The following is a 262,221-nucleotide window of genomic DNA, read 5'->3' as shown; positions in this document are numbered from 1 at the left end:
CAAGAACTGGTTGCTGAATGGAGATAAAATGATATGCATGATACCCTTTCAGTAACAGTATTGCAAGCCATAGTGCCTAAAAGGAAAATAAGAGAGAGAAGAAGAATATCTGCCACAGAGACAGGCTGTGGAAGGGAAGAGGGGCGGGAGGGAAACTGGGGACATTGGTGGTGGGAAATGTGCATTGGTGAAGGGACAGATGTTGGAACATTACATGACTGAAACTCAATCATGGACAACTTTGTAGCTCCATATCTCATAGTGATTAAACAAAAATGGTATTTTTTAAAGAAATATATGTGATAAACTCATTATGGCAATTTAATTTTCCCCTATTGTGTAAAGGTATATTTCTGTTTCAGTTTCACTAAATGTGAAAACAAAACTAGTATATGAAACTTCCTTTATATTATTGGTATTTTAAAAGTCTTTTTTATATATTTGTCATTACTTTCACTTCATATTTATTGGGGGGGTATGCTCAAGACTTAGTTCTGGCTCTGTTCTCAGGGATCACTCCTGGTGAGCTCAGGGGACCATTTAGGGTACTGGGTTAGCTGTGTGCAAAGTATATGCCCTACCCTCTGTATATTTTGCTCTGGCCCCATTTTCACTTCATCTTTAAAAGACTATGTTTTTCTGAACAAAAACAATAGTAAAGGAGGTTTCATTTAGTTTTATCTAATTTTTATTTTAGTTTTCTAGCAGATAATTTGAAGTTTAATTCTTTGTTTTTGTTTTTGTTTTTTTGCTTTTTGGGTCACACCCAGAGATGCTCAGGGGTTACTCCTGGCTTTGCACTCAGTAATTACTCCTGGCAGTGCTTGGGGGACCATATGGGATGCTGAGGATTGAACCCGGGTCGGCCTCATGCAAGGCAAACGCCCTACCAGCTGTGCTATCACTTCGGCCCTTGAAGTTTAATTTTTAAAAATTAAGCAATTATATGAATGAAGAACTACAGTCACATTACCTTAGCTTCTTCCAAATAGACTGATACTGATGTATGTGCTTTTCAGAATTACAGTACCTAAGAGTTCTACAGAAAGAAGAGATAGTGGTGCCGAAGTGATAGCACAGCAGATAGGGTGCTTGCCTTGCACACAGCCAACCCAGGTTCTATCCCCATATCTGGCATCTCATATGATCCCCTCCAAGCACCACCAAGACTAATTCTCCTACCACCAAGAGGTAGGAGAACCCTCTGAGCATTGCTGGTTGTGCTACCTCCCCCACCTCCAATCCCCCCCCCAAAAACAAAAACAAAACAAAAAAAAAAACAAGAAGCAGAAAAAATGAGGAAGAAATAAAAAAGATACTGTACAGTACAGGGGTCTATACTATTGTATAGTACAGGGGTAAAGGCACTTGCTGGCATATAACTGACCTAGATTTAATCCACAGCACCACAAATGGGTCCTTTGAGCACCATTAGGAGTGATCCCTGAGCACAGAACAAGGAGTAAGCCCTGGGCACTGCTGGGTGTGGACCACAAGTGAAGGAGAAGAAGAAAGTAGAATCCTTTTCTCCTTTGTACTCATAAAAGTCTAACTCTCTTTTCTCTCTTCATTTTTTGGTTGTTTTGGGGGACCACATTTGACTGTCCTCGGGGATTACTCCAGTCTTGGTGCTGAGGGGTTACTTGTTGGTGTCAGGCGGATCATGCAGTGCTGGGGAACAAACCTCGTTCTCCCAATTGCAAAGCAGGCCCCAACCTATTGGAACTTCTCTCCTGTCTCATATCTTTTCCTACTCATGCACCTTGCTGACCTACATAAAAGTTAGTTGTCACTCATTAAAATTCAGGTCTCCAGTATGAAGGAGCACGTTGCTTAACCCGAAGGGCTGTGACCCCCTTCTGTGTGAGCAGGGGAGTGTCAGTATTTCCCAGCTGCAGTGTCTTTAGCAATTAAGGTGTGTCATCCCCTGTGCTAAAAGGAACCCCATTCCAGTCAAACATGTTTGTGTCCTGCATCTTCCATTGTGCTGTAAATGCTCTAATAGATATGTCCTAATCCTTAAATGAGGGGGAAAAGGCTAGAAAGAAAAACAAAACCACCATTCACGTCATCAACAGTCTGAAAATTCTTGAACCCAATGCATCAGTCACTGGACTTGCCTTGACCTGGGCCACATTTAACAGCCTGAGAGCAGGTTTCCCAGAAGGAGGTGACAGGGTGGCAGGGAGCTGGTGCTAAATGAAACAAGGTACAGCCATCGTAGGCCTAGTAGGCGGCATAACCCTGTGTGTGTTCAAACCATTCCATACTAGAATACTAGCTACACTCTTATGTCAATACAGGCAATAAAGAATTCCTGACGTCAATAGTTAGTTCCAAAGGTCACGTACTTTAAGGAGAACACCTCAGTTTTCTATACCTAGGATTTTTTTGTTGTTGTTGGTTTTATATTTTTCCCTAGAACATTCAGGTTTAAGTACTATCTTTCGTTATTCCTAAATTAAGTAATCATGTTATTCTTTCAACATGTTGAGTACCAACATATGCATTGTTTTTAGGGTAGGTTTTAAATATTAAAACTGGGGTTGGCACCATTGTGCAGTGGGTTGGGCATTTGCCTTGCACGAAGTTGACCTGGGTTCAGTCCCTGGCATCCCACTTGGTCCACCGAGCACTGCGGGAGTAATTCCTGAATGCAGAGCCAGGAGTAACCCTTGGGCATCGCTGGGTGTGACCCCCAAAAAGCCGATAAATAAATAACAAAATAAAATAAATAAATAATCACTTGTATCACTTGTCGTCCCATTGCTCATTGATTTACTCGAGCAGGAGCCAGTAACGTCTCCATTTGTCCCTGTCGTGTGCCAGTGTAGCCCAGTGGCGTCTGCTCGCTCCAGGAGCATGAAGAGCATCACAGCCTCTCCTCACTCGTTCTTCCCAATGTTTCCATATGGGGGCTCTTTCAGGGTCTGAGGCCCATAATAGTTACTGGGTTTTTTTTGGGTTTTTTTTTTTGGTCACACCCAGCGATGCACAGGGGTTACTCCTGGCTCTGCACTCAGGAGTCACCCCTGGCGGTGGTCAGGGGACCATATGGGATACTGGGAATTGAACCCGGGTCGGCTGCGTGGAAGGCAAATGCCCTACCCGCTGTGCTATTGCTCCGGCCCCAATACTTACTGTTTTTGACATATCGAATACTTCAAGGGTAGCTTGACAGGCTCTGCCGTGTGGGCAGGATACCCTTGAGAGCTTGCTGGGCTCTCTGAGAGGGACGGAGGCTTTTACAGGGGCCTCTAATTCTCCTTACAGGTGCTCCCAGTCTACCAAATGCAAGAAAATTAATTTTGCCCCTCTTTGAGGGGGCCCAGTGAAGACAGCCTGGTGCGGGGGTAGGAGGTTCTGCGTCGCTCTCTTCTGGGAGCTTTGTTTTATAGATAAATGTTAAAATTGGCTTTGGTGGTGGGTGGGAGAGAGGAAGGGTTTGACCCCTACATGGCAGTGCTCAAGGGCTACTTTTTGTGTGGTGCTGGAGATGGAACCCAGGTTTTAAAGCAAGAGAATTGGTAGGAAGCAAACCACTGGGGAGGGGTGGGGGATGGGGCTGGGGACTTAAGTTAGTGAAGGAAACACTAGGACAACAGGGGATGAAACAAGTGCCTGTCTAAATCCTCTGCCCAAAAGTAGAGAGCACAAAACAAACAATTTCTTGAATTAGCAATTATTGTTAGTTTTTTTTTTTACATTTGCAATAGTTTTGTTATGTGAAACTATAGACTCACATTGTTAACCTTAATTTATGTTTAGGAGATAGTCTGCAAGATGTTACTATACTTTAATTTATTGATTTGATTATTTGGTTATGCCAGATAATGCTTCAGGCTTACTACTTTGTTTTGTCTGTTCATCAACATTTTTGTTTTTGTTGGGAGGCTGGTGAAGTTCTTCCCTGAGGATGACAGGTTTATATTCTGTGGTTGTCAGGAAGTCAGGTGGTGCCAAGGATTGAACCCAGGACATTATGAATGCTAGGCACGAGCTTCAGCTAACTCTCCAGCCCTGTCATTGATTTTTACTATATATTTTTAGATCTTCCAAGTCCTGCTCAGGATGCCTGGGGGCCCCTACCTTCATTCTTGGCCTACTGGTGGCTCAATATAAGGGTCTGAGAATATCAATAATATAACATAGGGGCTGGAGCAATAGCACAGCGGGTAGGGCGTTTGCCTTGTATGCAGCCAACCCGGGTTTGATTCCCAACATCCCATATGGTACCCTGAGTACTGCCAGCAGTAATTCCTGAGTGCAGAGCCAGAAGTAACCCTTGTGCATTGCCAGGGGTTTTATATATATATATATATATATATATATATATATATATATATATATATAACACATAGGTTAAATAATCCAACACTTTCCTTTTTTTATTTCTGATTTTTCTCTCTGCAGTGGAGGTGTTTGGGCCACACCTGTCTTTGTTCAAAGTTTTCTCCAGGCTCTGTGCTCAGTGGGTGACTCCTGGCTGAACACTGGGGGATCATTTGTGGTGCTAGATATATGAACCAGGGTTGATCATGTTCAAGGAAAGTATATTAACACCTATGCTATCTCTCCAGCCATACTTTTAATTTTTTTTTGTCTCACCTGGTGACCTTAAGGGACTATATCTGACTGTGCTTAGGAGTGATCCCTGACAGTGCTCAGGAACCATTTATGGTTTTCGGATCTCAAACCAGGATAGCAGGCATGCAGGGCAAAGTGTCCTTCTAACTTATTTTGCTTTACATAATTTCCTTGACACCTTCTATTTTGTTGTGAGTGGTAAGATTTCATTTTTCTTTATAGCTGAATAGTATTCTGTTGTCAAAATACAATACATCTTTATCCAGCCATCTATTGATGGGAACTTTGGTGGGTACTTGTGGCATTTTAACGTTTTTATTTTAAAAATTGGAGAGGGGGTGGAGAGATTGTACAGTGGGTAGGGCACTTGTCTTCACCTGGTCGACCTGGGTTTGATCCCTGGCATCCCATATTGTTCCCCAAATACCACCAGGATTAATTCGTGACTGCAGTGCCAGGAATAACCCTTGAACATTGCTAAGTGTAACCCAAAAAGCCAAAAAAAAATTGGAGCGAGTTGAGGCCACATACAACTGTCATCAGGGTTTACACCTGGTTCTTCACTCAGAGATCACTCCTGGTGCACTCAGGGATCCACATGTGGTGCTGCGGATCATACCTGGATCAGTTATGTGCAAGGCAAAGGCACTGTCAGCTGTACTATTGCTCTGGCCCTGATTCTATTTTTTAAATCTTATATTACAATAATGAGGATCAAACCCAGAGTCTCACACATAAAGACAAAAGTGCTCTGACCCAGAAACCCTATTAAATGAGCCTGTGGAGGTGGGAATGAATCAGAGATCACTCAAAGGACTGAGTGCAAGTTTTGCATGCAGGAGGTTCAGGCTTGGGTCAAACTAGGTTGGCTACATACAAAACAAGTGCATTAACCTTGGTATTAATTCTACATATAAGTATTATTTTATCTGCTCCTTCCAATAACTCTATGTGGTAGTTGTTATAAACCCTTTTTTATTTTTTAATTAAGGAGAAAATGCAGATTTAGATTAAAAAATATTACTACTTCACAACTTGTTCATTGAGCTCTAGTCAAAAGACTGAAGTTGCAGGACTTTGTCAGGCGCAGTTGTTTGTTTTGTCATACTAGGCCTGGGCACAGCAAATGCTTCATGAACCATCTGCTGGATATAATTTATATATTTCTTCAGATCCTTGATTGTTCAAATGACCTAAAAAAATCAAGTACAAAGTCCTTTGAGCTTGTCATTTCATTGCTTTGCCATATTTCACTTCATCTCATTCATCTGATACAACCTCAAACACTCCCTCTGCCAGACAAGTATGTTTCTTGTTTCTGGAACCTTTTTATGACAAACATATCCTTCACATCTGCTCCTGGGCCATATGCATTTGATCGACAGTCCAAAATAAGCAGAACAGCGAAGTCAGACTCATCCCAGAAAACTTAGGACATACGCATACTTTCTGGAAGGAGGACCATTCTTTCTCTCTCAAATGACATATTTGTCTTAGAAATGTGCTCAGGATGAAGAGATAGCCCAAGTGACAAAGGAGGGAGGCCCAGGTTTGAATTCTGACACCACTTGATCTCCTGAGCACAACCAAGTATAGAACTTGGAGTAGCCTCCAGCAGTGCTCGATGTGGCCTCCAAAATAAAACACAATGCTAAAATAGTGTGTATTTACATTTACATATATCTTAAAAATTTGATTTGGAAGATGCATGGCAAATGGCTAATAGTGGCTCTTTAAAGAGAATGAGTATGGAAGTATCAATCTGATTTAAAATTTTATATTATATACCTTTTTAATTAAGTGGTTTTACAGTGCTGGAGAAATGTACATGGGTTAAGGCTCTTGCTTTGCATTCACCAACCCCAGTTTGATTCCTGGCACCACTTCTGTGCCCCCAAGTACTGCCAGAAATGATCCCTCAGCACAGAGTCAGGAGTTAGCCTTGAGCACTGCTGGATATGGACAAAAAAAAAAAAAACAGGCTGTACAATAATTATGTGCTATGTCCTTATTTAAAAAAAACACTTCTGAATATTAAAAGGTGAATCCCACATGGAATTAAACTCAGAAGTCTTCTTTTCAAGCAATGACCATTGCTCAGTGTAGCTCTCGGCTCATTAGCGAAAAGCTAGAGTCATCCAGGAGCTACAATTTGAACATTAGATTCAGAACCTCAAGCCAGAGCCTTTATGCTGACAAATTTAAATGGTGTGCCCAATTTAAATGGTGTTACAGGATTGGAGCAATAGTGTAGTGGGTAGGGTATTTGGATTGCATGTAACTGACCTGGGTTCACTCTCCAGCATCCCATGTGGTCCCCTGAGCCTGTCAGGAGTGATCCCTGAATGCAGAGCCAGGAGTAAGCCCTGAGCACTGCCAGGTGTGGCCCCAAAACCAAAACCAAATAGATAAATGGTGTTTGAGTCTATTTTCTTTGATCTAACTCTTAGAATCCATCTCCTAAGTTTTCCGTTTCTCTATTAAAGCAAATATGCAAGATTCTTCCATTATTTTGATACCCAAGTTCTGTGTGCAATGGCTTGCAAATGCACTTTTCCTCTGAAGGCATCCAGAAGCTGGCTGGTTTCTGCAGGCAGGAAGGAATGGGTGGAGGATGACTCTTGAGAATAGGCATCATCTAGCAGGATTTCTGCTGGAGAGGTTGTGGTCTGTAAACAAGGGAAACAGCTTATTCAATCAGAAAAGTGGGTTGTCTTCCATTGCAAGAGAATTTCAAGAGATTTAGTGGTACATGATTTCTAGATTTGTCTGAGTCCTTCTAAATACCCCCAGTTCAAGTCTAAACCAGTAAGTGTCTGTAGTATTCCCCTTTTTTTTTTGTAGTCATACCCAGCAATGCTCAGGAGTTGCTCCTTGAACTGCATTTAGGAATTACTCCAAACGGATCCTCCAGACCCCCTTTACTTGGTGTTCCCTTCTCTATCTGAGCTGCCTTTTTCCCAGCATGTGAGGCTGGCTTCCAAGTCATGGAGCAACCTCCTGGTACTTATTTCTACTATTCTTGGGTGTTAGTCTCCTATTCTGTTATTTTATATTCCACAGGTGAGTGCAATCTTTCTATGTCTGTCTCTCTCTTTCTGACTCATTTCACTTAGCATGATACTTTCCATGTTGAACCACTTATAAGCAAAGTTCATGACTTCATCTTTTCTAACTGCTGTGTAATATTCCACTGTGTAGATGTACCAAAGTTTTTTTAACCAGTCATCTGTTCTCGGGCACTCGGGTTTTTTCTAGATTCTGGCTATCGTAAACAGTGCTGCAATGAACATACAAGTGCAGATGTCATTTCAACTATGCTTTTTTGCCTCTCCGGGATGTATTTCCAGAAATGGTATTGCTGGGTCAAATGGGAGTTCAATTTCTAATTTTTTGAGAAGCGTCCATACTGTTTTTGGAGATTAATGCTTTTAAGGTTAATTCTCTACCCATTTCTTGAGCTGAAAGCTCAATGTTCTAACATTTTTTAATTTTTGCTGAGTGTTCTTTTACCCTCAAGACTGCTAAGAGTACTCTTTTTTTTTTTTCAAATTCTTTTATTGATTCACCATGTGGAAAGTTACAAAGCTTTCAGGTTAAAGTCTCAGTTATACAATGCTCAAACACCCATCCCTTCACCAGTGCACATATTCCACCACCAAGAATCACGATATAAGTGTAGGGAGCCATCTTACAGAGCTTGGCTCTTATCGTCTAGTCAAGCGGAGGCTGCTTGGGATTCCTGTGATCTTATCATTTCACCACTTGTCTCACTAGCCAACAGCCATGCCTGATCAACATTTTACTATTGTTCCTGTGGGGATCCAAGCATGCATACCACCCCCTCCCACCAAGAGGTATAAGTATTGTAACTGCTGTGAATAAACTCTCTCTCTCTCTCTCTCCTCCTCCTTCTGGCTCTGCGTCTGTTCATTCGGTTACGTCCCCTCCTTAGCCCCACGAGGGGTCCTCCCTGCGGGACAGGATGGGACCCCACATCTGGCGCCCAACGTGGGGCTAAGGAGGGGACGTAACTGAATGAACAGACGCAGAGCCAGAAGGAGGAGGAGAGAGAGAGAGAGAGAGTTTATTCACAGCAGTTACAATACTTATACCTCTTGGTGGGAGGGGGTGGTATGCATGCTTGGATCCCCACAGGAACAATAGTAAAATGTTGATCAGGCATGGCTGTTGGCTAGTGAGACAAGTGGTGAAATGATAAGATCACAGGAATCCCAAGCAGCCTCCGCTTGACTAGACGATAAGAGCCAAGCTCTGTAAGATGGCTCCCTACATATAAGAGTACTCTTGATAAGGACCTGGGGAACAGGAGGACAAGCATAGGGATATGGCCCTTAAAAAAGCAATCACTTGGTATGGAAGTCACAAGAATCCTAGGAGATACCTGATAATCTGGATGACCTAACCCTACTGGATTGGACACCAGAGATAATCATCTCAGCATCCCCTGCCTAGTTATATTTGGGGGACATAATAGGAAATTCACACCCACTTTTGTTTAAAAAGGTATAAATGGGTAAAGGCCTTTCTTTGGATTCTTAACTAACTGGGGGTAGATAGGTGCCCTACCAGCTGTACTATCACTCTGGCTAACTTCTAAATTCTTGAGGTTCTCTAACTATCATACCAGGCTAGCCAGCACTTGAATTCTCAGGCCTGTATTCCAAACAAACACAGACCACGTTTTGAGGAATCATGATGCAGTGGTGGGTTTTATATGTTAACTTTGCCAGGCTATAGAAACACTTATCCAGGTGTTGCTATGGGGAATTTAGCATGTGGGATGGGATTAATTTTACAACCAATCGACTTTAAAGTATAGAATTTTATTCCCTTTTATTACTATTAATTAGATGATTATCCTTTTCCAATCAGTTAAATGGCCCTAAGCACAAACAGTCTAAGGAAGAAATTCTACCTATTAGACTGGAGCTTCCATTTCTGCCTGAATTTCTAGCTTAAGGCATGCTCGACAGATTTCAGACTTGCCTGGGCAGCCCCCACAATTGTTTAATGAAATAATTCCTTGTAAAATGTAATCAGATCATCAAAATTTTGTGAAACTGATGCCCCCATTTCTTATTTTAAAATTCAGAGGAATTCTAGGAGTAAGAAAGAAGTGGGTAGGGTGCTTGCCTTTGACATGGCACACCCAGATTTGATCTTCAGTACCACCTTAGCCCTCGAGCCTGTCAGGAATTATCCTTGAGCTCAGCCAGATAGGGCCCAAAAATTTTTAAAAAGAAAAAAAAAGAAGAAAAGATGAAACAGTGGACCAAGCGCTAGTACAGTGGGTAGGGCATCTGTCTAACCCATTAGTCCTTAGCACCACCTATGGTCCCTTGTATGCCAGTAGAAGTGATCCCTGAGTGCAGAACCAGGAGTAAGCTCTGAGCACCAAAAAGTGTGGTCCCTCAAACCCATTTCACACCAAAAAAGAAAAATGGGGATGGGAGACAGCTCCTCATGCTTCGGTGCAGGCTTTGCATGCAGGACACTCTGACCAACCCTTGGCTCTGCTGGGCGTGACTCAGAGACTGAGCTTCAAGTAGGCCCTGAGGACCTCCAGGTGCATTCCCTCCTCCCGCTGAGGAAAGAAAGAAGGAAAAACCAGTGGCCTGAGCATAAGATTTGGAGTACAGGGAAAATCTCTTTGAGAGCAGTCATATTGTTCTGTTCTCTCAGTTTGGACCAAACCGAGAGAGAATCTTATAAATACCTCTGGATTGCTAAGGAACCCAGAGCTCTCACTGGACAGAAGTGGTCAGTGGAGACTGTAGGATGGAGGCTTTCTCTTTGTTAAATACCAAAAAACCACCCTGTACAAGTATTTCCCTGCTGATTTCTAGAATTAGAGACATATGGTTTTGAAAGTTCATTGTATGTTCCCTAATTGTGCATGCTCACCCTTCCCCATCAAGATCATGCATGATCTCCCTGGAAAACTGGAAACATAATGGACTGTTACACCCCCCCTTAGCCTGCTTGGCATAGAACCAGACCCCATTTCCCCTTTCTGAAGCTGGATTCATAGCCTGTGCTGGCCAGACTAACTTCCCAATTTATAAGTTTGTCTTTTTGTTTAATAGCCCTTCTTTTCTATTTTCATGGTTTTTTTAATGACAAATGTGCATAATAATTTTTAAAAATTTTATATTTTTTATACAACCTCAACTGATATGCATGTCATGGATTCAGGGTGTATGATTTACTTGATCGAGTGCAACATGAAAACATGGGGAACTCACATTTTTTGTTCAGAAAACATGAAACAAGACCGAAGTTTTAAAATAAGAGCCAGGGATGTGACCAGGGTTCAATCCCCAGAACCCTATATAGTCCTCTGAACCCCACCAGGAATAATCCCTGAGCACAAAGCCAGGAGTAAGCCCTGAACACCACTGGGTGTGGCCCAAAAACAACAAACAATTTGTTGGAGGGAGCTGGAGCAATAGTATAGCAGGTAGGGTGCTTGCCTTGCATTTAGCTGAGCACCCCCCAACATCCCACATGGTCCCGTGAGCTCCTCCAGGAGTGACTCCTGAATGAGGAGCCATGAGTCAGCCCTGAGTGTAGCTGGGTGTGGCTCCAAAGCAAACAAAAAAATTTTTTTTCTTTTTCAGTCACTGTGGTCTATAACTTTCCATCGCTATCAATGATACGGTTTCATGCGTACAGCAGTCCAGCACTACACCCCACCAGTGTCTCTTTCTCTCCACAAGTCAGACCTCCCCACAGCTCAACACCCCCAGCCCCACCTCCCAAGCCTTCTTTATTTTCTTTTTGCTTTTTGGGTCACACCTGAATATGCACAGGGGTTACTCCTGGCTCTGCACTCAGGAATTACCCCTGGCCGTGCTCAGGGGACCATATGGGATGCTGGGATTTGAACCCGGGTCGGCCGTGTGCAAAGCAAACGCCCTACCCGCTGTGCTATCTCTCCAGCCCCGCCTTCTTTATTTTTTATTTTTTTAATTTAATTTAATTTTCCAAGCCTTCTTTAAATATGTCTTTTGTGTGTTTGTTTTTGGGCTATACCTGGCTGTGACTCTGGCCAATAGCACAGTGGGTAGGGCATTTGCCATGCACGTGGCCCACATGGTTCGATTCCTCTGTCCCTCTTGGAGAGCCCAGTAAGCTACCGAGGATATCTTGCCACACGGCAGAGCCTGGCAAGCTACCCATGGTGTATTCGGTATGCCAAAAACAGTAACAAGTCTCACAATGGAGATGTTATTGGTGCCCGCTCGAGCAAATCGATGAGCAAGGGGATGACAGAGTTGACAGTGATGACCTGGCTGTGCTCAGGACTTACCCATGGCTCTGTGCTCCGAGATCATTCCTGGTAGGGCAAGGAATTGAGTTCTGGTGAACTGTGTGCAAGGTTAGTGCCCTCCCCACTGTATTATTACTCTGGCCCTTCTTTAAGCCCTTTTAACCTCATATTCCTCTTTTCTTACCATAAAGACCTATAAAATCCAGGTACAAAAGAAAGAAAATCAATGCACAGCTGAAGTTTCTGGTTCTGTGTATTTCAGCTTGTTTTTTATTTTTCCTGCTTTTTGGGGTCACACCTGCAATGCACAGCTGGCTCATACACTCAAAAATTACTCCTGGCGGTGCTCGGGGGACCAATATGGGATGCTGGGAATTGAAACGCCCTACCCACTGTGCTGTTGCTCCAACTCGGAGCTTGCTTTTCTTTTTTTCTTTTTGGGTCACACCCAGTGATGCACAGGGGTTACTCCTGTCTCATGCACTCAGGAGTTACTCCTGGCGATGTTCAGGGGACCATGTGGGATGCTGGGAATCGAACCGGGTTGGCCACGTGCAAGGCAAATGCTCTACCCGCTGTGCTATAGCTCCAGCCCCCACTTGCCTTTCTTTTTTTTTTTTTTTTTTTTGGGTCACACCCAGCGATGCACAGGGGTCACTCCTGGCTCATGCACTCAGTAATTACTCCTGGCGGTGCTCGGGGGACCATATGGGATGCTGGGATTCGAACCCGGGTCGGCCGCGTGCAAGGCAAACGCCCTACCCGCTGTGCTATCACTCCAGCCCCCCACTTGCCTTTCTTTTAATCTATTAAGCATGCCTTGCCTTTTTAAAGGCCTTGGACTTTTTTTTTCCCCCCAGTGTTGATGATAAACCCAGTGCCTCACATATGCAAAACAAGGGTTTTACTTTTGAACCACACCCCTAGCCCTGGCCTGAGGAGGAATTTTGTTTTGTTTTATTTTGGGGCCACACCTGGATGTTTTCAGGGATTACTCCTGTTTCTGAGTTTAGGAATCACTTCTGGAAAGTTATATGGGGTGCCAGGGATAAACCCCGGCCAACTGCATGCAAGCCAAATGCCTTACCACTATACTATCTCTTTGACCTCATGACATTTTTTAAAATTTATTTTTTTTTGATTGAGGTTTGTGATTTACGATAGTGTTAATGATGGTTTATCATGTATTTTTTAGTTAACACTTAACCTGGAGCATTGCAATGTTAACACAATCTGGAAATTTGATACTCAAAGTATAACCCTGAGGTCATTAGTATCATTATCACCCTGTCATTTGGAAATGCAGATTCTGCTATGCCCTAGTTTCATAACTTAAAGATACCCAGTACACAGCGGGGAGAAGGACACACATTTATTTCATGTGAGGGACCCAGGAGTCACAATGGCTCATGGGACTCTAACAGATTTGACAAATTAAAAACTGAGGTTGCATTTATACTTTATTTTTATCTATTTATTTTTGTTCTTTGGTTATATCGAGCAGCACTCAGGGTTCAGGATCACTCCTGGCAGGGCTCAGGGTCCTTACGGGGTTCCAGGAATGAAAGCAGGTCAGCCATAAGCAAGGCAAGTACCCTACCAGCTCATACTATTGCTCTACTCCCTGCATTTATACTACATTCCAAAGTGTCAATTAAGATCATGCAAGATTAACCACAGTTTTTCACTTATATTTAAAAAAAGATAAGGTTTAGGAACCTGCGTCAATAAGGATCAACTTAAATTACAGCCGTACCTCACACAAGAGCAAAAGTCTCTTGGTAGCTCAGGGTCAGGGGATTTTCAGTCACTTGGCCATCACAATGGCTCTTGGCCATTCCTTATCAGCACAGGTTGTCTTAAATCCCAGGGTCTGTTCAGGATTCACCCCAGGGCTTCTTAGGGATTTACACAGCTTGCACACATGGTTGCTCTTAAATTTTTAGGGTCTGACTCTCACAAACTTTTAACCCTTCCTTGGTCCAACTATGTGAATGAGGTTTTTTTAAACTATAAAATAATATAGCAGATTATAACAAGTAACTTAAATATGATTAAAGCAAATTTGGCACAAAACATTTCTCAGGTCCTTATCCAGTCCCACTGAAATCAGAATCCATAACTTTTCAAGGTCTGCAAATAACTCATTTTTGCATTCATGCTGAGAAGCACTGCCCTAGGAAAAAATGCCTTGAGAAAGTTGTAGTTGTTGCTGATGATTCTAGCAGGAATATAATTTGGAGACAGTATAATACAATTGATAAGCATAGTTTTAAGAATAGCATATCTTCACTGAAAAGAGTATATAGCCTTGACTGAAAAGATATGGCTGACCTCAGTTCAATTCCCAGTATTCCATATACATTCCAGAACTCTGCTAGGTGTGGCCCAAAATTTTTACATTATTTTTCTTCTTCTTCATTCCTTTATCTCCCCCCCCCCCCTCCCCGCCTTCCTCCTGTACTCAGGGGCCACTCCTGACTGTGCTGGAAGTGTTCAGAGAAACATGCTGTGCTGGGGATAAAACACAGTCTCCTGCATGCAAAGCCTTTTTGGCTGTTTATCTAGCCCCTCTGTCCTTTCTGAATTTTTCTCTAATCTCTCCCTCCCTCCCTCCCTCCCTCCCTCCCTCCCTCCCTCCCTCCCTCCCTCCCTCCTTCCTTCCTTCCTTCCTTCCTTCCTTCCTTCCTTCCTTCCTTCCTTCCTTCCTTCCTTCCTTCCTTCCTTCCTCCCTCTCTCCCTTCCTCCCTTCCTCCTTTTCTCCCTCCCTCCCTTCTTCTCTTCCTCCCTTCTTCCTTTTCTTCTCTTCTTCCTTACCTTTTCTTTCTTTCACTTTTGGGTCTCACCAGACAACGCTTAGAGTTTACTCCTAATCTACAATCAGGATCACTCCTGATAGTGCTTGGGGGATCATACATGATGCTGGGGATCAAACCTGGGTTGGCAGCATGCAAGGCAAGCACCTTACCTGCTGTAGTATCTATCTGATCTCATTTCTTTGTCTCTCTTGGACTTGGAATTAAATACAATTCTGGTGTATGCAAGGCATGCACTTTACACTGAGTCATATCCCTGGCCCCTACATTTCTAAATGAAGTTAACATCTTATTTCACAAGGTTGTTTAGGAAAATAAAACAAGATAATGTAATAAGTGCTTATGACAGTTATTATCACATACTAGCCATGCAATAAATGTTTACTTTCCAGCAGGCGGGATAGCTCAACAAATTGATTGTATGCTCTGCATATGGGAGGCCTAGGTTTGAGCCCTGCCACCATGTGCTAAGCCTGGAGTAGCCCCTGGGCACTGGTGGACATGAACTCAAAATAAAAAGTTAGCTTCCTGGGGCTGGAGTGATAGCACTGCGGGTAGGGCATTTGCCTTGCACATGGCCCACCTGGGTCTGATTCCCAGCATCCCATATGGTCCCCTGAGCACTGCCAGGAGTAATTCTTGAGTGCAGAGTCAAGAGTAACCCTTGTGCATTGCTGGGTGTGAACCCCCCAAAAAAGCAAAAAAAAAAGTTTTCTTTTCATTTTTCATATATTCTTTTTTTCTGTAAAAAGTTTTATTAATGAAGGTGAGACATGATTATTACCATAATGAGATCCAAGTATAAACAAATTTAATGTAATATGCATAATTCAACTCTGGAATAATTCAATTCCAGAGTTGAAAACGTATATATCAATGAGAATGGGCATTTTCTTATATTTTATTAAATTATTTTTTCCTTTCTTTTTTAAAAAACTTTTTATTGAATCACTGAGACAGACCCTTACAAAACTGTTCATGATTGGATTTCAGTCATACAATATTCCAACACTCATTCCTCTACCAGTGTACATTTCCCAGCACCAGTGTCCCAGGTTCCCTCCCATCACCCCTACCCCACCTTTTCACGTATTCTTAATATTTTGCTTTAGTTTTACTTTTATTCTTTTGTGGTTTTGGGCCCATGACCTGCAGTGCCCAAGACTTCCTTTTGCTGGGCTCAGGGAACCATATGGAGTGCTAGGGATTGAACCCAGGGCAGCTATCTGCCCTGTCAGCTGCCCTATCAGTCTGGCCCTATACTTCAATTTTACTTTTATTTTGCTACAGCTGGTGGTGCTCAGGTCCTACTCTTGGGCTCCTTGCTCAGGGATCACTTCTGGCATGCTAGGTAGCAAATCAGGGTTGGCGTCATATACGGCAAGTGCCTTACCCTTGTATTATTTCCTGAACCCATATAAATATGGTTTCAAGTTCGAACCCAGAACCTCACACATACAAAGTTCTTCCACCTAAATTACCTCCCCAGCACTTCACTTCTTTAAAAAAAATTTTTTTTTCATGTCTTCTTAGAAAGACGTTTTTTGCTTTTAGTTTGGGATCACACCCAACTGTTTAGGGGATGTTCCTGGCTGGCCCTCAGGAACACGTGCTAGGCCCGCAGGCAAACATGTGCTCAAGCTCTTTGAGCCTCCTCCCTGCCCTCAGAATAACTTTCTCCCTTATCATTCAAAACTGTTAAAAAATTGGGCCAGCGGTCTTAGAGATAGCTCAAGGGTATGAAATGCATGCCTGACAGGTAGAGGCCCCAGGATGGATTCTCTAGTTCCTCATTCTAGAGACTCCGTGCTCCCCTGAGCATGGCAAGAGCTCCCACCCTCCCATAACACCCCCAAGACCCCAAGACCCCTAAAAAAAGTTTGAAATCAGAGTTTTTGTAAATCCATAAGAAATGTCAGATCTTAAAATAATTGTTGGTAAACTTAATGTAGAATATATACAATGCTGATTTTCTTTTCATGGATTGAACCTAAAGTCTGACACATGCAAGATAAGTTTTCAACTATTGAGTAACATCACCAACCCTCACATACTGATTTTGAATAGTGTACATCTGGGATTTATATGATGTTATAATGCAATGTTATTTTATTTTATTTTTTTAATGCAATGCTATTTTAATAAAAAATTAAAGGGAGAACGCTAGAGGAAAAATAAAGTACCAGTAGTTTATGAATATGAAGATATAAATTATAAAAATATATATGAAACATGAATTAGAATATTATATATTATATATGTAATATATGTGTGATTTAATTTAAATTAGGAGCTGGAGAAATAGTGCAGGGGCTAAGGCACCAGCTTTACGTATAGCCAATCTCGGTTTGGTACTATATATGGCCTCCAAACATTGTCAGAGGTAATCTCTGAGTGTAGAGTACTCAAGGCTGTGAACAGCCAAATGTGTACCCAAACCCTGAAAACTAACAACAGGAAAAAAAATTAAATTAAAACAGACATTGGGCTGGAGAGATAGTAAGCAGGTAGGGTATTTGTCTGGCACTTAAACGAACTGGCGTCAATCCTGGGCATCTCACATCCCTCAGGCATCTGTCATAGTACCAGTCGTAACACTGTCGTCTGGTTATTCATCGATTTGCTCAAGCAGGCACCAGTAACATCTCCATTGTGGGATTTGTTACTGTTTTTGGCATATTGAATAAACCACGGGTAGGTAGCTTGCCAGGCTCTGCCTTAGAAGGCAGGATACTCTCGGTAGTTTGCCAGGCTCTCTGAGAGGGACGGAGGAATCGAAACCGGGTCGGCAAGGCAAACACCCTACCCACTGTGCTATCGCTCCAGTTCTGTGTGCAGAGGCAGGAGTAAACCCTGAGGATTACTGGGTGTGGCCCCCACCCCCCTAAAAAACCCAAAGAATCCGAAATCAACCAAACAAACATTAAAATCATTGAAAGTTGAATAGAAAAAAAAATCTACAGACTACTATGAGTGAGTTGAAATTTATTTTTTATTTTTATTTATTTTGGGGTTTAAGGTCACACAGACCACGCTCAGGATTTCTGGCTCAGTGCCCAGAAATCACTCCTGGTGGGCTTGGGATACCACATTGGATGCCAGGGATTGAACTTGGGTTGGCCAAGTGCAAGGCAAGCACTCTACCCACTGTGCTATCTCTCCATTTCCCTGAGTGGAAATTGTTGAAATTTAACACTGAGCTTCCTAGTCACCAAATACAAGAAATTAATTCACATTCTTTGGTACTATAGCAAAAGAAATAGGTACATACATCTTCATCCAAAAAATATATATAATAGAATATATATATACATATATACATATATACATATATATATATATATATTCTTTTTCCTTTAAGGGGTTGGACCACACCAAGCAATGCTCATGGGCTACTTCTAGCAGTGCTTAAGGGACAAGTGGTACCAGGAATAGAATCTGGGCCTTCCATAAGTAAAATATACACACTAGCCCTTTAAGCTATCGGTGGGATATATTTAATTTAATTTAAATTTTTTAGATTTTGGATTACCCCTGGTACTCCAAGCAGGTATTACTCTTGCTGGTGCTCAGGGGATCATTATGGGATACCAGGGATCGAATCCAGGTTAGGCACATGTAAGGCCCTTACCTACTGTACTGTCCTTCTAGCCCAGGAGATATTTTAATTGACCAATTGAAAATTAGTTGTCAAGGTAATGAAAATATGACTTTTAGGGGATACTTCATCTTTATACTTGTAGATTAAATATAAATAGAATACAGGCTGAAATTTTCAATTTTCCTTGATTATAAAGAGGAAGGAGGGGCTGGAGCGATAGTACAGCAGGTAGGGCGTTTGCCTTGCACACAGCCGACTCGTGTTCGATTCCCAGCATCCCATATAGTCCCCCAGCACCGCCAGGAGTAATTCCTGAGTGCATGAGTCAGGAGTAATGCCTGTGCATCCCCAGGTGTGACCCAAAAAGCAAAAAAAAAAAAGAGGAAGGAGAGGATAAAAAAAAATTTTTTAGATTTGTATTTTGGGCCACACCTAGTGCAGTGCTCAGGAGTCTCTCCTGATGGTGCTCTAGGGATCTTATGGTATTGGGGATTGAACTCAGGTCTCCCTTATGCTTTACACGCAAATAGGTTCTTTGGACCTATTTCTCCAGCCCCTGAAAGAACATTCCTAATAAGCTCTCTAAAAATGGATTATCTCTAATTCCTGAAAAAAGTTAATTCACGTAATTACAGAAACATGGCATGTATCAATTAGGGGCTTTGTCAAATTTTATGATTTTTTGTTTTGTTTTTTGGGGGGAACATACACGGCAGTGCTCAGAGGTTACTCCTGGCTCTGCACTCAGGAGTTACTCCTGACAGTATGGGGGGCCATATGGGATGTTGAGGATCAAACCCACTTTGGCCTTGTGCAAGGGAAACACCTTATCCGCTGTACTATTACTCCAATCTCTCAAACTTTATTATTACTGTTATTATTATTATTATTATTGTTAGGACTGGAGTGATAGCACAGTAGTTAGGACGTTTGCCTTGCACTCGGCCGACTGGGGTTCGATTCCTCTGTCCCTCTCAGAGAGCCCGGCAAGCTACTGAGAGTATCCTACCCGCACGGCAGAGCCTGGCCAGCTACCTGTGGCATATTCAATATGCCAAAAAGCAGTAACAACAAGTCTCACAATGGAGACATTACTGGCACCCACTGGAACAAATAGATGAACAATGGGACAACAGTGCTACAGTGCAGTGCTATTGTTATTATTATTATTACAATCATCATTTCTATCTGGTTTTTGGGTCATACCTGGCAGTACTCAGGGCTTACTCTTAGCTCTGTGCTTAGGGGTCACTGGTGGGCTCAGTAGACCACATGGGGTGCTGGGGATCAAACCTGGGTTGGCCATGTCCAAGGCAAGTGTCCTACCCACCCACTGTACTATCTCTCCTGCCTCATGAGGTAAAATTCATTTTAACTTGGAACATATGTTCAGCCAGGAATGATCGAGTCTGAAAAGCTAGGAGCTAGAGAGATGGCTGCACATGTTGGGCTTCATGCTTTCGCACACAGGAGGCCCCGGTCCAGTCCTGGCATTGTGTGGTTCCCTAAGCATTGACAGGAGTGTTCCTTGAGCATAGAGCCAGGGCACCCTGTGCACCAGGTGTGGCCCCCAAACGAAGCAGAAAAAGTCTGGAAAGCAACCAGTCTAATCCTTGGTTATTGTTTATTGAGGAAGAACCACATGATAAAAGTATGAGATAAGGAAAGTGTGAACAGGTTTCACAGGACACTACCAGTTTGATCATTTCTTTTTAAAAATTATGGGGTTTTTTGTTTTTGTTTTTTGAGCCACCCCCAGCAGTGCTCAGGGCTTACTCCTGATTTTGTCATCAGAGAAGACTTCAATGAGATATCTGCATCTGAGCTGAGCCTCAAACCATGAAGGTTTAAAACAGCTTGGTTAATCTATTCCATTAGTCATCAGCCTAGATTAGACATAAGAGAAATTTTATCTTCTTATTTAAATTTGACTTTCATATAATTTATAAACCAGTCATGACTAAGGGCATAAGTAATAAAAAAAAATAGTCGTGATTTTGCTTTCTACTTCTAATTATGCATACTGTGAACCTGACTTGCAAGATTTGCAGTTCAATTTTCACAACTAATCCACTGGTAAATTGGGCACACCTAGCTTTCCTTCTGACTTGATCGAAACGATCACTCTTTTCTTTCATGTGGCTCTCTACATGTGCTAAATGAACTCAGTATTTTGATGTTTTATGGGGTGGAGGGGAGGAGGTCACACCTGTCAGTGCTTGGTGCTATTTCTGGCTCTGTGCTTGGGATTGCTCCTGGCATGCGTGGGGGACCACAAGGTGCTGGGGAAGGAATAATATGGATTTCTTGCATGCAAAGCATGTTCTCTATTCTTTGAGTTATCATTCCACCGTGTGTGTGTGTGTGTGTGTGTGTGTGTGTGTGTGTAATGATGATGATGATGATTTAGCTCTTAATATCCGTAAATTATATTTTATTTTACTAAATATATGTCCATATCAGTGTGGGGAAAGGACAGATCCAAAAGTATGTATCTTAGGTTGAGATGCAGGTGGATGACCAGGCAGAGAAAGCACCATAGAAAAACACCAAAGAGAGGCATGAAGAAATGTGCACTGAGAGTGCACATTTCAGGTTGAAATTAAGGTGAGTCTCCAGGAGAGAGTATGCCTGACCGAATATTTTGATGTTTTTACCAACCTTACCCAATTCAATACTGGCAAGTGATTAGGTCATATTAATTTCTTTTCTATCACCATTGGGAAGGACGAGTAAAGAGAGGGTGCTAAAATCTCAGGGCTAGGATGAATGGAGACGTTACTGAGACGGAGAAAATCAAGGATCAATGGGATGATGATCATGATCATTTGTTTATTTTTAAATACACAAGCTGCTTTCTGGTGTCAACAAATGTTGGGAAAAAATGGATTTTTTTCTTTACTGCATAAACAAAAATGTCCCAAAGTCTTGAAACAAGCATAAGCCTGAGCATAGGACTGAACACTTTTTTTTTTTTCATTTGGTTTTTGGGCCGCACCAGGCTGTGCTCAGGGCGTCTTCTTGGCTCTGCACTCAGGAATCACTCCTGGCAGGGCTCAGGATCACAGACAGTGCCAAGAAATAAACCCCATGAGCCACCTGCAAGGCAAGAGCCCTACCTATTGTATTTTCACTCCAGCCACCCCTCTGTAAGGCATGAGCTCTACCTGTCGTACTATCATTCTAGCCTGAACATCACTCCCTCCCATCCTTTCCCTCCCTCTGCTCTCTCCCCTCTCCTCTTCTTCCCCTCACCTACCTTCTCTTCTCTGGGTGGCACACCTTTTTCTCTGGATGGCACACCTGGACGTGCTCAGGGCTTACTCCTGGCTTTGGGGACTCAGGGGACCACAATGGGTATCTGTGACTGAATCTTGACTTTCAGTATGCAGGGCAAGCACCTTATCCAATGTACTTTTTCTTGGGTCCCTGAGGCCTGTCTTGTTGTGTAGCACACTGCTTATATAAACGATATTATTTGAGGACACCCTATATCTTCTTGCACATCATCTACTAAAAATCAACAGTAAGGGATAGGAAAGATAGAGCAAGGCAGTGGAGGGCAATCTTTGCATGCAGGTGATCTGGGCTCCATCCTGGCACCACATTATCTCCTGAGCATGGGGAATGATGTCCAAGCACAAAGCTGAAAATAACCCTGGAGCATTGCCAGACATGACCCCCAAACAAAACAAAACAAAACAAAACAAAACATAATTTACAATAAAATAGTAAAAAATATTTCATAATTTGTCTACAGAATGTAACAGTTGTCCCATTGTTCATTGATTTGCTCGAGTGGGCACCAATAATGTCTCCATTGTGAGACTTGTTGTTACTGTTTTTGGCATATCGAATATGCCACGAGTAGCTTGCCAGGCTCTGGTGTGTGGGCGGGATACTCTCAGTAACTTGCTGGGCTCTACGAGAGGGACGGAGAAATTGAACCCGGGTGGGCCGCATGCAAGACAAAGGCCCTGCCCACTGCGCTACCGCTCCACCCTACAGATGTACTAGTTAATTAATTAATTAATTAATTAATTTTGCTTTTTGGGTCACACCTGGCAATGCACAGGGTTTAATCCTGGCTCTGCACTCAGGAATTACCCCTGGCGGTGCTCAGGGGACCATATGGGATGCTGGGAATCGAACCCGGGTCGGCCACGTGCAAGGCAAACGCCCTACCCACTGTACTATCGCTCCAGCCCCTATACTAGTTAATTTTTAAATATACTTTTGCAGAGGTTGGGGCAGAGGGCAACCAGAAGTAGTCTCCGAACACTGTCAGATATGCTCACGGGAGCAAGCATAAGGTGCTGGGGTATCAAATCCAAGCCTCCAGCATGCAAAGCCTACCATGTGTCATCTCTCTGGATTTCAGCAATTATGTGTATTTTGTTTTGTACCAAATGTTATTATATTATGTGCACTTTTGACTTTTTTTCCCCTGGGAGATACTTCTATATCAGTACATAAACAATTTTTTCACCAGGTCCTTTGGTAAAAGCAGATGCTAACATGGGAATCAATTAGACATCAAGAGATTTACTGGAGGAAAGGCCTGGAAGCAACAGGAGGGTGCTGGAGCAGTCATCACATCATGATGCAAGTCCGACTCTTGTGCAGAAAAGAGGGATGGGAAGAGGGTTGGGTAGACAGTGACTCAGGCCACAGCACAGTTCTGAAGACACTTAAGCAAGGCTGGTGGGGGATTCATAAGCTAAAGTTGCCCAACAGAGAAAACTGCTTTCTCAAGTAATGGGCCTACCCTACATCTTGCTATGCTCAGTATGAGGCTGGGAGCAGCCCACTGGGGTCTGTGGCCTTATATAAAATGTGGTAGTGGATTTACAATAGCCAGAATCTTGAAAAAACCCAAGTGCCCTAGAACAGATGACTGGTTGAAGAAACTTGGGTATATCTATACAATGGAATACTATGCAGCTGTTAGGAAAAATGAGGTTATGAACTTTGCATATAAGTGGATCAGCATGGAAAATATCATGCTAAGTGAAATGAGTCAGAAAGAGAGAGACATAGAAAGATTGCACTCAGGGGCTGGAGTAATAGCACAGCGGGTAGGGTGTTTGCCTTGCACGAGGCCGACCCGGGTTCAATTCTCAGCATCCCATATGGTCCCCTGAGCACCACCAGGGGTAATTCCTGAGTGCAGAGCCACGAGTCACCCCTGAGCATCGCTGGGTGTGACCCAAAAAGCAAAAAAAATAAAAGAAAGATTGCACTTATCTGTGGAATATAGTATAACAGAGTAGGAGACTAATACCCAAGAATAGTAGAAATAAGTACCAGGAGGTTGACTCCATGGCTTGGAAGCTAGCCTCACATTCTGGGGAGAGGGTAGCTCAGATAGAGAAGGGAACACCAAGTAAAATGTGGTTGGAGGCCACATGGGGGAAGGGTGACTCATGCTGAATGTAGACTAGAGACTGAACACAATGGCCTTCCAACACCTTTATTGCAAACCACAACACCGAATTAGAGAGAGAGAACAAAAGGGAATACCCTGCCACAGTGGCAGGGTGGGGTGGGGGGAGATGGGATTGGGGGGGGTGGGAGGGATGCTGGGTTTATTTGTGGTGGAGAATGGGCACTGGTGAAGGGATGGGTTCTTGAACTTGTACGAGGGAAACATGAGCACGAAAATGTATAAATCTGCCACAATCAACAGAGAAGCGGCAGGCATTCTGGTGAGCAACACGGCCCGGAAAATGCCCCGACCCGAATTGGGGCCAGCAACACCGGGGAGCTGGAAGGAGGAGGTGCCGCCAGCACACCTTCTCCAGATGTAGCCCTGGCGACACTGAGCAGCAACTAACACGGCTCCAGGATTCGGGACTGGGACACATCCGAGCCGCGCAGACGCTAACGCGGCCGCGCGACCTTTTCTAAAACCTGAAAACATACAATCTTTTAATGGAAAACTAATTATCAAATGCTTCCTTATTAGGGTTATCTTGTTTGGGGGTATAACTCCCACAAGAATAGTGAGTTTTGTGTTGAAATATGGAACGTAATCAAGGTGAAGAGAAAATGAAGTGAAATTCATCAGTTATACAGTTGGGGTGGGGGGCGGGGGGGTATACCGGGGATTTTGGTGGTAGAATATGGGCACTGGTGAAGGGATGGTGTTTGAATACGGTATAACTGAGACATAAACCTGAGAACTCTGTAACTTTCCACATGGTGATAAAATTAAAAATTAAAAAAAAATGTATAAATCTGTAACTGTACCCTCACGGTGATTCACTAATTAAAAAATAAATAAATTTAAAAAATAAAAAATAAAATAAACAAAATAAATAAATAAAATGTGGTAGTGGATTCAGAATTTAGTACTCGGGGGCTGGAGAGATAGTCCAGGGGTTAAGGAGCTAGCTTTGCATGTAGCTGACCCCATTTCTACACGCGAATCACCAGGAGTGATCCCTGAGCACAGATCTGTCAGTTAGTCCCTTAGGACTTCCTAGTGTGGCCCCCAATTCTCCCAAAATAATAATAAAAACCATCCACAGTTTATTAGTTGGGAGATTAGTTCTCTGTGTAGGGAGAACAGGAGTGGCATATTTTCTTCTTGGGGAGATGTAAAATGCCCTTGCTTATAATTGGTGTCAGATTTTCTAATTCCTCCAGGTTCCATCTTGGGAGGTTGTTTGATTCTAGGAAATTAATGGATTTCATCTGGATTCTCTAATTTATTGGTATAGAGAGTTATTCATTGAAACCTAGTATAAACCTTTGTATTTCTGAGTGCCTGCTGTAATTTCTTTCTTTTCATTTCATTTATCTCCCAAAGTGGCTTATTTTCATAGCCTTCAAATTATGTTTGTAACTACATAATAACCCAATAATATCACTTGTATCACTTGTCGTCCCGTTGATCTTCGATTCGCTCGAGCGGGCGCCAGTAAGTCTCCATTTGTCCCTGTCACGTGCCAGTGCAGCCGAATGATATCTGCTCGCTCCAGGAACAGGAAGAGCCTCAAATCGTTCATTCAGGGATTTGACAAAGAAATCTGACCATCTAGTTGGTGGGCGGCCACGAGGTTTTCTTATGTCCCGTGGAATCCAGTCGGTAACAGCTCTAGTCCAGCGGTCATCTCTAAATCGCATTACATGACTGGCCCATCTGATTTTTGATGCCTTGGAAAACGAGACAGCGTCCCTGATTCTTGACCGTCGACAGAGGTCAGAACTCCAGATTCCTTTTCTCACTTGAGTGAGACATAATACTCCTAGCATAGCTCTTTCGATTCCTCTTTGGGATATCCGAATAGCGTTCTCATCCTGTTTCCGTAGGGCCCAGGTCTCTGAGGCATATGTTAGTGCAGGAAGAACGGTGGAATGGAAAAGATGTGCCCGGAGTCAGAGGTCCTTCATTCTCTTAACCACTTCTTCGACGCTCTTGAATGCATTCCACGCTGCTCTCTTCCTCCTGCGCAGTTCTGGCACCAAGTCGTTCCTCATGTTGAGTTCTCGACCCAGGTACACATAGCTGCTGCATTCAGAGATGTTCGTTCCATTGAGAACTAATGAAGCTTCAGGGACTAGTTCGCTTTTCATGAGCATCGTCTTGTTGAGATTCAGCTGCAATCCGACCTTTCCACACTCGTGGTCGAACTCGGCCAACATTTGTGCCGCTTGGCTAATGTTTGGTGTTATGAGAATGATGTCATCAGTGAAGCGGAGGTGGTGTAATTGCCGACCATCTATCTTTACTCCCATTCCTTCCCATTCCAGTCGTTGCATGATGTTCTCAAGGGTGGCACTGAAGAGTTTCGGTGAAATGGTATCACCCTGCCGCACCCCTCTCTTTACATCAATGATCACTTCCTTGTAGAATGGTGAGATCCTGGTGGTGAATCCACAATACAGCTCGTGGAGGATTTTGATATACTGAGTTTGAACGCCCTGTTTGGCTAGGGCTTCGATGACTGCTTCAGTCTCAACAGAATCGAAGGTCTTCTTTAAGTCGATGAACATCAGACAGAGCGGCATCTTGAACTCTTGCGAAACTTCAGTGAGTTTGGTCACTGTGTGGATATGGTCTATCATGCTGAATCCCCTTTGGAACCTGGCTTGCTCACATGGTTGTCCTTCGTCTAGTGTTCTGCCTATTCTATTCAGGATGACATGAGTGAACAACTTGTAGACGACAGACAGCAGGCAGATTGGGTGATAGTTGCCGATGTCATGGATGTCTCCCTTCTTGTACAACAGAACGGTCCTACTGGTTTTCCACTGAGACGGAACCTTGCATTCAGACAGGTAGTGTGTAAAGAGCTGAGCCAGTGTATTGATGAGTACCGGCGGCAGATTCTTTAGGTGTTCGGGTCTTACCTTGTCTGGACCAGGTGCTGTATTCGTCTTTACCAATGAAATGGCATGTCGGATTTCAGAAGGCAGGACGTTGGGAACGACATATCCATCCTGCGGAGTTTGGTATGTGGGCAGATAAACATGGCTGTCAAAGAGATCTGAGTAGAAGTCGTGAATAATCCTCTCCATTGCCTTTCTGGAAGATGTGATAGATCCATCTGGACGTTGGAGGGCAGTCATCTTGGCCTTGTAGTTGGCGAAGGATAGGAGAGCGTTGCGAATACTTTTCCCAACTTCTGCTGCACTGGCCAACACTTCTGCTCTTCTCTCTGAGGTCTTCCTTTATCACATCTCTGCATAGCTTTGTGAGCTTGATGATAGCTTGTGGTTGCCTACGGCTCGCACCAAACCACGTTGAAGAATGAGCTCGAGAGTTTCCAAAGACAGGCATCTGTTTGTGGCTTTCTCACTCTCAGCATTCTTCATACAGTCATGGAGGTGCTGAACAAGTTGATCGTATTCCTCGTCGATGTTGTCAAGGACGGCATCTTCCCACATTGCTGCAATAGTGCCAAAGAGCTCCCAGTTGGTGGTCATTCTGGGAGTTGCCTTCTTAGATTTAAATTTTGCAGATCTTTCTCCCCACTCTGTGAAGTAGAATTTTGCATGAAGGAGATGGAGGTCCAATCCCATTTGGAATTTTGGGACAACAGTAACATTGGTCAGGCAAAACCTTCGATTGAATATGATGTGGTCAATTTCATTGTGGAACTGTCCACCGGGAGACTCCCATGTCCAGCGTTTAGATTCGGCCTTCTGGAATTGTGAGTTACCATGGATGGTCTTGGTCGACATGATGAATTCAGACAGTCTCTCACCCTGATCGTTCCATTTTAGGCCATGGGTCCCAATGTGGAGTTCTTCGGGTGACCTTCTTGGATCTATCTTGGCATTAAAATCACCAACAATGATCTTGTAGAAGGTGTGGTCTTCTTTATAGAACTTCTCCAGTTCCATACAGAATCTCTCAAAGGCTCCAGAGAACCTCTCTGATGTAATCTTGGTTTATTCCATTCTCTTTGGAGCAAGGGGAGTGGGTTTGGGGCCACACCCAGGAAACCATACGAGTTTTCTGGAATCAAACACTAGGCAAGTGCTTTAACCCCTATAGTATCTTTCCAGACTAAATTATTTCCTTTTAATTCCACAATTAAACACTAGGTCCTGTGAATTTTCTTTTTTTTTTTTTCTTTTTGGGTCACACCCGGCGATGCACAGGGGTTACTCCTGGCTCTACACTCAGGAATTACCCCTGGCGATGCTCGGGGGAACATATGGGATGCTGGGAATTGAACCCGGGTCGGCCGCGTGCAAGGCAAACGCCCTACCTGCTGTGCTATTGTTCCAGCCCCATTGTGAATTTTATTTGTAAATGATTCTTTCTGGCTTTTACCATTTTATCATAATTAACACTACTGCTCCGTGTTATAGATCCTTAAAACTTGCAAACTTATTATAATAGCTTCTTCTTTAGAAAAAACTTTTTTTTTTGGCTTTTTGGGTCACACCCGGCAATACTCAGGGGTTATCCTGACTCTGCACTCAGGAATTACTCCTGGTGGTGCTTGTGGGACCATATGGAATGCCAGGGATTGAACATGGGGTGCGCTGAGTGTAAGGCAAACACCCTTCTCACTGTACTATAACTCCACCCCCTTCTCTAAAAACGTTTATAACTTTTTTTTTAAAATATATATATATACTGTTCTCATCTCCCTCCAATCTATCCCAATCAGTTGTTGGACTTTTAGTTTTGGGACTTCTAAGTAGTGCTTTGGGGCCCCAGACTGATACTTGCAGATTGGTTCAATACTTGGTGATGCAATTCCTGGCCCAGAGATGCTGGGTGACACCAGGATTATGCAGATGGTGCTGAGGAACAGGGAAGTCTCCATAGTTACACCCACCTAGTGGAGCTGGGAACCAACCTTGCAGAATCACATGCAAGGCATGCACGCCAGCCCTTTGAGCCATCTCCCTGGAGCAGGATTATTCTTTTTCCTATTTTCACGTACAACACTGATTGTATTACTGTTCAAAACTCTTCAAAGGCTTCCTGTTGGGAACAGAATGAAATCTAAAATTGCCACTTGACATATATAATTCTTCATAATTTGGCCTCTGCTTATTTGCTGTTGTCTCAGAGACTTTTTTATCTTCCCTGACTTAAAAATCAAATCAGATAGATCTCTTCTGTGAATAAACATTTTTTGGTTTTTTGGGCCATAACCAGCAGTGCAGGGAAGAAGTGGGGTGGTGGGGGAGGGGTGGTGTTCTTTCTGGGGCTGCTTGGGGCCCATGCAGCTGGCTTCCATGAGCCACTTCCATGAGTGAGGCATGAGCTTGCTCCCCCCCTGAGCTATCTCTCAGGTTCAGCACTTCCCTGTTTTAATTTGTATTATTTAAACTAGTTGCATTTCTCAGAATATATTGTGTTCTCTGATATGCGTACATACTGCTCTGCCTGAAATAATCCTCCACTCTCTTCCTCACTTACCTCTAACAGAGTTCTAGTCCTTGTTTAATCCCTCACCACTGCTGTGTTGGGATGAACCCAGGTCTCCAGCCTGCAAGGATCAGGCTTTACTGCTGACCCATTACCATCCTTTCATTGGTTAAAATTTGGATCAAGGCTCCTTCCCTTGTGAAGTCTACCCTGACTCTTCTAGAAATCCTACTATTCTTCCATTGTTGTGTACCCAGGATTTTTTTTTTTATTTTTTTAACTTGCTCATATAGTTCTTCAAATATTTTCGTGTACTGATGGAAAAAGCCCAATTTTTGATAGATATTTCCAGCACTTACTAGGGAGCCTGGAAATGAAAGAAACTCAGAATCTTTTTTTTTTTGGTCACACCTGGTGATGCACAGGGGTCACTCCTGACTCTGCACTCAGTAATTAACCTTGGCGGTGCTCAGGTCGGCTGTGTGCAAGGCAAACGCCCTACCTGCTGTGCTATCGTTGTAGCCGGGAAACTCAGAACCTTTTTGATTGACTTTAAGATCTGAGGCCATTTCCACGAGAGGCTGTTGTAGTACATTAAAGATCCTCCACTTCCTTCCCTTTAAGTTTTCAGGTTTCTTTCAAAACCTCTTCCAAACACTTCTAGTAGAAATTGGTGAGACAGTACAGCAGGTAAGATGAACGCAGACCTGGGTTCTATCCTAGGAACCACAATACCCTGGACCTTTTCTCCCCTCACCCTGCACCCAGCCACGCCAGGATCCAGGAGTGATCCCTGATTGAAGAGCCAGGAATAAGCCCTGACCACCATCGGATATGACCCCAAAACTAGAAGTAAAATACCAAACACTTCTGATCTAACTGGCTGATTTTTCTTTTCTGCCTCCATTGAATATGGTAGATAAAATGCGATCCTAGCACCAATCACGTTTAGGTTTGCAACACAAGCATTTGACACACTATGCAAACAACAAATAAAGGGAATGCTTAATATTTTAGAGGGCATTCATTTGTAAGCACAGACTTAAGAAATAACAACAATAAAATTAGAACTTACAACTTAAATCCAATTATCTTGAATTTCTCTCCCCCTTACCCCCCCTCGCTTTGGTTTTTGGGTCACGCAGTGGAGCTCAGGATTTATTCCGGCTCTGTGCTCAGGGATCACTTTTGACGGGGCTTGGGGGACCAAATGGAATGCTGGGGATCGAACCCAGGTCAGCCATGTGCAAGGCAAGCGCCTTACCCACTAGCTATATCACTCCGGTCCTGTCTTAATTTATTTCTATTAAAAATTACCTTTTTTTTCCCCCCGCCGGAGCAATAGTACAGAGGGCAGGGCGTTTGCTTTGCACGCTACCGAACAGGGTTGGATTCCCGGCATTCCATATGGTCCCCTGGGCATCCCCCATGAGTTGATTCCTGAGCGCAGGCCCAAGACTAACTCCTGAGCAGCTCCAGATGTGGCCCTCCAAATAAAACAAAGAGAGGCCGGAGCGATAGCACCGCGGGGAGGCCGTTTGCCTTGTACGCGACCGACTTGGGTTCCCTCCCTGGCATCTCATTTGGTCCCCCCAAGCACAACCAGGAGTGATTTTTGGGCACAGAGCCAGGAGTGACCCCTGAGCATTGCCGGGCGTGGCCCAAAAACTAAAAAGAAAAAAAATTACTTTTTAAATTTATCACTTTATTTTACAGGAGTCACACCCGGTAATGCTGGGAATCAAAGTCACTGATGGAAGCCATGTGCCATAGCACAAGTTTGAATGATTGTTTTAAAAACGCAGCACGCCGCAGACACTTTAATTTTCCTTAAGACAGATGACCAAAAGCTGTTATATGCCAGGAGCACTTCGACAAAAGCGCTCAGAAAAGCATGATTGGCAGTCGGACTCGACCATTTCAAGTTCTCTACGGTCGGGTGCTGGAACTGGGAAACCGCTGAATGTTCAGCATTTGAAAAACGGTTTCGCACCGTAAAGAAAAAAGATCAACCTATCAGGAAGAACGCAGTACACCCAATTACCAATCAAGAGCGGGAAAGAAGCCAAAGCTTGGGGATACCCACGCACCAACTAGGACGTCACGCCTTAGCTAGCGCCAATGAACGGCTGGACTGGGGGCGGGGCAACAGGCGGACCAATTGCCGTGAAAAATAAACAACCGCAGTGCAACTGTCCTAATCACTTTTGTCGCGTGGCAAGCCACAGGAGCAAACTCCTGGGCAGGGGGGGTTTGATAAATATTTCCCACTCTCCTACTCGCCTTGAAGGGAAGTGATAGAAGACAGCTTCCCTCACACCAGAAGTCAGGCTTTTTTTCCCCACCAGCTCCCACGGACGCACGGAAAACCGTGCAACTTTGCGCTTTCTACCTCGCGGGGAACAGGCAATCCGGCGCTACCTGAGGGGGAGGGGTGAGCCTAAGTGCGCAGGCGTGCATGCCTCGTGGGGGCGGGGCTGTGGCGTCCCATGGAATCCTGGGATTTGTAGTCCTTTCTCCGTGGCAATGTCGGCTTTTGTGGAGCCCTCCGGAACTACATTTCCCAGGAGCGTCCGCGACGCCAGGGGGCGGGCGGGCTGGTTTGTTAATTAGCTCGAGGAAGCCGCGGCGCGGCCCACCAGGTTCCAAAACAAGGAAATGAAGGGGGGAGGCGGGACTGAGGGTGCCCGCGGGAGCCGCCGCCGCTACTGCTGCTGCCGCCGCCGCCACCACCACCCGCAGCAGCAGCAGCACCACCAGCACCGCAGCTGCCGCCGCCGCCGCCGCCGCCGCGGAGAAGGAGGAGGGAAAGGAGGAGGAGGAGGAGGCGGAGGAGGAGGAGGTGGCTGCTGCGGCCGCCGTGGAGTCCCTTGCTGAAGGCGGACCGTGGGGCGGCGGGCGGCGCGCGCGCGCCCGAGAGGCGGCTGTTGGAGAAGTGGAGCGGCGGTCGCGGGGGGAGGAGGAGGAGGGACTGAGCGGCGGCGGCCCCCGCGTCCCGGTGCCTCTATGGGGGAAGCAGACAATGGATTATGATTTCAAGGCGAAGCTGGCGGCGGAGCGGGAGCGGGTGGAGGATTTGTTTGAGTACGAAGGGTGCAAAGTGGGACGCGGCACCTACGGGCACGTCTACAAGGCGAGGCGGAAAGATGGGTAAGAGCAGGGGCGGACGGGGAGGGGGGGTAGCAAGGCTCGCTCGGGTCCTCGCCCTGCCCGCGACCGCGCGCGGGATGGGTGGGTGGGTGGGTCGGAGCCTGGTCCGGGCGACGTCGGAGGGGCCAGGCAGACGGGGTTGGGCGGCGGAGGTGGGGGGTGGTGGTGGTCGCGAGAGAACGCGTCCCGGGGCGGACTCTTAAGCGACTCGGGGTTCTGCCGTTCCACCCCTTCCTTCCCCCCACCGCATGCAACCCCGTGCCCGGCACGGCGCGGGCCCCGTTGCGCCCCCTCCAACTCCCCGCGGCGCAGCCCTGTCGGTGTTCTGGGCTCCCCATCCGGGCTTGCCCCGAGCGGGCGTGCAGCGGCCGGCGGGACTGGAGTTGGGAGCTGGGCTGGCGGTGGAGTTTGTGGGGGTCTGGTGGTCTTCCCGGGAGACGCGGAAGGCGCTGGGAGAGCTCCGCCGAGGAGTTGCGGCTCTGGCCCTGCGCGGGGGGCGAGGGGGACGGTGGGAGTGGAACTTCCAATCGGCAGAGCACCCTGGGGGCGGCGGTTTGAAACCCGGCGGGGAAGCCCGTCGGGCGGCGAGCTTGGCGGTCTGCGCGCCTGCATCCCCCCACCCCCCAGTGCCAGCAGTGAGCCGTGGCGGGGGTGGGGGGGCGCGGGTGTTCCTCCCGTCCGTGCCGTGCACCCCCACCTTGCAGTGTCTTCCCCTTCCTCACTTGCCTGTGATTTCGCATTCTCAACCTTCCGACTCCCCCCACTAGCCCCTCACGTCTTCCGAGCCCCGCGCCGCGTTCTGGCCCGCAGAACTTCAAAGTTCGCCTAGTTCTCCGGTACCCCCAGCCTTTACACTCCCTATCCCTATCTGGGGCGCTCTGCGCGCCACTCCATCACCTGCCAGATCACGACAGCTTGTTGGGGCTTAGTGGGCATCTAGGTGTCAGCATGGAATGTCTTGGGGGTGAGGGGGAAGGGGGTTGGGGGGCAGATAGGGTTGGGCTTGAACCTTTGTTTTCCTGGGAGTTCAGGGAGACCGCAGGAACCCCCCCCCCCCCCCCACACACACCCTGTCCCGATGGTTTTCAGAAGAGGTGGAGCATCTCTCCGTAGTCCAGGAGCGCAGGCGGGGGATGCTGCTAAGACAGGTGGACCCGGCTCCCCCGCCAGCCAAGGGGAGCCTGAAACCAGCTGTCGCCTTGGTTGGCCGCATCCAGGCAGGACTGCCCCCCACGCCGAGTTGGGGATTCAGCGGGATCCGCCCCAGATCCATCGCGTTTAGACTTTAAAGATGGTCAAACTTCTTTGAAAGGGCGAATCCCAGGATCATAGCGGAACCAACACGTCTCAGTCAATAACTGCCAGGCACAGCGGTAGATTTGAAGCGCTGCTTAGAGCTCGGCAGGCTCGGGATTGATGCTCAGGATTGATGCGGCTGATTTAGGAAGTCAAAGAGATAGGAAGAGGAAGGGGGGAGTGTGTGTGTGAGATTTGTCTTTTTTATAGGAGGGTAGTGTTATTGTAAATAATTCTGAAAATTATAAAGTAGTATACAAATGTAAAGTCTGTTATTGCAATTTTTTTAGGGACCCCAAAGTATTCAGCTGTTTGTAAATTTTCTCCTAATTTTTTTAATTATCAAGTACCCTTGAATTTTTGGAATGTGAGGTTATGTAATTGTGCTTTTCTTATATCCACTCTATTTGTTGTAGTTGTGATTCTTGGGGAACCTTATGCGATGTATTTGGGGGAAGAACATTAGTTTTTTCTACTTGTACAAAACAATCAGAAACTATGTTTTTCCTCTTTCTTGATATTTTGTAATAAACTTGATCTGGACTTTTAAAAAAGTGTATTTAAACATTAAGTGATTTTTAGCTGACAACTTTTGAGAAAAATTAAGCATTCTGTTCTGAATTGTATTTAAAAAACATGAACTACAATAGCAAACAAAAACCAAACCCTAACAGCCCGTAATTTGTTTTTATTTGTTCCTTTTAAATATTTTTCCTTATAATAAAGTTCTTGATTCGAATACATGTCCACTCTGAGTGAAATTTGTCTGATAAAAATTATTAAAGCTTTTAAAAATTAAAAAAAATTAAAGCTTTTTTAATAGAGCAATTTTCAAAATATTAAAAATTTTTAGAAATTTTTTTGTTTGTTTTTGCTTTTGGGCCACTCTTTGTTATGCTCAGGGCTTACTCCTAGCCCTGTGCTCAGGGATCACTTCTGGTGAGCTTGGGGGATCAAACGGGATGCCATGGATTGAACCTAGGTCAGCTGCACACAAGGCAAGCAACCTATCCATTGTACTATTGCCCCGACCCCAAAACTTTTAGAATCTTAAAGACTTTGTTTAAATCACAGTTTGTTTAAATTACAGGTGGGCTGTAGTGATAGTACAGTGGGTAAGGCGCTTTTCTTGTGAGCCCTGTCAAGAACCAGGAGTAAACCATAAGCTATACTGAATGTGAGCACCCCCATCTCAATTTAAATCACTTTATTAAAAAAAATTACTACATTACAAAAATTAATTTTTTGACCAAAAGTGTAGTTGAAATTTGAAGTTTCATGTGAGACACCTCTGTGGTTTTATAGCAGGATTAGTTATATTTTTGGCTTTTATTGGCCATACATTCAGTGATGCACTCCTGGCTCTGCACTCAGGAGTTACTCCTGGTAGTGCTAAGGGGGCCATTTGGGATAGGGATAAAACTAGGTCAGCCAGGTACAAGGCAGGTGCCCTACCCCTGTACTATGAGACCAAGAGTAAAGGTTTTCTAGTGATGGGTCTTAACACTTTGTTCTTTTTTGGTGGTGGCTTGGGTTTTTGAGCCACATTCTGTAAGTGCTTTCTTAACTGGCTTTGCTCAGTTATCTAATCTCTCCTGGTGGTGCTTGGGGAACCACATGCTGGGTCCTGCCTTTTACAAGGCAAGTGCCTTAACCCCTGTACTGCTTCTCCAGCCTCTCAAACTTAACACAGATTTGCACAGTAAAGAATTATACTCCGAAGGCTGGAGTGATAGCACAGTGGGCAGAGCATTTGCTTTGCGTGAGGCCGACCCGGTTTCGATTCCCAGCATACCATATGGTCCCCTGAGCACTGCCAGGGGTAATTCCTGAGGGCAGAGCCAGGAGTGACCCTTTTGCATCTCCAGGTGTGACCCAAGAAGCAAAAAGAGGGGCTGGAGTGATAGCACAGCGGGTAGGGCATTTGTCTTGCACGAGGCCAACCCGAGTTCGAATTCCAGCATCCCATATGGTCCCCTGAGCACCGCCAGGGATAATTCCTGAGTGCATGAGCCAGGAATGACCCCTGTGCATTGCCGGGTGTGACCCAAAAAGCAAAAAAAAAAAAAAGAAGCAAAAAGAAAAAAAAAATTGTACTCTGATCATGGTAAATTGCAGCAGCCTATTTCAGCTTTAATTTTGATTACTCAGACAAATGCCTAATGGCTATTTCAGGGTGTAAGAAAAAACATGGGTAAGATGAAGAGAAATGGTTCTGGTATATACAATGTATATAACAACAAAATTGCAAGGTCTCTAGAAGGTGAACATTGTAAGCACTATAACACTGTATCGACCTCTGCTTAGTTTATACTACTTATAAAAATCTTACATTTCCTTTGGAGTATGATTTGGTTTTATTTAACATAATTCTACTATGTAAATTTATAATGAAAAAAATGCAGATTTTTGTCTTTGGTAAAAGTGTTGGTTTTTTTGGCCACACCCAGTAAGTTCCGGGTTTGCTCCTGTCTCTATTACACTCAGGTATCTCCTGGCTCTGCTTGAGGGACCATATGAGGTGCCAGGGATTGAACTCAGGTTGGCTGCATGCAAGGCAAGAATCTGGCAAGCTACCAAGAGTATCCTGCCCACATGGCAGAGCCTGGCAAGCTACCCGTGGAGTATTCGATATGCCAAAAACAGTAACAAGTCTCACAATGGAGACGTTACTGGTGCCCACTCAGCAAATTGATGAACAAGGGACGACAGTGCTACACAGCGCAGTGGGTAGGGTGTTCGCCTTGCACGAGGCCGACCCGGGTTGGATTCCTCCGCCCCTCTCGGAGAGCCCTGCAAGCTACTGAGAGTATCTCGCCCACACGGCAGAGCCTGGCAAGCTACCCGTGGCATATTCGATATGCCAAAACAGTAACAAGAAGTCTCATGATGGAGACGTTACTGGTGCCTGCTCGAGCAAATTGATGAGCAACGGGATGACTGACAGTGATTATCTTAAAACAATAAAGGTATATATTGGATTGTGAGTATAAATTTCAAGGCCATATTGAGTTTGAAAGTTTTTGTTTTGATTGGTAAAGGATTGTTGTTAAAAAGGTTTGTCAGAAAGAGGTTAAGATAAACAGGATTTAGTGTCTTGTTATGTTCGAACTGTTGTACCCCCACAATATTACTATTCAGTTTGCTGGCATTCATTTAGTCTGTTGGGGCTGTGGTTTGGGCTACACCTTTTGGTACTCTGGTCTGTTCATGGCCTACTCCCGAATCTGTGCTGGGAAGGGGGTCACTGGGGACTGAATCATAATTGATTAACTCAAGGAATCTCCTATCCCTGTATGTGCTCTCTGATCTTCATTGAGGCTGAACCATTTTGTAAATGATGCTCCTTTTATGGACATGCGTGTTTTGCTTTTTTTTTTTTCTTTTTGGATCATACCCGGCAATGCACAGAAGTTACTCCTGGCTCATGCACTCAGGAATTACTCCTGGCGATGCTTGGGGGACCATATGTGATGCTGGGAATCGAACCCAGGTCGGCCGAGTGCAAGGCAAATGCCCTACTTACTGTGCTATCACTCCAGCCCCTGGACATAGGTTTTGAAAGATTCTTTGTATTTGAAAGTGAAATGGCCAACAGTGACATCTTAATAATTTACATTTTGCCTTAGGGCTTCTAATGAGAGTAGTTGTTGACTATGATATTTACAACCTTCAAGAGTTTTAGAGGAGTGTTTCCTGAGTGCAGAGCCAGGAATAACCCCTAATCAACCCAGGTGTGGCCCAAAAACCAAAAACCAAAAAAAAAAGTTTTAGGTAGTATAATTTAGTTTTGAGGGTGAGAGAGCCAGAACTCTGAGCAGTTAATTTCTTTTCTTTCTTTCTTTTTTTTGAAGTTTTATTGAATCACCATGAGATAGTTACAAGCTTTCATGTTTGGGTTATAATCTCACAATGATGAAACACCCTCCCTCCACGAGTGCACATTCCCCACCACCAATATCCCGGGTATACCCCCCCCCTTTCCCATCCTCCCCCTGCCTCTATGGCAGACGATATTCCCCATACTCTCTCTCTGCTTTTGTGCATCATGACTTGCAACAGACACTGAGAGGTCATCATGTTTGGTCCATTATCTGTTTTTGGCATGCATCTCCCATCCCAACTGGTTCCTCCAGCCATCATTTTCTTAGTGATCCCTTCTCTATTCCATCTGCCTTCTCCCCTCCACTCGTGAAGCAGTCTTCCAGCTACGGGGCAATCCCCCCTGGCCCTTGTATCTACTGTCCTTGGGTGTCAGCCTCATGTGATGCTATCCCACACTCCACAAATGAGTGCAGTCCTTCTATGCCTGTCGCTCTCTGACTCATTTCACTTAGCATGATACTCTCCATGTCTATCCATTTATAAGCAGATTTCATGACTTCATCTCTCTTAACAGCTGCATAGCATTCCATTGTGTAGATGTACCAAAGTTTCTTTAACCAGTCATCTGTTTTAGGCCACTCGGGTTGTTTCCAGATTTTGGCTATTGTGAACAGTGCTACAATGAATATACAGGTACAGATGTCATTTCTACTGTGCTTTTTTGCATCCTTGGGATATATTCCCAGAAGTGGTATTGTGGGGTCATATGGAATGAGCAGTTAATTCCTATATATGTAGAGCATAGTGTATATTGTAATCAAAATTTCTTTTTCCTTCCTTGGATGTGGAGTGAGGTCGGGTAGGTGGTGGTTGGGCTGTACCTAACCAGAGGTTACTCCTGGCTCTGTGCAGTCCTCACCCCTGGTGATGTGCTTGGGGGATCATTTGTGGTGCCGGAGATTGAGCTGGGTTGGCCTCATGCAAGTCAAGCTCCTTGATCCCTCTACTCTCTCTCTAGGTCCAATCCATATTTCCTGACTCTGAATTCTTACATGTTCTAATTTCCCCCGCTCCCTGCCTCTTTCTAACACCATGGGAGGAAAACAATAAAAATGTCCACATTTCCTTTAGATGTGATAATTTTGTTGTGTGAGAGTAGAACAATTAAAAATAAAACACAGCCGTCATTGCTTCCAGTTACATTATCTTGCTGTGGTAACTTTTTTCATGCAAAAGACAGTTCTAGAGCAGGAGCCATAGCTCAGGGTTTGAGTGCATGATGCTTTGTGGGCAGGAAGCCTGGGTTTGTTCCCCAGACTCCAAGGTTCCCTGAGAACTGCCGGAAGAACCACTGGTGTGGCCTGCCTCTCCCTTGTGCTCCCCCCCACCCTAAATCTGTACCAGGAAATATGAAGAAAGGAAAAGTAATGTGTGCGGGACAGTGTTTTAAAAGTAGAGTGCAGGGTGGCCATAGGGATAGTATAGTGGGTAGGGAGTTTGCCTTGCACGTGGCCGACCGGATTTCAATCCCTGGCATCCCATATGGTTCCCCAAGCACTGCCAGGAGTAATTCCTGAGTACAGATTCAGGAGTAACCCCTGAGCATCGCTGGGTGTAGCCCCCCTCCCCCCCTCAAAAAAAAAAGCAAAAGTAGAGTGCAGAAAGTTTGGCACGTGTTTGCTTCTCTTAAGTTTCTCTTAGTCCTCTTTTATTACTTTCCGATGTCATCTCTAATTTGCTCAGCAGCCAGGTTGGTCTCTGCCACTAGTATTTTCTTAGTCCAAGATCCAAGTTCCTGCCAGTGTCATTTTCTTGGGAAACTATTGTCCGTGGCTTATGCAATCATATCCTTAGTGTGGCCTTTTCATCCTATAGTCTTTATTCACTATAGCCTTTCTACATGCTACACACTTCCTCCTCACCCCAGTGTATTTAGGTTGTACACTTCTGTAGCACAGAACTGTTGATGTGTGAGCACACACCCATAAACCCACACCCACACACACTCACATTTTTTTTTTTAACATACCTCACAGTATTTGGGGAATACTCCTGGTGGTGATGGGGTCAAACTCAGACTTCTCACATGCAAAGAATGAACTGAGCTCACTGAACTGTTTCTTCATCCCTGTTTGTATTTTTTAGTACTTCCCAATATTTTATGTTTCCGCCTCCTTCCCCCCCTACATTCAAGTTAGGGTAGTGCTTTCTGGTCATTCTCTCCTGCCTGCCTTTCCCCTCCCAGAAACCTGGCAAACTCCTATGCATGCTTCAGTGCCCAAGTCAGACAGTTTTTCTTTTAGAAGTCTTTAAAAACATATATTTTTTACAAAGTTACAAGGATATTTATGATTGAGTTTCAGGTGTATATTGTTTCAACACTAGTCCTTTTAGCAGTGCTCACTACCCTCTGCTGATATCCCTAGTTTCCCTCCCACCCCACCTCTGTGGCAGACACTTTACTCCTCCTCCATTGACCTAGTGTTCCTTCCCTAACTTCTCCCAGAAGTCTTCGTTTATTCACTCAGTATATTCATTAGTTGTGCTGCACTTCCTTGTTTTTAATGTATGTAATATTGCTGTAAGTGATATTAACTTGTTGATAAGCTATTAGCTCCAAGTGGCTCACTAGATTTCCTATCCCTGCACTTTGTACAAGGTTAGCTAGATGATACACACTCAAAAATTTACAGAATTTTAAAGGCCTTAAATTGGTGAATGTGCTTTATTGATCAGGAAAGCACATCAAAATCCTTTGCAAAAATAGGCTTATTTACTTCTTTTCCCTAAGAGCAATTGTTGACATGGCCCTGGAGAATGATAGCACAGCAGATGGAGTGCTTTCCTTGTATATGGCCGGCTGACCTGGGTTCGATCCCCGGCACCCCATTTGGTCACCCAAAGGTGCCAGGAGCGATCCCCAAGCACAGAGCTGGGAGTAAGCCCTGATCACTGCTGGGTGTGGCCCCAAAACCAAAACAAAAAATGTGTTTTTAGGCACTTAAGCAGGAAAATTGCCTTGAAAACAGCCAACTTGGTTCAGTCTTCAGCACCACATAGACCTGCAAGCCTGTCGGGAGTCATCCCTGAGCAGAGACAGGAGCTCAGGCCTGAGCACAACTGGATGTGGCTCAAATGCCAAATGAAGACATGCAAAGTTTTTAGTAATAGTTTTAAAAGCCTGAAATATGCTGATGTTGTATGAGAGAAGTGATTAATGGTTAACTGCAAATATATATATATATATGTATATATAATTTTAGTGCTGTGGCTTGAACCCAGATCCTTCAAGGCATGTGCTTTACTACAAAGTCATATCCCTAGTCCAGATGCAAATTTTTCAGTAGTAATAAGTCTACTGTATTTTTTGTCTGTTTTTGTTGGCTACACTGGGCAGTGCTCAGACTCTGTACTCAGGTATCACGGTTGGTGGACTGTGGGGGACTGTACAGAATGCCAGGGATTCCTGGGCAGCCACATGCAGGGCAAGAGCCCTCCCTACCTGTTATACTATCTCTCCAGTCTCTCTAGTGTGCTTTTAAAAAATTTTATTTTTTAACTTTTTGTGTCACACCTAGCAATGCTCAGTGGTTATTCCTGGCACCATGCCCAGGAATCACCCCTCGTGGGCATGGGGGACCATATGGGATATCAGGGATCGAACTTGGGTCAGTAGTGTGTAAGACAAATGCCCTACCTGCTGTACTATTATTCTGGTCTCTCTCTAGTGTATTTTCATTTTTTTGATTTTTGGGTCACACCCATTGATGCACAGGGGTTACTCCTGGCTCATGCACTCAGGAATTACTCCTGGACGTGCTTGGGGGACCATATGGGATGCTGGGAATCGAACCTGGGTCGACCGGGTGCAAGGCAAACGCCCTTCCTGCTGTGCTATCGCTCCAGACCCCGTTCTCTGGTGTACTTTAAGAAAAGAGAGACACTGTTTTTTGAGACAATGGATATATTTCTTTTAATAGCTATTGATAAAGAACAAAGGTAGTTGTTTTTGAAATATTAAGCAATTTTTTTCTCTTAGGCAAGCTCTTTTAGAATTGCTACACTATAGTAATCTGTCTTCTATGCTTTTATGTGCTATTTTATATAAAGCTTAGAAAATGTCAGCATTCAAGCAGTTGAGAAAATTTATTGGTATCGGCTTTATGTTAAAAAAATTAAGTATTGAGCACTTAGTATCTCAAGTGGACATTGGTTTGTATTTAATGGATTCTTCATTTCTGCTGTGTAAGCCTTCAAAAACAGTTTTTTTTTTTTTTTTTTTTTTTTTTTTTTACTGTTGAAGGGCCTGCTCCTGGTGTTCCTTGGGGAAGTGTGGCCATTTGGTGAGGGGATTTCACCTAGTGCCATGTCTAGGCTAGATATATATTATACCACTTGAACTGCGCTGCCTGTTCTCCCCGGAAACTTTATTTTTGTGTCCCAAGAGAAATGTACTTTTCAATGAAAGTTGATTGTCTAAAGCAGCATTTCTTAACCTTTTTTCCATGATTCCCATCTGACCTTTTTTCTTTTTGTCCTACCAGTATTTTGTCATTGGTCACCCCTCCCAGCCCTCCTTGATGTCATTTTGATATGGTTGCCCCCTGAGAATATCTTAGTGTCCGCAGAGGGCCATATGGTTGAGAAATGTTGGGCTTAAGCAGTGGCTGACAAAATTTTTCTGTGTTACCGGCATCTGCTTTTGTAGTGCTGAGATCTTCAAAGATAGTATATCACTGTATCACTGTCATCCTGTTGTTCATCGATTTGCTCGAGCAGGCGCCAGTAACGTCTCCATTCAGCCCTGTTGCGTGCTAGTGTAGTCTGATGGCGTATGGGGGGCTCTTTTAGGGTCAGGGGAATGAGTAACATTATTACTGTTTTTGGCATATCCAGTACTCCACAGGTAGCTTGCCAGGCTCTGCCGTGCGGGCGGGATACTCTTTCTTGATAGCTTGCCAGGCTCTCTGAGAGGGACCATATTAGAGTACACTAAAATAATCAAACTATCAAATTTCCAATGATCTTTAACACATCAATTTTCAGCAACATAAGATAAAAGTGGAGACTGGGCACTGAGGAAATGATCTTCGAGAAAACACAGAAAGCAATCATTCTCTCAGCAGGAATGTCGGCCTCTCCTCAGCAGATGGCTCCATAGCATGCCGCCCAGACACACCTCCAAGATAGTATGTAAAGAATACAAATAAGAATGACTATATTCTGGTAGAATTTAACTTATGAAAATGGGTTGTGGTTTGGGTTTAATCTGTTAGCTATAGTTTGCTAATCTGCAGATCTAGATGTTTGAAAGAAGTAATTAGCCACACATAATTCTTAAATGCCTTTCACTAAGAATTTTGAGTCGGTGTTTGGACAAGTGATGTAGGACTGTTCATATTATAAGTTGAGGAAAAAGTTATAAGTTATAGGGCCAAAATATTTTAATAAAGCAAATCAGTATTTGAGTTGTCAACTTATGAATAGAATCAAATATTTTCTTAAGGAATTTTTTTGGGGTCAGATAGTACTGGGGTTAAGGCACTTAGTTTGCACACAGCCAATCTCAGTTTAATTGTGGTACTTTATATGGTGCCTGAGTACCACCAGGAGTAATCCCTGAGCGCTGATTGAGGAGTAAGCCCTAAGCATAGCAGGTGTGACTAGACACCCCCTCTCCAAAAGAAGTATTTTGTAAAACACAGAGAAAGAGAGCCAGAGATACAGTATAGAGAGTTTAGGTGCTTTCTTTGCGTGGGGCTGACCAGGCTTCAGTCCTTGGTACCACATATGGACCACTGAGCACTTCTGGGGATTATCCTTGAGCATTGAGCCAGGAGTAATACTGGAGCACTGTGAATTGTGACCTAAACCCCTTCTTCCCAAAGAAATACTTTGTGAAAAAAGAAAAATAAGCCCGAGACATAGTATAGTAAGGTGCTTGCCTTGCACTTGGCTGACCTGGGTTCAATCCTTGGTACCACATATGATCCCTTAAGCACTGCCAGGAGTTATAGCTGAGCATAGAGGCATGAGTAAGCCCAGAGCACTGCCAAGTGTGTGCACACAACAAACCCAAAAGAACAGCATGTATGCATATAAAGATGCTCAGTGTAATAGAAAGTCATCAATTTCCTTTTCTAGAAGCTACTATTTTTGTTTTTTTTTTTCTCTTTCTCTTTAGGTTGGATTTTGGGCCACCCTCAGAAGTGCTCAGGGATTACTCCTGGCTCAGTGCTCAGTCACTCTTGGCAGTGTTTGGGGAACCATATAGGATACTGAAAATTGAACCTGGGTCAGCTCTGTGCAAAGCAAGCACCATATACGCGGTACTATCTCTCTGGCCCATTGGTTTTTTTTTTTTTAAGAAAGATTTGCTCGATATGTGTGTTTGATGATATTATGATTGAGTATTGTACACTTTATTTTTGTGATATTGAGACTAGACATCTACATAAACAGGGCTTGTACTCTACCATGATAAACTGTACTCAACCTCATCTACTCTATATTTTTAAACTATAAATATAATTGAAAGATGATTACATTTTTTGGAGGGGATTTGACTCTGTTCAGTGGTGCTATGGGTGTCACTTCTGGCTATGCTCAGGGACTCTGCTGTCCTGGGGAGCAAACTAGGGCCTCTCCTCTCTCTTAACCTGATCATTCCATAAGTGCAGAGAAGCCCAGTTTCTCTTACTAGTTTTATTATATTCCATCATGTTAATAAACTTAATTTAGTTCTAAATTGCTGGTTGGCTATAGCAAAGACAGATTACTGTTTTGGAAGCATGGGAAAGAAATGTTCCTGGGTTTTAGAAAGCGCCACACCCAACAGTGCTTGAGGCTACTCGAGCTCAGGGCTTGGGGGCCCATGTCTTAGCCCGCCCTGGCTTCCTGCTGGTGGAGCATGGTTCCAGCCTTTGAACTATTTCCCTGACTCTGTTTGCTTTGCTTTTGATAGGAACCATACCCAGTTGTGCTGGGGGGGTAGGGGGGGGAGTACGCATCAGCTATTCAACTGCTCAGGGTCACTGGGGCTACACTCTGGAAGTGGTGGGGCAGTATGGGTGCTAATGACAGAACCCAGGCTAGGCTTGTGTGCCACCACTTTGAGCTATATTCTTGGCCCCAAGGAAAGATTTTTGGTGATCCCAGCTTAGTACTCAGGGGGCATTGTAGCGTCTGGAATTGAAACCAAGCCCCCAAGCATACAAGACAAATGCTCAAAGGGTAAGCTACATTCCTGGCCCCTATGTACAAACTGTTTTACAAAAATCATGGATGCCAATATTGACAGGAACTTAAAATTTTATTATATGTTGGGGCCATTCGGCTCAGGGATGACTTCTAGTATTGCTCCGGGGACCAAGTGCTGGGGATCCAGGTGGGTGGGGTTGGCTGTGTGGAAGGCGAGAGTGCTGTGTTTTTGAACTAGATGTGCTGGCGAAAGTCATGTTTAATTGTGTGTTTATTTTGCAGAATGCTTAAGTAGTACAGTGAGAGTTAGATATCAATAATTAAAAGTTCGAGGCACCATGTAATAATTGAAAATACTCAGTAAATAGAATTATGTGGTTAAGTTTTTTATTTTTTAAGATTAGTATGTTATGATGTGACTATATAATATTGCTCCTGATTTTGGATTCCAAAACAAAGGGGCAAGGCACATTTATTTATTTATTTTTCAGGGAGCATTTAATAATATTTTGGTCTGAACCAGCAATAGAATCCAGGGCCTCACACATGCAAAGCAAGTGCTGTGTTTCTGAGGCGTGTTCTCGATCCCTAGAGAATATTTTAGTACTTTGAAGTACTAACACAACTTGTTCTTTAAGGTACATTTTTAGGTCTAGCGCCTTAAAGAGGTAACTGACAAAGTTATTTAAAGATTTTTTTTTTTTTCTCTTTATAAGTAGCTGGTAGTCTGACATTTCCTGTAGTAGTGCTTTTGATCACACTCGTGCTGGGTAAAAGAGAGTCTCCAGAGAGAAGGCAGGATGTAATTCAGGATACAATTGTGTAACAGTAGTTTTATTTTGTTTTTGGGTCAGACCCAGCAGTGCTTGGGGCTATTCCCACCTTGATACTTCCTCCCAAAGTCCTGGGGGGTCATTCTGTGTTGGTGACTATGTGGGATCCTAGCCTGCTGAGCTTGTGGCAGTTCCCTTTGAACTATCTTTCTGGTCCTAGCAGTATTTTGTTTTGGTGCCACACCCACAGGTGTCAGGGCTTACTCCTGACTCTGTGCTCCTGGTGATGTTCAGGGAACCACCTATAGTAGTGGGGATCAAACTTAGTTTGGCCGAGTGCAAGGCAAGTGCTTTTCCCCTGTACTATCTCTCTGGCCCCTCTGACAGTAACTTTTATTTATCTATTTATTTATTTATTTATTTATTATGTTTGAAACTGTATTTTAACACTATGATTTACAAAATTGTTCATAATACAATTGAGTCGGGCATTCAGTTGTTCGAGCACTAGTCCCACTACCAATGTCACCTTCTCTCCACCAATGTCCCCAGTTTCCCCACCCGCCCCCCAAGTCTGCCCCCTTAGCAGGCACAAAATAATTTACTTTTTATTGCCTGTTACAACAAGATGGCAAATAGAATTAATTAAAACTAGATGAATAAAAGTCGACTTGGGATAGTTGTTGTATCTTACAATGGTGTGACTAAAGTCATTGTTTAGTGCTGGTTGGGCCTTCTCTGCTGTTTCACTCACCGAACTTGGAGGGCTTTTAGGCAGCTTTCCCGTCTAGTTGACTGTGCTCATACTGGGCTATCAGTGTTGGGAATCCAGGAGATGTGGAACTGGATGATTCGGCAGCTTGGCATCTCTGTGAGATTATAATGTAATCTCTTTACATTATATACATTACATTATATGTAATCTCCCAACTGTGTAGCTGGGCTGCTTATTTGGTTTATATGTCAGAGGATGTCGGGTGTGGTGGGATACCGGGCCCCTGGCGTGATGGGGACTTGGCTGGCCTCTATCCTGAGAAGGCTCCAGCATCTCAGCCCAGAAACCGGGCTTACTTGGGATGATTCTGTGCCAGCGAGAATAGTCCTCTAAGCAGTATTTTTTAAATTAAGGATTTAAGTTTCATTTAGATATTATTTGATTTGATTTTCAATGTACCTTATACTAAGGCTCTAAGTAGGCCATCTTTTCAACAAAAGGGCAGTGGAAATTCATACAAGGCTATGAATTTAACATGTAACTAGTTGATACAAATCTAATAGGCTTTGTTAAAATAAGTCATATCCAGTAATACACCTGAAGTATTTTTATATAGAATAGGTTTTGAATTCTTACATGGAAGTGAGAAATAAAAACCTATGAGCTGTCTGTCACTGTCGTCCCGTTGTTCATCGATTTGCTCGAGTGGGCACCAGTAATGTCTCCATTGTGAGACCTTTTTTTTTTCCTTTTTTTGGGTCACACCTGGCGATGCACAGGGGTTACTCCTGGCTCTGCACTCAGGAATCACTCCTGGCAGTACTCAGGGGACCATATGGGATGCTGGGAATCGAACCCGGGTTGGCCGCATGCAAGGCAAACGCCCGCTGTGCTATTGCTCCAGCCCCTCCATTGTGAGACTTCTTGCTACTGTTTTTGGCATATCGAATACACCAAGGGTAGCTTGCCAAGCTCTGCTGTGTGAGCGGGATACTCTCGGCAACTTGCCTGGCTCTCCGAGAGGGATGGAGGAATCGAACCTGGGTCGGCCACGTGCACGGCAAACGTCCTATCTGCTATGAAGTCCTCAAATAATTGGTGTTATTATAAAATATCCTTAATTCCTAATACAGTAAGCTGGTGAAAGGAAAATCACACCTTCTTTTTCAGTCTTTGAAATGTTCTGTATTTTCTTTAAAGAGTTTTTTTGGGGGTCACACGTACTGATACTTGTGCTCATTGTTGGCAGTGCTCAGGTGAACTGAATGGTTCCAGGGATTGAACCTCGGACTCCCACATGCAGAACCCACTCAGTCCATTGAGCCATTTCCCCAGCCCTGTTATGTAGTGTCTATTTTAAAATATTACTTCAGTGAGGCTTTGTGGTTTGAAAATAATTTATTACTGAATTTTCATATTGAGATCCATGAACAATTACATGTAATCCTGTGTTTTAAATAATCATGCATTGAATAATCATCCAAGTATTTAGCCTGATGGATCTTTCTTTTGCTTTTGCCTAATTTCAAGTCTTCTGTTTCATACTCAATTAGTAGGTTATATTTCATGTGGTTTTTCTTGGATTCTTGTCATGATTTGGTTTTGTTTTTGTTGATAGCGTGCTCAGGGTCTACACCCTGTGGTATTAAATGTGCTGGGATTGAACCCTGGGCTTCCTGCAGGCAAAGCTGTGCTCTACCATGGAACCTACAAGGGCATCTGTTTATTATTTTTAAAATTGTTTTTGGGTCACACCCTGCTGTGCTCAGGGCTTACTCCTGGCTCTGTGCTTAGGAATTAAGTCTTGGGTGACCATATGCGGTGCTGGGGAGCAAACCCAGGTCCACTGTGTGCAAGGCAACACCATACCTGCTGTACTATCTCTCCAGCCCTAAGGGGAGGGGGGGAATATATATGTATATATATATATATATATATATATATATATATATATATTTAAATGGAGGCCATACCTAGCCTTATTTTTGTTGCCCTGGCGGCTGTCTCTGGCAAAGCCAGTTCTGTGCTCAGGATTTTCTTTATGGTATATGTAGATTTTTCGAGTGCTTGCCTGTCTGATAATGTATTTTTCTCCTTGGACTTGATTGATAGTTTGGCTGAATATAGCGTTTTGTATTAAGATAGCTCTTTTCTTACTACCCCAAATTATTGTTTCATAGTTTCTGGTATATATATATATTTTTTTGCCCAAACCTGGCTCTGCTCAGGGCTTACTGCGCTCAGGGATCATTCCTGGTGGAGCACTGGGCACCATATGGGGTTGTGAAGAATTGAACCTAGGCTGGCTGCATACAAGCTAGCACACAGTCCACTGTCCACTACTTCTCTGTGGCTCCAATATTTGCTATTTCTTGATCATGGGAAGTTTCTTTACTAAAAACCTCAGTTTCCAAAGAAAATCAACATTGCATGAGGTTTTATTTCATTTAAACTTTTCAAGAAATGGTAAAATACTTATATTTTTGTCTGGGCCACAACTGGCAGTGCTCAGGGTTTACTCCTGGCTTGATGCTCAGGGATCACCCCTGGTGGTGCTCAGGGGACCATGCATGGTGCTGGGGGGTAACCATTGGTCAGTCAAGTACTTTACCTTAGCAGGTAGCCAAGCACCCTATCTGTTGTACTCTCTCTCTGTTCCCAACATTCAAAAAGTAAATTATGTGTAACTTTAGTTATTGGAAAAGGCAAATATTTTCTTGTAAAAATTAAAGTTCTTTGAAATTCAATATTCTGTTTTGAGATGCAGACCTGCCCGACTTCCCGTGGAGCTGTGTCCTTGTGAAATCCCGTCATAAGTTGAAATAGCATTCAGTTGAAGATTCGAGTACTACTCTCACCTACTAAATACCAAAACTCGGTTTAGCCTATGTTGTGCTCATAATATTTAAATTGGCCTACAATTGGGCAAAATCATCTCATATAAACTATTTTATAATGAAGTGTTGACTCTCATGTGGTTCTTTGAATAACTGTACACAGTTATGTATCAGTTGTTTACCCTTGTGATACAGAGTTGATGAGGAGTTCGTGCTCACACTGATTGGGTTATGTGGCACAGGGGATGCCCCTTTTGTTTCTGTGTTGGGAATCACAGACAGCAGAGTGACTGGGATCCCATTCTAGCAAGAGGGGTAATGTTAGGTATCGGTTTTGAGGCCTCACTAGCGTCATGTTTGCATGGCAAGTGCTGTACTGCTGAGCTAGTTCTGGGCCCCCTCATGTTGTATTTTAAGTGCAGAAATTGTTAAAAGAGCATTTAACAAGGTATCAATTCTGGGGGAGGTGAGAGCAGATCTAGCTGTCTTTGAAACATGCTGAGATCTATTTATATGTCATTTGGCTTCATGTAGTAGGAAAACCAATTAATAGGCAAGAGTTTTTCATTTTGTATCAGTATGTTCAGAGAAAGGAGAATGCTGGGTGTGATACTCAAAAATTTTTTTTGAGTAATTAAAAAAAATGGGGATACACCCATTGGTGTCCAGGGCTTACTACCTGGATCTGCACTCAGAAATTACTCCTGGTGGTATTTGGGAGACTGGATAGGATGCTGGGGATTGAACCCAGGTTGACCGTGTGCAGGGCAAATGTCCTAACTCTCCAGCTCCAGATTTTTTTTTTTTAAGCTTTGGGGTCACATCCAACAGTGTACAGAATTTATTCTTGGCTCTGTGCTCAATGATCACGCCTGGTGGTACTTGGGGGACCACATGGGGTGCAGGAGATGGAACCAGGGTTGGTTGCATGCAAGGCTAGCACCTTACCCACTCTTTTATCTCTCTATCCCTGTTACTCAGATATTGCCAAAAGTCCACCTGCTTCTGTTTTCTTTATCTGTCTTTTGCAGTGTTAGGGATTCAACCCCGAACTTGATACATACAGGGCGAGTACTCTACCACTGAGCTGTATCTCTGGCCCTGTTTTTCTCTGTTCTCTTGCTTTTTTTTTTTTTTTCTTTTTGGGTCACACCTGGTGATGCACAGGGGTTACTCCTGGACCTGCACTCAGGAATTACCCCTGGTGGTGCTCGGGGGACCATATGGGATGCTGGGAATTGAACCCGGGTCGGCCACATGCAAGGCAAACGCCCTACCCACTGTGCTATCTCTCCAGCCCCTGTTCTCTTGCTTTTGTATACATGATCTCACATAATTGCTGCCACTCCACTTAGTGCTTCCAAGCTCTAGGTAGGAAAGAGGTAAAGAGGCAAAGACTGACAGACAGAAAGTGCTGTGTCAACCAAATGCTAAGCATATAGCTTTGGAATTGATTTCTTGGGAGTAGATGAAGGCAGAGGAAAAGCAGGCAGTGAGTAGTTTTTGGTAAGCCATTAAAATAATAATCAGTGCTATACTGTAGAAAAGGGGTTAAGTTAATTTTAGATTTTGCTGTTACTCAGATGTTTAGTTGATAAATATAATTTATGAGTGATCACCTCTGTTTATCACAGTTTGTAAAGACTTTCCATAACTAATGAAGCAAACTGTAGACCGTCAAGTCCTTATAAAGGTTTAACATTTAAATGGACAAAGGTGGCTTTTAAGTAAAGTAATAAATTATCTTGGGGGTATTTATTTCATTAAGCAATTGGTAGGAAAATACAACTGAGAAATTTGGTACTTAGAACAGTCATACTAAATTTTACACATGACCTTTGCTCTAGGGTAACTATTAAGCTTTGTTTGGTTTATGGAGGTTGTAAATTTATTACTTTTGTCACAAAGACATTTCTGTTACGAAGGCATTTGAATTAAAGTATTTTTCGGTCTGAGTTTAAATGAAGCTTATTCTTTCTTAAGGAACTAGAGAAGCATTTCTTAGGGGTTTTTGCTTCTGATCTCAGTAAACATACATATAAATGAAAAGCGTAACTTCGGTGTAAGAAAACTTTGGAATTGAAAGCCTTTATTTTAAATCTGGGCTAATATTCTAGTTTTGAGATTTTGTTAAAATAATGTCTCTGAACCTCAATTTCTGTACCTGTAAAGCTTGTATGATGGGAAATTATTATCCATGTGCTTGCTGAGAGGAGTAATTAAATTATAATGTATAAATGTCCACAGGCAATATCGGTTTATTTATTTTCCAAATATAGTATAGTGAGGTTTCCATAATAAACTTTCCTCTAGGTTGAACTATCAAATGAAAAAAGGCAGTCAGTAATTGAGTAAAAATTGTCACCTTAATTTTGAGAAAGAAAATTAATAACCTTGTTAGGTTCAGTTGGAAGATAGAACATTTCCCCATTATAATGAATTACTATAAAATATTTTATCTGTTAGGATAGAAAATTGGGTTTCATGATTGGCTTTCCCCCCACCCCCTTTTGTTATAGTTTATTTATTTATTATTATTTTTTTTTATTAGTGACTCACCGTGAGGTACAGTTACAGACTTACAAACTTTCGTGCTTGTGTTTCAGTCATACAATGATCCAGTACACATCCCTCCACCAGTGCACATTCTCTACCACCGATGATTCCCTCCCTGCGCCCCCCATCTCGCCTCTGTGGCAGGGCATTCCCTTTTGTTCTCTCTCTCTCTCCTTTTGGGTGTTGTGGTTTGCAATCTCGCTTGATGTATAGTCTACTTTCAGCACGCATCTCCCATCCCGAGTGGGTCCTCCAAACACTCTTTATCTGGTGTTCCCTTCTCTATCTGAGCTGCCTTTCCCCCCAGCATGTGAGGCCGGCTTCCAAACCGTGGAGCAAATCTCCTGGTACTTATCGCAACTATTCTTGGGTGTTAGTCTCCCATTCTGTTACTTTATATTCCACAGATGAGTGCAGTCTTTCTATGTCTCTCTCTCTTTTTCGGACTCATTTCACTTAGCATGATACTTTCCATGTTGATCCACTTATATGTAAAGGTCATGACTTTATTATAACTGACTTTTATGTTAAACCTTTAAAATAAAAGGTAAAAAACGGATTTCTTTCTCCATATGAGATTTTGGTTTTAAAATGCATCCTAAATATAGGAAAGCCCAGTTTCTTTTATTAAACTAATTGAGTAGCTCTAAGATCTAGAACCTCCTTGTTCTAAACTAAAACCCCTTGCTTTAGACACCAAATTGCCGATTATCATACAAATCTCAGGTTTAATTTTAATTTTTTTAGTAAAGCAAAGCAGTTTTGTTTTTGTTTTTGTGTCACACCTGGCAGTGTTCAGGGGTTACTACTGGCTCTGTGCTCAGGGATCACTTCTGGTAGGCTTTGGGAGCCATCTGGGGTGTCAGGGATTGAACCGGGGGCTTTCAGCATACAAGGCAAGGGCCTAGCTCCTGAACTGTTGCTCCAGCCCTGCAAAACAGTTTTTATTAAAAGAAATTTAGAGAAGTGTGAAGGGAGAGGAAGAGAGAGATGCATGTTCAAGAGATAACGCAAGCTTTTCCATAACTTTTAGTGGAACCAGGAACCCTAAAGGCAGATTTCATTCCTTATTTGGCCACTCCAGGAAGAGGAGGAGTATATAGCACCACCTGCCAAATTCTGCTTGCTGAACTTTGCTCCCTGTGAATGGTCATTCTGACTGCAAGTTCCTCCGAAATGATCCCCACTGTGTTTTAAAGACACAACTACTTTAAAGAGAAAATTTAGAAAAATTATAAACTATAAAAAAGGTAAAAAAATTGTAACTATGAGATGAAAGAAGTATGTTACCTTACTGTGGTAATTTTTTAAGTAATATATACATATATCAAGTCATCATGTTTTATACCTGAAGCAATGTCACATGGCTAATTATATCAATAAAACTAGAAAAAATAAAGATAGGCAAAAAGAACGGAAGTGATTCAGGGCTGGGTCCGGGTCGAGTACATGCTGTATGTGTGTGAGGCCCTGGGTCCCAGCACTGCCGGGAAGGAAGAAGTCATGTATCAGAAAAGAACCTCGTCTCAGGCCTCCAGCTCCAGCAGTATTGTTTTAGAGAAATCTACACCATTGCAGGGGTCAAAACTGTTTTCTCTTCTTTCTTTCTATGTTCTTTGGCTGGCCTAATAATTAAATTGACATAGAACAGGAGAAAAATGTAATTATGTACATATGTGAACTCTAGGACCTGAAACTCAAGTTTGGCATTCAGAACTTACATTCTGAGCCAAGGAAAGTCAAGGAAGTGGGTAGGGTATAGAATTTCAAAGGAAGGGAGAAGCTAATTTATGGGAAAAAAGGAAAAAAATATTTTTGCCACACTCAGAGATGCTCAGGGCTTTCTCCTGGTTCTGTGCTTGGGGATAACTCTTAGCAGTGCTTGGAAACTACATGCAATGCTAAGGATTTAACCAGGGTCAGCTGCTTGCAGTGCAAGCGCCTTAACACCTATACTATTTTCCCTTAACACTTATATCAAAAAGATTTTGGGGGGGGGTAGGAAAAAAGATTTTTGATATTGGTCATATCAAAACCATATTGGTTTGGGGCCATACCTGGCAATGCTCAAGGGTTGCTCCAGGCTCTGTGCTCAGGAATCACTCCTGTCAGTGCATGGGGACCGTATGGAATGCAGGGGATTGAACTCGGGCCTGCCTTGTGCAAGCAAATGCCTGACCCCATTGTGCTACCTCTTCCGCCCTTGGTGTTTGTTGTCTTTTAATGTGGTGGGACTGGGGTTGGGGAGGGGGTGTTGCCAGGGACGGAGCCTAGGGCTTCATTTACATAAAGCACATGCTTGACTTTTGAGTAAAGTTCCTAGACTCAAAGCAAAATGTTTAAAGTTCATTCGTCAGCTGTTGAGAAAGCTCAACATGTTTTGTATAGAGGAAGTCCAGATTTGGTCCCCAGCACTGCGTGGTCCCCTGAGCTCTGCTGGGAATGATCCCTGAGCACCACTAGGTATGACCCCCAAGTTATCCCCCAAATCTTTATCCCTGTGGAAGAATTACTATATTATTAAAATAATAATAATTAACCTGGAGATGCTCAGGGGTTACTCCTGTCTCTGCAATCAGGACTTAACTACCTGGCAGACTCTGGGGACCATATGGGGTGGTTGGGGATTAAACCCAGGACAGCTGTGTGCAGGGCAGGAGCTCTACCTGCTGTACTATTTTTATGTGTTTTTTGGACTATATCTAGTGGCACTTGGGTTCCACGCTGCTTGGTTCCTGGCCAGTCTTAGGGGACCATGTCGTGCTGGGATTAAATCTGAGTTTTCTGGGGCTGAAGCAGGCGTCCAAATTTGGTACAGTTCCAGCATTCCTTATGGTCTCCCGAGCACTGGCATGAGTAACACCTGAGCATCGCTGGGTGTTAATCCAAAAAGAAAAAAAAAAAGAAAAATTTTGAGTCTTCTGTGTATAAGGCATGTACTCAGCTTCCGTTCGGCACCTGTATTTCATGCTGTAAGATGGTGGAAAATATTACTTTGTAAGGATATAGAACATTATGTTTATTGATTCATCAGTTGAGGGACATTTGAATTTCTCCCCATTTTGTCGGAGTGGGGGGTGGAACATAATCTCTTGTATTCGGGGCTTCTGGCTCTGTGTTCGGGGCACCCCCCTGGTGGTGCTCAGGTGCTGGGCTTTAAACCAGAGTTAGCTGCATGCAAGGCAAGTGCTTGTACCCCTCTCCTATCTGTCTGCTCTCTCCCCACTTTCTTGACTGTTCTGGATAATGCTGTTATAAGAGTTTGTGTGGGAATTTCTGTTTGGTTGTATGTTTTATTTAATTTGGGGTGGGAGTTTGGTCACATTGAGGGGATATTCCTAGCTTTGTGTTCAGGGCTGACTCCTTGCTGTTCTTTGGGAACTATAATTGGTGCTGAGGCCAAGCTAGTGTCAGCTGCATGTAAAGAAAGTGCCTTACTTCCTCTACTTTCTCTGGTCCTGGTCATATGTTTTAAATTGTCATGGGATATATAATTAGACTGGAATTACTTTCCATTCTTTCTAGCATTTGGTTTTGGTTTTTTGAGTTTAGCTATCCTAATGGATGTGAAGTGGAATCTCATTGTGGTTTGGATTTTTTTTTTCCCCTAAGAATGAATAATATACATATTTTCATGTGTCTTTTGTCTATTTATATTCCTTAGAAAAAAAGTCTATTGGCACCATTTTCCCACTTATTTTTTTTTTTAATTGAGTTCTCTTTTTACCCATTTTGGTTGTCATTACATTATGTCAGAGTCCTGTATGCATCCTGGATATTATACCCCTTTCTTATGTATGACTGGTAAATTATTTTTCTCATTTTGTGATTGCTGTGTCAGTTTCTTGGTGTTGGGGTGAATGCTTGCCAAGTGTGTGCACTGTGGCTGAGTCATATTCCTATCCTCACTTTCTTGATAGTGATCTTTGAAGCAGAAAGCTGTTAATTTTTGTAAAAAAAAATTAGGCATCATGATTTACAGTGCTGTTAATGGTAGGATAGAAAGGTTTTTTTTTTTTTTTTTTTTTTGGCTTTTTTGCTTTTTGAGCCACACCTGGCAATGCTCAGGGGTTACTCCTGGCTCTGCACTCAGGAATTATTTTTTTTTAATTCATCTTTTATTGAATTACTATAGTTTAGGTCACATGTTAAAATAGTGATGCCATTTTATGATTTTGGTATACATAGTTCCTTACTTTACCACCACCAAAGTGCCCAAGACCATTCACCAATATCCTTACTTCTGGTCCATTTCATCATTATCCCCCAGGTTGGTGTTCTTGGTTCTGTAATCGGGATAATTTTGTTATCATTTGAGACCGTCTATTTGCTTTTTCTTTTTTGTTTCTCTAGATACTACAGATGAGTGAGATCATCTAGTATTTGTCCTTTTCCTTCTGACTGACTTTGCTTAACATGATTCTAGTTGCATCCACATTACAGCAAACTTCCAAGATCACATCTTTTCTGATGGCTGCATAGAATTCCTTGTGTGATGCCACAGCTTTTCTTGTTTGTTTGTTGTTGGACAAATAATTGGATTGTTTCCATGTCCTCTACTAAATGCTGCAATAAATTTAAGTTGCAGTTATCTTTTTCAAATTAATATTTTTATGCTTCGGGATAGATGATAAGAAGTGGAATTGCTGGGTCATATGGAAGCTCTATTCTTACTTTTTCGGAGAAATCTCTATTCTCATTTCCACAGAGGCTGAAGCAGACAGTATTCCCATCAGTAGAGTGTGAGGGTTTGAAAAGTTTTTTGTTTTTTTTTGCTTTTTGGGCCACAGCTGGTGCTGTTCAGGATCACTCTTGGTGAGACTCAGAGGATCCTACTGTAGTTCTAAGGGTTGAACCTTGTACTCTCGCTGTGGCCCTGATAACAACTCCTTAGTATTATATCAGCATGATGATTGTGTTCAAACTCTGTTTCATTGATATATTTTCATATTTACCTGCATCCATGAGAAATCAAACATTTGTTATAAAATTGTATACATTTCTAACTTTTGAAAAAAAATTGAAACATAAGCAGAATTGAAAGATTTAGTGTCATGATATCCTATATGTTCATGGCTAGATCAGGAGTTATCAACTCATCAACTCTGTAAAGATTCAGATACACATGTATCTGAATTTTTCTGAAGGACTACAAACTTTTTAGGCTGTGAGGGCCATATGGTCTCTCTCACAACTACTCAATTTTGCATTTGTAGTGAGAAAGCAACCATAAACAACAGGTGAATGAATGGGCATGGCAATGTTCCAGTAAAAATTTATTTACAAAATGTTGGGCTCAGCTGGATTTGGCCAGGGATGTAGGTTGCCAGTCCCTGATCTGGATTAAACAGTTAACAGATTGCTATATTTGCTTTTCCTGTAATGAGATTGTATATATATAAATATTTTTCTGAACCACTTGTAACTAAGTCGCAATCATCTGGGCACTATACCCATTAATATTTCAGCATGCATCTTCTAAAAATAAGCACATTCCCCTGCATAACCACAAGCCATTATTACAGCTTAGAACATTATAATTTTGTTCTTTTTATTAGAACAAAATTATATAACATAGTTCAAATTGTATGAAAACCCTTAGATTTTCTTCTCAACTATTATAACCTCTGAGCTGTCTTTATTCTTGTACCTTTTCCCCCTTAATTCTTTATTTCTTATTTTTGGTGTTGGCCTGTGTGAGTGGGATGTAGGGGACCTTGATTAACTTCTTTAGGAAGAAATTTATTGGGTAACACTATTTGCTGATTTTACTTGACCTACTTACATTGTCAAAGGAAAGGAATATTAGAAATTTTTTTTTTTTTTGGCTTTTTGGGTCATACCCAGCGATGCTCAGGGGTTACTCCTGGCTCTGCACTCAGGAATTACTCCTGGCAGTGCTGGGGGGCCATATGGGATACTGAGAATTGAACCCAGGTTGGTCTTGTACAAGGAAAATGCCCTTCCTGCTCTACTATCACTTTGGCCTTCCAATATTCATAAATTTGTTTTGTAGTTTAAAAAGCCTATTTTGTTTTATTTATATGATTTGAAAGAGAATTGTGGGAAGGAAAAAGAAAAATTGGGCAAAGGCCTTGGGATAAATTTGCAGCACTCGAGCCTCACTAGGAGTGATCCCTGAGTTCAGAGCCCAGAGTAAACTCTGAGCACAGCCAGGTGTGCCCAGAAACCAAAACCGAACCAAAACAAAGCCATTTGAACTCTGTATTTGGTGGTGCTGGAGGCTAACCTCAGGGCTGTCTCTAAGTGCAAGGCTTGAGCCTCATCCCTTTTCTAGAACCATTCAACTCAAAAGTGCTGCAAATTTATCCCAAGGCCTTTGCCCAATTTTTCTTTTTCCTTCCCACATCCAAATTTACTATTGTCTGTTGTCAGTGTTATCTATATCTATCTCAGGATGCATAACATTTCCCTGATTTTGTGTGTTGGTATAACTGTAGAAACTGTAACAAGTTAGGAATAGTGTGTAGCAAGATGAGATGAGTAGGACAGGAGGAAATGGGAACACATTCTCTGCTCATGGATTGGGAAGATTAATATAAAAATGGCAATATTCACTGAAGCATTGTACAAATTTAATGAAATCCTAATAAGGATACCCATGTCATTTTTATTTATTGATTGATTTATTGGCTTTTTGGGTCACATTCGGCAGTGCTCGGGGTTACTCCTGGATCTGCACTCAGGAATCACTCCTGGTGGCGCTCAGAGGACCATATGGGCTGGCGGGGATGGAACCCAGGTTGACCTTGTGCAAGGCAAATGCCTCCCCACTGAACTGTCTCTTTGGCCCCTATCCCCTATGTCATTTTAAAAAGCAGTAGATTCTTGTGGAACAATATTGCCCTCCCCCCACCTCCACCTGTAAATAGCTAAAGCAGTCCTTGGGGAAAAGGATGGGAGGCAATAGTTTCCTCAACTTTAAACCATACTACAAAGTGGTAGTAATTAAAACAGTATGGTACTGTGGTACTTGAATAAAGAGAGACCCGAGATCAGTGGAGTAGAGTTGAATATCCTTAGACAGACCTTCAGGTATATGATCAGTTAGTCTTCAATAAAGGAGGAAAACATACTAAATAGAGCAAGAAAAACCTCTTCAACAAGTGGCATTGGGGAAACTGGTCAGCTATATTCAAAACAAAATGCATTCAGACCTCTTTCTAATCCCATGCATAAAAATCAAATCCAAATGAATTAAAGAGTTTGCTATCAGATCTGAATCTAAAATGCACTTAGAGGAAAATGTAGGCAGAACTCTCCATGACATTGCAGCTAAAGGTATCTTCAAGGATGAAATACTACTGACCAAGCAAGTAGAGGCAAAGATAAACATATGGAACTACAGTAAACTAAGAGCTTCTGCACTTCAAAGGAAATGATGACCAGGATTCAAAGACAGCCCACAAGATGGGAGAAATTATTTACCCAATAGTCATCTGATTAGGAGTTAATATCTGGGGAAAAAAAGGCACTGGTAGAACTGTACAAGGAAAAAAAAATTCAGCCCCTCAAAAAATGGGGAGAAGAGTTGAACAGAAGAAATACAAATGGCCATAGGCACATAAAAAAGTGTCCTGTGTCACTAATCATCAGAGAGATTAAAATCAAACAACAATGAGATTATCATCCCACAGAGAACGGCACACATCACAAAGAAGAACCATTGCTGGCTTGGATGCGAGGAGAAAGGGACCTTCATTCACTGTTGGTGGGAATGTCAACTGATCCAGTCCTTTTGGAAAACAATTTGGATACTCCTCAAAAAACTAGAAATTAAACTTCCATATGGTCCTGCAGTTACTTCTCCTCAGAGACCTGGTCCCTATGGAAACAGGATGAGAACGCTATTCGGGTATCCCAAAGAGGAATCAAAAGAGCTATGCTTGGAGTATCGAGTTTTGGAGGAGTCCGGAATTCCAGCCTCCACTGATGATCAAGAATCAGGGATGTTGTCTCGTTTGCCAAGGCATCGAAAATCAGATGGGCCGGCCGGACACATAATTTGATTCAGAGATGACCGCTGGACTAGAGCTGTTACCGACTGGATTCCATGGGACATCTAAAGACCGAGTGGCTGCCCACCTACGAGATGGTCAGACTTCTTTGTCAAAACCCTGAAAGAATGGTTTGAGGCTCTTCCTGTTCCTGGAGTGAGCAGATGTCATTGGGCTACACTAGTACGTGACAGGGACGAATGGAGACATTATTGGTGCCTGCTCAAGCAAATTGAAGATCAGCGGGATGACAGGTGATACAATTGATGATCCTGCAGTACCTTTCCTTGGATATATGTCAGAAAAACATCTGCACTTATATGCTTATTGCTGCACTAGTCACAATAGCCAGAATCTGAAAACAGCTCAAGTACCTGAGAAAATACATGAGTAAACTATGGTGCATCTATACAATGGAATACTATTGTGTAAGCCATTAGGAAAAATGAGGTCATGTAATTTGCTTATAGATGGTTGGGCATGAAGAGAATTGTGCTGAGTAAAATGAGTCAGAGGGAGAGGGACAGACATGGAATGATCACACTCATTTGTGGATATGAAAAAAGGCATAGTATGAGACTAATATCCAAAGATAATAGAAACAAGGGCCAGGAGGACTGGTCTCTAGTAGAAAGCTTGCCACAAGGTGGAGAGTGGGGTGGAAAGTGCAGTTGGACAGAGAAGGGACCACTGTGACAATGATAGTTAGAAATAATCACTTTGGACAAGAACTGGTGCTGAAAGGAGGGCTTACTCTGGCTCTGTGCTCAGGGATCACCTGTGGCCTAGCTTCGTGACCATATGTGGTGCTGGGATTGAACCCAGGTCAGCAAGGCAAGTGCCCTACCCACTGTACTATCTCTTTTGCTCCATAAGTTCATTTTTATGGAAAATAAAGAATGATTCTTTAGGTGATGGAGAAGGTGTTCAAAGGACTGAACACTTGTTTGGCATGTGGGAGGCAGGACTAATCCTGATATGGCTCATGATTCCCTGAACACTGCCAGAAATGATGCCCCTGCCCCCGAGTACTGACCAGGGAGTATCTCCTGAGCATTGCCATGTGATGCCTCAGCCCCCAACAAAATTATTTTCTGAACTTCATTTTACCTAACATATTTTCATTCTTTTTTGGGAGGTAGGGTAGGGGAGAGGCACACTCTGTGGTCCTCAGGGATTACTTCTGACTCTCTGCCTAGGAGTCACTCCTTGTGGTTATGCCTGGCAGGACCATCTTGGGGAATCGAGCAGAAAAGGGATATTTTGGGGGGTGACACTTGGTAGTGCTCTGGGCTTACTCTGACTCTGCGCTCAGAGATCACTCCTGGCAGGATTCCAGGGACCGCAGGAGTTCATTCTTGCATTTTAAAATTTATTTTTATTTTATTGAATTACCGTGAGATAGAGTATTACAGAGCTGTTCATGATTGGGTTTCAGTCATACAGTGTTCCCACACCCATCCCTCCTCCAGTGTAATTTCCCAGCACCAGTGTCCCCAGTTTCCCTCCCACCCGTCCAGACCACCCCCACACTCGCCTGCCTCTGTGGCAGGCCTCTCTCTCAACTAATATTGTCATAATGGACCTCCACTGTCTTGCATTTTAAGACTATCAGCCAAATCTCTTCAAGATGTACTAAATGGGTCCCCCTACCTCTATTCTCAGTCTTCTTTTTGGCCCCAAGCAACTGATCATACACCTATTTTCTCTTTCTTCCTTTGAAACAGATCCTGGTTTTATTTCTTTTTTTCTAAGCCAGTTCTCTGGCTCAGCCATTCAGGATGAGCCATTCAGGATCAGCCATTCAACTGAAGGGCCTAAGGATGCCCTGCTGCTTGCACCCTAAGGTGTCAGGGATTACCCGCGCTGGCCTGGCAGTGCTGGGCCCTCTTCCAACGCCAAACCCAACATTACTAAAGGGCCTCTGGGTCTGCATTCAGCCTTGCTCAGGGGACCAGGTAGTACAAGGGATCAGAGGTCAGCTGCATTCAAGGAGTGAGCCTTAACCTCTGTACTCTCTCCAGCCCCAGGCCCTAGTTTTAGTTTTATTTTGGGCAGCACACAGCAAGAGGAAGTATACACTCTCCAGCCTTCCTAATGAGCAGCTGACTGGTCAGCGAACTGGAAGCAGAAATCAATGGATGAGACTTCTAGGAAAGCTAATTACAGCAGACTGATTTAAGTCACAAAAAGGGAATAAATTCAGCAGGGAGCTTGTAATCTGAACATGGTGGATGGCAGCCCAGCAGTCATTTTGGGCTATAAGTTATAGAAGCTATGCCCAAGGCAGTGAAGCCGATGAGAGGAACTCAGGTCCTTAATGATTCTCAAATCATCAGCAAAACCGGTACCTAAGTTAGAAATATACCCGTTTGACTGAGACCATGTGTCTTGTAGTCTTACAAGAAGATTTTTGTAGTCCTGTAAAAACCTAATAGTAATAGACCAATATTTCCTTTGTCATCAATGAAAATGCAAATAAGAATTGTCAAAATCCTTAGTTTGGCACACACTCTCTCATCATTTCTTTATCTTTGCTCATTGCTCAAAGTATATCTTAGCTTTAAGTTGCATCCATAAAGAACCAGAAGGGTTCTTATACAATCCCACCTTTGCAAAACTGCTTGGAACGCCTAAATCTTTCTCTATCTGTCCTTCAAATCTCACCTCCTTCAAAATCCTTTTCTGGGAACCAGAGTTATAGTACACTAGGGAAGGCACTTGCCTTGCACACAGATGACCTGGGTTAAATATGCTTTTGTTATTTTAACCTTTGATTTTTAAAAATCCTTTCCAGTCAAACTTCCCATAAAACTAAATGTTTTAATATTAAAGAGGATCAACATTGGCAGGCATGGCATAGATATAAATTGCTTTTTTTCTCCCTTCACTTTGATAGTGCAGTTTATGGAGGTTGCACGGCTGATTGTGTGTGTTGCTTACACGTACTTTCTTGGTGATTCTCTGCAGGCCACAACAGCAGTGCCAGGGATCATACTTGATGTGGGGCAGTGCTGGGCTAGAGCTCTTGACCTCATGCAGTCAAGGCAGAGTGCTCTTCATTGAGCAATGTCCCTGGCCTAGGATTGCATTGAAAACAAACTACTATATAGGTCCAGAGAGAGAGAGCACAGGAGGGAAGGCACTTGTCTTGTGTGTTGCTGTAGTAACTACAACCCTGGTTTAATCCTTGGCATCTCCTAAAGAAGGTCCCCTGACCACTGCCAGTGGTCACTGCTGAGCAGAGCCAGGAGTAATGTCTCCCCCTTACCCCCTGCTCTGCTTCTGGGTTTGGCTCCTCCCCTTCCCCCCCAAAGTACACATTATGGTATTTTTCAAACAAGTGACAGACATATCTTTTCTGTAAGATGAAATAATGATTTTCCTTTCTTACATTTTTCAGATTTTATTTGATAATATATATTGTTTTTTGGCCACACCTGGCAGTGCTCAGGGCTTACTCTATCTCTGTTTAGGGATAATTTCCTGGCAGGCTTGAGGGACCATATGGGGTGCCAGGAATGGAGCTGTGAGCCACATGTGTTCACCTACTGTACTACCATTCTGACCCTCTAATTTTCTGTATTAATTGATTCATGAATTGGGTAGCATCCTGTTTAGCAAGTTGAGGGGTCTTTGAGGAGCTGTACAAAATGGAAAAGTTTTGTTATTTGGGTTTTGGTTGGACTGGAGCGATAGCACAGTGGGTAGGCGTTTGCCTTTTACGCAGTCAACCCAGGTTCAATTCCTCCGAAAGAAAATACAAAATTGCATTAAATATCTAGAAATGAGACCAGGATCCATAACATAGATGGAAATAAAACATCCACAAGAACTTTACAGGAAATTGACTATAAAGAAGTCTTTAATGAGATGACCATAGCAGCAATGACAATAAAAATAAAAATAGGGACTAACATCAAATGGGATTACATCAGATTAAAAAGCTTCTGCATAGTAAAAGAAATTCAAGCTCTAATAAAAAAAGACACTATTTGGGAGAAAATATTTGCACATAACATGAGATAAAGGGTTGATATCCAATATTGTAATGTACTCATAAAACTCAACAACAACAAAATTTCAGTGACAGCATTCACAAATGGAGTGAGATGAACACTTTCCAAAGAAGACATATTGATGGCATATGACAAAATACTCATCATTGAGCATCACTCCTGATTAGAAAAATGCAATCAACACAACATTGAAATATTATCTCATGTCAATAAGAGAATGGCATGTATCAAAAGTCTGGAAACAGTGGGAATTGGCAGGATTGTGGTGAGAAAGAAACCCTCATCCACTATTGGTGGGAATATTGTCTGGTTCAGTATAGAAAACAGAATAAAGATCTCTCTCTCTCTCTCTCTCTCTCTCTCTCTCTCTCTCTCTCTCTCTCAAAGAAATATAATTTCCATACCACCCAGCATTAGTTAGTTCTTCCTGCACTAACACGTGCCTCAGAGACCTGGGCCCTATGCAAGCAGGATGAGAAAGCTATTAGGGTATCCCAAAGAGGAATCGAAAGAGCTATGCTGGGAATATCATGTCTCACTCAAGTGAGAGAAGGAATCCGGAGTTCTGACCTCCGTCGACGGTCAAAAATCAGGGATGCTGTCTCGTTTGCCAAGGCATCAAAAATCAGATGGGCCGGTCATGTAATGCGGTTCAGAGACGATCGTTCGACTAGAGCTGTTACAGACTGGATTCCACGGGACGTCAGAAGACCTCGTGGACGCCCTTCAACTAGATGGTCAGATTTCTTCGTTAAATCTCTGAATGAGCGATTTGAGGCTCTTTCTGTTCCTAGAGCGAGCAGGTATCATTGGACTACACTAGTTCCCGACAGGGACAAATGGAGATGTTACTGGCACCCGCTCGAGCAAATCGAAGATCAATGGGACTACAAGTGATACAAGTGATACCCAGCACTAGCCACTTCTTGGCGTTTACTCCCCAAACACAAAACCGTTAATTCAAAAGTACACCTGTGTTCATTGATGCACTTAGTACAATAGCCAAGAAATGGAAACAACCCAAATACACAACTACAGATGAATGGATCAGGATTTTGTGGTATATGTACATAGAATAATATGCAGCTCTAAGAAAGAACACAGTCATGAAATTTGCTTTGACGTGGATAGATATGCTGAGTCAGTCAGAAGGAAATTGAGTCGTTGGTGATAGTGTGGTTTGAAAGGGAGGAGATTTGAGGTTCTCAGGGGAGGGAGTTGGGTAGATAAAGTGGTGATGTGTATTGTGTTGGCATTATGTGCGTGACCAGGCATTGTTATCAGTATTGTAAACCACAGAATCTCAATTAAAAGCATTTTTAAAGAACACATAATACTTTATTGGTTCTTGGATCACACCAAGTAGTGTTTAGGCTTACTCCTGGCTCTGAGCTCAGGGATCACTTCTGGTGGTTCTGGAGACCATATGGCATGGCAGGGATCAGATCCAGGTCAGCTATGTCCAGGGCAAAGGATTGGATGCTCTGATCCAAAAGCACCCAGTGCTTTAGTGTTCTTGACTGTTTTTCCTACCAAGGCCTCATTCTGACATTTTTTCCTTCTGTGGCTCTTCTGTTCTGCTGTTGATCCCTTAGTCTTTTGTCATGGCTTCCCATTTAGAGTTTTTACCGTAACCCTTTGGTGACCAAAGAGGGACCAACAAGGGAGCCATATGGGCCCCAGTTGAGAAAGGCTGCTTTAAACCAATGACAAATTTAAATTTGTCATGGCTGCCAAGGGGACAGGCTGGGAGTTAGCAGGGAACCTGGGGACACTGGTGGAGGGAAGGGGACATTGGTGGTAGGATTGGTGTTGAACATTGTATGTCTAAAACAACTCTGTTATGAATCATAGTATAATAAAATTAAAATTTAAAATTAAGAAAAGACTTGATAAAAACTACCATTTAAGTTTAAGTGTACAGTTCAGTGACATTAAGTACATTCATACTTTTTTTTGTTATTTTTTTTTGGGGGGGGGCCACACCTGGTGATGCTCAGGGGTTACTCCTGGCTCTGCATGCAGGAATCATTCCTGGTGATGCTCAGTGGACCATATCAGATGCTAGGGGTCAAACCTGGGTTGGCTTCATGCAAGACAAATGCTCTACCCATTATACTATCTCTTTGGCTCCTGGACATTCATATGGTTGTTCTACCACCGCACCATCTTCCTACAGAACTTTCTTTATCTTGTGATATTGAAGTCTGTAACTGTTGTTGTTGTTGATTTGGACTATACTTGGTGAGGCTTGGGGGTTACTCCCGACTCTGCACTCAAGAATTACTCCTGGCTGTGCTTGGGGGATCATATGGATGCCAGGAATTGAGCTCTGTTGGCCTTGTAAAAAGCAAGCTCTCCCTGCTGTACTATTTCTCCAGCCTGAGAAACCTGTAACTGTTAGAGAAAAACTTCTTGTTTCCCTTTTGCAACCCCTGGCTACAATCAACCTTTTATCTCAGCAATTTTTACTGCACTAAGTAGGTACTTTACATAGTCAGAATCATACAGGATTTTGCCCTTTGTGATTGCCTAGCGTAATATCTTCAAGATTACCTCAGGTTATAGCATGTGTTAGAGATTCCTTGTTTTTGAGGACTGAATAAAATTTCTTTGTATTTACGTATTAGATTTTGTTTATTCATTGAGACTTGGGTTGTTTTTGACTTTTGGCTCTCGGTAATAATATTACTATAAACAGGGATGCATAGATATATTTTGAGAATCATTGCTTTTTTTGGGACCAGTGGGTCAGACACTTGCCTTGCCTGCATCCAATCTGGGCCCGATCCCCAGCATGCCATATAGTTTCCTGAGCACTCCCAGAAGTGATTCCTGAGTGCAGAGCTAACCCCTGAGCACCACTGGGTGTGACCTCAAAACAGAACAAGACCGAAGAAAAAAAGAAGAGAATCACTGTTTTCAACTCTGGCTATATACCCATAAGTGAAATAACTAGAAAGTATGTTAATTAAAGTATGATAATTCTATTTTTAAAAATTTTGAAAAACTGCCATACTATTTTCCTTAGCAACTGTTCCATTTTACTTTCTTACCAGCGGTACATACAAATTTCCATTACTTTCTTCCATTAAAATAATTCTTTTTTTAGGGCAAGAGAGGTAGTATGGGGGTTAGGGCACTTTGCCTTTCATGTGGTCAGTCAGAATGGATTTGATCATCAGTACCACATACGGTTCTTGGAGCACAGAGCCAGGAGTACATCCTGAGCACTACAGGTTGTAAACTGTCTCCCACCTCCCACCATTTTTTTTTTTTGTAGTATCCATCCAAATGGGTATATGGTATTATCTCATTGTGCTTAATTTATATATTTTCAGTGCCTGGGCTCTAACCTAGGGCTTCATACATGCAAGGCAAATGCACATGTGAATCTCTGGGACTATATGGGATGCCGGGGACTGAACCCGGGTCAGCCACATACAAAATTACTGTACTCTCTGGCTTTTTTCCCCCCTACTTTTTACTCTACTTTCCCCCTTATCTCCCCTTTCTGAGATTTCACTCTTTGGTTGGGGACTTACCCATATTTTTGTTGTATTTCCTGTTGGAGGTCACATTCCTGACCTCGATGATTGCACATTCTTCTTTTGATGTGTTGCTTGCCTTGCTTCAGGTCTACCCCTATCTGTGCTAGGGGGACCATGCATTGCCTGAAGTCATCTGGGCTTCTGTATGCAAAGCATGAACTCTAGCCCATTGTCTCTATTGCCTTAGGAAGCTTTCTTTTTCTCCTCCTTCCCCTCCCCTCTCTCCCCTCTCTTCCTTTCCCTTCCCTTCCTCATTTTTTTGGACCATGCCTGACAATGCTCAGGGGTTACTCCTGTCTGTGCTCAGGAATCACTCCTAGTGTGCTCAGGGATTGAACCCAGGCCAGGCACATGCAAGGCAAGTGCTCTACCCTCTGTACTATTGCTCTGACCCTCTTTCTCAATTTTGCAGGGTTGTTGAGCCACATCAGGTGAAACTTGGGTATTCCCTGGCTAGGTGCTTGGGTGCTTCGAGTGGTGCGTGGGGCACCGTAAGTCAGAAATAGAACTGCTGGGCTGCATGCAAGGGCAAGCTCCTTAAACCCTGTAACATTTCTTTAGCCCCCTAGGAAGTTTTCTCTGGCTCCTGTTTCTTGTGAGGATAGAACTGTAATTATAATCAGAATTATGAGGACCCAAGGTATTTCATAATACTTGTAGAGCTCATAGAAATGTGTATGGCACATTACATTTCCTAGTTTAGTAAAAGCAGACTTCACTGCCATCACCTTTTTTTTAGGTGAGGATTTAAGCACTTGATTTTTTGAAAGAAATAAAATATGTAAGTAATTATTTTTGCCTTAGATATTTTGTATGTCACAGCACCACTTTAGAAGATAGTATGGACTCTTAAGATTGGCTTGGATATTCGATATGCCAAAAACAGTAACAAGTCTCACAAGGAAGACATTACTGGTGCCCACTCAAGCAAATCAATGAACAACGGGACAACAGACAGTGCTATTAAGAGAAGATATATTTCAAGTAGATAGTGCTGGGAAAATTGCTAAATTAATTATACGATCTTCTAATCTTTTGGGCACTATAACTTTACGGCTGCCATTTAGCCTTGACAGTACTCTGGATACATTTGGCCAGCTCAGCCTTTTTGCTTTGCTTCTTTGGGATTCTCCACATAGAATCCTAAATTCTTTGGCTTGGCACTCTATATTCCCTCTAGTTCTTAGTTAACAACTTTTGTCAAGTGAGTATTTGCATCAAACCATTTTAGATTTTTGTAAAAGAGCAATCTGTGACATAAAATTTTAAATAACCTCATTTCACTGTAAACCTGAGAGATGGAGTCATCATTCCATGACCTAATAGAGCTAAAATTTGAACTTCAGCTGCCTGATTATAACTAGGGCAATCTTTGTTTGATTTTTGTTTTGGGGCGACACTGGGCAGGACTCAGGGCTTACTCCTGGCTCTGCACTCCGGGATCACTCCTGGCAGTGTCCTGGGACCATATGTTGTGCTGGAGATAGAACCGGGGTCAACCTCGAGCAAGGCAAGCACCCTACCCGCTTTACTATTGCTTCAGTTTCTAGGGTTACTGTTTTACAATACTTAAAAAAAAAATCCTGACATCATCATATTTGAAAACAGTGCTTTATTCTTATTTTGTGATGCTTTTAAGAATTTCTAAATATTGCATAAATTAACATTTCCTTTTTCAAGATGTAGCACTGTCGCCCCATTGTTCATTGATTTGCTCAAGTGGGCACCGGTAACGTCTCCATTGTGAGACTTGTTACTGTTTTTGGCATATCAAATATGCCATGGGTAGTTTGTGGGATACTCTTGGTAGCTTGCCGGGCTCTCCGAGAGGGACGGAGGAATTGAACCTGGGTTGGCCGTGTGCAAGGCAAATGCCCTATTCGCTGTGAAAATGTATTGGATAATACTATTTTCCTTTTGTTTTATGGGCCACACCCAAATGTGGGCTTCTTCCTGGCTGTGTGGTCAGGGATCACTCCAGCTTAGGGTATCAGGGTACTAGCTTAGGGTACCATATGAGGGTGCCAGGGATTAAATCAGTTTGGCTACATGCAGAGCAAACACCTTCCCCTCTGGCCCATAGGTAGTAAATTTTATCTTATTGTTTTCTTCATACAATAGCTACATTCTGTAGTCTTTTACCTTTGTCAGCAAAAAAGAATGAAATGAAACTAGAGATATAAATATTTTACTTGACGAAATCCTTAGATTTTTTTCATGAATGCTTTCTGGAAAAATTGTTTCTGTTGCTTGCTTATATTAAAGGGCTGGAGCTATAGCACAGCGGTTGGGCGTTCGCCTTTCACGTGGCTGACCCGAGTTCGATTCCTCTACCCCTCTCGGAGAGCCCGGCAAGCTACCGAGAGTATCGAGCCCGCGTGGCAGAGCCTGGCAAGCTATCCGTGCGTATTGGATATGCCAAAAACAGTAACAATAAGTCTCTTAATGAGAGATGTTACTGGTGCCCGCTTGAACAAATCGATGAGCAATGGGATGACAGTGACAGTGACAGAACAAAAAGGAAAGGTGGGATGAAGAGGAGGACTAGAAATGACATGGGACAGGGCTGAAGCGATGGTACACAGGTAGGGTATTTGCCTTGCATGCTGCCGACTCCTGTTTGGTCCTGGCACCCTGAGCCCACTAGGAGTATTCCTGAGCACAGAGCCAGGAGTAAGCCCTGAGCATTTTTGGGTGTGGCCCAAAGATAAGACAAATAAAAAGCTTTTTTTTTTTTTTTTTTTTGGGTCATACCCATCGATGCACAAGGATTACTCCTGGCTCATGCGCTCAGGAATTACTCCTGGTGGTGCTCAGGGGACCATATGGGATGCTGGGAATCAAACCTGGGTCAGCTGCATGCAAGGCAAACTCCTTACCCGCTGTGCTATTGTTCCTGCCCCAACAAAATGCATTTTTAAAAAAATAAAAAAATAACACAAGGTCAGTGTCTGGCAGGAGTGGGGCCAGGAGTGTTTTGGGATTTGGGAGATTGTGAAGCTGCAGTAACTTTGTACGTCCAAACTGTAAGTGTAGGGGGCCATAGAGATAGTATAGTGGGTGAGGGACTTACCTTGCATTCGACCTACCTGGGTTTGATCCCAGCACCCCATATGGTCCCCTGGGTGCAACTGAGTGTGACTGTCTCCTACCCCCCAAACACTAAATTGTGGGGCCAGAGATATAATAGAGGCATTAAGGTAATTGCTTTGCTCGCTTGTGGTTGATCCTGGTTTGATCAGCAGCATCTCATATGGTCCCCAGCACAGAGCCAGGTTAGCTCTTGCTAGGTAGCACTGCCAGATGTGGCCTCAACAAACAGCAACAACACCAGCCCATCAGCTTTCTTGTCATTATGTTACCGAAAATAGAAGTACTTTTCTGAGATATATATGTATACAGAAAGATTCACCATATACTGCCTAGGATATGTAGTACTTTGCTTGTTTCAGTATTAATGTCAGAGTTAAATTAAATCTCGGCATCAGAGTATCTTTGCTGTTCTAGTTTTCCCTGTTCTCTTGTCTCCTTTGCTTCCCCCTGTTTTGCCAGTAATCTCTAGTCTTAACAAAGAATCTATCACAAAGTACAGGGCCTATTATACTGTTTTGTGAGATATGTTTATAAAAGTTATTTTTTTTTTTATATTCCTGATATGTGTTGGCTCTCTGACAGGACTTAAAAAATTTAGATGGTTCTATTTGGCGTATGTGATTTCACATTCTGTTGCTCTTTTAGGTATTTTTGTTAGTATAAATCACTTCTTTTAGTGAGAATATAAATCAGTTTAGGTTTAAGTTTTGCTTCTTTTGTGTAATTGGTTGCATAATATAAAATGAACTTTGAGGGTTAGGGAGGTAACTTAAAAGGCTGGAGACCTGGGTTTGATTCTCTGAGCACTGCTGGGAGCAACTTCTGAACACCAAATTGGGGGTAATCCATAGCACTGCTGGGTATGGACCAAAAGCCAAAAAAATTAAAAAAAAATTTTTTTTTAAAAAAAAGGAGCTTTGAATGTTATCAATATATTGTTGATTTGCTCATTGCCAAATGTAAAATCAGATTTCCCTGGCAGATATGTAGATTTGTGATAGGCATTTGGCATTTTATGTTTTGGGCAGTGTAACTGTAAATCTACATAAATTTCTCTGCCTTTTGCCTCTGCTGTGTTCATAGATTCCAGGAGGGCTTCGTGTATGGACGGCAAGCGTTGGAGGTAGCAGACTTTTCAACAGAAGGTAAAGCAGTGTTGCCTTCTGGTGTCATTGTATGTGTGTGCTGGGTTGGTTATTTGATAGGTGAGAGTTTTTCACAAATGTTATCACAAAATAATTTATACAGCGATGCAGCAGATAATTAATTTTTACCAAAATCAGTGCCCAGTTAACTTGTGTAATTTTATTCAGTACTACTGAAATCCATTAAAAATAAAAAAGAGAAAACTCTACATTGAACTTGGATCTAAATTTCACACTCTTTGCAGTTAACTAAAGAGGAGTGATTAGTGGAATGTATAGTGTATAGTATCAGACTTTCTCAGACCCATCTTAACTGTGATTTCTTCCCGGGAAGGTGTCCAAGTCATTATTCACAGGCTGTGTTCCTCCTGCTGCTCCTTTCACTGAAAGATTGCTTGACAATACACACAGAGGCAGCTCGGGCGATGACTCATGGCTTGAGGACAGACATTCTTGCTCTGGGTCTCATGTGCCAGAAAGGTTGAGTTTCCAATATGCTAATTACCTCCATCTTCAGAACTTATTAATATGCTCTTCTCTAAACAAGTTAGTTCTTGTTTCCATAGAGAAGTAAACACATCCCACATACTCGTAAAATGTGTTTTTATAAAGACTTTCTTAATGAGTTGCTTTTAAAGAAAATAATGGGACTAGATATCAGAAATTCTGACATACCTTTTCTCAGTAGTGCTTCTTTGTTTTGTTCTTTAATAATAATAAAAAATTTTCTTCCCTCTTCCCTGTGTTGTTGTTAATGTTAATTGAGGTGGGGGGGACACCATCCACTCTCCTAGCTGAGGTGCTTGAATGCTCTGCTCTTAGCTACAGTGCTCATGGGGGGTTGAGCAGGTCACTGCTGCACACATCCAGCTGCAGTGCTCATGGGGGTTTGTGGTCCTCTACCTCTGATGTTTGCGCCTGTGCACAATGGAGGTTGCACGTCCAGGCTGTGGTAATTTGCACATCTTTCTTTTTTTTGGGGAAAGTGGGGAGAGGGCGTTTGGGTTACACCCAGAAATGCTCACGGGTTATGCCTGGCTCTCCACTCCGGAATAACGCTTGGTGGTGCCAGGGAACATATGAGGTGCCAGGGAATTACATCTGGGCCAACCACATGCTAGGCAAGTGCCTTAGCTGCCGTACTATCTCTCCGGCCCCTGCACATCTCTTTAGTTGCAGTGCTGACCAGGGCATGCAGCCCTTACTGTGCTTGCAGATGCCTGGCTGTGCTGTGGCTAGAATTTGCTTGTGGGGCTGGATATGACAGAAGGCAGATGGCAGATGGCCAACCTCAAACAGCAGAGTTTCCAGGATTGTATTTTTAAGTAAAGGGAAGGGTAAGGATAATTTCTTTCTTAAAAATATTTTTCCCTTGGTTATACAAGATTCAGGGTCACACACTTGTGGTGCTCACTGTGGCCCCTGGGGCATCCCACCAGCGTATTGTAGGATTGCACTTGATGGTGTCAGGCATGCTGGGCAGGTACAGAGCACATAGCTGGGCCCCTGACACTTCCTTTCCAAGTTGTATTTTGTGTTGACAGTGTACCATGATATGGAGCCACTGTTGCAATAGCAGACAGAATAGTTTCATTGTATCACTGTATCACTGTGGTCCTGTTGCTCATCAGTTTGCTCCAGTGGGCACCAGTAACATTTCCCTTCACTGTTGCATTCAGGGTCAGGGGAATGAGGCCCAGTATTGTTACTGTTTTTGGCATATTGAATACCCCGCAGGTAGCTTGCCAGGCTCTGCGGTGTGAGATTCTGCATGGCTCTCTTCCGGGAGCTTTGTTTTATAGCCTCTGGATCTTGGCTGTTGATGAGATTACATGGTGCCGGGGGGCGGGGGGGCAGTTTGTGGATGTGACTGCCAAGCTGCTGGAAAATTGGGGATCTGGGTGGAGGAGGCCCTGTCCTGATCCGAGCAGGCTTGGAGATCTCAGCCATGAGGTCCTGCATATCTGGGTTCCTCTGATGGTTCCTTCATGCGTGAGGCTCGTCTGAGCATGTGGAGAGTGGCCTTGAGCATGGCTATGGCTGGGTTCTGGAGGTTTTCAGCTGCAGGGGCTCTGCTTGGGGCGGGGAGGGAAACTCAACCCACCCCCCTCTGAGGAGGCCCCCGTGTAGACAGTCTGGTGCAGGGGCAGGAGATTCTGCCAATAGTTTCACTACATTAAGCAAACTGGGCTTTATCTGTTCATCTCTGGCTTTCCCTCCCTTTGAGCCCCCAGCATCCTGAGACCTTTAAAAAAAATCTCTGTAATTTGACCATTTTTAGTTTGTTGTAGCTGAAATTATATAGTATGTAGCCTTTTCAAGAGTGATTTTTCACTCAGTTATCAGTGTTTAAGATTCTTCCCAGCCCTTTGATAGCTTGGCTGTTCATTTCTTTGTAGCCGTAAATAATATCCCATTGTCTGGATGTACCACAGCTAATTTTTCCATTTGACTCTTGGTCACCTCCAAGTTTTGGCAGTTGGGAGTAAAGCTATTGTCAGCATTTGTGTGCGAAGTGTTGCTTGGGCATGAACTTTCAATTCACTTTTTATTGTATTTCTTTCTTTTTTTGCCAGTTTTTGACTTTTTTTTTAAAAAAAATTTTATTGAATCACCATGTGGAAAGTTACAAAACTTTCAGGCTTAAGCCTCAGTTATACAATGCTAAAACACCCATCCCTTCACCAGTGTACATATTCCACCACCAGGAACCCCAGTATACCTCTCCCCCACCCTGCCCCCCACCCCCCGCCTGTGTGGCTGATAAATTTCACTTTACTTTTCTCTTTACTTTGATTACATTCAATATTTCAACAAAAGACTCACTATTATTGTTTGGAGTTGCCCCCTCCCCCCAAAGTCAGACCTGTTGAAAAGGAAGCATTTGATAATTTGTTTTCCATTGCTGACAGTGAAGAGATATGAGGTTTTGGATTTCTGTATTTTAATATTTTAGTAACTAAGTTCAGGGAAATTTCTGCCAGAAATTGCATCACTGCAAGCTTGTACCTCCCTTTTGTGGTCGTCATAAGATGGCGGCCGGGGCTCAGTTCATAGTCTAGAGACATTTCTGCAAGAAGCTGCTGGTGCCCAAAATAGTTTAGCTGGCCTCTGGGGCCATGGTCGTGCATCAGCGGAGAGGCTGCACACGTGCTGCCGCCGGGGTTACATCTTGGCGGAATGTATTTATTTCTTCTTGCTGTTTTTGTGCCACGATGGCTTGCTCAGGGCTTACTCCTGGCTCTATGCTCAAGGATCATTCCTGGCACGCTTGGGGGATCATATGGGATGTTGGGAATTGAACCCAGGTTGGCTGAGTGCAAGGCAAGTGCCTGCCTGTATTTCTCTGGCTCCATCAATTCACTTAGTTAAATACCAACACCGAAGTGTGCAATTGCTGTGTCCCATAGGAGAATGGTTTATTTTTGCAAGAATTAGCCAAACTGTTGTCCATAGTGGCTATATCCTATTTCACACTCAGTACACAACTTCAGCAGCTTTCAGTGTTCTCAGTAGTTTTGAATTTTAGCTGTTCTAGTAGGTTTTAGTAATATCTGATTATTGTTTTACTTTGAAATCCTCTAATGATACATGATGTTGAACATTTTTTTTTGCTTTATGCTTATTATCTACCTATCTTTGGTGAGGTATTCATTCAGACTTTTAGCTATCTTTATTTTTTATTTAAAATTTTAAATTATGTTTTATTTTCACAGTCTTGGGGTTTTTGCCAGGGGAGTGAGTATGCAGTATTTCTTATGCTGCCATTCCAGAAGTGGGATCTGCTTTTTTTTTTTTTTTTACTTTTAATAGTTCAGAAAATACAGTGTTGAGGGGCCAGAGTCATAGTACTTTTGTCCCGCATGTGGCTGACCAAGTTTGATACCTGGCATCCCATATGGTCCCTGAGTACCACCAGGAGGTGTTCCTGAGTGCAGAGCCAGCAGTGACCCCTGAGCACCCGGGGTGTCGCCCAAAAACAAAAAAAGGAATGACAGTGTTGCATTTTTACTTTGTAGAGGTTCATATTAATTTAATCCTTCTGAATAATAGTACAAAGACCTTAACCTAAAGATTTTTTCCCCTTTATCATCCTTATTATTATCATATTGGCTATTTTTAAATTGGGTCATCTGTTTTCATATGCTGAGGTTTGTTTTGTTTTGGGGCCACACCTGGTGATACTAGGTGTGGGAGGGCTACTCCTGGCTTTGTGCTTAGGAATGCTCCCGCAGTGCTCATGGGACCGTATGGTGCTGTGGATGCCACATATAAAGTGCTTTTCATGTGCTCAGCCATTTCAGTTATTTCTCTGACCCTTGGTTATTGAGGTTATTGAGTTTGAACTTTGTGGGTTTTTTTGGGGGGCGGGGGGTGGTCACACTGGTATTGCTCAGAGATCATTCCTAGCTGTGCACTCAGGAATTATTCAGGGTGATACTTGGAACTCTACGGGATTTTACCAGGGATCAAATCTGGGTTAGTTACATGCAGGGCAAGCACCCTGCCTACTGTACTATCTTTCCAGTAGAGTTTTCGCTATTGTGGGCTGGCACCACTTGGTCTGCCAGAACTTCACTGGGCACAACCCTCAACTACCACATCAGAAAGAGGCCCGTGAGGCACAGTCTGGTGTGACCAGAAAATACAACAGAAAAAGGGGGGGCTGGCGAAATAGTACAGGGTTAAGGTACTTGCGTTGTATGTGGCAGACCCTACTTCAGTTCTTGGTTTTGCCTATAGTCCTCTGAGCATAGCTAGAAGCAGCCCTGAGCACTCCTGGGTTTGGCCCCCAAGACCTCCTCCCACAAGTAACAGAGAGGTTATGTTTCTTGAAGTAGGGGAGTATTAATCTTCCAATTTTGTTCTTCAATATTGTATTGGCTATTTTGGGTCCTTGCCTCTCCATGTAAAATTACGGAGTGTGTAAGTGTCTGCAAAATAATAGGCTGGGATTTTGATTGGTTTTGTTTTGGGGCCACATTCATTGGTGCTCAAGGCTTACTGTTGATTCTCTGTTCAGGGATCACTTCTGGCAGTGCTTGGGGACCATCTGTCCTGTCAGAGATCGAACTTGGGTTTGCTACATGCATTGCAAGTGCCTTACCCTTGTACTATATTTCTGGCCCCTGACTGGGATTGTGGTGAGTGTGTAGATCAAGTTTGGTGCTCTGACTTCTGCTCTGTTCTAAAGCAACAAAGTGTCGAATTGCTTTGGGAATATACACTGAGTATCTCAATTTATATCTATGAATTTTACCAGGTTTTTAGCTTTCTGTGTGTAAATCTTGGCATTTTTTTTAGATTTATATCAGTATTTCATTTTTGAGTGTATTCTAGATGTATAGTATTTTAAATTTTCCTACTCAATCTTTCATTGCTGGTATATGTATATATATATGTATTATACGTATATTGCTCTGTCCAGGAGTATTATATTGGTTCTTTGGAATTTTCTCTTCATAGACACATATTATCTGAATATAGTTTTATTTCTTCCCTTTTAATCTGTGTGCTTTAGTTTCTTTACTTTTTATGTTAATTAGGACTTCTAGAATGATGTTTAATGAAATTTTAAAAAGGAATGTCATTGCCTTGCTCCTGATCTCAGTTGGAAATGTACTCTTTCTTAAAGAAGTGTGATAATCTAGATAGATAATTTTAATCAGTAGTATAAAAGGTGATCATATCAAGTGCAAAGATGATTCTTTGCCTCTCCAATCAGTTCCTTCCCTCCCTCACCTTAACTTTTGTTAAGAAAGATAATACTAAATTGATGGTTCTAAAGATATTTTAAATGGTAGGATTACCACTTTTTTAATATAATAGCTTATATTATATATGTGTACATTATACAAATGTACATTACTTAGTTCCATTATCATCTTTTCTGTAGGGCAAAGACTGTATTGTAAACCTCCTATTGTTCACCGTGTATTGTATTGTCCACTATGAATTACGGTAGGTTTAATTATTTATTGAATTAATTTGTAAGTTCTTTTGTAATTATTTCATTATTTCATTTGTACTCCATTGCAACTGAAGTTATTTCTAATAACAAATTTCATTACAAATAAAGTTATTTGTAATGAAATACATTATTATATTATTATTGCATTTCTAATTTTTTTTAATGTAGGAGTACTGCTATTTATTCAGCCACTTATTAAGCTGACTGAAACTGTCATGAACTCCACATTACTTTTAAAAAAATATTATTGAATATCCTTGAGATAAACCATTATAAAACTGTTCATGATTGGGTTTCAGTCATATAATGACCCAACACCCATCCCTCCACCAGTGTACATTTTTCTACCACCAATGTCCACTGTTTCCCTCCCACTATGCAACACCCCACCCCCAACCCTAAGCTTCCCTCTGTTTTTGTGATTATGGTTTGCAATATAGGTACTAAGAGGTCATTGTGTTTTTTCAGGTCGTTCAGTATTTTTATCAGGACAGTAGTGCTGGAGTAGCTTTTTTAACTGGATGGCAGATTTGGGGTGTGACTGCTAAGGTTTCAAGAAGTACAGGGATGTGGGGGAGTGGGGGGGCTAGCCCATCCTGACCCCAAGAAAACCTGGAGATTTAGTTACAAAATCCATATATCCAAATTTTCAGCAGATTATATCTCGATGAGGTAGGTCCTGAGACAGTGGAGTCAGGCTGGGGCCATGGTGGTGTTTTTGGATTGTGGAAGCCAGTGGCTGCTGGGGACTCTATTTGGATGGGCACCAGGCTGACCTGCCACTCTCCAATTTATCCCAGTCTGTTCAGCATTGCATGGGTCTAAGGATAACAGGCTTCTGATCTCTTTCAAAACTTATTTATGTATCTCTGAAGCAAGGCCGATAGAAGATGATGGCACTGGAGGTGGATCATGGGGGTGACTGCTGGTGCTTCTAGGAGTATAGGGAAGTGGGAGGAGGTAGCCCATTCCAACTCTGAGAAAACCTGGAGATTTCAGTCACAGAACTCACGTACCTGAATTCTCAACAGGTTAATATATTGGTGAGGTCTGTCCTGAGACGATGGAGTCTGGTTAGGGGCATAGCGGCGATTTTAGACTGTGGGAGCAAGTGGCTGCCAGGGGCTCTGCTTCTCTGGCGCCAGGCTGACCTCTGCCTCCCTCACCCCCAACCCCTGATTTACCCTGGTCTGCTTAGCCTTGCGAGGGTCCGAAATTAACTGCAGCTTTTGATCTTTTTTGAGACTTATTTATGGGTCTCTGAAGCAAGGCCAATAAATGAGCTTGTATAGCTGAGCCAGAGGTGGTTTGTGGGTGTGGCTCCCACATACCTAACTTTTGGCTGTTTAATTTCTCAGGAAACTTGGTCCAAAGTTGTTGGGATCCAGCCAGAGGCACAGCGGCAATTTTGGGGTGTCAGAAAGCTTGAAGGCACTATCAGGCTGCTGGTGCAATGGCTCCATGGGTCCAGGTTGACTGTTGGCGGCACCACACCCCTTCATTTGTAATTCTCATAGAAAAATTGTTAACTTTCATTTTATTGGAAAAAAAGCAGATAGACAGGTAGTTGGTGAGATAATTTTATTGTTATTTGAATTGTATTTTGATGACTATAAAGATATATGTATAGTAATTATATTACCTCTTAGGAAACTTATTATTGATGTTAAAAATGTTCACTTAAAATCACGTGTTCCATATGTATTTGTCAAAAACTTATGTCCCTTTCCAAGCATTTGAGCAAAAAGTTTACAACTTTGATGCAGGAACTGACATTTGCTGAGTGTATAGAAGTTGTTGGACACTGTACTGGGTACTTGACTATTTGAAATATTTTGGGGGGGTCATATCTGGTGGTGCTTAGGGGACCACGTGGTACAGATGATCGAATCTGTAACCAGATACGCAAAGTGTGTGCTCCAGCCCTTGAGTACCTCTCTTGGCTATCTTCCTTTCTTTGTCAGCAAGTTAATGATGGTTTTCTAGGTGCCATTTCATATCTTTTTAGTATGTCACCACACCATATCCAACACCAAAGTACCAGTGTCCTTCACCGCAGCCTGTAAGACCCCTGCCCAGCTTGCTTTTCCCCACCCCTTATCCCTCTGTTAATCTCAGTTCCCTTGCTTTGTTTCTTTATATCTGTTTATACAAAATAAAAACAAAAATATATTTATTTTAAAAATATATATTACTTCACTTATTTATATAAAATATAAACCCATTATATATAAATATACATTTATATATATATCCATATATTTTTTGATTTGTTTTGTTTGATTTGTTTTGTTTTGTTTGAGCACCCCGGCAGTGCTCAGGGCTTACTCCTGGCTCTGCACTTAGTCCTTCTGGTGGTGCTCATGGGACCACATGGGGTGTCGGGGATTGAACCGGGTTCATCTGCGTGTTAGGCACGTGCTCTACCTGTTGTGCTATAGCTCCAGCCTGTTTCTTTATATTTCATCTACAAGTGAGATTGTTATTGGTGGTGAGCCATTCGGTATTTATGTTTTTCTTCTGACATAGTTTGCTCAGCATGACCTCTACTTCATCCATGTCATTGCAAAGGCAAGATCTTATCTTTTCTTATAGTTGATTAGTGTTGTTGTGTATGTACTACATATTTATTCATTCATCTGTAGTTGGGCACTGGGTTTATTTTCATTATCTTGGCTATTTTGCAATGAATACAGTGTGCACATATCATCAAATTTATGAGTTATTGTGTTCTTTGGATATATGCCTAGAAGTGAAATTGCTGGATTATCTATTAGGTTTAATTTTGCTATTTTGGTAATTCTCCATATTTTTTGGATTGACAGTGGATTTATATTTTTACCAACCATGTTATGAGCATTTCTTTTTCTCCATACCTCTGCCATGTGCAAAGTTACTTTATACTATTATCCAAAACTGTAATGTAAAATAATAAGAAACAGTTTAATAGTGTTGACCCCCAAATCATGTAGTATATTCTATAAATATTATAGTCTTTCTATGAGTGGGATTCAGGATTCTTTTTCCAAATTGTTCCTCTGATGGAGGACCTTTTTTTTTTTGTCCGCACTTTTTTTTTTTTGTACTCACAGAGCACTCACAGGTGTGGCAAGGATTACTCCTGGCTTTGCACTTAGGAATCACTCCTGGTGGTGCTTGGGGGACCTTACGGGTTGCCAGGGATCAAACCCGGTCAATTGTGTACAAGGCAAACACCCTACCCACTCTGGCCCCTGATGTCTACTTTATGTACGTTTATATCTATGTCCCTGTTCTACTTTCTTCACCCTCTAAATCTGAGGTCCACCCAGATACCTTTTGGTATTCATTTAGACAGTATCACAATTCTTTAAACTTATATTACAAGTTTGTTCTTAACTTATTGAGTGTCATCATTATTATCACTCATTGTTCAAGGCAGAAACATTCTTTTTTCATTTTTCTTTGAAATGTCGGGGATCAACCCGGACCATCACACATGCGAAGCATATGCTGTGTTGCTGAGCCCTATCCTGGCTCTGTCTTCTTGTTTCTTAACCACAGGTTCTGTTGATAATTACTTCCTAGTCCACCTACGTTCTTCTTTTTCTGTTTTCACTGTCCTAATATAGACTGGTAGTCACTTCTTAAATTACTGCATAGGCCTTTAAACTACTCTCCTTGTGCTACCTTCATCTCAAACTATGCGGAAAAAAAAACCAACACAGATTGTCCTTGCCCTGGGGCTGACCTGGGTTCTATCCCTGGCACCCCATATGGTCCCCTGAATCTCACCAGAAGTGATTCTGGAACTCAGAGAGAGGAGTAAGCTCTGAGCACTGTTGTGACCCAAAACCCCAATCCCCCCCAAAGAACAAAAACACATACATTGCTTAAAATCCTTAGAAAAAAAAATCTTGGGATGAAGCTTCCTTACTGTTCTACTTCTTCACCTTTAATTTATTTCCCCCTATTCTAAACTGGCTTCATTGAACTTCAAGCATGTTGTGGTCGTTTGAGCTTTGACGAAAGCTGTTCCTATTTTTAAGTAGGGGAATAAGAGAACAATGAAGTTGCAGTGATGAAATAAAAAGCACAGACTCTGGAACTAGACTAGATTTGGGAAATTCTGAATATACAGCCTAACTTGCTGCAGACTGTCTCTTAATTTTTTTGTTTTTAGAATAGAATCTGTATCCTAATCCTAAAAGGATGATAATAAAACTTAGTTCAAGGCATGTTTTGAAAATTAAGAGTTGGGCCGGAGTGATAGTATAATGGGTAGGGTATTTGCCTTGCATGCAGTCGACCCGAGTTCAATCTTTGCCATACTGTATGGTCTCCCAAGCACCGCCAGGAGTAACCCCTGAGCAATTGCCAGGTGTGATCCAAAAAAAAAAAAAAAAAAAAAAAGTAAGAGTTAATGTGGGCCAGGGAGATAGTTCAGAAGGCTAGTTCACATGCTTTGCATGCAGGAAATCTTGATCCCTTGCACCCGTGGCTACTGAATTTGGAATAATTTAAATCAACTCATGTGAAAACTTTTGATTTTTTTTTTTTTTTAATTTTGATTTGGCCACACCTGGCAGTGCTTAGGCCTTAATCCTGGCTCTGTGCTTAGGGATAAGTCCTGGCAGGGCTCAGGAGACCTTTGTGGTGCCAGGCATTGAACCCGAGTCAGTTATGTGCAAAGCAAGCACCTTATCTCCTACTTCCAGCCCCTTATGAATACTTTTAAAGGAAAGTTGTTCTTCATACTTCATAGTTAACTTTTTTACCCTTTGATTTTTTCCCCTGTGATTATCAACATTTCAATTAAGATTCTTTGAAGGAATTAACTTTTCTCTTGAAGTGTATTTCTAAGATTATAGATTAGAAATGGTTCAGATTAAAATGGCTAGTTTGGGTTCTAGCAGGAATACATTTTTAGTTCTGGTTTATTGGAGGTATTTGATGATAGCTTGGTGGACTTCTGGCTCTGTTCTTGAGAATCACTCCTGAAAGTGCTCAGGGGTACTCTGCAGTGCCAGGGGACTGCATTGGGATCAGCCACATGCAAGGCCTGAATTCCTGTACTTTCCCTCCAGCACATGCTTAACTGTTTTAGGAAAACAGATTTTCTGAAAGGCAAAACCTTTTCTCTCTGTTCACAGCACTCCTGATTCTTATTTTCATTTCTTACTCTGATTTTTGGTTCATACCTGACGGAACTTGGATTACTCTTGGCTGTATGTTCAGAGATCACTTTTGGTCATGCTCAGGGGCCCATATGGAGTGCCAGGGATTAGACCAGGGTGGGTAGCCTGCACGGCAGGTGCCTTACCTACCCCATACTATTTCTCTAGCCCACAGCTCTGCTCATTATTTCTACCCCAAATTTTCCAAGGAATAGGTGTGAACCCCTCCATGTTGATCAGTTATCTGATACTAAAGTTACCTTATAATTTAACTCAGTTCTGATGCTAAGTAATTGTAGTTGACACAGATCACCCAGGTTAAGGACTTACAAAACTACTCCCACAGTGTTGGAGAAATCAGCCTCAAGTGTAACCTACATCATCAGTAACCTACAACTTCTGTCACTGTTGGGCCCATACTGGAGGTTTCCACCATTTCTTTCTCAGGTTCAATCCATTTGCTAGAGTTGCCTGCAGAACCTGAGAAATCTGTTTTATCTAGTCAATTACTAGTTTTACATAATGGGGAGCCTGGCAAGCTACCAAGAGTATCACACCCGCACAGTAGAGGCTGGCAAGCTACCCAGTGGCGTATTTGATATGCGATAAACAGTAACAAGTCTCACAATGGACATGCTACTGGTACCCGCTCGAGCAAATCGATGAACAATGGGATGACAGTGCTACAGTGCTACATAATGGATATATTAAATAATGCAAATAAATAATGAAATGCAAAATTTATTAGTTCTAGCTCTGGAAGGGACTTAAGCACAAGTACTATTGTTCTCATGGAGTTTTGGGGTGGAGATAGCTCAAAGGGCTGTAGTGCAAGGCCTGCCTGGGGACATCCTGATTGTGAACCACAGCACCACATGGGGCATCCCCAGTATTGGTGCTCGAGGACCTGGTGACCCCATAGCACCTCTGGGCCTGACGGTGGTGTCAGGTTGAACGTTGAAAATCTAGCCTTGTTCATCAAGTAATTTCTGTTCATCAAGAAATCTCTATGCCCTGAGCACTGCTTGAGAGAAAACCCCCCCCATGCTTATTTTTTTTTCCCATTTTTATTACTCTGGAGCTTTACTGGGAGCAAATGAAGTATTACAACCAAACATACTCTATGCTCTAATCACTGAGGAAATTACAGAGGCTTTAGGAGCTGTGAGTTAGGAGCCATAAATGACCAAAAATATCTCTTACTATATCACAGTATCACATTCTCTATTTTAAGATCAGTTTGAAGAACATACAAATCCAATTTTTATTGGAAGAACAGCCCTCAGTGGTCTAGATTTGGCAGTCTCTAGCAGTATGGTGAAAGCTATATATATTTAAATATTCAATGTTTTAGATGTCTGAATGATTAAATTCTCTTTAGAATATATATTTTCTTTTCTTTTTTTCTTTTGACCTTTTCGGCCACATCTTGTGGGCTCAGGACTTACTCCAGGCTCTGTCTTCAGGGACCTGGTGGACTCCTGGTGAAGCTCAGGAGACCATTATGCGGTGCCAGGAATCAAACCCAGGTTGACCCTGTGCAAAGCAAGTGTTTTACCTGTTCTTCTATTTCTAGACAATTCCATAATTGGAGATTTTTTATTTATTTTAATTATTGCACATGATTTAAGATTATCCTATGAAGACTGACATCTAAAAATTTACCAAGTTAGGGGCTGGAGTGATAGCACAGCGGGTAGGGTGTTTGCTTTGCACCCAGCCAGCCCAGGTTCGATTCCCAGCATTCCATATGGTCCCCTGAGCACTGCCAGGAATAATTCCTGAGTACAAAGCCAGGAGTAACTCCTGTGCATTGCCGGGTGTGACCCAAAAAGCAAAAAAATAAAATAAAATAAATTAAAATTTTCCAAGTTATTGATCTGGTCTGATTTTGTTAGATTTGAGAATCTAAGAAGATAGTTGATTTCTTGTCAATATTTAGATCTTGTCAATATTTATTTCTCAATAAATTAGTATTTGATTGGTAATGGCAATTTAGTTTTATTTTCCAGAATATTACTGGATTTTTTTTGCTTTTCGGGTCGAACCCGGAGATGCACAGGGGTTACTCCTGGCTTTGCACTCAGGAATTACTCCTGGCGGTGCTTGGGAGACCATACAGGATGCTGGGAATTGAACCGGGGTCGGCTGCGTGCAAGGCAAAAGCCCTACCCGCTGTACTACCACTCCATCCCCAGAATATTGCATTTTTATCAACTACATATGTGTGTGGTTTGCGTGTGTATGGGTGTATTTTTTTCACCAGTGCTAGTGATTGGACCCAGAGCCTCATTGAAACAATACTCTGGCTAGAAACCTCAGTCATCATTTAAAAAAAAAATTAATTGATTTTATTTTTGGGGGCTTTTGGGCCACACCTGGCAATGCTTAAGGCTAACTTCTGGCTCTGCTTTTAGGAATCACTCCTGGCAGCACTCAGAGACCACCTGTGGTTCTGGGTATGTACCTGGGATGACCACATGCAAGGCAAGTGCCTTGTACTGTTCCAGCAGTCACCTTTAATTATGCCTCTGACTGTAGCTTACCTCTGTGTGCATATTACACATGCACACAGAGGTAAGCTGTATGTACTCTATGTACCTCCCTACACATGTAGGGACACATTTATTTGTCAATATTTTGTTTTGTTTTGTTTTGTTTTGGAACCATACCTGGCTGGCAGTGCTCAGGGGACTATTTCATTCTGGGAATCCAAACCTGGCCTCCTGCATGCAAAGCATGTGCTTTATTTGCCTATTAAGATATTGCCCTGGCCCTCATCAAGTATTTCTTTAAAGTTTTATTTTTTTAATTCTTTTTAAAATTTTTTTATTAGTGAATCACCGTGAGGTACAGTTACAAACTTATGAACTTTCATGTTTGCATTTTGTTTGCATCCTTCCATCAGTGCCCATTCTCCTCCACCAATGTTCCCAATATCCCTCCCACCATCCCCACCCCAACCCCCACCACCCCAACTCCCACCACTCCACCCTGCCTCTGTGGCAGGGCATTCTCTTTAGTTCTCTCTCCTGTTGGATGTTGTAGTTTGCAATAGAGGTATTGAGTGGCCATCATGTTCGGTCTATATTCTACTTTCAGCACGCAGCTTTCAACCCGAGTGGGTCCTCCCAACATTCTCTACTAAGTGTTCCCTTCTCTATCTCAGCTGCCTTTCCCTCCAGCATGTGAGGCCAGTTTCCAAGCTGCAGGGCAGACCTCCTGGTCCTTTTCTCTACTACTCTTGGGTGTTAGTCTCCCATTCTACTACTTTATATTCCATATATGAGTGCGATCTTTCTATGTCTGTCTCTTTCTGACTCATTTCACTCAACATGATACTTTCCATGTTGATCCACTTATATACAAATTTCATGACTTCCATCTTTTCTAACAGCTGCATAGTATTCCATTGTGGAGATGTACCAACGTTTCTTTATCTAGTCATCTGTTTTTGGGCACTCCATTTTTTTCCCAGAATTTGGCTATTGTAAACATTGCTGCAGTAAACATACAAATGCAGATGTCATTTCTACTATACCTTTTTGCATCTCCGGGATATATTCCCAGGAGTGGTATTGCTGGGTCAAATGGGAGCTCAATTTCTAATTTTTTGAGAATTGTCCATATTGTTTTCCAAAAGGGCTGCAACCAGTCGGCATTCCCACCAGCAGTGAAGGAGAGTCCCTTTCTCCTCACATCTGCGCCAACACCGGTTGATTTTGTTCTTTTGGATGTGGGCCAGTCTTTGTGGTGTATGATGATATCTCATTGTTGTTTTAATCTGCATCTCCCTGATGATTAGTGATGTAGAGCATTTTCTCATGTGCCTCTGAGCCATTTGGATTTCTTCTCTGAGAAAGTTTCTGTTCATTTCATCAACCCATTTTTTGATCGGGTTGGCAGTTTTCTTCTTGTGGAGTTCAACCAGTGCCTTGTATATCCTTGATATCAACCCCTTATCGGATGGGTATTGGGTGAATATCCTTTCCCATTCTGCAGACTGTCTTTGTACTTTGGTCACTGTTTTGAGGTGCAGAAGCTTCTGAGTTTAAGATAGTGTGTGTGTGTGTGTGTGTGTGTGTCTATAGTCACAACATCTATGGATTGTTTTCCTAGTACATTATATTGACCCTAACTTTGGTTCTCATCATTCCTCTGCAGAACTACAGTGATTGCCCTACTCTGATATTAGTTGCTCTTAACTTATCCTGTAAACTCTCCACTTACTAAGAATGTTTCAAAATTGTTTATTGTTTTTTTCTTTTTGTGTGTGTGTGTGTGTGTGTGTGTTGGGGTGCATACCTGGTAGTGCTCAAGACTTACACCTGGCTCTGTGCTTTGGGATCACTTCCGGGTAGAACTCAAGTCTCAGGAGACCTTTTGGGATGCTGGGGATTGAACCTGAGTCTGGCTTTCTGTTCTCTCAGTATATTTGAATATATATTTTTTCATGTTTCTCTTGCTTGAAACACCTGTCATGGGTTTCCATTACACAGAAAGAAGCCAGCTTTTGTTTGTTTGTGTTTTGGGCTGTCCCTGGCGATGCCCAGGGGTTACTCCTGGTTCTGTACTCAGCAATTACTTGTGGTGGACTCAAGGGACCATATGGGATGCTGGGGATCAATCCCTGCACTCTACCCACTGTAGTATAGCTTCAGCCCAGCTTCGTTTGTTTTTGTTTTAGGACTGTACCTTGTGGTGCTAAGGGATTTCTTCTAACCGTACTTTGGGGTCGCTCCCAGCAGCGTTTGGGATATTATGTGTCAGGATCAACCGTGGGCCTCCTCCTCCTTCAGCATTGAGTCTTCTTCCTGGCCTTAAGGATGCCAGCATTTTTCTTTGCGGGGCAGGGGGCAGGGGTTGCCAAACCTGGCAATACTCTGGTGTTACTCCTGGCTCTGTGCTCAGGAATCATTTCTGGCCTGCTCAGGGCACCATATGGGATGCCTGGGATCAAACTTGGGTCAGCTGCATGGAAGGCAAACACTTTGCCCATTGTACTATCACTCTGGCCCCATCATGCCAACTTTTTTTCTTTTTGAGTCACACCCTGCATTGCACAGGGGTAACTCCTGGCTCATCCACTCAGGAATCACTCCTGGCAGTGCTTGGGGACCATATGGGATGCTGGTGATTTAGTCCAGGTCAGATGCCTGCAAGGCAAACGCCCTACCTGCTGTGCTATCGCTCCAGCTTCCAGAATGCCAACTTTTAAAGAGTACTATGAAAGACTGATAACTTCATCTTTATTTGTATATATTACTTAATCTCTTTGAGTTCTAGTGTGCTTGTCTTCCAGGTATTTTGTTTATTTAAATTTTTTGGAGGTCATCCCAAGTCATGCTTTGGGATTCTCCCAGCACACTTGAGCAACTGGGCCAGCCAGGTCAAAGCTCCAGCTGTCCTTGTGATGGTGCTTAGCCCCATTGGTTCCCAGGGCCACTAGGGACACCCTGACAATACTCAGGTATCACCAGTGCCACATCTCACAGGGCTTAGGGAACATGTAGCACCAGAGGTTTAACTTGGGCCCTTGAACCTGTAAAGTATGAGTTCTAGCCCTTTGAGCTATTTCCCTGGTCCCTGTCCCAGACATTTTGGAAGGATAAACATTTCCAGTTTCTTCTTTTTACTTGATGAAATCCTCATCTCTCAAGGTCAGCTGTTCCCTTTGGCAATTACCTGTTAGCTTTGTCTCTCTAACACTGCTATCAGAACTGAACTCTCTTTCCATTCTTTATCTGATATACTTTGCACATACGTGGTTTGCTGGTGTTTCTCAGGTTGCATCCTTGCTATGTATCTCTTCTTTGTAAATATTTAAGGTGAAAAGGTCTCATTTGTATTGTTCTTAGAACCCAGCGGTGTGTGGCATAGGCTTAATAAATATTTCTCAAATGAACAGTTTGACATTATGTGACATAGCATTGCTTTGTATTAAGCTAAGTCTGATTTGAGAGCTAGAAGGTAAGATTATTTTGGGGCTCAAGAGCTGTTCTTTGCTCTGTGCTCAGGAGTGACCCCTGACTCTGTTGGATAGACTTGATGTGGTGCCAGGAGTTCAAACGAAGGTTAGTGGTATGTAAGGCAAGTGCTTGAACCTCTGCATTATGGAATTCATTAATTCTTTTTATTATTTTTGGTTGGGCTCTGTACCGAGCAGTGCTCAGGTCTGTGCTCAGAGTTCACTCCTGACAGTGCTCAAGTGGCCATCTGCAGGTCCAGGGATCAAACTGGGTTTGGCCAGATGCAAGGTGAGAGCCTTCACCTCTCTACTATCCTTATCTTCCTGGATTTATGGATTCCTTAAATACAATGATTTGAAAAAATTAATAAATGCATCTTTCGTAGTGCAGGGGGCTGGGGACATGCTGGGATATCCTCAGCCTGGGAGTACAGGCTTCAAGATTGGATGCTAGGGTGTTGTTGGTGGTGCTGGGGTCGGAGAGGGCCAGGAGTCACTGGGCCTATTCTTTGTGGTGATAGTGTCAGGGATCAAATTCAGGCTTGCACGTGCAAGACACATACTCTCTCTTTTTGAGCTTCTCCTCTACCCCAAGGTGATGTCTTGGACTTTATGCTTTTTGGTTTACATGAAGTATTTGCGAATGACTACTTTCTGTGCAATGGAGTTCTAATTATTTTGGTCTGAAACATGATGTGTTTTTGTTGTTTTGAGGTGCTGGGATTCAGGGCCCCACACCCATGGCTCATCATGCTTTTGATGCTTGATAGATCTGTCCTATATTTGTTTAATTATCTATCAACTGCTTGTCAGTTATTAATTAATTAATTTGGTTTTGGGGCCATAGCCATGGTGCTCAGGAGCTAGTTTTGGCTTTGTGCTCAGGAATGACTAATAGTGATGCTCAGGGGGCCACTTGTGGTGTCAGGATTCAAATCTGGGTTGATTGTATGCAAGACACGTGCCATAATAATTTGAATAATTTGCAGTGGTACCAATGTTTAACAGAATAATCTTTGTTAGTTTTTGTTTTTCAGAGTTTTTTCTTTTTTTCCTGCATGATGCAGAAGCCTTTTAGTTTGCTCAATGGAACAATTACACATTAACGATAAGAAAAAAATGTTGGCAGGATTCAGGTGTCATGTTGTTGAAGACTGTCATTATCTTTTGACCACATTTGTGGTACTCGGGTCAAAGTCTCGGCTCTGTGTGCAGTGATGACTCCTGGCAGTGCTTGGGGAACCATATGCAGTGGGAGGGCTGAATCTGGGTCTCTCATGTGCAAGGCACCATACTGCCTCTGTGGTCCCTGAGGAATGTCTTATTGGAAACACCTGCTTATAAAAAATTGCTAATAATGTACCACCTGTATATTTCTGATGATATCATGATTTCAGTTTAAGTGGAAATAAGTTTTGGAATTTCCTTTTTTATATTTGATTTTTCTTTTTGGTCCAAACATCCAGCTCTGATTAGGGTCTGTTTTTGGCTCCATGCTTGGGGACTTTGTGGTGCTAGAGACCTAAATGACATATATATGCCTTTGCCTTTTGCACTCTCATCCCTGATGCTAGGGTTACCCTCTTAAGAGATGTGAGAGAGTAGTACTCAGGAGTTCTTTCCCTTTCTATGTCTAAGTCATTTCAATCTGAATTTTAGAGACAGTAAATATTTTTAGGGCCTTTCCTTTTGGAAGGCCTATGGCACCCGGTATTCCCAGGCGGTCTCCCATCCAAGTACTAACCAGACCCGACCCTGCTTAGCTTCTGAGATCAGATGAGATCGAGTGCGTTCAGGCTGGTATGGCCGTAGACTTCACATATATTTTTACTTTGTTTTTGGACCACAATTCTGGGAACTACTCCCAGCACGATGTTTGGGGGCCACTGTCAGGTATGCTCGAGGGAAATGTGGGGCTAGGGACTTGAACTAGAACTTGCATGCAAAGTGTATGCTTCAGCCCAGTCCAACCATATCTTCCTTCTACTTTGGTTGAAAAATTATTTCATGTTATTTTTGGGGGGTAGTGGTGGTGTAGGTGGTAGCAGTGGTGTGGGGTTTGGGCAACATCCTTCGGTGCTCAGGGGCTATTTTTGGCTATGTCTTTGCTCAGAAGGGATGCGATGGTGCTTGGGGGACAATATATAGTGCTGGGGATTCGAACTGGGGTCAGTAGCATGCAAGACCAATACATTACCTCCTGTATTATCTATCGTTCTGATCCTAGAATTTATTTCTTCCTTTAAGATAATTTTTGAGCCAAAGAATCTTTTGAGATCTGATCCAAGTTTGGCTCTAAATACCATTGCCCTCCCCCCCCCACCTCCCCCCACCCCCCATTAGCCAAGCTAAGACTTTTGACTAAGTCTTTATAATCTTCACAATTTCTTCATTTGGTCAGCCTCTTTTAAAATGACTATCCCAAGTTGTTCTTTTTTTGCTTCCAGTTTTAACTGTTACTCATGTTATGGAGAATGGTGGTTTAGATTGGGAAGAATTGGTCTCCACTGTGTCTCTCGAAGCTGCCCTAGTTTCTTCCTCTTTAAGGTGAAGAGAATGTACCAGGATTGTCTTAAGTTCCTACATTGCACTTTATTACATTGCCCTATACTTACCTCTGTCCTTAGACTTGTTTTGCAGTAACCTATTTGTTTTATCCAATTGTAAATCTCATTTTCTTTCTAGTAAGATTGGCCTTCATACTTAACTTTCATTGCCTTAAGAATAGAATTCTGTATTTTCTGGTCTCCATTTATGTCACATTTTCTCTGATTAATGGTGATATCATTCACACAGTTAGACAAAGTGAAAACTTCATCTTCACAGTCATGTAATTCTCTTACAGAATCAAATTAGTTACTAAATTCTTGTCAATGCTGACTCAGAAATGTCTTTTGAATCCATATTTGTTCTCTGCTGCTATTCTGATCTTTTATCTGGATGTTTGATGCAGCCTACCGAATGCTTGCTTTGTCACCGGTTTTTCCTCAGTCGTCACTGCAGTTATCTTTCAGAACAAAAATCTGTTCATGTTCATGTTCTGTTTAAAAAACCCTTTAAACAGTTTGCTTATGAATCAAAAGCTTCTTCTCAGAACGTAGATGTTCCCTTCATTTTTCTCTTATCACTTGCCACTTATTATCATGTCCCTAGCTTTCAACTATTCTGAATACCAGCCATTTTCTGAATGTGCTTTTGTTTTCTTTCCTTTTTTGGGTCATACTCAGCAATGTTCAGGGATTACATCTGGCTCTGCATTCAGGAATTACACCCAGTGGTGCTCAGGGGACCATACGGGATGCCGGGGATCAAAACTGGGTTGACTGTGTAGAAGGCAAGCACCCTACCTGCTGTATTCTCTCCAGCTCATACTTTTGTTATATCTTTTAGATCGTGCTTCTACCTGGATTCTCTGGTCCTTTCATCCCTTCTTTTCTCAGGCAGCCCCTTACTTCAAGGGATCAGTCATAAATTTCTTCCTTGAAGTTCTGAAAGAATTTTCAGTCTCATTCTGTTGTGCATACCTATTATGCATACCACTCTGAAACAGAGGGTTTCATCAGAGTTATTCATTTTACCCACTTGTCAGGAATTCAAGTTAATTGTTCACTCCATGCTCATGAGGGTAGTTAGTCTCTGATGTTATGCATTCTTAGCATTTGACAGTGTTGAGATATTTATTTACTCAGTAGTTGTTGGTCAGTATAAGGCACTATGGTAAGGTCCTTCTGTTTCTTGTGAAAGCAAGAGATTTTCATTTATTTTTTGGCGAGTGGGACCCAACCAATAGTAGTGCTTGGGGCATACTCCTTGCTCTGCACTCAGGAATTTCTCCTGGCGATGCTTGGGGAACCGTATGGGATGCCCACCATTGAACCTGGATCAGCTGTGTGCCAGGCTAATACCCTGCCTGCTGTACTATCTCTCTGACCCTGAGATTTTTAATTTTGCAGACTAATTTTTTTTTTGCCTCCACTTTGCTTAGGTTTTATTTTCTCACATTTTCTCAAAAGCTGCTTGTAAGATGGTTTTATTTTTTTGGTGGGGGGGTCTCTCTAGGTTTTTGGTATTAAAGATGGACTGGGGCTGACCTGGTCTTATTGATAGTCAGAATATCTTGGATTTGATTCATTCTGATTATTACAAGGGATTTTAGTCAGACCTTACCTACTCTCGTGCATACAGCACAAGTGAATAGTGTTTTACATTGCTCTAAGTAACTGGAATATATTTTTAAAGGTATGACTTTTTTGTTTGAGGGGTGACAGGGAATCTCCCAAGCGGTTCTCAGTAGACCTGGGGACCTCTTTTCAGCCATGCTTTGCCATCTGCATCAATGGTTTAGTGCTAGGCACCAAGGATGCTTGGGTTCTGCAATGCTGGGAATCCCTCCGGCCACCCTGGTGATGCTAAGAGCCTCCAGGACTATACCAGGTTTTTCGTGTGGGACCCTGGGGTGCCTGGGATTGGACCCAGACTGACCTTCACCTTTGTACAATGTCCCTAGTCTCTAGAAGTTCTTTTCCATTAAACCAGTTCCTGATATTTCACACTTTCCTCTGGAATTTGTTTATTTGTGCTTGAGATATTTGTCTCTGAATTGCATTCAAATTCCATAACTAAGACTGCTTTTCTGTCTGGAATGAAGCTTTCAATTTAAGTCAACAATTTCTATACTTTGCTACAAAATATGTGCTTCCTAATTTTTCTACTATCTATAGAATTGCTTCCGTCGAGAGTTTCCCAGGATGTTGAGTTTTAGACAGAAAATGGAAAAGAATCATTTTCTTGCCAAATTCATTTTCTTGTTTTGTTGTTATATAATGTGCCTATTGAATAATATTTTCCCTTGAGGCTGAGTGTGAAGCTTGAATATTTTTAAAATTAATTTTTATTGAAAACACCGTGATTTACAAACTTGTTCATTATATAGTTGTTTCAAGCATTCAGTGTTCCAACACCACCAACGTGACTTTCCTTCATTAATATCCCTAGTTTCCCTCCCAATTCCAAATTGCCCCCTTAGGCACAAAATAAATTACCTTTATATTGCTTATTCCATCAAAACTCTTAAGAAATGGTAGATAGAATGATCAGAAAATAAATCAGTAAGAACAAATTTGTGATTACTGTATGATTTTTAACCTATGAAAATGAGATTTTTAACCTATGAAAATGAGAAAATTAAAACCATTTAATACAATATTATAAAATACCTTTTCTTATTTACATATGTAAGTTTTCAACTCTGGAGTCTAAAGTATATTACATTACACTTTATTTTATACTTATATCTCGTCCTGTCTCTCCGGTCATTAATAACACTTTTAAAGCAATTCTGTTAATCTATTGTGGAGTTTACATTGAAATAATTAAGGCCTACAAATCTAAATTTCCCTCCTATACTTCATGTAAACACTGTGGTTTACAAAGTTGTTCATGATGATTTGTTACAGGCATTCAGTACTCCGGCACCAATCCCACCACCGTCACACCTTCCCTCAACTGTTGTCTCCAATTTTCCCAACCACCCCGTAGGCCTGTCCTCATAGCAGACTCTGAATAAATTATTTTATGTGCTTGTTACCAATAATTTGCTAACAGAATATCAAAATGTTTTCCTTAGAAGAAAATTAGTGTAAATTGCTGTATCTCACCATGGAGACATTAAGTTCTCATATGAGAGATTACTAAGATGTTGTTACAGTTTAAGCCTTCTGTGATTATATTTTGTTAATTGAGATTGGTTGTCTTCTAAGTTACATCCCATCCAATCTGGAGTGCTATTACTGATTTATCAGTGTTGTAGAGTTTCAGATGTTGGGCAGCCGTGCGTTCCAGGAAGTTCAGAATTTTAATTGGGTGATACAGTTGGAGTAAAATTTTTAACTTATTGTGGTTTTGGGGGGGGGAGGGCCTGGAGGGGAGGCGAAGAGAGGCACAGGGAACAGGACAGACACACAGGACAGGCACACAGGACAGGACAGATACACAGGACAGGACAGACACACAGGGCAGATACACAGGACAGGCACACAGGACAGGACAGGACAGGACAAGACAGACACACAGGACAGGACAGGACAGGGACAGGGACAGGGACAGGACAGACAGACACTACTGGGGCTTCCAGAAAAACGGGGAGTGGAGGGAGGTAACCCATCCTGAGAAAACAATGGAGATTGCCTGAATGTTTTGATATACATTACAGACATATGGGAGAAATAGCTTTAAATTAAAAAACTTCATGATATCCATGTTTATACTACAAATAGACTTTTTAAAAAATTCAGTTATGCTATAGATTCCTTTGATTATTTTCAAAAGTATTTGCAATAATCATAGTATCTAATATACACTAAGATTTAAAAAGCAGTTTTCCTGAAGGCTTTGGAATTGCTTTTTTGTCTGTCTTTACTATTGCAAATAATACACTTTATTTATAAATAAAGTAGTCTTCAGAACCAAGCTGCTTCTAAAAGCCAGAGCAGCAGTGTAGATTAGATTCATCTACTTTTCAGCTTTATCGTGGAACATCACAAATTTTGCAAAACAAAGTACCTTCATGATGCTTAATTTTGGGAGGGCAGGTCACATCTGGAGTTGGTGCTCAAGGGCTATTTCTTGGCTCAGTGCTCAGGGTTCCAGCCAGTGATGCTTGGAGGAACCATGCAGTGCTGGGGATCCAGCCTGAACCTCTTGCATGCAAGGCATGTGCTCCAGTCCCTTGCGCCATCTCTCTGGCCCTGTGGTACTTAATATTGCGAGTCCTGAAGAGAAACGGGCTGGGGTGTGAATTGGCATTAGTCTTCGAAGGAATTTCTGGAGAGGGATGCTCACAGGGGATGATAGTGGTTAAAGCTTCCATTCCCCAGGTGCCAGTCACTGAGGTGTTATGGACACTGTGGGAAAGAACATTCCCTTCACAAAGCCACTGGCATCTGATGAAGGATTAGCAGTGATACGGGGCAGTGGGGAAAGTGAGTCCCATATGCCCTCTGGGATTTTGCCATTTTTTCACCCGGTGAAAGTGCAGAGGTGCAACATCGTCACTTACCATCTGACAGTTAACACACAGGAGGAGTGGTAAAGATAACTGCTTTGATTCTCATTTTAAAGGCAACAGATAGGCGTCAAGTTGTAGATCTTGAATATTTTATTAGTTTAGCAGATGGAAGATATATTTAAACTTATTAAGTAAAATAATTACTGGGTTTCTCTCTGGATTCTTATCTATATAATTCAGAATAAGGGCTGCTGCTTCACTCCATTCTGTTCAAGCTTTCAACTTCCTTTGACAGCCTGGATGTGAAATTCAAAAATCATTAATGTGATGTGTTAATTTTGCACTTTTTGACTTACTGCAAAAAATCTTATAGTTTCCATAGCAACGATAACCTATCCAGATTGTGTAATATTCTTTACAGTATTAAAAATAAAACTGCAATTACATGAGCTTCTGGAATGCTTCATTTCGGGAAACTGGGGATTGAAATATTTCTTTAAAAAAATGGAGCTCTTTTTTATTTTTCACAAAATCTTGTCGAAAAGCCTAATTTTAAGAATGTATGAAATTTAACCAATTCTAGATCCCCAGTAGTAAATTATTTTATTAAATGTTTGGAATTTAGGTGTAAGCATTCTGACACAAGCGCTTTCATACTTGCACGTGTATTTAAGGTGCATGGGAAGTGGTTTTAACTTGAATTACATTGTAATTCTTAGTGATAGAGGGTGAGTTTGGAGAAAACGAAATATCACTTAAAATTTCCCCTCTGTTTTACTTTTCACATTATAATAGTATCACTTGGGGGGGGGGTGGGCAAGAGACATAGTACCAGAAGTGAGGCGCTTGCTTTGCATGTGCTAACCATTGCTTGATCCCCGGCACTATATATGAATCTTCCCACTCTACCCCCAGACCACCTGGAGGGATCTCTGAGCATGGAGCTAGGAATAAGCCCTGAGCACAGCTGGGTGTTGCCCTCAAACAAAACAAAATAGACAAAATAGTATCACTTTGAAAATAGATTGTTTTAAGTTGGTGTCTACAGTGTTGAATTATTTTGGCGTTTATCTCATTTTAATTCTAATTTAAAAGACACAACACTACTGAAATTAATATAACTTCTCACATGAACACTTTTTTTTTCATTTATTATACTGCCTTCCTAGATTTTATTTGAATTTTGTTTGGTGGAGGGTCATACCCAGTGGTACTCTGCTCCGTGCATCGACTGCCATAACCAGAATCGAACCTGGGTCCAGCGCGTGGCGGACAGGTGCCTCACCTGCTGTACTGTCTCTGCCTTAAATACGTACATTTTATATGGTATAATTTGTGGATCTTCTTAATATCTAGTGAGATATTTTTTCATGTTTCTAATGTTATTCATGGTTATCATTTTAGTCACGTGTAATGGCCTATTCTGTTGGCATATCTGGTGTGTTTTCTGTGAATCAAAAATGCTATTTAGTTGTTTCTCCAGTGCCATGTATTAGAAGATAAACGGGCATAATTTTCAAGTTGATTGGGTAGGAAATAACTGTAACTCAATTTTATTCCCCCCAAAGTAGGTGATTGTGATTATCTTCACAAGACATGTAAATGATTATTAACAACCTCTTCAACTTCTTTAGCTGCTAGTAAATATAACTAGTAAATGTGTAAATGTAACTAGTAAATATGGGCAATCATTACTTGTTGATACTTTACTAAGGCTTTAAGTGTTTTCCAAAGTGGGTGGTAATTGCCTGCCCTCCTGGGGCTAGGGGTGATTGAGTTAGATGTAGGAGCCTGGGATGCAGTTGCGGGCAGGTGCACTTAAGTTTGCTCACTTAAAGAAGGTAGATTTCTGGAGGAGCCCTGAATAAGGCCTCTCCCCCCACCTCTCACCCCCCCTCCCCGCAAAAAAAAAAAAAGAGGTCAGGAAGCTGAATAAGCTTGTGACTCTGACAAAAGACAAAACTTGGATGTCATATATTAAACTCAATTAGAACCACCCATAATATGAACATGAACACGTTTATAACATTTAGCTGGCACATTGGTGTGGCTAGTTCTGTCAGTACCCTGAGGATGTGGTCCTGCACAAACCACAATCTGCTACTCATTATGAGTTGCACAACCAGAATTTTTTCTTTTTTCTGGGCCTTATACTATGATGTTCAGGGGTTGCGCTTGCCCGCGTGGTGCCAGGGATTGCATTCAGGCCTCCTGCATATAAAGCATGCACTCCGGCCCCATGGCTGTCTCCGCAGCTCCCACACTGTCACTGTTTTTATTTTTATTTTGTTAAATTTTTTTTGCTTTTTGGGTCACATCTGGCGTTGCACAGGAGTTATTCCTGGCTCATGCACTCAGGAATTACTCCTAGTGATGCTTGGAGGACCATATGGAATGCTGGGAATCGAACCTGGGTCCGCCGCGTGCAAGGCAAACGCCCTAACTGCTGTGCTATCGCTCCAACCCCTGTCACTGTTTTTATGGACTCTATTACCACTGTTGAACTGATCTCACTCTTTGATTAAGCTCTCTAGTAAGTCGTGTGGTTTCCAGAATTTCCAGTCCTATATCGAGGATTAGAAATTGGACTGGAACGATAGCACAGCGGCTAGGGCATTTGCCTTGCACGTGGCTGACGTAGGTTCAATTCCGCCGTTCCTCTCGGAGAGCCTGGCAAGCTACTGAGAGTATCCTGCCCTCAGGTCAGAGATTGGCAAGCTACCTGTGGCGTATTCTATATGCCAAAAACAGTAATAAGTCTCACAATGAGACGTTACTGGTGCCCGCTCGAGCAAAACGATGAACAATGGGACAACAGTGCTACATCAACATCTGTTGTTTTGGGGCAGAATTGTATACATACTCACACACACAATTTCTAATCCTATACCTATTATTTTGGAACACATGTATACACGTTATATGCTCTCCACCCCTTGTCCCTCCCCTGCTCCCACCCTTCCCACCCCAGTGCCAGGGCTGCTACCTCCATTGTTTAGAAAACTCAGATCAAATATTGGAATTTTTCTAGAGTTCTTAGAATTGAGATATTTGTGAAGATTTGGACTTTTAGTATTTCTTATTCTGGGTGAGAACTAGGGTTTTCCAGAGGATCAAAGGTTCCAGTGTAGCTCCTCCTGTTCTTGTACTATGAATTTATTTAAATAAATATAGGTATTTACACTTATCATTTGTTTTTGTAGTTTATAATCATAAAGTAGAGTGCTTTCACAGATTCTAGATATTTAAGACAGGAGTAGAATTGTCTTACAATGTACTTCAGTATATATTCATGCTTGTTTACTCTTTGAAACTTGTGGTGTGTTTCATATCTTGTTCTGTTTTCATTTTGAACTCTGCTTTTGGGTCTGTCTGGTGTTTTCATTTTCACATGAGTTTCTTTTGGTATTTCTGATCTTTGTCGGTGAAATATTATCAGAAGTGATAAGCAGTACATGCATAATGAGAATCATGACATATCGTTAAAAGAATACTAAACTTTCACTGTTTTTAGTTTTAAGATAATATATAGAAATAATAATATTTTTTTTCCTTGCAGAAAAGATGAAAAGGAGTATGCATTGAAGCAAATTGAAGGCACAGGAATATCCATGTCGGCTTGTAGAGAGATTGCAGTAAGTGGACATAAATATAGCTGCTTATTTTGTTATGGATAGTGGATGACTATTATTAATATATTTTTTATTAATATATATAGTGTATGGTTGAAATATTTGTTTAAAATATTTTAGGTTGGAGAGATAGGACAGCGGGTAGGGCATTTGCCTTGCATGAGGCTGACCTGGGTTCCATCCCCAGCATCCCATATGGTCCCCTGCCAGGAGTAATTCCTGAGCACAGAGCCAGGACTAAATCTTGAGCACATTGGGCGTGGCCTACAAGTAAACTTTTTTATGTAGAGCCTGGGACTGGGGACTGTAGCTAAGCGGCATATCACCCCTGGCACCATAGTAGCAACATAGCAGCAGCAGCAGAACAGAAGAGGTGCATACGATGTTTTATTGCTACAAGCCATTTTTGAATGAACATTTTCCTAATAATGTCTAGAATTTTATTTATTTTTTGGCTTTTTGGGTCACACCCAGCAATGCACAGGGGTTACTCCTGGCTCTGCACTTAGGAATTACGAGCAATAGCACAGTGGGTAGGGTGTTTGCCTTGCACAAGGCCAACTGGGGTTCGATTCCTCCATCCCTCTTGGAGAACCCAGCAAGCTACCGAGAGTATTTGATATGCCAAAAACAGTAACAACAAGTTTCACAATGGAGATGTTACTGGTGCCCGCTTGAGCAAATTGATGAACAGTGGGACAACAGTGCTACAGTGCTGGAATACTGGGGATCGAACCCGGGTCAACCACATGCAAGGCACGGTATTCTTGATCCAACCCCAATAATATCTAGAATTTGTATTCTTAGGAATTTTATGCTAACATAATATTTTAAATCATTAATTAATATCTGTTTGTAAGTTTAGGCTATATTTAAAGAGAAAAGTGGAATAACACTATTAAGATTATGAATGTTATTTTTTCCCTAATGTACTAGTTGCTAGAAAAATAATGCCATCATAATAATGGGAGAATTTTTAAAAGAAATGTATTTTTTTTTTCAATGCTTAGGGGTTATTCCTAGCTCTGCACTCAGGAATTAATCCTGGCGGTGCTCTGGGGATATCTGAGATGTTGGGGATTGAACTTGGGTCGACCGCATGCAAGTGCCTTGCTTGGTGCACTTTATCCTCTGGCTCCTTCTTTTTAATTTTTTTAATCATACACTTAAGCATTTAAGAAGTAAGTAATTGTGCATATGGCTCACATTTACTGACTGTTTACTAGGTGCCCCACTAAGTGCTTACAAATGTTAGTTTTTATGACCAGTATATGATTAACTACTCTTAATACCGCCTACACGGCAGAGCCTGGCAAGCTACCCGTGGCATATTCGATATGCCAAAAACAGTAACGATAGATCTCATTTCCCTGACCGAAAGAGCCTCCAAACGTTGGGAAAGACGAGTAAGGAGAGGCTGCTAAGGAGAGTGTAATAGAGACGTTACTGGTGTCCGCTTGAGTAAATCGATGAACAATGGGATGACAGTGACAGTGACAGAATCTCATTTCATAGATCAGAAAATAGAGGGAAAATCCTTTATGGCTTAGAATTCATGTTACTGTAAACCTTATTTTAGTTCTTCAGTCAAGGCTTCTTATTTGGACTCCCCTATGTTATCACATCTATTTGGTATTTCTGTTTCTGCATTGTTATTTGCCTATATTACTATATTCATTAGATAGTTCTGTCTTTAATTTGAAAATTGCATACATTGTTTACAATTTCGAACTGTCTCCCTAAGTGATTACACCATTTTGTACTTCCAGTAGCTTAAATGAGACTTCTGATTATTCCATATTCTTGCTAACATTGAATTGTCAGCATTTGCTAATAGGTATATAGTGGCATTTTAATTATTCAATCAGTTAATTTTTAGTGAAGCAAGATAGTTTTGTTTCAGGGCTACACAGCAATGCTCAGGGATTATTCCTGGCTCTGTGTTCAGAGATCACTCCTGGTGTGCTTGGGGGACCATATGGGATGCTGGGGATCCAACCCAGGTCGGCCGCTTACCCACTGTACCATGGCTTTGGCCCCAGGATAGTTTTTATTGAATGGAACTTACTTGGAAAGATGTGAGGGGAGAGGATGGGAGGAAGTATGAGTTTGAGAGAGAATACAGCCTTCTCCAAAATGGAATAACAAGCAAGCAAAGATACACAGAGACAAGCAATATATGTGGTGAAGGCAGAACACAGGCATGAAGAGAAAACCAGTATAGGGGCATTTTGTTGTTGTTATTAGTAGTTGTATTATGATCATCATCATTTTGTGAGCCACACCCAGCTATGCTCAGGGCTTACTCCTGGCTCTGCACTCAGATATCACTCCTGACTGTGCTCAGGGGCCCTGTGGGTGCCAGGGGTCGAACCCCAATCTGCTGCATGCAATGCAAGTGCCTTACTTACTGTACTGTTGTTCCGGCCTCAGCATTAGAGTGTTTGTGATTGATGTGCCAGAAGTATGGAGTGGAACAGAGCTGAAAAATTGACTGAGTCTGATCGACTGAGGGAATAGAGACAGCACTCGGTATTTTCTAGTTTATGAAAATAGATGAGGCTATTTATTTATTTTGCTGGTTTTGGGGCCATAATAGTTGTTTTCAGGACTTACTCCTGTCTCTGCAGTCAGGTATCACTTCTGGTGATGCTTGGGGGACCATATGGGATGCTGGGGATTGAATCTGGGTTGGCCACATGCAAGGCAAGTGTCCCCGCTACTGTACACTAGCTCTAGCCCCATAGGTGAGACTTTTGCTATGAAGAAAATTAGAACCATGTCACGCATTACGCTAGATTGGAGGTATTCTGATTGCAGAGAAGTTCTGGGAATAGCCGTAGAACAGGGGTGGATGATGAGAAAAGTTATCAGAGAACTGGTAGCCTCGGACTGAATTTGGCAGGATGTGTACAGAGTGGGAGGAAGTTTAAGAACTAAACCCTGGGGCTGGGGAGATTATGGCAAAGGCTCTTGCCTTGGATGTGGCTGACCCAGGTTTGATTCCTAACACTAGTCTTTTTTTTTTTTTTAATATAAATAATTTTTTTTTTTTTCTTTTTGGGTCACACCCGGCGATGCACAGGGGTTACTCCTGGCTCTTCACTCAGGAATTACCCCTGGCGTTGCTCAGGGGACCATATGGGATGCTGGGATTAGAACCCGGGTCGGTCGCGTGCAAGGCAAACGCCCTACCCGCTGTGCTATCGCTCCAGCCCCTATATAAATAATTTTTTAAGTCACCACGAAATGACAAAGTTATTCATGATTAGGGTTGAGGCCTGCAATGTTACAACACTGATCCCTTCACTGGTGTCCATTTCCTGGCACAATTTTGATCCTCTGAGCACATCTAGGATGCTGAGCCTGAGCCTCACAATTATGAGTAAGGCCCTGCATGTGGCCAGAAACAAACAATAACAAAATTAAGTTAAAAAACTGAAATGTGTTATCTCACATTTTATTTATTGATTTTAAATTTTATTTTGCACTGTGATTTACTGAGTTGTTCATACTACAGTTGTTTCAGGCCTTAAATGTTCCAACTCCAATCCCATTACCAACATGCCCTTCCCTCCACCACTGTCCACAGTTTCCCATCGCCCCTGCCTGCCCTCTTGGAGGCACAACTAAATTTAGTTCATATTGTTTGTTAGAACACATAGGCAAATGGACTCATCAGGCCTTCTTCAGTCAGTAAGAGTCAGTTTGTGAGAACTGTCCTGTCTCACAGTGATGTTGCTACAGTCATTGTCTGAGGCTCTGCTGTGCTGGCTAGAGCTAGTTGAGCCTTCTGTGTTACTGTTCAGACTCACTGAGCTTAATGGTCTTCTATGCCACCTTCCCATCGGATTTGCTGTGTCCTACTGGGCTGACAGTGCTGTGAAGTTTTTAGGAGCTCTAGATCTAGAGCAATTTGGTGTCTAGGCAGTTTGATGAGGTTCAGGTGTGGATCTGGGCTTTTTCTGGGTCTGAGGGGGTTGAGTATGGCTGCTGTGGGCTGCTCTGACTTTAGGCAGAAAGGGGATCTGCCTCTCCCCTTTTCGAGAAGGCCCCAGGACTCTCAGACTGGAATGGTTCACCTGGGTTTTCAAATCTTATTTTAAAAGTATATCACATCATCCCTTAAAATTACTTATTTAGGCACTGATTTACAGAGCTGATGATAGAAGTGTTTCAGGCATCCAATGTATCAACTCCAAACCTGCCCCCAGTGTCACAGTCTCTCCACCAATGTCCCAAGGTAGCCGCCCTTCCCCCTGCCTCTTTAGCAAACTCATTACACTTTAATTTTATTCAAAACTTACTCACTGAAGGTAAATTATGACCCTGAATCTTTGTTTCCCTGGATCTTCACTTTAGTTTTTGATATACCTTATCAGGGCATAATTGGGTATTGAACGTGCAAATAACATGTGAGCATTCACATTTTTTGAGATTATAGGGAAGTTTAACTTAAATTTTTTTTTTCCTTTTTTTGCGTCACACCTGGGAGTGCACAGGAGTTACTCCTGGTTCTGCGCTCAGGAATTACTCCTAGCGGTACTCAGGGGACCATATGGGATGTTGGGAATTGAACCTGGGTTGGCCGCATGCAAGGCAAATGCCCTACCCGCTGTGCTATCACTCCAGCCCCTTAACTTAAAATTTTTTTTAATTATTTTTATTTTTTAAAATTGAAGGGGGGTTTGCTACATCTGACAGTGCTCAGAGCTCACTCCTTGCTCTGTACTCAGGACCATTGGTGGTGGTATGTGGTACCAGGGATGGAATAGATTATAGGAAAGTCTTAATTGAAAACTTATATAAAGCTGTTATATGTTGAATGTGTGGTAAATACCATTAATTCAGATCCTACAGTTTCTTTCTTTTTCTTTTTTTTTTCATTAGTGAATCACCATGAGGTAGTTACAGAATTACAAACTTTCGTGCTGTGCTTGCATTTCAGTCATACAATGGTCGAGCACCCATCCTTCCACCAGTGCCCAAAATTCCACCACCAATAGTCCCAGCATCCCTCCCACCACTCCCACCCTATCCCCTCCATCCCACCCCACCTCTGTGGCAGGGCATTCCCTTTTGCTCTCTCTCTCCGTTTGGGTGTTGTGATTTGCAGTAGAGGTATTAAGTGGCCATCATGTTCGGTCTATAGTCCACTTTCAGCCCGCATCTCCCATCCCGAGCAGGCCCTCCTAACACCTTTTACTTGGTGGTTCCTTCTCTGTCTGAGCTGCCTTTTCCCCTGGCGTGTGAGGCCGACTTCTAGGCTGTGGAGTAATCCTCCTGGTACTTATCTCTACTGTTCTTGGGTGTTAGTCTCCCATTCTGTTACTTTATATTCCACAAATGAGTGCAATCTTTCTATGTCCCTACAGTTAATTTCTTGGTAATGGAATTAAAATATTGTTAATTCTTAGACAAGGTGCTAAAAGATTGTAAAAGCACCTATTATGGCAATACCTTAGAGATATTAATATTTTCCATATAAGGTCTTTTCCCCTACAATACTGCTTGCCATTTTTTCTTCTCTTGCCATGTGATGCTATAGCAGGTTGTTACATAAACTTCAGTGGTGTACTTGGAAATTTTCCCTTGGCATCAAGGAAAATGCTTTTGTTTCCTTAAATTTATGAAGTGAAATTGATATAATGTATGTTTGCTTCAGCATTCTTTTTTCATTTTCATAGTTTTCTAAACAGAATTTTATTTGACATTAGAAAGTATGCTCCCCAGTTTGTCTGAGTTGTAACATATAGATGGGTTTTTAATAGTTTTTTTGATGGCCAACCATGCTGGGCAAGATTTTCAAAGTTCAAAAGACTCAGCATTTCATGTCAGTTCACAAGTGTGTTTTTCATTTTGCTGCAGTGTCCTTGAAAGAACTTTAAAATAGGCCATGAAAAAACCCCTAATCCTCTGTAATGTATTAATTTTTGTTAATCTTGGGGACTGGAGAGACAGCACAGTGGTTAGGGAGCTTGCCTCACATGCGGCTGACCTGGGTTTGATCTCCAGCATCCCATATGGTCCTCTGAGCATCTCTAAGAATAATTTCTGAGTGTAGCACTGTAGCACTGTCGTCCCTTTGTTCATCGATTTGCTTGAGCAGGCACCAGTAACGTCTCCATTGTGAGACTCATTGTCACTGTTTTTGGCATATCGAATACGCCATGGGTAGCTTGCCAGGCTCTGCTGTGCGGGTGGTATACTCTCGGTAGCATGCTGGGCTCTCTAAGAGGGATAGAGGAATCGAATCCCCTTTGGCAGCATGCAAGGCAAACGCCCTACCCAGGTAACATAGTTCAAAACGCCCTACCTGCTGTGCTATCAAGCCAGAAATAACCCCTGAGCATTGCTGGGTTTGACTCAGAAACAAATAAAAAATATTGAAACCATTCTTGGGGCTGGAGAGATTGTACAGTGATTAGGATGCTGTCCTTGCATACAGTGGACCTGGTTTAATCCTTGGTTCGATAATACAGTGTCACAATGCCTGCCAGGAGTGATTCTCAGTGCAGTACCAGTAGTAAGCCCTGAGCACACCTGGGTTTGACTCCAAAACCAAAAAACAAAACAGTACTCATTCCATTAAATTTCCTTTATTAATTTAAGAAACTCAGTCTGTGAAAGGAGTTTCACAGACTAAGACAACACTTGGACTCCGTTTATATCAACATAAAAGGTAAAGGAATATTTATATTTGTAATCATAAAATTTTATATTTTAGCTTTCTCTTTGAACTTGTCTTCTCCACCCCCTTTTTAATACTGCATTAAATTTTATTTTATACTTGGATCTCATTATGGTAATAATCATGTCTTACCTGTCATTAATAAAACTTTTAAAGCATTTTTATGTTAATATGGTATGGAGTTTATATGAAATAGGTAAGGTCTACATATAAAAATTTTCTCCCTATACTTTATATATCATGGCAGAGCCTGGCAAGCTCCCTGTGGTATATTCAGTATGCCAAAAATAGTAACAATGATGAGTCTCATTTCCCTGACCCTGAAAGAGCCTCCAATGCGGCACCATTGGGAAGGAGAAGTAAGGAGAGACTGCTAAAATCTCAGGGCTGGTACAAATGGAGATGTTACTGGCGCCTGCTCGAGCAAATCAGTGAACAACGGGATGACAGTGATACAGTGAATTTAAGAAACATTGGTTTATATGAATATATTTTTGTTTTGTTTTAGGGCCACACACCTGGCAGTGCTCAGGGATAACCCCTGCCTCTAAGCTGAGGAATAACTCCCTGAGCACCACCAGTCGTGTTCTCTAATAGCAGAACTCTTAGGGATCTAAGAACTCAGGTTAATTGTGGCTGATTTTTACTTTTCCTTTCTCTGTATTCTTCAGGCTGTTTATTCTGATTTATTTGATTTAGTTTTTCTATTTTTCTTTTTTGTTGTTTCCTTTGGGCCATTTATGTTCAGGGCTTTTCTCCTGGCTCTGTCCTAAGGGATCACTCATAGAAGAGTTTGTTGGAGCATAGGAGATGCCAGGGATCAAACCTGGGTTAGTTACAGTATGCAAGACAAATGCCTTACCTACTGTACTATTGCTCTGGCCACATAATAAAACTTATTAACACTCTAAACCTACATTTCTCAACTCAGGGCCATGTAATTCCCTGTAGGTCCTTAGGATATCTTAGAGGGGTCCGATAGTTTCATAAATGGCCGGGGTTTGTGGGGGAGCACACAGCATGAGTCATGGGGCCATCTGGTGGGACAGGGAGCCACAGGAAGAAAACAAGGTCAGAAGGGGCATGGTCAGGAAAGGGTTGAAAGACACTGTTTTACAACTACCAATATATCTATCTGATTTCTGTGAATTTTGGTTTTTCTTTTGTTCAAATGGGGTGAGTAGTATTTAATCTCTCTCTAAGAGGGACGGAGGAATCGAACCTGGGGTTGGCCTAGTGCAAGTCAAATGCCCTACCTGCTGTGCTATTGCTCCAGTCCATTTAATCTCATAATTGTGTTCAGGAGGAAGCATGTAAACTGTTCGTTGTTGTTTTATTTTGGGGCTGCATCTGCAGTGCTCAGGCTTTCTCTTGACTTTGTGCTCAGGGATCACTCCTGGCTGTGCTTGGGGGGCATTGTGGGTTGTGCTGGGGATTGAACAGGCCAACTGCATGCAAGGAAGGTGCCTTACCCAGCAGACTGTCTCTGGACTGGTAAGTCCCCTTCAAAAATCCAGTTACTTTGTTGTTTTGTTTATTTTTAAATTGAAGTGTGTGTGTGTGTGTGTGTGTGTGTGTGTGTGTGTGTGTGTGTGTGTGTGTGTGGTGCCAGGGACGGAATGCAGGTTTCACGCATGCAAAGCCAGTGCTTCACCACCAAGCCACATGGACCCTTGTTTGTGTTTGCATGCTCAATTATGTTTAAAATGTGCTATACCAACAGATAAAATTTGTGCCCCCTTCATGTCAGCAAACAGATCAATTAGATATTGGTCACTGCTTTTTTGTAACACATAGTGTTTGTTTCTTGCTGAGAGAATACCAAGAAGCATGTTTTTAGGAGGATGGAAAGGATCTTTTTTTAAAAATTGGTTGTTTAAATTGCAAAACGTCTTTTCCCTGAGGGAAGACTGATAAAATGATCCCCAGGTTACTAGTTAACCCCACCAAGATGAGTTTAGCCTGTAGGTTGAGTTATGATACTCCAGTGTATTGTGTTATGATAATTCAGTATATAACATTGTTATCTACAGAGGGCTACTTATAACATTGTTTCTTATTAAAATTTCATAATACCAGATGCTTAGATACATAAATAATCAGAGAAATATAAAGTCAAATCATAATCAGATGTACTTTTTGCCCACAGGATTGATAGTATTATCAAGTATTTATAATTATTTTGAATACTGGGATTTTCACAGTTCTAAATAATTTATATATAATTATAAATTATTATGACCCTGAGGAAGACAAATTGTTTATTTTGAAAAGTTGACATACATATCTCGTTACCCATTTTTCTTATCTCTTTACTGTAGCAGTACTTCTCAGCTTCAGTTGACTTAATTCCTTTCCCTTTTGGGGATGGGTATGGGGTTTTTTGAGGTGGTGGGGGACTGTGCATTATAGGGATTAAACTCTGTGTCCTTATATCCCAAGCATGCATTCTTCCCTTTGAGCTATTTACATATCCCTGTATCACTGTTGTTTGGTTGCTCATCCATTTGCTCGAGCAGGCACCAGTAACGTCTCTGTTTGTCCCTGTCACGTTCAGGGTCAGGGGAATGAGGCCCATTATTGTTTACATTTATGGTCAAAAATAATTATATCATTTCTTTCTTTTTTTTTTCAGTCAAAAGCTTTTTATTTTTTATATCACAAAGAAAAGAAAAAACCAAAACAAAACCCAAAGCCCAGCCATTTTTCATTGCTATTCTTGCTTCACAATGTTTTGTCTTCAGCAATGAATTTTTTTTTTTTAATTTTATTGAATCACCGTGAGATAGTTACAAGCTTTCATGTTTGGGTTACAATCTCACAATGATCAAATACCCATCCCTCCACCAGTGCACATTCTCCACCACCAATATCCTGGGTATAACCCCCTTTCCCACTCTCCCCTCTGCCTCCATGGCAGACAATATTTCCTATACTCTCTCTCTACTTTTGGGCATTATGGCTTGCAACACAGACAATTATATCACTTCTATTCTTTAAAAAGGAAGTAATTGTAAGTGAGTTAGGCCCCTTTGCACTCTGTTCTTAAAGTTTCATAGGTAAGGGTATAGTTAATATGGTCATTTTAGGAAGGTATGAAAGAGGGATTTTAACAGCAAAGAAGTAAAAAGGTAGTTTGTTAAAAGGAAGGGATTTCGAAGGTCAAGATGGTGAGTTACTAGTCAAGAAACACAACATCCAATTTAATTTATAAAGACCTTGTTATCTTTATGGAATTATAAAGTTGCCAAAGTGCTGCAACATTATCCCATCTGTATATTCATGTTCAAGGGAATACTTGGGTTTTACTCTTCAGAACTCAAAGTAAAATATTCTTTGCTTTACAGCAAAGGGATTGTAATCAGTGTACATTTTCCCTTCTGAGACTTATGCTGGGGTCTGAACAACCTGCAATTCTGTAGACAAAGTTAGTTTCGGAAAATTTTGTTGTGTTATTTGGACTACACTTGGTGGTGTCCAGGATCTACTGACTATGTGCGAGGGTTATTCCTGGCAATGGTTAGGGGTGCCATAAAGTGGTAGGGTTTGATCTTGGAACAAATGCTGTCACTGTCACTGTCATCCCATTGCTCATCGATTTGCTTGAGCGGGCACCAGTAACGTCTCCATTGTGAGACTTGTTACTGTTTTTGGCATATCGAATGCGTCACGGGTAGCTTGCCAGGCTCTGCTGTGTGGGCGAGATACTCTCAGTAGCTTGCCAGGCTCTCTGAGAGTGGCAGAGGAATCAAACCCAGGTCGGCTGCGTGCAAGGCGAACACCCTACCTTCTGTGCTATCGCTCCAGCCTGGAACAAATGCTACTAAAGTTTATATATGGAACCATGAAACTCCCTGAATAGTAAAAGCAATTCTAAGAGGGGTGGGGGTGGGGGGGGTAAGAGGCCTTGCATTCACTGCTTTGAACTATACTACAAAGTTATAATAATCAAAACTATATGGTACTGGACTAAGGATAGACCTGCAGGCGAGTGAACAGAACTAAGAGTTCTGAGTTAAATCGCCAGATATATCGACAGTTAATCAATGACAAAGCAGATAAATACATGAAGTATAGCAAAGACAATCTCTTCAGCAAATGGTACTGGAAAAATAGGATAGTTTTCACATGTGAAAAAAAGTGAAATTTAAATCATGCTTCACCCCATTCACAAAGTAAACTGAAAGTACATTAAACGACCTCAAGATTAGACCAGAATCCATAAAATAAATTGAAGAAAATGTTGGCAGAACTTTCCAGGAAATTGACAGCAGAAGTATCTTCAACAAGATGGCCACAGTGGCAGAGACAACAAACATAAAGATAAACAAGAGAGACAGTGTTAGGATATAAAGTTCTGCATGGCAAAAAGAAACTCAAAATGGTATAAAATGATGCCCTACCGAGTAGGAGTAAATATTTGCACACGAGTCATCAGATAAAGGGCAAATATCCCAGATCTATAAAACTCAAAAATCTCAACCAGCAAGTGAGATGCATGTTCAAGGGAGAACACGGGCTTCAAGAGCAAATCAGGAACAGAATACTTAGACAAAAGATCATTAAGAAAGCAAGCAAGCAGATTTTAGCAACATACAACCTAAATCTGTTAGAACCATCAACCTAACAACAGAAGAACTTGAAACTATATCAGGTACAGACACACCACTTTTAAGATAGGCCATCTCATTCTCTGTCTGTTGAGGTCAAGCTAGTGTAGCAGTATAAGTAAAAATATTTCTACGCAAAAAGGGAAAGAACAGAACTTTTCTAAGGGAAAGAACAGAACTTCGTGATAGTATCACTGTCACTGTATCACTGTCATCCTGTTGATTGTTGATTTGCTCGAGCGGGCCCAGTACTGTCTCCATTTGTCCTAGCCCTGAGATTTTAGCAGCCTCTCTTTACTCGTCCTTCCCAACGGTGCCGCATTAGAGGCTCTTTAGGGTCAGGGGAATGAGATACATCATTATTACTGTTTTTGGCATATGGATACGCCATGAGGAGCTTGCTAGACTCTCCCATGCAGGTAGTTTGCCAGGTTCTCCGAGAGGGAGAACTAGGGTATAAGATACATAGCCACGAAAGTCTGAGTATCTGGAAATAAGAACCACTACAAGTAATTTTTTAAAATGAACACAAGATTTCAACACTTAATCTGATGAGTTACCTAAAACAAATTTCTGACAGAGTGAAAACCACAAATATGCATTTCTCTGACCACAAACAGTATCATTCCATACCCCAAGAAAAGTTAAAATTTAAAATTAACATTACTAACTGTTGGTAAGAATATGGAGCAGTGGGTACTTTCATATGCTGTTGAAACCTTACTTAATTTTTTGAGGGGGGTGTCATACCTGGCGATGCTCAGGGGTTATTCCTAGTGATGCTCAGGGGACCATATAAGATGCCTGGAATCGAACCCAGATTGGCCATATGCAAGACAAGTGCTCTAACAGCTGTACTACTGCTCTGGTCCAACTGTTGAAACTTTGAACTCAGCAAGTTTTCTCTCTCTATATATATATAATAAAAATATGCACATTATTTGTGAAAGCACACATTGTTCACAAGACAATTTATCAACAGTAAAATAGTAAAATACTTGCATAATATACTCTACTTCACTAAAAGAAAAGAATTGCTTCCCATAATATAGTTAATTTCGCAGGCATTAATATTTTGTGAAAGCTGTAAGATATTATAGCACATGTATTTGCTGAAAGATCAAAGCAAGCAAAGGAAACTATGGTGATAATTTTCAAAATATTGGCTACCTTTGATGAGACGATAAATAAAGGGAAACTTCTGGGATGCTGAAAATGCTCTTTATCTTGCTTTGATTTATTCAGTTAATAAAATATTGAAGCTATACTCTGTACCCTGTGTAAGTAATACACAAAATAGCGAATATTAATTCTAAGGTCTAAGACTAAGTATTTTCCACACACACTGTTAAAAGAGAACAAAAACAGAAAAAGCATAATTGAGTTTTATAAATCTACTCCTTTTACAAACTGAAAAGACAAAAAATATAGCTCCCAAATGACATTTTTGATATTTGAATAACTTAAATGACTAACCTAATGGGTTAGTTATCAGCTTTGATATGAAAATCTGACTGTTCTGAAGAATGTTTTGCACACATTCTGCTATTTAAAATATATGATATCTATCTTAAATTTCAAAAACTATTTTCAGAAAACAGATGAAACAAGGTGACATGGACTTTTGTAAGTCTTCTGTTTGTTGCTCCTGATAATGAAAATGTTATATTCATCATAGTACTTTCTTTTAAAGTTGATTTAATTTCTTTGGTTTTTGTGGGGGTACTAAACCCAGCAGTACTCAGGGCTTACTCCTGGCTCTGCGCCCAGGGATCATTCCTGTCAGGGTTGGGGGCACCATAAATGGTGCAGGCATTTAAGTCTGCCATTCGCAATGCAAGTGCTTTACCTGCTGTTCTATACAGCAGGTAAAGGTGATAATACTTTATTTAGAAAACCCCAGGTAACTCATGAAGAGAATTTTGAGTAGAAAGTACCTTGAAAATGCTAAGAGACCTGTACCATGAAAACGCTGATCAGAGAATACCAAGAACAAAGAGATGGAAAGAAAGTTCATGCTCGAGGCTGGGAAGAGCGAACTGTTAGTATCCAAATTAGCCAGCCAGCACTTCATGAAGTGTTTCTTCCACATCACATTTAAGAAAAAAATATTCCCACTTAGGAATCTCTAATGTGGTATAACACATGTTTAGGCCTTACCTGATATCAAATCCCCATTTTACTTTCTCCAAGCCTAGGTTGAAAGAATACGTTACACTTTTGTTTCTAAAGGTTTCCCAGGATTATGAACAAGGATGATCGCCCTAAATAGTTTTCCTTTGCACTGGAGTGCTTGCCTTTCTTTCCCTCTTGGAAGAAGGACCTGATTACATCTGTTCGATACGCCAAAAACAGTAACAAGTCTCACAATGGAGACGTTATTGGTGCCTTCTCGAGCAAATCAATGGGACAGTGCTACATTCTGACTCAAAATAGCTGATATTTTAATTTGCCTTTGCTAATACTCTCCTGTGATCTCCGAAAATCTTCTAATATCTTCCAAAAACAAAATAAAACTTTACGAAGCTGCAGAATAATTATGATTGTATTGTGAACTAACTAGTATTATATTTTTGCTCTTTTTTTTTTAAAGTCCTTCTTTTACCTCATTGTTCTTAGGAGATATGGGTGTTTAAAAATGATATTAAAACATTGTTCCCATAGCAACATCTGACCAGTTTCTTATGACAAACACTGCATCTTTTATAGGTTGGGTTGAAAAAGAGAAATGCTTTCTGAAAGAGTTTATTTATGAAATCAAGTCAAGAGAACATAACTGCTTATTTTATAAAATCATTTTAAGTAGACTGTAGCAGATGATTGATGTAAAGTGAGCTTTCCAGGGAGGTTTTTGGTTATGTAAAGTTCATCTTTGTATAAGTAAACATTTTTTTTACTTTTAAATGACTTAACAAGTTTTCACTGCTAAATTTCAGTTGAATAATTTCTAAGTTCTGTTTGAAGGTACTTATTACCTGTGCCTGAAGTTTGTAAACTGTTTATAGACTATTAGAACAATGTTATAATGTAGAGATTTTATGTTATGTAGTGGTTTACTAAGACTACATAATGGATTTTGTTAGGATTTGTTCCTCAGACCTGGACTTTTTTATTTTTCCATGCCTGGCAGTGCTCAAGGCTTACTCATAGCTCAGGGATCATTGCTGGTGGGCTCAGGGGACTACATGGGATGCTGGGGATTGAATCCAGGTCGGCCCCATGCAAGGCAAGTCCCCTGCCTGTGCTGGCCCCTTTTCTGAATTAGTTTTGTTATTGTTGTTGTTGTACTAATTTAATAGAATTGGTATCAAAATATTTTTAATGTTTTTACATTTAAATTTTATAAATTTGGGCCTTGAATATTGCTCACCAAAAGAGCACTTGACATGCATATGTGAGACCCTGAGTTTGATGTCTGGCACTACAAACACACAGATTACATGTATATGTTATGTTACCCATTTTCAATGGCATTTTATCCTTAAAGATGCCTTTAGCTCCAGTGTCATAGAGAATTCTTTCAGTATATTTTTTTATGTACCTAATGGATTCTGGTCTTATTGATGTCAAGGCCTTTAATCCATTTTGGTTTGATTTTTGTGCATGGTGTTAGAAAGAGTTGTGAGTCCATTTATTTTTTATTTTTGTGTAGGCCCTATCAGTTTTCCCGTCACCAGTTCTTCCGTCAGTTGAAGAGGCGTTCCTTGCTCCACTTCATCTTTTTGCTTCCTTATTGAAGATTAGTTGATCGTATACCTGTGGGTATATCTCTGGATTTTCTATTCTGTCCCATTAATCTAAGGTCAATTGTTTTTCTAGTGCCATTGAAAGAATTCTTATCTAATATCCTGAAAGTCATAGTCATGGATATTTGTCAGTAGTTTCTTGTCAATTGACCAACTATCTTGTCAATAACTTCTCTTGATAATTTGGCATGTAATATAGCAACATCTTTTTTTTTTATCTTTTTGCTTTTTGGGTCACACCCGGCGATGCACAGGGGTTACTCCTGGCTCTGCACTCAGGAATTAATCCTGGTGGTGCTCAGTGGACCATATGGGATGCTGGAAATCGAACCTGGGTCAGTCGCGTGCAAGGCAAACACCCTACCCGCTGTGCTATCACTTCAGCCCCAGCAACATATTTTCTGTTGCAGAGAATTTTATTTTTTCTTCAAAAAGCTAGTCACAACACATTGGGGATTATGAATCTACTTTTTTCTGTATAGTCAGGGTTTTCAGGCAATTTGTAGCAATTTGTTTAATTTTCAAAACCATTTATTTTTGGTTTTGGTTTCTTACTAAAACCATTAGTAAGAAACCATACTACTTACTATTCTTTTTTATTCAAGAGAAACAGAGGCACCCTTCCAATCGAAATTAATTTTTATGGAAGTAATTTAATTTTCTTTAAAATTTTGGAGGCCGGAGAGATAATATGCAGGTAAGGCGCATGCATTGCATGTGGCTGACCAGTATACAATCCCCCATATGGTCCCCTGAGTACCACCAGGATTATTTTCTGAGTGCAGAGCCAGAAGTAGTCCCTGAGTATCACTGAGTATGACTCTAGAATTTCTTTAAATTTTCATGCCCTTTTTAATCTAAGTAGCCTTTTAAAGTTGGAAGAGTTTTATTTATTCACACTGAAGTTGTTTAGTGATTATTTGTTTTTTATTTTATCTTTTTTGGTATGATGTAATTTTATTTAAGAAGTAGAGAGAGAGGAGAGAACTCTAATGAAATAACACATGCTGAGAATGTGTGGGTGACTTCAGAAAAGAGTGCTGTAGTGTTTATATATCTATATATATATGTAGATTTATTTCTGTTATTCTGTTGTTTTTTTTAATGTCTCATGCTTTGATTTTCTGCTTCCCTTCTTCAACTCCACCCGTTTTTAAGCCAATAACTCTTTTTTTTAATTGAATCACCATGAGATACAGTTACAAGCTTTCATGTGTGAGTTTCAGTCATACAATGACCAAACACCCATCCCTCCACCAGTGCACAATCTCTACCACCAATGTTCACAGTATACCTCCCCCCACACATACACATCCTCTTCAACTCTCCCCCTGGTTTCATGGCAGACAATTTCCCCCATACTCTTTCTCTACTCTTGGGCATTATGATTTGCAATACAGATACTGAGAAGTTATCATGTCTGGTCTTTTATCTACTTTCAGCGCACATCTCCCATCCCGAATGATTCCTCCAACCCTCACTCATTGTCTTAGTGATCCCTTCTCTATTCCAGCTGCTTTCTCCACCAGCTCATGAGGCAGGCTTCTAAGTGTAGGGCAATCTTCCTGGCCCTTGTGTCTACTGTCCTTGGGTGTCAGTCTCTGATTATGTTATTTTATATTCCACTAGTGAGTGAAGTCCTTCTATGTCTGTCCCTCTCTTTCTGACTCATTTAACTTAGCATGATACTCTCCATGTCCATCCACTTAAAACCAAATTTCATTACTTCATCTCTCCAAACAGCTGCATAGTATTCCGTTGTGTTAACTTTTACTCTCACTTCGATTTCATAGAATAGAGAAGGGGGTCACGAATAGGTCAAGGTCTTATAGGAATGAGCAGTTGTCTGCACGTAGCCTTATTTACAGGTAGGAGTCTGCTAGAACTCTGTCCTCAAACTTCAGTTGCAGCAGCTCTACTTGTTTGATGCCCTTTGAAGGCGCATCCCTGGGCACAATTGATCCAGTCTGTAAGGCAGCTTCTTGAAGGAGGCTATCTGCAGTCTTCGCACCTGCGCAGGTGTTGGTGGCCTGTCAGTATCACAAGAACATGTGGGGTCCATTTGGCAGTTCGGAAAGAATGGAGGCGTGTCCAGTGCTGGTGGTAAGGGTGCACTTGGCATCGCAAGGCCCAACCCCTGCCCCTTTCCTTACTACTGAAGTTTTGATCAAGTTTTCCTTTTTCCCCCTTTCCCCCCAAATTTCTGGTTTGGAAACAACATATCCTATCTAATTTGGTAATCTTACATTTCTACATTTATACTTGATTTGATTTCTTTCTTTGTTATTGTAATCATGGAGTATTGCTTTTTACCTTTTCAATTCACTTTTTTTAAAATTTTGTTTTTTGGGCCACACTTGGCAATACTCAGGGTTTACTCCTGGTTCTACTCCCAGGAATCACTACTCCTGGTGGTGCTTGGGGGACCATATGGGTTGCCAGTGATCGAACCCAGCTGCATGCAAGGGAAGCACTTTATCAACTGTACTATCTCTCTGGCCCTGGATTTACTTTTTAAAAATTCTGTTTGTTTTTCTTTGGGGCCTTACCCAGTGGTGCTCAGGGTTTACTCCTGGCTCTGTGCTCAGGGATCTCTCCTGATGGGCTTGGTGGAACATATTGGTGTTGGGGATGAAATCTGGTTTGGGTTTGTGCAAGGCTCTACATTCTGTACTATCACTCCAGCCCCAGATTCACCTTAAAATTATTTATTTATTTATTTATTTATTTGTTTGTTTGCTTTTTGAGTCACACTCGGCGATGCACAAGGCTTACTGCACTTACTCTGCACTCAGGAATTCCTCCTGGTGGTGCTCAGGAGACCGACCATATGGGATGATGGGAATGGAACCCGGGTCAGCTCTGTCCAAGGCAAATGCCCTAACCTCTGTGCTATTGCTACAGCCCCACTTTCAAAAATATTTTTAATAGGAGGAAGAATGGAATCAAAGGACTTTGAAACATGGATATTTATTTCTCCATCTTAGGCAATGGAGAGTTGCAGAGTGCTGTTACAGATGTTAAAAGTATATGTTATGATTCTAAATTCTTACTGATAGATGTATGTGGCAAAAAACCAAAAATGTATATGAAATAATCTTACAAATATATAATTTAGTAAGAGTGAGGAATGAAAAAATTTAAAGGAAAATCTGTATAGGCCTATAAAAGCAAAAGTGTATTTTATCCTAAAAAGGTATGCCAGTTTTTAAAATTATATTTATTTATTTATTTTTTAATTTATTTTCCAGTGATAGCACAGTGGGTAGGGTGTTTACCTTGCATGCGGCTGACCTGGGTTCGATTCCTCTGCCCCTCTTGGAGAGCCCAGCAAGCTACCAAGAGTATCTCGCCTGCACTACAGAGCCTGACAAGCTACCCATGGCGTATTTGATAGGCCAAAAACAGTAACAACAAGTCTCACAATGGAGACATTACTGGTTCCCACTCGAGCAAATCCATGAGCAACGGGATGACAGTGATTCAGTGATTATCTGCCTTATTCTGCCAAAAGATTTATTAAAAGATAGTTTTAAAAAATTTATTTGGTTTTTGGTCACACCTTACAGTGCTCAAGAGCTATTCCTGGTACTGTGCAACCCAGGCAGTGCTCAGAGGAATTGTATGCAGTGCTGGGTATATAACAAGGTCAGCTGCTTTCAAGCCTTACACCTATAGTAGCTCTCTGGTCCTTAAGGTGTGGATACTAAATCCTTTCTACCAGCATTACCTGGGATCATACAGTATACATCATTTCCATGAGGCTCACCAGGTATTCTTTTTTTGTCATGATTTTTAAATTAAACTTGATAAAATATTTTAACCAATAAGTGGTACAGTGAGGGTGCTTTTAAAATATCTGAAGTATAAGGTTTTTTTTTGCTCTAGAGTACTTATTCTGTAGTTTAACATATTACTCTGATAAAGATGATACATTCATTAGCATATTTATGGTTTCCTTATGCTGGAACATCCTTCATTTTTACAAGAAATGCTCTTTTCTAGTGTGGGTTTGCCTCCCCAGAGATGTTTAAAGGCCAATAGAAGTACACTCTCTCGTGGTTGGGGACTGTGGGATGCTGGGGATTAAACCTCAAATCTTGTGCATGACAAGGAATGTGCTCCAGTCCTTTGAGCTATCGTTCTAACCCATAAAAAGAAATATTCTTAAAGTTAAATGTTAGATGTGAATTAAGAAAAAGTTTAAGATTTACAAAGTAATTACCAGTGCTCCCCTCTTTTTATTGGTATCTGCCTACCTCAACCTCAGAAGAAAACTTAGAGTATTATTTATATAACTCCTTTTAGTTATCCCCCTGGATTTAAAACACAATTAGTATTGTCATGCTTCCTTCCATAGAGGAAGAAAACATACGACTTCTTAATCTAGTATGTTTTTTGTTCATGAAGAATGTCAGTGGGTAGTGCCAACTATTTTGGGATGCCAATATAAAAATGTTTACAATGCAAAAAACCTGCTAAATTTTTCTTACAAATCATGTTTCATTGTTTTCAGTTTATTACTTCATTGTTCAAAAGAGGAGAAAAGCAAGTTGCTTGACATTTTAAGGGTTCAGAAATTTAGTAAGCATTCAAGTAAAGTTTTGCCAAAGAACTGACACATAAAATGAATGATATCATCATTGTGTGACATTAGAGACTCATTAGGTCTTCAAGTACTTTTTTAAAAGCCCACATATGGGTCAGGTGCTTGCTTTGCATGGGCTTGGTCCCCCATGATCCCTGGTACTGCGTATGGTCCCCTGAGGGCCACCAGGAATAGCCACTGAGCACCACTAGGTGCGCTCCCCACAACCGCTTCTTCCCACAGAAAGCCCACAGAATCCTTTCTATAGAGGAGTATTCAGAAATTGTTGGCTGAGTCAAAAAAACCCAAGTTATTTTGACCCTGTTAACCTTCTAGGTATAATGTTGTCTTTTCCACTTAGTGATTAAGCTGCTATTAGATATATTTGCTATTGTCTCCTGGACTTCAATGCCCCAGGAGGTGTTGTAAAATATAAATTGGGAGAAGGATGAGGAAAATGTTAGAGAAAAATCGGAATATTCTCCTAAAACATTAGTAAAACCAGTCTGTAGACTGAGAAGTTGAAAAGATATTGCGTAACAGATTCAAAAAAGAATAGTCACAAAGAAGATAAAGAGCTGTATTTAAAAACAGACAATGGCGGGGCCGGAGCGATAGCACAACAGGTAGGGCGTTTGCCTTGCACGCGGCCGACCCGGGTTCGATCCCCGGCATCCCAGATGGTCCCCCAAGCACCGCCAGGAGTAATTCCTGAGTGCAAAGCCAGGAGTAACCCCTGAGCATCGCTGGGTGTGATCCAAAAAAGCAAAAAAAAAAAAAAAAAAACAGACAATGGCTTGAGGCCAGAGACTTGGTAGAGCAGGTAGGGTGCTTGCCTCGCAGGGAGATGGCTCAGGTTAGATCTAGGTTGGACCTTGTAAGATCCTGAGCCCACCAGGAGTGGTCCCTGAGCACAGTCAGGGATAAGCCCTGTGCACAACCTGATCTAGCCCCCCAGGCAAGGAGACAAAGGCTTGAATAGGCATTTCTCCAAATAAGTTATTAAATTGGCCAATAAGCATATGAATATATGTTTAGCATTACTAGTGGTTAGGGCTATCAAAGCCATTCATATCTGGCAATATTAATACCAAAAGGAAAATGACAACTCTTGAACATAGCCATTTGTAACCTTAACAATGCTGGTGATTAAGCTGCTGTTGGATATATTTGCTATTGTCTCCTGGGCCTTTATGCCCCGGGAGGTGTAGTAAAATATAAACTTGGAGGAGGATGAGGAAAATATTAAAAGAAAATGGGAATATTCTCCTAAAACATCAGTAAAACCACTTTGGAAAACACTTCGAAGATTTCTCAAAATATTAAAGCAGATTACCATGTGACCCAGTAATTTCATTGCTAGGTATATACTCAGGAGAACTGAAAACAGGTGTTCAAAGAAAAAGTTGTACACAAATATTTATATGAACATTATTCACAATAGCTGAAATATGAAAGTGACCCACTTTCTGTCATCTGATAAATGGCTGTAAATAAAATGTGGTATATCCATGTCATCGAATATTCATACAAAGTATTGAAGTACTATTATTTGCTATATTGTAAGATAAACTTTAATAACATAAAGTAAAAGAAGTTGAGGTACAAAAAGCCATATATTGCATGAGTTCATTTCTGTGAACTATTCACAGTAGGCAGACTAATAGGCAGAAAGTAGATTAGTGGTTCCCAGGATCTGGAATAAAGGAGAAATGGGGAGTTACTGCTTCATGAGTATGGAATTTCCTTCTTGGGTTTGATGTGAAAGAAGTGGTGATGATTGTACAATATCATGTTTTTAGTTTTAATTCAAGTTAAATTTTGGGGTTTTGGCTGCACCCGGTGGTGCTCAGGAGCCACTTCTGACAGTGCACGATGGACTGTGTGCCAGCAGGCACTGACCTCTAGCAAGGAAAGCGTGAACTCAGCCCTTTGAGCTGTCTCTGGTCGCACCTGACAGTGTGAATATATTGAAAGGCACTGTGCCTTACTATGGTAAACTCTCTATTACACAATATTTAACTTAGGAAAAAAATATATATGTATAATTTTCTTAGTGAAATGTTATCAAAAATAAAACATTTTTGGAACATTCCAAAGGGAATTTTATTCCAATGTTGTATTTGTGTGCATAAAAAAATTATAAAACATTGGTGGAAATATGTATGAAGTCAAATAATAACGCCTTAGAGCAGATTGCTAGAAAAGATATTTGGGCTTCATTCAAAAGAGGTTTTCTAGGTACAAAGGACCCAGAAAAAAAGCATTACAGTCTCTTGGAGGGCATTGTACCTAAAACAATGCTTTTTAACTGCCTAAGCATCTTAGGTCATGAACTATGTGCAATCTTGCCTTCCTGTTTTATCCAATATTTGCCTGTCTTACAATTGTGGGTCCCACAAAGACCTTTCTATTGCAAAACTGTTTTGTTGCATTGACACTAATCTCATTCCCTTTCTGTGAATAATCTTAAACCTTTAGTGACACTGTTTTCAGCCCCTGTGGTTAAACATGGTGTCTCTTCCATCCCTGTGATCCTGTTCCTTTGCTAGCTTTTTTTGTTTCAGCATCTTGGCTTCTGCTTTGCTAAGGAACATGGCCATCAAGGACCAAGAGTCAGGAATCAGAAGTGGAAAGAATTGTAGTTAATAAGACCAAGGCCCTGTCTACTTGGGAAAATCTGTTAGAAATTGTCCATAGATGTGAGCACTGTGCGATCTATTTATCTGTCTCTCTATCATCTATCTGCTATCTCAAAACTTAAAGCATTTAAAAATACTTATTATATAACTTTGGTAAGTGTGTGGATTCTATTCAAAATAGATCATGTAGGCTATCTTGAGTAGAATTTCTTTCCCAAACTATGTTTTACAGAGAACTGGAGATATTAATAGAAACTGGAAGTATTAATAGAAGCTTTGCTTCATAAGGGACAGGATTCCATGACTAAATATAATTTAGGAAAGGCTGTTTACCCCTTTTTGGAAGTCTATAGTGCAATTTAACCTATTAAAGACAGATGTATTCGAGATTTCAGTGTTTCACTTAGCATTTCTAAACTGGTTTCAGCCCAGAACATTTTTTTTTTTAAATTTTATTGAATCACCGTGAGATAGTTGCAATCTTTCATACTTGGGTTATAATCTCACAATGATCAAACACCCATCCCTCCACCAGTGCACATTCCCCATCAACAATATCCCGGGTATACCCCCCCTTTCCCACCCTCCCCCTGCCTCTATGGCAGACAATATTCCCCATACTCTCTCTCTACTTTTGGGCATTATAGCTTGCAACACAGACACTGAGAGGTCAACATATTTGGTCCATTATCTATTTTTGGCACACATCTCCCATCCTGACTGATTCCTCCAACCATCATTTTCTTAGTGATCCTTTCTCTATTCCATCTGCCTTCTCCCCTCTGCTCATTAATCAGGCTTCCAGCTATGAGGCAATCCTCCTGGCCCTTATATCGACTGTCCTTGGGTGTCAGCTTCATGTGATGTTATTTTATACTCCACAAATGAGTGTAGTCCTTCTATGTCTGTCCCTCTCTTTCTGACTCATTTCACTTAGCATGATACTTTCCATGTTTATCCATTTATAAGCAAATTTCATGACTTCATCTCTCCTAACAGCTGCATAGTATTCCATTGTGTAGATGTACTAAAGTTTCTTTGACTAGTCATCTGTTTTAGGGCACTTGAGTTGTTTCCAGATTTTGGCTATTGTGAACAAGTGCTGCAGTGAGCACTCATATGTGGAACATAAAGTAGCTGAGAGGTACAAGCTTGCAATGATGCAATATCTGTCAGATATTTCTCTGGACTTAGTTACTAAAATACTAAAATACAGAAATCCAAAACCGTGCGGCTGCTAGTGTGGCCACTTGACCTCATATCTCTTCATTCTCAGCAATGGGGAAATCAAATTATCAAATGCTTCCTTTTCAGCAGGTCTGACTTTAGGGGGGAAGAAACTCCAAATAATAATAGTGAGGTTTTTTTGTTGAAATATTGAATGTAATCAAAGTAAAGTGAAAGTAAAGTGAAATTTATCAGTTACATAGGCGGGGTGGTGGGGGCTGGGGAGGTGGGGGATGGGGGGTAGGTATACTGTGATTCTTGGTGGTGGAATATGAGCACTGGTGAAGGGATGGGTGTTCGAGCATTGTATAACTGAGACTTAAACCTGAAAGCTTTGTAACTTTCCACATGGTGATTCAATAAAAGAATAAATTTAAAAAAATTAAAAAATAAATAAATTAAAAATACTAATAAAAAAACCCCACAAGTGCTGCAATGAATAATATAGGTACAGATGTCATTTCTACTGTGCTTTTTTGCATCCTTGGGATATATTCCCAGAAGTGGTATTGCGGGGCCATATGGAAGCTCAATTTCTAGTTTTTGAAGGACTGTCCATATTGTTTTCCAGAAAGGCTGGACCAGTGGGCATTCCCACCAACAGTGAAGGAGTGTCCCTTTTTCCCCACATCCACACCAGCACTGGTTGCTTTTGTTCTTTTGAATGTGTGCCAGTCTCTGTGGTGTGAGATGATATCTCATTGTTGTTTTGATTTGCATCTCCCTGATGACTAGCGATGTGGAGCATTTTTTCATGTGTCTTTTGGCCATTTGTATTTTTTTTTTTTTTGAGGAAACTTCTGTTTTATTCTCCCGATTTTTTGATGGGGTTGGAGGTTTTTTTCTCATACAATTCTACTAGTGTCTTGTATATCCTGGATATTAATCCCTTATCAGATGGGTATTGGGTAAACATTCTTTCCCATTCTGTGGGCTCTTTCTGTATTCTGGTCACTGTTTCTTTTGAAGTACAGAAGCTTCTTAGTTTGATGTAGTCCCATTTGTTTATGTTTGCTTCCACTTGCATGGTCAGTGCTGTTTCATCCTTAAAGACGCTTTTAGCTTCAATGTCATGGAGAGTTCTGCCTACATTTTCTTATATGAACCTTATAGATTCATGTCTGATATTGAGGTCTTTAATCCACTTTGATCTGACTTTTGTGCTTGGCATTAGACAGAGGTCAGAGTTTGTTTTTTTGCAGGTAGCTATCCAAGTTTTCCCAGCACCACTTGTTGAAGAGGCTTTCCTTGTTCCACTTTGCATTTCTTGCTCCTTTGTCAAAGATTAAGTGGTCATATACTTGGGGGTCTGTGACAGGATATTCAACTCTGTTCCATTGGTCTGCAGGTCGGTTTCTATCCCAATACCATGCTGTTTTAATTACTACTGCTTTGTAGTAGAGTTTTAAGTTGGGGAAGGTGATGCCATCCATCTTCTTTTTTCCTAGGATTGCTTTAGCTATCCTTGGGGGTTTATTGTTCCTTTTAAATTTTAGGAGTATTTTGTCTATTTCTTTGAAAAATGTCATGGGTATCCTGATAGGGACTGCATTAAATTTGTATACTGCTTTGGGCAGTATTGCCATTTTGATAATGTTAATTCTCCCTATCCATGAGCAGGAGATGTGTCTCCATTTCCTAGTGTCCTCCTTTATTTCTTGAAGTAATGTTTTGTAATTTTCCTTGTATATTGGTTAAGCTGACTCCAAGGTACTTGATTTTCTGAGGTACTATTGTGAACGAGGTTGTTTTTTTAAATGTCTCTTTCTTCTCTTTCATTATATGTATATAAGAAAGACATGGACTTTTGGGTGTTGATTTTGTAGCCTGCCACTTTATCGCACAGAACATTTTGGGGAGGAGAGAGGGACCAGCTATATAATTAATTTAGCTATTAATTCATGATATATCAATTGGGCAAGCATCATAAAATTGTACACTTGTTGGCAAAAGAGAAAAGTAGCTATACTTCCCGGTGAGAACTCTACGTATCAACTAGTATCAAACTTTCTGGGTCGTACACTCTACTTAATATACACAATTGGATTCTAACTCTTTCTTTAGGATAGGAGAGATGGCTAGAGGACTGAACTCACATGCATTGCCCACAAAGAGGCCTGGGCTCAATTCCCCGCACCACGTGGCCCCGTGAGCACTGCTGGAGAGTGAGCTCTGAGCACAGAATCTGGAATGTTCTGCCAGATGTGGGCCCCTTCCAAATATTCTCTGTCAAAGTAGACCTTGTTTTCTCGATTCTTGGCAAATTTATAAAGTTGTCTTTCAGTGATTTCTTGCTTATTCTTAATCATATAAAAAGTATATTGGTGGGGCCGGAGCTATAGCACAGCGGGTAGGGCGTTTGCCTTGCATGCGGCCTACCCGGGTTCGATCCTCAGCATCCCATATGGTCCCCCAAGCACTGCCAGGAGTAATTCCTGAGTGCAAAGCTAGGAGTAACCCCTGAGCATCACTGGGTGTGACCCCCCCCCCAAAAAAAAGTATATTGGTGTGGGCATCACACATGGTTGTGTTTGGGGACCAAATAGTGCTGGGGCCTGAGTCTGGGCTTTTCCGGGTAATCTATGTGCTTCAACCAACCTTCCTTCCTTCCTTCCTTCCTTCCTTCCTTCCTTCCTTCCTTCCTTCCTTCCTTCCTTCCTTCCTTCCTTCCTTCCTTCCTTCCTTCCTTCCTCCCTCCCTCCCTCCCTCCCTCCCTCCCTCCCTCCCTCCTGCTCTGGTCAGGGTTTATTCCTGGTTCTGTGCTTAGGGAATCACACCTGGCTGGCTAGTCTAGGGTGACCGTATGGTGGTGCTGTGTATGTGTATGTATGTGTGTGTGGTGGTGCTCTGTGTGTGTGTGTGTGTGTGTGTTGCTCTGTGTGTGTGTGTGTGCACTTAAATATAGAACCTGAAACAACTTCAGGATTAAAGATTGATCTTAGTTCATATGGTGGTCCTCTGTGTGTGTGTGTGTGTGCGTGTGTGTGTGTGTGTACAAGTGCACTTAAATATAGGACCTGAAACAACTTCAGAATTAAAGATTTATTTTAGTCCTTGTTCAGTGGTATATTAACTATGTGCATTGTGTAAGTTGCTTGACCTTTAGCTTCCTAAACCTTTTTCCTTTTTCTGTTGTAAAACAGAGATTAAAGCCATACCTGGAGACTGGGGAGATAGGTACTGGGGCTGCAGTGGCCTTGGGCCTGGAGTGGCCCTGGTGGCCATCAGCATTGCTGGGCCTGAACAGCACTGGACTGAGTTACTGGAAATAGCCCCAAAGCCCCTATTTGGGAGAAGTCAGTACATTTATCGTTACTCCTCCAAGCAGTACATTTATTATTTGGGAATGATGCTGTCTGTGATAGTGTATTTTAAGATTTAAATTTGCTTCTTGTAATGGTAATGTGGATTGTTGACAAATCAAGGGTGTTTTGTTTGTTTTTTACGAGCAGTGTATTTCACATTGCTCAAAGTACATATTACACTTCAAATTCCTTTTTCAGCTTTGGAGAATAAGATGAATGAAAAGAAGATTCTAGTGTTGAGCAGTTGCAGGTGATAGTCTGGACCTGAAGCAAATTAACAATAGGGGCCAGAGAAATTGCACAGGTACTCGCCTCGCCAACCTAGATTTGATCCCTTGTGTCGGTTTTGGTCCCCTGAGCCCTGCCAGAGTGATCCCTGAGTGCAGAGCCAGCCCTGAGCACATCTAGGTGTGGTCCGCTCCCCCACCCCACTCCAAGAAAATTGACAATAAGATGTCACAAGTGATATGACAGAAGTGTGTCTAGTGAGGCCCCAGTGGAGGAGTGGTTCAGTGTATTTGGAAGAGAGGTGGAGGCCACCAGGAAAAAACTTCATAAAGGATAAGGTGGCTAGGGTTTAGTCTGAATTGAGTGTGTGAATATTTGCAGACTGGGGGAAGAGCCTTCTGGCAGAGAAACAGATGGATATGTGGCCTGGTGCACAGGAGCGTAAAGCTGGTTTCATGAGGCTGGAGGTAGGAAGCAAATAGAGGCCAACCAGTAAGAAAGTTGGAAAATTAGGTCAAGGGACTTTGATTCAGACATTTTTAACCCCATTCAACCCCCCCTATTTTTTTAGGATAAGAAAAAATATTTATAATTCTTGTTTGATAGTTTTTTAAAAAGAAATGTTCACAATAAATAAACTTAATAGATTTTGAACCGTTGTTCAGGTGTTCTAGACCATGTTTAGGTGAGATTATATATGCCTTCTCTTTTTTTTATGATGATGTGAAATTTATCATATTACTGTGTGAACAACTGATCCCACCTTTTTTTTGTAGTTCCTAATTCTGTACTTTTCAGTACTCTAGTCTTACCAAATTCTGACTTGCCCCAGGTCTGGTGGTCATTTTTTTTTGTTCTTGGGCCAATCTGACTGTGCTTAGGACTTAACGTGCCTCGACACTCAGGGATCACTTCTGGTGGAGCTTGGGGACACCATATGCAATGCCAGGGACCAATTCCTTGTTGGCCACACACAAGGCAGACGCCCTGTCCGCTGTACTCTTTGGTTCCCTGGTTGCTAGTTTTATAGGGACATCTTGAAAGATTTGTTAGTTTAAAAGTAAAAGAAGGAAGGAAACTGGGAAAGGCAGATTACTGGCTCGTAAGAAGACCATTCTGTTCTGCTTCATAATCCTGTGTTGCTTGATTTTGATTTTTCTGCAGTGTTTTTTTGGGTGGAGTAGCAGTGCTCAGGAGACCCAGGACCCTCATGGTAGATTCTTGCCACCCTCACTGTTGACTCAGCATAAGAGCTTGAGGATGAGGTGCTGCTGGGGGTCCAGCGGTGCCAGGGCCAGGGATATCTGGGCCACAGTGGGGACAGCACCTGGGTATGCTTGGGAGACTTTGTGGTGCTGTGAATTGAATTGAATCTAGGTCATGTGCATGCGAGATGTGCAGTGTAACAACTGTTACTATCTCCCTGCCCTAATGCCCATTACAAAAAAAAAATCTTTTTTTAATCTTCAACCATAGTCATTTGGGCTAAATTTAGCCAGTAATTTTGGGAAGGGTCATATGTGAAATCTGAGCAAATGCTTGCATTCTCCTTTATGGATTCTTGATTTTATCTCTTCATATTTAAAAATTTTGAAGGTTGGGGCCATAGCCATAGTACAGTGGATAGGATGTTTGCCTTGTGTGACTGACCTGGGTTTGATTCCCGGGATCACAAATGATCCCACAAGCCCTCCAGGAGTGATCCCTAAATACAGAGGATCCCTCATCTTTATGCTTACCTCCCTTCCCCCCTCTCTCCCTCTCTCCCTCCTTCCCTCCTTCCCTCCTTCCTTCCTTCCCTTCTTCCTTCCCTCCTTCCTTCCTTCCCTCCTTCCCTCCTTCCTTCCTTCCCTTCTTCCTTCCCTCCTTCCTTCCTTCCCTTCCTTCCTTCCTTCCTTCCTTCCTTCCTTCCTTCCTTCCTTCCTTCCTTCCTTCCTTCCTTCCTTCCTTCCTCCCTCCCTCCCTCCCTCCCTCCCTCCCTTCCCTCTCTCCCTCCCTCCCTCCCTTCCTTCCTTCCTTCCTTCCTTCCTTCCTTCCTTCCTTCCTTCCTTCCTTCCTTCCTTCCTTCCTTCCTTCCTTCCTTCCTTCCTTCCCTCCCTTCCCTCCCTCCCTCCCTCCCTCTCTCCCTTTATATACTATTTGCAGTCATCCGTGTTAGGTACTGTACTCCCGCCTTCCCTCCCTCCCTCCCTCTCTCTCTGTTAGGCTTAATGCACTGATTACTTCTAAAATTAGCCATGGTCTATGGTCTGGTAATCTTGGAAGCATATGTAGATGCCTTGGATATACTTATTCATAGAATCCCCATGCCCTGAAAGACTTTGGACTTCTCAGTTATATGAAAATTTAGAAAATGTAACTAAAAGAATTTATTGATATGAAATGGAATGCACAAATAGTTTACTAGATGCTTAATATAAGTACACTGTATATCTATTATAAATCATTAGGGATTTAGTTTTTAAAAATCTCAGTAATGCAAGTGATTATTTGTTAAATTCTAAATGATTGTTCCATCTTATTGCTGTTGGAACGAAGGAAGTAAAAAGCCAGCAAGTGTTGGTGGCAGGTGGGGGCTCGATAAAAGGGATAAAAGGAAATCTAAGTGTTAAAGATTGATGAAATCGTGGCTAATGCAACAAAAAATAAGCATGCTTTGATTACATAATATACATGGTTTGGTTACCTTCTTTTAGCGAAAACAGTCTTCATTTGTTCCCTGTAGTCCTTTAATTTTTTACTTACTTTTCTCACTGAACTATGTGCTACTCCTGGCTACTCCTGGCTATCTCCTCTGATCAAATAGAAACAGGTGATTGGTTAATATGATTAGCTGTTGGATATGTATTTGAGCTGTGTAGTCATTAATCAATATTCTCAGATAGTTTAGCATTTAAAAACCATCTATTTTGGTGATCTCTTTAATGATTAAAAATATTGTGTGTAACAAACCTCAGGACCCAGCAGCTTTTGACAGAAATCTCTCTAGATTTAATTATGAAAATTTCAGAATTCCAAAATTGTGTGGCTGCCCAACATCATATGCATTCATAATCAGTAATAGAAAACAAATTGTATAATGCTGCCTTTTTGGGAGGTCTGAGTGTTCGGGGAAAATCTTAAACAATAATGGTGGTCTGCTGTCCAAATATTGAATGTAATCAGAGTAGAGAGAGAGAGAGAGTAATGTGGAAATCATCTGCCGCACAGGTAGGGGGAGGGTGTGAGATAGGGGGCTTACTGGGGTTTTTGGTGGTAGAAAATGTGCACTGGTGAAGGGACGGTTACTTTATCATTGTATGACCAAGACTTAAACCCAATAGCTTTGTAGCTGTTATCATGGTGATTCAATAAATAAATTTATTTAAAAAATATATATATTGTGTGTGGGGGTGGGGTGGGGAGGGGGGTTGATTTAGAGACTCACCTAGTGGTGCTCAGGGCTTACTTTTGGCTCTGAGTTCAGGGGTTACTCCTGGCAGGCTCTGGAGGATATGAGGTGCCAGGGATTAAATTGTTACTTGCAAGACAAGTGCCCTACCTGCTGTATTATGGCTCCGGCCCAGATTAAAAAGCTTAAGTAAACCACTTTAATTTTAATTTTATCAATTCCATAGGTTATTATTGTGTAAATTATAATGCAGGGCTATCCCAAGTATAATTATGAAGGTTTAGGCCTTAAAATTCTATGACTGTGTCACAGCATGTATCATTTTTAGAAAATTCCTGTGAACTTTTAGAACTTACATTTTTATCTTCATTATATCAGTTATAAGTATTTTTTTAAAGTTTTTGTGGAATTAACAATGTTTATTTATTTATTTGCTTTTTGGCTTGCACTCGGCAATACACAGGGCTTACTCCTGGCTTCACACTCAGGAATTACTCCTGGCAGTGCTTGGGGACCATATGGGATGCTGGGAATTGAACCCGTGTCGGCCACGTGCAAGGCAAATGCCCTACCCGCTGTACTATTGCTCCAGTCCCAACAATGTTTAGTCTAAACTAAAATGATTCTTATTTTGAAGCATACAATATTTTAAACATTTTTCCTGAGCACTCTGTAAACAAAACAAAACAAAACAAAACAACTGGCATAATATTCCAGAATAGTGGTCTCCAACCTTTTAAGCCTACACTATACTTTTTTGGGTTTGGGTCACGCCCAGCTGTGCTGCTTGGGAGACCGTGTATGATCAAACCCGGGCACTCCAGCCCTGGGAGTCTTTTCCCCGGCCCCTGCCATCCGTCCTCACTCAGACTCTTTGCTCGGAACCTAGAGAAACAAAAACTGCTGTTGTCAATGACTGTTCTAGCCCTGTTCAGGTATTTCATGTGGGAGGAGAGGTGGAATGCTGTTGCAACCCTGTAAACAGATCTCATCATCTACAAATGGGTCATAAACTTCAGATTTTTGCAAAACAAAATTTTTGAGTAGGCTTTGTAGGGTGGGGCATGGTATTTGACAACATGCGGTGGAGTTCAGGGCTACTCCGGGGCTGCTCGGGGAACCCTATGTGGTGCTGGGGATAGAACCAGGTCAGCCACGCAAGTGCCTTAGTCTGTGTACTCTCTCTCCAGCCCTGAGTAGACTTTTAAGAAAAATTAATTTTAAAGATGCAGAACAATATAAGGTAGCCAAATATAAATTACTAACACTTCATTTCTGCAGGTTACTCCAGTTGACATAAAAGAAAATATGCACAAGAGTTTAAACAATCTAATTGAAAAAAATGGAAAGATAGAAAGTGAAAACTTTTCAACTTCTACCTTTCTCAACCCAATCGTCCTGCACAAATGTAGCTCTTCAGTCTCTTCTTATTTTTCCAGTGCTTTGTAAAAATAACAAGGCCCTGGGGGAAAGCTCAAAGTACCGCAGCACTTGCTTCACCTTCAGAGGCCCTGGCTCAGTCCCTGCCACCGCATGGTCCCCCGGGTCCCCCTAAGCCAGGTGGCAACCCCTAGCACTGCTGGTCCTGGGTCCACACACCAGAACCAGACAGAACAAACCATCCAACAGAGCTCTGCATTCTCATGGATATTTGTCTTTCTTACTTAACATTAGATGTCTATTCTGTATTCTTTTCTCCTCCTCCCTTCATTGTCATCCTGGTGTGCTGGGGATGAGGTGGGGAGGGGGGGGACACAGCAGTCACACTGCTTGAGGAGTGACGCGTTTGGTGGTGGTGCTCGCACTCGTGGAGAGGAGAATGGGCACTGGTGGAGGGATGTAAACTAAATACAAACATGAAAGTTCATAAGTTTGTAACTGTACCCCACGGTGATTCACTAATAAAAAATTTTTAAAAAATAAAGTAAACTTTACTTGGGCCAGGTTATTTGGGCTCAGTGTAGAAGATACGGTTTTGTATTTATAAGTCCCAGGGTGATATACTTGGTGCTGAAAAAAAATAATTAAAAAAATGTAAGCTTCCTTTTATTTTGAAGTTTTGATATTTCTATGTCTATTCAAAGCAATCTGAAAAATGCATATAAAGTGTCAAATTCCACTAGATTTTTCTCTTCAACATGTTCTTCAATGTAAGTTCTATTAACATCCTCCAGTACACTTTTTTAATTTTTTTTTGGTGGGAGAGGGGAAGGCACACATGGAGATGTTTAGGGGTTATTCCTGGCTTTGCATTCAGGAATTATTCCTGATGTGCTCAGGGGTAATATGGATGCCAGGGATCAAACCTGGGGCAGTCACGCGCAAGGCAAATATCCTATCTGCTGTACTATTCTCGTGCCCCTCAAAACACTTTGAACGAATACAAGTTAAATGAAGAGAGCTTATTTAAAATAAACTTCAGAGGGGAAAGATAGTACAGCAGGCAGGGCACTTGCCTTGCATGTAACCATCCCGGGTTTGACCCCTAGAATCCCATATGATCCCCTGCACACTGCCAGTACTTCCAGAGTGCAGAGTCAGGAGTAACCCTTAAGCATTGCTGGATGTGGCACCCCCCCTAATGTTTGATTAAAAAAATAAACTTCATAGGAAGTAGAAAATTTTAAAGTCACTATGAAACTGGGCTGGAACGATAGCATAGCGGGTAGGGCGCTTGCCTTGCATGCAGCTGACCTGGATTCGATTTCTCCACCCCTCTTGGAGAGCCTGGCAAGCTACTGAGAATATCTCACCCGCACGGCAGAGCCTGGCAAGATACCCATGGCGTATTCTATATGCCAAAACCAGTAACAAGTCTCACAACGGAGATGTTACTGGTGCCCACTCGAACAAATAGATGAGCAGTGGGATGGCAGTGACAGTGACAAGACAAATGGAGACGTTACTTGCGCCCATTCGAGCAAATTGATGAACAACTATGAAACTATCCTCCAAAAGCAACTTGGAAAATGTTTCCAAATAATTAAATATTAAAGAGTGGATTCACTTGAAGCATTTGTAATAATCAGTAAGAAAAAAATGAATAGACTAAGAAGAAAATATTTTGAGGAATTATCATTGAAATAGTCAAATTATAAGAAATTAATGTCCTGAAGACTGCAATTCAAACATCAAAGACATATTTTTCATCTATTAGAATGTGAATAATTTTATTGGATTGGATTGGAAAGGGGACATCCAACGGTGCTCGCAGCCACTCTGAAGGTGCTTGAGAAACCAAGCAACACTGGACGTCAACCTGAGGGCCCGTGCAGGGACAGCACGTGCTCGAGGTCTTGGAGTCACTTTCCCAGCACCAGGAATAACTGGAAAGCTTAACAGCATTTCAGATTTATCAGTAGGTGGGCCCTGAGGGCGTAGCCCAGCGGGTAGGGCACTTGTGTAGAATGCAGCCAAGCCAGGTTTAATCTCCTGCACCACATATGGACTCCCAAGCACAGACAGGAGTGAGCCCTGAGCACAGAGCCAGGAATAAGTCCTGAGTACCCCTAGGTGTGCCCTCCCCCCACCCAAATGTTATCAATAGGAAGCTGGATGAATAAAGTCTATAATTCCCATGGATAATCATAGACATTATAAACACTGCAATAGAAATAGATCTGGAGGTCAGAGAGAGACAGAGAATTAATTGTACCCTGCAGTGCTGGGACCATCGCGCAATGGATGGAACTAGGTTCGTAAGGCATCCTTTATAACATTTGTTCTCTCTCTCTCTCTCTCTCTCTCTCTCTCTCTCTCTCTCTCTCTCTCTCTCTCTCTCTCTCTCTCTCTCTCTCTAATTCTGGAGGCTTCCAAGCATGGCTGGTGGGGGGGGGGGCGAGGCTGAGATGGAGAGAGAAAGTGAATCACCACGGGGTACAGTTACAAACTTATGAACTTTCATGTTTGTATTTATTTTACATCCCTCCACCAGTGCCCATTCTCCCCCCACAATGTTCCCAGTATCCCTCCCACCACCCCCACCCCAACCCCCACAACCCCGACCTGCCTCTGTGGCAGGGCATTCCCTTTTGTTCTCTCTCCTGTTGGATGTTGTAGATTGCAATAGAGGTATCGAGTGGCCACCATGTTCGGTCTATAGTCTACTTTTGATACGCAGCTTTCAACCCGAGTGGGTCCTCCCAACATTCTCTACTTGGTGTTCCCTTCTCTGTCTCTGCTGCCTTTTCCCCCAGCATGTGAGGCCAGTTTCCAAGCTGTGGGGCAGAGCTCCTGGTTCTTATCTCTACTACTCTTGGGTGTTAGTGTCCCATTCTACTACTTTATAATCCACATATGAGTGTGATCAGTAAAGCTTACTTTAAACTTAATGTTCTTCATGAATATATACTCTGCACAAAAGCAAAATTACCGAAAGTCATAGTATTGTGAATTATTTGTCATTAATATAATTTAGTGATTCTTGATTCCCCTCCCCCCCATCATTTTGCTTATGTTTTCAGAAATGCCACATATGGCACAGTGTAACTCTGGCAGAAAACAGACCAGATGATTAAAGTTAAGGCTTCTGCACTCCGTCCCTGTGAGGGTCGTGGTAGGTTGTGCCCAGGTGTTTTAGGTTTGGCACAGGAGGTTGGCGTCACCCTTCCTTCTTATTTTACTGTGGGGTGCGTGGCAGGTGGGGGGTGCGGGGAAGTCCTTCCCCTGCAGCTCACTTTATGTTGAGATTGTCTTAAAGCAGTGGTTTCGAACCTGTTTTCACCCGTGGTCCTCACAATGGTTGTGGCTAGGCAGTCAGTAAGCTCTGTGATAGATTGTTGCTTTCGCCCTTCTGTGCCTGTGGACTGACAGCTCTGGGTAGATGGGTGGTTGCAAACCATTGGTCCCAAGCCACAGAAAATGGAATCTGCTCCATAGCCATTGCTAGGAAGGGCAGTTTATGGTTTTGCTCTTCTCTTAAGCTTCCAGGCTGGCTTCTTACTATATTTCATGTGAGCTTTGAGTCCCTTTTAGCCAAACTCGTTATGCTTGACTTGTTGACTTCAAGAATACTAGTAGGGGGGCTGGAGTATAGCGGGAAGGGCATTTGCCTTACTTGATTCTAACACACGAGACCTGGGTTGGCTCCTCAGCACGCATATGGTCCCCCCAAGCCCTGCCAGGAGTGATCCCTGAGCACTGCTTGGTGTTTATCTTGGTGATGTATCATGTAATAATATATCATTGTATCACTGTCACTGTCATCCCGTTGCTCATCCAGTTGCTCGAGTTGGCACCAGTAACCTTTCCACTGTGAGACTTGTTACTGTTTTTGGCATATCGAACACACCAAGGGTAGCTTGCCCAGGCTCTGCTGTGTGGGCGAGATACTGTCGGTAGCTTGCCGGGCTCTCCTAGAGGGGCAGAGGAATCGAACCCAGGTCAGCCATGTACCAGGTAAAGGCCCCACCTGCTGTGCTAGGACCTTTGCCTTGCATGCAGCCGACCTGGGTTCGATTCCTCTGTAATAATATATGCATATAATAATATATAATATATATGTAATAATATACATATGTATATCTGTCTCTCTCTATACAGATATCTCAGAGCACTGGTGGTCTGAGAGATAGTACAAGGGCAAAGGCATTTTCCTTGCACTCAGCCATCCCCGTTTTGATCACCTGCACCACATATGGTCCCGGCTCAGCCCTGCCAGGAGTAAACACAGATCAGGAGTAGTACCTAAGCCTAAGGGCATGACTCCAAAACAAAACCAACCAACCAAACAACTAGATGGTTGTTTACCCCCCTTCATTCTCACTACTAGGGTCTAGTCGGTTATGTATGTACTCTTTTCTTCTGTTGTTTGTATTTTTCTTTTTGTTTTGTCAACACTCCTGGTGATGCTTGGCCTATTCCTGGCTGGTGCTTGGAGGTTCATCATGCATTGCCTGGGGATAGAATTCCCCTGTCTCCCCATCACAAAACACACACTGCAGCACTCTGATCTATCTCCTGAGCCCCTGTACTCTTTATCTGTGAATATAATGGTTACATCTCCACCTCAAAGCATTCACGTAATCACAGGCTGTTGATTATCTGTGATTTTAGCATAGATAACTATGCTAAAAATCAGTGGAAGAACTACCAAGAAGCCCTTGTAACATTGAGAGATATTCGATGAATTTAAAAACTTTTTTTTTGCAGCCAGTGAACTATATACTAGAAATTGAATTGTATGTAGACTAATACCACCAGGAATTTGCTATGTTTTTGTTTATTTTGGTTTTGAGACCATACCTGACAGTACTTGAGGGCTGTTAACTGGTTTGGTGTAGGGGGACCAGGCTGTGCCAGGGTTTAAACATGGGGCTCCAGCATGCAAAGCTTGTACCTTTGAGCTACCCCTTCTTCTGTATTTTGCCATTATTTTTGGACACAATTATTTTGACCACAATTATTTTGTCTTTTATCAGTATCTAATTTTGAAATGTAAAAATATATGGTGAAATAATTAAATTCTTTAATATTATAAAAATAAGCTTACAGTGGACATATTTAGGATCTATCGATTATATCTAGTAGATGTTTAATATGAAAGGAATCATTTATTTCATAGTCAAAACACATTCCTCTTTAGCATTTTCTCATAATGTGTGTGAAGGTTTCTAAAGTGGGAGGAATTGAGGTTTTCTGTTTAATGGGAACAATACAATAGGCATTTCCTGTATTGCAGTTTGGCTGGATCATTTAATAGGCTTTCCATATTGCTATTGTTAAAATTCCAGTGGGGTGTTGAGGAATAAATGATTAATAAATGGTTAGTTTAATTGAGCATTGACGTCACTGTTTATCTTCTCTAGAAGCTTAGTGATTTTGAAATACATTGTCTTATTGGCACGGTAACTTGCCCATTAGTAATTCATCAGGAACACATAGCTTAGTGGTGCAGCACATGATGTACGCATATAAAGTCCTGGGATTTGGTCTCCAGCATCGCAAGCAAAAACTTAACCAAGGTTCTTTGAGATAAGTTGTAAATTGTTATTACAGTTTCTTAAGAGTATCTGGGGTGAGATCCTACAAGATAATGTCAGTGACTCTGCAAAGTGAAACATCCTACATTAGATATGTTCCACTAGAAAGCAAAAACTCTTCCCTCTTTCTAACCAGCACTGTCTCGAAGTTGGGAGTAAAAAGTTAATTCCATGGCGTTGGAGTGAGTACAGTGGGTAGGGCACTTGCCTTGCACCCAGCCAACCTGAGTTCAATGCCTTGCATCCCATATGGTCTCCCTAACCCTACCATGAGTGTTCTTTGAGTGCAGAGCCAGAGTAAGTCCTGAGCACTGTTGGGTATGACCCCCAAACCAAAAACATATATGTAAAGAAAGAAAGAAAAATAAATGAATGTCTGACAGATTCAGATTGGTTGCCTGTTTTTACTAATGAAAACTACTATTTGAATGTGATCAGAGTATATTTATAGTTATATGATGTCATACTGAACAAATATTAGTGTGATCTAGTTCTCCCTGGTTCTCCCTCTTGGAGAACCTGACAAGCTACCGAGAGTCTATTGCCTGCTCAGGAGAGCCAGTATACATTTCACCAGTATACATTTCTCACCACTGATATATCCCCAGTTTCCCTCCTGCCTGACTGCGGCAGGGGCTTTTCTTCTCTCTCTCTCTCTCTCTCTCTCTCTCTGTCTCTTTCTCTGTCTCGCTCTTTCTCTTGCTCTCTTCCCCTCCTTTTTTGGGTCTTATGGTTTGTGGTACAGATACTGAAAGGTTATCAGGTATATCCCTTTACCTACTTTCAACACTCAGCCATCCAAAATGATCATTTCCATCTATTATTGCCATACTGGTTCCTTCTCTATCCTAATAGCCCTTTGCCCCAGGCACTTTTGTAGCAAGTTTCCAACCATTGACATATGTTTCAAATATGAGGGTGGGAAGTATGAACACTCAGCAGCTGGTAGATAAAACTATGTGATCATACTATTTGTACAGATAAAATGGGCACATTTTACAGATAAATGAAGACACCAAGAAAATGCTATACTATCAAAGAAGAATATTTGGAACATATACATTCATAGACCAGGAGTATTAAAATGATGTGCAAGTTGAGATAGAACTGTCTTCTTCTATGTGAGAGTGAAGTCAATGACTTTACTGGTCAGGTCAAAATTTACATGTGGATAAGTAAAGATTTATTCTGCATTATTACTTTTGGATCTATCACATGCAGAGTAGTAAACTTACACAGAATCAGAACCAGATTACCTGAAAGAATCTGCCATTGACAATGCTTTCCCCTACACCCTTTGAAATATGTTTATATTTTTTCCTCTACTGGAGTCACTAGAAAACTTTGTTTTAACTCCTTCGTATTACAGTATATCTGGTAGTGATAGTACTTTGCAGAAAAATAAAGGTACAGACGGATGGTGATAGTTTGCAGAAGGTAGGGAAGACCCACTGAGAGGAGGGTGCTGTTGAAGACTGAGCTCAAGTAGATGAGACTTTTTGCTGATTAGCTAGAAGCATCCACTAAGCGACCCTCACCCTTGCTTTTCTCTCCCTTCCCAGGGGTCAGGATTATTTGTTTTCCCTCATCTTCTCCCTTCCAGTGCCTCTTTTCTGACATAGAGCCAAAGGGACATAGAATCCTGAGACTGGCAGAGAAGTAGAAGGCCCACTAGGAATAAGCCCAGCCCATCCTCTCTTGCGTCTTAGTTGTGTCGGAGAATATGGATTTGAGAGACCAGGGAGCCATATCTAGGAACAGTGCTCCGTGTATTACAGCTGACGGCACCTCCCAGCAGCCTTGTAGGGGAGAAAAAGCTGAGCTACAGAACCAGAGTGAGAGAGTTGAGGAGCGAGGTAATACATCTTTGAAAGTAATTAAGAAGTCAGCTAGGATGAGTTCTATAAAAGTTTTTGAGATGGAGTTCGTTTTTACATGGTTCCAGCAATCCATTCAAAATACACCTTACTCATTTAAACTTTCTAGCACGGCTCAGCAGCTTATTTCTCGCTCTATCTGTTTCATGCACTGCATTGTGAGCGTTGAAGACAAGAAATTCTTCTAGAAAGAAAATTTCAACCACAGTCTTTAGGTATAGATAAATGTAGAGTTTGTTAAATAACTGCTTTCTTTTTTCTTTTTTCTTTGTTTTTGGGCCACTACCCTTCAGTGCTCAGAGCCTGCTGTTGCCACTCAGCATCCCATGATGACCAGGAGCTATTTCCCATTTGGCTTGAGGGTCCAGAGCTCAAACCTGGATTTTTTACATGCAAAGCATGGGTGCTATCCTTTGTGCCTTTGTGCTATCCTCCTAAGTACTGCATGTTCTTTTTTTTTTTTTAATATCATTTTTTTTTCTTTTTGGGTCACACCCAGTGATGCACAGTCCTGGCTCTGCACTCAGGAATTACCCCTGGCTGTGCTCAGGGAACCATATGGGATGCTGGGAATCAAACCCAGGTCGGCCACGTGCAAGGCACAGCCCTACCTGCTGTGCTATCGCTCCAGCCCCATTTATCAAATATTTCTCGAGCACATACTATGCTAGGATGGTTATAAATAGTATCAGTATATTTTTGTTGCCTGCCGATAAGCTTTCCTCTAGTAAAAAAGATACACGCATACCAATATACATTTATTTATTCAATGTTGTGTTCCTTCTGTTTACCATTTAAAATGATCTCATTCATGGTAGCCAGAGAGGTGGCACAGAAGATAAGGCACTTTCTTTGCATGCAGCCGACTTGATCCCCAGCACCAAATACAGTTCTCTAAGAGTAGTACTTCCACCCTCTGCACTGCTGGGTATGGCTCCAAAACTCCCCCAACCCCTCAAGGAAAAAACATCACATCTCATTTACAGGATGGGGAAATCGTTCAGAGGGCTAGAGCATCTGCCGGTTGTGCATTTGTTTGATCCCACGATCCTAGTTCCTGGTCCCTCATATACTACAGGAGTGTCAGCCCCCAACTATCAGCTGAAGGAGTGGTCCCCAGATCAGAACCAAATCAAACAGTGTCATTTAAAATACCGCACACGAAGTATTAAAAATACACCAAGATGTTGACAGAGCTTGTCTCTGAAAAGTGGTGTTTGGGGTAAGTTTTTCTTTTTGCTTCTCTGGATTGTGCACATTTTTTTCATGTCGCACCTGCATAGAGGAGTGACCCCTCTCTCTCCCTCTTGTGTTTAGCTTTTGCGAGAGTTGAAGCATCCGAATGTGATCGCCTTGCAGAAGGTGTTCCTGTCTCACAGTGACAGGAAGGTGTGGCTGCTGTTTGACTATGCAGAACATGACTTGTGGGTAAGTTGAAATACGCTTTGGGGGATATTTTATGTGTAGTTATGGAGAAATTGATGTACTGAGTGCATGACTAATATGTGTGTGACTAATAATGCACAGGAAGCTGGACCACAGTTCTAAAACTACAATAAATGCAACTCTCGCATTAGGAGTTTTGAACTCTAAACATTAAAAACCTTACTTTAAGAGAGGCTGATATTTGTAATGTCTGACACTCAGAAATTTCTCTTCAGAATGTAGTGTGTGGGAGATTTTCAGTTTATGCAGAAAGTAGTGGCAGTTTACTAATAGGTGTAGTGGAAACTACATTCTTTTATTGTACGTTCTGCAGTTCCAATTGAACAAGTTACGTGCTTATGAATAGTTTTCCTGTCATTTTGTCACTAAAGCAACTTCTATCAAATCGAGTATATGTATAATTTTGCAAATATCAAGGCTGTCTTATCAATATGTAAAGAAGCCAAAAATTCTAATTCCAACCTATTCATTTGTTTTGATTTTGTGTGGGGGGGCCACACCCAGCAAGGCTGCTTCCACCTTGTTGCTCTCTGGGGGAGCTGCTCTCAGCAGTACCCAGGTCTTCCTCCAGTAGGGTTGGGGTCCACAGGACTTTGAACTGAGTGCTTCTGCATACTCCAGCCCTTTGGGCTATCTCCCCAGCCCGAATTCCAACCTTTTAAACTGGGCATTTAGGGGTTGGAGAGATTGTACAGCTGGTAGAGTGCTTGCCTTGCAAGCTACTGACCTAGGTTTGACCCCATATGGTCCTCTGAGCCCCACCAGGAGTGATCCCTGAATGCAGAGCCAGGAGTGAGCTTTGAACAACACCAGGTATGGCCCCCAAGACTAAACAAACAAAAACCTTAAATTGGCCTTTTAAGCTTTTTATATGAGGAGTTGATTGAATTAAAAAAATTGCAATCTTGACAGTAAGTTTAAATTTTGGACAATTAAGTTGGAATTCACTTTTATGTACTTCATCATCTATATAAATAATAAACATATCGAAGAATAACTTAAACCAACTTCTAGGTCTAGAAGGAACTTTCAGGAAATAAATTAGTTATGTCAAGAGCCTGTAGTGTTTTTTTCTGTTTCTTTTTTTTATTTTATAGATATTTGATACTCACTCTGGCATGTTTTACACAGAGGTGGGTGGAAGTAGAGGTAGTTGTGAAGGGTAGGCAGGTGGTGTGTCTTCCCTTATTTTACATTGTTTTTATAACCCACAAATTTAAATATGATAGTTCAGTTGTATTTCAAGAAGACCAAATTCCTCATTCTTTATCTTACATGCTTCTAGTGATTTCTTACTTAATATTAACTATTAGGAATATATTCTAATTTATTTTGTGCTAAAATAAAGTTAAAGCTAATTATAAATTCAAATATACACAGCTAGTAATTTTTCCCAAATGTACAAGTGCTAATTTTTATAGATAAATAAATATTAATATTAATTTTTTTAATCTTTTATTCTGTCAGTAAGAATACTGACAGACCTATTTTTAGGCAGCCTTTCAAGTAACACTTTCACCTTTTTTGGTCTTATCTATTGAAACTCTTAATAGTTTCAGTAAATTTAGTCATTATATTCCTATTAATGCTACCATGTTTACCTAATATCTGGTTCCATTTTGGTTAACACTATTATTCAAATCATATTTATTTGTCATTATTGACTTTTAATAAGCAATTTTAAGATGCAGACAATTTATTGCTTCCTTGATTGTGTTATATTGACATATTTATTAACAAAAACTATATATTATTATAGTTTTCTTTTTAACTTTTAGCATATTATTAAGTTTCACCGTGCATCAAAAGCAAATAAAAAGCCAATGCAGTTGCCAAGATCCATGGTTAAATCATTACTTTACCAGATTCTTGACGGTATTCATTACCTCCATGCAAATTGGGTGCTTCACAGAGATCTGGTAAGTTTGTTCTTCTGACTTGGTCAGTATCTTTTCTTTCCCTCTCACTGAAATTACTTTTCTTTCCCAGTCTTTAAAAATGGCTCTTGTTACAGTCTTAATAAATATTAATTGTAGGAAATTTTGAAAATATGCATGTCGAAATAAAAAATCATCCATAAGCTTGCAATAAAAAAGTTCCAATTATTGACATTTGGTGTATATTCTTCCATCATATTTTTGCATTGCTATAAAATGTCTGTGGTTTTCAGCAGCGATTGGTATAATCTTGATGGAATAGTTACATGTATTATTGCTCATTACTTTAAAAAATGCTTGATTATAGAAGATTGGGATGTCTTTGTATTTTTTTCTTAAGTACGAAACCAAAAATATTACACAGTAAATACATGTTATCAGTATTAACAATAAATCTAATATGTGGAATATACTTATTTAGCAAATTAGCTACAATTTGAATATTTTTCAGTGCACATACTGAAAACATTTATTCCTTTTCAAATTATATGCTCTTCATCTTCCCATTATTGTTTTAGTTTGTGTAGGTGAAATTTTGCAAAAGAAAATGAGAACACTGAATAGTTGTAATAATTATGAATCTATAATTGAAAGTTTCATTTTGCACCAAATTAATCCCTCTCGTTAATTTATCAGTCAGGTTTTAGTCATCTGATTTGAGCAGCTAGTGCTGTGGCTTTGAAATTGGGGCTAAATAACAGAAACCACAAAGGGTATTTACTAAAGTATTTGACCTCATGATTTAAAGCCGTAAACTTTTCAAAAATGTCCATTCATCCTTATTACTGTGAATCACGAATCAGCACATTAAAATTGATTCTGGGGTATGTGAGGTTGTTACAGATTGAAATTTTTATTATAAACAATTTTAGTTTTTAATTTATTATAAACTCAGTGGAACTTCTATGAATTATATTTTTTGGAGTCATAGAATATTTTTATTAAGGATTAACTAATTCAACCGTTCTTTTCTCCCCAAATTATGTGTTTGACCTAAACGACATAAATTAACACATTTTATCTGTGACGTCATCAGTTGCCTGTTCACTGGTATACTGAAGCTCATTATGACCAGCACTTAGTTTTCTCCCATCTGAAGTTGTTGCTGCGTTAGTGTCTTTTACTCTGGTTGATTTGTACCACCCTCCTTCTAGCCTCAAAAATTATTTGACCCCTGCAAGACCCTTCTCTGCATTCCATGTCCAGAACATATTAAGTTTTTCAGTTTTACCTTTAAAATATCTTGCTGGAGGGCTGGAGTGATAGCACAGCGGGTAGGGCGTTTGCCTTGCACGCGGCCGACCCGGGTTCGAATCCCAGCATCCCATATGGTCCCCTGAGCACCGCCAGGGTAATTCCTGAGTGCATGAGCCAGGAATGACCCCTGTGCATCGCCGGGTGTGACCCAAAAAGCAAAATAATAATAATAATAATAATAATATCTTGCTGGAGTCAGAGAGATAGCTCAACAGGCTGAGCGCACACTTCACATACAGGTATCTCGGGTTTGATTGCTGGCATTCGTATGCTTCCTCAAGCACCGCTTGAGGGACTCTCAGGAGTGGATACTTAAGCACCAAATGTGGCCTAGACACTGTCACTGTCACTGTCATCCTGTTGCTCATCGATTTGCTCAAGTGGGCACCAGTAACATCTTCATTGTGAGACTTCTTGTACTGTTTTTGGCATATCGAATACGCCACATGTAGCTTGCCAGGCTCTGCCGTGCGGGCGAGATACTCTCTATAGCTTTCCGGGCTCTCGGAGAGGGGCAGAGGAATCAAACCCAGGTCAGCCACGTGCAAGGCAAATGCCCTACTGCTGTACTATTACTCCAGCCCGCCTAGACACTAAAACTAATAAAAATAAATTTATATATTTCATAATTTTCTTTATTAATTTCTATTTCTAAAACCTCATTCCTAGTTCCAGCTGTATTCTCTCTTCTCCTGCTCTCTGTAATATAGTACCAGCCTTTTTTCTCCTTATCAACAAAATAATTCCTTAAGTGAAAGATGAGATTGAAGCTTATAGATTGCAGGTCTAGTTCCTTATTTGGCTTTTCAAGTCATTTTAGACATACTTCCAACGGCTTTTAACTTTTTTCTCTAGCTTTGTTATCTTTCAGTTTATTTTTAACATTGTTTGCTGCTACTTCCTAAGATTTCCTGCCTCAGTTGCCCTTATTTCTTCCTTCCTAAAACCTCTGTTCCACTTATTCACGCCCACCTGTCTTCAAGGAATTGCACAGACATTAACACTTCCTGTTATACCCATCCCTACTTGGAAATGATTTCTCTGTTTGTGGCTGTACTTAATTTTATTTCTTTTATGACACATATCAGAACTCTGTTCATGTAGATGCCATAAAGCATCTTTGAAACCATAGGCTTTCTGAGAGAGCAGTGTCTGTGATTTGTTTTTATATGCTTCTATAGTTCAGCAGTTGGTACTGAGTACATAGGTTTTCAGTGAATGTATATTAGTTAGAATATTGATTATTGTGGCATGTTTTATATCAACATGTTTTAATACACTGTTGCCAATAAACATTTATCATTTCTTTTTATGGTAAAACCTAAAGGGATGGAGAAGTATAAATATTACTGCATCTAGGAATATAATTAAAGAAAGAAATAGGGCATGTATATGAGTAATTATAAGATAAATAAGAGCCCATGAGATTGTGTCTATGTAAAAGGTATAGCTGTTCAAAAGAGATTCTGGGGGAAATGGAATAAGGGAAAGCTTTAGAAAAGTCCTTTTTGAGTTCACCCTTCCTCCTTTCCTCCCTCCCTCCCTCCCTGCTTCCCTCCCTGCTTCTCTCCCTCCTTCCTTCCCTCCTTCCCTCTCTCCTTCCCTCCCTCCCTGTCTGATATACAGTTACAGAGTTGTTTGTGAATGGGTTTCAGTCATACACTGTTCAACACCAATCCCTTAACCAGTATATATTTCCCACCACCATTGTCCACAGTTCCCACCGTGCACCCCGAGCACCACCCCTCCCCCCCACCCCCAGCCTGCCTTCTCTCTGTGGCAGGCACTTTTCCCTCTCCCCTCTCCCCTCCTCTCCCCTTCCCTCCTCTCCCCCCTCCCCTCCCTTCCTCTCCCCTCTCCTCTCCCCTTCCCTCCCCTCTCCTCTCCTTTCGTTTCCCTCCCTTTCACTTTTTCTCTCTTCTTTTGGCATTATGGTTTGCACTGCAGGTACTGAAACATCATTTTCCCCCCTTCATTATGCATTTTAAGTATCAATATGTGCATGTTTCATTTTTACAGTTATAAATTTTCTGGTCTGTTATAGACAATAGCACTTAATAGTATTGAATCCATTGAGATGTTTCCATTTGAAATATTTTGTGTATATATGTTATAAAAATAACCCAATGTATGACTTTTTCCAAAAATTTTTAGCCTACTTTCAGCCCTCAGTTCTTGTCCAGAGATCATTTCCAATTATTCTTGTTGTAGTGATCCCTTCTCTGCCCTCCTCACCCACCACTGTGGCAAGATTCCATTGAGTTGAACTTTCAAGACTGAATAGACTTCAGAGATTTTGAGACATGAGGGTAACCTAAGGGTGTGTTGTATATAAAACTTTTAAGGTGAGATAGCCTTGCATTATCCTAGAAAGGGTATGTAGTTCTGTTTGGCTTAAATACGGATAGTGTGCTGTGAGGTAAGACCAGAAGACCATGGGCTGGAGTCTGAATGAGGTGGGCCCTAAATATCAGAGTGGGTGTTGCTGCTCATAGTTGTTTCAGGCATTCAGTGTTCCAACACCAATCCCACCATCAGTATAACCTTCCTTCCACCAGTGTCCCCAATTTCCCACCCAGCCCCCAAGCCAGCACAAACAAATTTACTTCATATTGCTTGTTACAACAAAATGGCAAATGGAATTATCAGAAAATAGATAAAATTCAGTTTCTGGTATTTTAACTCACAAGGTTTTACTAAAATCATTATCTGAGGATGTTTACTTTTAAGTACTAAAATGGTAAACAAAGGCTGGAGTGATCATACAGCAGGTCTGGCTTGATCTCCAGCACTCCGTAGAGTCCCCCAGTACTGCGAAAGATTCCTAAGGCGGAGGCAGAAGTGAGTCCTGAGCATTGCTGGGTGTTGCCCCCACATTGTAAATAAAAGCCAGTGCTTTGGACTTTGTGCACAGAACCATTGCATCATCAGAGTGTTTAGGTTTTTTTTTAATTGATTTCATATTTGAAGCAGTATTTTTTATTATATTGTTCAGATCCTAGAATTTATAGTAAACTAGAGAATATAAATAAAGTCATCAGAAAGATTACTTATATTGAGGAATCACTTTACCAGGAAAGAAGAAAAGGAACTAAATATATTCATCTTGGCTGAGACAGTCGAGTAGAGACATAACTCTATAAATATTTGGAACTTGTAAACAACACCACGGGAGAAAAGACGTATTTTAATTTTATAGCAGGATATGGCTAAGAGTAAGAAAATAAAATATAGGATGACTCATTTTTATGGGATTACTATTCTGGTAGATTGGAAGAATTCCAAGATACAGTTTATCTCCTTTTCAAAACTATGGGTTTCTTGAGAGCAAGGATTATATTTCAGTAATTTTTCCATTCCTAGTGTTGGCATATTGTTTGTGATCATAAGTTACCTAAATTGAATTTCACAAAGCATCTGGGAATTACATATTATTCTTTAGTAAAGGTAGAGAAATGCTTGCTAAAGAATAGTATTGTTAAATGGATTTATGTTCCCTTAGTCACAGAACTTTGCTACTGAATCCACAGCATAAATTGAACTCTAGGTGAAACCGTCTCTTTTTTTTTGTATCTCAGTACCTAGAACATGATAAATACAGGTCTTTATCTATAGAAGGAATTGAATGGATTCCTTAGGGTCCTGGACCCTATCTTTTTTTTCTTTTAATTGTATAGGTTCCATCTAAATTCTAATAATGATAATTAGATAACAGATGAATTAATGGTCTTTGAGAGTTGTATAGGTGCAGATCACTGTATGGGGTGCACCATGGTACATGAAATTTTATGGGATCCACTGAGGGGAAAAAAATGTATCGAGCAATCTTTTGGGTTATGTTGTTAGCTAATAACTAAAAATTTTGAATTGTCAAAAAGTCACTTCTGTCAAAGAACTACAGACTTATCAGATTATTAGTTAAAAAACAGTGGTAATAAATATTACTAATAGAATGAGATGGAAAGAAAGGAAAAGATAAAATAGCTATTCTAGCTATATATATATAATATGTATATAATACATATAGGTGTTTGTTACACTAAAATGACAGAAGTATATAGTTTGAGGTGGTTCATTTTTTTCTTTTCAGTGACACCTGCTTGTTTCAGCAAAATTCTTACTGGATTTTCAGGAGCATTCGAGGTTTATGACATACCGGCACTGTATATTTTAAGTCTACGTCAGTTGTTATTTATTGCATTGTAACAAATGGTCCCATAGCTCTCTGGTCACTCAAACAGGTGTGGCCATCTCAGGTCCTGACTAGGAAGAATCTGCTTCCTCCCTCCTATTCCCTTGCCACATGTTCTCTCTAGAGAGCATCTAACACCATGGCAATCTTCTTCAGCAGAGCAAGTAAACAAGAGGCCTCGAAAGTTACAGTCTTGACAATGAGATACCATCTCACACACCAGTGAGAATGTCATAGCACTGTCACACTGTTGTCCCATTATTAAGTCAATTATTTAAAAATTAAAAATTAATAAATAATTAAAATTAATGATTTGAGCTATCTCCACCCCAAAACTCCATGAGAATAGAAGTACTTGTGCTCAAGTCCCTTCCAGAGCTAGACCCAATAAACTTTGCATTTCACTATTTATTTGGATTATTTATATTATCTAATGAGCCATAGCACAGCGGTAGGGCGTTCGCCTTTCACACGGATGACCAGTGTTCAATTCCTCCGCCCCTCTCGGAGAGCCCAGCAAGCTACCAAGAGTATCGAGCCCTCACGACAGAGCTTGGCAAGCTTCCCATGGCTATTGGATATGCCCAAAACAGTAACAATAAGTCTCACAATGAGAGACATTACTGGTGCCCGCTCGAGCAAATCAATGAGCAACGGGATGACAGTGACAGTGAATATATCCATTATGTAGCACTGCGCTGTAGCACTGTTGTCCTGTTGTTCATCGATTGAGGGATTGGTGTTGAATTATTGTATGCCTGAAACTCAACTATCAGTAACTTTATAAATTATGGCTCTTTAGAAAAATTTAAAAAAATCACAGTTGTCAGAAAGTCACAGGAGTAACGTCCCAGCCTTTTTGGTGGCAATCTGCTTTAGAGTTACTCAGTATGGCTCACAGGAAAGGCATTGCACAGACTATATGCAGTGTGGGCAGGGATAGAAACCTTGTCCAAATTTGCCTGCCATCATCTAGGCTTGTAAATACTTAGCTGCTGTTATTGACCTTTTTATATGACAGAAATACAAGAAAGAAAATGCAACAAGTTCCTTCCTTTCATAAATACTTTCTCCATGTATAAAAGTTGTATGTGTGTTAAAGTTTTGGAGGTAGTATTTTCTGGTTTTAGAGGACTAACAAATTATTATGAGGGATCATTTATCCTTTTTGCGAACATTATCCCTTTTGCAAACATTCTCCAATGAGTTAAGGCCAGAATTCAGTATATACTCCTCTGTTCTCGCCTCCTCCTCTCCTCTCTTCTACTTCACTTTATAACTGCTCTGCTCTTGAACCCTAAGTCTAGAGAGCATGTTCAATTGAGAATCAGGCTTTATCACTTTGAGCAGAAGAGGCTTGCTCAGTTGAGTATCAGTATTTATCACTTTGAACATACGAGTCTTTGTGTCCTTTTTATAGGGAGTACACTCGTGGTTCTGGGAGAGAGGAGAGCAGAATAGGGCCATCTTGCCCTGTGCTCTGCTCAGTGGCAGGGCAACAGCACTGTGGCCTGATGGATTCATGCCTGGGCCCAGCCACCAGGGCTACACGTGGAGGTGCTGGAGACCACGCAGTTTGGCACCTCACACACGTGCTCGGCATATGCTCTACCCATTGAACCACATCCCTGGCTTCTAGAGATTCCTGTTTTATCATGCAGTCTGTGACTTACGTATTATCACTGGTATTAATAGTTTCTGATTTGTATTTTTTACTTGTGAAAACCAAAGGCAGAAGTGCAAAGTGAAATTTAAGTAATGGCAAAAACATTGTCTTATTGGGACTGGAGCAATAGCACAGCAGGTAGGGCGTTTGCCTTGCATGTGGCTGACCTCCGTCCCTCTCCGAGAGCCCAGCAAGCTACCAAGAGTATCCCGTTCGCACAGCAGAGCCTGGCAAGCTACCCATGATGTATTTGATATGCCAAAAAACAGTAACAATTCTCACAAAGGAGTTGTTACTGGTGCCCGCTCGGGCAGATGGATGAACGGGATGACAGTGCTACAGTGCTACAGTGCTATTGGTTGGCAATCCTGAGCTTAAAGGCTTACTGACAGGCTGTAAAAGGATACCATGAGGAAGCATGAATACAGTTTTTTAGCTAATGAGAGCATTTGAAGACACTAAGAATATCATTGTATGAAAATCCAGGGTCTGAATGTTAAAGATGGCCCTTTGTTTCTCAGCTGGTACTAAAAGTGCTGTATTGTTGATCTTTGTGAAAGTGTGGTTGAAATTATTGCTTCACTGGAGAATTGTCTTGAAATCTCCATGTGCAGCAAAGTTTCTCTTCATACTTTGTCTGACAGGGCGATGTATCAAGTCTTTAACTTATCTATGCATGCAAAGTCTGATAAGGCAAATGTGTTACACTTCAAAGAAACCCTTGAATTCTTACTGTAGTCAACTTCCCTAAAATGGCTAAAAATGCACTTTGTAAGCATTTTGATACTCCTTCAGAGGCCTAGACCTGCTTTTATTTCTGTGATAAGAGAGTTTGAAAATACTTAAAAGTAAATGTTATTTCTGAGATAGCTAAATTTGATCTTTCAGTTTTAGTTTAGTTTACACATTTGTGAAATGAGGATATTGTTATTTACTCCTCTAAACTCCAGAATTCTCTGTACATCTTTTCTGGATCCCATCAAAAACCCAGTGATGCCCACCTTTTAACCTCTTCCTCAGAATGTCTTTGTTTTTAATATTTTAAAAATATTTCTATGATTTGGGGCTGGAGCGATAGCACAGCGGGCAGGGCATTTGCCTTGCATGCGGCCAACCCGGGTTCGATTCCCAGCATCCCATATGGTCCCCTGAGCACCACCAGGAGTAATTCTGAGTGCATGAGCCAGGAGTAACCCCTGTGCAACGCCGGGTGTGGCCCAAAAAGCAAAAAAAAAAAAAAAAAAATCTGTGATTATCAGTGCTGAGCAGGTCTCACACAAGCTCTTTCCTCCCTGGTGCGTGGCACAGCCATTCATGTCTGTAGGCTGAAGGCCTCTCTGAGAGGAGTGAGGCCATTCATGTGCAGTGACAGTGTGCAGTGTCCTGCCTTCCTGCATAAGACTGTGACAGTCTCCAGTGCTCTGGACCCTGGCATTTAGACCTTACAGATGGAAGATAGTCTAGGTAAGGGCTGTGACTTTTCATCATGGTAGCTTTTGTGTCACCAGTACCCACAGCCCAGTAACGGAGCTCTCAGTAGGATCCTGTTCACATGGCATTTTGAGTTCAAGCATAACACACCACCCTTGGCAGGTGATACACACTAGAAGCAGAGTTCCAAGACGGTCGGCTTCAAAGGGAAACTCCTTTGCCTTATAGAGGCCTATGAGCCTCTAAGGTGCATTTCTGGCCCCCAGTTCTTGATGATCTCTGACTTTTACATAAAGTTTTCATCCTTTTACTGACAGAAACATGTATCTAGAAAGCTACTTTCCAAATTTAATTCAGCATCACCAGGAGGCTGTAGTGATGATAAATTCCTCAGTGGTGACAGCAGGGGTTAGGAATCAGGGACTATAGACAGGAGGTTCCCAACCCCAAGTACTTTGAGTCTTATGTTTAACATTGACAGGTCAACTCAGGGATACCATTTTATTAAATTAATTTTATTGAGGTGGGGTTTATATGATAGAGATGTTTGGGCAGGTGTATAATCACCACCAGATAAGGCGTTCTGTTTGATGATTCACTAGTCCTTTCAGGAATGGTAAATATCTTCATCAACAAGGGATCTTGCATCTAAGACTGTTGATTCAGTTCACTAAGAAAATATATGTGATGGTTATTTTGAATAATTGTAGTTTAAAACTAAGTATACATCTAGGTAGAAGTCTTCTAGAATTGAGGACCATATTGTGCATTTTTTAAATAGCTTTCATTAAGTTTTGGTTTTAGGGCCACACCCTGTGATGTTCAGGGCTTACCACTGGCTCTGCACTCTGAAATTTCTCCCTGTGGTGCTTTGGGAACCATGTGGGATGCTGGGGATCAAATCCAGGTTGACCTCATGCAAAGCAAGTGCCCTACCCGCTGTACTGTCTTTCTGGCCCTTAAAATATGCATTTGTTTTCCTATCCCTGGTCTGGATTGCTTCTCTGAGAGACTTGGGGTTCATCCTGGGTTTGCCATTGTTTATGGTTTATTTCACTGTTTCTGACAGTGAACTTGGATATTGTTATAGACCTCTCAGTTCTCTTTTTTTATGGGTAAATCAAGAGGTCTCTAATTGATAAGTTCTTCCTTGAGTATCCTTAGTATCTCATGATTTATTTGACTTTTTATTTGACTTGAAAGTGAATGTCACAAATGTAAATAGAAAACTACTTTCTGCCAGTGCGGTTTCTCTGAGAATGAATTGTATCAACTAATGAACAACATAAACTCTGAATGTCTTTGTTGCAGTATTCCTGGCATTGCTCTCAATGTGGAATATATCTTAATTATACTTAGTGACCTTGAAGTTACTTAGGTAAATAGCCTCCTAGATAAACATGTTAGTCTTGCATTAAGCATTTTTTTATAATGGCTTCTTTTTTTTAATTGGCTCTTAGAGAAAGGAAAACCTTATCTCTGCTGCTCAGGCCTGTAACCACCCCTCAAAGGCCAAGACAAAGAAGTGCATTGTTAACTGTTATGTAGTGCTGGCTTGGCAAACTTTGTTTATTGTGAATATTAAAGTTTCATTAACGTAGGTGCCATGTCACAGATGCCTCTGTAAAACACACGGAATCACATGTTTAATATCATAGACTGCTGTGGATTCATGGATAACCTGCATCTAGTTGTAGCTACATAATTTCTATCTGGAAATTTCTGTTTTTCTATCGTAGAAAGAGCACTTTTGAAATGTTAGGTCCTCTGAGTACTGTAATGTGCTGATTTAGCCCTCATTATTCCTAAATCTATTATATAAATTTAACATATGATACATATATTTTTTGGAACCTGTTTGCTGCTTTTGCTAATTGTTGGCTTATAACTGGATTTTTAATCGGGAAGGTATTGATTTACAGACTTAGAATATTTGTTTTAAAAACATATTTCAACACTGATATTTAGCAGACACTATTTTGGCACTGGGAATATAGGGACAAATAAAATACAGCCCTGTCTTTACTGAATGCATAATGGCAAAGATACACAAAACCCGACTGTCATAACATGACAAGTCTTTACAAATAAATTGTGGCGATGGAGAGATAACTCAAGGGACTGGGACACGTGCCTGATATACACGGGGCCCTGGGTTCAATACTTAGCACTTTTGGCCTCCTCAGCATTTCTGGGTAGGTAGCCCCAGTGACCCCTTGCTGTGCTTGGGAGAGGCCCTCTCATACCATCCCACAAACAGCAGCCAAATCAGGAGGTGTATTCAGGGATCAGCCATGATATAAGGCTGTGAGGGCACAGCAGGCTAGCATCAAAGTTGCTGGGTTGGGGATTCCCCTGGAGGACATGATTGGAAATATATGAGCTGAAAGGGAGGAAGGAAGGGAAAGCTGTCCACTGTGGAAAGGGGGAAGACACTGTAGGCACTGCCGGGCCGGAAAGTAAAGATCCCAGTACTCTAGGGCATAGCTCAAGTGGTTAAAGAAGAGGCTGGCAAGAAGAGGAGTCCAGATTACGGTGGTTATTGTTTGCCAGATTTAGAGCAGGGAATTTTCCTGTTGTCCTTCAGAGGCCAATTAACCAGGTTTTATTTGCCTAAGACTGCTCAGGCAGGAATATAAAGAATTGGCTTAGGGCTGGAGCGATAGCATGGCGGCTAGGGCATTTGCCTTGCACGCGGCCGACCTGGGTTCCATTCCCAGTATCCCATATGGTACCCCAAGCACTGCCAGGAGTGATTCCTGAGGGCAGAGCCAGGAGTAACCCCTGTGCATTGCCGGGTGTGACCCAAAAAAAGAATTGGCTTGAGGTACAGTGATATTGAAAAATGAACTTGACTTATTTCAGGATAAGAGTTTATTCTAATTTGGTTTAATTTTTGTATGTGTGCTTGTGTGGGTTTTTTTTTTTTTTTTTTTTTTTTTTTGTGGATCAAAACCAAACTCTGTCACTGAGCCACGTTTTTGGCCCTAGTTTGATAAAACTTTTAAAACTGAGAACTTGGGCTAGAGAAATAATACAGTGGGTAAGTGCTTGCCTTGCATGTCACTGACCTGGATTCAATTCCTTGTGCTGCATAGGATCCCTTGAGCACCATCAGGTGTAAGTTCTGAGCAAAGACAGATTTTCTGGCCCAAAAACCAAAAAAAAGAAAATGTTAATAGTAAATTTGAGGACTTAGTAATCTATACTTGCAATTTTATTCATTTATTTAAACTACAAATTATAATTTTTGAAAATACTTTAATTATCAGTAATTATTAACACATTCACCTATTAACAGACACGTTGCCTGGATTTCAGTAGATGCCTAAAGTGGTAATGGACATATTTTTCTTGCTTTTTAAGAGGTTGCAATTAAAATGATTTGGTTCACTCTATTTTCAAGTCCTCTGTTATCAATAAGGTTATTTTGAAAGGGAACAGTTATGAAAGACTGATGCTTTTAGCAAATGACCACTGTTGTATTGGCTGAGAGAAAAAAAGTCACATTTTTACTCTTAGTTCTTTGCCCTATTTGTTACAAGACAGAATCTTACTTGTTCAAGGTGAACAATGAACAGTATGAAGAAAGGAACATAAAACTGAGGGTTTTCTCCTGGGAATGTGCTTGTGTATCAAATGTTAGGAGAGTTGTGTTGTACTGTCTTTATGAGAAGAGTGGTAGCCATTAATATGAGGCCAGCACTGTTCATTGTTTCAGAAACTCGTCTGGTTAGTATTATTACTGGCTTTGTTCCTGCTACTCAGGATTTTAGACAGTTGTGTTTGTGTTTATTTGTGCTGATAAGAGTCATCTTGTGGATTTTATATTTTTGTTCCAAATGTCCTGGGGTAGGGAGAGCAATGCAGATGTAGTTGGATAATTGTGTGTCTTTCGGCTGGTTCTATTTATGATGTACCAATTAACTGAAGCAGTTTAACCCTATGAGGGGAAATTGATTCTTAAAAAGGAGAAAGTAGATCTGGGTTCATGTAGAGCATCATGAATGTAAATTCAAGAATTCACTAAATTCTGCTAAAATGCAGGTATTTCAAGAATAGTTTCTGAGTAATCATATTGTTTATCACATTATTTCCTTTAAAATTCAATTTAATGAAAATGAGTCCTGCAACCTTGATTTGTCTATCCAATTTTATTGCTGATAACTTAAATGTGAGGCATCCAACTCCTGCCATTTCAACTGTTTCTATGGTAACCAAAGTGTGCAAACCCAGCAGTATCACTTTCTTTCACAGCTGGCATTTTGTGTTCACAGTAAGAAGAGGAGTTTTAGTAAAGCGTGGTCTGTGTTAATTGGGATGTAACTAGGTCAGAACAATTTTGGTATCCTTTATTCTTTTAGGTCTGGGGGGTTGGGGGTGTGGGTCCATGTGCATGAGCCAAGGTCTTTTCTTTTTTCTTTCCTTCTAAAACACATACATTTCACTGACATTCATTGCTGTTAAAGTTAGTCTTCTGGAAATTAAGCATGTTATCTGTAAACAGAACTCTGGAATGTGGAGGATCAGGAGTTCTGTACTTGCCTTTAGCCCTTCAGGCCCTGGAGTAATTTCCTTTGAGGAAAAGGAAACAGTTGATGTGAAAATGCTTTGAAATGTCAAACACATTTTAATGCTGATTAAATTATTTATTTTGTTGTTATCTTTGTTATTTTGAAACATGAACTATCTTGTGCTCTTAACATTTATTGACTTATTCTTTTTTTTAAAAAAGAGGAGGTGTTTCTTTGTATTTATTTTTTTATCTTTTTTTTTTTTTAGGAATTTTATTGATTGATTGATTGCTTTTTGGGTCATACCCGGCATTGCACAGGGGTTACTCCTGGCTCAGGCACTCAGAAATTTCTCCTGGTGGTGCTCGGGGGAACATATGGGATACTGGGAATTGAACCCAGGTCATCCGCATGCAAGGCAAACGCCCAATCCACTGTGCTATTGCTCCAGCTCCTATTGACTTATTCTTGAGGGGACAGTTAGGCCCAGTTAAGCGATGCTCAGTTAAGAATAACCCTTTTTCATTTCTAGATCTTAACTTGGCTATTGGACTCCTCTGTGGAAATAGTTCGAGCTCAGGATTCATTCTCAAACTGTACAAAACAGTCCAGAGCCACTACACTCCCCCCAACCCCCCAGCTTCCCCCCCCCCTGCATAAACTAAGTCACAGCCTTTGCCCTCATCTCAAGATTGCATGCAGACTCTACTTTTAGAGTCATTCATAGACTTTAAGTATATTGGATTGGAAGTGATCTATAGGAACTTCAAAAATCGGCCAAATTCTCTCTTCTCTGTGTGTATGTCCTCATTCCATTGTTACCTTTAACCTAAGTCCATGCCATTGCTGTGACTGTAGGAACTTCCAGTAAGATTAGCAGTGATCTACTTTATTTGATTGTCAGGGGAACTTCCAAGCAGTGCTCAGGGGGTACAAGGGTGTCTCCTGCTTCCTTGTTACTCTTAGACTGCTAGGTCAGTGCTCAGCTTCAGTAGTGCCGGGAGCCACTGAACTCACCCGGCATTGCTTACATAGCCAAGTGGTGTGTGCCAGGCATCAAACTCAAGGCTTCATTATGCAAGGCATATATTCCAGCCCTTTGAGTTGTCACCCCACTTTCTATTTTTATTTCTGAAATGAAAAAAAATTGCTGTTCTGTCTCAGGCTATGTCTTACATCTTTTATTTAAATTTTATGTAGATGGTTTATTTGCGAATTTTAACAATTAAACATCACATCCCAGCATCTAATTTTAAAATCTTCAAATGTGTACTCTAGGGGCCGGAGAGAGAGAACAGCAGGTAGGGTGTTTGCCTAGCGTGGATCCGACTCAGGTTTGATCCCAGGCACCACATATGGTCCACCGAACCCCACTAAGCTCAGAGCCAGGAGTAAGCCCTGAACACAGAGAGGTGTGGCTCCAAAACCAAAAAAATATTAAGCATACTTGGTTTTTTTTGGGGGGTCACATCCGGCAACGCTTAGGGGTTACTCTTCGCTTTGCACTCAGGAATTACTCCTGGTGGTTTTAACTATTTTGAAGAAAGTTCCTTCAATTCCCATTTTGTTGAGAGTTTTTTGTGGTATTTTTGTTTTGTTTCGTTTTAGGTCACACCCAGCAATGCTCAGGGCTTATTCCTGGCTCTGCACTGGTGGTGCTTGAGGCTTCTGGGGATGCTGGTAATTGAACCCGGGTTGGCTGAGTGCAAGGCAAACGCTCTACCCACTGTACTATCACTCCAGCCCCACAAAGCATACTTTTAATATGTCTTTTGTCTTCTTTTTATTTCTGGGGTCTTATTTACTTTAGCTTTTGTAAATGTACTGGAGCGATACCACAGCAGGTAGGGCATTTGCCTTGCACGAGGCTGAACTGGGTTTGGTTCCTTCGTCCCTCTTGGAGAGCCCGGCAAACTACTGAGAGTATCCCACCTGCACAGCAGAGCCTGGCAAGCTACCCGTGGCATATTCGATATGCCAAAAACAGTAACAGCAAGTCTCACAATGGAGATGTTACTGGTGCCCACTCGAGCAAATCAATGAACAGTAGGATGACAGTGCAGTACAGTGCTTTGTAAATGCACTTTTTTAAAAAATCTGAAGTTACCAATGACCTTCTGATTGTCCAGTAAGATTGCCTTTTGTCAGCCCTCATATGTATTGCATTTGAAGGCAACTTCTTTCTTCTCAAACTATCTTGACTTCTAGAACTCTTTGCTGTTTGTTTTCGTACCCTTGATAGTCCCTTCCAGGTTCTTTCCTTATTTCTTTTCCCCATTAATTCTTTCAACATTATTTATTTTGTGTTATATTTTTAATATGTTAATTATAATCTGTTAAAAATTCAACCAAGTTAATTTAACAGATCTAATTGGCTTTATTAAATGATTCATGAATCGTGAATTGGGCAGCACTTCATGTAGCAAGCAGAAAAGAGTTTGGAAAAAAAAGCTATTCAAAATAGAAGATTTTTATAGGTTGAAAGAATAAGGCTGTGGTCAATTAAGGGAGTTATTTCAGACTTAGGTAACCCCTATGAAGAGTGGATAAAGGTTTTTGTGAGAGGTTAATCATCTTTCAGGGAATAGCTGGCACAGTTGACCTCATTGGAGCGAACCATAAAACTCTTCATTGACCAGTTGATGATATTTTCATTCTATGGGAAGGTTGAAAACTACATTAGGTAGTAAGGCTTGTACACTAAGCACAAATACCTCCATTTCGGGCCCATTGTTTTCTTTTTAACAAAATAATATCATAATATACACAGACTTTATAGATATGTGTGACATAGTGAAAAACGACAGTCTCCATAAACCCTGCTGTCAGAGACTGGGCAGAACCCCAGATCTGTCTGTCTGCTTTCCTGTCTCAACCGATCTGTAATCTATCTAATCTTTCTTTCTTTCTTTCTTTCTTTCTTTCTTTCTTTCTTTCTTTCTTTCTTTCTTTCTTTCTTTCTTTCTTTCTTTCTTCCTTCCTTCCTTCCTTCCTTCCTTCCTTCCTTCCTTCCTTCCTTTCTTTCTTTCTTTCTTTCTTTTGCAACTCATGAGTTATGGGTAAGAAAAGGAAGATAATGCAAATAAACAAAGGGATGCTAATTCTAGTCCTGTAAAACCTGCAGTCTCTCCAAGTTCATTTGTTATTCTGGTTCTTGACTGACAACTGCCTTGGTCCCCACTTGACTTTCTCTCAGCTGTTTTCCATACGCTTACTCTCTTCCCGCTCCTGCTGTCTTTAGCCCCCTTGCCCCGCTGCTCTTTCAGCAGTCATTCAGCTAACTAGCTGACTTGGTTTTTCCCAACTGCTCACAGCATCAAGATCATGCCCTCACCAACTCTCAGAGCAGAGCCTTTGAGAACCTGTCAAGTGCTGGTACTCAGAGGACTATGCCAATAGCAGAATGTTGAAAAAAGCAAGCAAGTGCTCCCCTGGGCTTGCTTTCTCGCCCCAGTGTTTTATTGCTCTCTCTACTTCTCTCTAGTCTTGTCCAACATTCACTAAACTCCTGCCTCAGGCATTTTGACCTGCTCTTCCCTTTACCCAGTATAATTTATTACTGTACTTTCTTCAGGCTGTATCCCAAATGCTACCTGCTCAAAGTGGTGCTCTCTAAGTAATTAAACTCTTAAATAATGACGAGAACAACCTACAACCTATTCCTAATACCTATTGTATTTTTTCTTTTTAATGTGCGATATATGCGAAATAATATTGCGAACACATCTATGAAGCATATATGAAGCATCAAAATCCCATGAGAGGTTAGAAGGTGTCACTCAACCCAGTATCTCTTCATTTTACTTTATTATGTGGTGGCGAGGGGAAAGGGGATGGAGCACAGGGTGGGGAGAGTGTTGGAGAGGGGTTGCATCCAGTCATGCTCAGAAACCCAGGAGCCACTCCTGGTGACACTTGATCTATCTTTGTGGAGTTGATAGTCCAGTGCTCTGGCCAGATGCTGCTGGAGGCCTGCCAGGGCCACGCCCAGCTGTGTTCATGTGCCACAAAGCCTTATAATAAATTTGGTAGTGCTGGAGGGGCTGCCAGGTGCCAGGATTGAACTCAAGGCCTGGGCTCCAGCCCTGAAACTATCCCCACCCCCCAAATCCACCCTATCTTCCTGTCTCTCCTCAAAAGTAACAACCGTCCTGAAGTTTTAATCTGTTACTTGCATTTAATATATTCCCTTTCTTTCTCTTTGTTATTTCAGAGTCCAGGGTATCGCCCACACTTGATGATGGTGTGCTAGACACTGCACATGTTGTGATAGTGCTGGAGATCACAAACTGTCACTGCCAGTAGGATTGCATATGACATGTGAGATGGCACTAGGGATGGAACTCGCAGCCTCATGCCTGTAAGGCAAATGTTCTGCGATAAGCTACTCGTGGGCTCCCTCACTGCGTTATCAAAATAGGGTTCATAGGATAGAGCTCTTGCCTTGCATGTGGCTGACCTGGGCTCAATTCTTGTCACCACATGTAGTCCCTTGAGCCCCCCTGGATTGATCCCTGAGCATAAAACCAGGAGTAAGCGCTGAGCACAAATAGATGTGACCCAAAAAACCAAAAGAAAATAAAAAACCCAGGGTTAATAAATTTGCATATATGCACAAAAACTATATTCTTTAGCAATTGCTTGGATTTGTTTTATGGAAATATCATCATGCTGATCTTCTAAACTTACTTTTGTTTTTTTTTTTCACTCAAAGCAATGCCAAGATTCAAAAATGTTTTTATATTTATTTGAATTTTAATTATTTTGCTGTTGTTTAAAAGTTTATTGTGTGACATTATCAAATTAATTTCTTCATTTTCCTAATAGCTAGAAATTTGGATTGTGTCCAGTTTTTTTTTTTGTAATATTGAAAACTGCTGCTATCAACATTCTCTGAATAGCATCTGAAAATAAAATTACCAGATCGAAGGGTATGCAGCTGTTCAATTTTGCAAAATAGTGCCACAGATTGTTTTCAAAAGAAGTTGTATCAATTTATTTTCCCACTAGCAATGTATTGGAGTTTCTGCTGACTCACGCAATAATTCTTAAGCTTTAGCCAATCTTATATAGGTTTGGGCCAGACAGATAGTACAGGGTTAAGGCTGTACTTCACATGGCTGACTCCAGTTTAATCCCTAGCATCTAGTAGTGTTTTATATTTTACATTTATAATTTATTATATTACAGATTGTCTCCTAAGAATCACCAGGAGTGATCCCTGAGTACAGTCAGGAGTTAAATCCTGAGCAGCATTGGGTATGGCCCATCCTCTGCAACCCACAAATATACTTGATGTAAAATTTATATGTGACTTTAATATATATTTCCCTCATTAGAGATGAGGTTGTACATCTTTCAATATGCTTAGTGGTCAATAAAATTTTGTTCTTTGTTAAATGCTGATAATTTTGCCTGTTTTTCTTTTAGGTTGTTTCCCACATGGATTTGTGGGAATTACTTATTCTGGATACTAGATTTGTTACGTATGTTATTCTGCCAGTTTATATTTTGTTCTTTTATTTTCCTTATCTTTTATGACTAGAAATTATTTTTAAATAGCCAATTGTTTCTCTGAAAATGTTTGAATAAGATTGAAACAGTCCTTTCATTGAAAATGTGGAATGCTTGCATCATTATCTGGGGTTCTGTGTTCTCAGCTCATTTCAATTTATTTATCACTTCTTGGTTTCTTCAAGTTTCCTAATTCATTTTGAGCCAATTTATAGGTTACATTTCCTTGCCTTAGCCTATGTTTTAAAATAATAGATATAAAATTTTTATAGAGTTCTTTTATTGAATCTAGTTATATTACTTCTTTTATTTTGCAGTTTGTAATGTTTATTGCATTGCATCTTCGCTTCTTGTTCTAGTTGTCAAATGGGCTTCATAAATCCTCTCCAGTTCATAGACCCCCGCTTTCGACATTTTGTTTCTTTTCTTCATTTTTTTTTTAAAACTTCTGTTTCCTTTTGGTTTACTCGATTGAGTTCATTTTTTTTCCTTCTTAACTCGGAGAAATATTTTGTTATTTTCATTCTTTTTTCCTTGGAGCAATAGTACAGTGGGTAGGGCGTTTGCCTTGCACACGGTTGACCCGGGTTTGATTCCTCCATCCCTCTCACAAGCTACCTGTGGCGTATTTGATATACCAAAACCCAGTAACAAGTCTCACAATGGAGACATTACTGGTGCCCGCTCAAACAAATGGATGAACAACAGTGCTACAATTATTTTGGTGAGGCGGGGTCAAATCTGGAGTGCTTGGGAGATATTCCCGGCAGTTCTCAGGAGATAGCATAGTGCCAGGGAATCAAACCTGGGCCTCCCAAGTACAAAGTAAGCACTCAGACCTTTGAGTTCTCAGACCCCCCTAAATAGTTAAGACTGTGCCCTGCAGTAATAAAATAACTTCAGTACCACTGCTAACTCGGACATCTGGGATGTCAGAGGTCAGCCGTGTGCCAGGCAAGCACCCTACCCATTGTAATATCTTTAGCTCCTGCACATGTTTGTTTGTTTTTTTCTCTCACTTGGTAGGATCTCTTTTAATTTTATAATTTTTAATTTTTTGGTTTTGGGGGTCACACTTGGCAGTGTTCAGAGCTTGCTTCTGGCTCTGCACTCTGGGATCACTACTGACGGTAGTGATCGGTTGTACCAGGGATCAAACCTGGTTCAGCCATGTGCAAGGCAAACACTCTACTCACTATATCATGGTTCTGGTGCCTCATATTTAACCCTAGTTTCTTTTGCCATATGAAAATGTTTTAGTTTGATATAGACTTTTGTTTCATAGATAGATAGATACATAGATACATAGATAAAAGATACATACAAACATACATACATACATAGTTTTTTTTAATTTTAGTTACCATGAAATTACAAAGTTATTCATGATTGGATTTCAGGCATATAATATTTCAACACAGATCCCTTTGCCAGTATCCACTTCCCTCCACCAGTGCCTCCTCCCCAAGACACTTAAAAAATACACATTTTTGCAATGTGATTGTAGTGTCGTTGCTGATAGGGTTTCCTACACAGCACTTTACCATCTTTCAGCACCACCTCCTCCTTCTAGTTGGACGCTTCTCTCCATCATAGACATTGTCCCCTTCCTGCCCAGTCTCCCAGCCCCCTCAAGTGTCATGCTTCCTACTGAACCCCAGTTCTCTTATTTTCATTTCCATTACCTTTGGGTATTCATTATTCCACCATTATGTTTCTTTATGTCCTGCATATGAGAGAGACCACTCTGTGCTGGAAATACAGCCTCTTTTGAGTTTCTTTGTTTTGGGCCACACCTGGTGATGACCAGAGCTTACTGCTGGCTCTGCTCTCAAGGAGCATACCTGGCAGTGCTTGGGGGACCCTTTGGGGTGTTGGGGATCAAACCCGGTTCAGCCACATGCCTTACCCATTGTAACTGTTGCTTTGGTCCCTCGTTTATTTTTGTTTCCTTTGCTAGTGGAATCATCTCATTGAAGACACCCCTGGGGTCCATGTTCTGGAAGTTCCATCTATCTCTACTCTTAAAAACTATTTGGTCTGTTACTGAAGTTGATCTTGCTTTCTTTTAGAGTTCATCATTTTTATCTTTTCATATTCATTTACTTCTTGCCTTTTACTTCTCTTATAAGTAAGACCTGAATAGATCTTGCGTTAAGTTTAATATGGAAATGATCTGCTGTTAGCTGGAAAATGCCAGGCTTTAGTTCTTATGTAATGTAGTTACTCTAGAGAGTCTGCTTTTGTTTTCACTAGTTGCATCTAGATTTACTTTAGCTATCCTGAGGGACTTGACCAAGTTAGCGGTGGTAGATTCAGCTTCCTCACCTGGTTAGTGATCCTTGCTTAGTGTCCTCAATGAGGTATACTATTGGTTCCTGCTTTCTGTCCCATTCAAGTTCTTTACTCTCCAGCCAAAGCGATAATTTATTTGGGATGAGACAAGGGGTTGTTGTAGCTATCTCTGATTATTAGAGATTGGGGATTCTTTAAGGGGGCTCTATTTTTAATTGCTGCTTATGCTTGTTCTGTAATGACAAGGTTCCTCCGAATTCCTAGGCAACCATGATACCAGATATGGAAACCTATTATCTGTTGTTTCCCCCCCTCCCCACCCTTCAGAGCATTTACCAGTATTTGATGTACTCTTTATTTGTTTATTATTATTTTTCTCATCCTACAGGAATGAAGATTACATGAAGGAAAGGGATTTTTGTTTGTTTGTTTGCTGGTGAATCTGTAGCATCTAACCTACTGCTTTGTACAGTTTAGTATTCTTCTATTGTGAACCAAGATTTGTTAAATGACCGGCGTGTGGGGGGGCACTAAAAGGGAAGTATGAAAAACATAGCACCATGTCTGAACTTCTACCTTGAAATGCTCTTACAGCTTTCTCTGTGACTGTTGTTGCAAATTAAGAGTTCCTTTCTTTTCCCACAGACTATTGTAGCTCACTTCCAGATTTTCTGTGTCTACTTTGTAGCTCATCCATCCTTTGCATTGCTACCAGTGTTGTCCTAAATATAGATTTGATGATCTCACTGTTCCCTCTCAGCTTTGCCTGTAGAATAAATTTCAGTTTTTAAAATATGGCTGTTTTTTTCCCAACATAGTTTCTAGTCTTATTTCTCCACCAAGTATTCTGGACTTCAGTTGTATGAAAACGCGTCTAATCTCTCCTCCTGAGCCAAGTCTGTTCTAAAGTGACAGTGCTCTAACTCAGAGGGTTCTCTAAGCCTGAAATACTGGTTTTTTTTTTAAATGTTTATCAAAAGTTTAGTTATCCTCAAATTCATCCAAAGTCATTTTTCTAGAAGCTCTCCTTCATTACTGAAAAGAATGTTCCATTCCTGACATTTTCTCTTTCTGTCTTATGTAAGTTTTGTCATCTACTTTGTATTCTTTTTTTTTTTTTTTTTTTTGCTTTTTGGGTCACACCTGGCGATGCACAGGGGTTACTCCTGGCTCATGCACTCAGGAATTAGTCCCAGCGGTGCTCGGGGGACCATATGGGATGCTGGGAATCGAACCCAGGTCGGCCACGTGCAAGGCAAACGCCATACCCGCTGTGCTATCTCTCCAGCCCCCAACTTTGTATTCTTAAAACTGTCTTTCCCTACTAGATTTTAAACTCCTCAAAGTCAGGGGTTTCATGTTATATTTTTCTATTTTCTGATAGTCCACAGTTACAATGTTTTCATGCATAGGGGTCTTTGAGAAATAGTTGTCAAGCTTGGATTATATAAATACAAAAAATTTCTAAAAATTTTCCTTGCTGGGGTAGGAGTCGGGTGGGATGGGGAAACACACCCAGCAGTGTCTGGGGCTAACTCCTGTCTCTGTGGTCAGAGATCACTCCTAGTAGTGCTTGGGGGACCATATGCCATGCAAAGAATCAAACTCTGGGTCAAGGATTAAACCCAGGATTAAATGGCAAGTGCCCACCTGTCCTACTATCTCTCTCATCCCAAAGGTTCATTTTTGTCTGATGCTATTTCTCTCTACAATGGTAAACTAATTTTGCCTTGAGTCTTGTCATCCACAATAATGTTCAAATTCAAGTTGCATTTTTTTCCTTTTCTCCAAGGTAGTAATATGACTTAAGGCCTCTCCCATTACTCTACTGGCTCCTTCTTTGTCTTCTCACTCTCACCTGAATGCCTCTTACATCTCTTCTATGTAAAAGTCACCATGTCCACTATTATAAACCCAAACCCCAAACTCTTGCTCAGTCTTTGTCTTGTTCCTTTCCCCCTAATCTTCTGACTTCAACTAGTCATAAATTTCTGCCATTTTGTCCTTTAAAATGTTACCCAGCTTTGTACCTCCCTCTCTGTGTAGCGGAGAAGAACTGACAGAGCCCTTGTCCCCTTACATTTAAATACTTTCCATTGACCTCTAGTATATTTTGCCTATAATTTGAATTGTCTATTGCTTCTCCTGATATTTAGTACTATCCGGAGTCTAGGTTTATTCTCCTACCCTTTTGCTGGAGTTTTCGTGGCTGTCCTCAGATGTCTTACTGTCTTCTGAGCAGTCTTTTCATATCCTTTCCCACCTGCGATGACTCTATGCTCTTCAACTCTTCCACCCTGGATGTAGCTCAGCAGTTATGTTTGCTTTGCCTGTGCGGGGCCCTGGGTTCCCACATTGACACTGTGGGCTGGGGTGGGGTGGAGGGTGGGAGACTCTTCCATGCTAGTTCCTGTTCATTTTTCAATATCTAGATAATCGATACCAGCCTTACCTCCACTACTGGTAAAGGATTTCCCCAACAGTTGCAACTGTAGGTAACTGTTTCCTCCTTTGAACACTTTTTAAATGTTTTATTATTTTATGTTATTTATTTACATCAATATCTGTCAATTTATTTATTTTGTTTGGGGGCCACACCCAGTGATGCTCAGGGGTTACTCCTGGCTCTGCAGTCAGGAATTATTCCTGATGGGCTGGGGAGACCATATGGGACACTGGGGATTGAACTCGTGTTGTACAAGGCAAATGCCCTACCACCAGCCCCTCATTATTTTTATTTTTAAAAAGAGCTGATAAACTGGAATATTAAAGGTAGTATAGATCCTTAAATGAAGGATTCAAGCCTCCCTCTAACTCCTATATAGCACTTAGAACTTCCTTCTAATATTATACAAAGCTTCTGATTATTCTTTCTACTTACACACTATCTGAAAGTTAGGAGCTGGGCTTCTTATCCTTTTTCTTTTTCTATTAATTCTTACACTGGTTAACATAATTCTTTGTTCTTAGAAAACTAAAAAGTTATTCATTGATTGAATGAATGAATTCAAAATATTTTTTTCTCCAAAGAGTTTATAGAGGAGACTTGCCCAAAAAGAGAAAAAATAGTCAGTTTTCATATTTTCTCTGTTTCCAAATGTCTAAAAATGGGGATGCCTTAAAAGCTGATGGATACATTTGCAACCTACTCTTTTCTCTATTTAGCTCTGTATTAGTTGTGGCTTTTATTTTTCTACATCTTGAAGTTATATTCAGAATTTCTCACTTTTGCATGAATTGCAGCTGGAAAAGGGTATGAATTTGAATGTGGTTTATTGAATGTTGCTTATGTCTCCAACACAATCTTAGAAATATATAGGAGGGAATATTCCTTCTGATTAAATGAAGGGAATTATGATTTGAAATTTTATTTGCAATTTTTCAACTGAAAAACTCATGGATAGCAGTGTACAGTTTGTAATATGTGAAAGTTCTTTATTATTAGCTGTTACTTCTGCGAAATAGAAAATATAGCATTAATTCCTTTGTAATTATTTATATAGCATAATTTTGAAAATAAGTTATGTTCCAGAGCGAAGATGTTTATATTTAGTATTAAGTATGTCAAATTATTTAACTATGTAGAGGGTGCATAATATTTGGTTATCATTTTGATGAAAATATAGAAGTGATATTTTCATATTATAAGAACTTCTTTTTTCTATTTTAGAGCATTGCAAAAGAATAAACACAGTAACTTGAATGCTCTATTTTTATTTCTAGAAACCAGCCAATATCCTAGTAATGGGAGAAGGTCCTGAGAGGGGGAGAGTCAAAATAGGTAGGTAATTATCTTAAAATAATTTAAGAAACTGAAGTAATTACCAAGATGGTTTCCCTCTTTTAATACTCTTACTTAAGTAGTTAATTTTAAAATTGCTTCCTCATTTTCTCAGAAAGGACACTTGGGCAATATAGATTATAAAGCCCCTCAGCTTATCCCCAAGATAAGATTCTATATTCTAAGTTGCAACATCAGTGAGAATTGATAAACTTATAAAAATTAATTTGCATATAATATTCTAAGCATCTATTTATGCCACAGCTGTTGTCCTACACAGTGACTCTACATAATGCCCTAAAAATTGGGGGTTTTCTTGTGGTTTTGTTTTATGTAGGGTTTTGTTGAATGGGTGATGTGCGTGGGATGGAGCCCAGGGCTTCGCAAACCCAAGGCACACACTGTGTCACTGAATACATCCCCAAACTTGTATCTTACTTTCTTTTCAGCTTTACCAAATTTTCATTCCCTTACTTAATACATACAGATCTTAACAGATTTCCACCACTCCTTTACTAGGTAGGTACCATTATCTATTTTCCAAATGTTTATAGACCCTGCCACTTGCCTGGCGGCTTAGATTAAAGCACTGACAGGAGTCTGAGGGACAGAGACTCCGGATTATCACCCCAAGTACTCTGCTGACTCTTCTGTTCTTTTTTGTAATACCTAGCACAAAGGTACTCAATAAATGCCTGGAAGGTCGAGAGTGAAAAATTTTCTTCGTAACCATAATGGCTGTACAAGAAAGCATCATACCCATGACATAATTGGGAAAATGAACTAATGCTTTATTCTGATTATGTATAATAGAAATGCCTCTTATTGAATATCAATGAATTTTTGAAGGGCTTCGAAAGAAATTTTGTTGGCCAGCAAGATAGTACAGTGGGTAAGGTACTTGCCTTGCACGTGGCCAACCCAGGTTCGATCCCCAGCGCCATATATGGTGCCTCGAGCCCTGCCAGGAATGATTCCTGAGCACAGGGATAAGGACTAAGCACTGAAAACCACTGGGTATAGCCCCTGCAAAGCAAACAAACCCAAATAAAAAATAAACAATTCTTTTGGATCAATCTGCATCCTTTGCTTTTAGAGGATGTGTCATGCCAGAGAGATAATGAGTTCATGGAGGCCCGGGTTCAATCTTCAGCAGTACGTGGTCCCCAGAGCACCTTTGGGAATGACCCCTGAGCATAGAGCCAGAAGTAACTCTACTTATGGCCCCAAAGAAATAGATGCTAGGGATGATGCAAAATTTTGCTAACTTGATTTACTGTAAATTCATTTTGTGTTGTTTCATCCTAGCCACCAGTCTTGGTTACCTCAATAGTTCACTAGTCCAGTTCCTGAGAAGGCTCCCCACCAAACACACACTTTTGTTTTTTTATCTTGTTGCGGTAACGTTTATTTATAATATAGAATTAAGGTTTAGTTTTTGCACTTCTGGAAGTGCTCAGGGGACCATCTGGGATGCTCGGGATCAAACCAGTATCATCCGCATGCAAGTTACACTATACCTGCTGTACTGTCTCCTGACTCCAAAGGGGTTTTAGTATTAAAAGCTATTCTTGGGTTTGAGCAGTAGTACAGGGGTTAAAGGGCTTGCATTGCATATAGCTGACCATAGTTCAAATACCTGGCAACACATCCCTGGTGATCCCCCAAGCATCACCATTGGTCACTCCTGACCACAGAGCCAGGAATAGTCCCTAACTCTACACGGTATGGCCAAGCTGACACCCCTACTCCCCAAAAACAGCTATTCTAAATGAACTTTGTTTTTTTAAAATCTCCACTCTGAGTTTAATGAGATTGGCAATTCTTAAAACATGTTGTTGGGTGGTATCTGGAACCTGAATAAATTTCCTTTGCTCTCCCCTCAACCCTGCACCAATCCATTCTCTCCTTTCCCCATTCTTTCCCACTATTCTTCACTTGTTTCTGTTTGACTCACACTTTTTCTTCTAGGCTTTTATTGAGTACCTTTCTGCTAGACACTAGGAAAAGGGTAAAGGATGCAAACAGTGAGAGGCAGTGAAATACACAGGTTACCAGGTGGTGTGATAGAAGCAAGGAGATGCTACTGTATGTATTTCACCCGGACCCCCTCCTCTGTAGATGTTACAGACAAGAAAAGGTGGATGTAGAGCAGTTGTAGCTTGCTCAGCTTTTCAAAGGTAGGTAGGGATTTTAATTCCAAGTTCAGGATCTCTTTCCCTACAGATATTACTGCCTAGTCAAGTTGAAGTTGTCTGCAGGGATCTCATTGGCAATTTTTTGTCAGTACAGCTGTGCTTTGAAATAACCTTGAGAAAGAGCGACTAGCTTCAAAAATCTTATCTTTCCTGGCCTCTGAATTCCTCCTGCTGTATTCTCACCTTCTCAAGTTTCTTCTTTAATCCGTTAAACCTTCAGTCTTACCGTTTTAAAGTAAACCTTTTTATATCTGTTGTGTTTCCCTTACCTGTTCTCCCCACACCTCAACCCGTCCGTCCGTTTCTTCCAGAACACATGATGTCCACCCATTGGTTCTGACCACCCTGATTTGTTGTTATCTGTCCTGTAATTGGAACTGTTCTGTCAAATGACTCCTGCGCAATTGCTCTTCAAGCCCGTCTTCTCCCTGGAACACATATCTTGCTTGTTCTGTGTTTATTTGATTGCTTATTTCCACTCGGGGTAAGCTTATACTATCTCTTGAACACATATTTCCCCTCACTCAAATCTTCCTACGCAAATTTCATTCAATAAAAACTATTTTGCTTCAGTGAAACATAGTAAATAAAATGACTCCTGTGACCTCTGTCTTACCAAGTCCAGTGACCCTTTTCCTTTACTGCCTTTGCCATTTGTTTGCTGATCAATGTGCTCTTAGGATTGTCCTTTCCCTTCATATACATCATATCACTGTATTTTCCTGTTTACCCTTTTACTGTTGCCATCTGTATTACAGTTACTGTTTTCTCTTGCACCTGTTAACCTTTTGTTTCAAGATGCCCTTGGCACTGACATGACCTCCCTCTCACAATTCCTCCCACAGGAAATTGATAAATTGTGGTCTCAAAATGGGTTCTTTTGTGTTCTGTGAAAATAATTCTGAGATCTTGACCTCAGGTTCTGTTTCTCACCTTTGCTGAAATTTTCTTGTTCTTGGTTGTCTTAATTCTGTATTGTTTTAATCAAATTGATCATCATACATTCTCCCTTGCTTGTAACAGACATCAGATAGATCCCAGCCACTTAAACTTAATTTCTTTTTTCTCACTATTTCCAAATATCTATAGCAATATCAACTCAGTTAGCTCTCTTACTATTAAAGATTGTTTGATTTTTTTAAAGCAATACAAGACTATGGATAAAACAGGACTCAAAGTAAGCAATAATTAATTAAAAAAAATAAAGCTTATTCAGTCTAGTCAATTAAATTGTTTTAAAATGTTCAATAATAGCACACTAATTTTATAAAAATTAGTAGTAGTGTGATACTTATATATAATAATATAATATAGTTCTTTCATTAACCAAGCAGTGTTCAGGGGCCCAGTGGTGTTTTTCTTGTTCTGCCATCTGAACTATATTCATTATTGTGTCTCACACATACTAACCTTTTGTTTTAAGACACCTATCCTAGGTGTCATATTTTGTTTGTTTTGTTTTGGGGGCACAACTGTGGTGCTTAGGGCTTACTCCTGTCTCTGCACTCAGTGGTCACTCTTGGTAGTGCTCAAGGGACCATATGGGGTACTGGGGACTAAACCTGGGTTGGAGCATGCATGACAAATGCCTTACCCATTGTGCTATCACTCCGGCCCCACAACCTAGTTGTGTCAGCCTACGGGCAGGTTAGTGCTAGAACCCAAGGGCGTGGAGTGCTTCTCAAGGATGTGTGCCCTGCAGTGGGGAAGACTACCAGGGTGACCCCACTGGTGCTTGGGGACTTCGAGGGCTACAATTAATGGAATGTGTACCAGAGTTCGAACTCGTGTCCAGAGGAGCACTGAATACCTGAGCACTGAACTATTTCTCTGTTACCTCTTCCAGTTCTTTTTTTTTTTTTGGTCACACCTGGCTATGCACTCAGGTATTACTCCTGGTGGTGCTCAAGGGACCATATGAGATGCTGGGAATCGAACTCGGGTCGGCTGCGTGCAAGGCAAACGCCCTACCCGCTGTGCTATCACTCCAGACCCTCCAGTTCTTTTTTAACTAAAAAGAACTGCCTTTTCCTCACTGGCAATCTTGAAGATTTCCCAGCCTCATCTAAAATCCTCATGGCCTTTATTATTGACAGTGAATCATCCTTCAGAATCCAGCTCATTTAACTTTTGTTCTCTTTTGCAAAGATGTACCAGACATTATTCCAGATCAAACCATGAAGAAGAAGAAGGCATTCCCTTCTCTCAAGGGCCTTGGTCTAGAAAAAGATCCACGAGCAACCTGCCTTTATTTTTAAATTACTTAGCCCCTTTTATTTTTATTTGCTTCGTGTATCTTATCATCTCACCTGTATTTGATGACACTTTCCTTCTTTGGTTGCTTTTGTCTCATTTGGTTCTTCCTAATTTAGCATCCACACCAGAATTTTACTACTATTGTTCATTGAATTGAACTGTTTCACTCATTTAATTTTAGGAAAACAGCTGTTAGTAATACTTAAACTTGTGTTTAAGTATTATGTCTGAAGTAGTACTTAGTTGAAAAATAGCTTGAAACTCCTTCCAAATTCATGCAATAGATAGGAATTCTTTTGAAGACTATTCTCTCCGCTGACCTTGATCTTAACTGACAGTGAATACATTTGACTTAAAATTTAGGGGACAAGTACTAACTTTAGTCTTTGCTTAAAAATAAAATGCTTTTCAGTGGGTTAAAGAAACTATATTTCTTGTCCATCAATAATAATCAATAACTATTAAGTATATAAAGCTTTGGAGTAGATGAAATATCAATAGAATTATTTTGAATTTTTTTGGTTTACTGTAGGGAATTTAATTGATTAAAATATAGGCACCAGCATACTCTTCTTTGTCGAGCTTTTTTCTTTTGGGGCCACCAGTTGGATCATACTCAGGAGTCATATCCAGCTCTGTGATCAGTTACTTCTAGGAATTGCCAGGCCTCCTGCAAACAGAACACATGCTCAGCCCTTTGAGCTATTGCCCCAACCTGATACAACTTAATTTTTTTTTTAACCTGGAATTTTCAGAACTCTCATAAAATCTTGCAAATTACCGTGATTTTGCAATTAAATCACTGTAAATGCATATTATTTTGTACCACGTTGTTTTAGATCAAATGATTCTTTATGTTTGATATTTCATGTAATGGATGGGCATGTTGCAGTACACCCAGAGCCCTGTACAATCAGAATATTCTGTGTATGCGATATATTTCAAATTACAGTGATTTATCACTGTGTGATTATACGCTGTAACATGCAATTATCTTATGTGTAATTTATTTGATCTAAGATCACAGATTAAGAATGTAGCTGCTAAATTGTAACATGAGTTTTGCCTGAATTCTGGCATCTGGCTTCTTTATTTATTGTTCCTGTGACCTTGGACAGGTCATTTACTACTTGAGCTTTAAATTCTTCATCTCAGAGTCAGGAAAAACTATGTATTAAAGCAGAGTTTTATGAGGATTAGATGAAATGGAATGTGATGTATGTGAAAACTATGAGGTGTTTTTTACTTATGAATTCTTAAGAAAATTATGTTGTTTCTAATATTTTGCTATATTTGCCATATAATTGTCACAGACTTTATGACTTTTTTTGCAAAAAATATGAGATGTGATTGTGTGAATCTTAAACCTGTATATACATTTCAACATATATTCCAATATTAAAAATAAGATGCAACAATTATGTAGTAAAGTGATACTTATTAATACTTGTTCTTTTTCCTACCTTTATTCACATCTAATATTTAAACCTAACTTATTTAAAGTTTGGTGTGGTATAAATCTTTATTAAATGCTAAATTGCAGCAAATTATCTCTAGTGTTTGTACATATTCTTCAAAAATGTATGTGATATGCTGGTGACCATACAATAGCTGGTTCTGTATGTGTTTGGAGTTGGAGGCTCCAGTGTGTACCATTTGCAGTTTTCCGTGATAGAAGGGAAATGGTGTATGGTTCAAAGAAGGGGGTAGTTTGCTTTATAAAGCTAGTGACTGTTATCAATCTTGTATGTTTCTAATAATATGCTGGACTGAGTTTTACATTTATTTTATTTTTTAGCTGACATGGGTTTTGCCAGGTTGTTCAATTCCCCTCTAAAGCCACTAGCAGATTTGGATCCTGTAGTTGTGACATTTTGGTATCGGGCTCCAGAACTTTTGCTTGGTGCGAGACATTATACAAAGGCAATTGGTAAGTTAGTCTAAAATTATTTACTGTCTTGACATTGAATTTTCCTGTAAAACTTAAATTATAAAAACAGCTCTACATTTCTTGTAAAAGTCATGCTGTCTTCTAGATTTTACATTCTCGTGGACATGGATTTCACCTACCAATAGTAGAGATTTTTTTTTTTCAAGAAGAAAGCATTTTCTTTTGGAAAATAGAGATAGCTGATATTGTTGAGTTGCTATAGAAATAGTAACATGCTAATTTTATTTTGTGCTTACCTACTATTGATCAGAAGAGTTGGGGAGAGAGGTTTAGAATTTTTTCTTCACAAAATGGGAGAAAAATAACCAGAACAACTAGAGTAATGTGGTAGTGGCATTTCCCTTTACTATTTGAGGAAAAGTTTATCTTTTCCTAAGAAAGATAATACAAGTGTTCTTTCTTTTTGCCATTACAGTTATCAGAATGGCAGTTTTGCCACTAAGGGAGAAAATAGACCAAGTCTGGGTAGGTTCGCTATGCTCAGCATTTTCTCACCAAGTTGAAAAACTGAGTAAGAAAATCTTTTTTTTTTTTTTTTTAAAGTACAGTGTTTGATTGAAGTCTGCTTGCATACAGAGCTTTCAGAGATTTGCTGCTTGTTCACGTTAGTGTCCTCAGGAGACCCCACTGCAGATTGAGAGAGTTGAGAAGGGATCCCTTCTTGAATCTAGAGATTTCTATAAAAGATGCAAAGAGAATCAATAGGGTGGGAGGTGAATGGTAAATTAATGTGAAGGGTCAGTTCTAGAAGGTACTTAAGTTTGCTAATAGTGTTACTTTAAAATTTACTTCATTGCATTTTCTTGTTGAAATTTTTTTAAACTTCCTTTTTTGTGGTTTTTGATCCATATTCAGCACTCAGAGGTTACTTCTGGCTCTGTGCTCAGGAATTACTCCTGGTGGTGCTGTGGGTACCATATGGGATGCCAGGGAATGAGCCCAGGTCAGCTGTATGCAAAGCAAGCACCCTGCCCACTGTATGATCAGTCTGGCCCTTGTTGAATTTTCTCTTTGCTTATGTTAGACTAATATCAATTTTGACTACAGTTAGATCTCTTTGTTGTTCTATTTACTAAAGGCACTAAAGGAATAAAATGGTTAGAATAGATAAGGTAAGCACAGCTTGTTCTCTCTTAAGTTTATGAAAACCTTGGTGGCACCCGAAGAAGTACAAAGGAGGTTCTTTCATTTAGTAAGATTATACTGATAATTGGCCTGTTCGTGGGTAAAAATGAGAAACAAAAATAATCTCCTCTTCAGGAGGTCTGATGTCTCAAAACTCAGATACCCAGAACAATTTGTCCAGGGATTGAGACGCTAGCATGGTGCTGGAATATTGTTAGAGTTCATGAATATTTCTGAAGGATTTTTCCAAATTAATGAATAGACTTGTGAGTAGCCTTGGAACTGTGAGAAGTGCTAATATTCAATAGAGGCAGATGAAACCTACATCCGACCTTTCTCTTAGTACTAAGGCTTGACATCAAAGGCTTCTAAGGCCACACTGTCCACAGTGGCCATGGATAACTGTTCTGAGAATGGTCAAGAAATGCCCACAAAAAGTGAATGGAAGAAATGGAGTAGCCCTCACAATGGGGACTTAAGATCAGAGTCGAACTCTGTATGCCCCAGTGAATGACTTTTGTAGGGCTGTGTCTGTCAAACTTTTGGAATTGTGTTTGTTTTTTCTGTTATGGCTCTGAGCAGAGTAAAACTTCTGAGACACAACTGGAAGGCCCCAGGATCTAGGACAGGATTGCAAGTAAACCAGGGGAAGGGAGAGATTAGTTGGAAGCCTAGAGGATACCTTGAAACAGATTGGTGGTGAGGTAACCCGGGGGCTGGAGACAGTATAACACTAGAAATTTACACCCATCCGGTTATTACCCAAGCACAGGTACACTGTAGAAGGGTAAGAACATGAAAGTTCCAGCAAAGCCTTCCATTCAACTGAATGACTTCCCTCTTAAGTCTGTTCCACTCTCTTGAGAATGTTATGCAGCAATTCTATGGTGTCAAGACCCATTTTTTTACATGTACCCTTGGGTGATTCTATTATGGTTAGTCTACACAACTTTATGACTTTTTGAATTAATTGCTTTCATGTTAAAATTGCTTTCTATTTAAGTGCTTTATAAAGTGTTAAAATATGGGCTGAAGCAATAGCACAGCAGGTAGGGCATTTTCCTTGCACTCGGTCAACCCGGGTTCGATTCTTACGTCAAGCCATCAAGAGTATCCAACCCGCACAGCAAAGCCTGGCAAGCTACCTATGACGTATTCGATATGCCAAAAACAGTAACAAGTCTCACAATGGAGATGTTACTGGCACCTGCTCAAGCAAATAGATGAACAATGGAATGTCAGTGCTAGAGTGTTAAAATGTAAAGATTCTGAAATAAAGGGAAATAAAGAAACACTTGAAACAATTTTTCAGGGTATGGAAGTTGAATTTTAATCAGCTTGTAGTTTATTTGATCAGTAAATGACATTTGCCACTTAAAGGTAAGTGCATTATTAATTTTTCTTTGAGGGCATACCCACTGATACTCAGGGTTTACTCCTGGCTCTATGCTCAGGATTCCCAGGCTAGTGGGGCTTGGGCATTTGTGGTGCCAGGGATTGAACTTGGGTCGGCTGTGTGCAAGGCAAGTGCCCTGCTCACTGCAATATCATTCCAGCCCCCTTATTTTTAAATTTTAGTTGTTTCAGTTATCAGTTTTGGATGAAAACCAGGAGAAAAGCTATAAAAGACAGCAAAAATATAATTACCCCAATTCAGTTTCCATTAGACTTGAAATATATTGTACTAGACCTACATACACAGACATTCATTCATTGTTACTCTTCACTGTTCCTTTTTCAGGACATAAATGTTAGAAAAGGTAGTTTGGCAATTTGATATCAATAAAGATGATAGTGGGGAGTGGCAGTGGTGGTATGTGTATGGGAAAGGGAAAGGGAAAAGAGAAAATGTCCTTGGCAGCAGAAAGAAGTGCTGAGAAATGGGAATAGGTGGTGTGGGAACCAGATGATCATTTGAAACTGAGTGTTATGAAGCAAGAAACCTAGAATTTGACTCAATTATACTGAGGATGCTTCGTTTAACCATCACAGGGAAAGCTAGACCCTGCTCTTGTCCTCTGCATAGAGAACACAGCAGGGTTTGGGATAGCCAACATCAGACAGTATCTATCCCAGACTACTACGGAGTAGAGGTGTCCAACAGGAAGTGGCACCATCGGATAGCTATGTTAGGGATGAACAGCCTGATGTGAAAGAGAGGGGGGAAAAACTAAAAAGTAGACATTGAATAGTAATATTATTCTATTCTTTTGCTATGGACATTCATGCTGTTGATGACCCTTTGTGTCATTAAGGAAGATTATACCTTATAAACTCTTAAGATGACAGATAAGGTGTGATCAGGAATGGTTATTGAAGGATTTTTTTTTTCCTATTGTTCTCCAAAGTGGAGGCACAACCTTGAGACCTTTTCATTTGTGTATTGCCTTTTGGCCATTTGTTTTACAAAATAGCAAACTCACTCTAATTCTAGTCATTGGATTTAATTAGATATGTTTTGCTCACTTAGCATGTCTGCAGAATATGATTTTTACATTTGGTAGACTACTAAATACTACCCTATACTATAAAGTATCTTGGTAACTAAAACAAAAGCAAAGCCTTAATAGTCTTTACTTAAATAGATTAGTGTCACTATCCATCTCAAAAATTAACTCATCAGACAAAGGATTTTGAATGAAATTTTGGAGTTTCAGAATCTATATGATAGTTCTTCTATAGAGTAAAATCAAAATTAGATACAGTAGACCTGAAAACATGAGTTTACACATGGATTTTTTTGTAAACAGATAATATAAATATATAACATCATGCTATATATATTTCTCTCTTTTTGTTATTTTCTTAATAACTTTTTCTCTAGCTTCTTTATGTAAGAATGCAATATAATTTAAACAACTTACAAAATTTTATTATTTTATCACTAAGACATGTCATCAGTAGGCTTTTTGGGAGACTCAAAAGTTAACTGCCTATTTTAAGCCCCACATAGGGTGAACAATTCCCTAACCCTTGTGTTGTTTGAGGTCCACTATATTTTATATAGGTGATTTGAAAAATAGCTAATAAAAACCTATAAAGCTGCCTAACTCTATATCCTCGGGCACTGGAGGGTAGGGTGGCTGCTAATCATCTAAGTGAGTATGATTAGAGAATGGCTTCAGTCCTGGTGTTGTAGAATGCCTGTCCATAGTCGTACTTACTGGCTTACAAACCTAACAGTTTGGTAGCCTTTCAGGTGAAAATTGAGGTGTTTTTTTATAATTGTTGTTGTTTTGGTGTTTTTGTTTGTTTGTTTGTTTTGGGGCAATACCCAGAGATGCTTAGGGGTTACTCCTGGCTCTGCACCCGGGGTATATGGGATGCTAGAGTACTGTGTGCAAAGCAAACTCCCTACCCAATATTCTATCTCTCTGGCCCTGAAAATTGAGTTTTTCTAACTCATTTTATGTTTGGACCCACAACTCAGTAATTCATTGTTACCATTGAGTGACTGCTTTAAAGGATTATTGTCATAACCATATCTGATCATGATATCATTTTAGTCTATTTAGATCTTGAGTCTGTATAAGATTATTAATTGTGGGGCTGGAGCAATAGAACAGTTGGTAGGGCGTTTGCCGTGCACGTGGCCGACCTGGGTTTGATTCCCAGCATCCCATATGGTCCCCGAGCACCGCCAGGAGTAATTCCTGAGTGCAAAGCCAGGAGGTAACCCCTGTGCATTGCCGTGTGTGACCCAAAAAGCAAAAAACAAACAAAAAAGATTATTAATTGAATGTTTTGGTGATCAAATTATGCTTAGTGGTTAGAAAGGCACCATGGGTAGCTGTGCTCAGGGTTGATTCCTGGCTTTGCTCAGGAATGACCCTTAGAGGTGCTCAGGGGACAATTTGTGGTACAAGGGATCATACTGGGGTCAGTACATGCAAGGCAAGTGCCTTACCACATATACTGTCGCTCTGCCCCGTATATGTTTTCTTAATACACTTGTACTTTGTATATTTTGTCACTGAAAAATACTTTTCTATATAGGTTATAATTCACCCTGAAATTATAACCAAAGAGGGGCTGGAGCAATAGCCCAGCAAGTAAGGCGTTTGCCTTGCACACAGCCAACCTGGGTTTGATTTCCAGCATCCCATATGGTCCCCGGAGCACTGCCAGGGGTAATTTCTGAGTGCAGAACCAGGAGTAACCCTTGTGCATCGCCAGGTGTGACTCAAAAAGCAAAAAAAAAAAAAAATTATAACCAAAGCAATTCAATAAATGTAAAAAAAATCCCTTATTTTTCTTCCTTTATAGATATATGGGCAATAGGTTGCATATTTGCTGAATTGTTGACTTCAGAACCCATTTTTCATTGTCGTCAGGAAGATATAAAAACAAGCAATCCTTTTCATCATGATCAACTTGATCGGATATTTAGTGTCATGGGGTTTCCTGCAGGTAATTTATTTCCCTTTTTAAAGTAATATTTGAATCATATTTCAAAATCATTTCTTTTCAAAAGCATATTTTAGTATTGCTTAAGCTAAAATAACTAGGAGAAGTTGGATAAAAGTAACACATTATTTTCTATAACAATTTTTTTTTTTGTAAGATAAAGACTGGGAAGATATTAGAAAGATGCCGGAGTACCCCACACTTCAGAAAGACTTTAGAAGAACAACGTAAGTAATTACGAGTTAAATATAAGCAGTAACTTCAGTAGTGATATTTAAATTAATTCTTCCAATAACCAAATAGAAGGTATTATTTAGACCAAAAGCTTAGATCTTATATATATTATATTTATGATTTAAAGATGGTATTCTAGAAGTGGTTAACATAAATGCCAGGCTTAGACCAAAGTGTTTAAAATCTTAAGAATTTGCGGGTCAGTTGATGATGGGGTAACTATCTCTTCCATTTACGCACAATGAAGGGCTCCATTGTAGGCTACAGCTAAACTGGGATTTGATCCTTGTCTGAGTAATGCTGGGTGACTGATATTCTGGGCCATGTAACCTGAAAGGGTGGCAGAAGGATAAACACATGCCTGGGATCTGAGTAAAATAAACTTGTGAAACGTGGACATTGAGAAGAAACTAAAGGAAGTTGCTAGCAATAAGTGTGACCAAAAGGAAATAGGGGACAGGTCTCTTTTAAGCAGTCTAACATAATTGTCAATCAGGATGTCTTGTAGGAATAGAAACATTTACCATAAAGAAAAGAAAATAGCACGGAAAATTTTTTAAAACTCTTCTTTTATAGGTAAAATTTACAAACCATATATGGGTTCTTTGTTTTCTCTCTCTCTCTCTCTCTCTCTAACAAAAAACCAGAAAAATCCCACCAGGGCTGGATGCCTGTTGTTAGGCCTGAGGATTATGTCCATCCTTGCCAAAGGAGCACTGAGCTTTTCTCCTTTCATAGCGCTCCTTCAAATAGCCCCGAGAGTGTCCAAATCCCTGTGGACTCTCCTCACTCCAGGCCTCTTCTCTTCCCTGGCAGTCTCCATGGTTTCTTGGGCCACAGTTTACTATCAGCTAAACTGGCAACTTGCATCCTAGAGCCTTCTCTGATTATCTTATAAAATGTCCCATAAATATTTCAAATTGTATCTCTCACATTGAACTTAAACGTTCTCCTAAACCCCTCCTGCTTTAGTTCTGATCTTAGGAAACTAACTGCATGATTCACCTGAGCATTTGTGCCGAAGAATTGCTCACAAGCCCATCTTTCATCTCACTCTCTTCCATTTTAAGGGCAGTTCACACCACACCCTCCACCCCCGGCCCTGACTTCAAACAGTTCTTAAATCTCGTCAGTTCTTTGTGCTAAATATCCCTTAAAACTCTGTATTTCTTTCCACTTACACATCTGAGCACCATGGATTCTCACCTAGAACTTTGTGGAGGTCTCCTACATAATGTTACTACCTCCAGCCTTTGCTTCCTATCTCTGCTTATTACTGTCAAGTGCAAATTTGATCATACTGACTTCCTTTTTTTTATTTATTTATTTTTGCTTTTTGGGTCACACCTGGAAATGCACAGAAGTTACTCCTGGCTTTGCACTCAGGAGTTACTCTTGGCAGTGCTCAGGGGGCCGTATGGGATGCTGGGAATTGAACCAGGGTTGGCTGCGTTCAAGGCAAACACCCTACACACTGTACAATCACTCCAGCCTCTCATAGTGGCTTTCTAATTGCTCTTAAAATTACTGTTGCTTTCAAATCCATAGAATGACTTAAATTAAGTACAATATTTGGCTTCTACCCCACTGAGATCTTCTAAAGCCCTTGTCTAACTATTACTGATTAAGAGAACCTTGGGTATCCTGAGCTTTCTTTGACCTCTGCATTTTTATACATGTTCTTCACTGAGTCATTAGATTTTTTTTTTTCTGTACTTCCTTTCAGTTTATCCTTTGGGTCTTGACTTAGGCATCCCATGCCTGGTTAGGCTTCTCTTGGCCTGCAAGGTTCTGAGTTAGGCGTTTCCTTCTGTCTTCCTTTAGCATCCCACTCAGCACTCATCACTATATTTAACGTCTTCCTAGCTAGTATGGATCATGTCTTTTTTATTCACTTATATCTACCCTCAGGTAGTATTTCTCATTAGGTACTTGTCAAATGGATATTAAATGAAAATGGTGCAGGTAATTGAAGATATCAGGTAATTGAAGTTATCTTAGGAATATAAAAGATGGGGTGAGGGTGGGGGAAATGAATGAAGGCACGTAATATCCAACATAGTATTTAAAGACGGTGCATAATATCCAATAGAGTAGTTAAAGACCCAAAAGTTTAAATATGAAGCAACAGTGCTGAAAAACAATTCTTTAAATAGGAGTGAACTTATTAAAGAGAAACGAAAGTTCAGTTAGTGAAGTAGGAGGGCTGGGGAAAGAGCTTAATGACTGGAGAGGGAGCTCTGGGTTTGGTACCTTGCAGTGGATGATTCCAGGAACATTCCCAGGAGCTACCCCTGAGCACTGTAGGGCACAGCCCAAAGGCCAAAAAGAAAAAATGAGTTTTTTCCTTCTCTTCAAGCCTGACTTCAACATTGAACATGGATCTCACTTGCTTATTTGTGTCTCTGTTTGCTTGGTGTGTCGCCTGCCTGCCTTCTCTCCTCTCTCCCTCCGTCCCTACTGTGAAATACACAGCATTGTTCATGTCGGGTTTCAGTCATACAGTGCTCCACCACCCATCCCTCTACCTGTGTACATTTCCCACCATCAGTGCCCCTGGTTTCCCTTCTGCCACCCCCTACCTCCTGAGGGTCATTTCCATCTTTCATCTCACTCTCTTCCATTTTAAGCACAACTTACAGCACACCTCTATGGAAGTCACTTTTCTTCTCTCTTTCTCTCTCTCTGTCTTGTTCTCTCATGTTCTCTCCTGAACATTTATTTCTTTTCTCCCCCACCCCCCTCATCCTTCTAAATAAGTTTTGTTCAACAAAAACTCTTCACTAAAATTAAAAAAGTAATAATAAAAATAAAGAAAAATGTAGGAAAAGCTCAGAGTCCACACTTTTAACAAGTAATCTCCTCTTCTCACAAAAAGAATATTAAAATGAGCCAAAAAAGATTTATTGAAAGTTAGCTAAACTCAGTACAGCATATACATGTTACTAAAGTAAAATAATGAAGAAAATATTCTGGAAAATAGTTTTTTCAGGTAGCATGGAAAGCATAATAATATTTTCAGGTGATAATAACTTGTTTTCATTGTAGTACATTTAAAAAAATGACAAATCCACCAAATTACTCTCAAGTAAATTAGGAAGGATAGTGGTTAAAGTTTCTCTGATTTTTCCAAAGTGTCAGCTCTAATTTGCTCATTAGAAGGCAATGTAGGGGCCGGAGCGATAGCACAGTGGGTAGGACATTTGCCTTGCCGACCCGGGTTTGATCCCCGGCATCCCATATGGTCCCCCAAGCACCGCCAGGAGTAATTCCTGAGTGCAAAGCCAGGAGTAACCCCTGAGTATCACTGGGTGTGACCCAAAAAGCAAAAAAAAAAAAAAAGGCAATGTAAAAATATAAGGAAAAGAAAGTGACTATGTTGATTTTAAGATTTAGATTTTCAAATGAATATGACCTGTTTATTTAAGCGTTTTATAATATATAAATGTTTCATAATACATAAAAAGAGTTTGAATTAATGACTATGTTGACTTTAAGATTTAGATTTTCAAATGAATATGACCTGTTTATTTTTTTAAATAAAAAATATTTACTGCTATTAAGTAAAAATTTAATCTGCTATTAAAGAATATTAAATAATGTGAGAAATGTTCGTATAATAAAATGATAAGAGAAGGAAACAAGGTCACAAATAAGTATACAGATATGTTTCATATATATCCAAAACTTTATCCTTTCATCATTTATTTTTTTCTTTTTTTATTTTATTTATTTTTAATTAGTGAATCACCGTGAGGGTACAGTTACAGATTTATACATTTTTGTGCTCATGTTTCCCCCATACAAAGTTTGAGAACCCATCCCTTCACCAGTGCCCATTCTCCACCACCAGTAAACCCAGCATCCCTCCCACCCTCCCCAGTCCCATCTCCCCCCACCCCAAACTGCCACTATGGCAGGGTATTCCCTTTCGTTCTCTCTCTCTGATTAGGTGTTGTGGTTTGCAATAAAGGTGTTGAGCAGCCATTGTGTTCAGTCTCTAGTCTATATTCGGCACGCATTCCCTCTCCCCCCCATGACCTCCGACCACATTTTACTTGGTGTTCCCTTCTCTGAGTTGCCCAGAATGAGAGACCAGCCTCCAAGCCATGGAGTCAACCTCCTAGTTTCTACTACTCTTGGGTGTTGGACTCTTAGTCTATTATTCTATATTCCACAGATGAGTGCAATCTTTCTATGTCTGTCTCTCTCTTTCTGACTCATTTCACTTAGCATGATACTTTCCATGCTGATCCACTTATATGCAGACTTCATGACCTCATTTTTTCTAACAGCTGCATAGCCAGCACCATTTGTTAAAGAGGCTTTCCTTGCTCCACTTCACATCTCTTGCTCCCTTATCAAAGATTGGATGATCATACATTTGGGGTTGTTTGTAGGGATATTCCACCCTGTTCCATTGGTCTGTGGCTCTGCCTTTGTTCCAGTACCATGCTGTTTTAATTGTTACTGCTTTGTAATAAAGTTTGAGGTTGGGGAGGGTGATGCCTCCCATCGTCTTTTTCCCAAGAATTGTTTTAGCTATCCGTGGGCATTTGTTATTCCATATGAAATTTAGGATTGCTTGATCCGTTTCTTTGAAGAATGAATATGACCTGTTTATTTAAGTGTTATATAAATGTTTCATAATACATAAAAAGAGTTTGAATTACTTTGAAAATGGTTTATCTCCTAAAGTGTAGCAAATCTGGAAGAGGGTAGAATTCAGAAAATGACAAAACAATTCTATTTAGCTTTAATACTGAGAAGCTGTGAAGAAACCACAGTGGAAATTGAGCAATAGAATTTCTCAAGCTAAAGAACTTTAATACTATCATGTAAACAAATAACTTAGAATCAAGATTACCCACAAAATCAGTTTTTCAACCAAAGACATGTAACTTGCAGTCATACATCAACTTTCAAGTTTCTTCCCATTACAAATCTTAGTGATTCCATTGCCAATAAAAATGTTCCCGGTACTGGAGGAGTATCTTTTAATTAATACATATGACAAAGATTTTTAAAATACAAACATTCAGAAATAGCAAAGGTGTAGTAAAAGAGACACTTTTATTTGCATGCTTACTTTTACTTACTAGTGAAAATAAGTTCTTAAAATAATTTTTTTGTATTGTAAAACTTTGATGTACCAAGTTGTTTATAATACTGTTGTTTCAAGCATTGGATGTTCCACCACCAGCCCACCACCAGTGTGACTTTCCCCCACCAGTATCCCCTGTTTCCCACCCACTACCCCAGCCTGTAACATTTACTTCATATTTGTTACAACACTATGGCAAATGAAATTATCAAAAACATAGATCAATAAGAGTCAATTTGTGGTGATCGCTATATCTCACAGTGATGTTACTAAAGTCATTGTCTGAGGATCTGCTGTGCTGGTTAGTGCTAGTAGCCTTCTGTATTATTGTTTAGGCCAAATGAGCTTGGTGGTCTTCTATGAAACCGTCCCATCAGATTTGTTGTAATCCTACTGGACTGACAGTAGTATGAAATTGTCAGGAGCTCTAGATCTGGAACAGTTCTGTGGCTTGACAGTTTGAAGAGGTTCAGTTGTAGAGCGGGGCCGGTGTTGGGTACGGCTGTGGGCTGCCGTGCCTTCAGGCCGGAAGGGGAATCTGCTTGCCCCCTTTCCGAGAAGATCCCAGAGTTCTCAGCCCAGATCAGTCAGCCTGGGAAGGTCCAGCACTATCATGTTCTTTTGGAGATGAGAGACTGGGCAGTTTCTCTCCTGGCGAGATGACAAGTGTGGGCAGGGCCTCCTGGGTTTTCTGGTGTCATGGATTCTATCCTCCCCCATTCTGAGAATCCCTCAGAGTTGAAAATGAGTTCTTTTCAAGCTTTAATGAACCTACAAATTACCTGAAGATTAAAAGTGCTGGTTCTGGGATGGAGAGCTAATTCAATGGGCTGGAGCACTGGTTTGCATGCTGAAAACCTACACTCATTCATATACTTTGCCCATATACACACTTTGCATGAAGTCTGGCACCATCTGGTCCCTAGGACACTGCCTGGTGTAGCCTTGGAGCCCTGTCAGTATGCCCCATAAACGAAGTAAATAAATTGCAGGTTCTAATTAGTATTCGAGATGTGGCCTGGGATGTGGCCTGGGAGCTCACATTTCTAGTGTGGGCTCTTGGTTGATGCCCATGTTGCTGATGTGAGAGCGAGACATGTGTAGTGAGGTTGTAGAGCATCCCAAAAGGGCTTTGGAATGAATATGAGTCCCCTTTGACCCAAGAGTTCCAAGAATATCCTGTGGAAGCAGTTCAAGCAGCCACATAACAAGGGCTTCTTATGTGCCCTGTATGATACTAAATCCTTTCACTAGGCTTTCTTATATAATGGTTGCTCTGAACATTTCTGTGAGGTAGGCATAGTTATGATCCACACTTCAGATTAGGCTTTCATCGACATTAACTAATTGCCTTCAGGCACATAATTGGTAAATAGCTATGTGGGGATCCAGAGGGAGTCTGCTTTTCATCGTCTTTGTGGGGTTGTATATCTAGGATGTATACCAGATTGACTTAGGAGGGTCAGCATTTCATAATCAGTGTAAAACAAACAGCCTTAGTAACAGCAGGAAATCTACAACCACTACATGTGATAAATATGTTTAAAGCTCATTTGAGAAAGGAAAATATTTATTAAAAATATAATATTAAGTGAAAAAAGTTATGACAATGCATATCTTATGATTTCAGTTTTATAAAACCATAGCCCCCTAAAAAAGAGCTAAAGGAAAATTAGCAAATCGTGATCTTTATTTGGACTGTGAACTGAGTGGCTTGATGTTAAGTATTTTAAATTTCTATGTTCTATGTACTTAATCTATTTTTCTACATTGTTCTTCTGTTTGTTTTTCTTTTTTTCTATTTTTGGAGGGGGAGGCCACACCTGGTGGTCCTCAGGGATTCCCAGCTCTGTGCTGGGGCACTGTTCCTGAAGGTATTTGTGGGGAGGCAGGCAGGGATCAAACTCATGCTTCTGTTGCAGCACTGTTTACAATAGCCAGAACCTGGAAAAAACCCGAGTGCCCGAAAACAGATGACTGGTTAAAGAAACTTTGGTATATCTACACAATGGAATACTATGCAGCTGTTAGAAAAAATGAAGTCATGAATTTTGCATATAAGTGGATCAACATGGAAAGTATCATGCTAAGCAAAATAAGTCAAAAAGAGAGAGACAGGGGCCGGAGCGATAGCACAGCGGGTAGGGCGTTTGCCTTGCACGCGGCCGACCCGGGTTCGATTTCCAGCATCCCATATGGTCCCCCAAGCACCGCCAGGAGTAGTTCCTGAGTGCAAAGCCAGGAGTAACCCCTGAGCATCGCTGGGTGTGACCCAAAAAGCAAAAAAAAAAAAAAAAAGAGAGAGAGACAGACATAGAAAGATTGCGCTCATCTATGGAATATAAAATAACAGAGTAGGAAACTAACACCCAAGAATAGTAGAAATAAGTACCAGGAGGTTGGCTCCATGGCTTGGAAGCTGGCCTCACATGCTGGGGGAAAAGGCAGTTCAGATAGAGAAGGGAACATCAAGTAAGCTCTGGTTGGAGGACCTGCTCAAGAGGGGAGATGCGTGCTGAAAGTAGACTATAGATTGAACAGGATGGCCACTCAATACCCCTATAGCGGACCACAACACCCAAAGGGAGGGAGAGAGAGAGAACAAAAGGGAATGCCCTGCCACAGAGGCAGGCGGGGGAGCCCGCAGGAGGAGGGGGGATGGGATTGGGAAGTGGGAAGGATACTGGGTTCACTGGTGGTGGAAAATGGACACTGGTAGAGGAAGGGGTGCTCGAACATTGTATGAGGGAAACACAAGTATGAAAATGTGTAAATCTGTTACTGTACCCTCATGGTGACTCACTAATTAATAAAATAAATAAATAAGTAAATTAAAAAAAAAGATTTATGAAACTTGTAGAAAAAAGAAACAACTCATGCTTCTGTATGCATTCTAACCCAGTGAGCTGCTATATCTCCCTGGTTCCTTATAGTCCCTAACTTTTACAAATTGATACAAGTGAAACATAGAGTACTTTTTTTTTCCCCCTGGCAGATTACCCCTCTCCTTCCAGCCTTCTTTTTTCTTTCTTTTTTTTTTCTTTTTGTCTTGGTCCACACCCAAGACAAAAGACAAAAACCACACTTGGGGTCTACTCCTGACTCTGCCTAGGAATCATTCATTTAGGGCTCAGGAGACCATGTGTGGTGCTGGGGATTGAACCCTGGTCAGCCACATGCAAGGCAAGTGCCCTACCCACTGTACTCTTTCTAGCCCTTTGGCCCTTTTAACTTTAAATATTTAATATACAATAAGGAATATATATGTTGAAAGTTTGATATGAAGTCTGCTTAGGATAATAAAATGAGTAAAATTTACTCACCTATTAACCTAAGAAATATGTTAAGATTAGATTAAGGGAAGATAATCTGTATCCTCCCTTCCTGTTTTCATCCCCTCTAAAGCATAGTGATTAATCTGAATTTGTATTTATGGATCTATATTTTTCAATATAGTTTTATAACATGTATCTCAAGTTTATTGTTTAGTCTAGCTTTATGCTTTATATAACTGCATAGTACTGTGTATTTTCTTTTGAAATTTGTTTCTCCCTTCTGTTCATTTTTTTTTTTAATGTAGGAGTACTGCTAATTATTCAGCCACTGATTAAGCCATGTATTTATTTTTACTGTTATATAACATTCTGTTCTGGAGTATCCATTCTTTAAATAATGTACAGTTTATTCATTCTTCAGCTGATGTACATTTTGGTTTGTTTTCATTTTGTTTTCGGGCCACATCCAGCTATGCTCAGGGCTTTCTCTTGGCTGTTTGCTCAGGTATCACTCCTGGTGGAGACTCGGGGGACCATCTAGAGTGCTAGGGATCAAACTGCAGGGCAAATGAAGGGCAAGCCTCTACCTGCTGAACTATCCAGCCACATTCGGGCTTCCTGTTATAGGTTTTTTCTTCCTATTGTAAAAATGCCCCTATTCTTATCTGTTTGCTTGGGGCAGGGGCCTATGCCTGTCAGTGTGCAGGAGACTGTTCCTGGGTCTTTCCTGGCAGTATGAGGGGACCATGTGGTGTCTAGATTGAACTCTGGGCTCCTTCATGCACTCCAGGCCTTTTAGCCACCCCCCCCCACACACACACACCCCAAAATACACATGTGCAGAGTTTGTCTTGGATTAGTGAGTGTACCTAGGCGAGAAATTGACACATCGTAGAATATGCATATTTTCAACTATATTGCTTAATGCCTACTTTTCCAAATTAACAATATAAACTCTACATACAGTATGTAATGGTTTGTTTTTCTTCACACATTTATCAGCATTTGGTTTTGTGGTTCTTTGAATTCAGAAAAAAATAATTGCATAAACATACCTTATAGGAAAGTTATTTTTGGAGCTTCCTGTTTAACAATATAAATTGTTGGGGCTGGAGATGTAATTCGGTGGTAAAATGCATGTTTTGCATGTCTGATGCCTTAGGTTCAATGCCCAGCATAAAAAAGTAGTAAAAATAAGTAAATAAAAAGATTCTGTGAGTATTCCCAGTGATGTGTGATTGCTCTGACCTTGTAGGTACGCCAACAGTAGCCTCATAAAGTACATGGAGAAGCACAAGGTCAAGCCCGACAGCAAAGTGTTCCTCTTGGTAGGTAAAGGTCACCTAGGCTGAGAGTTAGAGCCCTGACAGGGCCCTCATCTCACCCTACTTACCTCAGAACTGTCCCAGTCCTCTTACTTCTTCCTTATTTTATTCTCTTATAGTTCATTTTATTTTATTTTTTGATCTGGGAGCCACTCCTGGAGGGACTTGGCGGCTACTCTGAGCTCTGTGCTCATGGGTCCCTCCTGACAGAGCTTGGGCTGGCTGCCACACAGTGCTGGGAGTTGAACCCAATGCTCCGGCCCATTGTGCTTTCTTTCTGGCCTCCTAACTCTTACGAAGAAAAAGAACTGTAGTGGACATTTGGGGAAAATGAAATACTTTTCTGTTGCAGTGTTACCCTCCTTGGCTTCTTGACCTGATTTTTTCAATGAGTGTGAATCATGAATCATGCAAGCAGCTATACAAAATGGTGTTAATATTAACCCTGCTAGATAGTAATACAAATGCCAGAATATTGACCTTTTCATGTACTATTTCTTTTGTATCACTTTAGCTTCAGAAACTGCTTACAATGGATCCAACCAAGAGAATTACCTCAGAGCAGGCTCTGCAGGACCCCTATTTCCAGGAGGACCCTTTGCCAACGTTAGAGTATGTGTTCGGCCTTTTCTGTGTCTGTTACTCCAAGTTGAAGATATTGCATGGTGGCTAAAAGGAAGAGAAACTTAATGAAATATTTTTTTACTTTCCTCATTAGTACTTCTTCAGAGAAAAACAACTCAAAAGAAAGAACCTTTATTTTGAATTGGCAAAGCTGTAGAAAGGTGTGAATGAAAATAAGTATTTTAGGAAGGATGATTAATAGTGAAGCAGAGAACAGATGGGACATTTTTTATAGATCAATAAACTGTTTTAAGTTTTAATCTAATGCATAAGGAACTGAGCATTTAATGCTCTTTGTCCAGTGACTAATAAATTCCTCTTTCCCCATACTTCTTATACCCACTTCTTTATATTGTGCATAGAATTATTAGTTACAAAATTCTGTGAGAAAAAAATTATTTTTACTGTCAAAGCAAATACAAATTGTTATTTTAGTCCCAGTGAAGTTTGTATGGAGAAATTTCTGTGTCATTAATATGAACTAGGCAGCAGCAGTTAAGATTTGTTATTGACAATTAGTGTAAAATTCCGAACAGTCATCACTGTTGATTAAGTTTTGGTGGGTGATATTCAGAAAACAGCACAATTGAAAAAATAAGAAATAAATGTTTTGTTTTGTTTTTTTAATTTTTAAAAATTTATTTATTTTTAATTAGTGAATCACCGTGAGGGTACAGTTACAGATTTATACACTTTTGTGCTTATGCTTCCCTCATACAAAGTTCAGGTACCCATCCCTTCACCAGTGCCCATTTTCTACCACCAGTAAACCCAGCATCCCTCCCACCCTCCCCAATCCCATCTCCTCCCACCCCACCCTGCCACTGTGGCAGGGCATCCCCTTCTGTTCTCTCTCTCTAATTAGTTGTTGAGGTTTGCAATAAAGGTGTTGAGTGGCCATTGTGCTCAGTCTCTAGCCCTCATTCAGCCCGCAACTCCCTTCCCCACTCCCCCCCCCCCATGGCCTTCGACTACATTATAGTTGGTGATCCCTTCTCTGAGTTGCCCTTTCCCCAGAATGTGAGGCCAGCCTCCAAGCCATGGAGTCAACCTCCTGGTACTTATTTCTACGATTCTTGGGTGTTAGTCTCCCACTCTGTTATTCTATATGCCATAGATGAGTGCAATCTTTCTATGTCTGTCTCTCTCAAGAAATAAATGTTTTAAAGTGAGTTTTAAATTGGTAACAACAATGGCATTGAAGGTTTTAAGTCTCTCTCTCTCTCTCTCTCTCTCTCTCTCTCATAAATGATTTTTAGTGTGTTTGCTGGCTGCCAGATCCCTTACCCCAAACGAGAATTTCTTAATGAAGACGAACCTGAAGAGAAAGGTGACAAGGTAATAACTGCCTGGCACTTTCATTTCCAGATAGAAAGGGAGGCTATTGAGAATTTAGACAAGTATAATAATTCTTTTATATGTAGCTGTCATTTATCTCATAATATATTTGTTGTATTCGCAAATAAACTATAGGGACTAGAGCAATAGTACAACAGATAGGGCACTTGCCTTTGCATGTGGACATCCTGGATTTGATCCCCGATGTTCTATGTGGTCCCCCAAGCCCCGCCAGGAGTGATTCCTTAGAGCTAAGCCAGGAGTAACCCCTGAGCAGCACTGGGTGTGATTCCCCCACTCCCCCCAAAAAAAACCCAAACCAAAAAACAAAAACCCAACCAAATCTGAACTATAATAAGCAGATAGATAAATTAATTTTCTGATATGTTTGCAAACCTATGCCTGTTCCCTGTTGTTCTGTTTCATTTGGTGGCCACACCTGGTGGTCCTTAGGGCTTACTCCTGGCTCCAAACTCAGGGATCACTCCTGGAGGGGCTCTGGAACCATCGTTGGTGCTGAGGACAGAACCTGACTTTGCTCCTTTACCCGGCAGTATTATCGTCTCGGCCTCAATATTCCGATTATTAATTCTCACTTTTTTGTGGACTTGGTGTCATGGCTCTCTTTCTGTGTGCAGGCTGTCCTCTGATGATAATTGGATATATCATAATTTCCCCTGCCACTTTCCTTTTTCCAAAATCATGATCAAGCAGACCATTAGAGATGCTACCGGGAGCGTCCAGCTCTTAGCTCCTGAACACCCGGTAGTTCCCAGTGAGTAGGCTGTGACCGCCTTAGAAGAGTACTGTGTGAGGGGCTGGAGCTATGCTCAGCGGGTAGGGCGTTTGCCTTGCACGTGGCCAATCCGGGTTCAATTCCCAATATCCCATATGGTCCCCTGAGCACCGCCAGGAGTGGTTCCTGAGTGCAGAGCCAGGAGTAACCCCTGCACAGGTGTGAACCAAAAAGCAAAAAAAAAAAAAAAGAAAAAAAGGAAGAGTACTGTGTGAAAGAAGTGAATTTAAGAGGACGGTTCCTTTGACCCTTGGGCATGGATGGGGCCTGCCTGGGCACGCCCTCCTCCATTCATTCCTGTCCCTTTGGTGCCCTACAAGGGTCGCCCCTTCCCTTGCCTATCAACGAGTGTGTCTATCAGCTAATGACGGGACGTTTCTGTTAATGCGGTTCCCACGCTAAGCCTGCTTTTCCCTCCCCTCTTCAAGAATCAGCAACAGCAGCAGAACCAGCATCAGCAGCCCCCCGCGCCCCCCCAGCAGGCCGCCGCCCCTCCGCCAGCACCCCCGCCGCCGCAGAACAGCACGCAGACCAACGGGACCGCAGGAGCGGCGGGCGCGGCGGCCGGGGGCGCGGGGCCGGGGCTGCAGCACAGTCAGGACGCGGGCCTTCCCCAGGTGCCTCCCAACAAGAAGCCGCGCCTGGGAGCCTCCGGCGCCAACTCGGGCGGGCCGGTTCTGTCGTCAGATTATCAGGTGCGCGCCTGATTTTTTCTCTTTTTTTTTTTCTTTTTTCATGTCCGTTTGTTTTGTGGAACGGGAACTCTTTCACAGGTCCTCTTAGAGTTAAATTGCTTCTCGGGTTATTTCATGCGATTGAGAGATACTTTGTTTCTTGACTTGTTGCTCCCTGGCACCAGGTGTGGGCGGTCTCCCTCCCCCCTCCCAGGAAAATTCTCCTTTTACCTCTTCTTCTGCCTCTTAGTTCCCGGTCAGAAAAAGATAGCTAGGTAAGTCATTGCAAAGCATGAGAGGCCCAGGGGTCACTCAGTAGGTTAAGAAAGTCTGCTCCTGTGAGGGTCAGGTCTCAGCGTCCGAGCTTGATCTTAGCTCTGCTCACTGACCACTTCCCCACCCCCATGGCTCTGGTGGGTTCCCATCACACCACTGCCAGTGTTGTGAGCAGCCCAACTAAAGGTGTTCGACCCCTAGTGGACAGACACCACTAAAACGTGTGCAAGCACCATGGCTAGGAAACGCTATGGTGAGAATGTGCATGAGCACCACAGAGAGCACTGGGGCCAGAGTATGTACAAGCATGACAACCCTGGGTGAACACAGCTGTGCTGGCAACACAGGAAGCCCCTGATAGCAGTGACTGGGAAGGATCAGGGAGAAAGGGAATGAATGAATGAATGAATGAATGAATGAATGAATGAATGAATGAGATAAAGGAAATGGAAAGGGTTGATAACTTCATTCATGAGAAAGATTTGTTCTCCCTGGGAGGGAAAAAAATAAACACAAAAATGTATGAGAATTAACATAGATACTTTTCAGAAATAGTTAAATCTTTTCCATAAGATACAAAGAAAATGCAATTCTGATTCAGGAAATTAGATGAATAAGGGTTGGTATTTGTAGAGAAAAATACTCTAGTGAATGTTGTGAAAAATCAAGAGAGGTTTTATTTGGGCAAGGGGCGGGGGCAATTCCTAAATGGTGTCCAGGACCCAGGGGCTCTCCTGGCCATTCTGGGGTCTCTAGGGCCCCACTGGTGATGCTCAGAAGACATGAGCAGTGCTGTCAGCCACAGCAAGGAACACACCTTTACCAGGTAGCTAAGACTGTTTTCAAGGTAGTAACAAATTAGTATTTCAAGGTAGTAACAAGGTATTTCAGGATATTATTTCAAAATATTAAGCAGCAAGTATTCCAAGGTATTATCTCAAGGTAGTAACAGTTGTTTTGAAAGAGGCAGGGAAAGTGTCATTGAAAGGTTTCCCCTAAAGAAGATCCGTTAGTTCTGGGCTCTGCATAGTGAGCATCACTGGGTGTCACCTGGGGCACAGAGCTGGGTCGGCCCCAAGCACCCTGGCTTTGGCCCCTCCCCAAAGTTCTATGACTGTAATACCTCCCTCCCAAAACTAGTTTAAGGGGGAACATGAAGGATAGAGATCATAGGGAAAATTACCAAAGGCAAGGAAGTGATAAACTCAGTGGTAAGAAACTCAAAATTAGAGAATCAGTGGAAGCATTAGCAAAGACATACTAACGAACCCATTATCTCTATGGTAGTCTTCTGGTGTGGAAGACAAATTATGCCAGACCAACCTGAGAAAGGGGAAGCCACCATAGTCAGCCTTACAGTTGTCGGGCTTGTGATCGAAAAGAACATTTTTTATCCCCCCCCCCCGAATAAACTTCAAAATAAAGCATGTAGTTATAATTTGGAGTTAAGAAATGCTGCTTGGATTAACACCTCCAGTCAGAATGAGGTGAGGGAATTAAAAGCAGAATAGAGTTTTTTTCAGCTGAGACTCTGGTTGTCTTAGAGCAGATGTTGCCAGTCCATTTTGGCAGCCATCCTGTACTCGGTAAGGAAATGGTGCCAGTTTGGCCTTCTGTAAACCCCAAGTGCCACCTCATGGTCATTCACAGTTTAACTGCAAGGAATAGCCTTATTACATCTTGATATATCAATTAGACTAAAGCTTTGCAAGGAAACACTTTATTTGAGGGAAGAAATGGAAGAGAGGGAATTCCTAGATAATATATAGGGCCTTTCAACCTCAGAAGGCCGGATATATAATCTCCAGTGCACATGGGACATTCTCCAAGATAGACCATATGCTGGAACACAAAAACATGCCTCCACAAAGTCAAGACCATAGAAATCATATCAACTATCTCTAAGACCATGATGCACTGAAGTAGAAGTTAATCACTAACAGAAATGGAGAAACAACTTAAACACTTGGAAATTAAATAGCTGTTAACTGAACAACCAGTGGGTGAGAGAGAAAACTAAAAGATTCATGAAATGAGAATGAGGTCTGTCTGTGACTTCCCCACTACCAGAACTGTGGGATACAGCAAAAGCAGTGTTAAGGGGAAAATTCATTCCTATGCAAGCATTCCTCAGGACAAAAAAAAAGGGCCCACATAAGTAACTTAGCTGCACAAGTTAAGATACTGGAAAATGACCAACAAAAGGAGCCCTAAGCAGGCAGGAAGAAAGAAATAATAAAACAGAGTTGTAACTAATGAATTGGAATCCCAAGAAACTATCTGAAAGATCAATGAAACCAAGAGCCAGTTCTTTGAAAAAACAATCAAGATCAATAAAGTACTAGCAAGACTCACAAAGAGAGAGAACCCTGATAAAACAAAGCAAAAAGGAAATGGGGGACATCACAACAGACACCACAGAAATTCAAAGGATCATCAGAGCTTATGTTGAGAATCTTTATGCCATGAAATGAGTGCGCCTTTTTATGGATAAGCTTGTTCATTTGGCTTACTAGAACAGTCTTCTGAGCATCATCAGATACCGGTGCTTATGCTGCTTATATTCAACCAAGCACCTTGTTCTGTTCCACAGACAAATTCCCTCTGATGTATGTTTGCACGCTTGTGCCCTTGTTACTCCAAAGTTGAGTGCTTTGTTTCAAGTAATGTAATGTTTTGAGTCAAAATATATTTGACTGTGCTTTCCCTTGAAGGTGTTTTCAAGTATGACATGTTTTGATTTTTTGTATTTAAATTTTTCATACTTAAATAGACCTTCATAAAATTTTATAAAACTTTGCTACCACTCCATCTAGCTGTGCCTTGCTTGGCCACGGTGGTACCCTGCTGATACCAGTCAAGTGTCTACTTGCATAAACTTTTTTTTTTTTTTTTTTAAGATTCCTATTTCACATGGGGACTGGAGCGATAGCACAGGCGGGTAGGGCATTTGCCTTGCACGTGGCCAACATAGTTTGATTCCTTCATCCCTTATGGAGAGCCTGGCAAGCTACCAAGAGTATCCCGCCCACACGGCAGAGCCTGGCAAGCTATCCGTGGCGTATTTGATATGCCAAAAACAGTAACAAGAAGTCTCACAATGGAGACGTTACTGGTGCCCACTCAAGAAAATCGATGAGCAACGGGATTACAGTGCTACATCTCATGGGACTAGTTTGTTTTATTTTTAAATTTGTATTTATTGTAGCTTAGGTAAAATGGTGACAATGTTAGTGTTTCTGGTTTTGATGTACAAACTTTCTGTGCCTTCACCACCATCGGAGTGCAGCCCCAGTCAGCCCTACCCGCAATGTCCTTGAGTCCTGTCTAATCCTTCATCTCTTCCCTGTACTGCCTGGCAACCTCAGTTTTGTCAGAAGTCCAAGCATTTGTCTTGTCTTCATCTTTTGATCCTGTCTGTCCCCTCGTTTTGTTTCTCGGCATACCACAAAAGAGACAGATCACTGTGAACACTCTTTTCTCTAAAAATGCTTTCTTAATTACAGCTTTGTTATTTATAATGAGAACTTGAGAGAGCATGTCAGTATGCATTATGAGTATTCCTGATTCATTTGATTATTCTTGTTTATGAAACACCATCTGCAGAGAATCACCAAAGTTATTTAGTACAAAGAGCAGTGGGGTCAGTTGCAAAAAGTTTTCCTCCTGTCAGTGGACTGGGGCCCCCAGAGAAGCCTAGCTAAACTGGGTGCCAGACAAGCAAGATGTGTTAAGAGCAGAGTTAGCCGTCAGCTACCTTGTTCCTGGCCTTGAAGCCTCTGATGATACAGGTCCCTCGCTTCTCCATCCTGGTCGTGACTAACCTCTCGGCCTGTTCGCTTCCTCTGTCAGTAATTCTCTTTCCCCGTTTCTTTCTCCTAGCACTCCAGTTCTCGCCTGAATTACCAAAGCAGCGTTCAGGGGTCCTCTCAGTCCCAGGCCACACTAGGCTACTCCTCCTCCTCCCAGCAGAGCTCCCAATACCACCCATCTCACCGCTACTGACCAGCCGCTGTCCAGAGCACAGACTGGAGCAATGCGTCTGCCCGGAGAAGCTGCTGGAAATGCCAGCTGTGGTGCTGTGTAGACCCATCCAGCTGAGAGAAAAGCTGCACATGCTGAGCATTTGGCAGGACCAACCCATGACGTTTCTTCTTTACTGACTGAAAGAAGATGCTTGTGAAGTTTCCCCGAGACCCTTCCCCTGCATGTACTTCCATTGTGACTCTTCTGATAAAACATCAGATCTAATCCCAGCACTTAACTCTTGTAACCTTCAGCATTTTTTTTGAAGGACTTCCTGGTGCACCTTTCTCATGCTGTAGCAATCACTATGATTTATCTTTTCAAAGCTCTTTTAATAGGATTTTAATGTTTTAGGAACAGGACTCCAGTGGTGTATAGTTTTCTACTCAGTAAACGGACTTAGCAACACAGGTAAAAAAAAAAAATGCACCTTTTAAAGCACTACGTTGTTTTCACAGTGTAGGACTGTTTTGCTCATGGAAATCTTAAAAAGAAACTATTACTGTCCCAAAGTACTTTACTATTATGTTTTTATTTATCTAGATTCAGGGAAGGTCTAATAAAAAGACACGTGGTGGGACAGAGGGCACCTACAACCAAAAACAGCCTAGATCTTTGCAGTTTCTATGCTTTAGGTTTTGAAGAACGTGGTAATTTTCACAGAACCATCATCGTGGAACTGAGTTCCCTTTCTCATTCTGAATAGTATTTAGTAATTAAGATGTATGATTTTTAACCTTCTTGTAGCGGGGTCTACCTTAAAAAAAGGGTTGCAGAGCTTTGATGAAATACAGCCCTCTGGCGACTTGCACCAGAAAGCTGAATAGAATATTAACTGCACTAGGATTTTTTTTGAAGGAGTAATGTTCATCAAAGGATGTGTTACTTCCCTTTGAAGGAAAAGTTTTTAGTGTGTATTGTACATAAAATTGGCTTCTTCACATCTGGGTCAGCTACCATAATCTAGGGTACTCAAATTAGAAGCCTGCAAATTTGTCTGCTTTTAAAATAAAGAGCAGTGTTTTCCATACCACATTAGACATAAAGTGACTATTTTTTAAAGCATGTTAAAAATTTAGGTTTTATTCATGTTTAAAGTGTGTATAATTTTACTGTTGTTACTGAAACTTAATTCTATCAAGAATCTTTTCATTGCACTGAATGCTTTCTTTTGCCCCTCGGTGAAATCTTGATAATTGTGCCTAAAAAAATATGGGCAAATAGTATAAGGCTATACTAGAGAAAGTGCATTTTTGCATCTCCATGATCTATGAATTAGAGGCCAAGTTCTTTCTTAGCCAGTTTAGGGAACCGCCTCATCTCCCCGAGTCACAAGGAAGTGCAGCGACTTAAACTCCCATTGTGATACTAGGGGCAAGAAATTTGTGTTCTTCCGATTAAATGCTACTAGCAGCACCAGCCTTGTTTTAAACGTTTTTCTTGATCTAGAAGTAATAGCTGATTGTTGTATATGCAAGCTATGTGCATTTTTTTTAATTTTTACTATTCTTTGTGAACTTATCTACCTGGTTATGATACTCTTTGTCCATACACAAGTAAAGTAAAATTTTAGAAGCCAGTATACATTTTGCACTATTGATGTGATCCTGTAGCCAGCAAGGGCCTTACTGAATCTCAGCTTAATAATAATACTTAATTAATATCATAGACTCTACTATGATACTCAGTGACACCGGGTATGAAACAGGTGATGTGCTCCCAGGAAAGGAATTTCTCGTTCCCATAGTGTTACTCCCCTTCTATTTAAAAAACAAAAAGACTAATAGTTCCTCTGTGATATAATGATTTATATAAAGTTTTGTCCTGAGGCCTCATTGTCTAGGTGCTCACTGCAGCCTCACCAGGTGCCCAATTTCATGCTGGGTCACAGACATAAGAGGTAAGATGTACTTCCTGTCCTTATATCACAGTGGGTGCTATAAGGGATGTCTGTGCCATGTAATTGGCTTTGAAGTGAAACTGCCTTAGACTCTGAGGGTCCTTTTGTTCAGCTCCAAGCCTACTAAATTATTCCCTATTCTTTTCTATAATGAGCAGTTCTGGAGAGATGTTTTTCATGTATTGCTACTTTCAAGGAAGTTGGCAACTAAACATCACAACAGGCATCAATGTTAAAGTGTTCATAGGAACTCTTAACAGCAATTGGATAGTAGAACTTTTAACAACAACTAGCTATTCTACCCTTGTAGGGAGAATTTGCTAGGTGGTTCTGGGACTTGAACAGTATAAACAGAAGCTCTATTCTTCCCCTCCAGAAGAACTTAGATTTAATAAAGACAAGCCCAAATATCTGCATAAACCAAAATACCATGCCCCTTAATACTTTTTAAGCAATTTTGATAAACAGTTTATAGGCTGCTTACATTGTATATAGTGAATTTTACTGGGAGAACTGATACAGAAACTGTAAGGGGGTTATTAGTTACTCCCAGTACACACTGTTCTCTAGGATAAAGCCAACCAGAATCCCCATCACACTCACGACTGTTTCTGCTCACCATGCCAGTACTGGTCTTTTCCTCCTGTTTTCTTGCCTGAGAGATGCCCATTATCAAATAAATTTTGGGAGGTTGGTAATTTCCTTTTCTCTGTGAAGGGGAACCAATCCTTTAAAACACTCAAGGGTCCTAAAACTACAGGACTTCAAAGGAAACCTTTGAAACTCCTTGAGGTTAAGATGTACCTTTGCGCAGATAACCACATTCCTCTTTGAAAATTGATGGCTGAGTCAGGGATCTGGCTCAGGGGCAAAGCACTGACCCTGCACATGTGAGAACAATCTCTAGCATATATCCCCTTCCCCCTACAAAAAAGGAAGACTGGTGGCTGTCATGTTCCCCAAGAATGTTGGGGCATACCCCTTGACAAATGGAAATACCCAAATCAGGGGAGATGATTGGAAAGGAGGGAAGGAGTCGACATACAGGTTTTCTGCTCTCCAGAGAACAGCTTTAAAAATCAGTTCTTATTTTGTTAGCTTTCTGGTGAGTTGTGTGTTTGGAAAAGGGGCTCTACATGTACAGGAGAGCTGAGTTCAAGGGTAAGGTAAACCTGGCAGCAGGGCTAACACTGAGGCTGGAACAATCCTTGTGATGAAGTAGATCGTGCAGTGACATACAGAAACCAAGGACATGTATATTTTTATATCTGTGTGATTTTAAAACTTTAGTACTTAGGATTTTGACCTTCTGCACTACTCTTTTGCTCTTATAAATGTAATTTACTCATAAGATTGGAAAGGGATGACATTTACTTATATGCTTACTGCCTCATTCCTGGGGAAGCAAGTGCTAGTTGTATGCCTCTAAAATGATGCTGTTTTCTCTACTAAATGTAAAAGAAAAGAAAGAATAGTTGACGAATGAAACTTGAAGCATAATCTGCTTTGAATATATGTTTTGTAGCAGAAAGTGTACAGTGAAGGAAGAATACAATGAAAGTTTCAAATCAGCTATGGCCATAGTGTTCCTTGGGAATGGAGAAAGGCAGTGAAGTGGTAGTTAGACTAAGGAGACTTGAAGGATTCAACTTTAAGTAATATTTTATAAAATCATAGCAGTTTAGGTCCTCATAAACTTCAATAGTCACAGATACCATAAAGCAAAGTTCATTGTTTTAGGATTTTTTAAAAAAATGTGTTGTACCTAAGGCCATACTTACTCTTCTATGCTATCACTGCAAAGGAGTGATATGTATGTATTATATGAAAAAAAAATCCTTAATGCACTGTTATCTCCTAAATATTTAGTAAATTAATGCTATTTAATTTTTTTAAAGATTTGTCTGTGTAGACACTAAAGTATTACACAAAATCTGGACTGAAAATGTCCTTTTTAACAACAGCTTAAAGTACTTTTTATATGTTATGTAGTATATTCTTTCTAAACGGCCTAGTTTGTATTCCCATATTTCCTATTTGTGAAGTGTGCCTGTCTTTTGTCTCTTTTTCCAGCCATGTTCTGCACGCATCCTTCTTTATATTATAGAGATGATCATGTATGCTTTCCACACGCTCAGAGGTGTGTTCTCAGAGCCACCTGGACCCCCATGTGTTCTGCTCTGTGGGGTGCAGGACGAGCTGCCGCTTTGGAGCTGAGTGTCTCGCTTTTGAGGTGTCCTGATATCCTTCTTGAAATGACTGTTAAAACTAAATAAATTACATTGCATTTATTTTATATTCTTGGTTGTAATAAAATTTAATTGAATTTGTTTCTGTGTTGGTTTTTTAAGGCTAGGAAAACTTTTCATATAAACATATTATTTAATTTATTTATTTTACAGTGCTGGAGGTAGAACCCAGGGCCTCACACAGGCAAGGCAAGTGCTCCACTACTGAGCTGCTTCCCCACTCCCTCCCACCGTCACTTTCCCTTTAGCTTAAATTTCAGTGCTAACATTTTATCTGTGTGCCTAGAAGCTTTTTTCTTACAGATTCTACTTGTCCTGCAGAGATGTAAAATCTTCCCAGTGAGCTGCAATATGTCACTTTATTCAGAATGCTTATGATACCACAAAACCACAGAAGTAAGGCTTACAAACATTTTCAGTAGCAAAAAGAGAGGTTTTTAAACATCTCTAGGGGAATTTTTTAAAAATAAGAATAGAATAGTTTAGAGAAAACAAATAGGCATCATTTTGTGAGTAAAGTGGCATTGATAGTTTCTCATTTTATTAGAACATTCTGTTGCATATGGCAGCCAGGAATAGTTCCTAAGCACTACTGGATATGACCCAATACCCCCTACCCCTCCACACCCTCTAAGAAAAAAGAAAAAGATATGGAGTAAATTGAATGTTTCAGTGGCATAAATACAAAATTTACATTTCTTTAAAAACAACTACTGTAAATACTTAGCAATGAATTTAACAAAGGAGGCAAAAGCCCTATGTAACAGACACTACAAGACTCTGTTAAAAGACATGGAATAAACCGTTAAGAGATGGAAAGACAAACTATGCTTCATTGGGGAGAATAATAGGACCTTCATTCTGCCAGAAGCAATACACCGTGTGCCTGGTTGCTCAGAGCTTACTCCTGGCTCCGCACGCAGAGATTACTCCTGGTTTGGGGGACCCTACTGGGTACCATGGATTGAACCTGGGTATGCACATTCAGGACAAGTGCTTTATCTCCTGTATTATTGCTCTAGCCCCCACCCATAATATTTTTAAAGCAATAGAAGAAAAACAAGGACTCATGAAAGACCTTGAAAAGTTCTGACTTGACATTGCTACTGACTTCACACTATGTTACTAACAGTAACTGAAACTGCTTGGTATTAGAATAAAGCATGTGAATTAAGGGAATTAAAAGCTATATGTAAATCTTCACATTGGTAGTGGTGGGTTTCCATTAATGGTACTGCTAGGATGAGGGGGCATTAGTGCTGGGGATTGATATCAGGGCTTTCTCATGCAAGAATGTGCTGCAGTTCTAGCCCAGCCCATACTTTTATAACCAAAAAAGCTAAGATTCTGCAATAGTGGGGCTGGGGAGAGAGTTCGGAAAACTGAAGTCTATACCTTGAACTTTAGCCATTAGGTTCAAAGTGGAACTGTTTTGTTTAGACTGGAGTTAAAGACTGAGAGGTTAGCTCTGAAACCAAAACAGTGCATAGAAGACATCATAGGTGAACGTTTCATGACATTAGTGTTAGAAATGTCTGGTGATTCAACCCCAAGAAAGTGGAGTACAAGTAAAGATCAACAACTGGGACCACATAAAACTGTAAAAAAAAAATAAAGATATTAAGAACAATGAATCGATAGTTCACTGTGTGGGAGAAGATATTTCTACCCCATGCATTTAATAAGTTAATATCCAAGGTATGTTTGTATGAAGAATTAACAAAATTAATAAACCAATTTTTTAAATGGATAGAATATTTGAGTGTTCTAAACCAAGAGAACATACAGATGGCCCTTGCACACATGAAAAAAGAATGTTTATTACCGTTGACAGGGATGCAAATTTAAAGCACAAGGAGATAGCACCTTGCATCTGTCAGAATAACTTACATTTTTAAAAGTAATAATAAGGATTGGAGCAATAGTACAGCAGGTCGGGCACTTACGTTGCATGCAGCCAACCCAGGTTCATTCCCTGGCACCATATATAACCACCAAGGCCCCGCCAGGAGTGATTGCTGAGCATAGAGCCAGGAATAACCTCTTGAGCACCACTGGATGTGGCCACAAATAATACTAAAGCAGCAATAGAAGTGTTGGGGAAATTGGGAAGAAAAAGGAACATTTCTAGCAATCTCATTTTTTAGCATCTTATCTAAAATACATAAAAACATTAACATAAAAGTTTACCTACCCCAATGTTTATTGCAGTGTATTTGCAATAGCTGAAAAAAATGGAACAGAAGGAACCTGTGACAGAGAACTGGATAAAGATAGAAGTTAATGCAATGATACTATTTAGCTATTTTTAAAAGATAAAAAGTTTCCAACTTGCAATAAAATGGAAGAAAATCAAGGGAATTGTGCAAAGTGAAATAAATCAAGGAATTTGCTCTTCAAGCTGGTATTCTCCCTTGAAAGTATATCTGGAGGGGCTGGAGCGATAGCACAGTAGGTGGGGCGTTTGCCTTGCATGCACCCAACCCGGGTTCGATTCCCAGCATCTCGTATGGTCCCCTGAGCACCGCCAGGAGTAATTCCTGAGTGCATTTGCCAGGAGTAACCCCTGTGCATCGCCGGGTGTGACCCAAAAAGAAAAAAAAAGTGTATCTGGAAAGCTTGTTTCTATTTCTTTGTATTTTACTCTGAAAAAGCCTCTGTTCTCCCTCAGATACCTACTTCTCTCTTCCTTATATCTTTCTAAATAAGATTGAAAAACTATCTCACTTCACACACGGAAAGAAGTTATAAGAAAAATGAGAAATATTATACAAAATGTATAAAAGTGAATAGACAAAGATAAAAAAAAAACAGTGGTCACAGGTAATAAAACTAAGGTTGTTGGTGGAAAGAAGGGGAGAGGGAGAGAAATAGGTGGGGAATAAAGCAAATAGTGCAAAATACAAAGTGTTTAGTGAACGAGATTAAGTGATAGTTGAGAAATGATACTTTATCATATCTAGATGAATCTATGGGCATTTTTGGAAACAACTTACTTTCTGGTTGTATCACTTGTCTTCCCGTTGATCTTTGATTTGCTCAAGCGGGCACTAGTAACATCTCCATTTGTCCCTGTCTCGTGCTGGTGTAGCCCAATGATATCTGCTCGCTCCAGGGACAGGAATTGCCTCAAACCATGCATTCAGGGTTTTGACGAAGTCTGACCATCTCGTTGGTGGGCGGCCACGCAGTCTTTTGACGTCCTGTGGAATCCAGTTGGTAACAGCTCTAGTCCAGCAGTTGTTTCTGAATCACATTACATGTCCGGCCCATCTGATTTTTGATGTCTTGGCAAACGAGACAGCATCCCTGAATCTTGACCGTTGATGGAGGTCAGAACTCCAGATTCCTTCTCTCACTTGAGTGATACGTGATACTCCTAGCATAGCTCTTTCAATTCCTCTTTGGGATACCTGAATAGCATTCTCATCCCCTTTGCATAGGGCCCAGGTCTTTGAGGCGTACGTTAGTGCAGGAAGAATGGTGGAATCGAAAAGATGTGCCCGTAGCCGGAGATCCTTCGCCCTCTTAACCACTTCTTCGACGGTCTTGAAGGTGTTCCATGCTGCTCTCTTCCTGCTGCGCAGTTCTGGCACCAAGTTGTTCCTCATGTTGAGTTCTCGACCCAGGTACACATAGCTGCTGCATTCAGAGATGTTCGTTCCATTGAGAGCAAATACTTTCTGGTTATGTTTACATTTTTCATAAGAGATAAGTATAAGTCAACAAAACAGCAACAACAAAATGTAACTGTAAAACTCCAGCCTCAGCAGGAGGGAGGACAAAGTGGCCCTATCTCCCCAAGTCACTACCTAGTTGAGAGAGGAGAAAATGAGTGATTCACAGAGGATACAAATCCTCTTCAGGCCTAACAACTGCATTGCACAATACTTGACATGAAACTGACCAAAGCACATTACGGGGTGGGAAGAGGCATTCCATCCCAACATGCTTCAGTCTGGCAATAACTTAGGCTATGTAGCCTTTTAAGCCACCTGTAACCCACAGATCCTGCAAAGGTAGGAAGCTACGAGAGTTTGCCTTCTGACATTTAGGATGTCACACTGCTCAGAGCCAACCACAAATGCTCCCTTGAAGACCATTAATAGCATAGAATCCCCCAGAAACTACAGTAAGTCATCAAAGAGTAGAATTCAGATAGGAGTTTTATCAATGCCAGATAGCTTAAACACAGAATTCATTCTGTTGTTACCAATAAATGGAGCCTTTGGCATGATTGCAGCATGAGATTTGCTGTCAACCCAAGGTTCTATGTGTTCCCCATTCTTCCTCTCCTTGGAACAAAAACTTTGGTGTCATCCTGCTCCCATTTGTGGGTTGAACGTTTCAAGGGCAGATAACCATGGAACACATATTGCACTGCTCTAAAATATAGTCAGTGTTGTGCTGTTTATAAGGGGGGAAAAATCTCTTGGAATCTGTACTTTGACCTTAGTTCCCTTTCAGAGGCATTCCCAGAGTAAGGGAAAGATGACTGGGAGAGGAGCGAAGCTTGGGGGGAGGGGAGTGTTGGGTGGTTGGGAGGGGGCAGAGAGAAAAAGAAAACAGGAGGTAAGGCACTTCATTACATGCTTTGGCTGCCACGCTGCTTTTATCCCTGGCATCACATATGGTGATGCCAGGGATAAAGAAATCTCCCTTATTAGGAATACATAAGAGATCACAGAGGCAGGAATGGGACCTTTGATCTTCATCTTGGCTTCCAGAACGCTGAGAAAATTAATTCCTATTGTTTAAACCTCCCTGGTATTTCGTTAGTGCAATCTCAGAAGACTTAACACATTTTCATACCAACAAATGGGATGCTGCCTTAATAGAAATGTTTAAGTGGCCTTAGTACTGGGTAATGAATGAATGGGACCAAGACCATTTTTTCCTATTTTTTAAAAAAATTTGTTTTATATAAATTTGTTCATGATTTATTACATTCAATAATCCAACACCAATCCCACCACCATTGCACCTTCCCACCACCATTATTTCTAATTTTCCCAACCACTCTTCAAGCCTGCCTCTATAGCAGGCCCTGAATAATTTACTTTTTATTGCTTGCTATAATTTGATAAAAATGATCCAAAAATAGTGCCCGAGAAGAAAGTGTGCATATTATATCTCACCATGGATCTATTAAGCCTTTGTAGAAGAGCATACTGACATGTTACAGGTTAAACCTTGTGTTTTTATATTTTCTTAATTGAGATTGGTGCAGTCAGAGATTGGTAGAAACAAGAAATATCAATGACTGGTGAGCACAGAAAATAAAGAGAGCAGGAGAGAAATCTCCCTTATTAGGAATACATAAATCATCGTGAGCTGAATGTTGGTGAGAATGGGAAAGCCATTTTGGTGAGATCATAGGCTGAAAAAAGAGGAGCACATGGATCATTGAAAACTGGAGGAAAAAGCAAACATTGGTACAGAGTTGGAAAGAACCTGGCCAGATTGTGGCTTGGTACTTTGTAGAAGGTAGAAGTGGGGGCTAGCCGCAAACCTCCAGAGCCCTATGAAAAACCCAGGTACGCAGGACCAGTGACTGCAAACCCCAGGCCTCAAGGGATCGGGGATGGGTCGCTCCTTCCCGTCTCCCCACCCCTATGGGGTCCTGGCTGTCATGCCCATGAACTGCCTCTGGGTACCATTTAAGCATATTAATGGCCTTGATTCAGACATTCACAAATGAATCTCAACTGATCAGCTCATTCCAGAGGTCTCTCCGGACCCCAGTTGTTTAAAATTTTAGAATTCCAGGAGCATATCATGCTATTCATAACAAGCAATACGAAATTTATTATTTAGCATCTACCTGTGGGGCAGGCTTGAGTGGTGGTGGGAAAATTCAAAATAAGGGTGGTGGGACAACACCTAATTAGAGAGAGAGAACAAAAGGGAATACCCTGCCACAGTGGCAGGGTGGGGTAGGGGGAGATGGGACTGGGGAGGTGGGAGGGATGCTGGGTTTACTGGTGGTGGAGAATGGGCACTGGTGAAGAGATGGGTTCTTGAACTTTGTATGAGGGAAACGTGAGCACAAAAATGTATAAATCTGTATCTGTACCCTCATGGTGATTCACTAATTAAAAATAAATTTTTTAAAAAAAGGGTAGTTTCTCTGTTGCTATTGTGGCCACACATCTCATATCTTTTCATTCTCAGCAATGGAAAACAAATTATCAAATGCTTCCTTTCCAGCAGGTCTGACTTTGGGGGAGGGGAAACTCCAAACAATAATAGTCAGTTTTTTGTTGAAATATTGAATGTAATCAAAATAAAGAAAAAGTAAAGTGAAATTTATCAGCTACATAGGCAGGGTCGGGGACTGAGGGGATGGGGAGGTGGGAGGAAGGTTTACTGTGGTTCTTGGTGGTGGAATATGTGCACTGGTGAAGGGATGAGTGTTCAAGCATTGTGTAACTGAGACGTAAGCCTGAAAGCTTTGTAACTTTCCACATGGTGATTCAATAAAATAAAATAAAAAAAAAATAAAAATAATGGTGGTGGGAAAGTGTAATGGTGGTGGGATTGGTGTTGAAATATTGAATGTAATCAATTAGTGTGAACAGCTTTATAAAAAACAAAATTAAAAAATGAAAGTTAAGGACTATCAGCATCATAAATGTTTACTTCAGTAACAATTAATTAAAATCTGTACATAACACTGAAAAAAAAAGAGAAGAAAAGAAGAAGTGGGGGCTAATTGCTTTGAAAGATCTCTCTCAATCTAGGGAAGACCGACTGGACAGGGTCAGCCCACAGAGAACAGAACAGGAGGCAAACTAGAGACTAAGGAGAAGTTTCCAACTTTTGCCTTTCCCATGGTCTTTTGCCCTTTGCATTCATTCTGCTGTATCCATCAGTTCATTGGACAGATTCCTCTAAGCAACTGTCATATACTGAGCTTTCCTGTTTGGCTGCACAAGAGACTTCAATTAATTGAAGCTGTAGACCCAAAGTCATAAACAAGCAGCTCAAGGTTCAACTGAATTCAGGTGCAGGCACCAAGTTTGAGCTGAAACTGTTTTAAGTTTTCTCTGGGGTTATAGGTTCCCTTCACAGCAGCACTAGCTCATACACTATGACTAATGGCACTGTGTCTGTTCTCTTAGATGACTCAATAAGCTAGGGTATCTGGATGTCTCCAGATAAGATTTGAGAAGTACATCTAACAACTCAAGTGAGAGAAGGAATTTGGAGTTCTGACTTCCATCAAGGATCAAGAATCAGGGATGCTGTCTTGTTTGCCAAGGTGTCAAAAATCAGATGGGCCGGACACGTAATGTGAATTAGAGATGACCGCTGGACTAGAGCTGTTACCGACTGGATTCCATGGGACGTCAATAGACCGCGTGGCTGCCCACGTATGAGATGGTCAGACTTCTTCATCAAAACCCTGAATGAACGGTTTGAGGTTCTTTATGGAACCTGGAGCGAGCAGATACAACTGGGCTACACTAGCACGCAACAGGGACAGATGGAGAACATTACTGGCGCATGCTTGAGCAAACCAAAGATCAATGGGATGACAAGTGATCTAACAACTCATTGATCCATGGTGCAGCATTATTTTGATGTCACTTGAGCCCTTTGGAAGCTTCAGGCTCTGCTTGTGGCTCACAATTTGGACATTGTCGACACTGTTTTGCCCTCAAGATTGTTTGTATTTTCTGCCTGAGAAGATGGTGAACTCTTTCCCTGTAAATTATATCCTTGACTCTGAGGCGTTAATTGCAGAGTGCGCTAGATTTTAAGGTAGCTGAGTCCTGGGGGTTGGAAGGAGATTTAAGATGGACATGTCCTGACAACAGACAGCTGAGAAATCCGCTCTCAACTGCATACTGCATAGGATCAATATCCCAATATCTGGATTTATGTGATGATTCACAGGGCTGTATTCACCTACAGGTGGGTTTGTAGACTTTTTCTCTTTCCATTACAGGTACTATTCTGAGGAGTTTCAGGAATGGAGACACTATTTAAACTTTGTTATTGTTTGTTTCTGCAGTGTCAGGTATGAAACCCCGAGTCTCACACATACCAGGCTTGCATTCTTCTGCTGAGCCACACCCCCGGTCTCTCCAGCAGGGAAATCACCAGGCGGGTGAACCATTCCACCACCCTACCTGCTCACCCACCATTCCACCACCCTACCTGCTCACCCACCATTCCACCACCCTACCTGCTCTCCCTCACCCTCGCTCTGCAGCCTCTGTCCCCTCTCTCCAGTCCAGATATATTTCCTTTATTTTCCTTTCTTTGCTGGTTGGAAAGTGATTTGTTTTAATATCCCCTAGGTTGCAGAGAGTCTCTTGCCTGCATGCCTGGCTGTCTTCCCCGGGGCCTCCTCGGAGGGGATGGGCTCCACCTTCCCTCCCCAACCCGAGCAGAGCTCACGAAGCTTCGGTCTTAGGCGGCCGAAGACCTCTGGAGCCTAGACACAGCCATGCTCAAGGCCCCTCTCCACACATTCAGACGAGTCTCACGCATGAAGGAACACCCAGAGACTGCCCCCGGCACCATGGAATCCTGTCAACGGCCACCATCCAGAGACTTAAAAGCTCGCTCCCGGAAGCAAAATCTTATAGCCTACTTCTCCCTCTGGGAGAACCTGGCAAACTACTGGGAGTTTCCTGCCCCCATGGGAGAGCCTGGCAAGGTCCCCATGGTGTATTAATATGCCCAAACCAGTAACAAGCTGGATCTCATTCCTCTGACCATGAAAGAGCCTCCAGTATGGCATCGTTGGAAGGATGAGTAGAGAGAGGCTTCTAAAATCTCAGGGCTTGGACGAATGGAGACATTACTGAGACCGCTTGAGAAATTCGACGATCAATGGGATGATGACAATGAACCCTAAGGTGATTCAGAAACTTAGTTTGCGAACTGACCTGTAGCATACATTATCTACACCCCCCACAAGTTACCTCCCATTAATTTACTCCCCCCAAAACCTGAGTGTTGGATTCCTTGGCCTCTCCAAAATCACCATGCACCCCTTTAAATTAGTCTGATCAGGGGGAAAAAAGTGTCTTATTCCTTTTATAAGGTAGTTGTCCTCCTTCCAGGGAGAGCCAGTTCCTTCCCTGCTGCCCCGCTAACCCCCATGGAACCCCTCTGTTATGCCTGATCTGTCGTCCCACCCATCTGCCTTTTTTAGGGGGTTCACAATCCTAACACATCTAACCTTGCCAGGCAACCATCTGGTGTGTGAGTGCTAAATTAGTCTCATTCTTTGGGAGTTGGCAGAAGTAAATACATTGTCTAAATACAAAAATCATTTTTGTTGTTCTCTGACTTACTAAGCATGAAGCACAAAATCTCCAGTTGTTGTTAAGTGACAGTCCTTTTTCTGTGTGTTTGTTTTGTTTTTAGGGCCACACCCAGTGGTGCTCAAGGGTTACTCCTGGGTCTGAGGTGTGCACTGAGGAATTACTCCTGGTGGTGCTCTGAGAACATATGAGATGCATTACTCTCATCTTGAACCCAGGTATAAGGCTGTGTGCAAGACAGGCTGTACTATATATCCCAGTGACAATTCTTTTCTAAATTGTGTGTTTCCCCTGGACCTCTGTATACACTCAATGCTGTGATGTCAATATATAGGGCATTGGTGAGGATGATGGGCAGACAAACAACAGACTATGGCTACTGTGAATGGTAAACCAGGAGCTTCTAGGCAAGGGCTGGGTATAAGGAGTTTTCCTTGCATGAGGCAGACCTGGGTTTCATCCCTAGCACCCCTTTCCTGATCGAATGTTTTAGAGAAGGCATCCTTTTCTTAGCTCTAAGATCTGAAAAACATTGATTTGACCAACAGTCAGACCTTAAAGTTGACTTCCTGGTATTTCTCCTTACATTTGTAGCATATTACAGGAAGGACCATGAACATTGAATTGGTTAAGTTTCATGAAGCATATTCTCATGTATTGCCCCTGATAATTGTTGAGTTTTGATATTCAGCTCCACATCAGCCATATGAGCAGGGAATGATAGAAAGAAGATGGGTTTGGGAAACAAACAGGTTTGGAACCCAGCTCTGATCTGAATTGTGTAGCCTTGAATATGTTACTGGCTATCTCTGATCTTGTTTCTTTTGGGATGTGGTGAGTTGGGAAGTGAGGATTGGGCCATACTTAATGATCAGTGTCTACTTCTGACTCTGTGCTCAGGGGTTACTCTTGGCAGTGCTTGGATGACCGTGTGGTACAGGGGAGTGAACCCGGATCAACCTCATGCAAGGCAAGCAACTTCACCCCTATGCTATTTCTCCACCTTCAGAGTTTTTAACTTTAATTTGTTTTGTTTTGTTTTGTGGTTACACCTGAAAGTGCTCAGGGATTACTCCTGGCTCTACACTTAGAAGTCCCTCCTAATGAGCTTGAGGGACAATGGGATGCTGGGGATTGAACCTGGGTCTGCCACATGGAAGGCAAGCACCATACTCTCTGTACAATCTCTCTAGTCCCATTGGTGGGGGGGGGGGGGGTGCTGGAGATGGTCACATCAATGCTCATGACTTACTTCTGGCTCTGCACTCAGGATTATTCCTGGTGTGGTTCCAGGGACCATATAGAGGGCCAGGGATCCAACCCGCCTCTGCTATGTGCAAGGCAAATGCCTTACCTTATCTGGCCTCCTGGATCTTTTAAAATATATGTATTATATTATATATTATATATGTGTGTAATGAGCCACAATGGCATATGTCTCATAGAATTGACAGGTTAGATAAGGTAATATGTGGTGTGCAGCAGACTGTGTCCTGTAATACACACTCTGGACATGTGAGTTCCAATGGCAGTCCCTTCCCTTTGCAGCTGCTGTGTACTTAGGTGTGTGTTTCTAATATATAAGCCTAGGTTTTTCATCTCCTTCATTTGGTCATGTCTCCTCTCACAAAGGATGACATCTACACACATGCAGACTTACTAGTGGAAAGCCTTCCTGCCAGGGGTGCCCTTAGGAACAAAGGCTGTGGGCACCAAGATGCTGCTTCTTGAATGAAACTCTGACAGGAGCAAGATACTGGATTGACTTTGGTCGTGTCACTCATTGCTTTTGTTGTTCTGCTTCAGCAAAAGTACATCAACTCATGTTTGTTTGTTTTTTTTAATTAAAAATCAGTTATATATATTTAAATTTTTATTTGGAGGGTGGAATTTGTGTCACATCAAGAACTATTCCATCTCTGTGCTCAGGAGGGATCCCTAGCAGTACTTGGGGGACAAATATGTGGTACTGGAGATTTTGAACCAGAGTCAGCTGCATGCAAGGCAAATTCCTGAATTCCTGTACTAACACACAGGCCCTAACTCCTGTTTCCAGATGGTTTTAGTGAGGGTTGAGGGCAACTATCTTTTCTGAAAGGAAAAAAAATTTACCCACCTGCCCTGGTTCCAAACAAAAGCAACTCCTGTATTTTCCCATGGTGGTACTCCTAATCCTGCCTTGTTCTTTACCTCTAAGTGGATCAGGTCTCATAAAGGTCAGGTCAGAGATTTGCAAAGCTCCTCAACTACCCACACTTTCAACCATCCATAAGAGAAAAACTGCCAGGAACAAAATAATTTCTGAGCTTGACTTCAAGCCTTGACAGGCTCTTTAGAGAGATCTGACCACTAAACAGGGAGAAAGGAAGAGAGAAGAAAAGAGTGACCCTCATTCTGAGGGCAGATGGAAGGAGGGCCCCCTGAGAATTGCTGCTCATTGTGGGTGAGTGATTCCCAGACCCTGGTATGCTGGCAAGTGCCAGGGAGAGGTCTGATGGGAGGAAAACAAATTAAACTTCCAAAACATCCCAAATTAAACAGAACAAAGTTCTCTTCCAGAAAATACTGAGCTTAGGATAGCTGCTGGCGCATCATGAAAACTGAGTAGGGCATAAGTTATGGGGCCAAAGAAATGAGAAGATCCACAGGAAAATGGGAGAACATAGAAGAGGTGGGTCCCCAAGTCCAAAGGCAGTCTGTCCTTAAATACATGTACAAATTATTCATATAGTTTATTATGAGCATTTCATTCTATCCAACTTTCTAACAATCTTAAATCATTTTCTTGATTTTACAAGGCCCAAAAATCCCTTGTTTTTCTGTATAAATAAGGAAAAAAATTTTATTTGCTTCTCCACCCAATTATATATATATTTATATATATACATATATAAGCACTCTTTTGGCATGAACAAAGAGCTTAGTACTGATTGTAATATAGATACACAGGGTTATCCAGATGCATGGCTTATATTGCAATTCATTGTAATTTTCACATGAAAGAGATTATCCAAAAGAGCATTCCAGGGGGCTGGAGCAATAGCACAGCGGGTAGGGCATTTGCCTTGCACGCAGCCGACCCGGGTTCAATTCCCAGCATCTCATATGGCCCCCTGAGCATCGCCAGGAGTAATTCCTGAGTGCAGAGCCAGGAGGTAACCCCTGTGCATTGCCAGGTGTGACCCAAAAAGCAAAAAAAAAAAAAAAAAAAAGCATTCCAGGTTCAGTGGAAGTTCCTGTGAACTAACTTATGTGGCAAGTTCCTGTTTGGTTATTTATAAATGTTCTTTGTTTTTATTTATTTATTTATTTATTTATTTATTTATTTATTTATTTATTTATTTATTTTTTGCTTTTTGGGTCACACCTGGCGATGCACAGGGGTTACTCCTGGCTCTGCACTCAGGAATTACCCCTGGCCGTGCTCAGGGGACCATATGGGATGCTGGGATTTGAACCCGGGTCGGCTGCGTGCAAGGCAAACGCCCTACCCGCTGTGCTATCTCTCCAGCCCCTGTTCTTTGTTTTTAGTGACAAATGGAGAGAGTATTTTTTGTTTTTATTTTTATTGAATATCAGTGAAATATACAGTTACAAAGTTGTTCATAATTGAGTTCAGTCATACAATGTTCCAGCACCCATCCCTTCAGTGCACATTTTCTACCCCCAATGTCCCCAGTTTCTCTCCCATCCACTCTCCTGATCCACCCCTGGAGCCTGCCTCTATGGCAGACAATTTCTCTCTCTCTCTCTATCTCTCTTTCTCTCTCTCTCTCCTTCTCCTCTCCTTTTCTCTCCTCTCTTATTTTCTTTTCTAGGCACTGTGGTTTGCAATACCATTACTGAAAGGGTATCATGCATATCATTTACCTCCTTTCAGCACTCAGTTTTTGGACAGAGTTTTAAAGCAGTAATCAAGGTATGTCACATGTAGTCTTAATATTGTCTGGTGACTTTTCTTGTGAAATTGCTGCATCTTTGGGACCAGAGAAATAGTAAAGGGTTACGTTTCTTGCTTTCTGTGTGGTAGACCTGGGTTCAAATCCCTGGCATCACAGATGGTTCCCTCAGCACAGAGCCAGGAAGAAGCCCTGAGCACACTTGTGACTCAAAAACCAAAAAGAAAAAAAAAAGGAAAGAAATTGGCTGCATCTTTCAGATATTCTGTTATCATTTAGCAGTTGGATTTGTAATTTAATAAAAATTTGAGTGTTTGCTAAAGCAAAGACCATTATTTCTGGGTTTGTTTACCTTTGAATCTACCAGGACTTTGTACATATAATGAGTGTTCAGTTCTGTTTTTAAAGTGAATTACAGAAGATTTGGATTGGGCTCTTGGGTTGACTGCCTAAACTGAAACTTTTCCCGACCATCAATGAGCCAATGGGACGCCCAGGCCCTTCCTGCTGGAAATCATTGGCAGAGTGTTGGGTGGTGCAGCTGCCTTGGGACTTGGATCCTCTCTTTGGTTTGTTCCAGCCTCTCTGTGGGAAAACAAAAAATAGTGGAATAGCTGGATACCTTATCTGGAACTCTTCCTGGCCAACAGAATTCATTTTGCTTACTCCAAAGCTCAGGAATAAACAGAATTGATCCAAAATCCAAAGCATTTCCACAGATTCAATTTCAGCAAAGAAGCTGTCTCCAGCCTCTGTGGTAACCCCACCTTTAATTCAGAGAGAACACAAATCTCTAATAATTATATGCTCTTTGGGGGAAAAGTAGCAAAACATCCCAAATTAAAACTTTTTAAAATTCTGAAAAATGTGTCTACAGACCAGTCATGTAGCTTAGTAGTAGAGCAATTTCTGAGCTCTCAATCCCATTTGGCTAACAGTTGGTTTCTATTTCAGTACCACATCGTTTTGATTACCATAGTTATATAAGATAATTGAAGGTCAGGGAAGGCAATGCCTCTTTTATCTCAGAATTGCTTTGGTTATTTGGGGAGTTTTTTTATGGTTCTATACAACTTTTTGATATATGTGTTCTATGTCCTCAAACAATGTTATTGGAATTGTGATAGGGATTGCAATGAATCTGTATAATTCATTTTTCAGTAGGATGGCCTTTTTAACAATGTTATTTCTTTATGCTTTGTTTTCTGGGTCATACCCAGCAGTGCTCAGGGCTTATACCGGGTCTGTGCTCAGAGATCACTCCTGATGTGGCTCCTCCTAGCATCATATGTGGTTTCGTGGGTCAAACCTGAGTTGTCTGTGTAAGCAACATACCTGCTATACTATTGCTTTAACCCGACAATGCTAATTCTTTCAAGGCATGAACAGAAAATATTTTTCCATCTCCTTGTTTCTGTTCCTATTTTCTTTTAGCAGTGCTTAGTTTTCAGTGCATAAGTCTTCCTCCTCTTTATGTTGATTCCTAGGTCTTTCACACAATTTTGGACATAATTGTAAATGGGGTTGTTTCCTTATTTCTTTCTCTATTAATTCAACAAACACAGCCTCTGAAATGATGCTGGGGGCCCAAGGGCCACTCCTTGTGTTCCCTGGCCCATGGTTTGGCCCGAGTGTTCAATGATTAAGCATGGCAATGAGGTGCTGCTCAGGCCTGGTGATGTTAGGGGCCATCAGGGACACAGGCTGCAGTACTGAGTGGCAGGAAGAGCACTATGGTGCTTACTCCTTGCAGGCCAGAGTACTTCCTATGGTTAGATAACCCCAATACTCCCTCCACTTTCTAAAGGAGATTTTTTAGGGGATGGGTGCAGCAGAGTTACTGGTTCTAGTAAGAGACAAACCAAGACTTGCTGGGGACAGGCTAATTACTAGACAATCCAGAACCCCCCTTTGGAGCTTCTGGGGGTGTGCCCAGATGCTGGTGTCCTGGCTCAAGGTGTGCTGCTAAGGGGCGCTGCCATCAGTCAGAACAGCTGCAAGCTAGCTTGGGATGAGGGAACTTTGCTTCATTCTTAGGTGTTTCTAGGGGAGAGGACCAGGTAAAACATTTGAACCAGGTGAGGACCATTTATACTCCCATTTGAACAAAAAGTTCCTCAGTTTTAAGAATAAATGCTTCAGGTTTTAAAAAGATTGTTTGGGGGAAAGGTTTGTGCCGATCTCATTTGATCACACCATAATTTGGTTCTTGTTTGTTTTTTGTCTTTTGTCTCCTATTATTTTTTTGTTTTGAAGGAAGTTCAGGGAGACTAGGGATGGAACCAGGACCATATATATATATATATATATATATATATATATATATATACACACACACATATATATACATATATGCATATATATGTGTATATATAACACTGTGATTATTGGGGGAGGCATACCCCTAGCTCATAATTTAATTTTTAGAGTTTCTTCTCTATCAAGATTCCTCTATATTGAATCATTTTCATCATTGATCCCATGAGCTTGTGAGCACTTATAGAAGCTATTTGAAGTGTTCTGTCTGCTTGTTCTGTAATCTAGAGTTTTGCCTACCTTTGTTACCTACCATTCCCTAAACATGTTTTTCTATAGACCACAAATTAGTGAGAACATCTAGTGTTTGACCTTACCCTCTGACTTCATTTGACATAAGACCCTCCAGTTCCACCTATGTTGCAGCAAATTGCATTATTTCACCATCCTTTGTGGCTGAGTAGTTTTTCATTGTGTATCTATACCACTTTATGATTCACTTTTCTCTCACTGGACACCTGGGTTGTTTCCATAATCTGGCTATATTGCTAGGTGCCACCATGTATATAGGTATGCATATATCTTTTTGAACAAATATCTTTACTCTTTTGTGGGTGGATACCAAGCAGTGGGGTTGCTGGGTCATTTGGCAGCACTTTTTTTTTTAAGAGAACCCCATAATGCTTGTTTATTCTTAAGAAAGCATTCCCTCCAGCAGTGAATGAGAGTTCCATTTTTCTTTTTCTTTTTTTCTTTTTTTTGCTTTTTGGGTCACACCTGGTGATGCACAAGGGTTACTCCTGGCTCTGCACATAGGAATCACCCGTCGGTGCTCAGGGGACCATATGGGATGCTGGAAATCAAACCCGGGTCAGTCGCATGCAAGACAAATGCCCTACCCGCTGTGGTATCACTCCAGCCCCTATTTTTATTTTTTTAGGGAGCAGGCATTGAGCCCAGGGATTCTCACAGTAAGTTCTTTATTGCTGATCTACAACCACAGTTCTAATCTACATTTTAAATAGATTTGGGAACAATTTTTCCTTTCCTTTTTTTCTTTTTGTCTTGGGACCAAACCCAGTGATGCTTAATAATCACTTCTGGAAGTGCTCAGGGGACCATATGGAATGCATGAGACTGACCCCATGTCAGCCGTATGCAAGGCAAGCACTGTACCTACTGTACTACCTCTCTGGACCCACAAATTTTATTTTTATTAAAAAAATGATTCTTGGGCCAGAGAGATAGCTCAAATAGAGAAGAACATTCCTGTATGTGCTAGACTCTGAGTTTCATTCCACACATGGTACCACAAGCACCACTGGGTTGTCCCTGGTTGCCCCTGAGCTCTGTGCCTCAGTGTAGGAGCAGTAAACCATTGGGCCCAAACTGTCAGCTGAGCACCACCAAAAGTGACCCTGACCCACCTCACCACTGCAGGTGTGATACCATTGAACAACTACAAGATTCCATAATTCAGTATTTGAAAATAACTGTCTTAGACAGGGGAGGTAGTGCAGGGAGTAGAGAAGGCCCTTGCCCTGCATGCAGCCAAGTCCCTAGATCTCATTATTGCATAACACTGAGCATAACCAGCGGTCACTCCTGAGCTCAGAGCCAGGAACTGCTAAGCAGCTTCAGATGTGGCTCTAAACACCCCAAATAAACCAATAATAACTACTTAGGATCTGAATAGCTTATGGGAAGAATTTTTGTTTTTTTTTAAATTTTTTATTAGTGAATCACCATGAGGTACAGTTACAAACTTATGAGCTTTCGTGTTTGCATTTCAATCATACAGTGATCATTTACGCATCCCTCCACCAGTGCCCTTTCACCTCCACCAATGTTCCCAGTATTCCTCCCACGACCCCCACCCCATCCCCCACCGCCCCACACTGCCTCTGCGGCAGGGCATTCCCTTTTGTTCTCTCTCCTTTTGGGTGTTGTAGTTTGCAATAGAGGTATTGAGTGACCATCATATTCGGTCTATAGTCTACTTTTGGCACACATCTTTCAACCCGAATGGGTCCTCCCAACATCCTCTACTTGGTGTTCCCTTCTCTATCTCAGCTGCCTTTTCCCCCAGCATTTGAGGCCAGTTTCTAAGCAGTGGGGCAGACCTCCTGGTTCTTATCTCTACTACTCTTGGGTATTAGTCTTCCCACTCTGTTACTTTATATTTCACATATGAGTGTGATCTTTCTGTGTCTGTCTCTCTTTCTTTCTTTTTTTTTGCTTTTTTTTTTGGGTCACACCCGGCGATGCACAGGGGTCACTCCTGGCTCTGCACTCAGGAATCACCCCTGGCGGTGCTTGGGGGGCCATGTGGAATGCTGGGAATCGAACCCGGGTCAGCCGCGTGCAAGGCAAACTCCCTCCCCACTGTGCTATCGCTCCAGCCCCGTCTCTCTTTCTATGGGTGGAATTTAACTTCACAAATGGCAATATTTATATCTTTATTATCTAAAATATAAGTTTCCTTAATGAAATGAAATTTTTAAAAACTCAGCACCATTCCTCAATTTCAATCATCATATTTCAGTGATTCAACCAACCCAACTGGCTAGGATTATGTGGATTATGACCCTCCTCTTCTCTTGCTAGTAGAAAGTTCTGGTAGCACCGGCCTGTTTTATATCACAGAACTTCGTGGATAGCAGCCATATACTCAGTGCTGTGATATGTTTGCCAGCAAAGGGGTGAGTTGAGTCACCCAGGGGGTGAAGTTGGTGTCCGATGTTATCCCTAATGTGGGACCATGCACCGCCACATCCGAGGCTTTCATCTCTTTTAAAACTTTCTTAAAAATGTAATTTCCATGAATTACAAAGTTTCAAAGTGATATATGATTGGATTTCAGGTATCCAATGTTTCAAGGCCAGTCCTTTCCACCAGTGTCCACTTCAGTCCACCAAGACTTCCATCTCTTTATCTCCAAGGGTCTCTTTGATTCTGACTCTGTTCTCTGGCCCCACACCCATTTTACAGGAAACTGCTTTGTTGGGTCATAATTGGCTTTCCCTCCCACCTTTGTTAACCAGTGCTATTCATAACAACCAAGAGAAACCTCTGATAAACCTAAGATTGACAGAATAATTATATCAAGTTCAAGTAATTCAGCCCCAAATAGAACATTGTGATTAGCTTGGCCTTATCTCTTAACATTGTATGGAGTCCCTGACTTCTGAAATACTGAAAATAACATGAACCGTTCCTCCCTGTCTCTGTTATTGCCACATTAAGGACCGAAGGCATACAAGTTAGGTATCTCCTGACTACATTATAACTGAGTATTTCTTTGGGTTTCAAAATGAATTTTAGGTCAGAGAAAGCAATAATTCCAAAAGTTCAGTCTAGAAATTTGGAAAGCAGTGGAAAGAAGCCATGCTATCTAACATAAAAATCAAACTTAAAATCCAGGACAAAGTTTCAGCATAGGAAATTGGATGTGTGGTTGATTGCATTTCCCCCAGCCGTTTTGGGGAATGGGGGGAGCTGGTGTGCTTCCTCACCTGTTATCAGGGTTTATTCCTGCCTCTGTGCTCAGGGATCTCAAGGAACCATATATGATGCCAAGACTCAAATGCCAGTCAGCTATGGACAAGGTAAGCATCTTAACACTGAACTATCTCTCTGGCCCTGTGAATACATTTTAAAAGTATGTATTTGTGTAAGAGGACTGGAGTGATAGCACAGCAGGTAGGGTGTTTGCCTTGAACACATCTGACCCGGGTTCGATTCCTCCATCACTCTTGGAGAGCCTGGCAAGCTACCAAGAGTATCCCACCTGCACAGCAGAGCCTGGCAAGCTACCCGTGGCATATTCAATATGCCAAAACCAGTAACAACAAGTCTCACAATGGAGACGTTACTGATGCCTGCTCGAGCAAATTGATGAACAATGGGATGACAGTGCTACTACAGTGCTATATTTGTGTGAAAGTTGGATAAAAAGTCTCTCTCTCTCTCTCTCTCTCACACACACACACACACACATCCCAGAAATTATGAAACTGGATAAAATAATTTTTTACAAAAGGGCAAAACCAACGTTAAGGCCTTGGAAATCAACCCAAGGGAGAAAATAATTAAGAAGCATTCGATTGTGAAGAGCTGTTATATTTACATTTAAAATGAGGGTCTGTGTCCCTCCTGCTAGGACAGCCCCTTCCCTATGCCCCCTCTGTATCTCCAGGGCAGAGTGGCTGTTGGGGAAAAACTGAAATGGAAGGAGGAGTTCCCCACTCTCTCCCCACCCCACAGTGCTGTTGTCCCTAAAAGTAGCAAACTCAGCAGGAATTGAAAATAAAAACTCAGCTCCTTTAGCCTGAGATCGCAGTCCTGGCTGGCGTGAGCAGCTGACCAGTCACAAATTTAATGGGGGAAATCCCAGAAGCTAGAGAGATGAAGAAAAGCTGTGTAAGCGCTCCACACATTCCTGGTCGGCCAGAAATCTACACATGGAGAGAGGAGCAAGAGAGCCTGGAAGAAAAGCTCAGGTGGACTTGACAATGAACAGAAATGCAGTGTGTTCTCAGAGCACACACCATTTCTCAGCAGATGGGCCCTGGAGGTGTCCAAGTGAGAAGTTGTGTTTGATTACATATCCTGTCCCATACTGGACTGAGCACTAAACTATGTGGGCAGGGAGATGATCTTTTGCCAGTCCAGCTAAAGATCAAACAGAAGAAGAAAATAAAACAGAAAAAATATGAGCCATCAGTGGTCATGATCATATATGGCAGGAAACAATATCTGCAGACTAAGTACCAACAAGTTAATAAAAACAACCACTTCATGTAAAGAAGTTGGACTCCAGAGATTATTATATAAAATGTCATGTCTTAAGGCCAGCAAGATAGTACAGAGGTTAAAGCCCTTGATTTTTATCTGACTTACCCTAATTTGAATCCCTGGCACCACATGCAGTCCCTCTGAGTGATCCTTGAGCACAGAGCCAGGAGTAATCCCTGAGTACCATGGGGTATGGTCCCCAAACCCAGAACATATCAAAAAACAGCAACTAAAAAAGCATGATTTTTCGGGGGCCGGAGTGATAGTACAAGGTGTTTGCCTTGCACGCGGCCGACCCGGGTTTGATCCCCGGCATCCCATATGGTCCCCCAAGTACTGCCAGGAGTAATTCTTGAGTGCAAAGCCAGGAGTAACCCCTGAGCATCACTGGGTGTGACCCAAAAAGCAAAAAAAAAAAAAAAAGCATGATTTTTCTCATTAAAGGTTTTAGGGGCATACCTGGCAATGCTCAGGGGTTATTCCTGGCTCTGCACTCAAGAATCACTCTTGGCAGTACTCTGGGGACCATATAGGGTGCTGGAGATTGAACTCCGGGTCAGTCACATGCAAGGCAAGTGCCCTACCTGCTGTGCTATTGCTCTGGCCCACAGAAGCATACCACTGTCACTGTCACTCATTCTGTTGCTCATCGATTTGCTGGAGCGGGCACCAGTAACATCTCCATTGTGAGACTTGTACTGTTTTTAGCATATCGAATATGCCACGGGTAGCTTGCCAGGCTCTGCTGTGTGGGCAAGATACTCTCAGTAGCTTGCTGGGATTTTAAATTATAACATTGGTTTATAACAGGATATAGGTTTCCAGTGTACGGACAACACTAGAAATCAGCACCACACACAATGCATCCTGCTCCTCACTGAAAACAGAAAACTGTCGGGGCTGGAGTGATAGCACAGCGGGTAGGGCATTTGCCTTGCACTCGGCTGACGCAGGTTCGATTCCCAGCATCCCATATGGTCCCCTGAGCAGCGCCAGGGGTAATTCCTGAGTGCAGAGCCAGGAGTAACCCCTGTGCATTGCCAGGTGTGACCTAAAAAGAAAAAAAAGAAAAAAGAAAAAAAAAACAGAAGACTGTCAGTAGTCACAGAGTCTGATGGGAAATAGAAAATGCCATGCAGTTAATTTTGTTCTGGTCATCCAAGGAGCTATGGTCTTTGTTCTTTGGTAACTTTAATGGAACAAGTGATTAAAACAAAAAAATGAGGAATTACTTTTTATTCTTTTACTTAACAAATACATGCTGGGCACTGTTTGAACACTGGGAATACCACATTGAACATAACTAATTCCCTTTCCTGGGGCTGGAGAGATAGTAGAGGGGGAGGGGCACTTGCCTTGCATGTGGCTGAGATTCTGATTTAACTCCCAGCACCTCATATGGTCTCCTGAGCACTGCCAGAAGTGATCCTGAGCACAAGACAGGAATAAGTCCTGAGTGTGGGCACCCCCACTCCAGATACATATCACCAATTACTTTTTATTTTTCTCATTGAGTTTACATTTTGGAGTTTAGGGCAAGCTAGCTGTTTGACTTTAACATTTTTGAATTTACACTTTCCCATATTTCCCTGGGGCTGAACGAGATCTTAATTCTATTGATTCTGACTCTAACAGATCAATAGTATGTATGCATTTGTGTGTGCGTATATGTATATGTACGTACATACTTTTGCTTTGGGGGCCACACCCAATGGTGCTCAAGGGCTATTCCTGGCTCTTTGCTTCAGGAGTGACTTTTAGCGGTGTGGTATTGGGGATTGAACCAGGATTGGCCATGTGCAAGACATGTGCCTTAACCCCGGTACTCCAGGTTCTGACTGGCAATCTTAATTCTCTCTATAATTTTATTTTGCCAAGTAATATATTTACAGATTCTGGAGACTTGGCAATGCATGTGTGTTACATCTGTTTCTTTTTAAAGAAATAGAATTGTTCTTAGAAGACTATTTAATAATTAGTATAATTTCAAATCAGATGTTAGAGGCCAGAGTGATAGTACAGCAGGTTACCTTGCTCCAGCTGATGTGGGTTCAATCCCCAGCACCATGTATGGTTCCCTGAGCCAGCTAGGAATGAACCCTGTGTGCAGTCAGGTGTGACCCAAAAAAAAACAAAATCCAAACAAAAATATTGATAATGTAGTAGCGTGATAATTGTCAAAAGAGTCATTGAGATAAATTGAGTGATATAATGAGTATGAATAATGATCTAAGTATGCATAGATAATCAGATGTCAACATTATTATGTTTATCATATTAATATTAGGGAATATTCAGGTGTTAATAGTGGTATAGGACAGAAATAGGATAAAATTATTAATGGTGAATGGTGCTGGAGAGATGGTGCAGCGGGTGGGATGCTTGCCTTGAATGCAGCTGACCTGAGTTTCATCTCCAGCATCCAATACAGTCTCCTGAGCCCTGCCAGGAGTGATCCCTTGAGTGCAGCACCAGGAGTAAGCCCTGAGCACTGCTGGATGTGGCTCCAAACAAAATAAAACAAAAAGTACTAATGATGGCAATTAGCATATAATTGATATTTAAATGTAGTCAATTATTAATATGGGACTAATGATGCATGTGGCACAGTGTAACCCATAGGTATGAGAATAGAGAGCTCCCCAGCTTTCTCTTCTTCACCCCCAAAGGAAGCCACGCACATTCAACTTCAAAGTGGCCTCACCACTGAGACCTGCCTTGGTGTTCCTGTCATTGCCTCTTCCAGCTCTGTCCTCCTCTCCCCTGGTAATGCCATCTGTTTATCTAAGCTCCCTGTTCCTCCCCTCCCAACTTTCTTTCCTGGGGCTGAAGAGATAGTACAGGGCTAAGGGCACTTGCCTCGCATGTGGCCAAGATCCTGGAGAGATTCCTGAGCACAGAGCCAGGAGTATGCCCTAAGCACCCCTGGGTGTGGACACCCTCATCCCATTCACACACCACCAACATTTTGTTTTTCTTTTTCTCGTTGAGTTTAAATTTTGAAGTCCATGGTATGTTGACCCCTTCCAACCAGAAAGTGGAAAGGACAAAGGGCAGCTCTTTAAGTGAGTAAATTTTTTTTAAATTAATTTATTTTTAATTCGTGAATCACCCTGAGGGCACATTTACAGATTTATACACTTTTGTGCTTATGCTTCCCTCATACAAAGTTCAGGAACCCATCCCTTCACCAGTGCCCATTCTCCACCACCAGTAAACCCAGCATCCCTCCCACCCTCCCCGATCCCATCTCCCCCCACCCCACCCTGCCACTGTGGCAGGGCATTCCCTTCTGTTCTCTCTCTCTAATTAGCTGTTGTGGTTTGCAATAAAGGTGTTGAGTGGCCACTGTGCTCAGTCTCTAGCCCTCATTCAGCCCGCAACTCCCTTCCCCCACATGGCCTTCGACTACATTATAGTTGGTGATCCCTTCTCTGAGTTGCCCTTTCCCCAGAATGTGAGGCCAGCCTCCAAGCCATGGAGTCAACCTCCTAGTACTTATTTCTACAATTCTTGGGTGTTAGTCTCCCACTCTGTTATTCTATATACCCTAGATGAGTGCAATCTTTCTATGTCTGTCTCTCTCTTTCTGACTCATTTCACTCAGCATGAAACTTTTCATGCCCATCCACTTAAATACAAAATTCGTGACCTCCTTTTTTCTGACAGCTGCATAGTATTCCATTGTATAGATGTACCAAAGTTTCCTCAGCCAGTCATCCGTTCTAGGGCATTCGGGTTTTTTCCAGATTCTGGCTATTGTAAATAGTGCTGCGATGAACATACATGTGCAGATGTTGTTTCGATTATACTTTTTTGCCTCTCTGGGATATATTCCCAGCAGTGGTATTGCTGGGTCAAATGGGAGCTCAACCTCTAATTTTTTGAGAGTCGTCCATATTGTTTTCCAGAAGGGCTGAACTAGTCGGCATTCCCACCAGCAGTGTAGAAGGGTCCCTTTCTCCCCACATCCTCTCCAACAGCGGTTGCTTTTGTTCTTTTGGATGTGTGCTAGTCTCTGTGGTGTGAGGTGGTATCTCGTGGTTGTTTTGATCTGCATCTCTCTGATGATTAGTGATGTAGAGCACTTTTTCATGTGCCTTTTGGCCATTCGTATTTCTTCCTTGGTAAAGTTTCTGTTCATTTCTTCGCCCCATTTTTTGATGGGGTTGGATGTTTTCTTCTTGTAGAGTTCAACCAATGCTTTATACACCATTGATATCAACCCCTTATCTGATGGGTATTGTGTAAATATCCTTTCCCATTCTGTGGATAGTCTTTGGATTCTGGTCACTGTATCTTTTGCAGTGCAGAAGCTTTTTAGTTTAATGTAGTCCCATTTGTTGATCTCTGTTTTTACTAGATTGCTTAGTTCTGTGTCACCTTTGAAGATACCTTTATCTTCAATATCGTGGAGGGTTTTGCCGACCTTGTCTTCAATGTACCTTATGGTTTGTGGTCGAATGTTGAGGTCTTTAATCCATTTTGATCTGACTTTTGTGCATGGTGTCAGGTCAAGGTCTAAGCCTTGACCTTAGACCAATTTAAGTGAGTAAATTTTAAGAGAGCTTTTGGGAGCACTCTCTGGCCCGACTTTTCTTTTTTTGCTTTTTGGGTCACACCCGACAATGCACAGGGGTCAACTCCTGGCTCTGCAGTCAGAAATTACCCCTGGTGGTGCTCAGGGGACCATATGGGATGCTGGGAATCGAACCTGGATTGGTCTTGTGCAAGTCAATGCCCTACCCGCTGTGCTATCACTCCATCCCTGGTTTTCATTTTATCACAGGTAGAAAACCAGGGCAAGGAGCAGGCATGAAGATGGGCTGTGGGACACCCTTCGGCCAAGGCCCAGCACCTCTGTGGTTCAGAGTTGTGTCCACTGCCGCCCCCTCGGCCTGGGTTGTGGCCAGATTATCATGCCCCCCCCACCCCCTTCCATACTTAGCACCCAGTGCCAAAGGGCTCAGGGGCAGAAGGATTTGTCTGTGGTCTGGGCTTTGCCTTGAGGCGGCTGTGATGGGGCTTTTCCTGGCAGGGCCTGGCTCTCTGGCCCGAACTTGGGCTTCTTCCAATGTGGCTTTTGCTCTGTGGGCTGCACGTTCTGACTCTGCAGGCCTGGACACGGCAGTGAGACATTGGCTGGAGGCAATGGGAAGGCTGCCCACCTGGCTGGCCTTTTCAGAGTCCTGGGGCTGGGGGGACTCTTTTCACCAATTCTGGCATCTCTTGTGTCCTACGGGGCCCCTGGGTCCCACAATGAGAAAGTCTTGCTGCATCAACAAGGGCCCTTTACCTATTCTCTGGACGTCGGAGAGAAATGCTGTTTCTATGCTTCACCCTTCTTAGCCAGGAGGAGAAGAGTCCAGGATCTGGGATCAACGTGACAGTTCTTGAAAGGGTGACTGGCAGTTCTTTTTTTTTTCTTTTTTGTTTGTTTGTTTCTTGGAGAGTTTGGGGCTGCTCGGGGCTTACTCCTGACTCGGTACTCAGGGATCACTCCCATGGTGTTTGTTCAGTGTGGTACTGGAAATGGAGTACGTAAAGCAAATGCCTCACTACTATCTCTGCCTGCAAACCCTATTTTTGTTGTTGTTTTTGTATTGGGGTCACACTCTTACCCAGGGCTTACTCCTGGCTCTGTTTGGTGGTCACTTCCAACAGTGCTCAAGAGCTATATGTGGTATCTGGGATTGAACCAGGGTCAGCTGTGCAAGCCAAGTGCCTTAAGCCCCTCCAGCCCTAGGGTAACTGATGTTTGTCTTCTAAGAGAGACCCACCTGTTCACAATCAGCTATTCAGGTGCTAAGAATCAATTCCTCCCTCCCTTCCTCCTCTTCCTTCCATCCCTCCCTCTCTTCTTTCCTCCCTCCCTTCCTTCCTTTCTTATTTCCTTCCTCTCTTCCTCCTTCCCTCTTCCTTTTCTTTCTTTCTTTCTTTCTTTCTTTCTTTCTTTCTTTCTTTCTTTCTTTCTTTCTTTCTTTCTTTCTTTCTTTCTTTCTTTCTTTCTTTCTTTCTTTCTTTCCTTCCTTCCTTCCTTCCTTCCTTCCTTCCTTCCTTCCTTCCTTCCTTCCTTCCTTCCTTTCTTTCTTTCTTTCTTTCTTTCTTTCTTTCTTTCTTTCTTTCTTTCTTTCTTTCTTTCTTTCTTTCTTTCTTTCTTTCTTTCTTTCTTTCCTTTTCTTCCTTCCTTCCTTTCTACCTTTCTATCTTTCTGTCTCATATATGCTCTAACACTGAGTTACTTGTCCAGCTGTAGGATGGGTTCCTTGTGTCTCTCAGCTGCCAAGAGAAGCATTTTCGAGGGGTAGGGTTGGATCACAGGATCTTGTTCCAGCCGTGAGACCCATCTCTCTGGGCACCTCTTGTCTCTAAGGCACTGTATTTTGTGGAAACGGACTGAGCTTCCATTCCACTTTCACTCCACCAGTGTCAGAGAGGGACATTTCTAAAATTCTTGCCAGGGAGGGTGGAGCCAACTGTCTATTCTTCCCCCCTCCTCCTTTTAGCTCAAAAATTTTCTGTGAGAGAAAGGACCTACCTCAGAATGGACTTTGTGTTGCTGAGGGTGTGGTGGGAGTACAAGGAGCCGTCTAGCCAACAAGCCTTGTTTTTAAGTGACAGGTGTGATGGGGGGTGAGAGCCTGAGATGGGGGCACCCTCCACATCCAACCGAGCATCTCAGGAACCAGGTCTGCTGCAGGAAGCCCTTTGCCTGCAATTAGCACAAAGAGCTAATTCAACAGCCCGCAAAGCTCATCCTCCATAATAGTCCTAATTAGAAACATTATCCATAAGGAGGGGGAAACAATTTACACAGACTCCAGCATGAGCTCATGGCAATAGAGTTGTTTGTTTTTCAGCCCTGAGGCTATAGACACACATGTCTCCGAAATAATGCGCCTGGATCTGAGAAGCTGATATTTGCAGACACTCGGGGAAGCGCAGTCTGTACTCCACACGCTCTCTCCCTCCGTCTTGCCTTTTACCTCTGTGGTCTGGGGTGGGGTGGGGGGAGGGAGCGATGTGACAGTTTTGTTAGGAGCTTCATATTTCAGAACAGAAAACCTATCGACTTGCAATGGAAACGTCTTTCCATCTGCTTTTAGTCCATTTCCATGCGGCAGACACCAGTGATGTTTCCCTTGCTTAATGGAGCAAAAATCAGCATGCGCTTCTGTTTAGCACAGACAAGAGATGCTGCGTCTGGAGGAATAGTCAAATCAGCATGCCACATGTAGGGCGGGGAGTGGGGGGAGCATTTGATTTACTTTGCTGCTAGCGGAGCCTGGGAGGAAAGACAAAGACCATGCTCTAGGGTCTCACTGACTTTGGGTTTTGCTTTTTGGACCACACCCGGCAGTAACCAGGGCTTCTTCCTGCCTGTGTGCTCAGGGATCACTCCTGGTGGTGCTTGGGGCAACTGTCACAAGTGCCAGGGATTGAACTAGGATTGTTCGTGTGCAAGGCAAGCACCTTACCCCTGGTTGTATTTCTCTGCCCCCTCCCACCCCCGCACACACACAGATGTTTAGTCACCAGCACGCCTTTCCTCTCATATAGAGCAGGATCTGTTTCACCCTCTCCAGTCTAGAAAGGACTCCTCCATTCTGGCTTTGGGAGATTCCTAGAGTGTCCTTTTGGCCACCCTTTCAGTGAACACCCATGCCCCAATTTTCCCAGGAGAGAGCCCTGAGCACAGAGCTAGGAGTGAGCCCCGATCAAGCCAGGTGTGACCCAAAACTAAAGAAGTAAATAAACATGTCGTTATATGTATGAACGGAATCAACCTTAAATGGCCATCATCAGGTAAACAGGGTCAGGAAGCTGTGGCCCACGGACTCAATGGAATTTGCTGTCGAAAGGGGTAAGGAAAAGGAGCACTGCACCCCCTTTTCCTGCCTCTGTTCTTGGTTCCCACAATAGCTGGTGGGCAGAGTATGGTCTGTGAATGAGCATCACCTAGGCTTGCATTCTGCCCCCAAGTGTTTCCCAACCTCTCTGAGCCTGTTTCTTCCTCTGTAAGAGCAGGGGTAGGAGAACCCCCTCCTTCCGATACTGTTTCCAGGATGAATGAGATATTTCTCATTACTGAAATAATTCAGTTAATGAGATATTGCATGCGCAAAGTTCAGAGTCAGAGTTTCAGTATTTGACACTAATATCCTCAAAGCTTTCCAGATATCTTTGATCTTCAGGGGAATTGTGATAATGAGAATAGTGCACCTAGTAATATTCAATACACACTGTCTGATAAGTACCATCCTCACCCTTATCCTCACTCCCCCTCCCCGCCATCTTCTGCCAAATGAATATGCTGAAAACAATGAGTTCCAGGTGGTTTGAAAAATTCCTTAGGACCATGCCGGTTTGGGAAGGTACTGTTTTAAGAAGACAGGGTTAGTGTGTTAAGTGACGACTTAGCAATAGAAAGGATCCAACCACAGCCCCACTTTCCTCTGCTTCTCCCTTCTCACCTTGTGAGCTAAAAGTTCCTGGAGGTACTGTCCAATGCTTTAGGAGGTAGTGTGGGGAGAATGAAGTAACTTTTATTAAATTTGCCTTCATAGGATTGCAGAATGTACAGTGCTTTGCATGTGGCTATCCCTGATTTAATCCCCAGCACTGAATATGATCTCCTCAATCTTCCCAGGAAGGAGCCCTAATCACAGCTAGGTATGACCCCGCACTAAAATTAATAAATGTGTCATTACAATACATGAATGGAATCAACCTAAATGCCCATCGTCAGATAAACAGTCAGGAAACTGTGGCACACCGAATTTCATGGAATTCTCCTCTGCTCTTAAAAAGACGAGGGGCCTGAGGGATAGTACAATGGGTAGGTCACACTTACCTTGCATGTCAATGACCTGGATTCATTCCCAGGTACCACATCTGGTCCCTTGATCCCTCCAGGAGTGATATTTAAGTACAGAATCAGGAGTAAGCCCTAAAGCACCCCTGGTTATGGCCCAGACCGTTCCCCCCACCCCCAAAAATGAATTGTTCCCTTTGGAAAGTCAGTGGATGGAACTGGAGGTGATGGTACTAAGATAAACAAGTAAGGATGTGGCAATCATCTGATGGGCGCACGCACAGGTAGATATAAATAACTACCACAGACAAACTAACAGGAACAACAAAACTAACCCCTAGATTCAGTGAAAACTGCATTGGCTCCCAGAGGGACAAGCAGGAGGTGAGAGGGAGGGATGGGGGGTCTTTTGCAAGTGGGACAGTACTAAAACTTGGAGGATGAGAGCACACAAATACACACACACACACACACATACATAGCAGGTTGGAAATTGATCTTTCAGCAGTTGGATACAAGATGTGTTTTTTCCTCTTCCTGGGGAGCCCATACCCCACTCATCTCCCTCACTCTTATATTCACAGAAGAATGAACCACTTTCACGGACTCTGCTTTATTTCATTCTCTCTAAAAATTTACAAGTTCATGAAAGAAGTTAAAATACTGATGACCCTGGTCTGTACTCAAGGGTGTTTCTGAACTCAGGGTGTTACCCCAGCTGACCTTGGCTCTGGCCTGCATCCTCCTCTGTCTGAGGAGCCTGACCTTGGCTCTGGCCACTGAGAGCCACAGGGGTGTAGGAGAGGCGGAGAGAAGTGTCGGAAGTGGCTTGATCATTGCCCAAGCTCTGAACCCTGGGGTGCTCGCAAGTCACTACAAACACTAACCCCGTGCTCCAGCACAAAGACCAGTTCCGCTCCTTTGTGCTGATCCAGAGCCTGTGCCAGTTCTCTGGTCACGTTGCCCGGAACTGTGGGCTTCTGCAGTGAAAGGGCCCATTGTGATGAGTGGTCAACAAACAGCCAACTTTGCCCAGCGCCTCGCCGACCTGGCCTCTCCTGCCTTCCTCTGTGCAGATGGGGTCGGGCGTGAACTTCCTATTGTAGCTAAATGGATGGGCAGCGGGCAGTTCCCATCTAAGCCCCTGAAACAAAGAAAACTAGGAAGTCTCTGTGCAATGTCCCAAATCAAAGGCTTTCCAAAATGACCAGAGAAATGGTCTTTTGGTGGGAAGAGAGGGTGTGAGGGCCATACTTTGTGGTGCTCAGGGCTTACTCTTGGCTTTGTGATGCTCAGGGGACCATATGTGGTGTTGGAGGTGTTGGCTGCATACAAGGCAAGTGCCTGAACCTCTGTACTAGCTCTCTGGCCTAAGGAAATGGTCTTATTGCTTTCATAGCTCCCTTTCTTCCTCCTTTTCCTCCCTGATACTTGTCCTCCTCTCTAGGAAATTTCCTCTCAGAGGGTCCTCAGATTTCTGTTGTGTGGATGAATAAGTAAGATGGAGTTTAAACAGTAAGTGCCCTGCTTTTGGGCTGGAGAGATGATATGACAAGTAAGGCACTTGCTTTGCATGCAGTCACCCTGGGTTCAATCTCTGGATTGGCATGAGCCTCCCCTGAGCACTGCCAGTGGTGATCTCTGAGCAGAGAGCCAGGAATAAGCTCTGAATACTTCTGGGTATGATCTAATTCTGGCACCCCCCCCCCAAAAAAAAGACTTGGAAAACTTTCTAATACTGAATTCCAGTTGGGTTTAGAGTGGATGCTTCTAGGTAAAGGGAACAGTGCACTGAACATTTATTTTAAAGACAGCAATATTCAGAGGGAACAGTTTATTTCATTTATCTATTTATTTTAATGAATCATCGTGAGGTATAGTTACAGACATAAATTTTAGTGATTACATTTCAATCAAACAATGTTCGAGTACTCATCCCTCCACCAGTGCCCACTCTCCACACCAATGTTCCCAGTGTCCCTCCTGCCACCCAACCCCTTCCCACTCCCTGCCTCTGTGGCAGACACCTTCTCAGAGGGAGTGGTTGAACCCATCAGCAGTGTGTCTGGCAGAGAAAGGCAGCTAGATTCAAAACTGGGATCTCAGTCCCGCATGGATGGCTGAGCGAACCTGTCAGGTGCCACTTTCCTTGTTTCCAGCATGCTGCGTTGGTCCTAATGATCTTCATGTTTTCTTGGGCGATTATTGGGGTATGAGATCAAGTCCCAGCACCCTGACCTGCCTGTCTGGTATCCTGAGATCCCCTGTAATCCTTCATTTGTTTTGAAGGATTGATTTGGTAGAGGACATGCCGGGGAAGAAGAGTCTCTGCATTTTCAAAAATTGAAGTGAAGGACTGACATCAGTGAAAGCACCAAGTATGGCAAATGCTGAAATGAGAAAGAGCAAGAAGCAGAGCAATCGACCTGCTTATTCTTTGGCACAAAGAAGATGAGATAGGAAGTGCTTACCTTTTTGCTGGAAGCTCACTTCTTTCAAGCAGCTTTGTCTGAAGTCAGGAGCCAGGAGCCCCAGTTGATAACTTGCTATAAACTCAAGCAGTTTTTTCTTTAGTAAATGGAAGGTATGGCAAAGTCAGGTTTTTCTGTTTACTTGTTTGTTTGTTTTTAGAGCACACCCAGCAGTGCTCAAGACCAACTCCTGGCTCTGTCATGAGGCATCACTCCTGGCAGGGCTCAGAGGATCTTATGGGGTGCTGGAGATCAAACCCCACTTGGTTATGTGCAAGGCCTGTGCTCTCTATCTGCTATACTATCTCTCCGACTTGATGGGTTAGGTCAATTTTATTACTTATTTATTCATTTATTTTTTAAATTTTATTGAATTACCACGAGCTATTACAAGCTTTCATGTTTGAGTTACAATCACAATGATCAAACACCTATCCCTCCACCAGTGCACATTCCCCACCACCAATATCCCTAGTATACCCCCCTTTTCCCACCCTCCCCCTGCCTCCATGGCAGACAATATTCCCCATGGTGAGGTCAATTTTAAAGCCCATCTAAGAGCTGACATTCATAATTCCCGTAATTCCAGGAAACACATGCTATCAGCAGGTTTCTGAAATAAGTACCAGGTGAAAGACCTCAATCAAGGCTCTTCACACATGGACCCAGCCAGTGCATGCCCAGGTCTCCTGAGGAATTGGGAACAAACCAGTGGGGTTAGATTGCCTTCACCTCAGTCAGTGCTGGAGAGACTTCCAGCCCCTGGGAGCATGGGTGGAAGCAGCAGATTATCTGAGTAGAAGAGATGCACCTGGGATCACAGGGAGACGCATGGGGCTGGAATTCACAGAGGGGAATTCTTGAGAAAAGGGAGTTGAAAGGAGAAAGAGCTCTGGAGTTCTGGAGAGCATCCCTTCAGCTGAGAACCGACTGGCACAGCATGGGATGGAACAACAGCGAGGCAGAGAAAGTGCCTTTCAGAGGACCCGCAGTAACACCCAGTGGAGCTCACACAGGATAGGAGAGAACTTCCCCTCACACTCGTCAGAAATCTTATTGATGGAGCACTGAGTAAACTACTTGGAAACCTTATCCCTCAGTAATAGTGTTTAATTAATCCCAGACTCAAGGATGCTCCTAACAGGATTTAAAAGCAAGTCTTGAAATGTTCAAACTATTTCCAAGTTTATTTTAAGTTGGAGTTGTGCCCCAATTTAATCTCAAGAATACGTGTGTGTGTGTGTGTGTGTGTGTGTGTGTGTGTGTGTGTGTGTGGTACCTGGAGAGATAGTACAGTGGGTATGGCTGGCCTTTGATCCCAGGCACACCGTATTGTTCTCTAGGAGTGATCCCTGAGCACAGAGCCAGAAGTAAACCCTGAGTATTTTGGGCTTGGCCCTCAAAAAAGAATTTAGAAAAAAAATACACACACACACACACACACTCCCATAGTAAAATTCAAGTTAGCAAAACACAAAAAGTAATCCAAAACACATAACACCAGAATCAAATAGCTCCAAAAAGTGACCATTAAGATTCTCAAAAGTAGTCAGAAGGAAAAAAAATGTTGTTTTGTGAAGAGAGGAATAAAATTAAACATGAAAGCAGAGTTCTGGTCAGAAAACAAAGCAAGCAACTAGACAAAGAAATACTACTATTCACTGATATACGACCATAAACTGTAAAGTACACTGAGGAAAATATAGGAAGAACAGTTCAAGATTTGGACCTCAAAGGGGACTTCAGTGATCTGATACCCTTGCAAAGGCAACAAAATAAAAACAAATGGGACTATATAAGGTTCAAGAGCTTCAGCATGGCAAAAACTAAACAAACAAAAAACCCCACAGGCTAACTAGAAGACAGTTAACTGAATGGGAAAAAGTATTGTGTTCAACACATCAGATAAATGTTTGATATCCAGGATTTTTAGAATACTCACAAAATTCAACAAAAAGAAATTCAAAAATCCTGGGTGGCACGGGAAGAAAAAAGATAAAAGAGCAGCAGGACTTGCAACAGCAGGACACGTGGGCAATCTCAGGATGGGGGCAATACTGGCGCGCTCTCCACTGAGATGCGACCCAGGTGGCCACACGTTTGTGCGGCCGCTCTGATGCTGATCAACCATGATCCAGAGGCCAGCAAGACTACTTTTGGTACCAGCAGCCACTTGCAGAAAAGTCTCTAGACTGTGAACTAAACCATAGCCCCATGCTGCCCCAGGAAGGAAAATGATGCAATTTCTAACATAAATCTCCCTGGACTTAGTTACTAAAGAAGAGACTTCTTATCTCTTCATTCTCAGCAATGGAAAACTAATTATCAAATGCTTCCTTGTCAGCAGGGCTGTTTTTTTGGGGGAAACCCCAACAACAATAGTGAGTTTTGTATTGAAATATGGAATATTATCAAGGTAAAGAGAAAGTGAAGTGAAATTTATCACCTACGCAGGCGGGGGTGGGGGGTGGGAGGGTGGGAGGTATACTGGGGTTTTTGGTGGTAGAATATGTGCACTGGTGAAGGGATGGGTGTTCGAGCATTGTATAACTGAGACATAAGCCTGAAAGCTTTGTAACTTTCCACATGGTGATTCAATAAAATAAATAAATTATAAAAAAAAGAAATTCAAAAATCCTATAAAAAATAGGGAAAGGAAATTAATAGACACTTCGCAGAGGAAGATGGCAGATGGCCAATGGATACATGAAAAAAAATGATCTGTATCACTTATCAACAGAGAAATCCAAATCAAGATGACAATGATATATCATCTCACACCAATGAGAATGGCACATATCAAAAATAGAAGGAATAATCTGTATTGGCAGGGATGTGGTGAAAAAAGAACTCTCATTCACTGTTGGTGGGAACGTTGTCTGATACAACCCCTTTGAAAGCCAGTATGGAGAATTCTCAGGAAACTTAGAATTGAATTGCCATATCACCCAGCAATTCCACTGTTGGGCATCCATACCCAGGACATTAAAACATTCTCTCAAAAGGACATATGCACACCATTATTCATTGCTGCACTCAACACAATAGTTAATGAAATCAACCTAGATGTCCAATGACAGCTAAATGGATTATGTACCATAGCATCATTTTCCTGTTGTTCATCAATTTGCTTGAGCAGGCACCAGTAACATCCCCATTGTGAGGCTTGTTGTTACTGTTTTTGGCATATTGAACACGCCATGGGTAGCTTGCCAGGCTCTGCCATGTGGGTGGGATACTCTTGGTAGCTTGCTGGTCTCTCCGAGAGGGATGAAGAAATCGAACCTGGGTCGGCCACATGCAAGGCAAATGCCCTACCCACTGTGCTATTGCTCCAGCTCAGGGAGCTGGGTATCACTCCAGGGTAATTTTTCAAAAATTAAAAATGTTATAAATTGTGACAGTTGGACAATATCAAGTGCTGCATATCCACTAGCTTCATTTTTATTGTCCTTCTTGCACAAGTTCCTCAAATAAGGCTCTATGTTAAAAGTTTCACTTGCCAAATGAAAACTACAACATTTGACTGCATTGTTTCTCTACATACAAAACAAACATCATTCAAAGCAATTTACCTTCCTTTTATCTCTTCTCTGATTCTTCAGCGTGCTTTAAGGCCACTTCCTCTGTTACAGTAATATAAGCATTTAAAAACTTTGTCTTCTTGATTAGAGCAGGGCATTTTTGACAGAGCTCAGTTGGGGTACTCTGGCCTTGTTTCAGAGCTGCAGATACTTTTCAGAGTCTGGACTGTCTGAGAAATGGATTATAAAGATGTGGTATATATACACAATGGAATATTATGCAGCTGCAAGGAACGGTGAAATCATACAATTTGCAGTAACATGGTTGGAACTGGAAGATATCATGTTGAGTGAAGTAAGCAGAAGAAGAAACCCAAACACAAGATGATCTCACTTATCTGTGGAATATAGAATACTGGATGAGGAAATATATTGTAGTCAAAGGGGAATGCTTAGATCATCCTTGATCCCAGCCAGTATTTAGAGAGGAGACAGATAGAGAGGAAATAAATCAAGGAGGAACAGCAAAGAACATGAAGTAATGGGCTTACAGGCATGAGGGCTTCAGTTATATCAGTGATAAGAGTGTGGGATACAGCCATCTATCCAAAACAGATTCAACAAAACTGAAAACATGAGATCTAAGTGGCAACCACTGAAACTTTGTAATGTGCTTGTCAGCTTGACAGGCCAGGGTGGAGTGGGTGTTGGGATGGGGAGGGACTCGGGGAACACTAGTGGAGGGAAGCTGACACTGGTGCAGGGGTTGGTGTTGAATTATTGTATGCCTAAACTGCAGCTATCAGTAACAATGTAAATCATGGCTCTTCAATAAAAATTTAAAAAAGAAACAGTTCTCAATTGACAGGAAGGAAAACAGCCTCGAATTTTTTATATATGGAAAAACCTCTTCCAGGAAACAAAAAGAATGGAAAAGAAATGCCTTTTAGGGCTGGAGAGTTAGTACAGAAGGGAGGGAACCTGCCTTGCATGCAGCTGACCCGGGTTTAATCTCTGACAACCCATATGGTCCCCTGAGCACCTGCTAGGAGTAATTCCTGAGTGAAGAGCCAGGAATAGGCCCTGGCTATTGCCACATGTGGCCCCAAACAACAACAACAACAAAAAAAAAAGGCAAAAAAATACTTTCTTAGAGACACAAAAATGGGATCAGAGAGATTGTACCAAAAACTTAAAAAATAAATACACAAAAATAAAAAGAATTGATACCTAGCAGAACTGTGCTATAAGGAATTGTTAAAACCCTTAAGGCAGAGGGGCTGGAGCGATAGTACAGCGGGTAGGGCGTTTGCCTTGCATGAGGCTGACCCGGGTTCGACTCCCAGCATGGTCCCCCGAGCACTGCCAGGAATGATTCCTGAGGGCAGAGCCAGGAGTCAGCCCTGAGCATTGCCTGGTGTGACCCAAAAAGCAACAAACAAACAAACAAACAAAAACCAACCAACTAACAAAAAAAACCGTAAGGCAGAAGGAAACTCTCAGCTCATTCGTCAACGTGGTTTGGCGCGAGCCTCAGGCAACCACAAGCTAACGTCTGAGCTCACAAAGGTGTGCAGAGATGTGATAAAGGAAGACCTCAAAGAGAGAAGAGCAGCAGTGTTGGCCAGCCGGGAATAGTATTCGCAATGCTCACCTGTTCTTCGCCAACTGCAAGACCAAGATGACTGCCCTCCGATGTCCCGATGGATCTATCACATCCTCCAGAAAGGCAATGGAGAGGATTATTTACGACTTCTACTCAGATCTCTTTGACAGTCATGTCCACCTGCCCACATACTAAATTCTGCAGGATGGATATGTCGTTCCCAGCGTTCTCCCTTCTGAAATCGGACACGCCATTTTGCTGGTAAAGACGCAAACAGCACCTGGTCCGGACAAGGTCAGACCCGAACACCTGAAGATTCAGCCACCAGTACTCATCAATACACTGGCCCGACTCTTCACACGCTACCTGTCTGAATGCAAGGTTCCGTCCCAGTGGAAAACCAGTAGATGGTGACTCCCAATAAAGTTGAGGGAACATGTGATGCTGGGACCTACCTACTGTCTCCTGGCCTCAAGAACTAAGAATTTATAAGAGGAGATAAATGTGGCCCTGTTACTACCAACCACCATCTTTTTAACCAGCAAGATTAGGTTATTTACATGGTTGCTTGCATAGTTGTTTATCATGCGTTTGTTATAGCCATTCAATATTCCAACCAGTCCCACCACCCACCCAAGTGACCTCCCATCCACCGCCATTGTCCCAAATTGCCAAACCACCCCCCAAAGCCTGCCCCCCTTAGCAGCCATAAAATAATTTATTTTATGTTACTTGTTATAATTAAATGGCTAATGGCATTATCAAAAAATATTTCAGTAAAAGAAAATTTTTGAAAATTGTTATAGCTCATCACGTGGCCATTCAGTCCTTGTTTGAGGGTTTACTAAGCTGTTGTTGCTAGTTGAGTTTTTTGTGCTAATGTGTTTGTTTATTGGGCTTAGTTGGCTTCTATGTTCCCATCTACTTTGGTCTGCTGCTACTGCGATGGCAGTATTACAGAATTTGAAAGTCTCACAAGGCTACAAATGCAGTCATACACTCCAGCAACTCCAGGATATTTAGCTGGGCCATCAGTTTACATGGCAGCAGTCATGGGATGTGGGTTTGGCTGCCAAGGCTCCTGAAAGTACAGGGGGATTGGAGGGGGCGGCTTCCCACCCTCACTCCTAGAAGACCCCAAAATTTGCAACCTGAAGACTGGTGTACCTGGAATTTTCAGCAGCTGGGCATTTCTGCAGAACTCAGTGGTGAGGCAGTGGCGTTGGTTCACTGGTGTGGTGGCAGCTGTGGAACGTGAGTGCAGCTGCTGGGCTCAGCCTGCTTCCCTCCTGAGGGCTCCCCAGAGTTCTGAGTGGGAGACCAGGTACCTGTGAAATTTTTGGTGTTGCAGATTTTAGAAGTGGTTATTACTCCCCTTCCTGAGAAGACTGAAATGGGAGGTCACTGCATTTTCTCTCTAGTGAGAGATTCTAAGAAAAATGTTTATAAAGATTGGGCTATGAATGGTTCCCTGGGTGGACATTTAATTAGGAGAAAGGTTTACCGATTGACCAGGACATCATATAGAGCAGAGAAAGAATAGGAGAAGGAAAAATGAGCAGAAAGAAGGAACTCGGTTTTCCAGGACCAGGTACAGCCCCCTGTGGTTCTAGAGATGCTACTTGGAGAGTAGCTGAATTTATTCCATTCCCATCCCGAGGTATATTCTACCCAGAATGGAGTTTGAGCTATTAAAAAAAAAAATCTAGGCATGTGATTGGGACTGGACAGACTTACCTGAGATACAGACCAGGTTGCTGCAAGGCTTTTTGTTGTTGTTAGGAGTTTTGTTTTGTTCTGGTTTTGAGTCACACCTTGACTGTGCTTAGGGCTTTCTCATGGCTCTGCATGTAGGGATCACTCCTGGCAGGCTCAGTGGACCATTTGGAGATTCTACCTGGGCAGGGTTCATGTGAGGCAAGCTCCTTACCTGCTGTACTGTCACCTGTCCCCCCTCATCCCCTAAAAAGTCTTTTTAAAGAACTCACAGTCTACCCCCAAAAAAGCCAGCATAGGATTGGTCACCAGCCACCTAGAGGGCATTGCCAGTACAGTCCGGGAAGCACTAGATTCCCACAGAGTTCTGTTGCCTCCAGATCAGTTGCCCTTCCAATCCTATCACTTAGCTCCAAACTCTAGAGGTACTTTAACTCTTAGTTCTGGAACATTAGGGCAGGCAGTTTTTCTAAATCAATCATCTAGGATCCAGGTCCCAAGTCCAAATTGCATAGTATGAAGAAGAGGACAGGAGAACAAAAGCAAGTTTGGAATTGATGTTTTAAATGGTCCAAATCAACATAACGGGAGAAGTGATCCATACAATTGAATTTGGGGGCAATTAGAAGCAGGGGTGTTGGAGTGCTTGGGGGGGGAGATATGTACATGGTGAGGGGGGTGGAATTAGAATGATGTACATGAGAAACTATTATTAATAGTATTGTAAATCAGAGACTCTCAATTAAAAAAATTTAGATGGGGCCAAGTTTTATTGGATTACTTTAACTCTTAGTTCTGGCACTGATCCAGAAGCTGCATTACTGGGGTCCTTCTGCCTTGTTTGCTGTCCTAAGGGCTGGGGGGACCAGCAGGCACCGTGAGAGAACCAGACGAGTACACTGTGTCCTTAAAGGCAACACCTTGCTTGCAATTCAACACCTTCTGCTTTAACAGGGGAAGATGTTTCCTGTGTTCTCACTGTTGCCGGTAGCTCAGAGAAGTGGGGGAGCAAGGGAGGTTGGCTGGAGAAAAGAATGTTTCTACCCCTCTGCTTGGCCCACCTCAGCCACCAGCGCTCAGGAAATGCCTGGCCAACTCAATCAGGTCAGTTCCAACCTCAGGACAGGGGTTCTGGGTCAGTCACCTTCTCTCACAGAAAACAATTTCAGGTGGAGGCAAAATGATGAAGCAAGATAGTTTTTTTGTTTGTTTGTTTTGCCTTTTTGGGTCACAACTGGCAATGCACAGGGGTTACTCCTGACTCTGCACTTGGGAATTACTCCTGATGGTGCTTGGGGGACCAGATGGGATACTGGGGATCAAACCCGGGTTGGCCACATGCAAGGCAATGCCCTACCCACTGTACTATCGCTCTGGCCCCAAGCAAGATAGTTTTTGTTGAAAGTTATTTAGAAAGATGTGAAGGGAGAGAAAAAGAGTAGTACATAGCTTGAGAGAGAATACAGGCTTTTCCAGAGTAGAAATAAGCAAGCAAAGAAACAGACAAGCAAGTGAGACATGTTCAAGGGAAAACACAGGCTTGAAGAGCAAGCCTCAATTTTAAAAAATCACTGTATAGGATGAACCAAGAGCCGAGGCACGAGAAGCAGAGCCTCCCGCCTACTGACTGTGATCCTGAGGTCTCCTAACCCATTTTGGCACCAGAGCAGATTCTTGCAGCCATGCACTTTGACTGCGAGCTGAACTACAACCTCGTGCAGCCCGGGGAGGGATTTTTTTCCCTCTCCACCCCATTTTTCTGAGCGAAAATGGCGGCAGCGGCAGCAGCCACGCGGTGAGAGCCACCCTCTAAGACCCCTACACCAGGAGGTAGGACTTTCTTTAGTGACGTAGCCTGTAGGTGATCCTGGGAGGGGAGGTGTTCCCGGCGCGCCTTCCGCCCAGAGATGAACCAAGAGCCGCGGCACGAGAAGCAGAGCCTCCCGCCTACTGACTGTGATCCTGAGGTCTCCTAACCCATTTTGGCACCAGAGCAGATTCTTGCAGCCATCCATTTTGACTGCGAACTGAGCTAAAATATTAGAAACCCAAAACCGCGCGAATTTATTAGATGATGCTTATTCAGCAGGCCTGATGTTGGGGAAAATTTCTAATCAACAGTAGTGAGTTCTGTATGGAAATATGAAATGTACTCAATATATAGAGAGAATAATGGGAATATCATCAGCTACTTAGATGGGGGGTGGGGTGGGAGGGGGGTTTATTGGGGTTCTTGGTGGTGGAACGGGTGCACTGGTGAAGGGATGGTGGTTTAATCAGTATTTGACTGTGACTTAAACCTGAAAGCTTTGTATTTTTTTTGTTTTCACGGTGGTTCAATAAAATATTTCTTTAAAAAAAAAATCACTGTATCACTGTCATCCTGATGTTCACTGATTTTCTCGAGCAGACGCCAGTAATGTCTTCATTCGTCCTAGCCCTGAGATTTTATCTGCCTCTCCTTACTCTCTTTTCCCAACTGTACCTCATTGGAGGCTCTTTCAGGGTCAGGGGAATGAAACCCATCATTGTTACTGTTTTTAGTATATCAAATACGCCACTGGGAGCTTGCCAGGCTTGGCCCTGCAGATAGGATACTCTCAGTAGGTTGCCGGGAGAACTAGACAATAAGAAGTCTGGAAGCCTTGAATGCATTGTGCTTCCGGGAGCTTTGTTTTATAGTCTCTGGATCTTGGCTGTTGATGGGATTACATGGCGCCAGGGGCAGTTTGTGGGTGTGACTGCCTAGCTACTGGGAGTCACAATTTAAAATTGTGAAATATCTAAAATATTTAAAATTTAATTTTTTTAAATTTAAAATCAATTTAAAATATTATAAATATATATATATATATATATACTGAGGTTCAAAACTTCTTTTATCTAAAAACTATAAATCTTAGGGGCTGGAGCAATAGCACAGTGGGTAGGGCATTTACCTTGCACGTGGCCAACCCGGGTTCAATTCCCAGCATCCCATATGATTCCCCAGCACCACCAGGAGTAATTCCTGAGTGCAGAGCCAAGAGTAACCACTGTGCATCACTGGTGTGACCCGAAAAGTAAACAACAACAACAACAACAAAACTATGACTCTTACTAAGATGGTAGTAGGTACTGCATTTCACCACACCATCATTTTAAAAAAAAACTGAGGGTGTGCAGGGGGTGCCACACTTGCTGTGCCCAGGGCTTACTTGTGTCAGGGCTCAGGGATAAATCTGAGCTGTGTGCAAAGCAAGCACCTTCACCCATGTACTATCCCTCTGACCCCTCATTGCAAGTTTTATGTCAATATTTTTGCTTTGGAAAAATGTGAGGTGTAGGCACTCAACAATTGCCTCCATGCTTCTGGCTGGAACCCGCTGCTTGGACGAGCCTCGTCCAGAAATTAATTTGTTGAAAAACTCAATATGTAGGTTTTGTGATTGAAATCTCCAGCCTCCAAGGGGTTTGGGATGGGCTTCTTCCTCCCAACTCCCTATACTTCTGGAAGCCTAGCAGTCATGCACATACCCCCAAGCTGTCAGTCAGTTAAGAATTTAACTCCAGCTGTATCACCCTGTTAGAAATTTTTGAACACCCTGGAGTGTGCAGCTGTGATTTTGGCAGTGTGACATCTCAAACTCTGTAACACTGATAAGACAAGAGTAGCACACCATATGGGATGGGATGTAATGTAGAAGACTATCAATCTTGGTTAACAAAATGTAAACACAGAAGTCTTAACCTGTAACAATCTCAGAATCTCTTATACAAGGGTTTAAGGACTCTATGGTGAGATACAACAATCTTCACTAACTTTATTTTAAGGAAACAATTTTTTGATCATTCTTTTAAAAATTATTTATAACAAATAATATAAAATGAATTATTGCAGGCCTGCTATGGGAACAGGCTTAAGGGTGGTTGGAAAAATTGGAAATAATGGTGATGGAAGGATACAATGGTGATGGACTGGTTTTGGAATATTGACTGTCTACAGCTAAACTAATGACTTAATAATTTTAAAAGAAGTGGGGCATAACCATTACATGTAGCTTTACAAAAACTAATGTGCAGGTATTCTATAAAAACAAAGTGCAAAAACAAACAACAGGGAGCAATGATTATGTGGTAAAATGATAGAAAAATACATTTGGGATATCTGTTTAAGAAAAATAAAATGTGGGCTGGAGAGATAGCATAGCAGTTAGGACATTTGCCTTGCACACATCAGACTCAATCCAATTCAATCCGATTTCCCGAGCACTGCTTGGAGTAATTCCTGAATACAGAGTCAGGAGTAACTCCCAAACATTGCTGAGTATTGCCTCAATCCCCCATCCCTTCCCCCAAAAGAAAATGCTTTCTGTATTAAAGGAAAAGAAAGACAATAATAATAATAATAATAACAAACAACAACAACAATAATATTAATAAACTTGTTGTCTTTCTTCCACCACCCCAGACCACAATTCCCTTTGTGAATCATCTTAGCATCTGGGTTCCAGCAGGCAGTGAGGTGCTAATGAGACCAAGAGAGACTCTGAGAAGCTCCACCTCTCCCTGCCTCTGTGAACCCCCAATTGCCTGCTCCTGGGTTCACAGGTTCAAAAAGCTCAGCAGCTCTTTCAAGTATGGTCTGACCTCTGGAAAGGAAGCAGGCACAATCCATGATGGGGGTCCAGCAAAGTTCCTTGGGGCCGTGTGTCCCTTTCAGCAGAGGAGGGTCTTGAGTGGGCAATCACTGGCAGTTGCTGTTTTGGTTGGTCCCACAGGAGGGCCACAGGTGCCTCAGGCTGAGGGTGGGGGCCTGGATGTGTCCTAGCTACCCCCTGGGAAGAGCCCCAGGTAACTGATTGGCAGCCCTGAACCTCACCCTGATTGAAGCCTTGGATATTTTGTTTCCTTTTTACACTACAACTGTCTATGTGCTTTGGCAGAACCAATTAGAATCCACACGTACATGCATGGATAAATAAATACCTCCGGTCATCTCACCCATACAGCCACTATTCGTAGTAGTTTTGTGTATTTCCTTTCAGATTAGGTGAGCATAGTCTATATGCAAACATAGAGTTTGTAGGTTATGTAAACATTATAACATGTTTACTTGGATTAATATTGTCTACACCTGTTATGAAACATTTATCTTGTTTATAATTCACTGTCATTTTAGATGACAACAGGTGCCCTCACAGGAACTCTCCATGAACATACCATATCATTGCCTTTCCAGAAATTGGGAAGGGAGCCAGCGTCCTGGTGGGAGGGCGGCCAGCCTTCAATCTTTTTTCCCAACTGCTTCCCTGTTCAATCCCTCCTCCCTTCCCTCTCAGGCACCCCTTTTTAATTTTCTCCTCATTCACCCTTCCATTCCTTCATTCTTTGACCCTATGCCCTACTGCACTCAGATTTTTGTCCTCAAACCTCACCTGAGAGCTGGGAGCTAGTACCACAGGTAAGGCTTGCTGAGTGGGTTCCATCCCCAGCACCCTGTGTGCTCCCTGAGCAGCACCAAGAGTGCTCCCTGAGCACAGAGTCAGGAGTAGTTCCTGGTGTAGGAAAGAAAAGGAAGGGAGAAAGAGAGAGAAAGAGAAGAAAAGGAGGAGAGAAAAGGAGTGGAGCGGAGGGGAGAAGAGAGAAGCCCGCTGCCTTGACTACTTCTCCCCCTCCAAGCACCCTGTGAGATACTGCAACACTTTTTTTTTTTATTTTATTGAATCACTGTGAGATAGTTACAAGCTTTCATGTTTGGGTTGCAATCACACAATGATTATATGCCCATCCCTCCACCAGTGCACATTCCCCACCACCAATATCCCCGGTATACCCCCCCTTTCCCACCCTCCCCCTGCCGGACAGTAGATACAAGGTCCAGGAGGATTCTTCTTTCATTTTCTTCTCTTCCTTCCTTCCTTCCTTCCTTCCTTCCTTCCTTCCTTCCTTCCTTCCTTCCTTCCTTCCTTCCTTCCTTCCTTCCTTCCTTTCTTTCTTTCTTTCTTTCTTTCTTTCTTTCTTTCTCTCTCTCTTTCTTTCTCTTTCTCTCTTTCTTTCTTTTTTCTTTCTTTCCCTCTTTCCCTCTTTCTCTTTCTCTCTTTCTTCCTTCCTTCCTTCCTTCCTTCCTTCCTTCCTTCCTTCCTTTCTTTCTTTCTTTCTTTCTTTCTTTCTTTCTTTCTTTCTTTCTTTCTTTCTTTCTTTCTTTTCTTTCTTTCTTCCTCCATTCCTTTCTTCTTCTTCTTCTTCTTCTTCTTCTTCTTCTTCTTCTTCTTCTTCTTCTTCTTCTTCTTCTTCTTCTTCTTCTTCTTCTTCTTCTTCTTCTTCTTCTTCCTCTTCTTCCTCTTCCTTTTCCTCTCCCCCTTCCCCTTCCCCTCCCCTTCTCCTTCCCCTTCTCCTCCTTCTCCTTCTTATCTTCCTCTTCCTCTCCTCCTCTTCCTCTTCCTCTTCCTCCTCCTCTTACTCCTTCTCCTCCTCTGCACTCAGGGATCACTCCTGGGAAATCATATTGCCAGGAGTGCCAGGGACATATTGCCAGGAGTGCCAGGGATTGAACCCAGGTCAGCTGTGTGCAAGTCAAGTGCCCTACCTGCTCTACTATCTTTCTAACCTTCCTGCCAATATTTACTTTTAATGGCACTTTTTCAGTGCCAGATGGTGAACTGAGTTCTTTACAGTATTTATTTCCTTGTTTTGTTTTTCTGTTGTTGATTGTGGGACCACACCCACTAAGGGATTACTTTTTTATCCCTGCTCAGAAATCACTTCTGGCTGGGCTCAGGGATGGAACCAGGGTTGACCATGTGCTTGGCAAGAACATTCCCTGCAGTACTGTCTCCCCAGCCCCCATATTCTCATTCTCATCTTTATAACAACTCCCACTGCACAGTGTGGAAATAGAGGCTGGTAGATGTTAAATATTGTTTTCTTTAGTCCGAATGGCTAAAAGATACATGAAAAAATGCTCTACATCACTAATCATAAGACAGATGCAGATTTAAACTACAATGAGATATAATTACACACCACAAAGACTGGCCCACATCCAAAAGAACAAAATCAACTGGTGTTGGCACAGATGTGAAGAGAAAGGGACTCTCCTTCACTGCTGGTGGGAATGCCAACTGGCTCAGTCCTTTTGGAAAACAATATGGATGATTCTCAAAAAATTAGAAATTGAGCTCCCATTTGACCCAGCAATACCACTCCTGGAAATATATCCTGGAGAGGCAAAAAGGTAGAGTAGAAATGGCATCTGCATCTGTATGTTCATTGCAGCACTGTTTACAATAGCCAAAATCTGGAAAACTCCGGAGTGCCCGAGAACAGATGACTGATTAAAGAAACTTTGGTACATCTACACAATGGAATATTATGCAGCTGTTAGAAAAGATGTAGTCATGAAATTTGCATATAAGTGGATCAACATGCAAAGTATCGTGTTAAGTGAAATAAGTCAGAAAGAGAAAGACAGACATAGAAAGATCACCCTCATCTGTGGAATATAAAGTAGTAGAATGGGAGACTAACACCCAAGAGTAGTAGAGATAAAGACCAGGAGTTCTGCGCCACAGCTTGGAAACTGGCCTCACATGCTGGGGAAAAAGGCAGCTGAGATAGAGAAGGGAACACCAAGTAGAGGATTTTGGGAGGACCCATTCGGGTTGAAAGATGGGTGAAAGAAAGTAGACTACAGACTGAACATGATGGCCACTCAATACCTCTATTGCAAACTACAATACCCAAAAGGAGAGAGAACAAAAGGGAATGCCCTGCTGCAGAGGTAGGGTGGGGTGGTGGGGTGTAGGTTGGTGGGAGAGATACTGGGAACATTGGAGGAGGAGAATGGGCACTGGTGGAGGGATGAGTAAACAATCACTGTATGACTGAAATGCAAACACGAAAGTTCATAAGTTTGTAACTGTACCTCACAGTGATTCACTAATAAAAAATTTTTTAAAAAGACTGTTTTCTTTGTGGCATGACAGGTAGCTCCGATCAAAGGATTAAAATTCAGGTTGCCTATTCCAAACTACATTTCTCTGCTAGAAAAGCATAAAATATCCTCTTCGCCTCCCCCAACACACACACACACACACACACACACACACACACACACACACACACACACCAGAGTATTTGGTTAAATTCCCTAGGACTTGTAGTGCTCAAAGCGCTTTTGCAACTTCAGAAGCTGCACTTCAATTGCTTTTGAATGTATCAGTGGCTGCTGGGACAGAAACTGCACTCCATGGAGATTTATGGAGAAATGATCCAAAAGATAAATGTGAAGTTGGGGATATGGAGCAAACAAAGAGGTAAAGCTACTTGGATCTTTTCTTTCAAATGGATCAAAGGATGGTGCACCTCGTCTTCCCCAAAGAACTCTTTCCTCCTGTGTGGCCCGGTTGGGACTGTATGCAATTTTCGGACAATATCCTAATACCATCTGGTGAGGTCAAGGGTGGGAATAAACTGCACAGAAAATAAGCACCCAGTGAAGGGACTTACAGCTTCTGCTCCTTGTGTCTCCAGTTCTTTCTGTAGGATGGCATTTTTTCCTTTTTTCTTTCTTCCTTGCACTGCATCATATTCTTGGTGCTGTAAGTTTCTCGAAATGCTGACACATGAGATTTTGGGTATGAAGGGTGTGAATGTTTGATTGCCATTCTTGCTGCAAGCAGAGTCCTTTTTACTGTTACAGAAATTCAGAGCAGAAAAGTCGATTCTTAGCCTGCCAGGTGAGTTACCAAGGACAGGTCTGACTTCTCAAAAGGGGGATGTTTCCAGGCCAACTTTGTGAATTCCATGAGCGAACAAAGCCCTGTTTGTAACTGTGGCAGGTAAGGGAAGTGGGCGGGGGGGCGGGGGGTAGCGGGGCTTACTTTCTATCTGGTACAGGGAGTCAGAAGTGGGGGATTTTGCTATGTGGAATTCGGCCATCTCCTCTTTAGTTAATAGATGCTATGTTGTTATGCCTAGTTTAACAGAAAGAAATCCTCTAGAAGATTCTGAAGCCCCTGTTTGGAGGGGGCACTGTAAGGAAGAAAGCCTGGAGGGAGGTCTGGCTGAGACAGGCTTTCTGCTCAAAGGATGGGAGCCTCTGACGGTGTGCGGTAAGCGGGGATCAGAACTGGGCTTTAGGGAGAACAATTTCTCTTTTTTTTATTTAGTGGTGGGGTGCACCGTGTATTCCCAAGGCCCCTCCCCACCTCTGTGCCCCTTTTCAAGTGGTCCCTTTTGTGAGACCCCTGTGTGTAGTGAGCCATCTCCATCCCCTGCACCCCCACCTGCTGCAGGAGGAAGAGCCTCTCCCCGGAGGAGCAAGAAGGGGGCATCGCTGTAAATGCTCGAGGACCAGAAAGACTGTGCCACACTCTGGAGCCCAGCTCCATCTCTTGCTTTTATGGCTACGTAAGAAACCTCTTTTTATTGAAAATGACACTTGGCAGGGCGCAGGGTCTTTTCCCCGGCTCTGTGTTCAAGAGCGACGCCCTGGTGGTGCTTGGGGGAACCATATGCAGCCATTGGGGTTTGAACCAGGCTTGGCTGTGCGCATGATTAAGTGCTCTGACTCCTCGCTCTCCTGTCCTTGGAAGCAGAACTCTTTAAATGAGCCCATTTGCCACTCCACTTCTCACAGGGTGGACCCATTTCAGCATTGTAAGACTAACAACGCAATTAAAAAATAAATCCCCCGCGCCCCCCCCCCAATATACTTTGCTGAAGAGAATCTAAGACCTTTGAATCTGTACCCTAGGGGGTTGCAGGGCAGGGCTCCAGCAGGCTGATGTCAGACTGGCTGTCCTGACGTGGGTGGCGGTTGCTAGAACAGGGACTGTTTCATTTCATGAACAGAGCAAAGCCTGCTGTTAGCAGGCAGGCACAGCCATGTGACAAGATATAACCGGAATCTGACTTGGAAATCTCAGGTCCCAGCCACAACAGAAAAAAAATCCCTTCCCCCACCCCCGTTTCGGGGTTTGCCAGGAGAAAGATGGTAAGAGGTGAGAAGAGTGCTCTTTGAGAAGAATTAGGTTGAAGTCCAGCTAATGTGTTTTGAAAATTATTCATCCTAAAACTACCCAGCGCAGTGTGGGTTGCAGAACAGAATCCACTGTCCAAAGGCATTATCTTGGACCAGAGATTTTCACATTTGAAGCACCTAAAGGATTCCCAGCATTGCCCGGGGGTAGGGGAAGCCTTCGGGTCCTGACACTCAAACTGTCTGAGCATGCTCTGCGCCCGGCTCAGCTCAAACCTAACTGGAATACAAAAGCATTCAGTGGGAGTCGATATATCTCAGAAGCAAACCTTTATTATAAGCCCCACCAATGCACAACCTCCATCCACAACTGGATTCAATTACCTTGTGGACAGAAAGGCATTTTCTCATAAACTCACTCCATTTCCGTGCCTGGCTGCGAGCTGGGTCAGCCGTGACAAAGACAAGTCTGTGCGTTTGTTTTTGGTTGTTTTTCTTTTCAGGCTCTCCCACTGGCACTGCCAGGCCCCGAGCTGTTTGGATCCATTCTGTGGGGGCCAGCATGCTTGTTTTTGCCTTTGGGCTCTGTGGTCCAGCACTGGGGCTCTGAGAGGAAGCTGGAGGCCCTGCTGTGGTCACACTGTGTCCACGTGGGCCCGAGAAGCTGTATTTGGGAGGAAGGTCATCTCCATAGAGGAAGCTGGGCACGGAAGAGCTGTAGAGAACTTGATAGGTGCCTAGCTTATGTGAGCCTGGTCATTACTGTTCTCAACAGCACCTAACATAGAGGGCTTTCTCTGCGTCCTCTTGTCCTAAGCACTTAATACATATCATTTACTTAGTCCTCTGAAACAGGTCTTTAGGGAGAAGGGGGAAATGGAGAGCTTTGCACTGTAGCACTGCAGCACTGTCATCCCACTGTTCATCGATTTGCTCGAGCGGGCACCAATAGCGTCTCCATTGTGAGACTTGTTGTTACTGTTTTTAGCATATTGAATATGCCATCGGTAGCTTGCCAGGCTCTGCCGTGCGGGCAGGATACTCTCAGTAGCTTGCCCGGCTCTCCAAGAAGGGCGGAAGAATTAAACCCGGGTCAGCCATGTGCAAGGCAAATGCCCTATCCGTTGTGCTATCCCTTCAGTCCAAGGGCTGGGGGGGACTTTGCAGATGGGAAAATTAACCATGTCATAAAAGACATATATTACCCATGGTAATATAGATAGAAGCTATATAGAGCTCATATTCTGCATCTGTTTAATTCAAGAAATTTTTACTTTACCTCTACCTGACGTGTAGCAGACTAGCTTCAGGTGGACAGTGTAATGATGTGACTTGTGTATATGTTGTCAAGGGAGATCCCCAAACAGAATTATAAAATTTCTTCTTGTGTCAAAAAGTTTTGCTATTTTTTCTTTTGGGGGGAAGTAACCTTCAAATGTATAAGATATGCAGTGCCAGGGATAAAACCTGGACTGGTTACATGCAAGGCAAACACCCTAACCCCTGTACTATCTCTCTACCCCCCACAGCACATTATTATTAACTATGATCACAATGCTGTATATTGCCTTCCTATGATGTAATTTATTTTAGAACAGGAAGTTTTTAACCTTCATTTTAATGCCCTCTTCCTCCACATCTGGCAGCCACCATTCTGTTCTTTGTACCTATCAATGAGCTCAATTTGCTGTTTTTAGGATTCCACATATAAATGAGATCAGATGGTATTTGTTGTCTCTCTCTGCTTCCTTTATTTTACTTATTACAAAGCTCTCAAGTTCTCTTCAATTTGCAAATGGCAAATTTTCTCTTTTTTATGAGTAATCTTTAAAAGTGTGTGAGTGTATCATATTTTCATTTTCCTTCATCTGTGAGTACTTAGGTCGCTTATTTATCTTTTTTTTTTACTTTTGGGGTCACACCTAGTGATGCTCAGGGGTTACTCGTGGCTCTGCGCTCAGGAATTACTACTGTCATTGCTTGGGGACCATATGGGATGCCAGGGATTGAACCCAAGTCAGCCACGTGCAAGGCAAATGCCTTACCCACTGTACTATCTATCATTCCAGCCCAGTTGCTTCTTTATCTTGATTATTTAGAGTAATGCTGCAATAAATATACAGTGGTCTAAATATTTCCAAGTTACTTTTATTTTCTTTGGATAAATATCCAGAAATGGAAATACTGAATCTCATGGTAGCTCTAATTTTTATTTTTGAGGGATTTTTAGTTTTACACTTTTCTAGAGCTTATTCTATTTTTTTTTTTTTTTTGGTGGGGTGGGGTTCTGGAGTCACATCAGTCTATGCTCAGGGCTTACTCCTGAATTTGTGTTCAAGTGTCACTCCTGATGCTGCTTAGGGGACCTGTGGTGCAGGGGTCAGTTGCATAAAAGGCAAGTGCCTTAATCCCTGTAGTAGCTATCTAACTCATTGTTTCTTATAATTTACTTAAAATATTAGCCATTCTAGCATCTATAAGGTGCTGCCTTATGGTATTTTAAGGAGAATGTTTAATTTGCAGTTCCATGATATTTCATGATCTTTGGCATTTTCAGTGATCTGTATGTCTTCTTTGGAAAAGAGTCTAATCAGATATTCTACCCATTTCTTTAATTGGATTTCTTTCTTTCTTTCTTTCTTTCTTTCTTTCTTTCTTTCTTTCTTTCTTTCTTTCTTTCTCTCTCTCTTTCTTTCGAGTTATATGAGTTTTTTATGTATTTCAGAGATCGACCGCTTATTTAGCTCTATGTTTTTCAACTATTTTCTTCCTATCCAGTGGTTTACATCAGATCCTGGGCTCTGGATATACCCAATAAGAATATACCAAATCAGCTAAATTCATCACCGTGATGATCAGCTTGTTGCTTCTCAATACTATACATTCATCCTCATCACCTGTGGTTGGGTCTAAGTCTTGTCAGCGAAGGGTCCTGTGGAGTAACACTGGGAGGGGAAGAGACTCCACATGGCTCAGCAGGCTTGCTTCACTCAGCTGATGAGCCCAGTATTTCTTGCAGTGCTCCGAGCCAGCAGTTCTGCTAACCTTCCCTGGCAGCATCCCTAGCCTCTCCCTGGATGTGTCTTCCTCTGGGACCCCCACAGGAGATGCCTACACTGCACTCCTCGCTGTGCCTGGCTTCCCTGGTACACTGTTGGGTAGTGCGGCAGCAAATTCTGGGGCATGGTGCCCACCCACTGCATGTTCCTCAGCACTCCAGAGTGGGTTTTTCTAGACATCTTTGCCTGTTTAAAACCATCTGACGTTTGGAGGCTGGAGCGATAGCACAGCGGGTAGGGCATTTGCCTGCACGCGGCTGACCAGGGTTCGATTCCCAGCATCCCATATGGTCCCCTGAGCACTGCCAGGGGTAATTCCTGAGTGCAGAGCCAGGAGTGACCCCTGTGCACCGCCAGGTGTGACCGAAAAAGCAAAAAAAAAAAAAAGAAAGAAAAAAGAAAAACAAACAAAGCAAAACAACAACAATCACCTGATGTTAATCCCACGATCCAGTGAGCCGTGACCGTATCACCTTCCATGAGGTCTCAGCCCTGGGTCGAGCTGGCCTCTTCCTGAATGTTCTGGTCTCAGTGCTGGGCGTGACAACCACTTTTATTTTTTTTTAGTGCTCTTTTAGCTGCTCATTAGCCGATTTCTTGTTATTGCTAGTCTCTGCTGATAACTCTTTACAGTTAACATTCCTTGTGAAACTTTCCGTGTCCTCTTTGGACTCTAAGAATCCATGGAAGCAAGAAAAACAACATTAAGACACTTTCACCATAAGTTTTCTAATAAGTAATGTATTTGCTAATATGTGGCTGGAGCAATAGCACAGCGGGTAGGGCGTTTGCCTTGCACTCGGCTGACTGGGGTTCGATTCCTCTGCTCCTCTTGGAGATCCTGGCAAGCTACCCTCACAACAGAGCCTGGCAAGTTACCTGTGGCATATTCGATATGCCAAAAACAGTAACAAGTCTCACAATGGAGAGGTTACTGATGCCCGCTTGAGCAAATTGATGAGCAAAGGGATGACAGTGATATAGTGACATTAGCTAATATGTTGAAAGACTCCATATCCTCTTTCAATGCTTAACTCTAAACTATACCTGCATGGCTCTTGTATAACTGTTATCTTGTGCAAAAAAAAGTCTGGGCTCCATTTGATACATTTGACATTAGTTTACATGTTTTGATGTAGCCCCATAATCTACATGTGTTCCCTAGCTATAGTTTCAAATCAATCTAATCTTGACAAAGTAAAATGCCACAGAAGTCCATTTGTTCATGTGCTCAAGATTCTTCAGCTAGTTGCTAATTGTTGGTTAGTTCCCCCTTTTCCACATTATAAAAAGCAAAGTTTAAAACATCCTTGATCAAGTTGCACCTTCTCACCTAGTCTTACTCTTGTCTCACCCTCTTTCTGAGTTCTCTGTCCCTGGGCTCACACAGGAAAGAAGAGGTTATAGGAAAAGAGCTGAGATGTTCAGGGGGACACGGGCCCAAGAAGGAGAAGGAAAAGGAAAAGGAAAAGGAAAAGGAAAAGGAAAAGGAAAGATGTTAAAAAGCAGGGAGTCCAGGGGACAGAAAGATAGTACAGGGATAAGATACTTGTACTTGCATACAATTGACCCCAGTTTGATCCCTGACACTACATGATCCCTAGACACTACTAGGTGTGGTTCAAACCCACCCCCCACCCCACCTCCCAAGGGACCATCACCTCAAAAAAGAAGGAATAGGGGAAGAAGGAGGAGAAGGAGGAAGCCCTACTCAGCAAGTGCTTCCTGTCTAGGGGAGATTAATTGTTGGAGGCAAGGGGTAATCATTGGCTGGTTGTAAGAGGACCAAGCATTGGGAAGAAAGTCATTCCAGAGACCAAAACAGTTTTCTTGAGTTTCTCACACTGTAACTCGTGACTAATGCATGAGTCATACAGTGCACGTGGAAACTTCACAATATATACTAGAAAAACATTTTAGTTCTCAAGAATAGTCTCCATATCAGACAATGCTTGAAGTAATTGAGAATGGGAAGCCCATTGTGATTACTGCTCTCTGACATTTTAAACCCCCAATGACCCAATTGTTTCCTGAATTCCCAGAGAGTTGGGGAACACGAAAAACCCTCTTTGTCACTCAGCTAAGTAAATGATAAGCTCATACTTAAATCATTTTTTCACACACACTGATAAAGAGTTCCTGGTAAGATGCCAAGAAAGAAGCTTAAGCTCCATATTATTCTTTTGTTGTGTTTCCTATCTAGGTAATGCTTGCAGGTTTCCCTCACGATCTGAAAGTAGAACATTTTTATTTGGTTTGATTTAATAGGTTTGGTTTCTGGTCTAGGACGGCTATTTTAAGAATGCATCCTGCCCTTTTTTATGTGTGCTTTCTGTGCTCATCAATTCTGAACATTGTAAGTCATTGCCTCGTTGAATATTGCCTTGTCAGCTGTTCTCTCTAATCTTCTCTGGGACTCTTATGATCAGTGAATCCATCTTCTCATTGTGTCCTCCATGTCTCAACTCCTCCTTCACATCTTCTATTATCCTGCCTTTCTATGCTGTATTATGGGCAATTTTTGAAAAAACACTAGTTCAACAGTTCTTTTCAACTCTGTCTGTTTACTATCTAACTTAGCCACTGATTCCTTAATTTCAACAATGATATATTTCACATATGACTGTTCTCTTTGGCTCTTTTTCACATTTACCTGGCCATATGTCATAGTCTCTTGGGACTTGAACACACTTACGATTTCCTCTTGGATTAATTTAAAATATTGCCTATATAGTAGTTAAAATCTTACAATTTTATAATTTCACTACTGATGTCACATGCAAATAAATATATCACTTGCTGTTTGTGCTTTCTCTTACAGATGGGAGCTGGTTTTCTTGAAGTTCTGTGATTTGCTTGATGCCGCTTCAAGGGTCAGGACTGAAAGCCAAAGACTTGAGTTTGTATTTGTGTTCTGCAGCAGGCACCGAGTTTGATTCTGTTATGCCCTGACCCCAACCCACCCCCAGCTTGGATTTCTTTCTTTCTTTCTTTCTTTCTTTCTTTCTTTCTTTCTTTCTTTCTTTCTTTCTTTCTTTCTTTCTTTCTTTCTTTCTTTCTTTCTTTCTTTCTTTCTTTCTTTCTTTCTTTCTTTCTTTCCTTTCTTTCTTTCTTTCTTTCTTTCTTTCCTTTCTTTCTTTCTTTCTTTCTTTCTTTCTTTCTTTCTTTCCTTCCTTTCTTTCTTTCTCCTCTCTCTCTCTCTCTCTCTCTCTTTCTCTTTCTTTCTTTCTTTCTTTCCTTCCTTTCTTTCTTTCTTTCTTTCTTTCTTTCTTTCTTTCTTTCTTTCTTTCTTTCTTTCTTTCTTTCTTTCTTTCTTTCTTTCTTTCTTTCTTTCTTTCTTTCTTTCTTTCTTTCCTTCCTTCCTTCCTTCCTTCCTTCCTTCCTTCCTTCCTTCCTTTCTTTTTTTTGGCTTTTTGGGTCACATCTGGCATTGCACAGGGGTTACTTCTGGCTCATGCACTCAGGAATTGCTCCTGCAGTGCTCGGGGGACCATATGGGATGCTGGGAATCGAACACAGTTCAGCCACGTGCAAGGCAAATACCCTACCCGTTGTGCTATCACTCCAGCCCCTCATTGTTCATTTCTTTGGAAGTTCCTTTGCTATTTCAAACCCCAGATCTATTAAAATGTTATTTTAGATCTTTCAGACGCATGGCAGGAGGTCCTTCAGAGGTGTAGCTCTGACGTGATGCTGGGAATGAACATCCTGGGCTTTTTTGGGGGTGGGGGGATCACACCCGGTGATGCACAGGGGTTACTCCTGACACTGCACTCAGGAATTACTCCTGGCTCTGCACTTAGGAATTATACTCCCACTCACCCCCATGAAAAACCTCAGTAAGAGAAGAAAACAAAGGTAAAAGAAATGATTAAAAAAATTGCACAACTTTTTTTGCTTCTTTAGAGACACATTTGTTTGTATGTATGTGTTTAGGGTTTTTTTTTTTCTTTCTTGAGGAGGGGGGAAGGGTTGGGTCACACCCTGTGGTGCTCAGGGGCTCTTTCTGGTTCTCTACTGAGGAGTGGCCCCTGGAAGTGCTCAAGGCACCACATGTGGCACCAGGGATCAAACCACAGTCAGCCACATGCAAGGCAAGTGTCTTATCCCTGTCCTGCCTCTCCAGCCCATGTGTTTATCTTCATATCTATATTTAAAAGGTTAGAGATGGGTGAAGAACTGATATTTGAAATAAGTAGGGGAATTTAAGTGGGCAAAGCTGGTATTCAGGGTGAGTGAATGGCATTAATAGAGGCAGGAGGGAATAAGTAAGGGCTTATCTTTGAGTTTCTGTTTATAGCCAAACTTGCCTCACTGTTAATTTCTCCCTCTGCCTTCATAATTACAGTGCTGCAGGTAGTCATTTTTCATACGGATATTACTTTGGAACGTCCTCTGTAATTTCCTTATTTACAAGATGGGTTATCATTAGTGTCTTCCTGTCTCCATCAAGTGGCTTTATACGTGGACAACAAATGAATTTATTCTTCCTGACGATCTTATAGTTTACAACATTGAATTCAGAACCTGGTACCAGAGAGGCACACCATGTTTCCCATTATTGCATGAAAAGGGTGTTCCCCCACTCATATCTGCTTGTTGAAGAAGAGTTTGACAATGCTTGTTTTGAGTTTGGTTTTTTTTTTTCATGCTAAAATCTTGTCTGATGTATAGGCACCCCACTCCCCTCCCCATGGCATCTTACCTCCTTCAGTCCAGATTGTAGAGTTCATCTAAACCAGTCAGATGCATCAGTCTTCAAAAGAAACCCCTCTCAAACTGATGCTAAAACCAGTGCACTGAGCCCTAGCCACAGTGGAAATAATATAAATTTTATTCTTAAATTTTTTTTTCTTTTCTCTAACCACATTGGGTTTAAAAAAAAAAAGGCACAGGCTGAAAAACAGCTCTTTTTAGCTGTTTGTGCAGTATTTTTTTTTTGTTTAAATGCTAAACAATAGCTGTTTTCTTCTCCACTTAGAAGAACACATTTTTTCTAGGGCCCTGTGAGTCCTCTCTCTCCGTGTTCACAAGTATTGGTATGTACCTCCTCTGTCTAGGCTTCTGAAGGAGGGTAAGAAATTCCCCCCCCCTTTCTTTAATTTACAGGCTTATTTGGTGTTTTTGTTAATCTTCAGTTTGTTTTGGTCTGAGGCACAGTCAGGTTTCTCAGAACAGATGGCTGAGTTTGCTATGATGTCAGAACCTTGCTGGCAATTTTCTGGGCCAGCTTGACACAGCTATGACACAGCCTTCCAGGGAAAGTGTCCACGGAGGTATTGATCACGTGAACAGAATTACGATGGGCCGAGGTCCGGGTCAGCTGTTGTGGGGCACTGAATAGTGATGGCTTCCTGTTTGACATTCAGAAGGTAATTCAACCCTCTGATCAACTACAAAGACACCCTTCATGGTCACTCACTGTCCAGAGCAAAGTAAAATCATCAGGGAAGTCTGCTAGGTGGAGGAAAATACACTCCAGAGACAACACAAGGACCAGTCCGAACATTTTCTCGCGTCTATAAAGCAATTCATATTCATACACAGGATAGCAGTAGTAATACCAACTGTGAATATAGGCTTTCTTGGGGTTTTACTTGTCCACAATATGCTTCCTTTGAATCAACTTAATTACTTTGAGGTCATCAATTTACATTGGTTTATATATGGGGGACCAAGCTTCTAGAAACAGAAATGGCATATATCTGTCCAAGAGTGCACAGCTGCTGGGCGTGTGACCCTGATATCAGACATTCAAAGTCTTCCTAGTGAGCGCTAAGCGGTGTCTACTCTTTCAGCACACCTTAGACCAGACTACCCTTAAGCCAGTCATCTTCAAACTTTTTACACCTTTTACACCAGTCTGTCTGCAGACGGGCAGTTAGACAAGGTGGTAGAACAACGGTTTCTAACTTTCCTGCACCAGTGGACCAGCACTATTCTATGGACTCGTGGTTGAGAATCACTGTTCTAAACCAGTTTCTAGAACTTGGGAATTCTTAAAAGGAGATACCTGAGAGAAATAAAGGTACAAGATTATTTTTGAGTCCATCCCTAATGGTGCTCAAACTTATTATTTTTTACTCACACATAATTTTTTTATTCGATTAGAAACACTACAGAGTGATTTTGTTGTTATTGTTCTTTAATTACTGATCGAAATGAGATGATTAGAAACACAAATCTCATGCATGGGATTCAGAATACAGTTCTGAATGATCTTATTTCAAGAATAGAGTTTGTGATAACATAATATCTGCCTTTGGAAGGCGCACATAATAAAGTCTCCTAGAGGTCCTATAGCAAAGAAACTTGGTTAAATTCTATTTTTACGTCTCTTAGCCTCTCAGAACAACCATTGAGGGGAGGGGGAAATGGTCCTGACCCCACGCGGTCCTTATTGAAACAGAGGCAGGAACCACAGAGAAGCACCTGTGACTTTGCCAGACCGGAAAGTAGACAGAGACTTTGATCCCTGAGCCACACCGCATAGCGGCCAGCTTATGACTGCAAAGCATCTGTTCTTCAGTCCTGTGAAGAGGAAGCTTTGTAAGACACAGAGCAAGGTTCTTCCCACGGGGTATCCAGGAGCAGAGCAAGCAGGGGGCAGGGGTGGGGGATTGGCATGTTCTGCCAGCAATTCTCTTGAGCAGGGGCCAGTGGAACTCCTCCAAGGAAGGCGGTTCTCACTTGTCGATAAACTCAGCCTGCATGTCTCACCCTTGCTATGCATGCCGTAAATTGCGTGTGGTTTGGGGGCAACAAGTTTATTTGATTGCGTTCATGCCCATACCCACTGTGCAGGCAGTGTCTTTGCAAAACAGATGATACACGCCTAGAAGTGGGTTGCATAGCAATCCTTAGTTTCATAGCTGAGTAAGCGATGTACAATGGTGCTTTTAGCTATTTTCTTACCAGTTTGCCCCCAGGAACAAGATGAAGCAGATAAAATGTTTATGGGCTAGTAAAATTTTTTCTGCTAGTTTGCAAGGCTATAATAAAACCTATGAACTTGATGGCCTACAGGAAACATAACAAGGACTGGGAATCAACTGTCATTTGGAGCCAAAAAGCCTCTTAAGACCCTACAGGAAATGACTCCCAGAAAGGAGATGAATCAGTTTTTGATTTATTTACCTTGGGGTTTTAGGGCTGTCCTGGCATTGCTTGGGAACTATTCCCAGCTCTGTGCTAGGGAAAACTTCCAGTGGATCTTGGGGGACCATGAGGTGCTGGATGGAGTAGAGTGCATGGGGGGGGGCAGACACATGCAAAGCAAATGCCTTAACCCCTGTATTTATCTTGCCAGCTCATAAATCAGTGTTTTAGTTTTTCATCTTTTTTTTTTTTGGGTGGGGGGCGGCAGGCACACTTAGTGGTGCTAGGGCTTACTCATGTACATCTCTCTGGCATTAATCAGTATTTTAATTACTTTATTATTATTATATATTAGTGAATCACTGTGAATTATAAAGTTACAAATATATATATATTGCGTTTTATGCACATATTTTTCCAACACAAATTCCTTCACCAATGCCCACCACCCTCCACCAAGGACCCCAGTTTCCCTCCCAGGCCCCAGCCTGCCTCTGTGGCAAGGACTTTTCCTTGCCCCATTGTGCTAGTGTTCTTTCCCAAGTTATTTCCTCCCCACACCCCTCAGCCCCAGAGGAATGTTGCAAAGTTTGTTCCTGACCAGTTGCCACTGCCTGATAAAAATTAATTCTATGGACCTGGAAGGATAGTACAGCAGGTAGCGAGCTCTCCTTATATGTGGCCGACTTAAGTTTGATCCTTAGCATCCCATATGGTCCCCCAACACGCCAGGAGTAATTCTTGAGGGCAGAGCCAGGAATAACCTCTGAGTATTGCTGGGTGTAGCCCCAAAGCAAGAAAACAAACCAAAACAAAATTTCATTTTGAGGAAAACAGTAGAAATTTCATGCTTTCATTGATTTTTGCTTTAAAGAATAAAATCAGTACAAGTATGCAGAAATCACTTTAAGCAAAAAAATCAGAGAAGCATCTTTTTTTAAAAAAGCCCTTTCTTAATTGAATCACTGGGAGATAGACCTTTACAACGCTATTTATGATTAGATTTCAGTAATACAATATTCCAGTATCCATCCCTCTACCAGGGTACATTTTCCACCAGTGTCCCTAGGTTTGCTCCCAACACACCACCCCACTTGCAGCAGCTCTTCTTGTCCTCCTCCTCATTCTCCTCCTAATTCTCCTCCTCCTCGTCCTCCTCATCCTCCTTCTCCTCCTCGACCTCCTCCTCCTCCTCCCCCCTCTCTTCCTCTCCTCCTCCCTCTCTCCTCCTCTCCTCCTCCCCCCCCTTCCTTCTCCTCTGCTTCTTCCTTCTCCTCCCCCTTCTGTCTTTGTGATGGCATTGTGCTTTGCAATATTGATACTGAAAGGTTATCAAGAATATCCCATAACCTACTTTTAACCCCAGCACGATCATTCCAAGTTATTATTGTCATACTGGTCTCTTCTCTGTCTTACCTACCCTTAACCCCACACACATTTGTGGTTAGTTCCAACCATTGACCAGTCCTCAAAACCCCTGATTTCCCTGGTCATAGATATTAGCCTTCTAATATATATATGTATATGTATATATATAAGATATATTAATATATATCACATATATTAGATATATGTGATATATATGATATATATATATCACAAATGAATGCAGTCATTCTATTCACAGGAGCATCTTAAGTTGGCTTTAGGAATGGTGGTTTTGCATAGTATCACAGTCACATTGCGCCCTCTACTGTCAAAAATATTAGTTACCAGTTAGAATTCCGTACCTTCTGATGGATTTGAAATGTGACATTCTTTTGGAAAAGGAACTGCAGATATGGAGAGAACTTACAGTTAAAACCTTTGGCTTCAGTTTCCCTAAAATACTCATCTTTTGAGATCAAATGTTATGTGTTTAACTGTCTGACAGTCACTAGATAACTGAAATCACTATTATAGTTGTGGATCCCTCTGAGATATGACATATGAGCAAGTTTTCATACTAAACTCACAATTCAAGTTCTAGTTTTCTATCATAGCTACTTTTTTTGCATCAGTGAGAACATCAGGATTTCTTCTGACTACCTCTCCTGCTGTGTTAGATTAGCCCCAGACACGGGCTCCTGCAAAAAGATGCTCCGGCAACTGGCCTTGGCCAACCTCTGCTGCAAACCAGCTTTCCACGAAAGGTGTTTTCCTCACATGCATTTGGTCAAGGAGACCGGGCCTGGTCATCCTTTGCAAACTGTGTGGACTATAAGCAGGCATTGTTTTAAACCACAAAGTTGGTGGTGATCTGAGAAAAATAAGTACTGTCATATTTTAGAATTTTAGCTATTACATTTAGGTCTTTGGTTTTTTCAAGTTAAATTTGGGGGTGGGAGTATAGGAGGGTTTAGGTCGTACTTGGCCATTGCTCTGAGGACCATAGGCATTGCCAGAACTGGGGTTCGTCACATGCAAGGCAAGTGACTTAACCCCTGCACCGTCTCTCAGGAACCACAAACAAATTTTTTTTTCAAGTTAATTTTTTACGTGGTATGAGGTAAAGATTGGGATCTTTTTTTTTTAATCTAGTTTTGGTTTGGGGGCCTTAGCCAGAAGTAGTCAGCTTGGTGCTTGGGGGTTATTCTTTATGGTGCTGGGGGACTATGCAGTGCTCTAACAAACGTGGGTCCTGTACGCACAGGATATGCTCAGGCTCTCTCTCTCTCTCTCTCTCTCTCTCTCTGCTTATTTTCTTATTTCCAATCTCTCCCTAAATCAATACAGCAATCCAATTATATCAGTGCTAATTGTTGAAAAATACCCTTTGCTTATTGAATTGCTTCCTGATCTTTGTCAAAAGACAATCCATGAGTACAATTATGGACTTTATTGAAATGCATGTCAGTGTACACTATCTCACTTACTATACCTTCTCTTTATTTTGGCTTTTTGGGTCATACCTGGTGATGTACTGGGGTTACTCCTGGCTCTGCACTCAGGAATTACTCCTGGTGGTGCATGGGCGCCCATATGGGATATAGGGACCCCTATATCCATATGGGAATAGAACTTGGGTCAGCCATGTGCAAGGGAAATGCTTTTACTGACTGTACTATCACTTCAGCCCCTTCTATAGTTTTTAACTCTTGTTTTTATTGGATTTTGTTTGGTTTGGGGGCTCAGGGACTACTTGTGGCTCAGTGCTCAAGGACCACTTCTGGTGCTACTCAGGAAACTGTGTGGTGCTGGGGGGTGATATCCAGACCTCTTGCAGGTTTGCATGCGAAGCATGTGCTCAGCCCACAGAGCACAAAATTAATTACATAATTAATCTAGCCCCAGGTTTTCAATTGGAATTAGAATTTAATTGGAATCAGATATCACAAGTCCCCCAACTCTCATTTTTTTCTGACAGTTGTTTGCTTCTTGCTTCATTTTTTTGCCCACTCCAGGAGTGCTCAGGGACTGCACAGCACTGGAAAGTGCTCAGGGATCACTCCTTGAGATGCTTGGGGGGCACCATGGGGTGCCAGGGATTCCCCCAAGTCTCCTACATGCAGAATACACATGGCAGTCCGTGGAGCTGTCTCTCTGGCACTGACAAAGGGTTTTAACATTCTAGGTTCTTCGCTCTTCCACAAAAAGTTTAGAATGCAGGGGGCTGGAGCGA

General features: G+C 41.7%; 1 protein-coding gene and 1 non-coding gene across 3 annotated transcripts; one reads left to right on the top strand and one right to left on the bottom strand.

Moving 5' to 3' along the window:
• Positions 1-31,936: 31,936 nt before the first annotated feature.
• Positions 31,937-200,212, top strand: CDK19 (cyclin dependent kinase 19). 2 transcript variants are annotated; one of them, XM_055135395.1, is made up of 14 exons: positions 32,169-32,294; positions 71,261-71,322; positions 98,983-99,058; positions 139,658-139,768; positions 141,565-141,705; positions 166,316-166,373; positions 172,626-172,757; positions 178,170-178,313; positions 178,468-178,537; positions 188,179-188,251; positions 188,763-188,860; positions 190,132-190,210; positions 191,435-191,701; positions 195,839-200,212. In XM_055135395.1, exons 3-14 carry the CDS (start codon positions 99,035-99,037, stop codon positions 195,959-195,961), a joined length of 1,320 nt encoding a protein of 439 aa, XP_054991370.1. In that variant the 5' UTR covers positions 32,169-32,294; positions 71,261-71,322; positions 98,983-99,034; the 3' UTR covers positions 195,962-200,212. The 2 variants fall into 2 exon arrangements, with proteins under 2 accessions (XP_004605778.2, XP_054991370.1); XM_004605721.2 differs by lacking the exon at positions 71,261-71,322 and having other exon boundaries at positions 31,937-32,294.
• Positions 90,113-90,231, bottom strand: LOC129404455 (5S ribosomal RNA). The gene has a single exon (XR_008629884.1). It is a non-coding gene; the product is annotated as a 5S ribosomal RNA (ribosomal RNA).
• Positions 200,213-262,221: the final 62,009 nt, after the last annotated feature.

Source organism: Sorex araneus, chromosome 4, assembly GCF_027595985.1.
Source record: "Sorex araneus isolate mSorAra2 chromosome 4, mSorAra2.pri, whole genome shotgun sequence".
NCBI classification, from domain to species: domain Eukaryota; kingdom Metazoa; phylum Chordata; class Mammalia; order Eulipotyphla; family Soricidae; genus Sorex; species Sorex araneus.
This window is presented reverse-complemented; position numbering and strand designations above follow the sequence as displayed.

Bases quoted from the DNA above. Each gene is read 5' to 3' on its own strand.
- CDK19 (XM_004605721.2), top strand. From the start codon at position 32,167: ATGGATTATGATTTCAAGGCGAAGCTGGCGGCGGAGCGGGAGCGGGTG. The intron at 172,758-178,169 runs GTAAGTTAGTCT...CTTCCTTTATAG, and splicing joins ACATTATACAAAGGCAATTG to ATATATGGGCAATAGGTTGC. The intron at 190,211-191,434 runs GTAATAACTGCC...CCCCTCTTCAAG, and splicing joins CTGAAGAGAAAGGTGACAAG to AATCAGCAACAGCAGCAGAA.